A 288358-nucleotide genomic window follows, 5' to 3' on the forward strand; every position below is an offset into this window, starting at 1 on the left:
TAAGGGTTTGTTTGCAAAATATTTATTTCTTTAGGCAAGTTTATAATTTTCAATGCCTCATATTTCTGTGCTCAGGAAGAGCTCTGTGGCAGAAATATTATCTTTAGAAATTGTTGATCATCTCCATTACTTGTCATTTGAGAGACAATATGTTGTTGTTTCTGGACTATTTGTTTCCATATAGAAAATTAAGTAAAAAATATACTAAAGACCAATACATTGCAAAAGGTAGGTTTCTCTACTGCAAACCTAATTTCTTCATTCAAAGTTTATCTGAGCATTTTGCAAACAAAAGCTAACTAGGACAGCAAGCCAAATGCACTGTTAGTCATCTGATTGTGCATGCAAATCAGGCAGGTAGGGACACGATGATTCGGATTGGCACCTTGAGGACTCAGATGTTGTTGGTACAAACTGTAGCTGGAAGTGAGCTAGCATATAAAGTTATGAAAATGTACTAGTTAATAACTTACTGTCCATAAATAGACCTTGTCCAGGAGCAAAATGATCTGTATTCTGAGATATAAGAATCCATTCTTAAACGCTATTCTTTTATTGAATTTTGCAGTCAGGGCAATAACAAAGCTCAGTTGCAACTCGGCAACTGGGTGTGGATCTTTTTCTTTGAACACTTCTGTAGTATGATGATAGATTCTAGCTGCAGGCCACGCTTTCTGTGTCTCCAGACTCCTGCCTGAAAGGGATCAGCTAAAGCTGCCCAGTCAAGTTCCAGGTCACCATTGTACTTGACACATACATTAAGATGATGAACCTTGTCCAAGAGAGATCACAGTCTAATATAAGGAAAAAAGTGGAAATGAAAACTATCATCTCTTATTTCTGTAGGATACCTCACCCAGCAGAAATAAACCTTTTTTTTTTTTTTTTTTTTTACTATAACTCATACACTTTTCTAGTCCTGTTTAAGCCATTAAATTGTCCTTTGAAAATGGGTAAAAAGTAGTTTTTCTGATGTCTAGCTGACTTAGGAATGCAAGTCCAACTGGAGAGTCACTTCATAAAGATATTTCTCATTTCTTTAAGATAATAAATAAGACAGATATTCCTAGATGGTGGGACATAACAGACAAGTATTTTTATACAGAAACCTAGAAGAAAATTCTGCAGGTGAGCTGCCTTTGTTGTTGAAGTGTACAGATGTTTCCTTTACTTTTATCTTTGTAGAAGCAATGGCTAATGGGAGAAAAAAGAATTTTCAAAAAAACCCTATCAAACATTGAAATAATGCTGGAGGAGTTAGTCTGACTATCATTAGCTCAGAAAAGGTCACCCTGGCAACCTAGTTATATTTAGTTTTACCTTGATAATATAGTTTTATGGCTTGATTTTCATCGGGGGGGAATCTTTTATCATTCTGTCATTTTTTTAAAAAAAGGTTACTTTTAATTAACAAGATGACTCCTGAAAGTGTCTTCTACTTCAAATGCAACTGAAAGTGCAGGACTTTTGGAATTTAATTACCCAGATGTTTGTCCAGGGCAAAAAGGCTTACTTCACTGCTCTTTTGAGAACTGATCCAGTTTCATGACATGCTCAGGGTTTTACTTTCATGTGTGGTCTACTTGACCTGACCTACCCCTGTGACAAAGCATGCAAGAAAGGAGGTACCTTGTGTTTCTCCTTCCTCTCAGTGAACTCGGCAAGCAACAGGAGCCCAGGTTGTGTATAGCTAATAGTTTATTCTGGTTTGATTCTCTGTTTTCTTCCTTCCTTCCACAAAGCCACCAATGTCCTAACAGGAGATCCCAGCTTCAGAAAGCAGATCCGCATCTTTAAATCCCCAAAGATTGACAGTCTTTTAATTTGGGCATTTGAGTTGGGCTGATTTCTGTTACGCATCTTATGGATGGCAGAGCACTTTAATATACGCTGTTGCTTTTGAATGAACAGTATGGTGAATATAAATAGCTGTCCAAAGAATATATGATAATCACTGTATCATTACTGAATTGTGTACTTCAACCAAATACCAATGCTGGGATATAAGCCAAATTAACTGTATTTAACAGTTTAATATTCACATACCATCTTAAACATGCAAGCTTAAAATTGTTCTTGTTTGACTGAGCTATGCTCCAAGTGGACACCCTTATTCATGCTATAAAGCCCACTGCGTCTGACTTGTGAGGGCTGAACTGTTTCTAGTTACCACAAGCACAGTCTGAGTCTTTCTTCACATTTCATAGATGTAAAACGAAAGAGCTTGTAACTGAAGATGCAATCAAGCATCTTGATGGAGAGAATTGAGAAAAAGTGTCCATAAGCTCGAAGCTCCTCTCCAAACACCATCCTGACCAACAGACTTCTAAGCATAGCAGACCTCTGTCCCCGTTCAACTGGGGTTTGAAGTTAAACTTGGTCCTTTAGAACTTGTTCATGAATTGCTTTGGTTCCTCTCTTTGTAACCAAAGCAGCTTTGAAGTAATGAAATACCAAAAAGAAATACCTCTGACTAAAAGATATTGTTCTGGTCATGAAAATGCTGATTTCTCATCTTGCCATGACAAGTGTTGTGAGTTTACATCTAACCAAGATGTGGAAAACAACAGGTTAAATTCTCCTCCTGAGCAGCTAAGCAATAAGAGAGCTTCAAAAGACAAACTTGTACAGATAAGAGGAATTAGAAATGTATTTGTGGTGACAGGACAGTAGCCCTAGTGTCAGAAAGGACACAGCTGCAGATAGTCTAAGGATGATGGTGTAATTAGGTTATATTTATGAGTATGATTAATGTGATTATGTCATGGTTTTCGGCTGGGATAGAGTTAATTTTCACAAGAAGTTGGGAGGGGACACAGCCAGGATAGGGGACTCAAACTAGCCAAAGGGATATTTGATACCATATGATGTCACAATCAGTATATAAAGGGGAGTGGCCAGGAAGGGGGAATTTCTGCTCAGGGATGGGCTAGGCATCAGTTCTGGGTGGTGAGCAAATTGCACTATGTATAACCAATTGGTATATTCTTTTATAAGTGTTGTTATTCTCCTCTTCCCTTGCTGTCCTAGTAAATCGCCCTCATCCCCACCCATGAGTTTTACCTTTTTCTTCTGATTGTCCTCCCCATCCTACCAGGGCTGGGGAGGAGTGAGTGGCTGCATGGTACTTAGTTGCTGGCTGGGGCTAAACCATGACAGATTGCAATACATGTAATCTGAACGTGTACTTGACTGCAAGACTGAAATACATTTGGTGCACGTCAGGTTCCTTTCTGTTAATGCTTAGCTTTTAATTCTGTTGCATAAAGAAAAGAATAGAAACTTCTGCGAATTTTTATACTAAAGATTGTTAAATTTCACCTGAAATAAATAATCATTAAATCCATCTTTAAAATCCACACACATTTAAAACTTCTGGAAATAATAAGCTAAAGTTTAAAAATTATATTCTCACAGAAGCCACCCCTGTAGTGTGTGTGTGTCGTCCCCCCCCCGCTACCAAAACCTTGCCACACAAACCCAACACAGCCTCCAAACAGTTTTTTTTTAAACTCCAGTTTTCTAATGATTTTAACTTGGGTACTAATTTTATATGATGAATTTATATTCCGGCCTCAGCTCCAGACAAACATTGATAAAAACTCCCTTGACTTTAATAAGTTTTGGACAAAGCACTTCTATGCCTTCTTTTGATTTTCTTAATATGAGTAATAAGTGATGCATGTTATTTGTTCAGCAGCGTTAAAATGGATGATTCAGTGAAACATGAACAATTCCTTCTTTTAATTTAATAGTCATATTTTATTATAATCTGTTGGTTTTAATGTTATTCCTTGCATACCTTACTTTTTAGTCATGTTTGCTCAATGAGGTACCCTGTTTTCCACAATCGGGACAGTTTGCTTTTTGGAGTGCTTATAAATTCTTATGAACATTGTTAAAATTAACCTCAATCTAAGTGGCCGGTTTTGAAAATACCTTGACCCTGTGGCTACTATGTTTACACATCTACTTTGTATTTATAGTTTAATTACAAGTGTGTGACTAGTGGCTGTAACAAGTGTAGTGGGTTGAGCCTGGCTGGAGGCCAGGTGCCCACCAGAGCTGCTCTCTCACTCCCCTCATTCACCAAACAGGGGAGAAAAGGCACAACGAAATGCTTGTGGGTCGAGATAAGGACAGGGAGAGATCACTCACTAATTGTTGTCACGAGCAAAACAGACCAAACTTAGAGAGGGAATTCATCTAATTTATTACTAAGCAAAACAGAGTAGAGGAATGAGAAAATAAAATCAACTCTTAAAACACCTCCCCCCACCCCTCCCATCTTCCTGGGCTCAACTTCACTCCCGGCTTCAACCTTCCCCCCCTCAGCGGCACAGGGGGACGGGGAGTGGGGGTTACGGTCAGTTCATCTCACGGTGTTTCTGCCGCTTCTTCATCCTCAGGGGGAGGACTCCTCTCATCGTTCCCCTGCTCCAGCATGGAGTTCCTCTCACGGGGTGCAGACCTTCAGGAGCAAACTGCTCCAGCATGGGTCCCCCATGGGGTCACAAGTCCTGCCAGCAAACCTGCTCTGGCGTGGGCTCCCCTCTTCACGGGTCCACCGGTCCGGCCTGGAACTTGCTCCAGCGTGGGCTTCCCACGGGCCACAGCCTCCTTCAGGTGCCTCCACCTGCTCCGGCGTGGGGTCCTCCACGGGCTGCAGGTGGAATCGCTACACCCCCTCATCCTTCCTCCATGGGCTGCAGGGGGACAGCCTGCTTCACCATGGTCTTCACCACGGGCTGCAGGGGGATCTCTGCTCTGGTGTCTGGAGCTCCTCCTCCTCCTCCATCTGCACTGACCTTGGTGTCTGCAGAGTTTCTTACATCTTCTCACTCCTCTCTCCGGCTGCAAAAGCTCTCTCCCTCTAAGTGTTTTTCTTCTTCTTAAATATGTTATCACAGAGGCGCTGATTGGCTTGGCCTTGGCCAGCGGTGGGCCCGTCTTGGAGCCGGCTGGCATTGGCTCTGTCAGACACAGGGGGAGCTTCTAGCAGCTTCTCACAGAAGCCACCCCTGTAGCCCCCCCACTACCAAAACCTTGCCACGCAAAGCCAACACAACAAGCTAGATTGTTTCCATATGACCAGCATTCCCAACACTTCGTGCTCTCCTAGGGACAGCAGCCCAAGTCTGAGGAAGGACTCATTGGGGTAGTCTGTGAATAAATGGGGAACACAAACCAGCTCCTCTTTCAAAGACAAATGAAGTATTCATCAATGTATCTCAGCACACCAGCAGTCTAACTTTTCATCTTTGTAATTACTGTAGGCGTTACAAAACAGAATTGTTTCCTTAATGAACACTCCCTCACTGACAAATGTGCCTATCTCATTCCTCTTGCCTTTGACTGCCTTTGCTGTACGTAAAGCAGTCCCACACTCCCACTGCTTTTCGCACAAAGTCATGCGTTCTCTCCAGAGAAGGCTCAAGCATCAACTAAACTTTTACTAAATCATCTACAAGGTTTTAACCTGGACTAGTAGCCATTTAGCATTTATCTAGGTCTGCTATTAGCCTGCTGAGGTCTCCAGTCTGTTGGGTATGACTCTACTTGCAAAGTGCAGTTAAAAGGCTAACACAAGGTTTGGGCACAGCTTAGCCCAGGTCTGATCATCCATATTGCAAGGGCATCTTACATTATCACATTTTTTGCTCTAAATGCATCCCTACTTGGATGTGTCACTGGAATTTCTTTGGTCATGTTCCACAGCTCTTTTACCTGCAGTAAATTCTGTAATGTTCTGTAGCATTACTTGCTGGCAAATTGTGAGAAAAAATTGTGTCTTTTCTGAGCGCTGTGGAAAACTGAGATTAATCCTTTTCAGATGATTAAACTTTCCTTCTCATTGTAGTGTGAATGAACTACTAGCAAGACTAACAGTGGTACCCATCTATTCCATTTAAGACAGGTGGGAAATACCACCATATTTGTGTGAGAAGATTTTGTGATTGACTGGGAAGGTTATTCTGGGATGGCAATGCCTTCGTTCTCAGGCACTGGTCCTTTTGTCAGCTTTCACCACCAGGTAATCCTACGAACAGCACTATTTAGGAGTTGTGAGCTTCCACTACATCATCACTTCATGCTGTGGTCTGAATGTGGTTCCAGCAAGCCCCTTCCTTGCTATGACAATAATCCACTGTATTTATTTTGCTGACAGAAGACAATCTTGCTCCACTGCAGCTTGGCAAGCCTATGGGTTACCAGGTTTATCTACCAGGGAATGGAGACAGGGTGGGTGGAGGTGGACAGTGGCAAGCAGTGGCCATCAACAGGATAGCAGGCTCAGTTTCGTTGCTTGAACCTGGGTTCTTGCTAAAAGGTGAAATCTGCAGCTTCAACCACTCCCTGCCTCCTGCTTCTCCTTTCTTGGCCAGAGGGCTCAATGTTCCCTCATGAACCACTTTCAGCCACACCCAAATACTAATTGTTTAGTAGTGAAAGCTTTAATTATCATGTTATTACCATTTTAATTACTAGGAGACTGGCAGAGATTGAGGTCAGACTACCAAAGATGTATTATTTTTTATAATAATGGAGTCTGATTTCTGTTCATCCAGGAAGAAATCTGTTTGCAAGTATGATATTTATAAGGTTTTATTCCTGTTCTAGGCAAGACTTATTTGAAGAATCATGAGGTGCTTCTAACATTTACTATGCAGCCAACTTGGATTAAACCTTGCATGAAAGATCATATCTCTTGGTTTCCAAATTTGCAGAAGGTCTTATCCAAACCTGTTTTAAGTGTATAAATGCTCAGGCAAATCATTGCCTGTAACCAAAATACAGAGAGGCTTAGAAAAAATGACCTTACCATGGAAAAACTTATACATGGAATAGATTGCTGCAAAGAGAAAGAGAATTATCTGTTCCTAGTATCTACAGTGAACAGGACAAGAAGTAATGAGGCTAAATTAGATCAAAGGAGATTTAGGATAGACATTAGGGAAAACTCTCTAATGGTGGTGATAATTAACCACTGAAATAGCTTACCTTGAGAGAACGTGAGCTCCCCATTGTTACAGTTTTTTAAGGACAGATTGAAAAAGCATCTATGAGGAGTGGATTAGGTGTCCCTGTTCCTAGCTTGCTGTGAGGTAACGGACTAGATATTTTCCTGCGATCCTGCCTGTATCTTTATCAGCCATTAGTCTGTGAGGTCAGAATGAGACTATAGATTTAACTGATCATTGTGATTTTATAATGAATTAGATGCAGGACTGGTGATTTAGATACATTTACATGGTGCAAACGTTTTGACAGAATGGTGTTCAGGCAAAGCAGGTATTGCAACTCTGAAGTACACACTAGAACCAGAGCTGCTGGCTTCTCTTGCTTTCTCTCTAGAAAACAATTGCAGAGTGTTTGTTTCATGGACATTGAGAGATATGTTTGTAAGGTTTTTTGCTGTGAATTGTAGAGTTATAAGTTATTTTCTCTGTAGGCTATGAGAAACATTTTTTGTTCTGTTTGGGACAGGCTGCTAGAAAATAAATGTACTTACTGTTCTTTCATGAAGACAGGATTTTTATCCTTTTAGGACATTGCACTAATAATCTAAAATAAAGGTAACATATATATGGTCACTGATGATAAAAGAATATATATTTTATAGAGATGTATCCAAGTGTTTGGACAGAAGTTTTCAGTGTGGTCCAGTCAGTTACATTAAGGAATATTCAGATAAGTCAGTAGCTTACACACACACCCCCCCAAAAAAACAAAACAAAACAAAAAAAACACAAAAAAAACCACCCACCAAAACTTGGATTATTTTAACTGCCAATACACTCTGCGAGTTGGCTAAAGCAGATTGGCTCTTGCATAGATATTAAGACAATTTTTTCTGTTTATAGTTATAGCTCTGTGGGGGGTCTGGTGCAACAGCTCTCACTCACAAATGAAGCTTTTCACATTTCACAGGAAAAATTATGTATTGGTCACATGGAAAAAAGTTGGGTTTTACATAAAAATATTATGTTCTCCAGAGGACAATCATTTCTTCTGCCAGTAGGGTCTTATGGTTTTGCAAAAGCAAAATTAAGTCAGAAATAGAATCAGCTGCTTTTGGAATCAGCAGATATTTTACAAGGTGTATGTATGGGTGTCTGTCTAAATAATTTATTTGCAGGAAGATTGTTTAAAGGACAATGTGGAGCTGTGTTTCAGCAAGGGATCTGTGTGAAGACAAAAAACCCAGCTGGAATGCAAGAGAGAGAATCCTCACGGGTAAGTAAAACATCAAAGGAAAAGCAAAGACAAGTGGGCAGGCAGAGAAGGAAAGAATGATTAGCAGAAGGAAATAGAAGGAAAGGGAGTAGACGGACATGAAAGTAGAAATATAAGTGAAATGCAGCTTCAAAGAACTTCTCAAAAGACCAGATGCTCAAACTTGGTGCCAAGGGTCAGAAAAAATAATCAAGTAAGAGCCATGTGATTCAAAGTGACAAAAATACAAAGGTAAATAGCTTCAAGAGCCAAGGCTGGAGAATGTAGTTCCTTCTGGATGTTTTTGGAGTACTTCTAGAAACCCTCTCCAGTCAATGAACATGAGAAGCTCAGGGGAACGTTGAATAAATTGCAGAGAAGCAAGGTAAGAGCTGGAGCAGCTAGCACGAAAGAGAGATTGTAGTGATCAGTGGCAGGTTGCAACGCTGGCCATTTATGGACTCCCACTCTGCTTCATAGGACAATAACAAGAAAATCATGACTCCAGGAAACTGCTGAGGACCTAATCAGGCCTAGAGCAACAACTGCTATAATTAAACAGAATAATGTTTGTAACTGAGTTGTACCAAAACCAAAGCAAAACCAACCAAACAAAACCAAACAAAACCCCAACACCTCCCCCACCCCCCAAAAAAAACCTCCAAAAAACCAAAATCCACACCAAACCAACAACCAACAAACCAAAACCACAAACCAAAACTAACAAAAAACAGGAGAAAAAGTCCTAAATAGCTGCTCCAGGATTTGCCTACAGCCAGGCTGTAGACTCTCAAACCATAAATAAGTTAGCAGCCACATTTAAGTCCATCATGCCACAACTCATTCCATTTGCAAGTGCATAAAAATAATTAAATACAGCTATGAGAATGGCTCTGTTATGGTGATCTGAACTCAAGGGAATCCCTGGCCAGAGCACTTTTTTTTTTTTTTTTTTTCCTCCTAGCAAGCCTGAAGGGAATTATTTTTAGGCAGCTAAAGAGTTCAATATTGAAATCTAAGAGCTGTTTGTTGACTCTGGATATATTGTTTCTATCCAGAGGCTGCATAAAATGTTAATGAGCATGTCTCTTATTTTCTCAGTAGACTAGCAAGCAGGGATTTAGGCAGCTAATTTATTATCACTTATACCGGCATGCAAATGAATCTGTCATTCTCTAAGCCTAAAGTAAGAAATATCCTTAGAAGAAAAAGGTGAATCAGAAAGAGACGTGAAATAAACTGCTCTTCTTACCTCTGTGATTCTCCTCCAGCGAGCCCCTGTTTTAAAAGGAGTGTATGTTTCTTGCACATAGTTTCAGGCACGTTGATGTGTTTCTTTCTGTCCCTCCGGCTGGAAAAGGTGTGAGACGGAGATGGCAGATGCAAGCATCAGGAAGGGTAGCTGGTGCTAGGCCTTCCAAACTATGGCTGTCAGGTCAAGCGACTCCGCATGGTGTGCAGGAGCTTCCCACTGCTGGCTTGGCAGCTGCAAGCAGAGACACAACCTGCTGTCAGTGGGACACTCCAGTACATAAATACCCAAGTGGCCTGCCAGAAACCAAGTAGAAAATGAAATTTTGGTGCAGGTGATAATTGAAAGATGGAGAAAGTGCTTTAGGATCTGAGAAGACCTAAGGAGGTTTGGGGGAAGGAGGAAATCTGAAAGCAAAGGAGATTGGTAGTGGAGAAGGGGAAAAGGAAGTGGGAAAGAAGATTTAATCCACCCAATTAGCATTCAGTCCAAAGCTGCTGAACAGGACTGATGTAAAGTGCTCGCAGTAGCTCAGAGTCTAGTAGCACACCATAAAGTAACAAGATTTGCCAGCATGTAATATAGATCCAGTGTTAATAAAGCTGATGAGGAATTTGCTAGGAAGGAGTATCACAGGCTGTGATATCTGCCAGAACTACAGTATGTCTACTGAGAAATCTAACCCACAAGCGGTGTCAAAGACAGTGACTGCTGAAGATTTAAAAATTATGTCAGGAATTTGAGACCAAATAAGAGATCTGAAGTGATTTGACTATGAGGTCTCTTCTAGTTATATTACTGTTCTTTGCTACCATGGAAAACCTGCTGTTAAAAATACAGTTCAGCAAGTGAGCATCAAACCCAGTAAACCGCCAGTGCTCCCCTTGTATTCTTCTTCATCGCTTCCCACTGTTCCTTTGGCCCGCCGCAGCCCAGGTTTGGCCTCTGGACTCTTTAAATCCAGGCTCCAACCCAGGCTAGTGGGAGAGAGAAGGAAGGAGATACTTGTAGCAGTGGATTTCTGCAGAGGCTGTGACATGGTCCTGAACTACAACTAAAACATTATGTTGTCACATCTTTGTTACAGATGCCTGGTCTCTATCTATCCAAGTTGTAGGAGTTGACTCTGGGGAAGCTGTGTGTGAATAATACTGATGTTCAAGGTCAGCCAGGCCTTGTATAAACTACAGCACAGGTTTCTCTTTTTTCATAATCCAGCTGAACTATTACGGATGTTCTTTCTTCGCTTAACTGCGTGTTAGGTCATAGGCTAAAGAAGGAATGAAAAGTCTCCATCAGGTACTTCTATTCCCTCCCTTCCTGCCATTAGTTGTCCCCACTAGGACTCTTCCTCCCTTAGTCCTTGTATAGCTCAAAGTAGCTCCAGGTCATAGGAGAGGGCAACAGGAAATCCTGAAATAAGTTGCATACATGCAAAATTCTATGCCTGCATTAAACACAAAACCTAATATAGAGAGATATAATAGGAAGTTTGCTAACTCTCTGTGTGGACCCAATTTCAACACATCTGTTTTTCTGCAAAGCAAATAAATTATTAAGCATAAGAAAGTAATTCAAATTTTCCATCCTCAGTAACCCCCACTAAGGATGTGTGCAATTAATATTTCAGTTGTTGGTTATCAAACTTATTTACAAAGTTTTCTAGTTTAGGAACATCAAAAGGATGTAGCATGAAGCTGTGTGACTTCATTGTCATGATGTAGCGTTAATTTCTTTTGTCTATTTAAAACTCTTCTACAAGACAAATTATTCAGTACTGAAAAAAGCATTTGCTAACTTTTATAATGAAAAATACAATGAGCCTTGTTTATAATTCCTATCTTTATATTTAACTTTATTCCTTTATCCTAATTGGGTAGTTCAAAGTTAAATAATTGAGGGATATTTTTAGAAAAAGTGTGGTGATGGAGTCAGTTGCTTTCTTGATGCATCCCCGTTCCTTTAGTAAGTATGTGAAAAGTGATGTTTCTACACCCAGGAGGACCTAAGAGAAGTATTTTCTTTTGTGAACTTTTTGACACCTCTTTTAGCCAACACACAGCCCCAAAAGTGGCATTTTCAGTGTTCTTGGCCAATCTCAAAGGAATGGCTTAGACTAAAACCCAGGTCTTGTAGCAGCCTTCTCTCTGGCTTGGTGGCTCAGCATGAACCTCCTCAAGACAACTGACAGCAAAAATCCTTACTAGTCTTCATGACAGACCAACCAACTTTGGCACCATAGTGCATCAGCATGGAGCAACTCTTCCTACTGTGGCAGTTAGCTTGTTAAACCTGGCTCAGCATATCTTTACATGCTACGTGCATGCTTTACATGCATGGTGCACTGTGTGCAGTAAAGGGCCTACATTTATGGTGGAAGAAACTATTTTTTGTAGCAGGATCTCAACGTGGTTTTGAATTTACCTTAAGGTCTTGTGGTTATAACAGTGCACCCATTTCAGTAAGATTTAATGAAACCTATAATGTTGTTTTATATTGCCTTGAGGGTTTTTTTTTACTCTACAATTTTTATAATTGTTTTAGAGCATAGGGTTGAATAAATCATAATAGGAAATGTAACTAAAGCTATTATCCCAGCAGTAGGCCAGGCACGTTGCATTTTAAAACACCAGGGAATTCCACATGGAGCACGTGCATGTGGTAAGAAGGATAAGAATTAACATTTGTAGTAAGGGGTTATAATTTTCTCATGCTCCTCCTAAACTATTGTTTGTTGCAGATGTAAGATAATGATATCATCTCAGACTTGGCTGTCACAAATTATTTGTTGTCATACTGAATTGAAATAATTGATTTCTGTAGAATGACTGAAATTGTTTTATCACTTTATAAGAAGTGTCTGTTGTAAAAGTATTGAAGAATTAATTAAAGACTAAAAGCTAAAAAGAATTTCAAAGTTTGTCCAGAATTTTGTCTAGTTTTGGGCCATTTTCAGTTTTATAATGAAAATGGAAAGTTTCTGAGAGCAGATATTTCTGCTTAGTAAAAAACACATTTTTCCACCAAAAATACTTCAGTTGCAAATTTCAACCATCTCTGAAAGATCTGGTTTCAAAGGGTTACTTATTTGTCCCATCTACATGTACAGAAAGAAGGATATTACATTTCTGGCCATGTAGTTTTGATGTTTGCCTGCAATGTACAGGAATTGTTAAGAGTATGCTGGATTTCCTCAGGAAAGAGAGCCAATATCCTCTCCTCAACAGTATTGTGTATTTATTAAAAGACAGAACCAAGATATGATTTTCTGTATCATCCAAGCTTTTAGTGTTGCAGAAGGTCATCCCCATCCCCCCCTCCCTTTTTTTTTTTTTTTTTTTTTTTTTTTTTAAGAGAAGAAGAAGCCATTAGCCTATTTGTGATTCTACTCGTCATTTCTGAAGTTGCTTTCTGGAAGACAGTTCAGTTTTTACATCCCCAGTAGTGGCATTTACTTCACTGAGGATAATCTTGTTGCACTCAGCTACAAGTCAGCACAGAATATAGGGATGCATTACCAGGTCAGGTGCTCAGGAAGAAGCCTCCAGTTGCCCTAAATCAATCTTTTGAAATTCTCCATAGGTGCAAGACACTCATTGGGAAGCAAAAAAAAGACAGCACTACTCTTTGAACCTCTCTCTTCCTTCACTGCCCCCCTGGATGTGAGGTTTGCTGATTGCTCCTGTTTTCAACGCAAACAGATGACTGTCACAGTCATTTTGGTAAGACATCTCTCAGGCAGTTTTTAGTCACAAATGGGAATGAGAGGAATAGAGCAACTGAGAGCACTAAATAAGAAAAGCAAGCTAGAGGTGTCAGTGCCCTCCCAGGAGCTGCTGTCACAAGGGGACTGCCCTCCTCCTTTAACAAAGCACATTGTCACATACAGAAAATCCACCCCTACCCAAGGAGCATCTTCAGGGATGTATCCCCAAAGCAGCACTGATCTTCTTTTTCTCCTGTCTGGATGCATAGCCCTAACAGCAGAGGCCCAGTTGCTCTCTTGAGCCTTTAAAGATCCACCCTTGGGTGATGATTGGGGAAGGTCAGGGCTGAAAAGGATAGAGCTACCTTACAGAACTTGAGGTGATGAAATGGTGCCTAACCAAGTTTTGGTGGCGGCGATGCTGTAGCCAAGCTGGTTCCTTGCTCACTTTACTAGCAGGAACAGCAGAGATCTGGTGTGACACTGGCCTTTGCTTACCTCCTGCTTCAGCAGAGCTAAGGCAGAGCTTGCTGCCAGCCAGAAACCAGCCTGCAGCACATTGCAATTACAGCTTTTCCCTTCTTTGTCCGCTTTATCAGTATGCTCATCTGTGTGTACCTCGGGAAAGCTGGCTGAAATCAAAAGTTCACTATTTCTTCCTCCAGCCACAGTACGTCAGTTACTCAAATTAAAGGACAGACCTGCTGTGAAATAGAAAGCGTTCCCCAACTTGCAGTGATTTCTCATAAAGATACTGTACCAATCAGTTCAATACCTGTAGCTTCCTATTAAAACCAAATGATATTTCACAGCAGCTAACCAAGCACACAAGGATGTATAAATTAAGCAAAATGCTCTTTATTCACCTTTTGCCTTTAAGTGACTGCTTTGTGTGCATAGAAATACAAAGGGATTTTTTTTCTTTTTAAAGGCGGCCAATGAAAATAACTAGGGTTTGGCTCCAGTACACGTGAATTCTTCCAGTAATAAAACAGGGTTAATTTTCTACTTAAAATTCAGTTTTCTATTTGAACTGAAATTTTTATTTGTACCAGAATCTCTCCTTGGTAACTAGTAAAGAAATGTGCCCAGCACAAAATCATAAGCCCACTGACATAACCACCAAGACATATCTTTTAGTAAAAGTTGTTTTAATTTTTGGAGTAAGATTGGATGGTGAGTCATTTGTACTTCAAGAACTTTATGTGCCCCTTGATGACCATCAACTCAGAAACTGCTAGTTTAGATGGAATTAATATTTCTGAGTTGTTTCAAGGAAACCAATCCTAACAACAGGTGAAGATATGTCTTTTCCATGGGGCAGCAACTGTATGTAGATTGGACTCATCCAGGAACTCATTTACAAATTTCATTGCCTTCCACTAGAAACCCTGGACACATGTCTATGCCCTTGCCTTCTCTAAAATAAAAGTATATCTGCTAAATGTCTTGAAAAACTCCATGTATGATGTGAGTTGTCCTTATCACCAGAGCAGGCAAAAACCATATGACAGATACTAGCCATACGGTGTAGTGTGCACTTGGATGCTGCATTAGAGAGAGCTGCCTCTCTGATGTTCTGGGAAAGTAAGGCCAGGAGGCTGCTCAGTGGTTCTGCAGACCTTTTATAAGATACATATAAGATATGATACATACCTTTTATAAGATACATATGAACTTTTCTCCTAAAATATCACTTCCCAGTAGAATGAGAAATCATATTTCTTTGCATTTTTCTATTTATAAATCTTGCATATTTATCCCTTTTAATTATACTTATTGGAATATATTCCACTCTGATTTCTCAGGGTGTCTCGCATTAGGACAGAAGTACGATAATAACATTTTTGGTGTATTCTTATGCTGTAATCGAGTGACTGTTTACTTTTCCTGAACTTTATCCAAGATTTTAATGAGTCATACCTTTGCATTCGCCGAACTCCATTTCCTCCAGTTTTTCCTGTAGATATCTGCAATTCTTTGTTATTCTATGTTGAAGGTTAAGGTTTTCCTATGTTTCTAGTTGATATATTCCTTTGGAGCCGTCCATTACCTAATTCCAAAGAACACGACCCAAATCCTCATGTTGTATAAATTAGCTAATCTCCATTAAATTTGAAGGAGTTCATCTACATTAGCTTAAGACCTATACTTGTCTTTAAGGTAAAAAAGAAGGAAAGCAGAGATTTTTTTTCATATAAATAGCTTAATCCAAAAAAGCACCTAAATGTCATAGCACACATTTATAAACATATATGGCTTGATTTTCAGCTCTGGCCAAAATATTTCCAGCACAGTGATGGGCAGACAGTTATCTTTTCCTCCACCAACCTAACTCACCCAGTTTTTTAGCCATTTTTACCTCTTGTATATCTTAAAGCCATGTGTCTGACATTCACATAGCAGCTAGCAGGTGAAACATGTTTCTCCGGCATGTGGGGAGATCTGTAGAACTGCATCTCTGTTTTATGGTCTCTCCTCCCTTATTCTATACTGCAGTGTCCTGGTTTCACCTGAGACAGAGTTAATTTTCTTAATAGCAGCTGGTATAGTGCTATGTCTTGGTTTTAGGATGAGAATAATGGTGATAACACACTAATATTTTGGTTGTTGCCAAGCAGCCAAGGACTTTTCAGCTTCTCGTACAGCCCTGCCAAGGAGAAGGCAGGGGGTGCCCAAGAAGCTGGGAGGGGACACAGCCAGGACAGCTGCCCCAACTGACCAAAGGGATATTCCATACCATATGACGTCATGCTCAGTATATGAAGCTGGGGGAGTTGCCCGAGAGGTGGCATGGCTCAGGAATTAGCTGAGCATTGGTTCCAGGTGGTGAGCAATTGTGCTGTGCATCACTTGATTATTATTTTTGTTGTTGTTGTTATTACTGTTATTATTGTTATTATTATTATTATTCTCTTCCTCCTTTTTCTTCCTCCTTTTTCTTCCTCCTTTTTCTTCCTTCTTTTCTTCCTTTTCTTCTTCTTCCTTTTCTTCTTCCTCCTTTTCTTCTTCGTCATTTTCTGTCCTATTAAACTGCCTTATCTCAATCCACAAGTTTTACCTTTTTCTTTCCGATTCTCTCCCCCATCCCACTGAAGGGGAGTGTGCAAACAGCTGTGTGGTTGTTTTAGCTGCCTGCTGGCTTAAACCAAGATACACAGCTATACCACTCATGAGATCCCTAAGTCACCATTGCTGGAAGATAAGAGAGGATGTGTAACCACATGGTAATGTCTACCCTGTTTCTTATACTATCAGATACTATAAATCTCCAGACAGATCCAGCATAGCTATTTTTATTTTAACCTTAGCGCTGGAGTGGGACTTCAATCATTTTTAGGATAAAAACACCTGGAAACATCTAACTAAGATTATCAACAATTTATACATAAAACTGAAACTGTGAAATAAAAGTTGCAAAACAATGAAACACTTGCATTGTCTACCACAGAGAAGAAAGAAAACAAACAGCTTTGACCCTACAGTACCTGATACACTGAAGGTCTGATGAAACTAGTGTGCATTTAAGAGATGAATGATGAAAATTAGTGTGTTTTAATGATGTAATGATACTCAGTGGATGGCAAGAGAATAGCTGCAAACATCTGAAGTAGGCAGATGACTAAAACTCCAACAATGAGAAATTAAGGCAATACATATCAATCCAGCTTATATCATCTGAACTCAGCTACCTCTCAGCTGTCAGAAAGGCATCTAAATGGGACATAAAATCTGGTAGATTCCCTTTGAGGACATAAAGGGCTGGATTCTTTGGCACCACAAGATCTGTTCCACAGAGGGAGCCCAGCTCCACCTCCCAAATTCTCAAGATACCTGGCTTTGAATGTAAGAAAGACTAACAGCTTTTCAATTGATCATGGTTATTAAAGGACATTCTTCAGTTGTTGATCAGTGTAACATATTGTCCCTCTCTTGTCTCCCTGAAAAAATCACACTGTCTCTTTCCCTGTTTTCCCTAACACAACATCTGTTATGCCAGGATGTTGTGTGGCAGTTGATATCTCAATGGCCTGCATGGCTTTGAGCCCACTAAGGATGTTTCCATTTGTGAGTTGGCAGCAGGTGTTTCCAGAGCTTTCCTGCTAATCAGGTTGCTTGCCAGCAGGGACGTTTGCTTTTGTCCATAGCTGTGATGGACACGCTCTCTTTGGCTGCTTATTCTTGCTTTGTGTTATGTTCCTTGAAGGGACTAACTGGGCGAGGTGGACCCCTCTAGAAGGCAGGACAAGATTCCTCCTTCTCAAGGGATATGTTTGCTCATAGAAGTGGAGTTTCTGTGGCACGAGAGTTTTGGCTTAGAGCAGAGAGCCTGCAGCTCATGCAGACCGAGAAACTGTTTAGAGGAACAGAGAGCAGAAATCTAGGACTCTGAGATTATGGAAATAAATACTGCAGGACCAGGAGGGATTGTTTGGGGTTTGTTGCAACTCAGAAATATTCTGTGTTGTCTGAAACCAGTCCCAGGAGCAACAATGTACTTGCAAGGACACAGTGGGCAGGAGCCATCTGAGTTATAACATGATATTAGCACAGCCATGTTAAATCAAAGTTGCATTTTGCTCTGTATCTTGTCTCTATCTGTGAGCCTCCTACATCACAGGTGCAATGTTGCAGTAAAAATGACTGTATCAAAAGCATTCTGAAAATCTAAGGATTTATCAATCACATCATACTTATCCATACTTCTATTGACCTCTGGAGAGAACTGTAAAAGATTTGCAGTGAAGACCTTCCCTTTACAAAAAAGCATGCTGACTTCTTTACAGAAAAACCAGGTTGACTCTGGTCAGGTAAATTAAATCTACCACTTGTCCATTTATTCCATTATTATAGTTTCTACTAATTTACTCTATATAGCTATTAGGTTTTATAGGCCTGTTGATTCCCCTGCTCTGGAAACATTTTTTAAAAATAGACATCTTAATGTCACCCCTGAGTCCTCAGGTACAGATGCAATTTAAGTAAGAGGGCATACACCATGACTGGTAATTTAGCTATTTCATCCTTGACTTCTCTTGGATTTCATGAGTGAACACACTCTGGTCCTGGTGATATGTGACTGTTCATTTTTCAGTTGGTTCCAGCACCTCTTCAGCATCACTTCAGTTTCTGATGAGTCCTCCATGAAGAATGATTTTTCAATAGGAATATCCCTTGTTTCTTCTTCAGTGAACACTGATGCAACAAAAGTACCACCTCTGGGATTGCTTTGTCTTCTCTGAGAGTGTCTTCCAAATCCTAATTATCAGTGGACCCTACAAATTTTCTGGTAGGCTTTCTGTTTCTAATGAGTATTAATAAATACTTATTAGTAGTTGTGCTGGTTTTGGCTGGGACAGAGTTAATTTTCTTCACTGTAGCTGGTATGGGGCTGTGGTTTGGATTTGTGCTGAAAACAGTGTTGGTAACACAGGGATGTTTTAGTTACTGCTGAGCAGTGCTTACACAGAGCCAAGGCCTTTTCTGCTCCTCACCCCACCAGTGAGTAGGCTGGGGGTGCACAAGGAGCTGGGAGGGGACACAGCCAGGACAGCTGACCCCAATGACCAAAGGGATATTCCATACCGTATGGTGTCATGCTCAGCATATAAAGCTGGGGGAAGAAGAAGAAGGAAGGGGGATACCTTTGGAGTGATGGTATTTGTCTTCCCAAGTCACTGTTACACGTGATGGAGCCCTGCTTTCCTGGAGATGGCTGAACACACCTCCCTGCTGATGGGAAGTGGGGAATGAATTCCTGGTGTTGCTCTGCTTGCACATGTAGCTTTTGCTTTACCTATTAACCTGTCTTTATCTCAACCCATGAGTTTTCTCACTTTTACTCTTCTGATTCTCTCCCCCATCCCACTGTGGGGGGAGTGAGCAAGCAGCTCCGTGGGGCTTAGCTGCCAGCTGGGGTTAAACCACAACAGTAGTTTTGATTACTTTTGCTAGTTGCTCTTCAATGTCCTTGATGTTGCTTCTTCTTTTGTTTCTAGACATATAAAAGGTGTATATATCTATATATTTCTATTCTTTCCTACCCAGTCATTTCCAGGTTTCTCTATTTTAAAGCTAAAGTTTTAGTTCACATTCAAATAAAACCTAGTTTATTTGAGTTTAAAATCTTTTCAATCTTTGAGAGATCACTACAGAAGAAGGTATAGGCAAAGGCTTCTCACAGCACTGGCTAATTTAAGGTCCCTTCATAACACCATTCTTCCTCTACATCCTATTAAAGGGTCTAATTTGATTTCTCACTTCCCCAAGCCGGAGTCATCAGCAGCCCACCATCTGCACAGATCAGAAGGAAAAAATATGCTTCTGAGGTGCTTCAGGAATGTGTTTAACTTCAGCAGTTCCCGGGTAATAGAAAATGTTTCCAGAATGACTCTGGCAAAACAGTTTATGCTTAGTTAATCATTAGCTTTTGTTTTCAAATTTGCAAGTAAATATATATTTGATACTCTTGAGTACCTGTTCTTTTTCACATATTGTATGCTTCTTGTCATTGATTCTTCCACCCACCAGCGTAAATCTCAAGACAGAACATCTGTTACTTAGTCTCTGTGTGTGAGCCTGGACTTCCATTTGAAGAAACCACACAGGAAATCAGACTCTGCTGTCTAGTTTGTGCTTGGTATCCATGCAGTATTTAAAAAGCTTTAAGGTCTCACTGCTTTAGAAGAACACACCAAAACTGTATCACATTTGGAAGGCTAAAAGCTTACTGCATGAAAGAAGAAAATACTGAAAAGCTTAATTAGAATACATTAGTAACAAGGGACAAGCTCGACTGCATCCACCTCAGAGCCAGTAGCTCTGATCGTCCGGAGGAGCAAACCCTCTGTGAGAAGAAGCCTGAAAATCAAGTGGCTCATCTCTACTCTGCAGTGACCTCTCATGACAGTCCTTAGAAACTGTTAAGATGTGAGGGCTTGGGAATGTGTGAGCTCAAATGAGATGACATTTTTGAACCAGTTCTTGGAAACAAAATTAACGATGAGTCTCAAAACTTTCATGTCCAAATGTAGCATTCATTTAAATGATTTAGTTTTCCTCCAGTCATTTATTTATACATACACAAGCCACCCTCACTCATCCTATACATGCAGACATAAACAAATTAATTAATTGTTTTCTCCAGCAGACTTAAAAAGGAAAGAGTGAGAGAGATTTTCTGTTTCTAAATGCTTGGAAGCTGCTACCAGAGGGACTTGATAATTACCAGAGTGACAAGAAAGAAGCAAGTCTTAAAATGGGAATAGACATCATATTTCCTTGAATCGTAAGATCTGCAATAGAAGTTTAATCATTCTTCACATGACAAGGCTATCAGGAGAAAGGGCCATGGCTCTAAGACAAATCACATGGTAGGGACAGAGACCAAACACTAACAATTTCAAAACAGTGGTTTTTTTACTAAAGAAAGGAGATGTCGTCACTGTATATCTGGATGCCTTTCTGGACAAGTCAAAGGCACAATTTATGTTGGTACCAATGATATTAGGGAAGTGTTGAGAATGTCTAGAGGCTAAATTTAGATGGCAATACTAGGAAAAAGAAGTGTAGAAAAACAGACCTGGGTCACTGAGTCCCAGCACCTTCACCAATTGTACCACAAGATCTCTTCATAAATATATCAAGAACCCCCTCCACAGTGTGTTTTATTTGCTCTTGATACTTCTTCTAATAGGCTGTTCACTACTCGTTTATAAGCATTCTTCAAATTTCCAGCCAAATTTAATTAACGTCCTGTTTAAACGAATCTGGTTTTGTGCTAGATTTGTCCTCTGCAGAGATAACACTTTTCTGTCCTCATTGATACCTCTATAGACAGCAGCTGAGCTGTAGGCTGAACGCAACAGTCTCTTCTGATCATAGTGATTGCTCCCCAGGTCTCGCCATTCCCTTCCCTCTGCATCTCTCACAGTCTGATTGCCTCTCGGGGTGACTGTATGCGAGTGAGTTGTTGGGCTTGTGGGGCGACACTGCAAATTAACAAGATCTTGCAGTGCCCATTCATGGATTGTTTTTCTGAGCAACTGTGTTTCATTGGCAACAGTAACCAGTCACAGATCCACTGTTAGGCTGTGGTCTGGTCTTTCTTCTTAGTCATTTCCCATGGATGAGCTCCTGACTTTCACAATCTGAGTCCTCAAGTGCACAAATTTGCATGCCATTAAATCGAACTCCAGCTCATTTCACCTCCTATCAATCTATTCACTTCCTCACGTCTTATTTTCTTTTATGGACATCTTATCTTATGAGATATTCGCCATTTACACCATAAGGGATTTCCTCAGCACATTTCTATTATTTTTGTGCCAAGATATTACTGAAAATATGAAACAACATTGCTCTGGAAAAATACTGAAGAAGTCCAGTAATATCCCTCCATCTAGCAAGATACTTTCCCTTTCTACTTTTCCTATTGCCATCTCTCCTCTACCTAACTTCTTAACTAAATCATAGCTCATGCACTTTAATTCCTGACTTTTCCACTTAATTAAATTCCCATGTGACACTGCTTTACTGATATCCAGATAGATAGTTTCAGTCCCCTTTTTCACTTGTCTGGAAAATCAATTATCATATTAAATAAAGTTATCCATTTTTTCTGATAGCATCTATGTTTGGTAAATCCCTTTTATGTCTTTGCCATTCACCATGATATTCAAAATAGAAAATTCCTTCAGGAAAGAATTCCCTTAAAAGCATTCTTGAAGAGCAAATCAAAACTGATGAGCAAAAATGGTGATGTAGAGTAGGGAGAAACCCGTGTACAAGTCTTCGTTGTTTCATCTCTTATATGAATGCATACGCAACACTTTGTTTTGACATTCCTTTTGAGCCAATTTAAGTGGAAATTCCAAGGAGAGACAAACCTCTTTATTTAATAGCAAATACACAGAGGGAGGGAAGATCCACTCCAAGAGTGTTACACAGGGAAATCGCCTGTTGCTAAGAGCTGCTCTTGTCAAGGGTACATAGCTTTGCAAAGCACATCCCTCCCTGTGACAGGTACAGACACACATCCCCAAATCTCCTGAAGAACAGAAAGAAATTACATCTGGTCTAGGGGGACACGTTATATACTCACTGCTCACTGACATGTTATTTGAAAAAAATGAGTATAGAAATTTAAATAAAAACAGGCAAGTAGATAGAGAGTCTGGTATGTATGACAGTTCTGCAGCAATACAAATTATTATTCTTATCATTAATAATAATAGTAATAATAATAGTATCATAGACACTTCTATAGCAAAGCACAAAATTTAAAGTAAAATTTGTCTTTGTCTCGTAGCGAGCTGCAACATGAAGTGTGGAGTACGGAAAATGCCTCAGAGACTCGGTAAAGCCCATCCAGGGTGATCTTGGGTGATCTGCATCAGCTTCTTGGGTGATCTGTATTTGAGAAGCCAATATTTCTTTAAAGAAATAAAGCCAAGTTATCTCTGGGGGATAATAAGCTAGTGGTGAAGTATCTTTCCTTTCTGCACCAGCAGAGGTAATTGGGAGAGCAAGCGCTGCCTACCCTCATCTATATCAGATGGACAACAGTCTTTATCCACTGTTCTAAATCAGACCTTGGGCTTATCTTTACATGTTTCTTATGCATACCCACTTACAGATGTCAGCAGCTTCTACTCCAGAGAAAACATTTTTCTTCCTATCGCAGTGAATACACTGTTCTGCCTCTACGTCTGTAAGGCGCTGTTGGTTTCCTTACGTATTTTGTTTTCACCATTACAATAGCATTAGAAAATAAATGACCCCTCTTGGAATTTCAAACAAATAAATCCCCATCTCATTCATCCAATCTCTCTTGGAAAAAAACACAACTCTCTTTTCAAAGAAATGCTATATTGTGAGCAACAGACCTCTGTCACTTCAGATGAGCTGCACCTCTCATCTTGCAGAGGTCAATGCAGTGCAGTGCAATCACAATAGATGACTCTTTTACTTTATTTTTTTAGACTATCGTCAGCCCACAGCAGTCAAGCAGCAAGGCTGCTCTGAGCAGCATTCTGTGCTGGGTAGCACATTGTCATGGCAACCAAACAAATGGGTCATCCTACTCCTGCTCGGTTTCATTGTTGCATAGTGCGTAAGAGAAATCATAGCACGAGCATGAATGTGTCTTTGAGCTTCTGCAAAACTGAGCCAAGTTCCCTTCCTAATCTGCCCTTGGGCATGGTATCTCTTGGGGAGGCACTGGGCCGGTGTGCCTGCTCAGGGACAGGCAGACGTTTAGGTCTCTGAGCTCAGATGGTGAAGACAAGAATTTTGGAGTGAAAGTAATTGCCAGGAGCCAATGATGGTCTTCTCCAACAAATCATTGGGTAATAGAGAGAGACATACTACTAAAGCAAAGGCAGTTAAGTGGAAATGGCTGAGCCACATGATGGTGGCAGAGTAACCGGGAAATGTGGTGATGTAGTGGGACAAGTGAATGAGAAAGTCCTCTGAGGGGAGTGAAGCAGTGTGTCTGCTGAGCACTGATTTCTTCTGACTTCTGTAATGTGCTTTCCTCGCTGTTGCAGTCTTGTTCTCCTTCTTCATCGTTTTTCTCATCCCCATTCTTTCCTCCTTTTCTCCTTCCCATTCTTTTGTGTATTCTGTGATATTCCTTCGCTGACACTTCACCTACTCCTGTGGTCCTATTAGCTCACACTCGCCCTGCAACCCTCCATAGCTTCTGGTAGGACTGTTTCAGCATCACCTATCCTTTACATTGCAAGATACTTTCTATCATGAGGTTTTGATTTTCAGACAGATGAGAACTTAATCAAGTGTATAGCTATTCCAGCTGGAATCGTGTGTGCCAAACATCTGCCTGAAGAAGGTATTTTCTTGAAGTTTATGTCATTATTGTTAGCCAAAATTAATAAAACTTTTCCAAGATTCAGGATAGGGAAAAAATGGAGCTGGGCCAAAATTATGATAAACTTAAAAACATTTAAACAAATTTCCCACACTTTACCCTATCCCCATGCTACAGAGCAGGGATTTGCAGTTTATCAGGACATGCTGCAGTTTCCTTCAGGTCATGTTTCCTGTTTTCGTTATGAATATCTACTCTTTTCCAAATAAGATCTAAGCCCCATAAGGAGTTATGCCTGTAATGGAATTAAAAATTCCTAATTCTCACCATTCATCTGCTGTCAGCAATGTGTAAAACTCCTCAGCAAAGAGTCTCATTGCCTCACTAAGGACAACTTGCCATGGCCAGCGGTTACTTCGCTAGCTCAAGCTGCAGCATCCTGTGCAGTGGCTCTAGATATTGCCACCATGCAGGCGAACCATGAAGACACCAGGATGATGCCACATTATGGGATATTCTGCTCCTGTTTCTGTTTAAAAACAAACAAACCATCAAAAGAAAAAGAAAAAGGGAGAATATTACCTGTACACTGCTTTTAAAACAACATGAAGCTCTCAAAACACTGGAAATGCACTTCTCTCTGCAATCTTTTCTCACCCGCTCATATGACTTTATTATGGTGGAAGGTTTACTTAAAGGTCACGCACCTTTATTGCAACAGGAATCAGGGCTCAGTTTCATGGAACAGCCTGTTGTGAAAGTATGCTATGGCTGTGCTGTGAAACGTGTAGAGTCCGCAGGCCCACAGGTCAGAAGGTGCGTACAGATGGAAGAGAAAGTCTGATCTCTGCATTAAAGCTTCTGCAGAATTATCTTCTACCCAGCCTCTCTCCATGATGTTGTCTACCATGCTAGGCAAGTTACTAGAGCCAAACTATTCACATGTGGAAATTAATTAGATTTGACTCAGTATTGGGGTCTTTCACTTGAGCCTGAATTGAAAAGATGTTGTGCTTTCACCATTGCCTTTCATGTCTTTGAGAGATGTGCTTTGAACGTCTGATGTGTTAAATGCACTGAAAAAAATGTTTTCCGTTGGTAACTCAAAATGAGCAGGAACTATTTTAATTTCTTTTGTTCTTCAGTCCTCCAGATATAAAATGAGTATGAGTACTGCCTTATGTTACAGAGATGTTCTGAAAATATGTTCATTTCTATTTGTGTAGCTGTTGGATGTTAATATGAACAGCATGAAAAGTCTCAGAGAAAGTTCAATAACTGTCTTTAGAACAAGCTTTGAAAAGCGCAGGAGATAAGGCACAGGAGCCACATGAGTAAACAAAATACTGAAAAGCTATTTAAAAGGTGTGTACTCAATCAGGCAGATGTGCTGTGAAAAAACACAGTATGTAATGATGAGATTGCAGATGGAATTAGAAAGCATAATCACAAAAAGCTAAATTTAGTTTGTGTACAGATCTTAATTCTTGCATTTCCTATCTATTGAGGGCTTGACTTTTCAGACTCAAGAATAATATAATAATATATTGGATCAACATGGATTAACCAATGGGAACTCAAGTTTAACCAATCTGATAGCCTTCTACAATGGCATGACTAGCTGGGTGGATGAGGGGAGAGCAGTGGATGTTGTCCACCTCGACTTCAGCAAGGCTTTTGACACCGTCTCCCCTAACATCCTCATAGGCAAGCTCAGGAAGTGTGGGTTAGACGAGTGGACAGTGAGGTGGATTGAGAACTGGCTGAATGGCAGAGCTCAGAGGGTTGTGATAAGTGGTGCAGAGTCTAGTTGAAGGCCTGTAGCTAGCGGTGTGCCCCAAGGGTCAGTACTGGGTCCTGTCTTGTTCAATGTTCTTGTCAGTGACCTGGACTAGGGGACAGAGTGTACCCTCAGCAACTTTGCTGATGATACAAAACTGGGAGGAGCTGCTAATACACCAGAAGGCTGCGCTGCCATTCAGCGAGACCTGGACAGGCTGGAGAGTTGAGCAGAGAGGAACCCAATGAAGTTCCACGAAGGCAAGTGTAGGGTCCTGCACCTGGGGAGGAATAACCCCAAGCACCAGTACAGGTTAGGGCTTGACCTGCTGGGAAGCAGCACTGCAGAGAAGGACACGAGAGTCCTGGTGTACAAGAAGTTATCCATGAGCCCGCAGTGTGTCCTTGTGGCCAAGAAGGCCAATGGTATCCTGGGGTGCATTAAGAAGAGTGTGACCAGCAGGTCGAGGGAGGTTCTCCTCTCCCTCTGCTCTGCCCTGGTGAGGCCACATCTGGAGTACTGTGTCCAGTTCTGGGCTCCCCAGGTCAAGAAAGACAGGGAACTACCAGAGAGAGTCCAGTGGAAGGATACAAAGATGATTAAGGGACTGGAGCATCTCTCTTATGAGGAAAGGCTGAGAGAGCTGGGTCTGTTTAGTCTGGAAAAGAGAAGACTGAGAGGAGATACTTATAAATATCTAACAGGCAAGTGTCAAGAGGAAGGGGCCAGAGTCCTTTCAGTGGTGCCCAGCGACAGGACAAGTGGCAACAGGCACAAACTGGAACACAGGAAGTTCCGTCTCAACATGAGGAAAAACTTCTTTGCTTTGAGGGTGACCGAGCACTGGGACAGGCTGCCCAGAGAGGTTGTGGAGTCTCCTTCTCTGGGGATATCCAAAACCCACCTGGACACAATCCTGTGCAACCTGCTCTAGGTGGACCTGCTTTAGCAGGGGGTTGGACTAGATGATCTCCAGAGATCCCTTCCAACCCATACCATTCTGTGATTCCGTGATTCTGTGATATATAATAATATAATAATATAACACTGCACGGGTTTTGTACATTCATATTTTCCACAACAGAAACAAAGACATGTTGAACCAATAAGAAAACCCCATCCTTCAGAGCCATGGACATAGTGTGCTCTTTTCTAAATCAGTGTGATCATGTTATTTGGGTGTGGTTGTATCCTAACTGTTGTTCTGCTTTCATTTTTGTGTTCTTTCACATTCTTTCTGATTAAACGTGTGTCTTTCTATATATTTATACAGTGCCCTGTGCAGTCAGATTACAGTCCTGATAGCAGGTGCGAGATGTTTAATGCAACACAAATATTAAATCATCTTGGTATTGTCAAAATCACTAGCAGCCCATCATGGAGACGTGTATTTTAGAAATGCGATATAAAAAGGCAGTCCTTGACCTATGGAATTTGTAAATTTAAAGTAAGACACATTCACATAAATAAGACAAAAGCAGATGAAATAATAATAAAATACAGTGGTCATATCAGCAACAACTCAGTACTTTTCTGCATTTACACAAACATAATTGAGAACATTGTTGTATCTTTCATCAGACCTGCTTGCCACTGCTTTCCAGAGCTACAGTTAAAGGGATAGCTATTTATTCTCCTTGTCACTATAGGCTTTTACCTATAGTAAGCAAAATGCAAGCCAGTGATCATGCAATGTGATAGATTCTTTGTTCTGTTTCCAGTTCCCAAAGCCCTGTTGTCTCCACTACTTATTATCACCTAAAAAATTAATTTTGTAAGGCATAAAAAAATGGGAGAATAGATCAAAATCTATAGGATAGTAATGGTGAACATTACTAAATCAGAAAACTAACTTATTCAATGTTACCACATTATGCAAGAGAGCAGGACGTAAAAGATTTATGAAACATTTCTTTCTGAAGATGGGAAGGGAATAGTGGGAAAATCTTTTGAATGAAATGCCTAAGCATTATTGTACTTGGAAGAGAAATACCACATTTGTCCATGTGTTCAACATTCACAAACAATATACAGATGAAATATTAATTAAGCTATAAAAAACCTGCAAGTGTGAACAATTTATAGCTAGCATAATTCATAGTAGCAGTGAAAAAGATGATAAAAGGCAGGCAGAAAAGAATGAGTATTTTAAGAATATAAGTACATGGACCTTCCAGCAGAAGATCCACAGTTCATATTAGTTTGGGAAAGTGTGCCCGCTTGTGACACAAAGAACCAATATTCCCCTTGCCGATAGCCATCGGGATTGGAAATCCAGAATGCAAAGGAACTCTCTATTCAGTTCCAGTTTTTAACATGACCTGTACTGAATAGCTCCTTTCCTTTTTTTCCTCTCTAATGTCTGTCTTCCTTTTTCCAAGTCTGTGCTTCACTCCAAAGGTGGCAATACAGCAAGAAGAAGAAACAGGGATGCAGGAGACCTGACCATGCATACCTGACTTTGCCACAAGTGTGCTGTGTGAGTTTGAACTAGTTACTTTCCTTCTCTGTGCCTCAGCTTTTCTCTCTGTGAAACAGAGCCAGCAACAGACGAGTGCAAAAGCAGGATCTCAGCATATTCTGCACTGAGTGAAAAAACTCATTCTTGCATGTCAAGTTATTTATCTTTATTTGATTTGCAAAAATCTTATCAGTGAGATCTGATTCAGGGAAAACCAAATCATGGCTAACTCAGTCTTGCCTCAGCCACCTACTTAATCTTCACCGCTAAGGAATGGAGGTGTTTCAGGCACAACAACAATAATGACATTCCTGCTTAATTAATCTCCAATTTTAGTCTCAAACCGTGCTTTATAAAACTATTCCTATCACTGAGCATTTTACATTAATATGTATTAAATATTGGATCGGCTTACTGAAGTAGTTAATTTGTTTCATTGGAAATCTTTCACTGAAAATTGTCTTCCCAAAGTTATAGAATATCTTAGGACTGGCAGAGGAATTACAAGGCAAAAAAGTTGTGCCTTTTGTTGTGCGAGAATTCAGGCTTCCTGACTGCAAGTATTTACCAGCATTAAAAAATTTAAAGATATTATTGTGGTACCATTATTGAACATTTGTCCTTCAGTGGTAAATTCTTTCATTTCAAGATAAGGCTAAAAAGAAGAAAGATTTCCTGAGAAACATAGAGCCGAGACATAAACTAAACCAAAGAAAATAGGTTATATATCTTTGCGAAAATGACTTTTTCAATATTACATGTGTATAAAGGGTTGATATTTTGCCAATCTCTATTTTTCTTGTCCTCAGTGCTAGACTGAGGAGAAGAGCTTCTGGCTATGGCAAACAGGACTGATTCTGGCTTGCTTGGCTTTATTATTCCCATCAGATGTTCCTTCTGGTTTGGGTTCTTTTTATTTCTCAAATAATTATTTTTATGTCACCAATGGTTATAAAATATTATCCTTACATTTACAACTGGAACAATACTCTTGAGGCAGTTTCTTCATGTGGCCCTTACCCAGGAGGCAAAAATTCATTGATAGAGAACAGCAGAAATTTCATCAAAACTGATCATTTTCGACTGATGGTTATATAATATCCTGTAACAAAATAAAGATTAAATAGACCTAGACAAAATGGAAGGTAAACATAATAAGGCAAATAGAACTTAGTTTGGGTTTCATTTTATAGCTGAACATTCTCATTAAAAAGAGCAATGAAACCCATAATGGTAAGATGTTACATTTATAAAATAGCAGCAGAGAAACTAATTAGAAACAGTATGGAAAAGGAAAGACTTGTACAGCATAGAGATGTTTATAATGCAAGAGGAGGGAAACAAAAAAGAAAGTGAATTGGGACTATGACATAGTTAAGCTAACCTGATTTCTAGTATTACTAGAGGTATATAAAAAAACAGGAATTTGAGCAAATAAACATATATATTGAAAAAAACCACACAAACAAAAAAAACCCCAAACAGACAACACCAAGTGAGTAGAGGAAAGTTCTGGTTTCTTTGTCAGAAGACAAACAAAGTAAAAACACTGGAAACTTTGTATGCAATGGGAAACAGCAGACAATAAATACCCCTGTGTGGGTGCATATCAATAACGATGGAGCTGTTAGGAGTTGTATACAACGGAAGTAACCACAGCATCTTTCCTTTCAAATGGCACAAAACCAGAGAAAGCATTAAGAGTGAAAATAACAGCTTGCTTCTGTAGTTAGGAAAAAAAATCCAGCTGAGATTAAGACAAAACCAAAGATTGAATAGCAGCTAGAGTTCTGACAGCAGTAATGACTCTAGAAAAGCATGTGGGTTGTTTTTCATTTGTTTTTTGCCAAACATCAACTTCTCCCTTGGCTATTGCAAGCACCTAAAACCTCCATCATGGCCAGTTCAAAGCTTTGAAAACAGCAGGCCCCTCTAAGGATCAGCATTCAGGTTGAAACTGTTAATATCAGAAGATGCTACAGGTTTCAGAGTGTAAAGTTTTGGAAGTTGTCAGAGTATCTCTTTTTTGTACTAATAAATTATACTTATAAAAAAGATTTCTTCATGCATTTATTTTTTTTTAATTCATACTTCCCCTGTATGTTTGTTTTCCTGTTCACTATCCATATATAGATATCTTACAGAGATATATATTATAAAGATCATATATAAGTAGATTCTAAACACACTCAGAAATATATGGCAATGCTTTCTCTTTATGGATTATCCATATGTGGACAATTCTCAAAAAAACTTGAACAGTGGTTCAGTGTTGAATTTCCCCTCTCATGCATTTAATTTTTAATGATTCACTATCATTTCAAACTCCATGTGATTAAAACTAAGCTGTTCATTTCAATATATCTGTCTCACAGCAAACTGTCCATTTTTCTTTATAAATATACCTTTCAGCCAGAAGACAGAATAATTTATTCTGTCCATTCAGAAAGTGATAAAAACGTAGTGCCTTAATAGCGAGACTGTTTCTCTCTCTTTTGCTTTCTCTCCTGTATACACAAAGGCAGCCCCTGCCCTGGAGCGAAGTCTCAGATCTAGTTATGTTTTATACAGGAAGTAAAATTACTTTACTAGCCTCAGGAAAGGACTTAAAAATATATTTTAAAATGTAATATCACTAACATGGTAACAAAAATATTCTGTTTACTGACTGACTATTAAGAATTTAGGTGCATATTCACCACACCAAATCTTTCACGCTGCAGGAAAATAAAACATAATAACGTGGTGTGAACTGTAAACTGAACATTATCTTCATCTGCAAGTGAGTAAAGTGTGTTGGATATGTTGGACATATTATGATACAAACTTCCTGGCTACTATTAACATCTGTCAGACTGTCAAGCACCTTTTAAAAATTCCTAGGATTCAGGCTTTTTTAACATCAGTTTGCAAAGGAACAATTTCCTCACCAAAAGGTATTGCAGGACCATAAATGATGGCTTTGAAAGGAACATCTTGGATAATCTAATCCAAATACCTGCTTCAAGTAATGTTGGTTTTATATTAGTCTTCCCATAAGTGTACTTAACCTTTCCTTAAAGACATCTGTTTTGCCTCTGCTCTGGTGGCAAACTGTTACGGTCTGATCACCCTCAGCGTTGAAGCAAATGTCTATATATCCAAGCTAAATTAATCCTTATTCCAACTAAAGTTCTGGCCATTACTTATGCCTACTACAAATTTTTTGCACTTCTGTCTTTTCAGTTTCCACACATTGTGATGGATATGTCTTTTAGCATTTCTCTCTCTTTAGAATAAAAAAGTCCTTCCATGATTCTCACACTGTCTTTCAACCTGTCTACATTATTCTATACTTCAAGTACAGACAGCCCAATCCTATACAAAATAATGGTGATACCCTCCCAGTTCTTTGAAAAATATCTTTGCTTAGATTTCTTTAAATACATATGTATTCTTTTTGTAACATCTTCAGATAAGATCTCATTTTTGTTTGCATTAGTGACAGAATCCTATTTCCTGAATATGTTTTATTTTACTTTGTGTCTATGCTACATATATGTCCCCAAGTTTCTCATCTTTTGTGCTGTGAATAGCAAGATGGGAAAAAAAATCTACTAGAAAAATAAGGTTTTGTTGTTGTCTTGATTTGCTTTTTATGTAGTAGTTTCCTAATGCTGTATTTTAATTGTTAGGTGCATGCATCTATCAGTGGAATAACTTTAAATGTAGAAGCTTACTGAATATTTCAGATTTCTACATTTAGGGCTTTTCCTTTACAATATCAAAGAAGTGCTACACTATGATCTCAGGGATGGCAACATCTCTGACTTTCCTAACATTGACAAAGAGGAAAATTGCATTCATTTTTTGATCAAGATTGTTACAGTCAGTGGAAAGCTGCCCTAGTGATGAAAGTTTTGCCTCAGTCTTCACAGCAACCAAGATTTCATGTAATGTATTTACTAAAACAGCTGGCAGAATTCTCTGTGCTATAGTAATTGGGGGATAGATGGCACTCAGCTAGTGCTTTGTCGATAGTTAGAGAGGGAGTTTATGAGGATTTTCAGTGTTAGGCAAGGGAATGGGTTTGGCTTTAACTTCTAATTATTGCTGTATTTTTTAGCTCTACAGACTCTGGTTACTGTTCTAACAGGAAAAAATTACCATGATAAAAAAAATATTTTGGCAATCTCTAGCTAACTGTTGATAGCTGCTATTTCTGTGTGTAGTGAAATCTGTTCAGTTCAGAAAAACTTTCTGGTTTATGTGCCCTGATACAGAAGGTGCTGGACATGCCTCTCTCCCCACCAAAGTGTATGGACATTCACCTGTTGCTTTTTGTAAGGGCAGAAACATGTTCTTGAAGTGGGTGTGATGACAGCAGAAATAATTTCATGTTTTTCCTGTCAGTCATCTGCCAGCACAGTGTACTGAATCAGCTCACTGAAGAGCCAGAGGTAATGGAAGTAAAGCTGGCATCTGCACATCTGTGCGGCTGGGACACGGCAAGGTGCTTAGGAGAAAAGAAGAGAGAGGATGCTCTGCTCAACCCCAACAAGCTCGTAGGCTGGCTCAGTCCATCTCAACCATACATGGGGACGGGACAGCCTAACACAAAGAATGTAAAATCATTCCTTAAGACTCCAGCTGCATTAATGATGTCTGATGAGTGTTTTTCTAATGGACAACGCTACTCACAGAGTACAGTATGGAGTAGAAACTCATAAAACCAGCTATCATATCCTAAAGCTTTGTGCCTGTGTATATCCATGGCTGATGAGATCCCTTCAAGGGATAAAGGATAAGCCTCTCCACTGGTAACGTTAGAGTTTCTGATACTCTCATTCGCAAAGTATTGCTGCTTGGCTAGGGATATGGCACTTCTCTCTAACTGATTTTTTTTTCTTTATCTCTGTGATACGCATAAGGATTGCCTAAATTAATCACCTATCTCTCCCTCTCATGTGGGGTCACAGATACGACTCTACAGTTGCCCTCAGATTTTAGCTACCAGGAGTTTGGAGGGACTTTTAGGAGCTGTTACATTGATGACTTGCTTTATGTTTCTTGTCACTGATATCGATTCTCCAGATTCTTGTAATAATGAAGTAAAAATTTGATTGAACTTCTCTCCACTCAAAAGGTGTTATATTAGTAGGTAAACAGGCACTTGGGAGTAGGAGTACTCCTAGCCAGGACAGAACTTCAAGGATTCCTTGCTGCTTCTGGATTTTCAGACTTTGCAAAGTTGCCTGCATGCCGCTGACCAGAAGGTTGAAGCATTCTGTTTCTACATTCAATGTACAAAAGGAAGTTCTTATCAAGCTTAAGTTCTCAATCTCAGTCTGCTTTTTCCAGTAGCTCAGTCCCTGAACATGTTCATTATTCCTGTCAAAGAATGCAGAATTTTCGTGTGCTGTTTTCTTGGAAAACATGAAATAACAATATCTCAGTTTCTGGAAAAGGATCCAAGAAGACTTTTCTCCAGGTTCAGTGGTTGCAGTCAGTGTGTTGGATGACCTGATGCTCCTAACTCCTGTAACAAGTTCCAAAGTAAATCTCCCAAGGTCTCAAGAATGACAGACAGTTGGGAGCTCACTAGACCAGCACTCCTCAATCTGTACTCACTGCTCAAGTATTTTCAGATGAAGCAGTGAGTACAATCATTAACACCTTGAATGATCTCCATACACAGACAAGGATTGCATGAGGTTCTTTACTTTCCAATTTCTAATGCAAAGATCTCAAAAAAAAAAAAAAAAAAAAAAAAAAAAGGGGTGTGGGGTGTGAGGTGTGTTAAGTAGGCATCACTAAGATCTGCCAGAACACAGTTACTGTAACTTTCAAGGACTATTGTGAAGATTATCGAGATTTGGATCAGAGTGGTTTTGGCAGCAAGCAAGCTAAGTAAAATGATTTGCAGTTTGGTTTGCTCAGGTTGAAGAAGGGGAGAGAATTAGTCTGGATTTACAGAACATCGGGGTTCCTGTTTTGAAATTATTTTTGGATTAGTATCTGGGCAGATTCTGTTCCAACAGATTCTGGTTATGTTGGATAGACTCCACTCTAACAAAAAGGAGTTTGATGTCTCAGAAATAAAATTAGCAGATTTCATTACATGATTCTTGAAGTAAGTAGAAAAGGGGAAAATGGAAATTTGTCCTAATTTCAGCAATCCAAGAGGCACCTCTGAGTTGCTCTAAAAAAAATAGATTATTTTTGCCTAACTGTGTATCTATGCAAAAAAAATTTCAAAAGCCTGAAAAACAAGCAAGAAAAAGAGAGTATAAAAATTGAAGTTTGCAATGTTGATTATAATGTATTATATATAGGATTTTGAGAACAAGATTTTCCTAATGATTTTTTCATAAGATATCAGTTTTGGACAATACAGCTGATGTTCAGTAGTTAACTCGGAAAATAGAAGAAACGTGTCATCGTATGTCAGAGTATATATTTACAATGCAAATTAGATCAGATAATTTGACAGTGATGAGTGTACGGGTAAAACCTATGAATTGTACAAACTCTCTGCTCTTAAGGTCTGAAGGAAAAAGAATGCAAGGAGAAATTTCTGCCAGCTGTCTAGGTTAGAAGGCAGAAAGATGAAAGCCTTCCTTTGGCCAGTTGGTCAAGCTACTGTAGGAATATCTGAAATCACAGAACATTTGTAGGATTTGTAACTACTCAGGTTATCTTCTGGTGAAAAAATGCAAACAAAGGTCTAACATAAAAGGGCTTCTACATCGCCAAGCAGAGAACTTATGACCTACAGGAGGAATAAACAACCCTAGACCTACAACAACCTGAGGGTAAACAAATAACTAAGAAATTCAGAATAAAAGCAAAGTGAACAGACTAACGAAGACCTGCCGATATTTATCCTAGAAAAGCATAGGTTGACAGAAGAGCAGAGGAAAGGATTAAGCAGTCATCATTACCATCCCACATCTTCACTTCTCTAGAGTGTCATTCACAATACCCCAGGCAAGGCTTGGTCTGGTGAGCTACAGCGAGACCTCTGACGCAAAGTAACCTTTTCTAAACAGTAACTAACGTTTCAGTAGTAAAAGGAAAGCAAGACAAGCAGAAAAGGTGTGAAGGCAATCTGTGCCTGTACAGTCAGACAGGTACGGCTTATCTCAGATACCAAAACTTTTGGAGAGCTTTGAAGAAGCAACGTCTGCCTCTCACACCTTACTCCTAAGTGTTGTCTTTTAAACAACCTCTCATTCTCTGCTCTTCTTTTTTCTGTCCTTCACTTCCCCTATTCTCGGTTAAAACTAAGTCAGCATTAGTAGAAGCAAACTTTTTCAACCTAAGTCACATCATTGTCTTCAAGTACCAGTAAATGGGCCATCTGAAGCTAATGCGTGCTTTCCAGTGTGTATATTTTCAGGCAGGTAATCTTGAATTAGCCCATTGTAATTCTAGAGAAGAAGCAGATGATCGTATAGTGTTTTTACCATATTACAGGGATCTCTAGTCGCTTCACATAAATGCAGACAAATTGGTAAATGAAGTCTGGTGGAAGAAAGCACTACATCAGCAAGCAGAAGAAAACAGATCCCTCAGGAATCCTAAAACTCACAAAAAAAGAAAACAAAGAACAAGAAAAAATGCAAAGAATAAGAAATAGACAGTCTATTTCCATAAGGGAGAGCTCAAAGGAAGAATAAAGAGATAGAAAAGAGGAAGGAACAGTCACATAGTAAAACACAGTATTTAAGTTGCCTTTTGCTGGAAGTAATATTTCTTCTTGATCTATTCAGTGCATAAAAGACTACTAAAGGTAGAGTTTCAGGTAGTTTGTTTTGTTTTGTTGGGTTTTTTTAACTCTTTAGTCTCAGAAACATAAAATGTTTTACCTTCCTTGCTTTTGCTGGGTTTTATCCTGAAAAAAGTTGTAGCTCTGATGTGAATGACTAAGGAGAGAAATCTTCAGATTTCTGAAGACAAACCCCAAATAAGCTCTTTGCGGACAGCCGGAGTAAGTTTTAAGGAGATGAGAGGCGTGCTTAACATCCCCACTAGACCTCGCTTCTCCCGCGCCCTTCCAGATTTCCTCCCCTTGCCCGCGACCGCGCAAGCCGGGGTGCGCAAGGTGCCGGGCTCCTCTCTCCGCCCCCGCGTAGGAGAGCGGACTCGGAGCGGCAGAATTAGGCAGGGGCTGCCTCGCCCCGCGGGCAAATCCCCTGCCTGCGAGTGGAGGGCAGGAGGGCCGGCAGGAGGCGGGCAGCCCTCCCCTCTCTCCCGTCCCTCCTTCCCTCCCTCCTCCCGCGCCGGAGCCCGGCGGCGTTGCGGGCTGCGGGCGGGGGGTGCCGCCGACTTCCCGGCCGCCGCCGCCCGGCGAGGAGGCTGCGCGCCCTCCCCCGAGCTCCCCGCGGGGCGGCGCGGAGAGGCGCGGAGCGGCCCCGGCCATGGGGCTGCGCGCCGCCGGGCTCATCGGCTGCTGCTGCCTGCTGCCCCTCGTCCTCCCCGCAGCCCCAGGTAACGCCGGCCGCGGGGAGCGCTGGAGGAGGGCGGCGGGAGGGTGGCGAGCAGCGCACACCCCGGCGTTTGCCGCGGGGAGCGGCGCAGTGAGGGGAGGCGAGTTGGGAAAGTTTTCGGAGTTTGCCGGGGCCGGGAGGGAAGCGGCGGCGGGAGCCCTCCTGCAGCCCCCCGAGGGCAGAGCCTTCCCCAGTGCCCGCTGCGGCCGAAGATGCTGGTGATGTTTAGGAAGCTTTTCCTTTGCAATCCGACCGAGTGCATTTCTCGTGCCGTTTGCGTGGGGTGCCAGGGGCTAACGGTGATATTTCGGAGGAGCACTGCTTAGTGCGCTTGATGCAAATACTTGAAAAAAACAAAAAAGAAAAATGTGTCTGAGACCTCCTCTCCTTAACTTACGTTATTCATGCATGATTTAATGAAAATGGTGACTTTTTTTTTTTTCATCCGACGTAGAGTTGAAATGAATTCAATGCTTATACTGTAAGTTGTTTTAAATGGAAAATTTTTTCTGACTAAAGGTACTGCTGTGTTTCAAGGAGTTCTAAAACAATGCAGGTGGAGTGGCATGTTGTGAAATGACATACATGGATCTCTTCTGAAATTTCCCTTTTAAAGTAATGTATAGTGATACTACATACACTTTGCGTATGCTAAAGTGAATTTGTATTCTTTTGCGGTTAATTCTTTTATGCCATTTCACTTATCCTATAGGAACACTCTGTAACATGCTCCAGATAAAGTTAATTTAAAAATTTATGTTGCAAAACTATGTGTTTGAATAAAAAAAAATCGGAACATTATGCAGTCTGGTTTTCCTTTAAAACAACAGTAATGGGTATAGAACATATGATTTTTTTTTTTTTCCTGAGTGCTGATTTTTCTGGTTTGATATTATAAATCTCTTCTTTCAGGCGTGAACTGTAAAACTGGCTGCCACCCAGAGAATGGATTTTGTGAATTTCCCAGTGAATGCAGGTAAAAAGATCTGTCAGACAGGGCTATTAGCACAGGAATGGACAGCTTCAATAATTCATAGTCCTGGTGAAATAGACAGAAGCTGAAATGCTTTGCCCTCTGAAAATATGGAACTGTAATGAAAAAACACTCTTTTAGGATACAGTAACTGGAATCATAGAGCATAGACATCTAGGTGTCTTTTTAGCTTACTTTTTCCAGTCAGAAAAGTCTTTAGATTGATTAGCTTTTTTTATTCTTTTTCTCATTGAATGAAATTATTTTCGTCACATAAACTGGTTCTAGTATCCCAGAAGCATCGATCGTATCTTTTTGTTCAAATGTGCTGCATAGTCCAATTTTGTATCTAAAACTTTATTTATTGTGCCTTGAAAAGGGGAACATCCATGTAATTATGTTTATTAAAAACAAACTATGCCTCTATCTTGTCTTTTATCTCTTTCAGGTGTCAACCTGGTTGGCAGGGTGCTCTTTGTAATCAGTGTGTTCCTTTCCCTGGGTGTTTGCACGGCAGCTGTGCCAAGCCCTGGCAGTGCATCTGTGAGGAGGGCTGGGTTGGCAGCCTCTGTGACATAGGTTTGCACATCCTTTCCTATCCGTGAGCAAGTGAGGTGAAACAGCCCCACCTGGTGCTGGAGACATGCAAAAGTCCTTCTGGATAACTAGTTTTAAAGGATTGAATGTTAGTGCGAGATAATAAAGGGATTCTGGGTAGTGGCACATAAACCTGGAACTTTTATAATAATTTAGGCAAAAGCATGCAGTATCTTTTGTAAGCGGGCATACATGTGAGCAAAGCATAAATTCATCATTCTATTTTAAACATTAATCATTGTGGATAAGGCCAACAAATAACTGCTCCCTTGTTGTCATATAAGCCTTTTCTATAAAAATACAAGTTGTCTGGTATATATTAATAATTTGAAATATTTGCATGGCACATTACCTATATGCTACTTTCTGTTCAGAAAGATGTGAGCATAATACACAATACTTCTTGAAAAGGAAAACATGGTGCTTTTTTCTTCCTTTACTTAACCCAGCGATGATTCAGTGGACTAGCATTACTGCAACTGAGAAAAAGGTCTGCCTGAACAGACTGCCACTTCCCTCTCAGATCTGAGGGAAAAGCACAGCCCTTGTGTGCACTCTCTCACCCCTTGCCAGTCAGAACGAGCCAGCTTAGCATAAGCAAACTCAAGAATTGGCCTTTGCTGAGCTGGTTTATTTTGGCTGACACAGGCAAATGTTCAGCCAAAGAGATCTGAGGGGGCTGAAACCGCGCGAGCATCCAGGAGCATGTGCCTCTTCAGCCCGTGTAGCTGCAGCTGGAAGAGGACAGGTGTCCAGGGCTGCCTTCTTTCAGGCTCTTTTTGTTATACAGCTTATTATTTATAGAGCATGCCTGTGTTCTGCCCATGGATACCCAAAACAGTAATTAATGATGACACAGTTTGAACTGGATAAAATTTTCAAGATGACTAAAAGATTCAGAAGATTTCAGGTAGTTCACAGCCTTGCAGTGGCATGGAGCTTGGTGCAAGGTACTCAAGTTCTCATTTAGCTTCTCATCAGGCTTTGCAGCCCATACTCACTGGCTGCGCACATGAGCATAGACAGACTTCTTAGTTTATAGCGAGTCCTGGTATGTTTGCAGGAGCTCTCATAACAATGGTGCAGATGTGACTATAGGCTCTCAGAGATGTTGTTCTGGACACCTCTCACAGATATGTTTATACCTGAAACATTGACCTAGATTCTCATTACAATTAACGAGGAGGAATGAGTCCCTCTGCCATCTGTGATCTACAATCATGGCTTTCTAAAACTAGACAGAATGACCCCCACTGCCACCTTAGGAGGTTCAGTTCTATTGCTTGCCAGTGACTCCAAAGGACCAGATTTTTAAAGGTACCATCTTTACACCTAAAGATTCCTGTAAGATAATATTAATTTTTTTTAAGCTGGGCATACTTTTAAAAGCCATATGAAGTGCCCAGCTGAATTTTTAAGGACTTAAATACATTTGCAATTCTGAGCCTTGCAACCTTTCCCTCTTGCAACTAGTACTTAGGATGCAAAACAATGCTTGGGAAACTGTACCCATATCTTTATGGTAAAATATTATTTGAATACATATTGATTAAAATAGTTCTATAATACAAAAAAGGTATCCCTTTCTTAAGCTCAGAAACTATTATTTCTCTCAACACTCAGAGTCATCTCGGAATCTTCTTTGCCAATTTGAATCTAGATCCCCATGAAGAGCTGCCAAGAATATTCAGCCAAGAAGAAATAACCATCTTTTCATCTGCAGGGACATCTTATGTTGAAAGTCTTTCATCTTAATGGATTTACCTACTCTAAATGCATTGTTTTGATGCAAGGGATCAAGAGAAAGATCCTCCTTTTCTTGGTACTGGAAGGTTGCTACAAATTTTCTGAAGTTCATTTGGCCACTACTGTAAACACCTGAAATGTTCGTAAAATCTAGTTATATTCTCAGCAGCTTATTTGTTTGCTAAGCATGGAGGAAAAAAAGATGATTTGGACTGGTGGTGGTATCTCTTTTTCTATTGTCTAGAAAAGTTAGTCTCCTTGGCTTGGATCATGGAAGTTCCTTTCTGGGGCAGTTTTAGATTATCAAGTGGTTTTCTAATGCCTCTGACTATGTAGCTGCTGTTTTTACTATCAGCAGCCTGGTCCTCAGTTCAGGTCAAGAATGACCTTCCCAGTAATTCATAGGCATGCAGACTATAGGTTGGGCCTGATCCACTGTAAACATGTAGCCCAGGATCAGTGGTATCATTTATGGCCATTATTGCAGTCACGTGGACAGGCATGGCACTTAAAGAAAGAAATCTATGAGTTGGTATTAGAGTTATCACTGCTGGTTAACCTCTTTGCAATGAAGTGCACCAGCCTGCCTAACTGAATGCCATGGCATCTTCTCGTCCTCTGGAAACACAGCTTTGAAATCGGCAATAGGAACACGAGGAACCAGGCTGCACAGCACAGGGTTTCCCTCTGCGGCTCTCTGACATACGTTACACAGTACAGGAACAGGTACCACATCAAACACTGAACATAACAAAGGGAAAACCAGCTTAGTCAATTTATTTCCAAGAAAAAATGACAGCCCAGTCAGAGCATATGATCCATCTTGCTAAATCAGAGCAGTCGTCTCTGTCATCTTGTCATCTCTGGCTGTGCCTGCAGTCATGTTAGTGTGCCCCTGACTTCCCGCTTGAATCTTGGCCTCAATTTGGCTAAAAAGCCAACATGTGGTGTGAGCTCCGAGTATACTGTGCTACGTGTCACTCGACTGCTTTGCCAAGGGCACATGTTGGTAAGCTGTCCCCAAAGCAAGTACAGGTGGAACCTTTGCCCATGCTAGGCATGCATGAGACAGCGTTTAGAAATCCTGCTGTGACAGAGACTACTACTGAGTGTGCCTTCCTCGTAAAAACGGTCAGTGATTGCTTCGTGTACTGCAGCCTGACAACTTAGCTTTACGCAAATATTAATGACTTTATTGGTGATATGATTGTGGCTATTCATAATACACGTGTAAATGTACTGTCCTGTTTTTGAATTCTCATCTCAGACTTGGTTATCACTTGAAGCAAGGTTGTTGACCTTTTCAGAGGTAAACTAGACAGAATAGAGAAAATGGTTCTATTTGGGGATATTTATGTATTTATGTTTTAAAAGGATATGTTCCTACAAGCTTTTAAGTTGTGTTTTAAAATTAAATCCTTGACACAAATTACTGATAGTAACATATGTGTATATGTATATATACACACCTATCCATACATATTTCAGAGTTTCTTTGCTTCTGCATCAGAGTTCAACCTTTATTAGCTGCCTTTAAAGCCTGTGAAAATAGGTTGCAAACAACACTCCTCCAAAAAGCATTCAAGATTATTTTGATCCTTGTGAAAACTGGAGCTTACATTCAAAGTGCATGCAAAGTGATTGTCTTGCAATGAGAATAGGCTAAGAGAAGACTGAGAGGGGATCTTATCATTGCTTACAAATATCTAAAGGGTGGGTGTCAAGAGGAAGGGGCCAGACTTCTTTCAGTGGTGCCCAGCGACAGGACAAGGGGCAACAGGCACAAACTGGAGCACAGGAAGTTCCGTCTCAACATGAGGAAAAACTTCTTTACTTTGAGGGTGACCGAGCACTGGGACAGGCTGCCCAGAGAGGTTGTGGAGTCTCCTTCTCTGGGGATGTTCAAAACCCACCTGGACATGAGCCTGTGCAACCTGCTCTAGGTGGACCTGCTTTAGCAGGGAGGTTGGACTAGATGGTCTCCAGAGGTCCCTTCCAACCCCTACCATTCTGTGATTCTGTGATATATTAGAAAGTAGAGCCTCTTATCCAGGGAAGATTGTCTTTGAAAGCTAAGGCTGTTGAAATGTTTTGCTATGGTTAAAATTTTGCATTACCTTATGATATCATCTAACTTTCATGTTATGTTGTGAGAAGTAAAATATAAATGCCCTTAAATAACTCATCTTCTTAGAAAGTGTATGTGTGCACATGTGTGTGCAAGGCATCAGATAACTTGCAGTCAGCACTTCCCTGCAGCTGCTCTATTAGTTGGCTAAAATATGCACTTGTTTGTTTATCTATTTTTAATTATTTTAAAAATTCAGTAATCATTTGAATGGGAAGTGGCTCAGCAGGGAAATTGTAAAAAAAAAAAATGAGATGTGTGACACTGGCTCCAGACGTCATATAGCTCTTTCTTCTGGTACAGTTATGTAAGGGTTGGATGCAGCCCAGCCAAAAGATGAAATTTTAAGAGATTTTTGTAACTTGCTGATCTCTGTTATTATGAAATGTTTGTTCACAAGCACATAATGATAGGCTCTCAGGCAGGGAGCAGGGAGAATTCCCAGCTCCTGATTGCTTCATCAGAATTCTGCTCATGGAAAAGCCAAGGTTGTGAAAGGATGACTAGACTATGCAGTTCTTTCTCCCCCACTAATATTTTATTGATAATATTACTTATTTATAGACTGGAACAATTCAAATGTATTTTAGAAGTGGGAGCTAGGAAGAGAGAAACAAGCTGAAAGTGCTTGAAATAGTTGAAAAATCTAAACTCCTTTTTAAGAGAGGGAGGAATAAATCAGAATTTATAAAATGCAGGATGAAGGACTATTAAAGTTATATTTTATTTGAAGTATTATATACTATTTGCTGACTCTTTCTCATTAGATTAATTGAGCCCTGTTTGTTGTTGGGTTGTTTGGTTTTTTTAAACAGATATTCACCCATGTTCTGCAAAGCCGTGCACCAATAACTCAACATGCATAGAGACTGGTGATGGAGGATATATTTGTCTGTGTGCCCAGGGATTTACAGGAAAAAACTGCCATCTCAAAAAAGGACCCTGCATTATTAATGGGTAAATATTGATTTCTGATACGAATTTAAACTACACACTCCTACTGACTGTTACTCAGAATTCTTTGCTAAGTGGAAGTATCTCTGTGCTAAAATATATAATGCTTCTGCTAGTTGCTGATATTTTTATCAAACTTTACAAGTCTAATCTGTTCACATTGTAAAGATTTACAGATTATCAGCATGAGTTTGTGTGCATAATTTGAGTAGTAAAAGTGATAATTTCCACATTTTATTGTGGCGAATTTATGCCTTCCCCTGATTTTAGTAAACAAACTTGAAGTAACCTCCGGTCCTGTGTTCTCACCTGTAGTGAGAGATAATTGTATATACAAACCATATACAGTAATAAGAACAGCAGCCAATGCACCAGCTGTCTGCACAAAAACATCTAGTCCACCAGCCTGTCAGTTTTCTTAACTGACATACCATTGTATATCCATAGTTTACTGAAGGAGATAATCTCACCTTCACCAGAATAGGATGTGGGAGGCCATTGCTCTCCATTGTCTAAGAGAAGTGGGACATTAGGAACAGCATTGCCAGCAGATTGAAAGAGGTGATCCTTCCCCTCTGCTCAGTCCTGGTGAGACAAATCTGGAGTGCTGGGCCCAGTTCTTGGCTCATTAGTACAAGAAGGCCATGGACATACTGGAGTGAGTCCATCAAAAGGCCACGAAGATGATTAAGGAACATCTCTCCTATAAGGAGAGGCCAAGACACCTGGATTATTTAGGCTATAGAAGAGCAGGCTCTGGGGGAACTTATCCATGTGTATAAATACCTGATGGGGAGAAGCAAAGAAGACAGAGCCAAACTTTTCTTAGAGGGGACCAGTGAAAGGGAAAGAGGCAATGGGCACAGAGTGAAAAACTTTCAGCAGTAACACCAGTATAACTGCTTGAAAAAAAGATGACCTTTCAAAGCTTTAAAAAAAAAAAAGGGGGGGGGGATTGGTGCTTTTATTGAAATCTAGAAGCATCTGCTGTCCTCTAGCTCATCAAGGATCTGATCCCATAAGCATACAGAATGCCTTTCTGGTGGATACAAGCTTGGTAAAACTATCACCTTAAAATCAGGGGGTTTTTTGATATTGCCTTCTTTCTCTCTAGCTCCATATTAGTACCCTCTGGTTCTCTGTTTGCTCGGCAATATATAATTATTAATATTCAGATCTACCTTATGACTACATCTTCCTGAAGACTTGTACACTCATTTAAGGAACATTAACACTTCTCACTGTCTTTGGCAAGAATTGCCATTCTTACAACTTTATGTCAGTGGAATTTTCTTGCCGTTGCTTTTAATTGGGGGATAGTCACACAGTTCTGTCTGGGTTTACTTTCGGCACCTAAGATAACTGCTCTGATTTGCCTATATCTCTTCATTGACAATGAGGAAATTTAAGTTCCTTGCAAGTGCCTTGAATGACATCCAAGCTACTTGCCTAACATAGGGGATATGAATAGCTTGTTTTATCCATTTTTCATCTGTAGAGCAAATATTTCAGTAATTCAACATAGACATATATTAACTATCCCAAAGAACAGGTGAGGTCCAGTATCAATGAGTTAACACAGATAAGTTCCATGTAGTTTATTTATTAGTAGTTTTATTATTATTTTTATTTATTAATATTATTTATTGTAGTTTATTAATTTCTTCACCAAAAGAGTGGTCAGGCATTGGAACAGGCTGCCCAGAGAGGTGGTGGAGTCACCATCCCTGGAGGTGTTCAAAAAACGTGTAGACATGGCATTTTGGGACATGGTTTAGTACACATGGTGGTGTTGGGTTGACAGTTGGACTTGATGATCTTAGAGGTCTTTTCCAACCTTAAAGATTCTGATTCCATGATTAAAATCCTCAAACATTCAGTACTCAAACTGAATGAATGCTTGTGAGCTAGTCGGGAAATCACAACCAATTTTTCATAATAATACAACTGTCTTAAAACAGCAATTCCTTTTCTCTAGGAAGCTGTGTTTTTTCAGGAAAATGAGTAGCAGGCTCTGCAAATCTGCTTTTAGTTCAAAAGGACAACTGTTCTCAGCACAAGCACTCCGTGTCTGCTCGTACTTCGCAATCCGCCAGAGAGTGCAGCTCACATCCTGGAAAGAGATATCATCATATAATGTCATCTCATTCACATCTCACTTCCTCTCTACCTCAGTGGTAATGTTAACAATGGTGATATTATTAAGCATTGCCACTGGCTCCTTAGTTAATATTCATAGATGGAACCAAGACAATTTGCAAATCAAAGTGATTATTCTAGTCTGCTTACAAAATCAGGCAAATGTATCTGCATTAGTGACATTGGTGTGATGTTTTGAAGTTTTACTCTGAAGCAGAGCAGTGAGTGGCACTTTCTAAAATGAAAGCAGAGTATTTGGAAAGCAAAGAAGAGGTACATCCATGTTTCCACAAGTAGTACCACACCTTGCTGAACATGCCTTAAATGCCAAAAATGCAAAGTAACTGAATCTATTCAAGGAGATTTATATTAATACCTTATTTATTTAAACATATTAAAATTAGGCAAATGCAACTCAGTATTATTAATAAATAAAGATAAATTTTCAAAATTCTGCATTTTCCCTTAGATGTTATTTATTTGAATTTTTTACACTTCTGAAAGGTTCAGAAAGTACTGTAATCCAAACCACTCATGAGGGTTCAAACTTCTACACATTGACATATCCAAAACAGTTTGTCAGATTTTCCGTGGGACCTGTAAAGCTAAGAGAGGGTGCTAGACTCTCCACGGCAGGCCATAACCACTCATTTACTCAAGGACTATACAACTACAGCTTCTGTACTTTGCTTAAAGCAGACACAGTGGCTAGTGATTGTGGCAAAATTCCTTGTTTGCGTGATCACCTCAAGTTGTCACCAATAACTGCTATGTCAAAGTCCAGGAACAAACACGCCTTTCGCTTTCCTAATACTGCTTCCAGACTTCAAATTTGTTCTTTCAGTAGCCTTTTTTCTGTCCAAATCTACAGTGAAGGACAATATAAGAGGACAGTTTATGTGGAAGCAGCAAGAAACAGGCAGATGAGTCATCTACCATGATATTCAGGCTCTCCTGATGGGTGGCCACAAAGTGTTTCAGTTGCCAGTAAAGCCAGAGGTTCTTGGGGTAGGCTTTGTCATAGCTACTCCCGGAGCAATGGCTGGGCTTTTGAGAAGCTCAACCTTATCCTGATCAGTGGTGAAGGACCATTTGTAGTCAGGAGCTTGTATCTTTTTCACAGTCATCTCACTCAGACATAAAAAGATATCTTAAATCTCTGTGTCCCACCATGGAAATCCATAACGGCCAATTGCTACTGACCACTGCATATGTAAAATATCAACATTCATGAAGTTGTGATCTTCATTACCAGTGGGACTTACCCCTGGAAATGTAACACTTAAATAACAGCTTGGACTTTTCAACTATGTCCTGGTACTATACTGTACGTCTTCAGAGGTTTATAAGTATTAGAAAAACTGTTGTCAGAGAGGCTTGTTGTAAGCTTTACCAAGTGTTATTCATTTTTAGAAGGTAAGTTTTAAAAGCTTTGTTCATCTACGATGAACTGCCGTGAAAGTGGGGTTTGAGATTTATTTGTAAACCTGTGACCCAGGGCCCCTTTTCTCCCAACATGGCCAACTGAAGGGCCAAGTCCACATTGCAGAGCTCCACCGAACTGGCACATTTGTGCCTTTCTGTCAATGGGTGGCCCTATCTTTGGCCTTACACTCAGTAAGGCACAGTTACATTGCAAAGGTAGAAAAAGAGGTAGAAAAAGGTGTCTCAGTGAATTCACATCACTTAAAATATAGTACCAGTCTATTAATCATTAAGTTCTTAAATGGTTGGCAGAAATACTTGGTTTTCTATGATCCTATCCTCATATTACAGCTGCCTTTGCAAAGGCTGAAACTATCCCATTTATGTTTATCAAAATTTTTGTCTGAACAGCAGTTTGCAGGAAAGTATCTGTTCGCCTCTAAATTTTTTGTATGTTATGGAACACTGGAGAGGGGAATAAAACCAATCAGCTTTACATCTTGATGCTATGGCAGAGTGTTTCGTTCTGCCAAAACAATACATAGATTATCTTATGAATAATCAGGTGGAAAAAAAAGCCATGCTGCTAGTGTCTTTGTTCAGTCTTGTCTGAATAGTTGCTCAGCTAAATAGCTCTAAGCATATGAGAACACTGGGAAGCTTTATTTGAATAAGTGTTTGAAATAATTTAAAATCCCTTCACAGCTTTTCAAGTTGAATTTATATACTGGTGTACTAATCCTGCCCGAAGGGTCAGCAGAAGATATTATAATCTGTATTGACAAAGCTGGTGAACAAACTCATTCTTGATTCAACTTCATTGACTTCAGTGGATTTGCATTCGGAATTGTCTCTTGTAAAGAAAACCAGCTCCTTTTATTATATAAAGTGTTTCCTAATAGCTTCTTTCATTCGGCTTTAGTTCAGTTCTGCCTATGTGTTTGTTACCTGTTCTAGCTCTCCCTGTCAGAATGGAGGAACATGCATTGATGACAATGGTTTTGCACCACATGCTTCCTGTCTCTGCCCTTCTGGTTTTGCTGGCAACTTCTGCGAAATAGAGAGAGACGACTGTGAATCCAACCCCTGTGCAAATGGAGGAACATGTACAGATATTGGTGTGGATTTCAGCTGTTTTTGTCCCCATGGCTATACAGGAAAGCTCTGCAGCAGCCGTGTCATATTCTGCGCAAGTGACCCATGCGAGAATGGAGGGACATGCAGTGAACATCCCCAAGGAGGATTCAAATGCATCTGTAAACCAGAATTTGTTGGTTCAACCTGCAAACATCCCAGCAAAAACACAAGCCTCTCTGGAGTAAATATGGAGACAAAGCATACGCAGAATTACAAGCCACCCCCAAAAGCTCATCACAGATCAGTGCATCATCAAGAAATCCTGAAAATAACAATGAAAGAAACAATCCAAAATGCAGATCCCTTGCTCAGTAGAAGTCAGGTGATATGTTTTGTTGTACTGGGCTTGCTTACATGTCTTGTTGTCTTGGGTACAACTGGGATTGTATTTTTTTCAAAATGTGAAATGTGGCTTGCTAACGCCAAATATAGTCATCTCCTACGCAAGAAAAAGAACTTTTTTCTGAAATCTAACAATGGGGAAAACCTCTCAGTTAATATCATTTTCCCAGAGAAGATCAAATTGACTAATTACACTAAGAACTACACTGCCATCTAGGCCCTTGAAAGCCAAGCAGCAACTTGCAACTTGTCATAGCAATATGTAAAATAGATTGACTGCCTGTGATTGGCCTCAATATTTGTGGGTACATTTGCTGTAGCTTGTGCTAAGTGATAACAAAGAAATATAATGTATTTGTATTGCTAAGGATTTTTTCATTCCCCAAAATAAAAGTTTAAAAGAAAAAAAAATTAAAGAGCAGGGAATGTTAATTTTATTTCTTGTCAAGGCAGCTATTTTTTTAAAATAAAAGGTAATTTACCACTGGAACTGTATTGCAGCTTTCTTGTCCTGTGCATAGTTTATCTGGCAAATATGGTACCTGTAAATTACTCAGTAATGCTTTTTTTTTTAATAAACAGCAATTAAGGGCTATACAGTTTATTGATTCATTTGTAATTTTTATGCTACAGCAAAGTCTGCAACAAGTGTCCCTGTCTAATTCTTCTGCTATCTGTCGTAAGGACTTTTGAGATTGTGATCGACAGGAGGACATTCACACTGATATCTCACCTATCCAGTCAGTTTTGCTATTTTTACACACGTATGAGATACATTACTCCTTCTATAGAATCTGAGTCTTTCTGATACTAATTTCAGGTTAAAGGTCTAAGTTGCTTGTGATGCTGCTTCCATAAATTGTTCTATTTACCTACCAAAATATTAAAAAAAAAGAGTTCAATGTCTTTGGTCATACTTTCTGTATAGAGACCTGGACAAGATTTAAAGGATCTGATTCTGACTTTTCTATAAATAGTCCTCAAGAAACTCTGCCAAGAAAAGTATCCTTCACGCTTGTGTCATGGGGAGAATGAAAAGATATTGCGTGTCACCTGAAAGAGGACAGTTGCTTTTAACTTTTCATTTCTGCTTTTTCTCTGTCATATTTCAAGGAGAGGACAAGATTTTCAAGAATCAAAAGCAGCACTGGCAAACCAGCAAAGGCCCATGAAAGCCACAAAATTGGTAGGTGCCTGAGGGCACTAAAAGATCCTAAAGTCCCTGAGGAGCCTCACCTGGAGCCCTCACCCACCCCTGCCCACAGGCCCATCTCAGGTCAGCGCAGGGCTATCGGTCTGATCTGAGCTGTGCTGAAGGAGTGCTGGTCTCCACTTCTGCCCGTCAGATGGACCTCAGACCTGTACTGTAGGTAGCCCATCCACTGGGTGGGGCCTTTGGACCTGTGCTCCAGCCCTGTCTCCTACTCCTGACTGGAGCCTATGGATGGAACCTGCACCTGGTTCATCATTTGCTGTGTCTGGGACTGTGGCTGGACCCCGTTGCCAGCACCAGCTCTGGCGGTGTGTTCAGCCTCTGTGGGACTGCTGTTGGTGAGGACATGACCCTCCTGCGTCTCCCAGTTTCACTTCCTTGCTGGGCAGCCTGACTCTGGCTGGTCCCTTTCCAAACACAGTTCTTCAAGGTGTCTTTAGCTGCTGTTAAGTAACAATTTACTCCCCCAGCCACCCCAGATAGGAATATTTAGCAGCTTCTTCTAAGCTGTCTGATAACGATGGTATTCCCAAATCCATTAACACCTGCTCATATTTTTTTTTTTTTTTTTTAAAAGTCTTAAAGCACATACAGGTCATTACCCTAAGATTTTTTTCTGTTGACATCTCTTAATTGCTATGACTATATAGCAAGTTTTCTGTGTTGGTGATAATATTTGTACATATCATAGAATTACAATGTAGTGCAAAGGTTAGAGCTAACAGGAAAAAATGTGTTAAGATACTACTGTGGAAAGTGTTGACTTCTAGATAACAGGAAGAAAATTTTAAAGCAAGCAGATGCTCCATCTCAAGACTCTTATTAAGAAAACAAATATCCATCAAGATAGAATGAAGATGAAGGTAAAACCAGGTAAGCAGTGTTGAATTTGAAGCCGTGAAACATGAGCCACAAGAGTTTACACATTTCTTTTAAAACAGTGTATTTTTAAACATGTAATTCAGTATTGTACATTTTCATTTGATCTGTGATTAGAAGTACGTTAGGATAAATTTGGAGGTAATCAGAAACACTGAATAAGTCCATTGGGTAACTCAAACCATGTAGCTTTGATTCAAAACCAGTTACAACAGCAGATGTCTGCTAGGAATCAGTCATTAAATTCCAGACTCAGCTGTGCACCTTCCCTCTCCCTTTGAACGGAGGCTCAGCCTTTACAGCTTGCTCTGCTTCAGGCCAGAGCAAGGCTTTGAGTAACAAAGCTTGTATTCAAAATACAAAATCCAGGTAATTATAACTCATATTTATAAACTGTTACATGATTTTGGCCATGGTGACCTAGTTGGCAGTTCCTCCATCACAGCGTACTTCTTCATACGTAGACAGGAGAGCCTCTTTGAAGAGAAGATCATTAGCTCAGCATGGAAAAAAATGCAGATTTCAGCTCTCAGCATCCTTCCTATCATTGGTGGTGTCAGTGAAGAAGTATAGGAGGCTGCTTTTGTCCTGCTATACTTTCCAAAGAGAAGAAGTCTTATCTTAAATGTGAGAGGCTGGAAAAAAAATAATAGCTGTCTCTAGCTTCTCTGTTCGAGAAAAGAATTGAACACATGTATGGGAGTTTCTCATATCTGTACTGTGAATAGTGAATAGTGAATAGTGTAGTGAATAGTTCGTAAGCCTGATCACCACGTAAGTGACAGAGAACTGGAATGATAAGAAAGATTCAAGTTTAAGCAAGCTACAGTGTTTGAATCAATAACCCGCAACAGGTCTCCAAAGCAAGAAGTTTAAAACAAATATTTTGCAGAAACACTGACATAAAGGCAAAGAGGAGACAAAGAGCATTACCACTTCAATTTTGTGTTTATTCTACATAATTTTTAATGCCCAGCAGACAACATATGTATGATATCTATTGCCAGAGGTACCAACCTATATCACCATTTCTCACCTTTCTGATTTCTGAATGCTCTCCCTTAGTCAAGCAAGGATGTCTCTGAGCCTCAAATTCCACCTCTGCCTTGTTGCTTGTAAAAAATTAATAAATAAGGACAACTAGGCTGAGGGACAGGTTGGGACAGAGGGGCAGTTTAAGGACAGTAGCTCCCTCTCATCCTCAGGCTCTAGCAGAATACATTAAAAGGTGTTTTTATTTTAACCACCTCCCCTTGAGTCATCTTAGCCTCTGTTGCTGCTATGTTCACAAAAAAAAAGACCTATAGATTTTCCACAAAGATCAGGTTTTTAGAGATAGGCTATGGATGTTTTCCTGGGGTTTTTCTGTTTGGATTTTTCTTTACAGCGATGGTGGGGAAGAGGTCTGTCTGCTGTAAAAGTAGAGCATATGCAGTAGTAATCACCAAACTCTGGACAAGGATGTCTGAATAGAAAATACATGCATGGGTTTTCCTTTTACTGTCATTCTTGATATCTGTCCATAAACCAATAATGTGTATATAACTTTTGATTAATAAGGATTCTATTTGCAAGTGCTGAACCATCTGCTGATGATATATCCACAACAGCCCAGCTGATCTGCTCTTCTGGGTTGATAACCCGCATTCTGTTTTAAAAGAAATATTTAGGTCTAGATGGACTGTGGTATTCCTACTTAAAACAGACCTTCAGCTTTTGAGGGTGAAGCAGTGTTAAGGACCTGGCTGCAGTAATATATACAAACCATCACTGAAGACAATGGCCCAGATTGCACTGCCTGAGTACAATACATTTCATAACTATGTCCTTCCAAGTTCTCAAATTTGCCTGTATCTTGGAAAAATTTATTTGCCATCACAGCCTTAAGGGCAAAACAATTTGCTACAGATATAGGACTCTTTTATTTATTTATTTTTTAATCCAGGACTTTCCTGGCAGAACTACGTGCATATGCATCCAGAACACACTAAATTATTGCACACGTACTATGCATGCACTGTTGATTTTCCAAAACGCATCTCATTTACTATGCATTTCTTGTGAATGAGCCATGGACAAATCTTGCATTCCTGGATGTCACGCAGCCTAGGAAAATATCCAGTTCTGCCTGGCTTAGGTGAAAGAAGAGTCTTGAGAGAAGACTTTTGTGGTTGCTCAACCAAATTGGAGCCAGCACTTGAGGCCCATAAAGACGGGCCAACTTTGTTGCATCTCTGTGGCCATTAAATGAGATCAACCCAGAAAATGTACTGTGTATTAGATTTTGCTCTTATAATATCAAGTAATATTTTGAACTTTCTTTCTAAATTTTTTGAAGGAAATGAGGATATGTTTCTTTTAAAACTTTGCAAGAGGGGGAAAAAGACTTTATATTAAGGGGAGCATTTCAGTCTCAAATACAAACTGAACTGTTGATCTAGGATTTGAAGAAACCCATTATTTTATTATTAATTAATTAATTTATTTTGATGGTTAGCTCTAAACCTCAAAAAAATACTTTCTTCTGTCTCACTCCCCTATAGATCCTTGAGATGGAGGACCTTTCCTGAAGTTCCTATCTGACTCAGGGCTCAGACAAGTTCATGGGAACACAGTGCAACATCTAGTCCTTATCCTTAGCAATTCAGACAAATTTTGTGGGCACAGAGCGACATCCTTATGTTCATGGTCTCTCAAATGCAAGTTTGAGCAACTTTAAAGATGCTAAAATATGAAGGTGGTATAATACAAAGAAGAGGTACTAAGTCAGACTTAACTAAAAGTATTGATTAGACCAAAAATGTTTTTGTAACGTTTTGCCACATGAAACTTAGAACAAAAATACTGTTTTATTCTTCCTCTCTCCATCCACTTTCCTCTTGTGAAATTATACCCTTGCTATTAATTGCAGCCTTCTACTACATATATCCACTTGATGGCAGCATTTGAACACAGAACCGTTTGAATCTCTTCAAACGCTCTCCCCTTTGTATTTTGCATCGGCATGTTTGTAACCTATGCCAAGTACTGGTTATGGGAAAAGGGCAAAAAGGGAGAACGAGAACATGTCTGTGATTCTTCACCTGCAGGTAACTATCGCTCATGACCTGGTGAGCTGCAGCAAAACTAAAGCCACATCTGCATTGGTAGAGAAAGCCAGCAGTGTTACCCCAACAGAATTATCCGTCTCCTTTGGAATTAAACTGGAGAGTAGAGACCTGACATCTACAGACCTATGGGGTTAATGATACTTCTGGAAAGGTTACTGCAATAAGAATACCCAGTTTGGATCTTCTGCCATCATACATGAACATATGCACATATTAGTCTCCATATATTCATCTACATATTCGTAAGTAATGCTGGATTTTGGTGCACTACCTGTGGTATGCAAAATTTATCCATTCTTTGAACTTGTACATGGCTTTTAATGAACCAAACACAGACAGAATGTGCTTGATAAACAAAACTACATGAATGGAGATAGCTTAAATTAACAGTCACTGAGGAAATGAAGAACAATTAAAGGAAAACCAAGAAAATATTTTATACAAATTCAGGTAAATGAAAAAATGTCAGTATACTAGTATACTCCTAGCCTCTCACATTTTATTTGTGTATTTTTCTCAACCTAAAAGAGCATGCACATAAACTTTGTTAGTAATTTCATATTCATTCTCATGCTCCTCACACCATGTGGTGAAATCTTTATTTGCCTGCCTCTGTCTTACTGACTTGCAAAGGTGTTCAAATTGAAAGGGGGAAAATGCATGTTTTAATTTTTAAAAATCTTTTTTGTATCAAATTCAAGGCCAGAACTTCACTCAGTTTTCCAGAGCAGTGGCAGGCATCTCACAACTCTCAGCGAGTTGTACATCTACAACATTTCTAGCAAGGAATGGTTACTGTTTTGACAGGCCAAGTAAATGTGTAGTTCATTGGAGTTATTCCATTCTACCTTCCAGTGTTTAAATTACTGGAAGTATTTCAAGAGTCCTGCATCTTATCATGGGGCAAGCGTAAGCTTTTCAGGGATTTAAGCCTCAACTCTCACCTGTGCCTGGTTTTCTTCCTAAATAATGGGACTTGTAGGACTATGGAGATCTGCATGATCCAATGGCTGGGAGCCTGGATTGCTGAGAGATATAAGAGGCAGCCTGTTTTCAGGGAGTGCTAGGACAGTCCTTGTAGTTTTGAGCCCAAGAAAGAGTTAGTGATGGCTCCTTGCTGAGGGAGAGCAAAGATTGCCTGGAAGCCAGAGATGAAAGCGTAAGGAATAGCGTGTGGGCTTAGTGGTGGGAGAGAGCCATAAAGGGACCAAGTCTGATGTGGAGCCCTGTCTGAGGGCGTTTTTCTTTAGACAACTGCAGGGCTGTTATACTGCTAACAGATGAGCTCATCGGGGAGATCTTACTTTGTGCTTTATAGCGCATGTGTGAGGCTGAGGGAGCTAAGAGGGAGAAGCTGCAGCTTTACCAAGTTTGCTCTCCACAGCTGCCTGCAGGCCCAGTCCTGTTGTCCCCTCCAGAAAACTGGAATTGTCTGACACTTTCAATGAGACTGCTGCCATTAGTTACAAGGCTGTCATCTTCCTTTTGAATATCAGTCCTTTTGATATTTTGCTCATTACTACCCAGATTCTGCATTGATCTTGGCTGGAGATTTTAATTTTTCTATCCTGCAGTCATGATCTTAATGAAAAGAAATACTTATCAGTGAAAAAGGGTGCAAAAAATTCAGGCTGTCCCTCAGCCTCAAGCCTTTCTTCTCCAGAGAAGCCAACAAGAAAGGTTAGAGATGGTTAGCTCTGTTGGCCAAGTTACAAAATTGTGTGATGTGCAAATGGCTTTCCAGTAGCTCCCTCCAGTTTCTAAGTAGGGAGATCCAGGGTCATCGTGTCGACTGATACCAGTTGCAGAAGTATGACATTGGGAGTAAAGGGGCTTGTTTTACACTGTAGCTGTTAGTGTCTCAAATTCATTTATCTTTGAAACTAACTACATGCCAATGTATATTAAGCATGAATCAAAGCAAGCAAATAGAGTGGTTGTAGAGCACTTAGGAATCATGCCCAAAACAGCTCAGCCATAATCCAGTAACAACTTTAGCAAAGGGCTTCATGTGTTCTACTTTGAGGAGGCACACAAAAAGGAGAAGAAAAAGGAGAAATAGCCTACTTTAAAGAGACAATGGAATGGTGAGTCCAAGCATTTGCTTTGAGGATGTGAAGTAAAACAGTGTGGTGGGATGGTCTCCACAAAGCCCCAAGACAGAAGAGAAATGAAGGCCACCCAGTTAACCTGGAAACAATGAACCTCAAAGGCCTTGTCAGTCTAGCAGGCGCGACTAGCTCGAGGCAGGGGAGGAAATCTAAGTAGGTGGCATAGCTAGAAGCAGCAGGGAATCCAGGCTTTTTTATTTTCTTCTGCTCCTCCTGAGATGTGCTGGTTAGATTTGTGATACTCTACCCAATTGTTAACAGGCAACAGGGTATATATATGACCACTACATGATCATGAGGGAACTGGCCATCCTGTAATGGATGAGTGTCTACAACTCATCTTACAATTTAAACAGAGGTAGGAAGTGAGAAGGCTGAAATGGGATAGATAGTAGCTCATGCTTATTGAGCAAAGATAAACCTACATATTGGTGGGCTTTCTGTGGCCTGATGATGCCTATAGCAAGGCAAAAATAGTGTTGTTCCACGCGGTAGGACCATGATGTAATTCTTTCAGAAAAATCATTGTAGCTTAAGAGGATTCCTTGATGTTCATTCTTCTCTCCAGTCTTTGGAATAACTTGATGTAGAGGAGACAAAATGTTATTAAAGCCTGTGGTACAACTGTTGGAGCATTAAACTATCAGCCTAAATAGGTCTTCAGATGGATTGACATAATAAAAACATATGTTCTGTCTCTTATGGGCAGTGCTGAGTTTGCAAACAAGTGAGTTTCCATTGAAAAAGTTCCAGCTAAGGCTGCCCACAAAGCTCTGCCCAACCAATATTGATGTTTCTCCTGCAGAACCACATTTGGCATAAAGCTCCAGTGAGTCCAAGCGATTATGTATAATACTTTTCTCCTGCTGCCTCCAAAGCTCCAAATTTTGTCTAGATATAAAGGAGTAGTTTGAACATGGACAGTGTGTGCTTGAAAGTTTGCAAGGTGCTTTAGCAGGCCATGGCTGTGGCAGTGAGCAACACTGTGACTAGATGGTGCACTTGCCATGTGGTATGTAGAAACTGCAACTACAGTGGTGATAGCTGCTCCTTACACAGGTATTTGTGAAAGATCTGGTAGTGATTACTGTGTGCATATCTGTCTTCATCTTTGGGGAAGGGTAATTTCAGCCATGGAATAAGTGGGAACTCTGGGTTTTTGAGGTCTGAAGCCATTAATAACATATATTCTGTATAATAAGTGCAACAGACACCCCCCCCCCAAAAAAAAAAAACCAAAACCCAAAACAAAACAAAAAAATCCAACCAAACAAACAAAAAAACCCCACCCACACCACACCACAGTATTTCTGTCCAAACATCCAGCAAGCCTTATGCACTTTTTTTTGTATTGCTTGGGTTGCAGTTATACTGTAAATAAGTCTGCCTGTACTGAAATTTGTCTGACAATCCTCTTTCTAGGAGCCTGTGCTGGGGCTGCAATAGCAATGCCTGATGCAAATAATCCACATTCAGGTTTCCCATGCTCAGTGTCTGGCTCAGGCTAATGTTGTTTTAAGTCTCGGCAAAAAAACAGCTTGGTTTCCAAGGATGAGAAGAGATCATCTCTTCTGCTTGTTATTTAAAAATAGTAATCTGACAGTTGTCTTGAAGCATAACAGTACTATTCTGAGGGCTGCTCGTACAAACTTCACGTCCTTTTAACATGAGTTTTATTGAGGTGCCATGAATTTCTAGTTATTAATGAAATAGTTAAAACAAGTGTAAGGGGAGTAAACACCAGGTTTATTGGAAACAACTCATCCAGATAAATGTCAAGCCTTTTAAAAGTAGAAGTACACCTCCTGAAGGTCATAGCTCAACCCTCCCAACTCTTAGAGCTTCTGGCTGAAATGTATGCTCTCACAGATAACAAGTTATTGTGTCTTAATTGCCCTGGTTACAGGCTGCATGAAGCTGCCTATCCTGGAGCAAATAAAAAAGTAATTTGAGTTGTTTTGTCTTTCGGTTTCAGTGAACTCCTGATGCCTTGCATTTGCTGTGAGCTGACAGCTGCACATGATCACAAGATGCAGCTGGCCATGGTGATCTGTTATCCTGCAGGAGCGTGTAGGTCTCTGTGCCTGGAGTGTGATGGACTTGAGGTCCTTACTCTGAATTCCTTCCAGTGGCAGAGACGGGCATATTAAGACTATTAGACTGCAAAGCTTCATAATGTTTATTCAAGTCTGTCTGAAATCCTTGCTTGTGAAAAGGGCAAGTGGGAAGAAAATACACTTGCAGTTTGATTCAATTTTTTTGTGCGTGTGTCTGAATGAAGGTTTCAGGATAAAGCTCCTAGTCTGAAATTAGAATTGAAACTGGAGCCACAGAAGGCCTTAGGGTTGCATTTTCATTTGACACGACTGCATTCTTCTCAAAAGTTCAGTGAGAATATCGTATGATTGCTGGGATATGTAAGTTTAGTACTTCAACAAAGCGGCATGCATCACGCTTATGGCAAACTTGTTTTGCCTTGGCTCGGAACTGCCAGTGCGGCTCAAAAGGTTCGGCTGGAGCAAGGCTACAGCAATTCTTTCATTCTATCCAAGCGGTCACTTTTTTTTAACAAGTGCACTCTGCAGAATCAATTTCTACTTGTAAGATAGCATTTCGACATGGGGGAGCAAAAAGGAGCTATGAATTACATTCTTTTGTTCATGCTGAAAAGTGTAACTGAACTGATATAGAAAAAAAGAAAAAAAGAAGTACCAACTTCTCTTTAAAATAACATTACTGAAAGGTTAGTCTTGCTGTATTTTATCATTTCGGATCCTCTCCAGGACAACCAAATCATTGAGACTTGACAGTGGAGGAGGAGGGCTGAAGGTTTTTCTTGGGTGCAAGTATTGTAGAAGGATTTATCACCAAAATCACTGAAAAGGCTGGATGGTCGGATGAGTTTAGCTTTTGCACTCTTTTCTCCTATGAAAAACACAGGTGTAAATATTGTTTTCATTTGTACCAAATAGAAACACTTTCAGTCTAAGCATGAGACTGACTTATATAAAACACACATTAATGTGCACTGGTTTTGACTCTCATTCTGAATTCTGATCTGAGTTGCTTTTTAATCAGTAACACTGAAATACTCTTGGAATAAGTGCTTTGATTAACAAGTGTCACCTCATTCTTTTGGCACTCCTGTGACAGGTAAGTATTTTTATTTTCCTCAAAATTAAAGAACCGATACCTTGCCAGAGTTCTGAGCTCTGGCTCTAATTTCTGCCATCAACCCCCTAGAATTCTAGGTCCTCAGTCTTGGGAAACATCTTTTCCATGGGCTTGGTTTGCTCCATGAATGATACAGCAGTTGTAAGGGAACTACGAACTGTCCTCTGAGGAAAAAATCAGTCTTGATCCCTCTCTGTCTACTACCTTAAAGCTGCTTCTTTACTCAGTGCTTCTTGAACTGATGAAAGACGTTTGTCCCGGAGCAAAGATTTGAAAATACATTTCAGAAGTGTAATTCCTGTTTTTCCCTTTTGTGTACTAGTTTTGTGTCTGTGGTCAGATGGTAAAATACACTGCGCAACAACCCGCAGTATTGCTTGCAGCTGAGTAAACCCTCTTTAAACTTACTAAACCAAACGAAATGGCGTTATGTTTTCCAGCAGTAATATAGACTCCGTTAGCATAAAGTAGTCAAAGGGTAGTTGATGATACGTATTTACCAGTGCAGGAGTGAGTCTGAGCTGGTAAAACATATGTGCTGAGGAGGCTGAAGAAACAGAAGGTTTCATAGGGGCAGGGAGGTTACTTTAACTGTCATGTTATGACAGCATGTGTTCATTACTTTTCTGGGCATGGCCCTTTGTTCTAGTGCCTCGCTGTATGTGTTAAATCCTACGTAGCACTGAAGCTCCATAGACTCAGAGTACAGTAAAAAAATAAAATAAAAACCACCATGCAGTGCCAGGCTGAGTGTTAACCTGCATGCTCAGGAGAGCGGGGAGCGGGCATTCAGCTGCATTGGGAGAGCAGGGTAGCTGTGTTAGCCCAGCGCTGCCCCTGAGGCAACAAACCCACTCCCTAGCTGGGTTTTTAGGTCAGGGCAGCAATGCACTGACAGAGCTGTGCTAATTCTGCTTCCAGAGCCCGTGCAGTCAGCACCAGCATTCTCCACCAGGTACTGTAGGTTTACCCACACAGGCTGTCCTAGCGGTCCTGAGTCACGGGGCTTCCTTGAAAATCCCATTCTAAAAACTGCCCTACTGAGTCTGAGGGAGAACCAGTGAAAGGCCGGCAAAAAACCCCAGTTCTTTCTCATGTTCACATTCAGTTACCCTCTTCTCTTTTTCCACAACTTTATCATTTAAACTAAACGAAGCCAGTAGTAATTAAATCTGAAAATCTGTGAAGAAATCTGTTCACAGGTACTGGTATGAAAAATGCAAAGTAAGACATGTCTGTTTTGACTGCCAGTAGACTGTCTTTACCTACGTGATAAGACTTAAATTGTGCAAGCTGGAGGAGTGTATTTCTCACTGTGTGGAAGCAGCAAATGTTGGTGGAACAGAGCACTCCTGAAGAAAAAGGACTCTCCATCACTTAACAGCTTTGCAGAAGGTCTTTGGGGGAAGAAAAGGGGAGGTGAACTTGGATACAGCATTTATATGAAAACATGTCATGGTACTGAATAGTAAATGGATGCAAGTACCGTAGAAATACTACTGCATGTCTGGATGCTCACATGAACACAGCACAGTCAGAATTCAGTTCTGCACCCTTCTGTAGTCCAAACACTCATTCATTTCAGTTCCTTACATAGGATCAAGCCCTATATTAGTGCTTGCTTCCTTCTAGAATAAATAATTTAAAATTACGCACAAAAATAAATTTATTTTATTAACAAATAAAGTTTTTAATAATGCTAAAATGAAAGGAGGGTTGGTAATGATACCCCATTCATTCAGATGAGAGTGGAATACCAACTACCCTTATTCTTTTTGGACCTGGTCTTGCAAACCTTTCAGCTGGTGTTACAGAAAAGGCCATGAGAGACTAGTTGCATTTGCCACCTGTAGGGAGAGGATGCTAGTTTGGACATCCACAGACTGAACTGAACTGAACCCTTTCTTTGAACTCAGACTGATTTTAGTTTTCTTGGGTTATTATGTTTTCTTTTGGTGCCAAGTACAAGAGATATTGCAGAAGAAAATTAAAAACACAACCTGATTTTTTTCGATCTGCATCCTGCTCTTGTGGACCAGAGATTTGGCTGACTATCCAAGCATCTGGATGCTTCCTAAAAACATTTTTAGAGTTTTTAAAGTCTGCTCTTTTACAAGATGATCTTTAATGGATTGTGCATCCTTTTATAAATGATAGCATTTTCTGTGTGTATATCTGCATGCATGCCAGTTACCCTAAGTCTACCTGCAAACAGGTGTCAATGATCCAAAGAAAGTGATTTGTTGTGTCTTTTTTTACATTTTCAATAAATCTCACATTGGCTGTGTTCCCACAGAAGGATTTATTTTGCCTTCTAAAGAGCTGAAAATTTTTTTTGCTCTAACTTTGGGCTTGAGCGCCTGGTGTTTTTTGGGAAAGGGACGATAGCATACTGGGAATTGTATTTAGAAAGTATACCCATGCAATGAACAAAAATAATCTATGCTAATGACAACTGCTCTTATAAGAAGAATTTGAAGTATACGTGACTGTTTCAGCACTCCCCATCTCTCATTCTGTTTAAAACTCCCTGGCAATATGTTCATCCCCTGGACAAAGGGAGAGGACAGACATTATTTAGGGAAGAGACAGTTATCTGATTTCACTGACATTTACTGAACATCAGAATCACAACAAAGCTCAGGTGAGAACTCTTTTGGCAATTACTGCAGAAGTATGAATTCAGTGCCTAATACTGACAACACAGAATAGATTCTCCTGTTTATGTTGCTGAAACTTCAAAAACAGACTCAGAGTTCCCATTGGTACCTGGTTTACAAGCTGGACAAACTTTGCCAGAGCACAAAGAGGGTCTTGTGCAAATCTCCAGACTACAGACTTTATTTCAAGAGAGTACACATATTGATTTTAGATATGAAGAAAGTTTTCTGGTTCCACCTTACTAGCAACCAGCATATAGGTTCTGTTTGCGTCTGTCCTATTCTGCAGGAAAAAGTCTGGCTACAGGAATACAGCTTTGTCTTCTAGCTGGCCAGGTGAGTAGAATTACATGCAGAAACCTCCAGAAACAGAGAGGCCTGCAGATAAGCTACCTTCCCCTTTTACACTGGTGGATCTTCACTCATAGCTGGTCACTGAAGTCTTCGGCCTTGGCTCTCTCATCCTTTATTTAAGAGTAGCTCGATGTAAGAATGTAAATAATGTGCAGTTTGTTAAGGTCCCAGTTTAAATATTCCTATTTTTCTCCTGCATCTGTCTGAGGGTGGAAAGCCCCTAAACTGACAGCAAGTTGTGTTTTTCCTGTGACCCTACCCAATTCTCTTCCACAGCATCTGCAGACCAGCATCCTTCTTGCCAGGGCTGCCCTAGGTGATTTCAGGAATTCATGCCAGTCAGTAAAGGATAGGTGGAGAAACAGCAGCCAAGTTAAATCCTAAGCAACACCAACACTTGCTGAAGAGGTGCTGTGAGAAGGAATGCAGGAGCCGTGAGAAGGGCCTGTAGAGTCCTAATGTGCCATTCAGGATTCACTGAAGCAAAGGACTGCAGCTGATGCCCAGAAACTCCAAAGATAAGGAATATTCCAGAGGAAGCCAGGAAATCTTGTTCAGTCACCCTGATTTGTACAATAAGAAATTCTAGGTGTAACTTCTGAAGGCTGAGTTCTTGCAAAACTGCAAATCTTCTGTCATAAACTTAGACTAGAAATGTACTTGGTATTGTGGAGCGATTTGTGCCATCTGGCAGCTGTCAGCTTTCTCTATTCACTTCCCCCCCTACTAATGCAAAACACAGAAACTGGACTTTTTACATCTTGCTAAGTGAAAAAGGTTGGTGTCTAGAGGCTTTTTAAGGCCAAACCATTGCACTGTTCTGGTGCCTGCTATCTGGGCGTCCATTGCAAACATTAATAATGACTTACCCTGGTCGGCAACAACCATATATTCCTCCTTCCTCTAATATTCCTTTAAGGCTGTGTGTCTTCCAAGAACATTGCACATGTCCTCTTAAATACCTGAAATTCACCTCGTACACTGCTTCAGAAAGATTTAAAAAACAGCTGGTGTTTATCTCATAGCTATCTCCATTTTTAGCTGCAGTTTACTGACCTCCATCATTTTTATCTAAGATTACATTCTTTTTTTTTTTTTCTTTTTGCCAGAACACTTACAGCTATTCTCAAATCTTTTTTAGTCAGTGCTGACACTTTGCTATAAGCCACCTGTGACATGAAGTGATCAATGTGCTTGTTTTCCATTTGTGTTGTGTCCTGTGAGGAGACGCACTGGGCCAGGCAGGACCTTCAAGTGGTTGTGAAAAGCTTGTGCCTTCCCTGGAGGGCAGAGCAGAGGCAGAGGCTTGGGGACAAGTAGGCAAGGCAAGGCAGCAGGCAGGGATAGTTGCAGCAAGTAGCCAGGAACTTGCCCTGCAAACAGACTGCCAAGAAGGCAGTGAGCAGACAGCGGCCAGACCTTCATGTGAGGGAAAGACACACTCACTGGAGAGCAGAGTGGGCTGTGCAGATTTTGAATTGGTGGAAACTAAGCCTGGAAAAAAAGTTGTTCCCAAAAAGAGAGAGTGAGCAAAGGCAGCTTGGTTTATAAATGCCCTTATTCTGTTGTGGAGTAACTAGATTTCTGTATGTCTAAAAATGGGATGTTAAAACCCTAGGTTTTTCAGATTAAAAGGTTTGTTTTCTTTGTTGTTTGTTTGTTTTGTCATTGTGGAGGTGCGGACTATAAGGAAAAAGTCTACATGTACCTGTCTTAAAGGTCTAGTTGTTGTGGGCATGGTCCTGCTTTGCAGTGCAAGAATAAGCAAAGGCACAATTTCTCTGGTGGCATTGACTACTGCAGGCTGGATGTCAGCTCCATGGAATGTGCCAGCATTTCAATATAGCAATAAAAAATAAAGCACGAGGACCTGCACAGAACAACATCCTCTGAATTGACATTTCATTGCCGGGATCATTCCTGCCTATCAAAGATGCTCTGGTTCTGCTCTCTGGAGGTAGCTGTAAAGTCAAAGGCTTTTAATGTTCATAATGTGAATTAAAGTCACATGTATTTCAAAGAGTGGCCCTACAGCACCTGTCTTTGCCCTGAGGTGCTCAGCTACCTGGAGGGCCCAGCTCAATGCACAGCTGAGCTCACTCTAATATCCAGCAGAAAAAGAGAAATCTCACTGTAATTCTCTGCAGCTACACATTTCGGATGAGAATAATGTAGGGTAAACAGTAGCAAATAAATCCCTGCTGCTTTTCAGCAGAAAGGTAGAATGGTGCATGAACCTTACTTTTTGGGAGTTTTGTGCCTTTAGATTGGAACTAGTGTTCGTGGAGCACTCCAGAGTGGTGAGATTTTCTGCATCAGGATGTCACAGTGCTGTGAGCATGCATCGTAGGCAATTGGTTGCCAATCCCCACAACAGTGCCAGCTTCAGAAATGAAAGATGTTGGTGGGGGTGCTGCTAACCACACATCTTACGTTCCAAAAAAATAACATATTACCTGGGCGAAGTCCATCTGCTGAAGCTGTAAAAATTCTGAGCTCTCAAAGGCCATAACAAACCTCACTGTGGAAACTTGATTCTCCACTATTCGAAGAAATTTTCCCTGTTCAGCACCTTGCCAAATGTCTACAAGGTTCTGGCTTTACAAATTTCAGTAGATTCTTTCTTGGTTCCATTTTACTTTTATCCTATTCCTCCAAGACACCAGGTCACCTCTGCTTGTAGCAATTCCCATTTTTCCTTTTTAACCTGATTTCTGAATACCTGTTCTCTGAATATTGCTGCTTAACTGTAACATAGCATTATCTGTACTACTCAACCAAGATCGGGTCCCGTTGCGACACAGTGTATGGAAACAGAGCAGGAGACAAATCACTGTCCCAAAACCATATAAACAAACCATAACAGAGTTAAGGGTAAGAAAGTGGGAAGACCTTTACAAGGTGGATCAGATTTGGTTAACAGACAGTCATGACGCAGGAAACAAGTCTGAGCTGGACAATAAAAGCCGCTGTCTTACACCCACAGTCTGGTGGCATAACCCCAGCCTTATCTGCTAACATGGTGTGGTAGGTTTGTAAGCATCCCCAGAGTTGGCTGCATGCAGCATTATTTGAACCAAGGCTGCGAATATGACAGCACTGATTCCAGGACTCTTCTACAACACTCTTCTGTGATTGTTTCCTCAAAAGCAGAACTAAAAGAATTCAGCTTGATAGAAACTATTTTATTCTGTTTCATATGTTTGCAGCTCCTACCTCCCAAGAATCTGTTCGGCTTGCTAAAAGATGAAATTGCTACAGATGGATATTTCTTTCAATTACTGTAAAAACATGTAACAAAGCCTCTGGCATGCTAAGAACCAGGCATCAAAGCTCAAGAGCTTACATATTCTATTAAGTGGTTTAATATTGTAGAGAAGAACAGAGAAAATACAGTGTTTTGTCCCTCATGGCCTTCTTTAGGAGACCTCAGGGAACCAAAGGTTGCAGTTTTCCTGGTCTCCCTGCTCTAATATTAAACCACTTAATAGAATATGTAAGCACTTGAGCTTTGATGCCTGGTTCTTGGCATAGCAAGTACAGTTCATACTGGTTTGATGATTTGGGGTGGTCTGTGGGAGATTATTTTCCCCTCCTGTTGAGAAACCACAGGAAACACAGGCCTGGCGCACAGACTCTTCCTTTTTGTCTTGGGGTATAGCTTGCTGCTACTTTCCCTTGCACTACTACTTGTTACCTCAAAAAACTTTTCATTCAAAGGGAATAGCTGCAGCAAAGGTAGGTGGGTGGGCTCAGAGCTCCTACTCTGCAACAGAGACTTTCTATTACGTGGGCCCATTTGGGGCTGCAGACTGAGCCACTCATAGCACCAGGAATGCAAAGCAAGCTGAGCATTGCCATAGACCTGAAGTGTCCCATGGCTCAGTGAAAACAGACAATCAGCGTGAGCCGACCAATAGGCCGTTCCATCATTTTCCTAGCTAATGACACACTCCTGTGCTAGCTGTGCATGCTCTAGGACTGAAGCAGTGGAAGGGCACCCCAAAAACTGTATCATTTTCATTTATTTTTCCAGGGATACATGTATCCAAACTGGAACTGAGCAAAAGTAGGAAGTCCTGCTCCATCGGAAATTGTTTCAGGCTTTATTGGAATAGCTGAGATGAAAAACATACTTAATTTGGAAATATTCATTTGTATTTTCTTTAGAATCTTATTCATTTAGATACATTTAAACACTAAATTCTATTTTGCAAATGACTTTGTTGACTCGAAGGTCCGGGACCCAGTGCCCAGATTCCCCAGGATGGATCTCCAGCCATGCACCAGCCATGTGATTCCCGTGTTGTGCCCCATGGCTCAGGAATAAATCAGGATATTGCCAAAGGAAAAAAATCATCTAACTTGAAACAAACATAGAAAAGGAGAAGCCTGGACAGTAGGCCTCAACTGCACTTCAGCAAAGATAACATACCAAAGAACCTGATTAATATGTCAGAAAGGGAAACAGGGCTTCAGCCTTTACGGGGGCATTGGCCAAGAGGGAAATTAAATATAGCACTTTATTGGAATTAAATATTATAGGCCAGATTGAAGGAGGACAGTGGAAGAGTTAAAAATAGACTAGTTTGGGTAAATGAAATATTTAATCATCTATTTAATCATCAATATTTTGAGGCAACACCAACTATTCTCACAGGATTGTCTGCCTTACTGGAATTTCAGCTCACTGACATAAAATTGGTTTACCTGCCTCTTTTCCAAAACTAAGCTCAAGAGACTTGCTCTGAAAAGTTTTGTTAATAATTTCAATACTGCGTCTCTGGTCCATCTCTCCTTTTAAGGTCAGATTCTTCTCTCACTCTTACTGCTTTTATATCAGTACAACTTTAGGCACTTGGACACCTAACAAAGACACAAACTGGTCTATGGCCTGAAAACATGCCAATTTCTTCTAATTTTAACAGCAGGAATAGCAAGCATTTCCTAAGTCCTGTACTCCCCCTCCACCAGCTCAACACTGGCCTAAATGAATCTCTCTTCAAATGCTTTGTGATTGCTATAATGAAATACTCTGGCTGTGTACTAGATGTGGAAACATGTTCTTAAGCCTCGTTTCTAATTTTGGAAAGAGTATTATGAGGGATTTCTATTCCTTGTTCATTTAAAATCTGATTTAATAGCAGTAGAAGAGGCTATTGAAGGAGGTCACCAAAATACTCAGCTGAGCTTTGATAAACCTATGTTTGCCTCATTAACATAGGGGAATTCATTGTTTGCGAAGTTTCTTTCCTTCCTTCTCCCAGCTGCAGTTTAGGCCAGTTCTTAGCTTGAGTGTGTATTGATTTGGAAGAATTCTTAGCTACACTATTGATTATATCCCACAACAACAAACATTTAGAGCTTCACACACCATCTCTAGAGCTCTTCAAAAACTTGTAGCCAAATTCTTGTCTGTGCCAGAAAAATCTGTGTTAAAATCACAGATCACAGAATGGCTGAGGTTGGAAGGAACCTCTGGAGGTCATCTGGTCCAAAGCCCTCTGCTCAAGCAGAGCCACCTAAAGCCAACTGCCCAGCACCATGTCCAGGCAGATTTGTAATATCTCCAAGGTGGGAGACTCCATAACTTCCCTGGGCAACCTGTACCAGTGCTCGGTCACCCTCACAGTAAAAAAGGGTTTCCTGATGTTCAGGAGGAACTTCATCTGTTTTAGTTTGTGCCCATTGCTTCTTATCCTGTCACTGGTCACCACTGAAAACAGCTTGACTCTGTGTTCTTTGCACTCTCCCTTCAGGTATTTATATATCTTGATAAGATCCCCCCGAGCTTTCTCTTTGCCAGGATAAACAGTCACAGCTCTCTCAGCCTTTCCTCATAACAGAGATGCTCTAAACCTTTAGTCATGTTCGTGGCCCTTTGCTGGATTCTCTCCAGTATGTCCCTGTCTCTCTTGTACTGAGGAGCCCAGAACCAGACACCATGGTCCAGGTGTGGCCACCTATGCTGAGTAGAGGGAAAGGATCACTTCTGTCAACCTGCTGGCAATGCTTTGCCTAATGCAGTTCAGGATATTGTTAGCCTTCTTGGCAGCAAGCGCACATTGCCCTGGGTGTCCACCAGGTTCCCCAGTTCCTTTTCTGCAAAGCTGCTTTCCATCTGTGTGGCCCTCGCATATATTGGTGCATGGGATTGTTTCCTGGGTGCAAGACTTTGCAATTTCCCTAGTTGAATTTCATGAGGTTCGGGTCAGCCCATTTCTCCAGCCTGTCAAGGTCCCTCTACATGGCAGCACAGCCCTCTGCTGTGTCAGCCACTCCTCCCAGTTGTGCATCATCTGCAAACTTGCTGAGGGTACATTCTGCCCTGTTATCCAAATCATTAACAAAGATGTAAAACAGGATCAGACCTAGTATTGTCCCCTGCAGTGCGTTGTTAGTTACTCGCCCCCAACTAGACGTTATGCCACAGATCACCATCCTTCAGGCCCAGCCATTCAGCCAGTTTTCAATCCTCCTTACCATCTGCTCATCCAGCCCATATATCAACAGCTTGTCTATGAGGATCTTATGGAAGACGTAAGTCAAAGGCCTGACTGAAGTCCAGGTAGGCAACATCTACTGTTCTCCCCTCATCTACCAGGTCAGTCATTTCATCACGGAAGTTTATCAAGTTGGTCGAGCATGACTCTCTTGGTGAATCCTTGCTGACTACTCCTGATGATTTTCTTGTCATTCATGTACCTGGGAATGCTTTCCAGAATTACCTGCTCCATCACCTTCCCAATTACTGAGGTGAGGCTGACCAGCCTGTAGTTTCCTGGCCTCCTTCTTGCCATTCTTGAAGATAGGGTCAAACATTTTTCTGCACTAATTCTGTCCCCCCCTAAAATGAACAAAAAAGTCTCTGGCCTTATCCGGAGATGAGACCTGTAGAAATAGAGCATGTATAACCAGAAGAGGGAAGCTCTTCATCCCCTTTCACAACCAGACAAGTAGAAGTTGGTTCACGCTTGCTGCTGGGTAACTAAGTTAGTAAAATGCTGAATTCATGTCACTATATCTTGCCCTCCAGAAGGGTTTATTTTCCCACACTTACTAGCAATTGCCATTGTTACAAGGCTTCAGAAACTGTCTTACATGCACATAGCAGGGAAGGCACGTGGTGACTTCTGGGAAGACAGGGGTATCTCAGAAGATTTAGCGGTACAGTCATGCTTGGTATAAGTACTTTCACAGGGTGGTTTGCAGTAGACAAAGCTTTAAGCTGACAGAAAAAGTCATAACTGTTCAGAAGTTGGAAGATGAAGCCAGCTGAACACACAGGAATCTATATTCTTTTTTGCAAATGAAGCAAGTAATCTCTGAAACAATGTTCTTAGTGTTGCAATGTATTTTGTATACCTTTAATTCTGCACACAAAGGTTAGATGTCCAATTAAAGGGAGACTATAGCTTATTTACTTGCCACAATATATGTTTATATTGTTTCAAAGAAGGGAGTTGCGCAAAGCAGATCAATTTGGCTTTTCAGCAACCTAGCTAATACACAACTGATACTGTAGTATACAAAGAATCCTCAATGATAATGACCTATATTGTAAAATAGGAACATGAAATAATAAAAGCTATTACACTGGTAATACCTTATTCTGTAAATTTAAAATGTTATAAAGTAAGTAACAAGGATTCTTTAAATAACAAGTTTCCTTTAAGACATTTAGGTTTTTCTATAGTTTGACAGTGCTAAGTATGATGATACTGTACTAGAAGAAAAATGGAAACGAGATATTAAACATCAGAAAAGATATTCAGTATACACCGTAAAGGGCATTGTATTTTAGTTTATGTTCTAATGTGTGTATTAAAAACCAGAAAGCTCTATGTTGTTGAGTGCTAGTGCTAGTTATGACTTTCTGGAAGTCTTATAGCCATCCATGTACACTAGGTCATTATAATTACTGCTTCAGTATATTAGTGAGTGAGCATAAACATTTTAAGTCATAATTTAGCAGCTTTTATGTTTGCTTTACCTACTTCTTAGACACACTAATACCTTTTAATAAAGCTTTGCAATTCAAGATTATAGGACTTTCATGGAGAAGCCCTCAAAGCACTTTACAAATTCCATTCACAAAACCCTGTGGATAAAGATTATCCTCGTTGTAGAAGATCAGTAAATTAAGAAACAGGGTTTCAATAATCTGCTTAAGGTAACTGTGGAGTACAACCTTCAGTTCTTAATTTTAGCCGTTGTTCTAATAATTTCCTGTCATATCTTCATTTATTTTTCCTAAAGGAATGTTTCAAATGGCAAGTGATGTTAACTCATAAAATCTATGGAGGTAGGTTTGAAAGAAGAACATTTGGCAAGGCAGTGTATGGTTTTTAGTACGAAAAGATGAGGTTTGCAGAAAGTCCTTCTGACATGAATGAGCATCTCCTAAGTAAACTGCTCCAGTCCTCTTTTCTATCATAGTTCTTGTATGAATACCCAATTGGACTTGTCTTTGACATTGAGTTCAACAGTGCCACATCTGAACAGTCCAATACTCAGAAGTGCTACCTCTTCCCCACCATGCAGCAGGGTGTCCCTTCAAGTGGTGTTCAGAACTGTTCAAGACCCTCTTGTGGACCCTTACTTGACATTTCAATCGGTCCTTTTAGTGCACTTTTCTTCACTTGTTTAAGTGACCACGAAATGGTCCACAAAATGGTGGAATTCAGGATCCTCAGGGCAGCGAGGAGGGCGTGCAGCAAGCTCACTACCCTGGACTTCAGGGGAGCAGACTTTGGCCTCTTTGGAGATCTGCTTGGCAGAATACCATGGGACAAAGCCCTGGAAGGAAGAGGGGCCCAAGACAGCTGGCTAATAGTCAAGGGTCACCTCCTCCAAGCTCAGGAGCGATGCATCCCAACAAAGAGGAAGTCAAGCAAAAACACCAAGAGGCCCCCATGGATGAACAAGGAGCTCCTGGGCAAAGTCAAACAAAAAAAGGAAGAAGCCTACAGAGGGTGGAAGCAAGGGCAGGTAGCCTGGGAAGAATACAGAGAAACTGTCCGAGCAGCCAGGGATCAGGTTAGGAAAGCCAAACCCCTGATAGAAATTAGTCTGGCCAGGAATGTCAAGGACAACAAGAAAAGCTTCTATAGGTATGTCATTGGCAAAAGGAGGACAAGGGAAAATGTGTGTCCCCTCCAGAATGAAACGGGTGACCTGGTTATCCAGGATATGGAGAAGGCTGAGGTGCTCAATGACTTCTTTGTCTCAGTCTTCACTGGCAAATGCTTGAGCCACACTGCCCAGGTCGCAGAAGGCAGGGACTGGGAGAATGAAGAACCGCCCACTGTAGGAGAAGATCAGGTTCGAGAATATCTGAGGAACCTGAAGGTGCACAAGTCCATGGGACCTGATGAGTTGCATCCGCGGGTCTTGAGGGATCTGGCGGATGAAGTGGCCAGGCCACTTTCCATCATATTTGAGAAGTCCTGGCAGTCCAGTGAAGTTCCCGCTGACTGGAAAAGGGGAAACATAACCCCCATTTTTAAGAAGGGGAAAAAAGGAAGACCCAGGGAACTACAGGCCTGGCAAGATTATGGAGCAGACCCTCCTGGAGACTATGCTCAGGCACATGGAAGAGAAGGAGGTGATTGGTGACAGCCAACACGGCTTCGCTAAGGGCAAATCATGCCTGACAAAGTTGGTTGCCTTCCATGATGGGGTTACAGTGTTGGTGGATAAGGGAAGGGCAGCTGACGTCATCTACCTGGACTTGCGCAAGGCATTTGACACTGTCCCACACAACATCCTGGTCTCTAAATTGGAGAGACATGGATTCAATGGATGGACCACTCAATGGATAAGGAATTGGCTGGATGGCTGCACTCAAAGAGTTGTAGTCAACGGCTCAATGTCCAAGTAGAGAATGGTGACGAGTGGTGTTCCTCAGGGGTCGGTACTGGGACCGGCACTGTTCAACATCTTTTTCAGCAACATGGACAGTGGGATCAAGTGCACCCTCAGCAAGTTTGCCGATGACACCAAGCTGTGTGGTGAGGTCGACACGCTGGAGGGAAGGGATGCCATCCAGAGGGACCTTGACAGGCTGGAGAGGTGGGTCTGTGTGAACTGCATGAAGTTCAACAAGGCCAAGTGCAAGGTCCTGCACGTGGGTCGGCGCAATCCCAAGCACGACTATAGGCTGGGTGAGGAATGGATTGAAAGCAGCCCCGAGGAGAAGGACTTGGGGGTATTGATTGATGGGAAGCTCAACATGAGCCGGCAGTGTGCGCTTGCGGCCCAGAAAGCCAACCATGTCCTGGGCTGCATCAAAAGAGGCGTGACCAGCAGGTCGAGGGAGGTGATCCTGCCCCTCTACTCCGCTCTGGTGAGACCCCACCTGCAGTACTGCGTCCAGCTCTGGGGGCCCCAGTACAGGAGAGACATTGAGCTGTTGGAGCGAGTCCAGAGGAGGCCACGAAGCTGATCAGAGGGCTGGAGCACCTCTCCTATGAGGACAGGCTGAGAGAGTTGGGATTGTTCAGCCTGGAGAAGAGAAGGCCTGGGGAGATCTAACTGCAGCCTTCCAGTACATGAAGGGGCCTACAGGAAAGATGGTGAGGGACTGTTTATCAGGGAGTGTAGTGACAGGACAAGGGGTAATGGGTTTAAGCTGAAGGAGGGTAGATTTAGATTAGATGTTAGAAAGAAATTCTTTACTGTGAGGGTGGTGAGGCACTGGAACAGGTTGCCCAGAGAGGTTGTGGAGGCCCCATCCTTGGAAGTGTTTAAGACCAGGTGGGATGGGGCTTTGGGCAACGTGGTCTAGTGGAGGATGTCCCTGCCCCTGGCAGAGGGTTTGGAACTAGATGATCTTTAAGGTCCCTTCCAACCCAAACCATTCTATGATTCTATGATTCTCATCTATGATGTGAGTTCAAATTAGTCAGACTATACTGATCTACTCCAATGAGTGAATAAGGGTTACGTTCCAGCCTAAACATATTGTTTAGGTAATATGTAAGTCCCTGTCCCTTTTTGTTCTTCACTTGCTCTGCAGGTACTGATCTCATGCTTTTCACCTGCCAGCTACTATTAATTTATTCTTCCCCTGTCTCTCCTCTCAGACAGTTATTCCTAATACAATTTTATTCCAATCACAAGCACGTCTACCACTTTTTTTCCATATCTGAGAAGAGATACTCAAGAAAATTAAAGCCTGGCAATATTTTGCTGTCATTAAAAAGGGACTGAAGGATGAAATACCACCTTCTCCTTCCACAGTGGATCTCAGCCCACCGCATCTTTAAACTCACCATAGCACAATCACCTTTCAGTAATACTACCAGAGCAAAACCGTATGTATATGATTTGATGAGACATAATATGCTGATCATAATGTATTCCAAAGTGGTGCAGTAGCCATAACCCTGTATCATTTGCTAAGATTACACAGATATCCCAAGCATAACATTGGATCTGTGGCCATTGTTTTAATGCCCTAGAGTACTGTAGCTTTAAGGTGTCCTTAAGTAACTTGCAAAACCAGCCTAGAAAGAATAAAGATCAGATAGTGAAAAAATTTATATTATGTAAGACATCAGTATTCTTTTAGTCTAGCCTTTTTTGTGGCTGAGCTGAAACAAAAGAATACATATTTCCAGAGAAAGGCAGTAAAAGAGCAGATTGTAATTTAGAAATCCAGCAAGATTAAATGGTGCTTTTTTTTTTAATTGCTGAAGAGTTGTGCATGATTTTTTGTAGCTAATACCCCATGTCCAGGAACTATCATGGGCTGAAAGACTTCAAGAGTTTATATTTAAATATTGATGGATTGTTAAATCGTAAAGAGTACTGGGTATTCTAAATCTTTAGCAAAACGCCTAACAGCCTGATCCTACTATTGTTGTTGCTGTTATTAGACAAAATGCTCCAAGTTCCTAAGGGACTCTGGAGAAAATTTAGCACTAGCTTCCAAGACATATCCTCTAAGAGATGGATTCTGTCACCTACACGCCTGTGTAGTGCTTTAGTGTCCAAATATTCCTTCTGAAATCAATGGAAGAGTCATACGGCCCTGACTTGACAAAACACAGAAAAGCAGTTTAAACTAGCTAGTTTGGGTTGCCATCTTCCAGCAAGGACTTCTAGTTACATGATCAGAAGAACAATTCTGTGTCACCTCTCTGCCCGACCTCTCATACCATTATAACATCCCCCCCACACACAGTAAGACATGTTATGGCATTGGAGTAAACAGCAGTAATAACTCCGAGATCCTCAAAATCTGTATTGGCCTCATAACTTTGGGGGTTTTTTTCTAGTTTATTGGGGTAGGAACATGTTCAGTGCTGTGATTTGGAGCAGCAGAAAGTGTCCTGTTGATGATTAAAAGTAAAAAACAATGCTCGGTTCTCTATGTACCCTGACTCAGTAACTTGCTATATCTGGTCTCCTTGACCTTGCACAAACATGTGCAAGGCAATCCTGAGTAAGGATAAGCTCACTCTGATGTCATGAACTGTACAGCATACAAGGCATTTAAATGGTATAATCAAAACACAGATTTTTGTTGGTAGCAGTATACATGGCAGAAAGATGATTTTAGTATTTAGAAGATCTGAAAGAGGGAGACTGCATCTGTAGTACGAGAAGAAATGGTTTGGTAGAAGGCAAATAAAGAAAGGAAATCTTTTCTGACATTAAAGAAAAACTTGAGAGTTGGCAAGGAGCTGAATATAGAGACCCCCTAAGCGTCACTAAACTTTTCTCTTGTAATTCTTCCATCCTCTAAGATGAACTGTTTGAAAGTCCAATTAGTCCCTTAATAATCATGACTGTTATCTAATAATGAATAAACCATCTGCAGAAAATATTGCAATCACAGACACAGCTGTTACCATATGCTGAAACTTTCTTACATGACCTTGGTTGCTACAGTACCTACCAGCTGAAATAAGACATGGAAATATTGCCAGCTTCAATTAGACTAGCAAGCTGTTCCTTTCCCAAGGCTGTTTAGGCACTTCAACCATTAACATAAAACACAAACCAAGGAGTTATTACGCATTTTGACTACCCGTTCCTAAGCTGAAGAGGTGAAATTCTGGAAAGAATTTCAGTTCATCATTATTAATGTGGCTAAAAATAGAAAATGCAAGTACTTGATTTCAAAAGATGCCCAATTATCTGTTGCTTCTAGAAATGCAATCTTAAGCCAGGGGGATGGGGAGGGGGGCCGCAGGAAGCAGAAAGGCCCTGGAAATGAGCTGGCTTGGGTTATTTAGAACAAAGGAACAAAAGGGGATTTTTGGCAAAGTCCAGCATGCTTTTCTTTATTCAACAGGTAGGAAGTATGTGACCTTGTGTGAGGTTTACTGTTTGTCTACCATGAGGTCTATTTCTAGCAACCCGAGACATTTTAATAAAAGTAATCCTTTAAAACCTTTCCAGATCTAAACTTTCAAACATGCATTTGTAGTAAGGAGGTGCCAGCTTAATTATGTATGCCTTTGTCAAGTAGTAAATATTTTAATCTTTTGGAGATTTTATGTTAGCCTTTCTAATCCATGTAACCCTTTCTATATTACACCAATATCAAAATGCTGAATTTTGATATAAACCTTAACAAGTCTAATGAAACCAATGTAATTTCTTAGGCCAGGAAAATTATTTTGCCTTTTAATTGCTTAAATTATCCATTCAGTTTAATATAATGCAATAAAGGAATAAAAGAGATGGAGAGAATGAAGAGTGTGGGTTGAATTACAGTGCCTGCAAGCATTCCCAGACCTATTTTGTTTTATAGATTGCTCACTAGCAGTTCAGTCTGTGATATCAGTATTTAAAATCCAGTTTCTCCAGTAATTTTTGTAGGATGACTAGGCCACATGGCCTTTTTCTACTCTCAGAAAGCTAAAACTAATTCTGTAAGGGGGTTCTGTGGTAAAGATAATGACTCTTCTGACTCATTTTCCATGGACATTCTCTAATATCTACTTAAAAAGTAATGTTTCTGCAAATGCTTCAATTGCTGAAATTATTCATTGCAATAGGGGCACTAGAATTGCTCATGAGATGCCTGGTCATGATTTGTGGCTTCCATTCCTTCTTCTACCTGCTAATAGTATTACCTGAAGTTAAAAGGACATTAAATGTAAACAACTGGTTCCATGACCTACAAACATTTTACGTCACTTCAAAGGAGAGAAGAGATGGTGTATATTGAGATATGGTCCAGCTTCTCAGCAGGTAGGGAAGGAAGGGGAAAATAGAAGTAGCCAGTCACAGAAATTGCCTGGCTTCTATCATCTCCACCACAATCTCCTTTTTCATAGAGCACATTTGTAATGCTCTTCATTTCCTCACCTGCTCAATAAACTCCCATTCTCTATTTCAGTACCCCTTTAAAGCACCTTTCAAGTGTCACCCTAAAGAAGTGCAAAATGTCTGTGCCATTCCCAGACTAAGAGTTCATTCACACGGTGTAATCTCTGACCTACGCTTTCCAGGTCTGTGCTCCAGGGACATGCCAAAAGCACGGAAGAAATCTTACCTACCAAAGTGTGTAACCACCTTGTTGTGTGTCCTGCTAAAAAAACCAGTCCCACTCAATAGATAATAAACAATTAACAGGATGTTGCTAATAATGTTTTATAGTAAGGGAAACCCTGACTTAGTGAGGACAATGGGATTTTTGCTACCGCCTTTGCAAAAGCCAAGTCTTTCCTCACTACAACCTAATGGAATTACGCTGCCATAAGTTTTAGGATGCTTGTGATTATCACTAGTTCATATGATTAAAAAGCTCAACACATGAATCAGATTATTTACAGTGCAGTTAGAGGAGCTTGTGTGTTTGCACATACGCCCATATATAACCAAGTGTACCAACATTGGAATATTAAGTAAGCCATATATTAATCTTAAAGTTAGATGAATTGGAAGTAATCTCTTACTAATACAGCAAACTCAAACTGCGGTTACTTTGTGATTGCAGTTTGAGAACTCTCTATCGCTATTGCAAAGTCCACTTATCCTGTTTGTTAGGCCTTTGCAGAAATCAGTCCATGCCTTCCTCAACAGAGACGATAAATTTCTAAATCAATAACCACGTGAGACAGCCTAAAGTGACTTTTAATTAGAAGGGAAAATGGTTTCATATAACTCATTTGTATGTTCTAATGCTTTCAGGGAGGGACCAAAGAGAAAAAAAGATGTAGATAGATGTAGATAGACTAGCTTTTGACGGTACTTAAGACTTGGATGCTTGGGCTAGCGTAGCACTGGCATCTGAGACTAGGAAGTCCTTTTCAGCTTTATGTTTCTAAATCCTGTTAGTAAATATGTGTTTATGGTTGACAAAAAAACTCTTTGCAATGGTTTTACAAGCGTCCCTTATTAAATTCCTTTCATCAGTCTCATGGGAGAGGAAAAAAATCAAGATTGATCAATTTATAATATACTTTAAGGAGTCAGGACCCTTGCCAAACCTGGATATCACTTATTTCAACAGGCAGATTTGTAACCCTTCAAACAGCAAATATTTTTTGAGGCGCCATACATGTTTTAGATTGATAGGTGATTTATGTTCTCTCTGTCCTGCTTATGAGAGTATGGTGTGCTCACCACTAGCATCTGTTTGAAAGGAGGTACGTTAGAAACTGGATCCAAGGTCATGCTGAGTTAGGAACACATTAGAAGGTAGAGATGGGAGTTACAAAACTGCTTTTTTTGTTTGTTTCTTTAAAACTCTTGCATTGTCTTTCTTAATAGCATGTTTCCATCATGATGGCACTCAATTGTTTGCTGCCTGAACCTGGCATCTACACTGCTGCCTCAGCAATCTTTCCTATTTGGCTGCTTCGCGAATTTATTTCTATTTGGGTGAGAAATTGTTTCCAAAGTATGTTCAGGATCTATCTTTTCTTTCTGCATATTCCCTCCAGTTCAACCATCTGTGCAAACTAGCAATGCTGAAATGCTTGTTAAAGCTTTTTTTCTCCCTTGATTAACACTTCTCGCATTTAGTGAAGTCTCTTACAAGTTGTGGATCAAATGTTCAGACCGCCTACATCACCTGGACCCAGGTCTAAGATGAAACTTAGGCATGATGATGCTGAGGTTTGTACCACTTCAAATTTTGGGCTCCAAAGCACCCAAAGCATTGAGTGAATAGGAGAGGTGCAATGCCAGTGTGTGACCTGGCAGGTTGCATAAAATAGCCTGTCCAGAAAAGGTAAAGAATTCTGCAGCCATGTCTCAAATCCTGCCTGTCCCACAGGCTTAGGCCTCTAACTGTAAGCAGTGGTTGCGTGGCACCATGAAACCTGGATTCACAAATCTGAGTTTTTCAGGAATGTAGGCAGGCATGAAAAGATTTAGGCTGAGGAGAGCTGTGAACATAAAGGAACCACTTTGTGTGGTTCCACCTTCATTGGGAGCACCGCTGTCATCAGAGCTCAGTGTGGAGGTGGACCAGCACTCACAGCTCCTGGGAGGCAGCTACAACATGGACATGTCCATCAGGGAAGTGGTCTGGAAAAGGAGGACTGGGGGGTCAGAATCGGAGATTGTGGAGCAAGGGCCAGGGTGCAGTACCCTCTTACAGAACAGCCCACAATGTGATTTCTTTATTCAAGACTGGGACATCTGTTCAGACTTTGAGCAGCAGATTCATTTACTTTCCAAAACTATCTAGTCAAATCAAACTTTTAACACTTCAAATTGTGAAAATTAAAGTTCAAGGAAAATGTGATCAAACCTCGAGTTGTGTTGTGATGCTAGATGCTTGAAATAGCCCTGAAACTTTCCTCCCTTTTTCTCTCTCCAACAATACTGTGGAAACAGAAGGAAGGAATGGATGGGTTCAGAATAACACTGTAGGAGAGGTGGTACAGGCAAAATAGGGGAACTGCATTCAGAATTGGGTTTATATTTACCTATAAGTTTGGAAAATAATCCCAAGCAATTTTTTAAGAGCCAGTGTAGTAACTGTCAGAAAATGGGAAAGATCTAGTTATTTTTTTATATAAAAATCTCTTTAGGCTCATTTTTCATCCATAAACCGAACCCCTTAGATAGTCTGACTTAAAGGTATACATTTTTGAGTTCCAGGTGCTGTAATTCATGTTGACAGCTTGATTCTAAAGATCCACTCTGTAGGCCAGTGTTTCTTAATTTCATTTAATTGAATGACCACAAGGATGTTTTCAGGAAAAAAAAACAACTCACAGACCATCTCTACAGTGTTCCCACAATTGTCTTCATTTACAAGCAACTAAAAATTAGGCTAAATTTTGAATGTTCATTTATTACAAAATGAAAGGAAGTCTGTTTGCTTGGAAGTATGGGGAGTATGTGTGGTTCTTTCCTAATTTCACAGACCAATGTATTAAACTCTGCCAGTGATGCATGGAGCACAGTTTGCAAGACACAACCCAAAAGAACTATTGGAGACACTGTATTGGATAGAGATTGCATGATAACTTGGTTCCTAGCATGGCTGTCTAATGTATTAATGTGTTGGAAATGTCCATGCTTGATCATTTGACTGCTCTCCCGGATGCATCTGCTAAAAAGTGAGCAGAGCTGATTGTACCAGATAAGAACCTTGTTGCTGTTGCACACATGAAATTTGGCTGTTAGCTGTCTTGTAGCTCAACAGACAGCTACAGTCAACACTGGGTAAACTTGAAGTTTGGCATAGCTGCCATTACCAGCTTGGAGGACAGAGGGAGAGAATTTTATAGGAACTATGTGAGACAGTGCTCAGATTTATTTCTCTCTTGCATCTCTTTCCAATGCTCTGAGGAAAATAAGGCTCTCCACTGAAAAGCGAAATTAAGAAGTGGTGATACACTACCAGTGTAAAACCAAGAACCCAACACAAATTCTATATCTTTGTGAACCCGCAGACCTTTAAAATTTAAATTCAGAAGACAATATACCAAGAAAAGCATTTGACAGATGAAGAAACTCCTATGTTGAGCCTGGCAAAGCTATTGCATTGACAAAATAACTCCTCCTTAAGGTTCTAAGGTTCAAATGCAACCCTCTTGGAAGAAAATACCAACTCAGATATCTCCCATGCCTCTCTCGTATTACTGGTTTTCTTTTACACTGCTCGTTCAAACTGATTAGCTTTACAAATTCCCTTCCCTTGCTTAGGAAATAGATATCTAGAATTGTGATCCCTAGCTTTGCTGTTTCAGTCTTGTCAATGAATCTCAATCAATTTTATTTTCTAGAAATACTGGTAATGCACTAAATGTGCATCTTATTAGAACCTATTTAAAATCCTTGGGTCAGCTGTTTTAGAAGATATTTCCTTGAAAATAATTTTCAGCCTGAAAAGCAGGATTAATTAGCTTTGCAATGACCTACATAGATTGTTCAAAGTGCCTGATTGCTATCAGCCACCCAAGGAAAAAGCTAAGCAAATTGCACTTGATCTCATACAAGGGGCATGGAAAAAGAGAGCACATTATTTACACAGGAAATAAATAACATGCTAGAGACATCAAGCAATCTATTGACATCATCTGGCAACTCATTTGAATATACACTCAAGAAAAAATGTATTAGAACCTGAGGGCCAAGGCAATAGCTGAAAATAAGATCACTGTCATAATTATGAACAAGAGTAACTGTTGACAGTCTATGTCTGATGATTTTACTGCTGCCAGTCTGTCAAAAAAAGATAAGCAACTGTTGTATTTTTAGTCTATCTCTTCCTGGTCATGCAGCACCTCTCATTTTTTGTCTTGCATTCCCCATGCAGTTTGTAAGTTTGTAAGTATTATGAAATTTAGTCTTTCATGGTGTATTTTTATGTTTTGTTGTACACTGTATAGACACTTGACTGTATCTGGAGCTCTACAATAATATTTGTAAGGGGAGATGAATCAACCCAGTAGATGCAACACCTGTCCATTCTCTTACAGCAATGAACCATAATGTTAAAATTGCACAGCATGGAAATGACAGGATACATGAGGAGAGGATACTTCAAGTCATTGTGTGGACTGGATTTTGATCTCTTGTGCTGCAGCATCCCAGGAAGAAAGCCTAGGTAGAGTCACACTAGAAGATGGACTGTCAGGGTAGCCCTGAGAGCTGCTCAGTAACTGATATAGGGCCAGGAGAAATTTGTCCTTCCATCACCCAGATCAGCAGTGCTGATGTGGCACTAGAAGGGAGCAAGAAAAAACCGTGAAGGAAGGAATCACCTTCAGGAGAAACTGAGTGCAAAGGCGAAAACCCTGGAAGGACCAGTGGTCGCAGGCAAACTCACAGGGTCCCTGGACAGAGACCCCTTCAGAGTTTTGTCTACATCATATTTCCCTCCTCAACTTTCTTCTCTCCACATTGAAGAGTGTCCCTCCATACAGCAGTTTCTCCATCCTCCTAGTCATTTTATTTGCTTTTCTCTGTACCTTCTCTAATTCCACTATGTCCTTCACAAGATGCAGTCCAGAACTGTACACAATACCCAACAAGTGATGCAAAATGACATTCTGCCTTGTTGTCAGTTCTTCCTCCTGGTGATGTCTAACATTTTGTTGTTTTTTTCAGATTTCTGCTACACACTGAGCTGGTGGTTGCTGAGGATTTTCAGTGATGAGTCCAAGAACTCCCTCCAGAGTTGTAGCTGCCTGTTCATAGCTCAGCATCATGTAAATATGGTTTAGACTGCTGTTCCTTTGATGCCTAACATGATGTTTTCAATACTGCTGAGTTCAGAACTGCCACCTCCTGCCTGTCCACTCAGTTTGGTGAGGTCTTTCTGGGGTTCTTCACTACCAGTGGGGCATCTGATGATCTGAAAAAAGCTTAATATCATCTGCAAACCTGCCAGTTTCCTTGGGCATTTCCTTCCCTGGGTCATTGATGAAGATGTTGTATAAAGCTAGTACCACTCCTTTAGGGACCCTGTTTTTTCAGTAATGACAAACATTAAAAATGAGACCTATGGCGTGGTATGTAAGGTGGACAATTCTAATGCAGCTAGACCAGAATCTGGACCTTTTATTTAATCCTTATTGAATCCAGGATGTATACTCCATGTGCAGCAGTGAGTAGTACAGTACAGAATAGAAGTTTGTTAGCACTGTTAAGAAGGCAAAGGCTCATTTATCCAGACCACAGAGGTTTTGCAGTACATCTGCCTTCCTCCCTCATGCAGTCTGCAAAACTTGTTAGCATCACCACCTCCAGGACCTGAAGTTTTTTCAGATGATTGGAAGGTACTTAGAGAGTACAGAAGATGAGCTTTGTCTAGTGACGAAATCAGCAGGGACAGTCCAGGTTAGGATGGACTCTGTCACTGAATTCTTTTCACTACTTTATCCTTTACCTTCACTGTACATGAAATGTTGCTAATGCTTCACCTCTCCGGGAAGTCGGAAAGCTTTGCTCCTTAACATTTGCAGAGTTCAGAGCTGAATATAAAAATGATATTAAGTTACAAAGTAAAATCATAACAGTAAATGTTTCCCTGAGAAGCCAAGTCTAAACTGGATCCAAAATATGTCATCTCCCTTGAGCTCTGTGTTACATCTGTGATACCAGATATAAAAAACTTGGTAAAGCCTCTCTGAGTAACTAAGAGGCAAGCTGAAAAAGCCAAGGCCAAAGAAGGTATAAAAATTATCCAGCCAAATATACAGTCTGCTTGCAACAGCACAGAGACTAGAAGAACTAAAAGCCTAAAGGCTGTTTTTCACAACTGTTTTAGGTACCCAGCTTGGGCGATGACTTGAAAAAGTTAGGTGCTTGGCCCGTCAGGGCGTCAGAGCTTCTGTCCCAGCTGTATCTGCCTCCTTTCTGACAAAAGCGAATTTTGCCTTCCTGAAAAAGGAGAGGGGAGCTGCCGAGAGTTACTCTGAAGCACCAGGCCCAGAGCTATGCCTGAAAGGCACCAGAATTGGGATTCTGCAGTAGACACCATTAACCAGTTGGGATTCAGAGCAGCAAACTTGTTTCTACAGGTAAGCAAAAGCAGCTGCCAGCTTTCATACACCAGCTCAGTTGCAGGAGAAACTAAGTTCTGGGCTACAGCCAATTGATCCCATTTCAAAACTGGTGTGGGTGGGGGAAGTAATAATCATAAGAACAGCTATTTTTTTGGAAGACTGAACGCAGGCAATGAAGCAAATAAGGGCTGGCAGCAATTTACGCAAGAAGTGATCTCCCTATTCTTGCAGACTAGATTTGCAGATAAAGAAAAGCTTTTAATCAATGGCAGTATAAAACTGCCTCCTACTCATTTTGTTACAGTCTCAGAAAAACATCTCAATCAGGTAGAACTCCTCTTGTCTTGGGGCTGAAGGATGCACCAGGGCAAGCTTTATTCCAGTCCCATTTTCTGCAGTAATAATTTAGAAGACTTGTAAAAGATCTTAAAAGTTCACTCAGGAAAGCTAGATGTTTCTGTAGAATGTGTTAAATTTTGTAATGAGAGGCAAGAAGAAACTTTAACTCTGTGTGGTAGAATGAAGGCTAGCTGAATGTTGTTCATTTGGAAATGTCCTAGAGCGCATGCTATAATATAAATTGGTTTATGGTATTAATAAGAAGAGAATTCAAAGGATGATTGTTGGCAGAGGAGAACTTAACCTTGCCCAAAACTTTGAAATTACCAAAAGTAATAGAAGCAGCACTGAAAAATTACAAGATATGTGAGTATAACACAGAGACAATCAAACTGCTTCAGTAAACAAAATATGAAGCCAGTTGGAAAGAACTTGCTCTCCTGAGGGTTGTTTCCATGTGGAGGAGCTCATTTTACATCAGGTTGTCAGCATAAAATGGCCCAATGTCATAAGTGCCTGAAGATACAATGCTAGGCCAGAAAATCCAATGGTGACTGTCAAGCAGCGTATCAAACGCAGGGTACAAACCCTGTCCAAGAAAAGGACAAGGAGGCAAGCAGAGGAGAGGGAAAAGGTTTAATCCTGAGGGGAAGGTACACGTTCTAACACATTAAAAAATAAAAGCCAGTGTTTAAACACTATCAGTGGGCAGTCTTTAAAATAGATCTAGAGACATCAGCTACAGCAATGAGTTTGTATCTACGACCCTGGCAAATGCCCTACCAGGCGGAGGGCTCTCAGCTTCCCCCTGCAAATGTGTAAGTCTCAGTGGTCTGAAGTCCACGGCAAAGTCTGTTAGGCAGTGAGCAGCCCAAAGAACTTAAAGTTAATATCTATTATGTTATGAGCACAAGGGCACATTTTTCAGATGCAGAACTGGTCCAGTTGCTTGTAGATTAACAGTGGAAAACAAGCCAGTGTGCGAGGCCTGAGCTGAGGTGGTACTGGATCTATTAATATTGATCATAATATATAGGTGATGGCTCTATGTGTCTGCTTGATGAGATTGTTACAAGCTACCTCAGCCAGATACCAGAGGAAGCTTTCTAAACAGGGAAACAAATTGACTCAGGTAGGAAACAGAAATTTAAGGAATTTAACACCCATTTAAATCAGAGTATAGAAGAAAGCAAAGAACAAGTCAAATCCTGGGAGTTACATCATTGGCGTTTACTGAACAAAATCTTTGTCTTTATGGCAACACATGGAGGAAGACAAGGAAAAAGGAGGGGGTGAAGGACAGGAACACCATCAATACTTAATCCACTATCAAACACTCCAAATGTGGCAACGTCCAGAACACCAAAAATTCTACACAGCCATCAAAATTTGTACTGGTGTGTAAATTGAACAACAAATGTACAGAAGAACAGCCATGTTGATCACTGAGAGTCCTGCTGTTGTTAATGATAAAGAAATGGATGGTTTGATAAAGGAACATAAAAATAAGAGGCAGTTCTTTATAGTTTATAGACAGTTTCAGTTATTAGCATATTTTGGTTACTGTATTTCCTCTGCTATACTTACCCCACTTTAAGTTCATGGACTTGCTGAATTGATGTTTTGATCCAGACTGACAAGTTTAATTAATGTATGCCCTATGAATCTGTTTATTTCTTTGCTACTTTTCCTTGTTTATTTTTGAACTTATGTGGACTTTTTGCTTCTACAACATTATCTGCCTATGAGTTGTTTAATTGAATATTTAAGTTTGCAGAAGGTACTTTTAAAACCCACATATTTCATAGCTTTGAAACTTCTATGCTTCTATGCTCCTATCTAGAATGAAAGGCTCAGCAATTTTCCTACTTATTACTTCAGTGTTCATGTTTTTATAGATCTTTCCTTTCCAAGTTGAAAAGTGCTTTTCTTTTTTTTTCTTTTTTTTTTTTTTTTTGTCCTTTCTTTGTGTGAAAGTTGTTCCAAACATCTGGTTATTCTTGTTTTTCTCTATACCTTTCCTAGGTCTACTTTATCTACATTAGTTCTAGTTCTACATGTGGAATGACCAGATCTACACACTGTATTCAAGATATGCAGCATTCAAAGCAGTATGTTGATATCTTGTCTGCTCTCAGCAATGCTCCAAAGCAGTTTCTCTATCATGGAAGCCAATGCCAAGATTTCAGATTACTTTTCTCCTATGCCTTCATCCTACTTAAGAATTCCTGTTGCTTCTTGATCATTTGTAAACCAAAGAAATTCTCAGGCAGATTCTCTCTTCACAACTTCCAAAAATTCTACAATTTTTACCAAGTTGTTCCTTTTTTTTTTCCTTTTTTTTCTTTTTTTTTTTTTTCCTTCAAACCACCTTTATTATACTTTGCTCTGTCTTTGGTAGAGTTTATGCCCTTTTCTGTTTCCCCCAACTGGATATAACTTCCACCTTTTTGGAGTGTGCCTTTTTTAGGACTACTTTCCTCTTTCATTTGGTTGTTTCACGAAGCTGTATCCTTTTCTTTTTGTAGTTGGGTTTTCATTGAATCGTTCTGTTTAATTAGCACTGCTCATTAACTGTGATCCTCTGATGTGGTGGTTTTAAACATTGTCCATGCAAACTATAAAAAATTTATCCTAGTTGCTCCTTTTTAGCTTCCTTTTAACTAGTTTTTTCATGGTAATGTAGTTATATTTTAAAAAAGAAAATGTTATTGTGCTGCATTTTCCTTTCCTATAATCCAGTTCAACATACTTATATGAGAGCATATCATGGTCATTTTGCAGTGTCCCTTCCATATAATTTTTTTTTTTTTTAAATATAGATAAAAACTAATTAGCTATAAAAAGAAGGACTACAAGAAGAACACTTGTTTTCAGAAACAAACTCCTATCCTGGTAAAGACAAAGACTGCCTTTGTATAATAAGGAGATAGGTTTTTCAGTATGGGACATAAAGATCCAGCTGCTGCTCTGTGCTCTCATTCTTTTACATTGTGTTGATCTTAAGAAAAAAAACTGTCTCCAACTGCCTTAAAAAAATATAAAGATGCATAAAAGTTTCAAAGGCAGATGATGCCTGCAGAGAATCACTGCTGCCCCTGGACAGTAGTTAGTGAGCAAGAAGAGCCACCCTGCACCAGTGGCTTTGACATAAGTTATTCAGGAACCCAGGTGAAATGACTGATGTAAGTTATATCTCAGTCAAAATGATTGAAATAGATAAATGTAATTCTTTTGACTTGGAATAGGGGAGTTAGCTATGTTTACCTAAAACAAATCACCTGTACTTACTATTTGATTGCTGTAAAGGAGGAAAACTAGATATTTCACATTCCTGCAATCTTTTCTAGACAAACCTTTCTCTTCCAACATTCCCTTTAATTTGCACTTCAATGGCACTAAAGGAAACTTATGTGGCATACTCGCTCCTGATTTGAGATTTGTCACATAGCATTATGTACTGAATTTATGCCAAGGTATCCCTATTTTACAGCCCAAAATAAACCCTCAGTGCATATTGTCCATCACTCATGATATATTTTCTTCTTGAGTCCTGATTTTGCTGTATTGGAAAACATTGGCAATGAAGTCCATCATAAGCGGAAATAATGTCTGAGTAAAAACTGCAGGAGCACAACTTTTTCATAAGATGTATCATATACTCATTGTACATTGCTTCTCCATATAAAATGTTTCCTGGCAACCTATGACATCAGGGCAAAGACTAACTTGTTTTATGGCAGCAACTGAAGCATATAATTAAAATTAAAATCAGAAGACTTGCAGGGACTGTCTGTTTGGAAGGAAAAATAGACCAAGAGGTATTTGAAGATCTCTGTATATCCATACAATGCACATCTGTGATGAAGTAAACGCAGCAAGAAGCTTTTATTAGTGACCTAAGTAGGATCAGATATGAAGGATCTGGATCTTAATGGTCTTGGTACTTGGAAAAAGAAGTAGGGGAAAGACTTAGTCTATAGTTTATAAAATTTGAATGCTATTTAAAATATAGAATTGAAGTAAATGATAGAATACACTGCAAATTCAGGTGGGTTTGTTTTTTTTTTAAATCCCACTTTCTAATATACATAATCCAATACTTACACTGAAAACTTTGCTTTATCTATGATTAGCTAACAACTTACTATGATAACTGTCAGGTATTCATTTCATACAGTCAACAAAAGAATGCTACATACACTAAAGTCAGTTATGATATGTGCTCTAGCTAAGTAGGATGTAAAAAGCTTAAAGGTGATATCTCTCAGAACTTCTACGTCTTAGTAAGGAGCAGATCAGCAAAACTTAGAAGATTACTACATTAAACACGATGAAGAGTGTGAATAACATGGACAATTCTTGGCAAAGTTCAATCTTTATTACTTGTTCTCTTGTGCAGTAGCTGTAGTAGAGGGTCAGAGAAAAAGATAACCACTCTTTGTACTGTACTACAGAATGGTTTGCACAGTCTCATTATATTGTCTTCTCTCCAGGCTTCTTCTCACCTGTTTATAAGATAAAACAAGATGCCAAGAACTTGGCCAGCCGGTGATTAAAGAGAACTTAGATGCCCATGTGCAAACCAAAACCCCTCTTTGCTACTAAAAAATCTAATGTTTGCCTAAACTTCACAATTAATCCAGTGTATATGATTGTACCTGCAAACATACTGAATACCTTGGCATCATACTTGAGTTTTCTAGATTTCAGGCTTTGGTAGGGAAGCAAACGTCCTCCAAAATAATAACATCTGCCAGAGAAATGAGTGAATGTGATCAAAGTGTTCCATGTATTTCCTTGTTTCTGACAAAATCACTCTGCTTGGATAGCAGCAGGTAGAATGGCACCTGAAGTCTTATATCTGAGAACAATTTAACGGGCAGTTTTCATATTAAGCAAATGTGTAGTTCACAAGACTAACCAGCAGAGAGCAACGCTATTTAAATTTGAGCTGCGCGTGATATCTTGACAAACTAATTATTGCATTACTGTGCATAAAACTGTATAATGCAGTATGTTAAATGTAATGCTCTGTTACATTAGTCACAGCCACTCACTGCCAATGCATTCCAATGTAATGTCTAACCCAGAAAAACATGTATGCAAATCATCTGAATACTTGCTTTTAATTTGCATGATGTTGAGGGGTTCTTCTGAGGTTATGATGTATGGCAAACTTGTAAAATTAAATACAGATGTACTTTTATTTCACACACAAAATTTAACTGCAAAGCTTTAACAAGGAATTTGCACAATGAAATGATTCCCTCTTGCCACCTGAAGCGGTCAGCTGGTTCAGAATTAACTCAGCTTGTGCAAGGTATACTGGGCAAATAAAACCCATCTATTTTACCTGCAAGTTTTTCAATTCGTGTTGGTGGAAAAAGTTTACCAAGTCCTTTACATGGCAGCCCCTGAAATTTCCCAGTCTGGAATTACTCCAGCCACTCTCTTGGTGTGGCCACTGGACCACAGCTATGAAAACTGTCTGCACACTTTAGGCTGAGGGCATTGGTGAGGTGACCTGCTGAGTCCAGTCACCCTGAGAGATGCAGCGGGAATCTGCCCTTCAGTGACGTTAGCAGTCCAGACAACGACTTTTCTTGCCCTTGCCTCTGTTTCTTCCAGCTTCCCAAAGATGTAGGGACCAGCTTAAAATCAAGTCTTTAAGCTTTACCAAGAAGGGCAGGGTAACAGGCTTTCCCAGATGCTGGGAGACTCTGGCATCATGCCTGTCCAGCCCACAGGGTTATACTGGAAAATGGTGTGTCTGCCGAGGAGCATTAACGTTTCATAATGCTGCCAGTGAGCACAGCATCTCTGCCATTCTCTGCCTGGGTGTTACACGGCAGACATGATTATATAGGGAGCTGTCTGGGAACAGTTTTCAAATTTATAGTAAGAAATATTGTAAGATGTCAGTGAATTCCTTGGCAAATGTGAAATAGGTTTTGAAGGGAGAAATCCTGAACCATTCAAGTCACATAATATCTCTAATGTACTTTTCCCATCTCCATTATTTTTCCACTGAACCTCAAACAAACCGTACAAAAAGGGACAGTCTATCTCTTTCAATTTCTTTAGGATTAAATTAGAAATTTTGTCTTTGATCAGGTTCCAGAAAACAACAAAAGGTAGGAAAAAAAAATGTTTAACCCACAGTGTAGCCTTCTACATAGTTAGAAAGTTAACTGACTTATTGAACATCTCACAGTAACAGAGTACATACATTATGGTGAAGTAGAGGTAGGCAATAAACTTTCCATGAAAATCTTTCTGGTTGGCCAAATGAAATGATTCGGTCTGTTTCCATGCAGTTTCACCCACAAAGTATTCCTGTATTCTGGCTTGCAAAAAGGGATATTCACTGTAAATTTTAATTAAATATTGCTAAATATTTCCAGAAAGTGAATTTGAAATTAACACAGAGACTTCACAGCAGCAGTCTGATCCAAGAAATTGTGCTCAGCTAGTCAGGGAAAAGGAACTGTAGCACGTGTCTAGGCAAAATATTGGATCAGTTACAAATTATCAGAGTTCAAAACAAATAGTGTATAGAAGACATAGAGGTCAAGCACAAGTGATTTTGGTTTGTTAGTCAGATTAATTTCCCAAATCATCTGAAAGAGTATGGAGATCTTTACAACACAAAAACATGGAAATATCACTTAGTAAATTACTTGCTTCAAAAGATCCTCCAAGCTTGCCTGTACTCCTGAACTCACAGGCATGTGTCACAGCGGAGAGGTTGTAATATATGGATTTAAAGCAAGAATATGGTTCCTTCAGTTCTTAGAGCTATCAAGAAGTGTGACAGCACTGAGGGGAGGTAAAGAGATATTATTTCCTCTGTGCCTTTGTGGTTGTTTCCTAGGCTGCTTGTCCTGGCATGGTTGAACACTGAAAGCCAACTGAGCTCAGGTAGTTTCCTTTCTGATCTAAAATATAGCAGATGATGCTTGTGGAACAAAGGGTGAGTGATAATGTCTTGAACAATTGCATTTATCAAATGGTTTAAAAAGCAGCAACTAATTGAAGTCTTATATAATGCCAGAAGCCATCCTATGTTGTGTATGCATGGTATAGAATACCATTAAACCAGCTTTCTTTTATACCATCTTAATGTGACACATCTTAAGTCATTCAATTCACCCGGAAAATATGGTCAGTACCCTCCCCTCATTACTAAATGCCATGGGCATTTGTGTCACAGGTGTCCATGGGGCTGGATACTCATGGGGAAGATTACAAAACTTCAACTGAAAATTCAAGCCAAAAAGCAATATCCCTTGAGGAGAACAGGTGTGAGGGAGCCCTCAGAAAGGACAGTCTTCTTGCAGAAGAAGTTACAGATCCCATCTGAATTGGAAGGATTAGGGAAAAGAGCTAAAAGGACATGATTTCATGAATAGCGGGACTGTATAAAAGGCAAAGGATCCCTTTGTCTTCTGGGACTCAATCCCATCATATCCCGTGTTCTTACTGGCAGTCTGGCCAGCCAGATTTGTCCTTCCCAGGAACAAGAAGGACTAAGGATAATGCAAAGTGAAGTCATCTTTTCCATCTCACACAATATCTCCTCTTATGCCTTATCTTCTTTTTTTTCATAAGAGAATTATTATAAAGTAAAGAAGCAGGCACAAGACAGGCTGGGGATTCACTTCTATGCCACATAGTGAGGTGTGCTTAGCATTCTTTCCTACTTCTGCCTGAGCACAGCCCTGCCCTGGCTTGCTCAATAGCTCTATGATGTGTCTGCTTATAAGGTACAATAAATTGCTACAAGATCCAGCAGATTCAGTCTAGGCTGTATTTATTCCACCAACACCTCTGGGGCTAGAGAAACATCAGGTTTGCATGACTGCATACAGGATGAAGGCATAGCTTCTCCAGTATTACAGCCTAAATATTCCAAGTATGTTTTGTGATAACATGGACTTCGTAGTAACCTGCATCATTGTGGATTTCTCCTATGACATTCAGCATAGTCCAAGAGATACATGCCCTCAATAGGTGCAGATGTGAACTGAGATGAACTGTGTATATGAAAGAGTGCATGTAGTATCAGAACATAAGAATGGGCTCCTCTATTCCCACCATTTCACACCACACTTTATTTCCTCTTCAGTTATTTGCTGTGCCAGGAAGACTGCAAAGCCTTAGAACATATGCATGTCTGTATCTTAGCGATGCTGTAGTATCAGCAGTTTTCACTAGAGATGTACACCAGCCTTCCTGCTTTCAGTAAATGGCTGACAATTTACAAGAATTCGGATACTTCTGTTTCTCAAACATTAACCTGTTACTGATTGGTCCTTTTCATGGTTTTTAATGCCATCAGGATCTCCAGAACCACATTTGAGGAAGATATTCTGGTCCCAGCAGATACATACAAGGAGATCATAGATCATCTCTAGAGGATTTGGCAAAAACCTCGACTCAGATAATCACTGCCTTCTCAGCAGTCCAGGTCAGCTCTGTCTGGAGCACTGGCCTGGTGGCTGAGGATGACAGTTCATTATGGGTGACCTCTTCTTTGCAAGTTTTACAATCATCTGCTATATTATCTATGTAGCTATCTTTCTGCCACTGATGCCTTTCCTGGCTGCTAGCCGGGATGAACTGGGGGTCAACTGGGATGAACTGGATGCAGAGTTGGAGGGAAGGACTGCTGTAGAATTTTTCTTTCCAGGGGAAGGCATGGACACATCTTCTGTGAACATCTCAAAAACCACTGCTCATTACCTCTCAATCCTGACCAGCCTGCAGAAGTTCTGGACTTTTTCTGGTTAGGGCTACACCAGCTCTTTCTAGGGTCTTGAACCTCCCTTTGAAAGCCACCTATACCTTAAACAGAAGAGCCAACAACACATAAAATTAAATGTGTAGGGAAGACTATTATAGTATGACAAGCATACAGTAATACTATTGAGAATACTCTCCCAGCCTCCAGCAAGTTGCAGCCCAGGAGCATCCTGATCCTGATGTAGCATTGCTGTATAGCAATAAATGGATTGTTCTCCCATGAACGTGTCTAGAAGGCTTGCAGATGCGTTTTCATGATATTGGGAAGGCTTACCTATACTTGGCCTTTTCTCAGCAACACTATTGAGCATAAGAAGATGACATACTTAAGCATAATCACGTCTTCCTTGACAGCATATTTCTAAGTTCTCAGTCAGTGAATTCTTTGGGAAATTTTCCCAGTTACACATTAGAGACAATTTGTGAACTGTGAGCTTTGATTTGGGAAAACCCAAAGGTAAGTATCCATCATGTGAACACACATCTAGCAATTTAATAAGCCTTGCAAGCAGAAGAGATGCTAGGCACCAAATAAATCCATAGGAGGGTTAGAGGGCTAGTCTTCCAGAATTATGACTGTTTCAAGCTACAAAATGAAAGCATCAATTTAAGAAGTATTCTTAATAATTGAACTAACTCCTCTTTTGGACATTGGCTTTAAGAAACATGAAAGAGTTATGAAAGCTTTCTTTGGAAGATGGCATAATTTTCAAATCATGCCAGTGAGTACATTTCCAACTAGTTATTTTAACAGAGCTGCTAATCCATCATGTACTTTTTATGGGAAGACCTTCCTCTTTTATCAGATCTGTTGGGCTGCAAGCTAGTCATGGTATGTTGTGGCTTCACCTGTATTCTTTGACTGGAAGCCTCAGGATAAAAGCTATTATCCATTTATTGTGCCATTTCTTGAATGGCAGGGATAAAAATATGGTTTGGAAGCTGCTTATTGTTACATTATGCAGTCACTTTTGAAATAGTTAAAACCCAAAAAAACCCAAGTTAGGTAAGTTGGAATACCATTCACTGAACATAAATTTCTAGATGTCTGCCCACAAGGGAAAGAGAAGTCACTTTATGTATTTGTTGAACAGAAAATGTGGCATTGCAAAGCCTATGAATTACATAGTGTTCTCCCTGAAAAATAGAATTGCATAATATGTTGTTTTACTACTGCACGTAGTAAAAAATCATTCTTAGGTCCCAAAGCCAGAAAAAACAACACATGAAAGGACAAACTGACTACAAGTTCACTGCTTTGGATATAAAAAGGTATCTGGCATGATGAAGTCTTTTTTAGTCCATGTGTTTTTCATTTGAATTGGTTCATGTAAGGTTCTTTCAAGAGGAGGAAAAAAATGCGATAAATCTCCTTAGGAATAGAGCTGTGCAAGCTTGGGAAACTCTCTGGGCAAGCCAGCTTCTTTTGTCCACCAAATTCTAGGGTACAAGAGCCTAATGAGAGCTTAATTAAAATTGATGTGAAAAAATTAAACACTTTAAAGTATTGTTTTAGGGCTTGCAGAGCTCATGCCAGTGAAAGTTGATCATTTTGTGGCTTTGGAATTTAGTTCAATTAATATTTTTTCATTTCATCTGTAGGCCTCTCTTGCTATCTCTTGCCTTTCCATCTGAAAAGAAACAAACTAGGAAAAATGCTGTTAAGAAAGAGCCCATCCGTCGGTTTTCCTCAGTTTCCCCGAGTCCAGGGAAGTGAATATTTAATTGTTCACATCAAAGTTTACATGCTCTTCCCTTTTCAGGCCATTTTTCTACGTGGTCTTTTACAGGCAAGCATGAAATTATTATGTTTGCGCACTGAGCGTATGTGCATTCACTCTACACATCCTTGGATGGAGCACACCACTGAGCACAAATAGATATTTTCTGTCTTTCATCAGGGGCTTTAGTTTGAGCTCTGCACTGTAAATGCAGTAACATGGCTTCCAGTTCAGGGCTGTCATACATCCAACTGGCTCAAGTCATGGGCAGAGAAACTTATTCTGCCTGCAAAAGTCTATGTAGACATACTCTGATACTCATTCACACTGGGCTTGATCTGATGCCTGCTGGAATCAATGACAGTCTTTATACTTCAATAGGTTTTGCAATAATCTTTTTTTCAATGCCTTGCATGAAGTATTTATCACTCAGAACTTCTAGGGACTTCAGTGGGCCTCAGGATTCTCAATATCTACAAGTGTTAGTTTTTCCCATTTCAATTCAGACATCCCTTTCACACAAAAATCAACAGTCTTGTTCCAAGTGAATTTCCATTTTGGTGACAGATTTAGTGAGCATGAGCATCATTCATCATGTCAGTGATTCTGTTGGCACCTCTGCTTGGAGAACTTTGAACTCTAGTAAGTTCAGGGACGCAATTGGAGCTCGCTTTGTTTGTAGCATTGCCTGATTAGAGCCTACTGTGCACCAGTGCAAATAAGGGCTGGGAATCAGTGGTGTTACATCAACCTGATGAATGTGAATAGTCAGGCTTTATGAGGATAATGGTTGCTTGAAAGAGAAATGGCATCCGAAGTTAATGCATTTTTTAATAGAACAGTTTTCTCTAGTCCCTTACAAGTAACACTCTCCATAGGTACTCTAAAAAGGTTTCAATGACAGGCAATTAATTCTCTGTTTATTTTTACATCAAACATACTTACTCAAGCTAGAACAGAAAAGTTTAGTCTATCGGCAATGATTTTTGGGGGTTGTTGATTTTTTTTATTTGGCAAAGGAAACTAAAATAAACATAGGTTTTTTTTTAAAAAAAAGGCTTCTGGGTTTGGGAGGAAAGAACCCACTTCCTGAAGTGGTTAATCTTGAAAACAGAATTGTGGGACCCTTGTATTATAATTTTGTATTACAAACCAAGTAGAAAAACAAAACTATCTGAGTGGTGGAGCAACATGATCAGCTGGTTTTTTGCTAAATTAAGCCTTTCTATGAGCTAGGCCAATGGATATCAGCTATCTCAGGACATGAATGTATTTGTGTCTCAAGGGAATACTATGGGTATTTTGGTGAATAAATCCGGCCTCTAGACAGCACAACAGAGACTATTTCTTACATATCGTTCCCAGGGAAACCAAACTGAAAGCAGAACTTTCCAAAGAGGAAGCAGCCATCACAAAACACTGGCCAGCTGTAGGTGGATGTGCTTCACAGAAATACCACTTCTGGGTTTTTTCTTCCCTTTTTTTTTTTTTTTTTTAACTGTGAATAGATCTTTCAATCCCATTGCTCCTGCAGGTGAATTCGACTAAATAATAAAGAACCTGCTTTTGCAGCCATATCAATTTTATATTTATAAAAGTCCACTGTAGTCAGTTCAGTAAACACAAAATTCTGTCCCTGGGACTGAGAGGCTTGATTACACTGAACAAAAAGTCCAACCAGAAGCGTTTGTCCAACTGAATTTTTCCAATGAAGATGTTACTTCAATTTAATGGCAACAAAGCAATCAACTTCAATCACTGTAAATTCATACATAAATTTGTTTTGCAATAATCATCCATAGCTCTGTACTAAAGCTAGCTTCTTATATTGTATGCACTCTGATATTTTCTTTCAGTACTCTCATCACTACAAAGAACTTTTAAAGCCAAGTTATGACACTATTAGAGTCAACCCAGATTCTTTTGATCAAATAATCAAATTAAATATCAAAAGGCAATTAAAAATGAAAAGATTTCAGTCTACTTCCACTTTTCAGTTGAGCATGATGAAAGCATTATTATTATTTTATTTCCTCTCACTTTCTTGGGTCTGCTATATGGCTCAGATGATATGGATACACAATTATTGAAGCAGATTTAACTTAGATCAAAGCATCATGGAATTCAAAATTTTACCGCTTTCTCTGAATTTCAGAGACACTGTTCCACATTTTTTTCTGACCCATTGCCTTATAGTACAGCAAATTCTCAGTTTACACAACACTTTTTACATACCCAAAGACATCCAACACATCACAAAGAATTGCACTTATATTTTTCATAACCTGTCAATTCTTTTCTTCATTTTCAATTATATGTTTTTATCAAGAGGCAAATAGATCTTCCCTTTTTTAATAACCACAGTATCTAGTATTCAGTATATAATGTGAACGGTATGCTGCTGTTGCTATTATTATTAGTGATAGTTTTGTTATGTGTTATATACTGTGTACCTTAACATTCAGAAAAAGCAGGTTCCTGTGCCCAGAGTTTTTATGATTTAGAGGGACAGGTTGCACCAGTTGCACCTGGAGGAACTGCTATAAGGAACAGAAGAGTGGCCTTAAGAGCTCAGACATGTTGTGGGTAGGATGAATATGCCTTTCTGTGTGACTAGCCAACTCTGCTGGCCCCAAAGCAAACAACTGGCCCCATAAGCTCTCAAATTGGTTAGGCTGCCAAGAAGGTATTTGCATCAGCTGACCTGAAACCCACCGTGTACAGGCATATATTAGGAGGCTGGCCTCCCCAGCCTGCCCTCCACAACATGGACTGAATGGAAAGAAATGGATTCCTTAAGAGGAATTCAAAGCAGGATGTGTCCTGAACAACTGTTTGCAAAGGCATTTTTGTTTCTCTGGTGATTTTAGGAGGAGTCAAGGAAACCTCCTAACTTCGGCACTTAGTGGTAAGATATTAGGCAATGTGAATGCTGCAATGGTACAGGGACAGGGTAGCTCCGTTGCTCCTTTGAGGGCTCAGCCTATTTTTTCCATTGCATTTCCACAATCTTTACAGCAAGAGCTGTGGCCTCTCAACACCCTTCACATTTCCCAAAACCCAGAGAGCCATTTGCAGAGCAGCAGCGATTTCAGACACCAAAGGAATACGGGGCGGGTGGGCGGGGGGGGAGGAAAAGAAGAAAAAGAAGCATGGAGAGGCAAGTTGTGATGTTAGTTTGTGTATGTCTCTGCCATGATGGTTTAAATGTGGTTTGGTGTTGATATGTCTGTAGGAAGGAAAGGGAAAAATAATTTTTAAAAGATATTATAGCAATAAGGTGATTGTGAGGGAACATAATTAAAAAGATGTGAGGCTGCGAGTGCTGATACAACACAGTGGAAAGGGGAAGGAAATCAGAGACATGGGAACATGCTGGCTAATGTAGGATCTTAGAAGATGAAGCCAAGAATTTGACTACATAAAAAGTACATCAGGAGCCCAAGGATGTGCTCTTCTCCAGCATGATAAAAGCCAGAGGCAGTGGGACTTGCTACCCAGCTTTGTCTCACAATTACATGTTGGTTGCATTATTTCTGTCTTCATCAAGTGTTATTAACTCATCATCACCACAGGCTGTCTTTTGGTCATGTAAAGCTTTGTACGCTGAACAAAAACTCACTCATTGCTCATAGTTTCCCCCAAGCAGAAGAGTGATACCTTTGCGGCTGGAAGGACAGTCATGATATCTGAATTGCTGGAGCACAGAGAGGAAGTGTGGCAGATCCTGCCAGTGAGCTTGTGCCTTTGTAGAGGAAAATGGAATAACAACTCCATGTTAATCCTGTTGGTCCTTCTCTTATATCCCTAAGATGCATAAGTGTATATAGCTAAAAATACCGAGATCAAATGATCTCTGCATTGTCAAAAACCACTAGGGTTTGGGACCCAGATAAAATGACAGCCCATCTGAATCTTAATTTAGTTTTAAGAGAAAAATTTGTTTCATCCTTAATTTTTGAATGAAGTTATGACCAGGATTTTTTCAACACTAAATGCTGGTTTCAGTGTCAGCTAGTTAACTACCTAAATATTTGAAATGTGTCACCAAATTCCAAAGGCTGTCCTTCACAACAGATTCTTCAGCTTTTGCAAGAGCTGCAACTGTCATTTTGGCTGAGTTTACTTTCAGATTCACATTAAGAATGGATCATCAGATGAATTAGGTGTCAGTTTTTACACAGGTATTTACAAATAAGGTGTTTGTTACCTGTGATGGGAGGGGGATGACACAGCTGACTCTCTTCTAGAGGAATTTCCTGGCTAACTTTTTCTGGTGCTTTTTTTCCTTGCCATCATTATTAAACAGTGCTGTTCATTCCTCGGTAAGACCCTAATGAGGAAATCACCCTTTCACAATTCAGATGGCTCTGTGCTTTGGTTTAGCTTGCAGCAGATTAATCCTGTCTCTTGCATTGAGTTTAGTTGCCTGCGACTCCCCTGCAAAAGCAGGTATTTTCTTTTTGTGAATAAAGTTTGCTTCTCTGAGACATTATTTGGCTTTGCAAAGTGACTGTGCAAGCTACCAGAACTCAGAGAGGATGCTCTCCAGATTTCTTTTGTAACCTGCTCTTTACCAAACAGGCACTTTCTAAGAAGCTCATCTGTTCCCTCGGAAAGATGTGCAATCCCTACCTGCTCACTTTCTTCTCACTTTCACAGAAAGGCAAGGCAGAGACTGCTGCTGGTTGTAGTTTCTCCTTTCTTGCCTTGCTGCCACCCGAAGTTATTTGTAGGCAGAGTAGTGAAGGTGGCTTTTTTCCCCTGGCTCACAGAAGTGTAGCACCAGTTCACCCTCAGAAGATGTATGGCATGAGTGTGATGTCCCCGTTCCAGTAATCCAGCCACAAAACATCTGTTCAGCACATGACCACATCAGCCGTTTTGCTCTGTCGTGCACAGAAGGGTCTCTCAGACTAGCTGGATGGGTGGCACAGCAGATACTGGCATCTGCAAGCTGACTGAGAAGTACCTGACTCTACATCAGGCATGAAGCCGGACACAGAACATGACGTGGCACAGTCCCTGAACGCTTTGCTCCCATTAAAAATCTCCATCCCTTTCTTGAAGCCCATCTGTTTTAGGGAACATCTGTTATGCTGGTGCAACTGGAGGGCACGTTGTGCTGGTGTAAACAAACCCAGGGGAAGTTTCATGCCGTGTTCCCACCACGCCTTCCTTGTTCTTCTCCCTTCTCATCTCAGTGACAGCTGTGTCCTGGGCAAAGCCTGCCATTTATGTGGAAAAGTGTAGTATTTTTAGCTTGATTTCCTAATAATATGAGAATTGTGAGATCATGTCCTCCATGTGACCATAAGTGTTTGTGGAGAGGGCCATTGCACATGTATTCAATAGCCCCTCACCCTTCCTGGCAATTTTTTACACTGTTTATAAGTCTCAACCAAAAATGCCAGAATGTTGAAGAGCTCTAAAATGTCAAATGTCTGCTAAGTCCTCTGAGAAAAAGGTGCCATTGAAAGGAAAGCACTAACAACAGTAATAACAGCACACTGAATACTAGACAGCAGAAAATTTGCAGGGTTTCTTTTGCTCTCCCCTCCATCCATGAGAGACAAATGTATAGGAAACCAAACTTCTTCAGTCCTGTTGCTTGCTGAATTACTTTTTTCTATAAGGCTCAGTGTAAACTAGGGTTATCTCACTGAACACCCCTTCCAGTCTCACTTTGGTATATGGGCAACACTGACAGACAAGAACTGACTCCTGCAAGCTGTGTAATGACCAAAACACAGGGAAAAGCATGTCAGAGTGGCACCGTTTTATATGTCTTCTGGTCTCAGATTGCCAAAGCTTCAATACTATGAAGGTTCAAGGCTTACACCCTTGCATATATTTTAGGTTTGCTTTTTATAGTGCTAATCTTGCAGTTTCCATACCTGCTGATGTATGTGGTGGCAGAGGCATGAACTGAGAGCAGTTTCATCTGTGGATCTCCACAAATTGCAGGTCGCCTGGCCATACACAGGAAACCTGACCTCCACTGACAGTTACTTTTTGTCTCTGCTGTTTAGGAAACATTAGTAAGAAAAGCCTTCTATCAGACCAAACAATCATCACTGACACATGCTAAATAGATAATACACCACAGAACCAATAATGTTAATAGTAAGTAATGGAGCAATTCAGAAGTAACATAAGACCCCAACCCCATTCAGACTGAAGCCTTAACCTGACAGCTTCTTCTCCAATCTGTTAAGAAGCTGTGCCCTACTAAATGCCTAAATTTCAGTAAACTAAGAGTGACCTGGAAGGAGATTAAATTAAATATCCCACTGTCATGAAAGAAATGGCCTTGCTGCACACTGTACATTCAGAAAAATTCCATTAATGCCTGTAGACAATATGCTTAGGTTTCACTGCATGAAAAACCCAAAAACCAGACTGAAGGGCAATGGGCAACATGATCCCTTTGTAAACTTTTGTAATTTTCTAACCCATGCTTGTGTTGCAAAACTAAATTGACCCTGAATGAAAATTTTAAAAGTGTTGTAAAGACATTTCCATTTTTTTTTTCTTGTCCTTACTCTGAAGTTAACTTTAGGTTTGATCAACTCAGAGACTTAATTGTTAATAGCTACTGGCAATAGCGACGCAACATTTTCATGAATTTCCATCTTGATTCACTCTATTGCATTGAAAATACTGAAGAGGTGATAACTCTGTATTATGCTAGGATTCTTCAAACAGGCTATGGAGTCTGTCAAAGATTCTCAATAAATACTGGTTTTATTTCTAGGTACAACTTTGAAAGATAATAGTTACACAACTTTTCACAGAGCAACAGCATCTCAGCAGCACAAATTAACTTGGTCTCAGTACCAGGCTACTCTAATTTTACAGTTTTTGGATCAGAGCTCTGGCATATGGATCAGCACTGGTAGCGATTCAAACCACAGAGAGAGTAAGCTGATGCTTTTCTGCAAAAGATTGTGGCCCCAAAAATGATGAAGCTCATTGCTTGCCACTACTGGGAGCAAGGGGAAAATCTGCCTATTGCCTGACAGTAATGTGGACTCTGGGAATTTAGAGAGGTAGGGGAAAATGCATTTTATAGAGCATGAATAGATCTGGTTTTGAAGCACCAACTTCAGCTGGGAAGATAATGAGCTGTTGAAAAGCCTCCTCTTGATGTAGTGAAGTAGACCTGCTAGGGAAAATACCATCATACCATCCCACTTTCAGACATCTGAATGTTCTTTCTGAAGCCTTTTCTGTTTTCTTCAGACATGTGCAGCTTTACTTTATTCTATACAAATAGGGTAGTGTATACTCCACCTCCCATTAAGGTCCATGGAGAGACTTAAAAGAAGTAGAGTTGGCAAACAACCCTTGTCCATACAGCATTGTTTGAAATGGTTACTCAACTTCCCATCTTTGACATTGTTTTCAAACTACAAGCATTTTTTAATGAAAGGAGTAAACTTTCATTAAAATGTCAAATCCTTTAGATTTTCTTTTATCTTGGGTAAGCACAACTGAAACAGGCAATAGCCCTAAAAAGTTGCATAGATCTGTTACAGAGAAAGACTTCTTTAGAAGGAAAATTAGAGAAAGTGGAGAATGGTAAAAAAGTGAAGAGTTAACAGTATCAAATTTGTAGATGAGATGAGAGCATGAAAGAGGAGGAGAAAAGTTAAGGAGAAAAGACCAAAAATGTGTGGTTTTATTAGTGCAATCTCACTAGACTGAGTCACATTTGAGCAATTTTGCCTTAGAGGAGTTCCTTTGATTCATGGTAAGAAACAGGGAGGCTCTGGAACTGAAGAAAACCAAGAATTAGTGATGGAAAATACCAAACATTTAAAATTTCAAATTTAGGTGATTATTCCAAATGTTCTGAATCTTGTAGCATTGTACTGTTAGGTATTAGATTTCATACTAACTTGTAGAGGGGGCTAGTCTGTCCCAAGATCACTGAGGTAATTTCTCCAGTACTGGAGCGGGATGAGTTATACTTGGTTTATTTCTAAGAGATATTTGTCTAACCTGTTCTTAAAAATTTGCAAGGAAGGACATTCCATGCTATCCCTAGTCTGCTCTGGTATTTTAATATGTGCTCTGATATGGATCACTGATAAACTGGGAGGATTCTGTTAACCAGCTATACATCCACCTTGGATGAAAAACTGCTGGACTACATTTTCATAGCTTCCTTATGTCTCATTTTCCAACTTTGTGAATCTCTAAAATCACCCTTGCTATCCCAAAGGTTGTCTCCCTGTTGTCACTGGTGTTAGATAAAGCTAGCAAAGGCCCAATGATAACTATTATTGCTACTTTAACGGCACTGACAGTATTTTACTGTCTTTATCTGAAGGATTTCTGACAGAGAGAAACCAAAAATGAAACAAAATTTAGGTAGACTAGTATGTAACCCTCAGGGAAGTAGGATTCCATCTGAAATTCAAGCAAGCATGCAGAAGTGGAATGGGAAAACTTGTAGCCAAAGCTCCTTTCCTGTTCCTAGGGGAAGTCAGACAGCAAGGTAGAGCAGGGCTGGACTGTGTTGTCATCTTTCCAGGAAAATGTTTCCAATATTTTTAAAGTTCCCTGCACTTATTGGAGATTTCTTTTTTTGTGGCATTTATGTCCATTTACATAACTTCTGTAAATCTGTTGCTAATTGTTGTATTTGCTTCTTTATTTCATTTGTCCAATGCCCTTTGAGTGGTTTTAATAAAATCACATATTATGACTAATGTTTGCTGTCCCCATCCAGAGAGTCCTTTTATGTCTCAAATAAAGAAGGTCTGAAAACTAGAGCCCAAGCCTTTATTCCTTACACATCCAAGTCTCCCATCCCACTCATTGACATATTGGGATTCCTTTAGGATGGAGCAAGGTGATGCTCACTCTGTGCAGGCCAGGAAGGCATTGCATCCACATGGTAGTCAAATTTCTCACTCAACTGGGGCAATAATGAAGCACTGAGACACAGTCTTCAAGATTTGCAAAGGAAAAACCCACTCAGAACACACTCAGCAGCTGGAGTGTATTTGTGCATTCTAAATAAATATCCATGTTTACACTGATATAAGAAATGTATGAGAGAGAGAGAAAACCATGGATGGCTTACAGTAGGCACTACTGTAGGATTTTGTAAAGAAACTACCCTTCTGGATAGATTACTGCCTAACTTGGCCACGTCCAAAAATCCAATTCACAAAAAATTGTATATGAGCATCTATAGTGCTAATCATTACAAAAGCATTTCTACTGAACAGTGCTAGTTTGCCGGGACCAGAAATGGCTCTGTACTGAATAAGGCTATTCCAGGAAAAGCTAATCCACAAGTAGCTACTCCTTTTCATTTCCTTCTTTCTCTTGTGTCTGAAGCCAAATCTGCTTGGCACTGCAGCAGCTGGCTTCCAAGATAAAGCTGTAAGATCTCACACAGGCATGCTATGGTCTCTGCCTATTCACAAATGTCAGCAGCTTTTGTGTAATGCAGGGTTCCCTCCGTACCGGCCGACACTGACTTGACAATGCTGTGTACTTGCAAAGCCTTCCCTTACGCAAACCCAGACTAATCACAGAAAGGTCGTGAAGAGAAATGTGGAAGTTTGAAAGGCCGATGCCATCAAATCCTACAATTTCAGTAGTTCCTAGTACAACCCTGAGCATTGAGAATATGTTGATCCCAGCAACAAGTTTGGGATGCTGGTCCGGAATACAGTACTTTTATTCCAAAGAGTATCAGTGTGACATTTATATACTGATTCAAAGACAATTTGGTAATGTTAGTCAACAAATTATTCTAAAATGTCTATTGCCAGCAATTTACGTGCGACATAATTAAACATATCCATCTTCTGTAGAGAGTATCTACCTTACTCAACTAACATTTTTAAAATATCTCAGTTCACATATGTATAAGGCATTTTTATATAGTTATAAATATTAAAACATTGAAAAAAACTATACATTTCATAAAATATTGGTGGTTGCTTTATAGATCAACATACATTATAATGTGAAAACACACATTTTGGTGTAATTATATCTGCTTGTCCTGTGACTCTTTTGAAAGACGATGGTTTAAAAACGCTGATCCTGACATTTTTTAAAAAGTAATTTAAAAATAAACCTCTAGGCCTCACCTTTGCAGAGATGCAAGTTCTTTCAAAATATTAATAAAATGAGGTTAAAAATCAAAAGGGAAACAAAAAGCATAAGGTAATTCTTAAAAAGAAAAAAAATATGTGTGTGATAACTGCATTACTTTTGTGGCCTGGATCTTTATCTGAATACCTGGCAACTTTGGAAGAAGGAGATTTCTTTCAGAAGTAAGATTGCAATCTTTCTCCGAGTGCCCTGTTCCCAATTTCATTATATGTTATAGCATGCTTTACTTTAAAACAGTGCTCGGAGGCAATAAGTAGTTCTGAAGCTGCTTAAAAGTCTGTGCTTTAGTTATTTCAACTTTAATATTTACCATTGTATATTCAGAAAAACGTAACAATAAAAAGCAGCCCAAATTAAGAATGCGCTAACTATGGTATAAGCAGAAATGTTAGTGAAAAGAACATAATGAGGAAGGTAAAAAGAAATAGCTTAATCCTCTGAACAAACCCTGTGATTTCCCAGCACTCTTATCAATAGAAATGGGCTTTGGGTGAATAAGAAAACAGAGGAAAAAAGTCAGCTTGTGTTGCTGGGGTGGAAAAGAATAGGTCACCCCGAGCAGGCATTCTGCATGGCTTCGACAGCCACCCGCACCAGAAGTAAGATGTTCTCTTCGTCTTGGCCTTGAGTGAGCTGCAGAGGCTCTTTAGTTAACCTCACAAGCTAGCTTAGAAATTGGAACAGCTAAAGAGCATCTGGAGTATGATCTGATTGCACTCTTTTTTTCAGAACTGTTTCAGAACTTTGTTGCAAATTCCACATTTGCATTTTTCAAGTAAATATATTTAAATTCTGTCTAATATGAAACCAACTTTGCATCATATGACAGACATGGGTGAGACAGTCTTTGATATCAAACTGTGCCACTGTCGCTCTTGCAATGTCCTGGACTAGGTCCAGCATGTTAACAGAACAAGAGAGTGCCCCTGGCTGTGCTGTAAAGGCCAATATAGACACTAGCAATGTGAGCGTCTCGTGTTGCGGATGTCAGGGCCACCAGTGAGTATGTGGCACCCATGAGTGCTTTTCACATCTGTTATTTACTGGCTGCTCAAGGCCTCTTCATGAAACAGAAGAAAATAGAAAGAACAGAGCAGCTAGCCCCACAAGAAGAAAGAAAGAAATGGGGAAGAGACAGGGTCTGAAGCCAAAGGGGAACACAATTTACAGGCGATTACAAGAGAGCAGAGACAAAGGTGAGGGGGGGCAGAAGGGAAGGACCAGCCTGCACCTGGGCAGGCTTGTGTGAAGACAAGCTAGAGTAAATTCAGAAAACGTGTGGGAGGGCCCTGCAGGACCAAGGTATGAGGCATGAATATGAGGCTGACAGGCACAAGTGAGAGTCCCATGAAACCAAGCAAGATAGTGAAAGAAATGAAGCTCAGGTCACCTGCAGTGGAATTTTATTGCTTTGCAGAGAAGGACGGCAGATCTTAGCAACTTTAGAGAGTTTGAGAAGTGGCCAAAGAAGACATCGGTAATGAACTTTGGGATACATTCATAGAGAGAAGACTTATCTTGCAGGGTAACTCATGTGCAATGAGGCAAATCGTTTTCTGGGGTACAGACTGGGTGCTTAGAGGAGCTTGTAACAAAAATGTGAATGGAGGTAAATGGGACAAGCTCATGCAATTTCTTCACTTGATTTCAATGTACAGAGAAATCACACAAAGGCGGCAGTGGCAATTGATAAGAAACTATGATAGGACAGAAGATTTCCAGCAGAAAGAAATCATTCATATTGATGAGAATTACTGTGCAAGTATGTAGTCTACCTCAGGAAGTATGTATGGGAATTAAAAAAAAAATCCCTGAAACATTCGCATAATAAATGCAAGCAGCTTGGACAACAAAATAGAAGAGCTTTAGTAATAGCACGGAGTGAGAAACTGGATGCTATAACAGAAAACAGTGAGCTAATGGTCATGACTAGAATGCAGGTGCTGGAGAATATGCACTATTCAGTGAGCATATGATCAAATTGGTAGAAACATTTGTTAGCATTTTAAGTTAATGATGTGGTATTCTGCAGAATGGGTGAAACAGAATCCTTTTGGGTCTAAATTGCACAAGGGAAGAAGGGTGAATAACATTGTACTGATGCAGTCCTGGGAATCAGCCATGGGCCAGTACAGTGAGAGGGGGGACAGAGCTCTCATTAACATTATTGGAGGCAGAAATCAGACAGGGAACAATCTCATTTGGGAAGACCTTAATTACCAGATAGAGGTTGGAAAGCAAGTACAACTTTCTGCCAGGTGCAGTAAAAGGGTCTGGAGTCAATTTCAAGAGGCTCTAAAGAAATATAACAAAAGCAAACACAACCCAAGCTTTAAATGACCCCAGCTGAGCTCCCTCTCAGAAATTTGTGAAACTAAATTAGCCACTTGGGCACTCAAGAATGAGCAAGATTTCCTCACTCACAAGCCATGACTTTTGCAAAAAAAGGATTTAAAGAAACAGATATTTCTTAACAGAAAAAGTGAAAAACACTAAAATGATAACTTAGCAAGCCCCAGCAATTCATGGTACAGAGAGCTACCATCCATTCGAGAACTTCTGTAGTAGGCATTGCCTTCAGGTGTGGCCACCTGTTGAGGTGAAAAGCCAGAAGTCCCTTACCTTTCTTATACCCTTGCTCAGTTCTGTTGTACTCAGCTCACACAGTATGCACCTGGGTGTCTCACCATCAGTGCACACATAGTTGACAGAGCCCTAATACTTATCCAAAATGAAATAAACAAGCCTCTGGTCTTGGGTGAGGAGGCCAAGGTTCAAGTGCCTCCTCCAGGCTGCTGCTCCTAGTGATCTTCAGGCAGTCTTCATTTGTCACTGGTTTTGGAGCAGGGCACTGCTACCATGCCGGTTTCACTGTGAAAAAATGCATTTCTAATCAAAACCATGGAGTGGCAGGACCTGAGGAAGGACTCCATAGAAATGGAATTTTATTGAATCAGAAATAGCAATGTTCATTCATTGGGGGGGTGGGGGAGAAGGAATAGAAGATTAGCATAAAATTGTCAGAAAAGGAAGCACTAAGTGTGAGATACCAAAATCCAGGCTCAGTCAAGCTTACAAAGGGACCTAAAACTTCTAATAAAATGCTTGTCTTTATAAAAAAATGCAAGGAAAGAAGAGTGTCAATACCCAGTGAGAATGAATAATGATCTTGCTGTGAGACAGAACACAGTGAATAATTTGCCACAGGCTCCAGTAACAGCAATGATATTGACCACCAAGGTGAAAGTGGGATGAGTGGGAATGGAATTGAAAGTGAAACTTTAAAATAGTCCAGTTATAATATCACATATTATGCACCCCAGAATGTATGAGGAACAGATACATTAAATACTAGAGCAATAAATTATCATTAGGAGTTGTATTTTGAACAGAGTATCTCCCTCTAAATTGAATATTAAAAAGTACACAGATTTTCTAGAGATGGATCATGCTAGCCTATCCCGATACCTTTGTTTGATATTTAAAGACACAAGTGGTTTTAAAAGTCATCCTGGAAGTACAAACCTACCTCTGATATTCCCATGGGAGACATCTGTACAGACACCCTTGCATGTGAAATTTCTAAAGGGTATTGAACATCCCTTGCAGAAGGATTCACAAATCTACATCAGTCAAAACCACCATGCAAGTATGATGGCTCTATTTGGCAACTGATAAAAGCATTTGGTCAGAGCAATTAAGCATTTTAAAGAATGGAATGACATTCAGTAAGACAAAACACAAAACTGTGTGTGTAGAGGCTATGACAGTTCTGTCCCTGAAAGGGACACATCCATTCTTTGAGATTTTCAAGACTGGATAAAGCCCTGAGCAACCTGGTCTGAAATCAGTGTTGACCCTTCTTTAAGCACAGGTAGGACTAGAGGTCCTGAAGTCTCTTCCAACTTGAATTATCCTACTACATACCAGGAAGCCAATTCAATGATTTGTAGCAGATCACATGTGTTCTTTGGAAACCCTCTGATATATACTAAATGATAGAACTGATAGTAATGCTATATATGCCAATTTCAGGTTTTGTAAATCATGCATCGTTCATGAAAAACAATATAAAGTCTAAAATACTGAAAAGGTGTGAAAAATCAGAGACAAGAACTCATTAAATGTTCCAGGCAGAGAGATTCCAACCATTGAATCAGAAGGGTAGGTTCTATCTTTATCTGCTTAAAATATTTTTAAGGCTTTTTTCTGAAGTGTTTACAGCAAACATCAGGCATCAGGAACCTCCCATCAGGAAAATTGTTTGCAAGATCACACTGCAGGCAAACCAGGATAAAATTCAGCTCTTCTCTCTTCACTGTAAATTTGGACTAATGCAAATGAGAGGAAAACAGTGCCTTTTATGGATGGCCACCTTAAAACATGTTAATGCTGTTATTCTTTAATTTGTTTTTCCTTTTTCTTTCAGGTAGATTCTTTAAGAGATGTTATTTAGTAGGTACTGTAAGAAAAAATGTGAAGTTGTATCACAGATGCTGTGAGCAACATGATGCTGAAGCTACTTGTTGAACAAGCTGGATGAAATATAGCAATGCCCATAATTTGTGGGTTCCACCACTTGTTTGACTGGCAGATACATACCCTGCTTGCATGCAGAGCAAGAGTTTATAATCCATTCCAAGTACGAAAGCATTTGGATTAGCATGCAATCAATCAACTAAAATTTCATAAACAACACAGACATTCTGAAATGTAAGATGGGCATGTAATTTATAATACATCATCTCCATGATGATGGCTTGTCATGAGTCTTACCCCACATTTAATATTTAATCATAAAGGTTTGTAGAAGTTTTGAATTTCCTGATTATACCATACTAAGTGAAATGTGATGCACTGATAAAACTTTTGGATTTACTTATATAGGCTGAAAACATTGAAATAATTATAAGCATATGTCAAATATGCTGATCTGTTCTCAGGAGAAAGAGAAAGAAAGTGGGAGAGCAAGAAAGAAAGTTAAAATAAATTAAGTGAGAAGAAGAGAAGAGAAGAGAAGAGAAGAGAAGAGAAGAGAAGAGAAGAGAAGAGAAGAGAAGAGAAGAGAAGAGAAGAGGGGAGAAGAGGGGAGAAGAGGGGAGAAGAGGGGAGAAGAGGGGAGAAGAGGGGAGAAGAGGGGAGAAGAGGGGAGAAGGGCAGAGTGGGAGAAGGTGAGGAGGGGAAAATAAAAGAACTAGACTGGAATAAAATCTGACATGTTCACCTATCCAACAATAAGCAGAAAAGTCATAAAGCAAACTCTATTGACAGGAACAATAATGAACAGTAAAAAACCTCCGAAAATTACATAATGCTTTCATTGCTCTACTGGTTGAAGAAGGAAACTGAAAACTCCTTTTTGTTTTTTCTGCCTTTTGAAAGTCAAAATTAGCTGGAATCTGGATTAAAGAAGGTTTAAGTAGGAAAAAGAATAATATAGAGACTACAATATTTACCCACTCCTCATACTCTGTCCCTTTGTGATCTTTTGGAGGCATATCTGAAGAGACCGTGGAAACTTTTTGGAGCTGACGCATATCTGGATTAAGATGGTTGGTCAGTGATACCGGTGACTGGTTGTGCTGCTCTCTGCCAGTTACCCACCACAATGTTAGTGAAACAAGCTGAAGTAACATCTGGATTTATCAAAATAAAAGCTTTTAAAACACAATGCTTTACTAATTAAAAAAAAAACTAAACAAAAAACAAAAACTGCAGTGGAGCCATGTTTTTACTGTTTCTCTTTCCAGTTTATTTTTTCTTCATTATAGTGTCAGACCCTTCAGATATGCCACTGTCCTTTGTATCATCACTCTTACTGCTATAATGAGCGTGCAACATCCGCAAGACACTGCGTTGGTACTACACAGAAGCTATGGCCTCTCCTCAAAGGAGATTAGAAAGACTTTTCAGGTGTCCTGCCCTTAGCTAGGATTGTATCTAATTCTTACCTTTCACAACAAATACTCCAACACAGCAAAAACATAAAAAAAGAAACTGCTATGTTCAGTGGTATGCTTAGTTACTTACCATATACTGTTAATATACCTGGAGGGAGCGTGTTACATTTTAAAATTAAACTATTAACTTACCATTAGGAGGGACATCAGCAACTTGTCAGGGAAAAGATGAGGGAAAGGTGGAGATGAGAAAACAAAACAAATATGAAATGAAATGAAACGAAACAAAATGAAAGGAAAAGAAAAGAAAAGAAAAGAAAAGAAAAGAAAAGAAAAGAAAAGAAAAGAAAAGAAAAGAAAAGAAAAGAAAAGAAAAGAAAAGAAAAGAAAAGAAAAGAAAAGAAAAGAAAAGAAAAGAAAAAAGAAAAGAAATTAAACCTAAATCACATCTAGAGGCCCATATTTCTTCCTAAAATATTTCCAAAGGCTGAGAACTAAATGATACTCAGCTAGGACAATCTGAATATCCCAAAGATTTATTTAATGGAACATAAAGGCCAAGCACATTAACTGTCCTTCAGCAAGTACTGTCGGCAATCCTGCTTTCTGCCCCTGAGAAAATTAAGATAGGCTGGAATTTGTTCCTTTGAGTAAATTACATGTGAGTTTCCTATGTAGATATTTCCTCCAGATTTTAAAATAGGCCTAGAACTATGTACTTTGAACACAAACAATTTGTATGGAGCCAGGTCCCTTTTTTAACCAAGCCTAGACATTTCTTAGGGCCAGGGTCTTTATGTCCCCATATTTAAGGTCTTGAGTTATTTAAGTGTTATTTGTAATAAATAAAACTTGATATGTATGTATGATATGGACAATAACTGACAGGTGCTTCTGCTGAAATTTGTTTTGTCAGGAAATGCCTACTTAATACAAGGAAAAGTCTTTCAGTAGGAATGCCTTGTTTTCAGTAAATAAGATGTCAAGGTCATGATAGCATCCAGTTTTTCCTTCCACTTTTTGACCTGATTCATGTTGACAACAGCATGGCAATAGTTTGAGAATTGTCATAAGATGGCAAATGTGGATTCTTGCCCAACTGTAATGAACAAAAAGTTCTCTGTTGTCATTGCCAGAATTAACAACTTTCATAATTAGGAAGACTGTTGTATAATTTGCTGGTGGGAGTATCTGGCATCCTACCTCTACTGAAACAGGGAGAAACAAATTTCCCTCTCCAGTGGGTTTAGTGGTATAAGTGAGGTGACTGCAAGAGTTTCAAGCATGACTACTATAAACAAAATGAAAGTCTTGTGCCCTTATCAAAGCTCACATTTCAGAAGGAGATCAAGCTCCACCTTACCACCAACTAAGCTTTTTGTCACAATTGTGCTGTTGCAGAACTTCATTCATCTGGTGCTGAGACACTTCTCTTGAAATTTCAAATCTAAGTTTATAATGCATAATTTTTTTACTTATTTTCCTCTTGTTCCAAGATAGTTTTTAAATTGTTTCTTTTCCCATTCTTGTATTTACCCACTCCACTGTATTCTCAAGAAAGCAACCTCTCCTGTTGTGCTGGGTTTGGCTGCGATGGAGTTAATTTTCTTCATAGTAGCCAGTATGAGGCTGGGTTTTGGATTTGTGCTGAAAACAGTGTTGGTAACACAGGGATGTTTTAGTTACTGCTGAGCAGTGCTGACACAGAGCCAAGGCCTTTGCTGCTCCTCACCCCACCCCACCAGCGAGTAGGCTGGGGGTGCACAAGAAGTTGGGAGGGGACACAGCCGGGACAGCTGACCCCAATGACCAAAGGGATATTCCATACCATATGGTCTCATGCTCAGCAATAAAACTAGGGGGGAGATTGGCAGGGGGGTGCTGCTGCTTGTGGAGTGGCTGGACATCCATCGGTTGATGGTGAGCAATTGTTTTCATTTACATCACTTCTCTTTCTTGGGTTTTTCTTTCTCTTTGTTATTTTCCTTTTTCTTTACAATATTATTGTTGTTGCTGCTGCTGCTGTTGTTGTTATTGTTGTTATTGTTATTATTATTATTAATATTTTCCAATTATTAAGTTGTTTTTATCTCAACCCATGAGTTTTCTCACTTTTACACTTTCAGTTCTCTTCCCCATCCCACTGGGAGGCAGAGGAGTGAGTGAGCGGCTGTGTGGTGCTTAGTTGCCAGCTGGGGTTAAGCCACGACATCTCTAAAACATGATTTCTATTCTTTCACTTACCCCTAATAATACTTTTCTTCATTGTTCCTCTTCATCCTTCTTGAACAAAGTTCTCCAGAATTGAACATAGCACTCAAATTAAGGTTTCCACAGATGTTTTGTCAATGACTTTGATGCTTCTCTAACTTTTTGCAATTCCCAATGCATCACTGTACATTTGTCTTTTTAGTAACTGTTTTGCATTGACAGCACGTAGTCCTCTTGTACTGAACAAATACTGCTAGGTCTTTCTCAACATTTCAAACTGCTAAGCTCCTAGTTGTTACCAGATGTTATTGTTACTATTTCTTTAGGTTATTCAGTTTCATCCCATCTCTGCAGGTCCTCGAGATCCTCTTATTCTTTAATATGATATCATGCCGTATTGGTGATGCCTCAACTTTGAGTAATTTGGATTCTTTTTTAGCATAAACCTAATATTTGTCCAAATGGAGAATCCAAACTAACACCTCTAAACAAGATAAATCCCCAAACAAAATAAAACCCCAAGCTGTTGTCAGTAGAAGTCCATTTGTAACTCTTGCCAGTTTAATGGTTATCTTTTCACATGTACCTATTGCTGTCCCTCTGCAAGCCAACTTCATTCCTTCCCTACAGTTCCTGCAAAGATGCTTAACCACAAGTCAAGATAGAAGAGATATAGATAAAATAAATCTGGTAGACAATCCATTGAAGTATTAGGCTAGTTTAGCATATCTATCTTGGGTAAACTTAAGTTGTGTTTTAAACCTTTTTCTGTTTGTTATCATTTCTTTCAGGTCCAAAGCAAAATCAAAATAGTGACTCTGCTTAGTTTAAGCACATTGATGCACTTATGTTCCTTCCAGAAACTAAAGAAATTCTTCCAAACAGTGCTATACTGTACTTTGCTATGTGACACAGTGGTCCATTCAGAACTTAAGGCTCTTTACACCTGCAGAGAGTACATATACATTTAGACACTTCACAGAAGAGGGTGGCAGTTATGCACCTAAGTAAAAAACGGAGAGCCAAAAAGCTCTACTTTGCTGATGGATAACTCTGGAACTATGTTAGTAACTCAAGTTAAAAAACAAATCAATAACATGCCAGAAGACTTTTTGAAGCTGTAACTATAATTCAGGTCACCCTGCTCCCTAGGGAGACCTGCTCACATTGCAATGCAAGGCTACCGATGCCTTGTATCCATTCTCTGGTGGAATGAACCAGAACTTCTCTTCCGTTCACTTTTCCTTCCTTATATTTTTAACAGGACATTTTCCTAGGTAGCATAATGTCATCATTTGCTTTAATTTCAAAATATGTCTTACAAGGAGCTTTTGTTTGTTTGGAAGGGTAGGGAATGGCTGATGTGAGTTTTCCTCCACTGTACACGTTATGTTGCTAAGTGACATTTGGCAATGAATATTGCATGTTGCTCCTGTTTCTCTGAGCCAGCAGCATTTTGTTGCTATGTTCCAGATGTCAGTGTAGTGAGATGTCATCCCTACAAGGATCTGCATTTGAACTGGAGGAGAATGAATGATTGGCAGTATTTTCAACAGCTTTATTAGTATCAAACCTGATATATTATTTGTTATGAAGCTAATTTTATTGGCAGCTTCTAAACAGAATTTCTCAAAGCCTTTAAGGTGGTTTAGATGTTTTGAATAATGGGACCAATATAAATCTACTTTTAAAGACATATGTTTTCTGAAATAAAGAAAAAAGGGAAACTTCTCTGTCCTTTTTTTAAAACTTCCTCTTTTCTGTATGAAAAAACAAGTTAGAAATTCATAAAAGACATGCACACACTGCAACACAAAAAAGGTATTGAAGATGGCTTATATTTCATAACCATGCTGTGAAAATAAGTATGTGGGTAGATATTTTGGACTCTCTGAAATTTTATATATGATAACTATCTCATACTGTGAATTTGGCTCCTTATCCAGATGCAAAGTATTCCATTTTTCCAACTCTTAAGCAGCTTGGGGCATGTATTATATCTTGTGCAATGAACATCTCTTTAAATATATGCAAAAGCATGCCTAGAGCCCTGGGACCCAATGTGTATGCTGTGGTTTTTAAAATGCTCTTGTGCCAGCATCATGACATAAACAGTAAATCAAATAGATGTACTTCTCCAACATCAATCTTTGTTTGCGTTACAGCTATGGAGATACCAGAGACCCTGAATAACGACAAGCAAGTAGAAGGGTTACCCAAAAGCTGGCCAAATGATCAACGTGTTACTCAAAGTCTTAATTATGTCCTTAGTTTCTATTCTCATACAAGAAGGGAAAAGAATTTCAAGAAGTGCCATCTTACACTTGGGTAGGTCACCTCATCCTCCTGACTCTCTCTGCCACGTACTGGCAATCCAGAGTGTCCTTGCTTCAAGTCTGCATAAACACTGTCTTTTACCCTTTCACAGGAGGAGGTGCAGCTTCCCTCAGGCTTTCTCATGCCATCCTCCCAGTACATATATTCCAATATTTGCCGTCAGTGTCATCCACAGGTGTGTTACAGGTGGCAAACCTTTTGCTGAACTTTAGGTTCAATGCAAGGCTTCAAAGGCTAAATTGTATGCTTAGCTTGGCACCTGGAAAGCAGATCTTGTGAAGTTCATCTTACTGCTTGTGGTCGTGAAGCTGAGTATATGAGTATGTCAGTTTTGCCAGACCGGGGCCCCTTAACTGTAAACTAGCCGAGAATACATAACGGCAGAAACGCCTTCATGCAAAATGCATTGGGGAGCCTTCTTTTCCTTGTATTGCCTCTGGATCTGTAACAGATGACAAACATATCCATATCTCTTTGATCACTACAAAAATAAATGTGTTTGTCTAAAATCTATTACAGGGCAATAAAAGAGTATTTTAAATGTACACGATCCAAAATCTTATCAGGCAGGAAAGTGGAATGAGCCATTTACTTCATGCTCTTTTTCTATGAAAAATCTCAATTCTGGAGAGAAACTGTGCTTAAGAGAGCAAGAAGGTACATAAATTGACCAATTTAGCAGCACTAGTCAGATTAGGGATGCAGTAACAAACTCTTCTCCTGATTTAGTAAGAGATATGATGTTCTGTGTTCCTGGAAAAGCAACATAATTAAGTGAGGAGAATGCAAATTAATAGTTTAATAAAAGAAAGGGAAGAAAATGGATTTCTGAAAGTGTGCAACTGTGCTTGCAGAACATAATACTTCTTTTTAAATAAATATGATTAAGGGATTGACATTGCGTGGCTCACTGTAGGGAACACATCATAATTTGTACAGGTGTTACAATGCAAAGGGCCAGGCTGTGTGATGTGAGTGGTTGCTTCACCTACTATTAGGTGACTGCCCAAAGTTTACTTTTTGAACACACACCGTTGAAAGTCACTGGTCAATGTCTACGTATTATGCACAGATGTGAAAAGGCTGGAGCCTCTCATGAAAAGCCTGATTTCTTTTCTGCAATTGCAGAGATTCTCACCTTCTGCTAAGGGCTTCATCTGTTTAGTTACTGGTGTCAACCAAAAGATGATTTAATTCTGAAAGCTGACCATTCCAAAGGAAATCCACAATAATTTCTTCTCCAGTTATAGGCAAGACTGATCCCTACTTCACCCTGTGGGAGATGGAGCTTTGTTTCTTTTAGTTTTCTGTTTTAGGGGCAACTTTCTTTTGCTATTTTGTCAAAATTTCTACTTTCCAGCTTCATAATTTCAAGCCACAGTACAAATAAAGAGCGGGTCTTGGCCAATCTCTTTGAAAGTTCTGCTGTATGGATTACCTTTACACAGCAGTGAGGTAAACCATTAAATCTGTGTAAATGCCTGTAGGCAATGAAAAAAGTGGTAACATTAGACTATAATTGAGTTGGGTTGAATATTTCTCTCCACGTTGCTATTTTTACAAAGCAAATATTTACACGCAAATCCTAACCCTGTTGTAGAGTGACTCCTGGGACCATGGAGCTAATACAATTTGAAGTGTACCAGGGGATTGGATGGGATAAGCAAACTATGGATGTCCTATGGAGAAACTGCATATCTTGTATATCTCAAGGCTTAGCTCTATTAAGGCCTCAAAGAGGAAATAGAAGCCAAGAACTGCCTTTTGAAAATAGTCTAAGGGTAGACTGAAGTGACCTACACATACACAAAACTTAATTTATTCAAGCATTGCACCCACCTAGAAATCACACAAGTGACCAAGTTACTTTGCATCAGTGTTTAAGAACTGCGGTAAACTAAACCCTGGCTAATGTGTTTTCTATGTATGAGAGCTAATATGTCATGCTATATTTGAATTTTATTAATGTTATTTAAATAACCACTGGAAGAAAGCACTTATAGCTTGTAACTGCTTATAAATATTTTTGCATTGTAAACAAATGCCCTTTTCCTAAATAGAGATGTAAATCAAGCGAGGACCACATGAGTGACTGCAATAATAATACCTCCACCAAACTTTAGATGGTCATTATTTTTAGGATTCAAGTTTTCCATCCCTTGAGAACCTTATTCCTACATCCTAAATCAAAATCACCAAACACATCCCAACAGTTTATTCTTTAAATATACCCTTCATTCCTTCAATACTGACAAAAAGAACATTGCTTCAAAGCTGAGCCAAAAACCAAAACAGTACATATTCCAAAAGTGAAGTGAGGGAAATAGATTCTTGTTCAGGAATTTGTCCAAGTAGAATTGAGTGCAGTACAGCTGCAACATAATAAAAAGCAATGCTGGAATCCATGGCTAGCCTTTCCTCTGCGCTACAGAGAACGCCAGAGCTCTTAACTCTTCAGAGACTCCTTGGGAGACGTAGCACAATGGTCAACTGGCCATTAAAACCTAGAATACTATGTATGTGGCTATGTAAATCCTATGTAAAGCAATTCTACAAAAATTCCAGATGAGATTCGTAGACTGAATAAGCTGCAATAACTCAAATAAATTAGATAGGGGAGATAAGATTAGATAAGGGAGACAGACAGAGAGGGAAGATAGTCAAAGAGAGACGTAGATCAATTTTGTCTGAGATTACAGTTCTGAAAGGTAACTGTTTGGCATGTTTGGCCATAGTGCATGTCACCACACAGAATGAAATAAGATAGCTGTCCTCACTGTAGGTCTTCATAATGTATTCCTCATTTGGTGAAAATTGCTTTGACTCATTTTAGTATGTAATGGTGGTTATGTTCCAAGGCATTTTGGAGAAGTAAAAGAGCAAAGGAGGAAAGCAAAAGGATTTGAGGTGGAACGGCATGTTGGGTTGTTTGTTCTGTCCTTTGTGCCTATTTACTTAAGGCATCAGATGCTTTGGTTTGCTTTTCTGTAGCATGCAATTATTGTGGGAAAGCTACGTCAAATAAGTGAATGTTTTCCTTTGATCAAAAAGGCAATGAAATATGTGGACTTTCTGATGTGTTCTGGGGCTAAGCTCCCCAGCACAGCTGCTGATCAAACTCTCATGAGTTCCACGGATAATTCAGATCCCTGGTACAAAGTTGTTTTAAAGAAAATCCATTGGTTCAATTGGTTGAATTGGTCTTAGAATTCATTTCATCTGAGAGCGTGACATATCCTTAATTTCATTTAGAAGATATTTGCTGGCACCTGTAACAACCTTTAGCTGCAATTTCAAGGTTCTGTTTTTGACTGGGTTTGGGGTTTTTTGTAAATATTTACCACAAAGGCACTTGAATGAAAGAACTTCATCATCAGGACTAAATGACAGAAACTACATATTTAAACAATATGCACTGAAGAAAGGGAAGTGAGAGATGTTTTTACTACAGGTATTTACTACTCAGGTATTCAACATAGATCTGTCATAGACAAGAAAACACATAGAACACTTTCAAGTCTAGTATATACATATGCATAGTCTTCAAATTTTAATGGCTGGTATTCAGCAGTATTTAATTAATTGGAAATCAGTGAAACTTTTTGGGAATAGCTTTCAGTAATTGGTCATGGAAATGAAGGAATATGGAAAAAATCTTAACTGGAGTTTTTGTAGTTCTGTTCATGATAAAGACAAGGCAAGAGCAAACTTTAATTTGTCATCTGCTATAGAATAGCAATGTGATGGTAGGCCAAAGGGATATCAGGCTTCTTGGGAATTGGAACAGATTTCTTTTGGAACTGCTCTTTCTGGGTTTTGATGCAGAACTCAGACCATCAGGGATGTAACTCTGGCATGCAGTGACCTTACATCTTTGTGCTTCAGAAATGTCCTTGAGTGTTGTACCTCCTACCGGTTAGACTGTAGATTGCCTGCTCCACAGTAGCAGCTTGGGGCCATTGCTACATGACTGCAGAGATGAAGTACATAGTTATTAAAGTAATAATGGAAGAAATGCTTGAGGATGAAAAAGATTTAAATACATGATGATCTACTTCAGCAGAAAATGAAGAAGCCTCCCATGTCTGCCCATTGCAATGAATACATGTCAGGTAAATCTCTATTTTTGTTGCTAGTGTTAGTATTAGTACTATTAATTTTATAACTGTGGTTCAAAGGGATCAAAGTCACATTGTGCTTGATATAGTACAAATGAGTAACAAAGAAGGGCATCCTTGTCCAAGAGAATCTATATAACTGGGACACAGGGTTCGGTAACACATGGGCAAATGGACTGAGGTGCCTGTTGGATGCAATGAAGTCATGCATCTAGCTGAGGGCAAGGTTATGCCTGAATGTGTTATAATTGCAAGATCAAGTGTCCAGATGATATGAAGATCTCTACATACAGAACTCTGGTTCATGATCTTTGTTCTTTCCTAATCAGGACATCATTTAGGCCTGAGCTTAAGGTTAATGCAACATAGAACATATTCTGAAGTGGATGGTACACCTGTGTGCTGGCTTGAATTGGGAAAGTCTTCTAAGGACAGATTCTGTGGTTCCAATCTGAAGGCAGGACAGGGACAAAGGTAACAAGAAATAAATATATCAAAGGCATACTGTTTCCCTTTTTATCAAGCAGCTCTAATTATTAAATTTTACCTCTAATTTTCCTGTGGCCTTGAGAAATATCAAAGACTTGTCAGCAGCCAATGGGTCAAGACTTCTGTCATACATGATTATGAAAGACCAGAGTTAGATACAAGCTATGGGTATGACAGGCAAAGAAGGAAAGAAAGGAAGAAAAACCAGAATCTTCTTTCTATTGAACCATGCTATGCCAAATCCTGTCTTGCTGTAGTACTTTGAAAGCTGGTTTAAATTAGCTGTAACTATTTATGCAGCTGCAGTCTACAAAATTGTTAACTTATTTAACACTTTCTGTAAAAGGTGCTGCATCATTTCTCTTAAGAACACTTGAAACTGATTAAACATTTCCCTTGAGAAGCTACTTTATTTTATTTTGTATTTAAATTTATTTCACTGCATGACTAATTTGTAATCAAGACTTGTTTTGATTTTCCAAACTGTATTTTAAAACCAAACGTGAAGTAATAACTTGTGGATGGTTTGCAAAATAGTAAAAATGTGTTCCATTAAGAAAAAAGAAGTATTGTGCAAATTTCATGCACCACAGAATTAACCACTCTTCGGTAAGCCTTCTGAAAGTAAGTATGATCAAAGCATCCCAAAGGTCAAGTGTTGTGGGATAATAGTAAAGCCTTAGGGCCTACAAAGTCAAGAGAACGTGAATGAGTGCATAGGCGCAAACGATCATCTTATCTTACATAATTGCCTCTTAAAAATTTTTACTGCAGATTTAATGTAGTTGTGCTCGCCAGATTTTTGAACTTTTGGCAAATTAATCTCCTTCAAGAATGCATTCTTCTTGCTTTGTTTTTATTAAAAATATACGTAAATCTCATTCAATTTAAAATTATGCAACCAAATGTCATCACATTTCTCATGGCCCTTGTCTTCACTGGGGCGGTGCACGGGCAGTGTCTAAATGAAAATCTCTTTTGAGTTAAAAATAATGTTTATTTCTTCTCATGTTAAAAAAAAAAAAACAGAACAAAACAAAACAACTTTTGACTCTAACTTTTGTACATAGCTGATTCTCAACAGAGATCTAAAATCTTGGCAAGTGCATCTCTTCCAAGAATACATGCTCAGTGCCATTTGTCCATTAGGCTTTCTAGAAGTGAGCAAATATCACTGGGTCAATGGGCCAATAGAACATTTCAAACTGCTCCAAAGAGATAATTTACCAGCTGAAAGTGTAAGGTAACACTAGAACTGAGATCACTGAGTAATGTGATCTCATTCTGAATGTGGGTGTTTTATTTGTTTGCTTTTTGGGGGTGGGTTGGAATGTGTATAAGCCAAGATTTGATTACCAAGGACTAAGAGTGGGGAGAGGGAGTAGGGAGAGAGGCCCCAAGGATATGTTTAAATAGAGATAAGCCAAGATCAGCCATTTTATATGGCTTTCTTGAAGAGAAATCAAGTGGTTGGAAGTAGAAGAAGGAGGATAGAGAAAGGTCAAGACCCCCAGTAGTATGTTTAAAACTTTTTCAGTTTCTCCCGTAGTACTTGGGAAGCAGAGTGAGGGCAAAGTCTTCACTGCCTTTATTTAAGTTCTCCCTGGCTACAAAGATTGGCAAGTTCTTACTATATTTTTACAAAGCAGACTGCTTTTCAGGCAGGTTTTCTCAAGTTCTTGCTTTATGAGTTTTGGAGAAAGATTCTGGCCAGAGATGTTCAGAAGAAAAAGTGTTTGCAGTCTTTGGAGGTTGTTAATTCCTGGAAAAACTTCTGGCAAACTCCAGCTCACCAAAATTTCACAGAAAATGTTTGTTAGAATTTGACCAGTTTAAATGAGTTTCTTGTGTTGGTGTCTTTACCTAGTGGAAGTTCGAATCGTGCTTGGTTTTACACACAAAGTCAAGCAATGCTGCCAACATATACAGCCTTCTTCTCTCCGAAATATTTTATTTATTTACTCTGGAGTCTGAAGACAGCTTGGAGACATGTCTCTTGCCAGTGGTATTTGCAGTGGTATTCACAGAGCTGTCCTCTAATTTTTAGAGTCAGTTTGCACTTATTTCTTAGACTCATGTAGAGATTCAATTTTTAGTAATAACTCTTCTAACCGTGTCTGAGGTTGCCACCATTGTTCTGCATGGTCATTGACCTGGCCATCAGCCTCCAATATTAGAAGGTTTACTAGACTGCCATCTAAAACTGCGTTATACCTAGAAAGTAAAGAGGGCGTGAACACTGTGACACCTTTATTTTAAAATACAGATCAAGAATCTACTGCTTCACATGTCATTATTATCAGGATGGAGGATGGGAAGAAGTATTTTGGAACATCAAATCCCCAAGCCTGCTGGAGAAGCAAGCTGGACATGCCATCTTTCCCAGGACTGTAACAGGTTCCATCATGAAACTAAATAGCGCTTGGACAAGGATCGTGATCTTTTGCTTCCTACTACTGACATTTGAAAGCTCTGATCACTAGCACCTTCTTGTAGATCCCAGCTGAAATTGTCACAACTGGCATATACTGATCTCTCCTTGCATTGAAATAGTTTAAAATACGTTCTTCCCATGAGCACTGATAGAGAGGTATTAGATCCCTCCCTCAGCCTCCACCTAACTGAGATAAATATACCAATCCCATTCTTCCCATAGATTAGGCTCTCCAGTACTCTAGTCAACTTAATAGCTCTTTTGTGTCTCTTCCACTTTGAATTGGATTTTCAGAACTGCAGTATTTTACAGCAGTGACAGATTTAGTTTCTGCTCATGAAAATGAAACCATTGGTGAGTTGTATCTTGCAACAATGAACCCCATAGTTATTCATTTAGAATGCAAGGAAAGAGTCTTCCAATTTGCCCCAGTCTGTGTGCAACATGTAACACAGTGCTCTTGGACGTGATGGCAAGGCAAATGAATTGTAAACAAGAAATGGCATTCAAATCTGGCAATTTGGCATGACCATTCTGTAGCTAAGGTCCCACTCTCAAGTTCAGACCAGACCTCTATACTTTAAAAAAGAATACTCATCTGCAAAAGGATGGTACAGATGTGCATTTTTATGTATGCAGTCTAATATATGTCACATTCTGAATAGCATCCTTTAAGGTATAGTTTGCTCATAAGTGGAACTGGAACTACATTAATTTCTGGTGGAAATTTGTGAAAATTAGTGGAATTGCAAAAAAAAAAGAATATTCTCCAAATATTATTTAAGAATTTAAATAATAAATTACTCTTGGCTTTTAATTTATATGAAAAAAAATAAGTATCATGGCAAACAGCTTCAAATAAGCCTCATATTGAAAACAGCCTTGTCAGTTTAAAGCAGCTGAGGATCTGTCCCTTTCCTGCTCAAACATATATATACTTTTAAAAACTTATAATCCACAAGACAACAGCTCCGTACCAGGAAAATTAACTATCCACCAAAACGGAAAATAAGAAAGAAAGAAGGAAAGAAAAACAAAACTGCTTTACAAGAAGAAAACGAGACATTCCTAAAGCGTTTCAGGATGACCACACACCAAGTGAAAAAAAAAGATGGTTCAAAATGCCTGCCCCACACAAGGGATAACTCCACTTGGCAGAATACAAGACTATCTCCTTTTACTAAGAACAACTCACCAATCAGTCAACACTACTTTAACTACTCTAAGTATTTTTCCACCTTTCACAGAGTACCTCAAAAGTTCAACACATACTACCAGCCAAGTAGAATATCCAGTAAGCTATATACATCCACATATATATGTCTATATATACACACGTACAAACATAAATGCATATAGCATCAGGTATTCCATTTTGAGAAAAATAAAATCCAAATATTGACAGCAGCTATATGACAATGTCCATCCCACCATTCATTAAATTTCTCACTTTTTAAAAGTGTCAGGTAGAAAGCTATGGAATATTTGCCTTTCCAGTCTCATGTTGCCAGCCACATACATATAAATACACAAAAAAGCTCCAGGCAGTCTCAGAATCATTAAAATTAACTACTGTGCAATGGTGACTGCTTTGTTATTATTTCTGTTTCTTGTAGATGTTCTGGTTGTACTCAGAATGTAGTGGATACAAATGGAATAAAAAAGGTGAAAGGATCTGAGAAAATTTACACTGCTTGTCTAGGGTAAGCAATGGAATAAAACAAAAAAGGAAGAGGAAAAACTGAGACTTTAGTACCATTGCTTTAATCTGCTTAACAGCCCTTCCCAAAGGAAAGGGGTTTTAGAGAGGGATTTGAAACAAAACAGTGAGACAGATACTTTACAGGAAGTTCTGTCTAAATTCGGCCATCAACAGCTCAAGGATCCTTTTCTGAGAAGTTAACAGAGTGTAGTGGGAGCTTATATTATGTGGCAAATGGAAGTTGGGGTAAAGAGCTTTGACTCTGAAAACAGGCAGTGCTCTTATTTAATGAAATAAAGGAGAAGGATGCAGCAGCAGGGTATCAAGGCAGAGTTACATGAAGAGATACATGAAATATCCCTAGACGATGAAGTAGGGATATTGTCTTGCTGCTGTTTCCAGAATGAACATTAAGGGAGCAAGAATAACTTTACAGGGGCTGAGAAAAGGATGCTGTATAATTGAAGTGTCAGGAAAAAAGAAGAGTCTGTGGAACAGACAGACTTTTTAGTACGGCCTGTAGTGATAGGACAAGGGGTAATGGTTTTAAACTACAAGAGGGTAGATTCAGACTAGATATAAGGGAGAAATTTTTTACAATGAGGGTGATGAAACACTGGAACAGGTTGTCCAGAGAAGTTGTGGATGTCCCATTCCTGGAAACATACAAGGTCAGGTTGGACAGGGTTCTGAGCAACCTGATCCAGTTGAAGATGTCTCTGCAGGGCGGTTGGACTAGACAACCTTTAAAGTTCTCTTCCAGACCAAATGATTATACAATTCTATGATTCTATGAAAAAAGTTTCAGCAACCTGCATGGCTAGGAAGCACTATGTGTTGGAGATGCTATGTGTGGTAAATTTAGACATTGCTTGGATGTGAGGATTTAGACAATAATCAGATTAGGACTTCAATGACACTTAAGTCCACAGTTATTGAGAAGAACATAGTGAGAAGGTCTGTGGTGGTAAAATCTGTGATTCAGCCAAACTAAATTTTAATGGTTAGTAAGTAATTCACAAAGGTATCAGACTAAAAGTTTATTTAGGGAAAAAGGAGAGGAATATATTGGTAGATCTGTGAATCTTCAGCAAAGAGATGACAAGGGAATTTTTAGTTGTAGGTGCAATTACACAAAGTTAGAAGCCTTCAATTTCCTTACCAAGAGCTGGAGGATCCTCCAGAGGATGTGTTAAAGAAATGATTAGAGAGGTAAGAGAAGCAGCCGAGGAAAGCCAGACCTGAGGTATCCCAGAGAGATTTCAAGGAGAGCTGAAGCAGAGAGGCCAAGAGAAGTTACGGTTATAACAGTGAGTATGGATCTGGCAAAGCACATGCCATGAGATGTTGTGGAAAGAATGGTTTAATTTAAGGGTAGAGGAGAGAAGCCAGATTGGAAGAGCTCTAGGAAGAAAAAGTGTAAACAGCACATTCAGAAAGCTTAGAGATGAAAGAGCAACTGCAGATGGGCCAGTAGCTAGAGATGCAAGAGTCAAAAGTGGTTTATTTATGATGTGAGAGACTTAACATATGGTATAGCGAGCAGAACAAACTAGAAACAGTGAAAACAACAAACCAGAGGAGACCAAGAGGTTAAGGACAGGAGTAAGGGAGGGGAGGAGAATGGGCACACAGGAGGTGAATAGATAAGAAGAGAAAGGGTAAGAGGTGGCAAGCAGAAAAGAGGAATTGAACACATGAAACTTGTCTGTGTCTGCGACCAGGGAGAGGAGATGGAGAAATCTGTAGAACGGGGAAAGGGCCATAAGCTAGCAGGAAGAGGAAGGTCATGTCACATGATAAAAAAGCAAGAAAGCAAGAAAGAAGCAAGAAAAAAAAGAAAGAAAGATCAAAGGAAGAACTTGCTAAGACTTTTTGTCAAGAGAAAAGGGGGGGAGTTTAAGTAGGGCCTCAGAGGTGGTGAGGAGATGGATAGAATCACAGGATTAGGGTACAATTAAATTTGAGGCAGTGCAGCTGTGCAGCTAGACTGACAGCAGAACTGAAAAAGCAGAGAGCTGAGTGGTAATAAGGTGAACATAATATGCTTTTTCAGACGCAGTAAAAATTATGGCCTTCATAGTCCTTAATTTCAAACCTCTCCTCCTAGAGTTAGAAAGGCCCGTATTGGAAGGGGCATCCTTCAGGACAGAATGGATGCTTCACTGTAGTTTCAGAACAGAATTATAAAGCTTGTTAAAAGGCAAACCTATATGAGAATAAGCAGATTTATAGTAGTCATGAAATCACAGAAATATCTGAAATTAGCACGTATATTTTTATCACATGCATATTTCAGTCACCATGTTATTTTGTATAAGCTTAGTCTGAACAAAGGCAATAGACACATTTCCAGTAAAATATTTCCAGTTGAATACAGTGATATTTCCCCACATGGAAGACCCAGCCCTCTCTTTCCATAGCACAGTGTTCCTTAGCAAGGTCTGAGAGTCCTACGGCGCACACGTGCAGCAGCTGCAGGGCTAATGCAAATCACAGAAGGCAGAGACTATGACCGTAGAGCAAGATACAGACACCATTAACCATGTTGGCTGCATTATGAACCAGATCAGGAAACCAATCCAGGCTAAAACTAACCCAGCAGAAGGTTTATTTTTAAACTGATTAATTTCCCAATCATCTTCACTGACTAGCTGCACAACGGCTTGCACTTGCAGAAGAAAGGGGATGGATAGGATGGCGGCAGAAGGGAAAGGAGGGGACAGTCTTCTTTGAGGGTAGACTTGGGTTGTTTTGTCTCTCCCTGAGGACTAAACTGCCTTGCAGAGAGAGACTGAATAGCTATCTGATTTTAGTCCAATCTTGAATGAGTAAAATTCTGTGGTACGTAAGTCTCCCAACTTCTCCAAGCTACACTAGGCTCTTATCATGTGACATCTTAGACCTATTCCCTGCACTGGAGGATATAGTTTATACCTGGCACAAGTGAAAGTGAGCCCAAGTCTCTTAAATAGCCAGCTTATACTCATAGTCAGCCAATTAGGTTTTTTAAATTGTCTTTCATTTCCTTAGCCTACTTACAGGGTTCTTTCTCATATGTCCTCAAATAATTCCTCTCCTTCCTTAGTGTTTTGTCCACCCCTTCCAAAACTTTAGATTGCAGCCATGCCCTCGTGCTCTTTGTCTTGTCTAAGTGCCAGCACCGTTTCTCTCAGCTGAAATGGTGACCTTACAACACAAAGGCACTCAGGAGTGAACACAGTTTTGTCTAGCTTGCTATACATAAGCTCCTCTATATCCCATCTCATCTATCATTTATTCTTTCCAAGTATCTGCTCCCTGCTGAATTATCTGAATTTATAAGCTATTGGTTAGCCCTTGTTTGTAGGGAAAGTAGGAATCAAAAATGATCATTTAACTCATGCCTTCCAGCAGGCTTGGGGTCAAAAGTTGTTCTAACTTTTTTCTAACTGCCTGTGAGAACAGGCAGTGGGGACTGTTAGCACGCACACAGTCTGCACCACTGGAGAATGTCGGCTGAAATGTGCTCTGGTCGAGACTCCTTTGGAGGAGCACTGAATCTGCTAATGCAGCAAATTCTGTGCAGCGTGACCTGCAGAACTCCACTGTTTTGAATTTGAAACCATCCCAGAGCCAGGGTGCAATTTGAAGAGGAGGGAAAGAAGTCGCCCTGTAGTATCCAGGACCTAGTGCTCTGAATGGTTTGAACAAGCACTCAAATCTGTTTTCACACTTCCTAGATGTATCTAGATTGAATGTCTCTCCTTTTTTTTTTTTTCCTTCAGTCAACACTGAATTGTTTACATGAACATTAATGGCTGCAGAGGAGAGATTGTGAGAAAGACTTGTTCAGTGATTCGGTGGACAAGGAAGGTACTTTCCCAGACCTCCTAGGTCCAAGATCCAACCATTTGTCTGGTGGCCCTTCTTGGATAACACCTTTTCTCTAAATCATTTTCTCAGAAAACAAAAATGAGACAGGGTCATTTTTGCTCTGAGTTCATACAAAAATAAATGTTGGAACCTCTAAATCTTTCACAAAAAAGGGACCAATTGTGTTTTAGCAAGCCCTGCCTGGAGCCTTCGATTTGGAACCTTGTTTGACAACGCTGACCTGTGAAATTGTGTCTGTTTCCTGAATAAGACAAAGTCTGCCCAACAGGTGAGCTCAGTAGACAACATCAATTATTGCTGATCTGGTTTTTTGTAGCCTGTTTAATAAAGCTTTAAAAATGACATAATTATACACTTTCAGTAATTTAAAGTGAAGAATCTTAACTTTCACATGAGAAATGGCTTAGATTCTTCATGCTTCTTACAGATCCTGTTTCCCTTTCCAGCTTACAGCTCCAAAACAACCAATGACTTCTCTGTGCCCTCACATATACATTGACAAGTGAGGTGTAACTCTTTGCAGGCTGTGGAGAGCAGACATACAGGTCTGGAGGGCCCTTTTCTTAAAAAAGACTACAGGGAAATGGCCTTCTGGTTCATGAAATTAATGAACAGGCAGAATGATTTGTGAAAAACAACTGTTTTATAGGACCACCACCTGCAGTATGGGCTGGATCCCACAATGTGGAAGAAATCCAGAACATCATTTCAGATTAATTTCGTGACATTTCATCCTTGTCCTGCACCCCATCCACCAACACAGAACATATTCAAGAGTAACAAAGATATTTCTGGCGACACACTGTAGCCATGGGAAATTGGAATGCAAGTCATGCCATATCTACTGACAGCTCATAAAGTACTCCACAACAGTGCAAAAGATATATATTCTATGCCTGAAGATCATGTAGCCTGGTCTGAGTTTTACTAAATAGTACTGAACTTTTGGCTGTTTATTCCCAACTCTGTGATGTAAGTTGGCCTCCCTGGAAGCCAGACTCCAAGTGCGGCAACCAATCCGTACAACAATCCATACACTGGATGGAAAGAGTTACCTAGTAATAAAAAACACATGAAGCGCTGAGATCAGTTCCCCTTTCTCCCTCCCCAGGTGTTCCTTCGTGGTTGTGATTTGTGCACAAGCCTATAGAAAATGCTGCATATACAAGCCAAGATATACAAAGACTTTCAGGCTCCCAATCCCTATTTAAGCACCTAACTTTGGGTTCCTAAAAAAGAATGTGGGACCTAAATACCTTTGTAGGTCTGGCCTGCAGGATCCAATTTGAATGTTGGGAGGGGAAGGGAGTGAGGTTTCATATTGCTGCTCACTGGCCAACAAGCACCCTGAGCTTTCAGCCCAAATGGTTTCTGGAACCACTTGGCATTCAGCTAGCTCTGGCTTTATTACACAGATGCATTCATTTGTTTCATGTATAATCAACATCTTAACACTTACAAAACTGGTCGTTGGTTTTGCATCCATGGTATTTCAGAACTTCTCATATCCCAAGATACTCTTTAAAATATTTCATCTAACAACCTTATCACAGAATTCCTTTTCTTAAACTTTCACTTATGGTCTACATTTTTTCTTTGCAAAACAAAACAAACACAGGCACAAGATCTTTAACTGGTGGTGGACTTTGGCCTTATTCCATTGACAACAGTGTAGTTACACTGTTATGCACCAGTTTAGGATTAAAACTGTTCAACACGCAATTACACATTCTTTTCCGAGGTAAATGAGTTGTTGCATCGGAAACTGATCTGAGGATTAAGACTATTTGCAATATCTTGGAAATTCTCTCCCAATGTCCTTACTCAGACCTCCATTTCCACTGGAGCTTTATGAACTATTTTTCCTATTTTTTCTTTTCATACCAACACACCCACTGCCACTTGCAATTCCTTCTCCCTTCTTTTCATGGACAACTTTTGCAAGAGTGCTATTTAATCCTCCAGTATGTGTAGCATCATTCATCTTAATAAAATTATGATATAGACCCAGTTAAATTATCATACAGCCCTTACAGGCCTCTATCAGAACTGCTTCCTTTTTTGTTAGCAAGCAATATATAGTTCTTTTTTCAGCTCTGTGTTTACATAGTTTATTTCCTTACTTTGTTTGTGGAAAAGGCACATGGGCAACATCCAGCACTTCCTAAAATCACAGTATACCATCTCCTCTGTTTTTTCCTCAATCACTGGAACAGTTCTGTCATCAAAGGCAACAGGACTGGCTTTCTGACATTCTTTTCCTATCAATCCATGCAAGGCATTTTAGTTTGTTTTTTCCCCTTATCTTATATGGTTCCTGACAGAACCTGTACTTCAGATGTGGAACTCCTTGCTGCAGGATTGCATGCATGCTAAAAGCCTACAGGCAACTGAGAGTTAACCAGACACCATAATAAGCGATAAACCCACTGAGGACTACAAAACACAAAGGAATACCTGAGCCACAAATTGCTGAAGATTGGAAGAGTATGCTGGAAAACTATTAATGTATATAATCTCTAGTTTTATTCTCTTTCTGATGTATCCATTATCAGTCATTGCAGGGGAAAAGATAGAGAGATCAATGGACCTTTGGTCTAACTCTGAAAAGACCAGTCCTGTCATATGTACTGGTTTTTTAACAATATGTACTGATATTTTCTAGGAAGCAAATTTAAGCTAAGCAGCCAGTAAGATGGACAATGCCTTTCCCCTTTTTCGAATTTCTATTACCCATAAATTCTCAGAATAATCCCTGATCTTCCACAGGTTCTTTTTGCCAGAGCTTTGAATACTTTGAGATTAATTTTACTGGTCTCTACTGATTTGAACACACATATCACATACATCTTCCTTAGCCTGATCTTTATTTTGGTCTGTTTTCTTATCCTTTCATCAAAATTTCCTTTATAATCTTCTTTTAATTTACTTATTTATCTTGTCTTTATACTTTTTATGTCCGCCTTTTTAAAATTCATATTTCACCTTAGTTATGGCTCCTTTTATTCCTACAGATTCATACTATTTTCTACATTCATCCTTATTCATATTTTTTATTTCTACTTTACAACCAATTTCTTTCTGACTTTCTGATCCTCAAAGTCCTCTTAATGCATTCAGTTTTGTCTCTTCATGTATTTATTAGCTCAGTTTTGCAAATTATTTCCTATTTTATTTTTCTTTGAAACCATGGAACAATTTTTACTGCCTTTTAGATTAACCGGAGTTTTTCTGATAGATTTCAGAGAGCAGGAGGAGAGATTTGTCCTTTGTCCTTACACATGTATGTAGTGTGTGTGTGTGTGCCTACAGAACCTGAGCTCACTTTGGGGGAAGTAAGAGCTTTCCTTTGTGTCCTGGGATCATGGCTGGCACACAGCCTTGGCTAACCCAGACTACCACAGCCACTGCCAGAGTCACTTATCTGCCAATATCTCAAAAGATTTTTGTTCACACGCTGCCTTACAGCAGCCTTACATTTCAGCAGTGCTGTACTAGGTCACCAGCAAGTAGCTGGGCCCTATGTTTATTTTAAAACCTTTCTTCTATAGACCACCATGCTGCAGTACAAAACGTACCTGGCAGATACAAGAGTTAATCAGAAAGGTGAAAAGAAGTCACAAATGAATTTAAAATAGAATTTCATAACAGTTTGAGTGTCATCAGATGCCAACCATTATGTGGCTACATAAAAGTTTATAACACACAATTGTTCGTAAGTGCTTTGGAAGAAAACTGTATCCCTCTTTACCAGTTCAATGGCATTCTATGAAAAGATTAGTGTTTGCAATGGTTACATAAAAGGGGCATGCTTATCAATTTGGTGTACTATACTTGTATGCATGTCGAAGAGATGCAAGATACTTCAAAGAAGAAGTGATTTAGATTCCGATCCTAACAACAACTAAGCATGAGAGTACTGCCTCTAAAATGCTTGGCAGATCAAGGCCATTATGAAAAAAAAAAAAAATCAAATTCATTCTTGAGACACTTAAAGAACTTAGAATAAAGAAATCTAATACAGAATTTTATCATTTTAAATTGCCATATTTTACCACCTGTATTTATTTCTATTGCAATGTAACTAGATGCCCATGATAAAGGAAAAAAAAATATGCTTAGGAAAGAATAGTTATTTATTATTTATTTGTATTACAGTAGTTCTTTAGTAGCCCCTCTGTTCAGTGATCAGTATCTCATTGTGTTTGGCCTTATGCAAACAGAGAAGCACAAGGTAGCCCCAGCCCCAGAAAATTCCTATCTTGGAAGCAGTGTTTCTCTATGACTTCTTATACTCTAGTGCAATGAGATGCATAGAAATATCAGATATCTTAGAAAGATACACCATCTGGTCTGATCTTCAGCAAGGTAAAGTCAGAGGAAAAGATTTACTGAGTTTTGCCTCCTAGAACAGGAGGTTCTGAACTCCATCATGACAGGAGAATTTTAGAGATTGCCCTGCAACAACTGCTAAGAGTCAAAATTCCTGCAATTCTGATAAAAAAGGACACTAGCTTCCTACTAGCTATAGCAGCTTTTTGCCTCACTTGCTGTCATTGACCACATGAAAAACTGGCTGAAGAAAGGATGAGATCCACTCTCCTCATTTCAAAAGCATCTAAAAGAGCCAACTCAAGACTAGGCAGATCTAGGCTGCCCTTCTAGCTGATGGAGGAGATGGGAAGCTCGGTGCGGTGTCTGGGGTGGATCAACCAAAGCAAGCAGCTTTGTCCTCCTGTGTGTGGGTGAGGGGAGCCTGGGCAAAGGGCTCCTCCGGGCTGCCCGGGGCTGAGCAGCACTGAGGAGCCCGGGTGCTCCTGATGCCTGCCCAGAACAAATCCAGCGTTTAGCCAACATTTGCTATGCTATTTTCAAGGCAGGAACCCAAGCCAAAGGTTTGAATCAGACATGTTCAATGTTCTGTGTTTCTAATTAAAGCATGCAGTTTTTATGTTTTGTTTCTACTGTTTATTTTTAGCCAGATGATGGCTCCTTTTATTATTAGAGAAGATAATTTTGATTGATTTTTTTTTTTAATTCTGAGAACAAACACAAAAGGAGGTTTCAGTGGAGCTTTGTGTTCTTGGTGAGCGTGGGAGAGTGTCAGGGCATGCTGCTCTTCTCCACAAATAATTTTCAGTGTCACCAAATGTTGGCCAACATGTAGGGGAGGGAAGAGGGACATTTAGAGCAACTAGTGTGAGCTGTTCCAGGTTAAATATAAGGATCTAGCCCTGGTATTTTAAAGCCAAAAAAACTTCTGTCGCATACAGAGAAGTCCAAAGATCCAATCAAGTACCCTTGGGATATTTTTATTTCATGATCCATGAAAATCTGACAAAGATTTTGTTTGGTTTAGGCATGAAGTTTGTCTAACCTGTTGAAATCAATCGGATTTTTTGCATTGACTTCAGTGGAAGATGAGTCAGTGTACTATTCCCCAGAATTAGTTACTGTATCCTCATGGTTTCCCAAAGCACATTTTCAAATACTTTAGTTCATTAAAAGAAATTAACAGAATCTAAAATTCCTTGCTAGATGCAGTGGTGTCAATCAAAGGTGATTCATAGCTGCTACTACTACTTGGGAGCTACCTCTATTACTTTTTCATTCTGCAAATCCTGTTGGCCCATTTTCATGTTGCTTGACAGTTCAGAAGTTGTTTCTGAATCAACTTGCTGGAAGATGCATTGGTGATAGTTATACAAGCTCATGGTGCTCTTCCCGGCCTCCCTGACAGCTGATTTGATATTTCTAGTGCCTGCAGTGTTTTTTTCTTATCCATTGTTCTGCATTAAATATCTTTGCTTTCTGAGCTATTCATCAATCTCTAAATGCATCTGTGGAGGCTTCAATCCCTTCTGTCTATTCTCAATGCTGTTGTTTCACCAACAGTGCCTGTTTCATGTCTTTATTCTTTTGTTAAAATTATGAAATAAAGGTCCAGTCTTGGAAAGGATCTGCATAGGTGCAAGTCCCTTCTGACTACAGAGTGTCACTGAAAGAGCATGGCTGTCTTCCTGGAATGGGAGTACAGAACAACCATGTAAAAAAATGGAAGGCAGTGCTTTAGAGGATGCACCAGTTTTGTTAGCACATAACTTTTTTTTCTATCATTTGTTTGAAACACTCTCAAGCATGCAATTAAACCCTCAACCACCCTCAATTAAATTATTAGACACTTGAATTTACTTTTGAAATTATGCTTATTGGTCTGTATAATTTCCATACATAAATGTTTTAAATCAATTCATTAAGCTCTTTGTTGTGCATGGCTTAAATTGGTTTTAATCTGCATCAGAATCAGAATCAATATCACATAACTTCTGCTTGCATGTCTATCTATGGAAGGAGAACATTCTTTTGATTACAGCATTGAAGTAAGAAAGGAGATGAAGAACTCCAGAAGGTTTTAGTAATTGAAAGCACTACAACTGGAAGGTAGAATGTTTAAGTATTTATGGTATAATACTCTAGAAGCATCCAAATGTGCTATCTAATCTTTCTATGCACAGTCCCTCATACAGGTAAACTGTATTCAGCCTTTTTTGAGGTTTCAGTCTCTCAGTGATGCTTACGATTTCCAGAAAGGTCTTTTGTTTTTTTGGTTTGTGGTTTTTGGTTTTTGGTTTTGGTTTTTCCCAGAGACAGTGGTGAGAATCAAAGCATGAAGTCAGATACTTGTGAGTTTGGATATGCTCCTGAGTGAAATCCCTTTCTACTTTACCACTATGCACCTGTACTTTACATTTATATTTATGAGCAAAGAATTTGTCATTAATTTAGCCTTCAATTATTGTGCTGTCTTACAGTTTATCATATCCAAGACCATTATTCTACCTTATGCAAAAGCTGATGCATTGTTGTATTGGGTCTGACTGAGATGGAGTTAATTTTCCCCAGAGCAGCCCTCACAGTGCTGTGCTGTGTATCTGTAGCCAGCGAGGTGTTGGTAACACACCAGGGTTTGGTTATTACGGAGCAGTGCCGGCACACATCAAGGCTGTCTCTCCAGCATTTCTCCCCTCAGCAGTAGGCTGGGGATGGGAAGATCTTAGGAGGGGACACAGCCAGGACAGCTGACCCAAACTGTCCAAAGGGATATTCCATACCATATGACGTCTGCTCAGCAATAAAAAGCTAAGAAAAAGGAGGACGAAGGGGGGCTTTTACTATTTAGGATGTTTGTGTTCTGGACCAACTGCTCTGCGTACTGAAGCCCCACTTCCCAGGAAGTGGCTGGATGTGGCCTGCTGATGGGAAGTAGAGAATGATCTTTTGCTTTTTGCTTTGCTTCCACACGTGGCCTTTTGCTTTTGCCACATTAAACTGCCTTTATCTTGACCCACTAGGGGTTTTTTTTCCATCTTATTTATCTCCCCTCTCTGTTCTGCTGAGGAGGGAAGTGATAGAGTGGTGGGAAACTGGCATCCAGCCAAGGTCAACCCACCACAACTGTCAAAGTTCTAACCATTGACTGCAGCACACATTTTATAACACTCCTGTTGCAGTTTCTTTCCCATCTTCAAAATTATTATCCAGACAACTGATTCTTCCTTTTTCAGCTGTGTAATAACAAACAATCACTGGCATATTTTTATATTTTTGCGGGTTGAGGCATTAGTGAGCACAGAGAAAAACATGCCTTTTTCACTTAGTCATTGTCTTTACGTTTGAAAACAGTTGACTGCACACAGCTTTTCTCTTACGAAGATATATTATTTTTCTGTGAGAGAACTTCAGAAAACAAAACTGGTTTAAGTTGCTGTCATGAACTGATAACATGTACAGTTTTTTGCTGTATATATTTTTCCATACTTTTACATTTCTTTAAAAAAAAATCTACCTTTTTTCTTAACAACTATGCTGAATTTCATCATGAGTGATTAAAAAACTTTTTTGTTTTAGCTACAGTAAATCTTATGACAATGATTGTGCTCTTTCCTAATACTTAAAAAATAATTTCTTGAGGAAATAAAATACAGAAATTCATATTAATGAGTCAGCTTTTACTTATTCTAAATAATTTATCTACTCTGTATGCCATGTGTGTTGGGATTACACTCCAAGATATTTACCTATATACACACACTGTTCATTCAGTAAAAAAAAAAAAAACACAAACACAAAAACAAAAAAAACCCAAACAAACAAAAAACCCCCAATCTTTGAACAAATAAATCCTGGGGATATCCTAGCTGCAGTTCCTTTAGAAAGACTGCAGCTATTTTGCAAATGCATTTCCCACTTTTACCCTTTTGCTTAAAATCTTTGCTATGGAAATTGTTAAAGAGTCTTGGGAACTTTTGAATTTAAAGGTGCTGCATAAATGCAAATTGGTATTGCTTGAGCTCACTTACACACGCCTTTCTTTTCAGACAGGACTTGGGGAAATGAAGACATCTTTAGCAAAGAGGCTTTAGATTCACTCAGTCATCAAATCTCCCCTTGAGAGGCAAATGCTGTCATATTTGCATTAATCACTACAAGTCCTTGGTTCTTTTCCTCACTTTTACCCAATACGAAAGAAAAATAGTCTTCAAGCAGTAATCTCCATGTTGGAGTTGATGGGTTTCCACTCCAAGTTTTTGAGACAAATCTTTCATTTCATTCTGCTTCAAAGCCTCACCCTGTCCTGCCTACAGCCAAGAGAAAACCTCTTTGCAGTACTTCCCACTCAGCTGGAAAAGGACTGCAAAAGGGGAAACATAACCCCCACTTTTAAGAAGGGAAAAAAGGAAGACCCAGGGAACTACAGGCCGGTGAATCTCACCTCTGTGCCCAGCAAGATCATGGAGCAGATCCACCTGGAAACTATATTCAGGCACATGGAAAATAAGGAGGTGATTGGTGACAGCCAACATAGCTTCGCTAAGGGCAAATTATGCCTGACAAATTTGGTTGCCTTCCATGATGGGGTTACAGTGTTGGTGGATAAGGGAAGGGCAGCTGATGTCATCTACCTGGACTTGTGCAAAGCATTTGACACTGTCCCACACAGCATCCTTGTCTCTAAATTGGAGAGACGTGGATTTGATGGATAGACCACTCAATGGATAAGGAATTGGCTGGATGACTGCACTCAAAGAGTTGTAGTCAATGGCTCAATGTCAAAGTGGAGATGAGTGATGAGTGGCGTTCCTCAGGGGTCGATATTGGGACCAGCGCTGTTTAACATCTTTTTCAGCAACATGGACAGTGGGATCAAGTGCACCCTCAGCAAGTTTGCTGATGACACCAAGCTGTGTGGTGGGGTCGACACGCTGGAGGGAAGGGATGCCATCCAGAGGGACCTTAACAGGCTTGAGAGTTGGGCCCCTGTGAACCTCATGAAGTTCAACAAGGCCAAGTGCAAGGTCCTACACATGGGTTGGGGCAATCCCAAGCACAACTACAGGCTGGGCAGAGAGTGGATTGAGAGCAGCCCTGAGGAGAAGGACTTGGAGGTGTTGATGGACAAGAAACTCGACATGAGCTGGCAGCGCGCGCTTGCAGCCCAGAAAGCCAACCGTGTACTGCGCTGTATCAAAAGAAATGTGACCAGCAGGTCGAGGGAGGGGATTCTGCCCCTCTACTCCACTCTCATGAGACTCCACCTGGAGTACTGCATCCAGCTCTGGGTTCCCCAATATAAGAAGGAAATGGACCTGTTGGAGTAAGTCCAGACAAGGGCCACAAAGATGATCAGAGGGCTGGAGCACCTCTCCTATGAAGACAGGCTGAGAGAGTTGGAGTTGTTCAGCCTGGAGAAGAGAATGGTCCAGGGACACCTTATTGCAGCCTCCCTGAAGGGGGCCTACAAGAAAGCCGGAGAGGGACTGTTTACAAGGGTGTGTAGTGATAGGACAAGGGGTAATGGCCTTAAGCTGAAAGAGGGTAGATTTAGATTAGATATTGGAAAGAAATTCTTTACTGTGAGGGTGGTGAGGGACTTGAACAGGTTGCCCAGAGAAGTTGTGGATGCCCCATCCCTGGAAGTGTTCAAGGCCAGGTTGGATGGGGCTTTGGGCAACCTGGTCTGGTGGAGGGTGTTCCTGCTCATTGCAGAGTGGTTGAAACTAGATGATCTTTAAGGTCCCTTCCAACCCAAAACATTCTGTGATTCAGTGGTTCATCTTCTGCAGCTCTATCAGCAGCTCAGAAAGCACTGGCATGTTGCACATCCCAATCCTGCATGCTACTCATCAAAACTCTACAATAAACAGAGCAGCATCCATAGGTAGCAAACATTTACTGTTTACAGAGCCGCTAAAGAAATGTGTCCAGAAATTTTTTCATGCTTTTTACCTGAGTCATACATATAAAATTAAAGATCTGACTTAATAAACATTTTTTTTCTTTTAAAAAACAGAAGAAATCTAAATTGAAGCCAAATGGATGGTTTCCTATTTCAGGATTGCAAGAAGTAAAATCTTCAGACAATCCAAAAGAAGATGCTATTTTTTGAGGGAAGGAGCTCTGTGGATACATTTTACTTAAAGATTGGATTTCTGTGGGTTGAATTTTACAGTGAAAACAAAGCTCAATTAAAAGTTTCATTATTTAGTGTCTCTGCAAGCACTGGTTTGTTGACTCAGCCCCTCTTTTATTCTGGCAAGTAAAGAATGAATAATGTGATATCCCTTTGAAATAAAGAATTGATGGTCTCCCTGTCTGGATGTACCGATATTTTGGCCTTGATGCAACCAACAGCAGCCATAACAAAGAAAAAGGTCAAAGAAGATACTGCACTCACCCTGTCCAGCTCATTTCAGACACAGGTCTAAACCCACTAAACAACCCTGCAGCACAATTTTCTGGACTAAAATGCACCTACAAATCCATGATCTCCAAACTCAGACTCAAGCAGCTTTCTACAACAGAAGCTTTGTACCTTCACTCAACTGTAGCTCTTTAATCATGTCTTTTTTTAAAAGTTAAATTCAAAAGCAATAAAACACAAATTAAATAAAACTAAATTTTATACTATGCTGTTTGCCTGGCAAATCTTCTGAAAGAAATATTTGAAAGTTTACCAAATAGATCAAGTAATGATATTTTCCAGACTCTGGTTTTATCATCATGTAGTTTAAGCAACGATAGATGGCTTTTGGCCATTATTGGTCAGATAAGTACCAGTCAAAGGACTAGAAGACTGTGGTGGTATTGTTGCTATTGCTGCTGTTCTTTTACTTCTAGTCTAAGTTGATCTGTGTATCTTGAGATGGTTTTCAGTTGTTGAAAAACTCCATTTGTCTTCCTTTTACTGGTAAAAACAGACGGGTCCAATTCTTCTCCTAAACACAAAGGAATTGAACACTGTATTTGAGGGCAAAATGAAACCCACCTGACTTTACAAATTAGCTTATACATTCCTTGACATGTAAGAATACAGATTTTATATTTTTTCATAAAAATATTCCAAAACCTGCTTTAGACTTTTTAAAGTTGCAGATGTGCCAAAAAAAGAGGCTAGGGCTTTGTGTGTGTCCTTCACACACACAATGTCAGATTTCACTTTGAATTTTCCCAGGTCCCACATTAAAATATAGAATAATCTGTGATGGTACTTAATATTTTTAACAGATGTTACTGATATTTGATAGTCCTCCATAGAACACATACATGCAGGTTTGGTGGGGGTTTTTTTCCAGAAATTTCGGTATTCATGCTACAGCTATTCAAGTTAATATTTATAAGAACAGGACAATACTAGTACATAAGTTCTCATCCTGCTCCAAAAAGAACGAATGCCCTGGATGTAATTCCAAATATACCTCTCTCTTGGGCTTCTCTTGTATTAACTTAAATTACAATGAACCATAATAGTGCATATTTTCTGTAGAACTTGGCTGTACCTCAGGTCTCTCTGATGGCTCCTTCTCTTTTCTGTTTCCCTGCCCTTTAGTGATATTTAAGTCCCTTTACCCTGGCATTGAAGTCAAGCATCAGTGAAGAGTTAATTTTGCCAGCACAGTTATGAGTTTTCTTTATCAAGTACTTTCAGGCAAGATCCTCTAAGCAAAGACTCTATAAATTAATATACTCTTGAGCTTCTGGCTCTTTATACAATACATTAAAAACAAGACACAGAAAAGACCATTGCATTTAAGGCAATGAGTGTTACTTATACCTGGTCTTAGAGAAAGTGTTCTGCTAGCTGGCTGTATAAATTCTGAAATTATGACATTATGTTAGGTTTTTGTAGTGCTGAATTCAAATTCAGATTCTAGTCCTGCTTTGGTTTCATACCAGCCTAACTGTATTCCAGAAATAGTGTTTCCACACCCATTTTCTATGGCTACTGATGGTGAATATTGATATTAAAACAAGAAGAAATGATCCTTCCAGGAACCAACAAGGGTACGTACAAGGAGTAATTTGCTGTGTTCTAGCATCTTCAGTTATTGGCAGGAGTAAGTCTCCAGATCTATGTTTGCAACGAACTATTATGATGTATTTCATAGTATTTCCAGGAATCTCATCCACTTAAAGGAGATTGTTTTGAAGGAGCTATTATTTGGTGCCTTTGGGAGCCAAACTAATTAACTGCCCTAGTATTCAAACTTCATTTTCAAATAATCTGATCTCATATTTATAGGAGAGAGACATTTTAACTAGTATTGCAATGCCACTCCCTGGAAACATTAACTCATCCCTACAGAATAAATATTCTAAAATATAAAACCTATTGTAGCAGATGCTCAGCTGCAACATTATTCTTTCTTGGAGTGGAAAAAGGAAAAGGAAAAGGAAAAGGAAAAGAAAAAAAAGAAAAAGAAAAAGAAAAAGAAAAAGAAAAAGAAAAAGAAAAAGAAAAAGAAAACGAGAAAAAGAAAAAGAAAAAGAAAAAGAAAAAGAAAAAGAAAAAGAAAAAGAAAAAGAAAAAGAAAAAGAAAAAGGAAAAGAAAAAGAAAAAGAAAAAGAAAAAGAAAAAGAAAAAAGAAAAAGAAAAAGAAAAAGAGAAAAAGAAAAAGAAAAAGAAAAAGAAAAAAGAAAAAGAAAAAGAAAAAGAAAAAGAAAAAAAAAGAAAAAGAAAGAAAAAGAAAAAGAAAAAAGAAAAAGAAAAAGAAAAAGAGAAAAAGAAAAAGAAAAAGAAAAAGAAAAAGAAAAAGAAAAAGAAAAAGAAAAAGAAAAAGAAAAAGAAAAAGAAAAGAAAAAGAAAAAGAAAAAGAAAAAGAAAAAGAAAAAGAAAAAGAAAAAGAAAAAGAAAAAGAAAAAGAAAAAGAAAAAGAAAAAAGAAAAAGAAAGAAAAAAAGAAAGAAAAAGAAAGAAAAAGAAAGAAAAAAAAGAAAAAGGGCAAAATACTGGTTATTTAAAATAAATAAATAAATAAATAAAAATCCAGGCACAAATGAGCTCAGGCCTTAGCATTCTTCAAAAATTATATTCCTGCTGAAATATGGTCTGTCGAATAGACTATTATTTCTGTTCTTCATTTGTTGTCATGTAAATGTCTAAGAAAACTGATTTATTATTACATGCAGGTCCAAGTCATATACAACATGGGGCAAATGAATGTTTGCATTTTGCAAAAGCAATGGCAAGGATTGGAATAAGTTTTTTCATCCTAATATTGTTAATATTGTAACACAGATATGATTGATTTGAATATTCCATGTATCTATTTGAAAGTAGTGTTAAATATTAAAATCTGTGGAAACTATCTCTCGATGCTAGCTAAATCATTAACAATAATCACGGAGTCGGCTTTTCTAATGCATTTTTAGACCTTATTACATATTCACACTATTATGAAAAGTTATTTTGCTGGGGCTCGCTTAGCTTATCAAGCACTCAGGAACAGCTCAATGGAGTCAGGGAACCCAGTCCTGGCTTTGGCAGGAGGTTTCCCAAAGTAAATCCTGCAGTGCCCGTCCTGCCTTGGACCCCACTCGCACAGACACCCCGGCAGGGCTGCAAGCACCCTGCCCCATACCCGGCTGCAAGATCAAAGCTTTGGTAGGCTCCCTGCCGTTGGATTCAGCCTTCGCAAGTCTCGGTCTTCTAGCGGTGGAGAAGAGCGCTGCCATCCTTACGAGTAAGGAAAACCGAGCTGCGGGACGGTTGGTTTATTTGCATATGGCCACACAGCAAGTCGGCGATAGAGCAGCGCAGGAGCCGGGGAGCTGCTGGCCCGCGCGAGGCCGCAAGCACACCGTGTTGCTGTAGTGGTCAGGCCGTCCGCCAGTACAAGCCGAGACATTCTAGGATAAATTGGCAGTACGCGCTCTGCGAAGTTTTCCTCCATTTATTTTATTATGTAGTGAGTGATACAGCAAAATACCCTATCTTAAAAGCATATAAAATAGCCGTAGACATTCACTGAGGCTTTATACCATTGAGTGCCAGCCTGAAGAAACAGACCGGAACAAACTATTAAAAAAGTAACAAGATAAATTAACATTTTGAAAAATAGGTCCTTTCCTCATAAGAAATCATTATAAGAAACGTGTAAGTTCATAATTTTCATATTTTATATCCCATTTTTAAGCATTTTTAATACGCGTAATATATTTACATAAAATGTGTTAAAATGCTCAACAAAACATTTAGCTGATAGGTTGGATAGCAAAGAAAGTGATATTTTTGAAAGTCCCACAGGGAGAAGGAAGAGACTGAAGGAATTTTGACATGGTCGTTAGCTTGTAAGATGAAAACAATTCATTGATATCTATTCCACGTGTTAGTCTCTGGCCCTCAGGGAGGCAATAGGACTGTTCAACTTGAAGAAAACAAGATTTAAAAAAAAAAAAAAAAAAGAAGTACTTGAAAAAATTTCCCCGGAAAATCTGCTTAATGCTGGCAATATTAAGTCATGGGCATAGCTCTGTGGCTTGGGACTCCTGGAGCACTGTGTAAAAACTTGAAACTGGGCCTCTGGGTCCCTGGTGACAGAGTCAGTGTAATGTTACAGGAATGCTCGTGTTTTTTCAACACAGGGAAGACTTCAGCAGTTGATCCCTGCTCCTTTTCTCTCCCCATTCTTCTTTCCTTTGCAGAAATGTCATTTATTTAATTAGAATAAATGGGCTACACTAAGTATTTGAACCAAATCTGGGATGTAGCAATATTTGGATGTGCCCTCAACCACAAACTCAGCATGCCCGTGCCTCTACAATGTTGACTTTGGACTCTTGAGAACCCGAGCACAACTGGGGCACTTGAGGCAGGACAACTGGATAAGAAGAAATCTGTGGGCCAAGGAGCTTGACTAAACATTGTGTTCTAAAAGGCAGCTCTGTACACAAAGAATAAGGGGAGCAATAGTTTATTCAAGTGGCTCAACACAAAACAGATGGTAAGATTTCAACAGAGCAAAGGACTGATGGGTAGTTAAAGCAGGAAGGCACACTCAGGCAGGCACTCTCAGAAGACCGATATGCGTTATACTATGATATCTATGAGACTCAAACTTCTGAAGCCAATTTGAGTGTTTCAGTATTTAAATGGACGAGGAGTGTTTCCTCAAAGGAATCTGACCTGTTTCTAAAAGCACAGTTTCTGTGTTTCTAAAAACAGTTTCACAGGTCAGATGCTGCCTTTTGGTTTTGGGGAGGGGTTGGGGGGGTTTTAATTTTCACATAAATATAAAAGAAGCAGACAGTCAACCTAAAAGTGCTCAGTTCTTTCTATGGGACTTTCCCATTTCCAAGCAGGCTTCCTGCCCTAGGATGGACCATTTTCTCTGAAGTTTAGACAATGAACATCTATTGACGTAATGTGCTGTCCTTGTTTTCACATTCCTGAGAACCACCTCAAAATGTCCCTTAGGTACAGAGGAGGAAAAAGTAAACTAGTGAGCCATAAAGAAAAAAAATCAGAGGTACAACTTTGGCTTCTGATGACAGGAGTGATGAGATTTTTCATGTTGTCAAATTTATAACAAATTCTAAAATCATGTTTTTTGGAGACAGAACAGAACTCTCAACTATTGAGCCTAAATTTCCTTTTGCTTCTGGTAAAACACAAGTTCTAGGCTGTAGCAGGTTTTTCCGTTTTGTTTTGCTATAATTTTATTCCCCTGGTAATCCCAGAAGCAGGACAAAAATTAATTTAAAACAAGGATCTTTACTGTTTGCATAGCTCAGTATTCTATTTAATTACAAAAACATGTTCGTTGTTTTTTTAATTTAATTTTCTTTGAGAAAATGATGGTTCAAATTAAGGGGAAAAATGTTTTGTAAAACTCAACAGTTTTATGAAACCTTAAACTGTTTTTCTTTATGTTCTCTAAAGTTTTGAAAACCCCTAAATGCTACCATTTTTTAAATTATTATTCTTTAAAGGATCAAAGATTTAAATCAGTCATTGATTATGGTCAATTAAGCCCAGACAAGTAACAATGGATGAATTTCCTAATCACACTATCACACTAACATTTATGTTTTCCATTCACTGTGGGTGAAATTGTTCTGAACATGGAGGTCAACAAATAGATTATTAGTCACTAAAATTTCACTTACAGTTTACAGATTGCAATGAACAGTGTGTAGATTCTCACTGAAGAAAAACATCTGTTGAGCAGGGAAGGAAGGGTTAGTCATCTTTCTTTGAGAAATAAGAATGCAAATTAAAGTGGAAATAACCTGCAAATTTAGTTCACAGTCCTGAAAGTGAGGACACATTCGAAATCACCGAAGATTCAGCCAAAGCTTGACTGTCACATGAAACTTAACATTCATTGGAAGAAGGATACCACAAGATGCGAGTTTATTTCTACATGATCTACATTGCCACTCTTTGCAGATCACTGGAGACTCTCCTACTGGGTATCAGTGAAAAAGCTGTGAAACCCCAGAACAATCTTGAACTTTAACAGAAATTATCTGATTTGAAAATTCGGCCAAGAATATTTTATTTGCTAGTGATCTTTTAAAACATTGTAGTCTTCCAGTAATGAAAAATTAACAGCAATTTGTTACCAGCATTTTAACAGAAGAGCCAATAAGATTTTTCTCCACTGCTTGTTCTATTTCCGCCTCTGCTAGCTGTGGTGCATTGAAGACAAAGGGAGAGATATCCAAAGGCTTAGACTGGCTTTTGGTTTTTGATGATCATACAAAAATGTTCTCTTAGGATTCAGGAAGAAACAAAAACATTTGGAAATACTGTTATGTGGGCACATAAGACCTCTGGTTTTTTACAACAGAAATGTCCAATAAAACTCAGCTACAGACTTAATCTACAGAATTTATCAAAGTCACTACAAACCAAAGAAGGCCGAAAATTATGCAGCTCTGAGTGCTGCCCTTGGGAAACATCTCCCATTTGGTCCCACCACCTATTCCAAAATTTGATTTTCATACTGCCTAGCATGTTTATATATTCCAGAAATAAGTTGTCTCCAGCTGGTGTAGTCTACCAGAATCTAAAGTTTAAACTTGCCCCATTGGACGCAAGAGAAGTACTAGAAACTACTGTAAGCTATGATGTGTATAATCCATCCTTCTGCTCATTTCTACTGTGCTTTTGAAAAATATAACGTTTAATAAATGGAACAGAAATAAACTGAAGCAAATCTTGAAGGATATACAACACAATTAATGTGATGCAGATTTTGATAATATATGTGTGATTGAGCATATCCCAGCCAGTGATTCACTAAGCATAAATCTTTTGTACTTGAAAGTCAAGTATAATAGAGGTGAAATCTCAACGTTGTTGAAGGGAGTGGGAGTTTTCTCTTTGATTTCTAGGGGCCTGGATTTTACTCTAGGCACATTTTCACTTCTACAAGCACAATTCACGTGGAATTAATTGAATGGACAAATTATATTAAAGGGTTTGTTGTCTGTTTCTGTCTTTAGACAGGCACCACATACTGTAGACCTGAGATGGTACCCAAGAGAGATTGATTTGAATGAAAGACTTTCTTGACTTTAAAGAGTCAGTGATATAAACTCAAATCTTCTATTTATACATGTTTATGATATTCAGGAAACTGATCACTTAGATAACTTCATTGAATAATGTCCTTGCACACATACATTTTATTTCAGAAATGAAATTAACCTACCATGTATAAGATGATTTTATTATAAAGAATACTTAGGTACTTTATTTGAATAATATCCTAGAAATAGTTTAATAACTTATTTGGTCATATCTGCCAATTATGCTTACTGAAATATTTGTGAATTCTGTATTCTAGTTACTTTAACCAGAGAACTAATTGTGAAGGTGGGGAATCTTTAACTAATTTACTCATTGTATGTATCATTGTATGTATTGAATAAGTGTTTAGCCAAGTAGCATGGAAGCATCATTTCTGCAGAGCCAATATTAGGCCCTGGCTCAGCTGGGTGCTAAATTATATGCTTTCTTGCAAAAATGTGAGATATGCCTGCCTGCAAAAACAGGAGCACTGCTGTCAGCATCAGTTCTTGTGCCTTAAATTAGACATATCCCCAAACTCTAGCTGAATTCTGAGTCCTATGATTAACTATTCAAAACCCAAAGTTCGAATGATGAAGTCTTTGACATGAAGAACATCCCTTGATTTCTTTTAACTTCTCAGAGTGATCTGTGAATTCGTCCATGAGCTTCCCTTCCCTTGGTGACCTGAGATAACCTGAACTAACTATGATGCACTATGTGGAAAACATTCTCTCCAATTTATCCTCCCCCATTTCTCACTTTTAATTTATTGGACACCCACCCCTCTTTTTTCTTTTTGTTGTTGTCCAAATTTTCCTATTTCCAGCATATGTTTTAAGATTAAAAAAAACCCTCTTGTTTGGCAGACGGTACAAACACTGTACCTCAACAGATGTTTTTAGTGTCAGTGCAAGAAACGGCCACACGCTGATGCGGTTCTGCTTGGCACCATTTCTTGTCTGGAGAGACTGACACTGCATGAATATATTCATTTTACTGCTGGGTTCTTTTTGTCTTTTTTTTTTTTTTTTTCTCCTTTCCCCTCTCATGACTCTGTGGCAAATTTGGTGTTTCTGTGACTTGTTCTCTCTTTGCGTATGACTTTGTTTTATAAGTCATCTAAGTCTTGTTTTTGAAGACGCCAACTGACCTGAATTTACCTCTGAGCACCTCTCCCTCCCCTTTAACTCTGTTACCAGGAATATGTTTTCAGGTTAACTCGTAGCCTTTACCAACTGTTTTCATGTGTCTCAATATCACTATTTCTCTCCAAAATGTATTGCTATGCAGGCACATGTATCAGAATAGTTAGGGCCTCAGTAAGTACTATCCACAAGTTCAACAGTTTTTTCTATTTACTCAGCTGGTCATGTTCTTGTACGAAGGAGGGTTTTTTTCCAAGCTGTATTTGAAACAGGGGACAGGTTATGTAAGGGCATAATAAAAATATGGCTTTTGTGAAGGCACAGGCATGATCCAAAAGAGACTTTCTAAATCTCCTTCCGTCTCCTAATCTGAACGGATTTTTCTGGCTTTCTGATGACAGAGGAGGTTCTTCTGTGCAAATTCGTGCCAGGTAACAGCTGAAAATGAGAACTGGAACAGTGGACGAGAGCAAAATAATTTGAAGCTAAAGGCTATGAATTCAGAGTGCATGCTGGCCATAAAAATCTCTGCTGGCTAACTGTTACCAAATGGTGCCATATGAGACACCACAACATTTCCCTAAGCTTGCGAAAGGCCATAATTGTGGTGCTCCAGATAATCTCATGTGGTAACTGCTTATAAAAATTGACTCTTTAATGGCAATCTCTATGCCGTATCTTTTCCTTTATTGCCCCTCTGCAAGAAAAGGGAACTCAAAGTGAAGCAAATGGTGAAAGAAAAAAAAAAAAAAACAAGAAATGGGGCACTTATTTTCTAAGAACAAGCATATCTGCCTCACCATGAGGATGCTCACCTGCCTGCTGAACAGTGCTCTCTCTGGAGTTCAGAAAAGGGATCAGAGGAGGCTTTCCCCAGCTGACTGCCTTAGCTAGCAACAGTGCTCTGCTGTCTTCTTCACTCTTAACCTGTTGCTTTCCCAGCTGCTCAGAGAAGGAGTATACTCTTTTGAGCCACCTTTGAGAAAATGGAAAATTGGAGTGTAAGCCTACTCAGACCGTGAGGGGAAGGGGGCTGTAACCAATATTGTCCACTTTCTAGTCAATCTTCTACGTGCTAAGCTACTACACAAAGCACAGTTCTGTAGTACTGTATTTTTTAAAGAATGAGCACTGGTCAGCAAGGCATGGGTCATTTAAAGGTCAGCATCCAGAAGTGGATGCAGTCCCTGTACTCCAGGGAGCAATGGGAGCTCACCTTCATTGCCTCCCCTTTTTGCAAGCCATCTCCTGGAGGTGCTTATCTCCTCCCCAGACACTGGCTGTGAGCTCCCTGCTGGACTTGGGCACATGTTTTAGGTACAGATGCTTTTATACTGAAGTCGTCCCTTTGGAGCTCATTCCAGCAGAATACCAGCATATGATGCTGCCCAAAAGTGTGTGGTGCGTCCTCCTCTTCTCCACAATGGCTTCAGGCAAAATGATGCTGTTTGGAAGGAGCAGTGCAGTGAGCAGCTCCAAGGGGCAGCCCCACTGCACATTTTACTTTTCACTTGCTACAGATCCCTACTGGACTCCCTGGGCCTTCCTTCTCTCTCTGCTTTGTGCAAGTAGCTGAAGACATTACTTCAAAAGTTAGGGTGATGGAGCTCAGCCTGACCTTAGATAGCACTCAGTGGACTATCATATCTCTACTGCAGCCGGCACAAACACACAAGCCTTTAGTGTCAGGGGTACATGTCTCATTCTTCCGGCTGCTTTTCTCGCAAACAAATATTTATTTTGGAGAAAGCAGGGGAAATCCAATTCTCTACTTGTGGTTTCGATTCCTTTTGTCTGCAACATGTTCTGCTAGGGAAGTGATGCACAGTGGTTTCTTTTTCAAATTTGCTTCTGGCTCAGCGAGAAGGTGGGTGTCAGGGCAGTTGGAAGTCATCAAGCACAAGCAATAATGTTTAGTAACCTTTTGTATAACTCTGCCCTCCAACCATTGCAATGGCTTCCTTTTCTGTTCTTACTGGGGGACAGATCCTGGGAGGTCCTGAGTAACTTTAAATTTAGCTGAGAAATTCCAAATCCTGAACTTAAGCTCCTAAACATAGCACAGAAAAGCATCACGAAATCTTTCTTATCCATGCTGCAAAAAGGGAGCCAGACATAAAACTAGGGTAAAGTGAAGTAAGTCTGCTATGGGCATTAGAAGGCGGCAGCAACAGGGTAATTAACATGAGCAGGCTACAATAACTCTCTCACACTGAGTCAAATCCTAATCTTCTGGGCACCAGTTGAGTAGATAGGATCTTTATGGAATATTTGTATCCAGGATGGAGCAGGTGTCAGATTTTTCTCACCCCAGTGGCAAGCAGAGCTGTCCTATTGCCACCAATTAAGCAAATGCCAGCATGAAAGACATGTTCAGAAAAAAAAAAAAAAAAGCCTCTAGATCCCAGTAATTGCAACTGGTTACTTGCTAATGACAAACAGTGATGATTGGTGATATTTATTCATGTGGTAGACTTTCAAAGCAAGAAGTGGAGCCTAGCATCCCTGGCTAGTGCTTTCCCAGAAGCAATATGAGGCCCATTCAATGTGCTAATACTCAGTTCTATTAGCATTTTTCATGTGCAGATTTAGGAAAGGAAGAGAGACGACTCCATGCTACGGAAGAAGGCAGGGGAAATACCTGCTTACTGACCATGTAATTTTTCTTTCTACAGCGGTTTCCTTTCCATTCCTTTCTCTAGAAGAAAAAATTATTCTCCGTCTTCCTTGATGTCCACTGTGAGGAGAAAAGGTAAGAAATCTATATGCACATTTTGAAGAAACTCTCTTACTCTTAAATAAGCTGTTCTATTTTACAGTGATTGCCCACATGCATATTGACACAATGTGAGCACAGAGGAAGGCTGCATATTTACCACAGAGAGGTAGTGAAAGTTCTTCATACCAATAAAGATTGTAAGAACACTGCCAAGGACAGCACCATTCCTGGATGCTTCCAGGATGGCCCAGGGCCTCATGAAATTGAAAAGAGCTCCACGTGGATGCTTTGCAGATGACAGGAAAGGTGAAATTTCTCAGCATTACCGTCCACTTAGCTGAAGAGCTAGTGGCATTCATTTCAATTATGGATGCAGCCTTGACTGCAGGCTCAAAACAGGCCGTGACAGCCTGTTATCTACATGTATAGTCTGCACACAGAGATGACAATATCCCCAGATCACTCAGCTGTTGACAGGAAAAGCCTCAGAAAATATCTGGACTTTCTGATCCTGTCAGAAATGAAAAATAAGAAGAGAAACAACAAATAAGGTAGAGCTTTACTGGCATTCAGATATGAAGAAAAGACATGCAGATTAGATAAAATTTAAGTTTCTGACTGACATGGAATTCTGAGCCAGAAATAAGGATGGTCCTTGAAAGAAACATCCCATGAAGAATGGGTATCATACAGAGAAAAAGACTCTCTTACCCTCCAGGAGAAGGCAATATTCAATAATAAACACATCTTTGGCAGATGTATCAGTGAGGAAGCTCCTGCAGGTTCACAGGAAGGATGTAAGTGAGGGTCATTAGTGCCAGTTTCAAGTTTCATAGAGGAAAAAAGTCCTTAACAAATGGAAACAATTTGATCAACCCTTTCAGAAATTTGAGGACCAGGATACAGAAGTCCAGCTGCAAGAAACAGAGGATACTGCTCATTTTGTAAGCAGATTCCTCCTTACCATGGACCAACAGATTAAAAAAAAAAAAAAAAAAAAGTAACTCAATTATTCAAATCTTAATCCCTGGAGATTGATAGCAAAACTGCCAAAGCAGCAGAACAACCCAACATTGATGTCTGGAAGAAGTATGAGTATTCATCCTGAGACTCTCCACAAATTTCTAGGAATGAGTACTAGGCAGTTATCACTTAAGGCTGAGGACTACTTTTCTTGTGCTCTAACTCTCTGAAGTCTATCAAAAGACCCAGCAGCAACCCAGAAAAGCATTGTCTCTGCTGAAGAATGAACTCTCTCCAGCATCCAACAGACTTTCTGCTTGCCCATGGTTATTTGCGTTTATTGCCTCTCATAAGATGCACATTTTATTCAAAGAAGAGAAACAAAGAAACTTGTGCTGGTACTGAAATCTTGGTTTGGATCTCAGGGCTAATGAGGGAAATGTGCTCCTAACACCTCAGCTTCAGACAGCTGGTGCTAGAGATAGATGCCAGAAGGGTTGAGAACACTCACAGTGTCAATGATGAAGGGCCTGGGTTGGTGTCATGTCCCAGCAATCGTGACAACCGAGAGATTCCCAGAAGAATGATCATTGACAAGATGTTCAATAGACTGCTTCCAACCACTTAGCACTATGGATAAAGGTCATGTTACTCGCAGTGGAGTCACTACTATGACAAGAGTGACACAGCTAACCTCTTTGAACCCCAGAGATCTGCTGGAATAAAGCCATATAAGATGGCAAGTACCATTTTTGATTGGAATTCTTTTCCTGGCAGATTTAATGGGCACCTGGAGTCTAGAGTTAATGGCCTAAAAAAACAAGAAAGAGTGTAAGAAATATTTTCAGGGCATAGGAGTATCCTCTAAAGCACTTGCAAATTTTGGTGCATGAGATCTTCATTATTGTTGAAGTAGAATGGCACTTTCTGAAGACCCAAACAAGGTCAAAGCAGGACCACTGCAGATATATTTCTGAAGGTTAGGTTGTCCCCTCCTGTAAGCTTGAGGTTTGAAATGTGGACACTTTAGAATAGTCTGGAATATGCCTTTCTCCTAAACAATAAAGGCATATTGCCCACCAGTAAAGTGGAAGCCAGAAGGAATTCTGTCTTCTTGGGAAGGTTCAAATAAAAAATGGAGAACTGAGATAAACATACAGAAGCTATACACAACTCCCCAAAGGCAATGAAGGAAAGAACTTACCAAGAATGTCTAACTCAAGATAACACACTGTTGAGAGATGTCAAAAAGCAGAGCACTCCAGCACAATTGTGTCATCGAGAAGGAAAACGATATCAGGCATGTCTCATTGTACATACCTGTGTAAATCAGAGAGCTCACACACTAAAGGTGCTGAAGGAATAAAATATTTGGTCTCAAGTGACAGGGTTTATAGATACTCCCTGTGTGAATGTATATGTTGATTATCACTTAAAGCTGGGAGATAATTTTATCCATCTATTCTTATATAGACCATACTTTCTGAATATATTTCAAAATAAAAAATCTTCACTGGTGGAACTTGCAAGTTTTCTTTACAATGATTTGACAAAAAATCAGATCTGGCCTTAATCCTTACACTGACAAGACAAATTTTAATATTCGCCTTATGAAAAGAGAAAACAATGGCTTTGTAAATTCTAGGAGTCTTAGTGTATGTTACTGAGACTTGGAAACCTAATTTTTTTAAATGGTATTGTGTTGGAGGTCATGATCTTCCAAATATTGAAGCACTTGTTTATAGTTTGGTGTTTAATAACCAAGTACATTAAACACTTTCTGTTCTAAATTTACCAGTTATTGGATCTTCACCAAACCCTCTGCAAAGTGCTGCTCCAGGAAAACACTATCCCAGCTCTGATGACAGCTTAAATTGCTTTATATTTTTAAAGCATTAATAATTTGCAATATTAGAAATACACTGCAAAGAGGTGATTAATTACTATCGTGAAGCGAAGCATCAGACAGACATTAATTACTGTTGTCAAGCTAATTCCAGATTTGTGTTTCATATTTACTTCTCTCCTATATTATCTGTTTTTGTTTTAGATTTATGGGGTATTCCCAACAGAAGTGGTTTTGATGCACGCATTGTCAAGCCATTCCCAGAGTAATTGATAAATGTCAACCCATATAGATGAAGTTATGATACTGGACTGTGGTTACCATACTCAACTATGAGTGTACTAAAATTAGGCACATCTATTCCCATTTAGCCACTTGAATTATTCACATCACTAGAAAAAAGGCCACTTGCTTAGGTGCCTTTAGTTAAGTGACTAAATTGAGACCCCATGTGGCATGTATATTACAAAATAACAAGAGCTTGTTCCTTAATAGGCTCCCATGAAAGCCAACGGGAGTTTAGCCATGGAATTCAAAGGGGACGGACTGCACCCAACTAGTGGATTGTGTAATAGCTTTTATTTTGATGTTAAGTTTTTGGTACGTTTTCTCTGTAAAAAGATTGCAAACACAAGTTAATAGATCTTCTAATTAAACCACTTACTTACCAATATTACAACATTAGTGTTGATAAAAAAACCAAGCAAAAAGAAAGGCAATTTAAAAAGCGGAAAAGAAACAAAGGCAAAGGAAGAAAAAGGGACAAGTAGGTGTACTCTTTCTTTGGCTGTCAGTTTGGCTCCTGCACTCTCTCCAAGGAGTCCTGTGGGGAACCAGGCTCGGCAGCAGATTTCAAAGGTGTTGACAAGCCTGGCTGACCAGCGATTTCAATTTGCCCCTCAGCAACAATGCCAGGCAGCTGTAAATGACTCTAACATTCTCCACTTCGTGATGGTTCCAGGATTAGTGATAGGTTTTTGCTTTAAGTCCAGTATGGACTCCCTGTTAAGAGGCTCAAGCTTGCTTAGACAGTGAATGCTTTCAGTCTACAAGCCACAAGACTAGTTTCTTTTGCCAAGATAAAAGGGGCAGCAATCTTTTAAAAGATGGAAAAGCACTTCAGGAAGTAAATAAGAGAAGCATGAAAGGGACCCCACTCAACCACTTTTCTTTCAAGGGGATGTATGTTCTGAAATCCCTTCAATAGTTTGGAAGTCTTCCATCATTAATTTGGAGACATGTTACAAATTTTCCTCTTGTGCAGAGGATAAACAGTACCATTCAATGTTGCACAAAAATAACAATAAATTACTTTTAGATTTTTAACAAAGGGTAGGCAAGTTTCCCGAAATGTCTCCTTTGCAGCTTCGACCGGCCTCTTCCAATAAACCCAAAATGGTCTATCCTTTTGCTACCTGAGTTCAGCATCAGGCTATGAACAGCATAACAGCACAGAATCAGCAGTAGAACAGTATCTGTGGCAACATCATGGGTGCCAATGGACAGGACCTGTCCCTCCAACCCAGTAAGAGGCTGTAAGGCACTCACATAGCCATGCTACTCTCTAGATCACTTGTGGGGTGACCAGAAACACTGGAAAATCCAGCCTGCTTTTTCCTTATAAACTGACAGCCCAGGGTTACTAAACTTTGGTTTGCAGTGTGAGGAAACAGAAGGGACAAGAATGACTGAAAAACAGACTACATTTTTGATATCTTTATACATTAAAAAAAAGAGAGTGGGAGTTCACCTGCATTTTCAGCATTGCAAACCTGAAGAAGGAAAGATAAGGGTTTGGCTCTAAAAAAAAAAATTTCATAATTTGTAGTTGTGATTATTACACACTTCACCCTGAACCACTGAAATAAATGGAGTTTTGTCATTGGCTTCACTGGAAACTGGCACCAAGCCTTCATTTGGTAATTTCAAGTCTGTTTTACAGCTGTAAACCAATGCACAAAGCATATGGTTTTCTGGTGCATTACAAGTTAGAACTGCCTAATGAACATCGCCTTAGAAGATCACTTTATGTATAATTTATTATGTCTTCATCAGTGAAACCAACTCAAAGCACAAATGCAAAGCAAATATATTGGGGTTGATGTTAGAACTACAACAGAATACACAATGGTAAATGTGCAAAACATTTTATCTTTCTTCAGTAGTTCTAATGGAAGCCTTCAAAAATTTGAAGAGTCTGCTATAAACAAATACTGCCTTCTTTCAGCAGACTTTGCAACGTTAAGATATCTGGGAAAATAAGCTAGTTTTAACTCATTTTTATTTAAAAACACCCCAACCCTAAAGCATCTTCCCTTCCAGGCTTGTCCTTGAATAAAATCAAAATGGATGTTTATGTCAGTACCTCAGAGGAAAAAAAAAAAACAACTCCACTCTGGGCAACATCAAGAGAATAAAAATTTTTATACTACTCTTTTTCACTGCCACTTTTCTGTCTTCCCAGCAGGTACCAATAACAAAAACTGCATCCAATGATTCTAAAACACAATGTGCTCTGAAACACATGTGGCTGACTGACAGCAAGAAATCTTTTTTAATCTTATTCTTTCTTTCATGGCCTAAATTATTAACTTGCAGTGTGTCACATATAATTCAGTTTGAGCATAAAGTTATCTCTGGAAATAGCACTTCCAAACTGTTGGCAAACTGGTCACTTAAAGCTGTTTATCATCTGACTGTTTAATCTAAGTAGAGTTAAAAATAAACAGAGGGTTCTCTGTATACATACATATGGGGGGGGGGGATGGGGGGAGGATAATATTAACGAAGTATTTCTTAGCCTTCCTAGTTTCCTAGTTATGTTTCTTGTGTTTGCCTAAGCAGCTTCTTGCCAACCTTAAAATTCGTTAATAGGGGAAATACTGAGCTCATTGGCTGCAACACCTCCATTGTAGAAATCAGACTACTACTATCCGCCACATGTTCTGGCACAAACCCAGGTTTGTTCTCTTCCTCTTCAGTCTTCTTCTCCCTCAACCTCATTAAAACCCCACAAAATTACCTATGGAAACAAATGCTTTAGAAAAAGTCATGTCAAGGACAGTCTCTAATGCCGCCACTTTATGGACAGAGCCACGGCAGGAGAACACAGAACCTCATGGAGGCCACGGGGGCTCTGCCTGGGTGCGGGGACATTCCCACATGGAAGAGATTATAGAACTGGAGAATGAGGCCAAGCAATTTGTTAATCCTTCACATGATCATGTATTTTGCATATGTTGTGCAGCAACGTACCTTTCAGTTGGGACTGGTTATGTTATGCTGAAGTTCATCTTACGTAATGCTGATCAGTTAGACCACAGATGCTGAATTAAGTGGGCCTTCAGGAGTTGGCCTTCTTGCCCCTGAGTGATTACAGAACCAAGAGCAAAGTGTACCAGGAGTAAAATAAATCAAGAACTCAAGAACAGTTAAAACAGGGCTCTATATGGATTCTTTATCCCAAGCTTCTCTTGTTTTTCTTTGCCATCTGAGCAGATTTTTGATTACTGCAGCCTGTGTCCGGGTTTTCTTAGAGTTCTGCCAGAAACAAGAGCTGGGGCATGTTTATTTCTGAGGGCAGATCCAAGAGAGGGGATAAGTTCAGCCAGCTAGCAGGCGCCAGCATCCAAGGAAGTGAAAGAGGACATGTGGAGGGTTCAAAAATCCAAAGCTTTAGAAACAGAAATGGACTTGTCAGTAATTGTTCCTACAGACACGCAGACTTGGAGTGGGGAGGGAGGTTGATGGGATGAATGCACAGGTGGGAAAGGACTTGAATGTAGACAGAAATGAGGAACTTATACAGACGAATATCCAGGACACAGTGGAGGAGAAGAAAGCTTCAAGCCATAATCTGAGAAGTCTGGGGTGACTTGGCAAGGAAAAAACATCAATAGTACTGGAGTAGACTGATCAAGGTGGGAAGTCCTTGGTACAAGGAGGTCAGGGGAGATGGGATTGCTGGCTGGGTGATATCCTGTGAGATACAGGTTTAGGGGATTTGAGGATTTGGGGACTAGGGTTCAGGAAGCAGAGGATCCTTGTGCAGTATCCCAGTTTGGCAGTAAGGACGCAACCAGAGCATGATGCTTTCACCACAGTAAGACAGTGACCCCCACTGATACCCAGTATTGCCCTCCTTCCTCCACACCCCAATAAGGATGTCTGCAGGCACATTTTCTGGAGGTCCTTTTTTCACTGCTGGAAACACAAAAGTTCTAAATCACAGACCTAAGCAGAGCTTAAAACATCCAGAAACATGGAAAACCACTGAGTATTTCCACAGATCTGCACTGTGCCTGAGGAGGGATAGGAACCAGTAAAAGAAAAATGGTCAGTATTTCAGTCATGCTCTTTACTTTCATGGTGGAGCTGAAGCATTTGATATTCCTCATACAGCACAGTGTAATAGAAACATGGAAACCTGCAGCAGGATGAAACAATGTTGAGATGTACCTTTTAACAAGAAGAATAGAAAGAAAACTGCAATGAGAGAAGAGTTTGAGGGAAGTTTGAGGAATCATACTTGTCATTCCGGGGCTAAGCAAATTCATAATGCAAGACAAGACCATGCCTGGGATAAAAAATTCAGAATAACGTAACTAGGATACTTACATTTTATCCTGGATAAGTGTTAAACCAAGAAGCTCCAACATGTCATAAATCCACAACTACTTGCTAATAGACACAATTCAGAGGTGTCTCACAATCCCAACTGGAGACTGCTGGTGTATGTGATAGGTATGTCTCTCATAAAAGCATTCTCTCATTTTTTAAGTGACAGTGCTTTGGGACCTTGCTCATGTTTGTGTATATGCACACACATTTCGTGCATACACATGGCCACTATAGCTAACATAAAACAGCAAAGTCTAGTTTTGTGGGTTTTTTGAGTAACTATAACTTCAGGAGTGGGTATAATTACAACACAGCAAGCCTCCCATCACCCAGACATGTTCAGCAGGGACTGTCTGATCACCAGCAACCACCTGAACAATTGAATGCCCACTTGTATGTCTGGTCCTTATTCATCCACTTGAGCAGGTAGGTGGTAGGTTGAAAGTAGCACCTTAGCAAGAAGAGGGCTGTTTGCTCTATGGAACGGTTTGGGGCAGCTGCTTGATTTGAGGTAGCTGCACCCAGGCGGAAGAGCTGCTGCTCAGGCAGGGGAAGGAAGTGGACAGCTTCTCTAGGGGTGGAAGACATCTGGCACATGTTTGTGAGAGAGTACCTGCAGCCTGAGGGAACGTGACTGCTGCAGGAGGAACTGAGCAGTGGTTTGCACTGGAAGGATGAAAGGGTGCGAAGCTGCAGAGTCTGTGGTGCAAAGGTACAGGGCCATAGGTTTCTATGTGGGATAGGACAGGTGTGTTGTGCCGATCTGCAGGAGTTTGGAGACACATCTGGTTCACACCAAATTTTAGTTTCATTTCTGTAGCCGAACCATCTGACTTTCAGTAGCAGCTCTGGCCAACCACAGCAACCTTTGAGCCCTGGCTGCTAAAGATGACAGTGAATGCTTGGTGCAATCCAAAAAAATAATGGTGCATGCTTGCTATAAGCTTAGTGTTCTGCCAACATCATGTACACTGGTGTCATTTCAGCATGGTGGGTGGTGGGAACTCAGTGAAACTTTGGGAACTTAGAGATGTTTTAATTCAGAAAGGAATCTGTTTCTCTTTGTTCTCTTCATTTTCAGTTAGATACAGATCTGTCGAGACAGAGTGAAGTTATATTAATAACTTCATTACTATTATCACTATAGCTAACAAAACATTCTAAGTGCTTTTAAAATAGGTCATTTCTCGCTAGTGGAAGGAAAGTTCATGTCCAAGATCTCGCTGAGCTGTCCTTCTCATCCTGGCTAAGTAGAGGAAGGCAGTGACTGTCCTCCCACTCCTCTCTGGATGTCTCCTAAGAAAGCCCTTTAGAGTTTGTGATTTACCTCTATAGCATTAGGTGTAGCAAGTATTAATTGCTTTCTCTTACAGCAGCTGGGCTTTTTTTGTCCGTGTTCATTTTGAGGACAATTTTGCACCGTTTATTTTGTTTTGCTTCAGTTGAAAAAGCAAATGGCTGTCAAAGTCCAAAACAAAGCTAAGTTTGACGAGAGATACTGGAAGTACTACACAGGAATCATTTTTTATCAGATGGAGCTAGCAAATCGGTATTTGTGCAGCCTACTTTTAGGAGCTTGTAAAAGATGTTCAACTCACACTCAGATGGCCTGGTCATGTGTATTACATAAATTTTAAATTTCAGTAGTGAGAGACTAGCTGTTGTACATTCCCTTGAAATGTCCTAAGTATTCAGGTTGAACATCTGATTTTTGAGAAAACTTTTATCACAACACAAAAGTCAAAGAATGATGATTTTTCCTTTTTAATTGCACAAACTAATTTTAATCCAAAATAATCCTTAAAGAGTACAGAAGAAAACTAGAAAGCAATCTGAAGCAAATCAATTTATGCTCAGATGCAATTGCAAAGTCTGCATTTCCCGTCATTCTCCATTCTTTCCCTAGTTCAGCCTCCTGAAGTTTATCTTAAAATGAGAATAACCCAAATGTATCAACGTCTAAGAAGCTGCAGGTGACAGAAAGGTCAGCCATATGAACAATTCCTGCTATATGGACTGGAATTTTCAGAGAACTATCATCAGTCTTTTCTTTTTCTAATGAAAATATAACATTTACTAATTCTTAAATCCAGACTGGATGTCTTTCTGAAATACAAAATCTAATCAAATCTAATTTATTTGGCTCAGTCCATGAGTGACTGGTTTATATAATGTAACTTCTATTGTATAGGAGCTTGGACTAAATGATATAAAGATCATTTCCTGAGAAATGCTGATATTAAAAATAAATCTTTGAATTTCAGCTCACGTTTAGTGGTTTACTATGGAGATCAACAGAGATTTGTGAGGTGTATTTGATCAATAAGTTAAATCTTGAGTATGAACGAGAGACAAAGTCTATAGCTGATAGAATGTGAATTTAGAAAAACAGCCAGTTATGAAAAGTCATGCTCAGCAATGACACAACTACTTCAAGACAAAAAGACATCTATGCTTTTGCAACTGTCCTGGATTCGTGCCCCAAGTTGTTGTTTGTTTCAAAGAAGCTGTATGGTTACACAAAGTGCTACTGAGCTGAGAAGCACCAAAACTAGGATCTGTTGAATTCTGAGCTACTGGTAACACACAGTTAACAAGCCAAATACACCTGTGCAGTTAGAAATGTCATTTGCAAAGACCAAACTTTAAGATGGTCTTGCTTTGACAATTTTTTAAATACTTTTCCTGTTTACTTTCTAAAAATTCCCATGGCACTGAAGAATTGATAATGTCTCGGAAATAAGTCTCAGGTCATCTGCGTATACAATACTAATAACATTCTCTACCCTAAGTAATGTGCAATTAAAGGAATTGGCATATTCGTAATGGCACAGCTTATTTCAAAATTAAAATCAATTCAAAGGAAAAGAGAAATACAATTTACCAAAAATACACTTTTTGTGAATGCCTCAGCTAGTTCAATAATTTTATGTTTATTTTTTTCAGCAACAGGAAGCTCCTTAATGACTTCTAAATCATCACAAGGTATAACCAAGACAGGCTAGACTCTTCACCAGAAAAGGTTCTGTCCAGATGCATTTTTATTGGGAATGGGGTGTAATCACTGCAGGAACAATAATATGCTGCCTTTTTCACTATATGGAAGTAAATTACAAATGAACAATTTGGTTTTCAAAATTAAAGGTAAAAGCACAGGAAAGCTACTTTAAAGGACACCTGTCACTTTAGAAAACCTGTAATAAAAATGTGATTTTTTTTGTACCATAGCAACATCCAAGAAAACCAGCAGAAGAGTGTTTTCAATCAAGGCATTCATTTCTGTCCACAGCTGTTCTGCATTTAGTTTTTTAGTTCACATTACGCCTATCTGTTTGTCCAGGGCTAATTCAGTCTGAGAAGAAGATATATGTCACTCACTAAACAACAGTATGATTAAAAGTCCTACTGCTACAGCTGGTTTGAAACATTTGAGAGCTTGGGAATTGCAGAGAACTCATATTAAAAATAAAAAGGGTGTAATCACAGCCTCCTGTACAGTTTAATGGGCAAGAGTAATTTCATGATTGCAGTTGGTTTGAATGAAGCACATTGCTCTAATTATGTATATCATGTGTATACATGCAAAGACTAGAATCTATCTATATAATCAGAGTGATTTAAAATATTCCTGACTTTCATGATTATAATTAATCTGGGCAAACTATTTACAAATCATGAGATCATTTCATACCATGGCATAAGATAGAACTAGATGGACCCCAGACACGAAAATTTAAACTATCCATTTTTGTGTAGCGTCCGGCCTCCTCGGTGGGTGTAGTGAAGTACGCTCATGTCTGTAGCGGTTTCTTCTTAACACACTGAACAAATAAACTACATGTTTCATTGTTGAGCATGCCACTGCTGAGGATTCCTACACATGTTACTCTTTTTGCACCATACTATTCTTTCTGGAAAAGTCATTCCAGACTGATGTAAGTTTGGGTATATGAAGGCTGCAGACTTGTTCTAATTGTAGTACTAAAACAAACTGTGCTCGTGCTAATACTTTCCATATTGCATTTCAGTCCACAGTAATGTTTGCTTACTTCTGACCAAAATCAGTTCTGTCAGTTTTTGTGTTATTAGAAGAACTGTACTTTTCCCATATAATTCTTACACCGAAATGCTTCAGATAAAGCTGAAACTAGAAACATCAAATGCTAGCTATTTTGTAGATCACAGCAATGATTCAGGAAACAATGCAAGGCTGAACCGCATCAGCTTTGTATTTCTAAACTAAAACTATTTTATATTAGCATGTTTAGACTACTAACTAGATCTTAGAGTCATGCTTTTTATAGAAGGACTTTTGCAGATTAGGACAAATTGGGGTTTTTTTGTTTTTTCTATTTCAAAAAAGCCTCATTTAAGAATGTTACCATTATGCAAATACACTTTTTAAAAGTATTTGTTAAGAAAACTTCAAGTTTTCTGTCTTCTTCTGTCTCTCTTCATCTCTCTTTAATTAAAAGAACTCTGGGAATTGAAAAAAAAAAAAATCTACAAAGTTCTGATTGCCTCCTGAAAAAGCAAAACCAATGGAAGGTAATCATGGTCGGCGCCTGTATAAACAGGCTGACCTGCCAAATCAAGAGAAATACTGAGAAATATTGAGAAATCAAAAACATAAAAGAGCTAGTGGAAAACCTGGTTTATATTTAGTGGAAACACTTTTATTTTAGCACTTTGAGTTAAACTTTGGAACTGAGAGAGTAAATGTAAAAAAAAAAAAGTAAAAGTATTTATTTTATGCCAGTATACAGGGTATACAGTTGAAATTGTTTCTGCTGTCCAGAAGAGGGGCATAGAGTTCCTAATAGAAGCCAGGAGTATTCACTATGCAGCAATTTGAATCATGGAAGGTATCCGAATGATACACTAACAACATGAATGGTACGTACCTCAGAATTTTGGAGTAGTTTCGATAAGAGTACAAACTGTATTGATTCAGGCCTGCCTTTATAATATACTTGATCAGAACTTCTGAATATTTCTCTGATCACAAGGTTTTCAATCTGATTCCTTATTCAGTGTTGCTTCAAATTGTGCAACTTCATTTTCATCAGTTTGGAACTGCTTCGTTCACTCTCTAGTAATATCATTGAAATTTGTTTCATTATTCATGTTGGAATTATATGATTGATTCGCGGAATATGTTTTGCACTCATTTTGCTTTCTATAAGTTCAGAAATTGAGTCCTAGATGTTGCCCTATTCTTAAGATTTTATTTCAGTTAACACTAACATTTCGTATTTCAGTGAAGAAAATATTTCTTAGCACAAGCAAAAACACATGATATTAATTTTGAGTATTTTTCATCTGCTTTGTCTACATCAGTTCAGGTAGCTGCTTAGCCAAATGCTTAATAAAAGTATTGTGTTTAATTTACAAAGAACTCTATTCAATGAAACAGCAGAATACCCTTTTGGCTTGCCCAACTGGATACATAACAGAGGCATCTGGAAAAATGGTCTAATTTCACATTGTAAAATAATGCAGAAAAGTAAGAATATCTTCCTCTGTTTTCCTTTACTGACTGAGAAATATATCATGTAGGCAACTATAACCCAAAAGAACATCATTCCATACACTGCTGATGTTATTTTAATTATTTTTCTGATTACCATTTAAGAACTCGGTTCTTTTTTTCACTCACACCTGACATATCCTTGTTGTTATTCTGACATTTCCAGTGAATTCTCTCCTCCGAAACCAAGGAGAGACTCTCAGGTCAATTTTCAGTTGTTCATTTTCTATTTATTTACAGCTACAGAAAAAAGATCTGCCGTGGGTTTGTTTCCTCTCAAGCTGTCTTGGGCTAATTCTTTCCCTATCATGGGGCCACTCTGTCTTTATTTAACTTGGTTATATTTAAATTTTGTCCTGTAACCTTTGCCATTATTTTTTCCTTAATAGAAAAAAGATGATGCACTATTAATGTGGCTAAATTTTCCATTTAAACAATTCTAACATGGTGTGCTTCAATACTTAATATATTTGAGATGATTGCCTAAGTTTTTCCCCCCATCAAGACCAAAGAGAAACATATTGGTAAAATGAGCAACTTAAAGATGACAAGCTTACTGTCAGTATTCTGCTCAGCATGTAAAGTTGGCAGCTGCTTAACACTTATTCCACTTTCATAATGATGGACACTGGAAAATGCAGTATTTTTCTCTCTCAGCCTTTCCTAATTCACTCCATATGTAACCAGAACTTACCTCATGCACCCAGATTTCTAGCACCCCCTCCCCACGTAGGGGCAGGGTCTCCAAAGCAAATAAATAAATAAATAAATAGTAATTACCTTGGTGGTTTGTGGGTTTTATACACTCTCTCAGTCACACATACTCAGAACCACTAAAAATCACCAACTCCCCACAGAGCCAAGATTTAATTTGGATCACACTTTACAGGCCAGACTTGAGAGTATCTTTACAATAACAATATTGACTTATATTCATCAACAGATGGTAAAACAGCACAGGGAGACATGCTTGAAGAAAAGTGAGCAGTTTTTCACAGAAATAATGGCCACACCAGGTATAGATTGTCAATAAAAAGCAAATCAGATATGCATAGATTATTTAATTCTTGCATAAGTATAGCTTGGGTTTTTAAATTGCATTATAGATTAGAAATTCCTTCCTTATGTGTATAAATCAAAATTGAAAGTCAAGTTTGCACTATTCTTCTCTGTTTATTTGGTCAATGCCTATTTACTATGCAAGACAAAAATCAGAAATGCAGCAGTAGTGTGAGAATTGACATATGCAGCTGGAACCATAACATTTTCTTTTTAGACACGTTTCCAAAGAACTGACTTCACTGGCCATAGTTACATGTGGCCTTGTACAGAAATACCAGAGAAGGACACAAATACCAAAGCAGCGCATAACTCCCATAACTATTTAGCTATTTTTTTTACAACAATCACTATTCTTTGCAATACTTGCAAGATTAATATAGTTTTTACTTTGGTTCATATCTCTCTTCCTAAAAAAGTATTATCCCAGATTAATATATATTTTTCTTTTTTTTAAGATTCATATTGGGTTACCCTCCTCAGTTTGTGCACTAATGTGCCCTAGTTCCTACAAATCCTAGTCAGTAATCTACCTCTTCAAACTGGGCTCTTACTGAACTTTCATTTTATACAAAATCTGCCATCAGGTAAAGAAATACAAGTTACTTTCCTGCCACACATACATGCTTTGTAAGATAGTTGATGAAAAAAGTATTCTGTTGTAATGTAGATTGTCTTGATTTCTGTCAGGGTTACACAGCTCTCCCTCACCCCCAGGAAGATGGCTGTAGCCTCTACTAGTCCCCAAAGAAAGCTAATAATTCAGAAAGAACAATTACTTATGCAACTTGGAGAAAGAATTCTGCAAGAACTGATGCTATGTGATCCAGTATTCAGATAAAGGCCAATTTGCTCATTAAATTATATTGTATAACATGAAAGTTAAATCCAGGCTGCAAAAGTCACCTAGAGTAAATATGTATAATACAGAAACTTCAACCATCAGTCAGTTGCTGGAAAATTGTCCGAGTGACATTCTCTGGCAATATATTTCTGCCATTTTCCTATTTCGTATCATTCCATCCGTTCATCCCTTCAGACATAGAAGATAGCCTGCTAAAATGGCAGCAGAAGACTCATTGAAACCAGAAGATCTTGCTAAAAAAAATATTTTTATGTATTTTACTTGCTGAAATATAATACATAAAGCCATTTTTTTCCTGTGATCAACTGTAACAGTAATCTTTTTCATGACTCATCAGCCGACCCTAACCATGCTACTAAAAGACAATCCAGTTCTTTTGAGTCAATGTTCCTTAGGACAATTTACTACAGATGTGGAAGGAAACCTTAGCCCAGCATGAAAAAGAAGACTTGTTTAATAATTATTTTAATCATTCATGTGAAATTATAGGGCACATTTCTGTTTGTAAACCATGCAAAACTTTATTTGCAAGATACACGAATATTTAAGTACACATTCTGTTTCTGATCGATTGCTCATTCAAATTGTCAAGTGGTCAAAAATACATTTAAAAAAAAAAAAAGATGTAGCAAAAGAAGACTGCTGTGGTCATTGCTGCAAGTTAGTGTGTGTGTGTTTACCTGGCAGACCTCAGTGGAGAGGACAGACTGCTGCTTGCTATAAACTAAGAGCTCAGTGGCACAGTTTAGCTGCAGCAGCATGGAGTTCTTTTGTTACCATGTTGTAGACATACCCTATCTAAAAGTGAACTGTAAAAAAAAAGATACAGAGCAAAAACCTGGTCTGAAGTGATTCCTGAACTACTGGAATCCAATGTTGCATAAACAAGCAGGCACTTTTCCATCTTGTTTACTAAGGCTGTGAGCAAGAAGGCTATCTCATTGCGTACACTGGGGCTTCTAGGCAGAACAATAGTACTTGGTTTTATTTCTTGTCCTTTTTTTTCCCCACCATTAGTGATTTTTCCTGCCATCAGTATGTTGGTTAGCAATCACTGACTGAAGCTCTTCATTGTTAAAATACATATAAAAAAAGATGTTGGTATCTACATTATCATAACATTCAACGCTTTTTTGCTGTAATACAAGTGGGTCTTTGGTTCTATCTTTTACCTGGGGCCACCCCAAGAAACTACTGCTTGTCCTAACAAATGGAGTTACCCTTGAAACTAGGAGTTGCCAGCCTCAAAACAAGCAAAATTAGGCAGTTCACCATAATATGCAATTATGCAGTGGAACACTGTGCCCCAGCTGCAGTTGACATGGGTTCAACAGAAAACGAGACAAGTCTATGGAAGAGGAATCCACTGAGGCAAAGACACCTCAATACCACATCATTATCTCCGGTTCAGGAAGTCCCCAACCTGCAAATCATTGACTGGGAAAATATTCTCAGGAAGCATCACTGTCTGCTTCCCTGCCCTCACATGCCTCTGTAGGCACTTTTATGACACTGTCAGAGACAGGATGTAGTGCTATCAACTCAGCCACTCCTACAGTAAATGTTCCAGAGTATGTGCAGGTCAGTGCTGCTGGTGTTCAATGTTTCCTTCAGCGAAAGCTCTAATGGATTGTTGACAGAAAGCAACCTTTTCAGATTTATTGTGGACAGTTGCTGCTAAAAGAAGCTGTAAATTAGACAATAAGCTTTCCAGAACAGGAGACAGCTTTTTGTTATGTGTTTGTATGGTGCCCACAAAAAGGTTCTATGATGAAGACAACAGGTTTATTGGGACAGCAAGTCCTGAACATTTCCAGTCAAAGCCTCATTTAAAAGTCATCATGACCTCTCTCCTCTAACAGTCCTGGGGCTGTGTCAAAATTCCTGGTTCATGTGCCTTTTATATTTCTCTGATTATAACCCTAAGGAGGAATTACAAGCCCATGTTTGGGAATTAGTGTCCATGACTGCTACCATAATACAACAAATTCAAAACCCCAGAAAGAGTAGTTTGTTAGCAAACAGAAATAAACTTCATAGAGACTGAACCATAATTCTCTCCAATAAAATGTCTGAAATTGTCATTGCAAAGAAACTGAAACAATAGTCTAAACAAAGAGAAGAGTTAACCAGAGTTTCTTCATTCTTTAAAAGAACAAGCAGTGTAGCCATAGATTCTTGCCAGCTTCTGTTGTCATTTAAATAGTACCAAACACAAAGTGCTTGGAGGAGGAAGGTTGAATACGAACTAACCAAGCTACCACAGCACTCTTATCTGTGGTGCAATAATAGGAACAAATGGGTATGATAAAATTAGATTATAAGGGCAAAAATAGCAACTTGCCATAACACTTAAGCTTTTTCTCCCCTTAAAAACTTCTAGTAAACAAAATATAAAGATACTAAGAGTTATTCTTTCCCTATTTTCTTTTGTACATCTGTTATCTTCCTGCAGCCAATTTTCTCTGAAAAGTTGATGTTTTGTTGAAGCAAATCCAGTAGCTGTACAGCTGTGCTGCTGTGCAGAACAGCAACCCATTACTCACCATCCTGAGAACCATACAAAACTTGGGAAGAATAATTGTCTCTAAATTTCAAGGCTCTCCATATTTTCTTCCCTCTTACAGTAGTCCAGAGATCAAGGGGTAAAATACAGCAGTAATTTTATAGTACATCAGCTACTCCTGCTGTGAATGCAAGGTAGCTTTTTCCACCTTTCATCAGGGAGATACTACTTTCCATTTAGCTTGCATTTTCTGCTGGGTAACAGCCTACATATGGACAACCACCATGCTACAGCTGACATATTGCAAGTTGACGTTCTAGCTTATCTCATTCATATACACTCACCTTCAGAAAAAGAAAAGGGAAGGTCACTCGTTTTCAACAGCAAAGTGGTAGAATGTTAGACTTCTTTTTAACCTTCCTTACAGCTCAGGAAAACCATGCAACAAGCTCTTTTAAAGGTAATTTTACCACTAATAATTGTCTATATGCCAAGTAAATCTGTTTTATCATCATATGGTAGAGTGTTCTCTCTATATATCTACCCTCAATATCCAAATTTGAATTTAACCAGTTCCTATGCAGTTAAATCTAAACCTAGCAGCCCTTTACATGGGAGATAAGTTTCTTTGAGAGTTTGGACCCCAAAATTTGTATTTCTGCTCAGTATTTTTTTCTTGTTCCCGGCCAGCTTTTCTATGTATATTTCCCAGATGCACTGATGCAAGCAATGCTCACTGGTGAAAAATAATGGGTGTATCTCCAAAGTGGATATTGAAAATCTTCATCACTTATACTGAATGTACCTCCACTCTTCTAGAAGGCGAAGTTCTTCATAAGTATTTAGAAATGCAAATATGGACAAAAAAATATTGCTTCGGTCATGGACTGTAGGAATGCAGTATCAACAAAACTATTCATAGTATCTGCTGGGGTGAAGACAATGATTTTTCATTGGAATGGTTTCTGCTTTCTTACTTGCAGAAAATCTCCAAGCATTGCAAACTTGACGTGGAGTTTCAATGTAATGCAGTGTGAGAGTTCCTTGGGTTATCCCATGCTCCTGTTCAATAAAGAGGTTCACAGATGGCTCCTAATGATTATCCTTTTGTTACATATCTGAAACCAATTTTCTTTTCTAAAGAAAATTGAACTGTGGAGATGAGGTATGTTCCAGTTAGTCCTAAATTAGAACCAAAGCGTTCAAAAATGTCTAAGTGTTCCTCCTCTCTGGTGTTGGCAAACTCTGTAGAATACTTGTATAGCTTGCTCATGTTAAGTGTTCCTTTAGGAGGTGCCGTATAACCAGCATTACATCAGATCTTAAAGGCAGTAGGAAGAAGACCTGGTTATGGCAAATAATGGCACATAAAACAGGTCCATGAAATCCCATCACCAAATTTTTTCCTTATGGAACAAATTATTCAGACTTCCAATCATCAGAAAGTTATCAGTTCTGAAGGGCAATAAACAGTGAAACACACTGGAGAAAATGCGCATGAATCAGTGTGAAAATCACTGTCGCAGTGACATGCCACCCTATGCAACCTTTCTTTTATCTGCTCTCCCCTGGGCTTTTCCTTCATTTTTCTTTGCATGCTATTCAGTTCCACAATAATGGAATGTTCTAGGTTTCTCAATTCACTCCCTTCATTGTCATGTATCATATCTAGAGAAGTATTATTTTCACTCCCACACCACCACTTCCTCCTCTCAATTCACCTTGCTAGCTCCTCTTCATCACTCTTCATTTTTACACTAATTTATGCTTTATTTTGTATCTTCCTTTACTTTCCATTTATTCTCTCTTTTTACAATACCAAAGAAAAGATGTTGGACTATTTTTCACAACTAAGAACATATATTCCACTCTGCATCTACAGTAAATCATGTTTTGCATTGCTGAAGATATCTTTGCAAGCACTCACACCCCTGATGTGCATTTGGGTAGATGGAATCTGTCCTGCTGGCTAGTCTTCATCCCCTACTCACAATCATTTGCCAAATAACTCTATGCTCACTTTTCCACTCCAAAGCACAGTCTTTGCCAGCAACTTCATCACAGTTTACCTGCCTCTCTTGCTAGAGATAAAGGCATAGGTTTCTAGCACAGGCTTCGTTCCTCCATATGATTGTATTAGTACTGTGCTCTTACTCTGCATGATGACGTGGCTGCATACTTTGCCTTTAAGCTAACAAGCTAGCATCCCATCAAAAATTCCATGAAGAGCCTGGCAAACTGTTCTTGGTATTTTTCCATGTACCACCATGTGTATCTCAACATCTGAATGGAAAGCCTGTCTTCTCCTGTGGATGTCTCGCCAAGGAACATTAGATGTGCAGTATTTTAAAGGCACATATTGTCTGCGAAGCAAGCTCTAGAGGGAGACATTAGCACAAACACCTAAATAGTTCCTGGGGTTTTTGCATTAAAAGGCACAGGTGTAGCCACACAGACTGTCTGATACAGGTTCTGCTCCCACTTATCAATGAATTTAAGGGTTAGAGAACAGAGAAAGGAAGTTCTGAAGAGACCTACTTTTATAGTTATTTTCACAAGCGGATGCTGCTTGGGTGTGAGTTTGAAGTAAATAACAACCAGGTTGATGTGTCTCATATCTTAAATAGGAAGTCCAAATTGGAGGCAAACCTTCCCAAGGGCCACCTAAAGTTTTATTCAGACTGCCTTAACAAAATGAAGCAACCAAAGACCAAATAGTTTGGAACTGCATGAAAACTGGTGACAGCTAATGCAATGTAGATGTGTTCATGAAAATAACTATGTATGTATTTAGGTACGCACAGCGTTACACCACATAAATACATACACATGAATTTACTTACGTCAGGCCAAGATGATCTTATGTTGTTTTTAAAGAAAGTGGTAATGATAGGATTGCACCAGGAAATAAACTGTTATGAAACTGGTGTCAGAAAAGTTGGAAAAGTCCTAGTTTCCCTTCAAAACATTCATGCTTAGTATCCACTATTTTGGACTCAAAAGTCTGATTAAAGCATAATTTAATTAAATCTGTCTCAAGTCTGTGCCTGCCTTCAATATAGACATCTAAATATGTGTATACATATATATATAGGCATGCATACCTACATAAATGGCACAGCAACCAAGAAAGCAAAAGCATAGGAGATAAAGCCTCTAACTTCCCTCTGCCGCTTAATTATGATGAGACATTTCAAAGGTCATCCATCCACCTTATCCCTTAGTTTTCTATCTGTAAAATAAGAACGTGTCGATCTCAAAGGGAAGAATTTGATGAGCATTGCATTAATAAGATTGTTTACTAAAGCTGATCTCCATTAGGAAATGGCCACCTATTTCCAGCCCAAAGGATAACTTCTAACAATAATGTAAAGCGACAGTGAAATATGCTAAGTAGAGGAGTATTATGAATGTTTATAGGATCTGGAGTGAGAGAGATCCAGGGATGCTTTACAAATAATTTATCTTCAGTCACTTTAGAACTGTTTCCATTATATATTCATCACAATAAATGAAATATATTGTACAAAGAATTAAGATTCAAAGTACTTCTCAATTAGGTATAGACTTGTAGTACTACTAGATTTGACCTTACTATAATGTAAACACAACCCTGCTCCAAAAACAGAAGGCAAATAAAACCCCATCAGACTATATCTGTCTTCCTGAAGTAATCCATTGTGGAAAGATTTTCTTTAAGCAGTTTTTAAAGACTTTTTTTTTTTACCTGTAACATAAGTTACATGCACATGCATCTCCTTTCAATGGATATAATTTACTATTTCTGATGTCAAAAGAGTATTTTCACACTATTTAGACTTTAAAGTCTTATTAACATGAGAAAAGAAATTGTGTTTCTTTCATATATGTCTTACCTTACAATAGTAGAAAGAGGGTATAGTTCCCAATCTGTGATACTCCATGTTTTTTAAATTACAGCCCTTAGAGATTTGTTTGGCATTAAATGAAAACCACTAACAAATTGCTAGTGGTAAAACATTGCATGAACATTGTTTCTTGCAAAATATTGGAAATAACTATTGTAGCATTACTCAACAGTTAAGCAACCTCTGTTTACTGTAAGTATTAGCTCCTCGAACAACGTGTCCTGCATACGTAAATTCATTCCCTTTGGATCCAAACTCCCAACTCCTAACACTTGGATCACGAAAGTAAAACAAATATATGAACAAGTCCTCTTGCTAACTGGTCTAATGTCCATAGCTGGAAGAAACTGCTTACTTCAAATAAATAAATAAAAAAAACATGGCTAAACAGAACCATGTTTATTTTTCAAATCTTTCCCTGCAAACAGTTCTAAAGGATACATTTCATTTAGTGAGAAATATGATTTTGTTTTGCTTGCTGTATACATCTGATGATCGAATTGTGTAGTGACTTCTCTTAGGAAAAGTAGCTAGAACACTGTCCATCATACATCCCAGCATCTCTTTTTGGTCAATGCCATTTCTATGTGAGCGAAAGAGGATTAGCGTGTTCCTATCTCTCTCTATCCATGATGGAAACAATATACTGGGAAAAGAACAGAAAAATTTGAAGAATCTCCTCAATCATGAATAAGTTCAGCACTGTGATAGGAGAATATAAACTCATTAAATTTCTCTACTTTTCCTCTATGTGGAACTAGATCCAGCAAACTAAACATTGGGTCCTCTTGGAGGGCAGGATCAAAATTAGGATTGGTTCTGTACTCTCTCTAGCGTACTTCCGTAATGATGTACAATAAGTGGAGACAGGTTTAACTTGTAACCTTAAGTCCAATTGCCTCATTTTCCTGTCTCAGGTTTTGTAGACTGTTCTCTTTGTTTTTTGTAAAGATTGGCTGCAAAAAGTCTTCTGGATAGAAATATTTCCAGTTCAAATCTGGCCTTACAATGGAACTGACACTAGCTTTCCTCTGAGTTTCAGGTTCATTTCTAATGAGTCCCTCCTGTTTCATTCCAAATATGCATTGTGACAAATAAACCAGAAATGTTGAGGTTTTATACAGGTGTCTTTGCATTTTTCCCTTTTTTTCTCTCTTTTAAAGCATCATTACATGTACCTTAATCAAATATAACTGAACAAATCTTAGAGGAGAGCTTGTTATTAATTACTTGTACTGTGGTTGACAACTAACATGCAGAAAATTAATTTAGATCCTACATTAATCCCAGAAGCTTAACAAAATTGGAATTTGGGAAGGAGCACAACCATCTTCACTATAAACTGAGAGGAAAGAATGTCACAACACATTTAGCACATACTATGCCAGCAGTAGTAAAGCAGAGATGGGAGTTAGCACCTGCTTAAGAAGAGAACAAGCATACTAACACTGGGAGTTGGGGGAATTTCCCACTAAACTACAACATATAGAAAGTAGGTCACTTTTACTTTTTTGAGAATGAGGAAAAGAAACAAAATTCTGAATTATATATGAACCATTATATTTAATTTTCTTCATCTCCAGAAGCTCCCAGGAGCCTTGCAGACAGAAAAATCTGGATTTTACGACTCTGGCAATTATCTAAGTTAATACCATAGAGTTCTCCACAATCATTTTCATTATACTTAAGGGTCTGTCAACCTTTCTGTTTTACTCCCCTTTACACTTCTTCCCATACCCCTTGCCCCTGATTTAGTGTTTGCCTGTAAAAGTTTACTCCAGATATAACTTGGCACACAAACATCTTACAAACAGGCTTTAGCTAAAATAAATCTTGAATATATCTGCAATTCAACTTATTTAGCTCTCTTGCCAGGTGTTACTGGCAGGAAGAAGGGTCAAGTTCAAAAGTCTGAGAGGTCTTCTTAAAATTTATAAATGTGATTGGCTCAAGTGCCGCACCCAGAAACCTGGGAAAACTTAATATCTTGTCTGTATGACCTTAACAGCCAATTATTTTCGATTCTGAAACATGGACTCTATGTACAAAATAAGCAAAACTTTATGTGGGGAAAAGGAGAACTGCAGCTTGATAACATACAACAAACAACACTGCTATCTATAAATAGGAATAGCAAAGCTATTTGATAGTAGAGTTGAATTTAGGAGTTGAGTTTTACTGAGTATAAAGTAGTAGGCTAAATGTAAAAAACTGATTACAACACTTCCATGCAATAGAAGAAACACTGGAGGTCAGCACCCAAAACAGAGGCCTAAAAAAAGAATCAACCACTGCAACGTTCCTTGGGGACTAAGTGCAAATTCAGGGCAATGATCGTTGTTGAGTGGAGCTACACACAAAGGATGAGAAAGGGCAAAAATACAAGCACACATAGAACAGGCAGCAGGACAGTTCCAGAGACAACCAGAGAGCACGTAGAACGATTTTGATAAAGAAATTAAGCAAGAAAGAGGGTGTTAGGGTAGACCACTGTCTGAGGAGAGTATTAAAGCAATGAGCCTCTCATGTTTACTTCTTACGGCACTCAGGGAAATGGGAGTTCATGAAATATAGACAGAATTGCAACAAAGTGATTACATTTCATCATCAATTTGCAAAAGAATTCCTCCCAGATATCAACTAATCATCCAGGATTAAAAAGAGAGAAAAACCCTCAGAATAGCTCAGCAGCCTTGCACCCGAGTCCCCTCTTTCCCAGAGCAAACACCTTTGATGCTTGTAAGCATCTCCCCTTCACCTGCTGAGCACCACATTACTGCCAGCATAGCACTAGACTCTAAAGGCATATTTTGGCAAGTCTATTCCCATGTAAGTGCTTCCCTGACTTGGTGTTGAGACTCTGCTCCACAATGAAGCCAGAGAGAAGTCAGGGGCGCTGGTGCTGAGAAGGGCACTGGTGTAGCATGGCTAGCTTAGGCCTTGACACCCTCTCCAACCCTGTCAGGCATCATGGCTCACTCCCGCTTTCTCCGCTCCTTGCAGCTTTTAAAAGTTAATAGCACCAAAGACCTTAAATGTAGTCTTTGCCATCTGGGGACACTGGCTTGCCACAAGGCTTCAGTTCTGTTACAATTCTCTCAATCTAAAGCCATTTTACTTAAGAAATGTGGTGTTTTCTTATGTTACTACTCAGCATGTGGCATACAGAAGATGACAGCAGAGGTTAATCTTGTGAGATCCACAATAATAAAGAGAACACGATTTACAAACAGAAAAAATATGGGCGAGAAACAAAGGAAATCATCAGCATGGAGTGATGCCAGCTACCAGCCATGGTGGATTTCCAGACAAAATCTGTGTGCAGGCATTAAAACTGTGAAAGCAAGAACTAAGCCTCCATGCAGAATTTATAATGGAAGATGAGAAAAATCATTGTTATAACATTGGGGGGGAGATAATCAGGACGCTCCTGTTGGAATAATGCCTCACATGCTGGAACAGATCATCAAAATATTCAATGAGCCCAGAAAGAACAGTAGAGACAATAGTGTTTTGTTTTTCCTTTACCTGAATAAATATTTATATTGAATAGTGAGAAAAAAATGTTTATACTGCAGAGCTCGCATTCTTGGCACCCACACGTGATCTCAGAAAGAATGAAAACGGGATGATTTTTACATTTTTAAGGCAATAGACCTAGCCTTAGAAACATGCCACTCATTGAAAGAGCAGCTAAAGTGAACAGTGAAAGGAACATAATGATAATGTATTGGTGCAGAACAAGTGCACAAAGTCCAGACTAAGCAAACAGTATGGAGAATGCAGGTGCCATGTGTTGTAGATGCCATCTAACACGTGTTACAGACACCAATTTGACAGAAAAATTAATGGCCAGCCTATAAGCTAGAGAAACAGAAGCAGCAGAACAAATGTATCTTCATATACCACTGATATGCCAGGAAAAACACAAGCAACAATTCTTGCTGATTCTGAGACCATTTGGAAAGACCTCCACTGAAGGGAAAGCAATCTGCAGTGGGAATTAGCAGATGCAGAGATTCTGTATGTACATTTATTACAGAAAAAGGTAGACAGGCACTCAGCTGCCATATTTGCTGTTACATTATTAAATCAGCAATCAATCCAAATCAAACTAGATGACAGAGCCACCTGCACTTTAATTCCAGCCACATCATGGATTAGCAAGACCAAGTGCTGATGAGGTGCAATAAAACTGTTTCAAGACTAATAGGCCAAAGTCAGTTGTTGATAAGAAGCCCATGAAACAAGTGATAATACCTCTTGGATTCAGCAGCGCATAACAAGATTGGATTTTATTTAAAAGGGACTATAATCCCATTGGATTCAGTAGCTGACACCAGGAAATGGATAAATACTTTGCAACTGAAAACAGGCATGCCAGACATAATTCAGGAAGCACAGCTCTTGCCAGAGATAAATTACAGTTCTGAGTGTATATGACGCAGCACGAGGTGTGCAAAAATTACAGTGATCTTTGTAACAGAGCGACATTTTGCGGCTTTGCTCAGTCCCAGCTTCAACTGGGAACAGATCAGAACAGACCTACACAATTTTATTGATGCAGACTCCATGGTCCAACGACACCACTCCAATTTCTGGGAGAAAGACCATCTGAGGGACACTCAGACAAGAAGTCTGATTTGGAAACTGAAAGTTTGGCACAACTAGCAGACTGTGCTCAAACTGCTAGTTTGTTAAATCCTTTCATGCTGTAGTCCTTAAAATTCACATTTTCAAATATTATTATGCAACTCCTGTAGCCAGAAAGATGACATTAAAAGAAAGGCATGGTCCTTATATTGTGCATGCCTCTAAAAGATAGGACTTTAAAGACAACAACACATATCACACAACTCTCAATAAAGATGAGTTTGCAACTCTAAAATCTTAAATTTGTTCTGTCTTGTTCATTTTTTAAATGTTTTAATCTTATGCCACTTCCTGTTTATTAATATATTGTTTATTAAAAAAACCCCCACCTCTTCCTGATACAATCACTTTATTCTTGAAGGTACTTTCATGTTTTAATTCACTACTTGGTAAGACAGGAAGCAGAAGCAACATACATTTACTTTCCTAAAGGTACAAGAATATAGGAAAGGATCGGGATACAAAGCTGTGCTCTGTTTTCCTCACATAATTATCTGTGGCAGATGACCATCATGTGAAAATAATCCAAAATGCACTTACGGCTTAACAGCTCTTCAAATATTACTTAAGTAGCACTCAGTTGATTTATGACACTGGCCAAGCCCCACAAGTGATAAATGTTGCATATTACAAGCAGCCCAGATCGGCCAGATCACAAGCTGTTAAAGAAACCCCAGTTTTACCCCAATAGCCTCAGAGGTTTGGCAGATTAGTAATACTTGCATATTATACAGAGTATTTTCTTCTAAAGAATTCCAGCAGCTCCTCAGCACAGACCGAGCCTTAGAGCATCAAACATGACAGTTGCACCCATCAGTGATCAATTATTTTGCTTCTCAATGCAACTCTAGCTAACATACCAAAAGAAAGATAGGAGTTGCCCTTCCCTCAAGCCAGCAAACACATCACCCATGGCAGGACAATGTAAAGAGAGGGGAACACTTCGCCCAAGCACATTCCACTGCCATTTTGCTTGTGAGTTCTTTGGTGAAAATGAGATCCCCTCTGAAGCAATATGCTGTATACTTCTGGTGATAGCCTTTCATTAGCTTCATGTATTGAAAAAAACCAACAACACATATTAGCAGTTTAAAATTAGTAACGACAATTCTGCCTTCTCCCAATCTGTTGAACATTGTATAAAGGTCACAGCACTGCTGACACTAACATTTTTTGTTGTCTGTTTTACACAGCTGAGTACAGATAGAGCGACTCAACACAGCCAAATTCTGAGATCAAGCTCTAAACAACTATGACATCAGATGCTGCCAAAAGACATTTGATTCCTCTATTGTGAAATGCCAGGTTGGTTCTGGGACATGGTGAGAAGCCAACTCCAGTTTAGAAAATTCTATAGTGAGCTATTGTTTGATACTAAATACAAGATCATCACTCCTGCTGCTGCTGCAAATCACAGGCCATCCAAGGATACATCTAACACTATCACCACTTTCTACTGTGTTTGCAAAATACTGCAACAAAGCTTCATGCACCCAGACTATGGAAAGTGTCTTTGAGAGAATGGAGACCCAGAACTCATTGTTGGGAGTATGAATTAATATGCCTGGGCAGTGAACTAATTCTTGCAGCTGAAATGCATTAAAGGCACTAGCTGTATCGTCACCAACAGTCTTTCTAAATCTCCACCCTTCCCACTCAGGGGAACAAACTCCATAAGTAATCTGAATAACATAATTTGCTCTTCATGATACTAACCTGTTTCCTGTCCCTGAAGCCATTCCAGACCCAGTGACAAGCTAGGCTCAACAATCATTTTCTCCTTAACTCCACTCCTGTTTTCAACCAACAACTGAAATCCAACCAAGTTAGATTTTCATGAAGAACCGATTGAGATTCATTAGCAACCAACATTCTTTCTAATCTCTTTTGGTCCTAAACAATCCAACAGTGAGCTTGGCTGATGAAGCCTCCTACTTTTACGTCGTAATACCACCCTAAACCTAGGCCTAAAATTTATTAATTCAAAGTGACCAATTTGTATAGTAAATCTAAATATCACAGAATCATAGAATACTTAGAGTTGGAAGGGACTTTTGAAGGTCATCTAGTCGAATCCCCCTGCAGCGAGCAGAGACATCTTCAACTAGATCAGGTTGCTCAAAGCCCTGTCCAACTTGACCTTGAATGTGTCCAGGGATGGGACATTTACCACCTCTCTGGGCAGCCTTTTCCAGTGTTTCATCACCTTCATCATAAAAAAATTCTTCCTTATATCTAGTCTAAATCTACCTCCTTTTAGTTTAAAACCATTACCCCTTGTTCTATCACAACAAGCCCTACCAGAAAGTCTGTCCCCATCTTTCTTATAAGCCCCCTTTAAGTATTGCAAGATTGCAAAGAATACAAGGCATTTGTTCCTGATTATGCAAACTCTCATCCTATCTCTGCCAGTCTTGCAGAATGCAAGAATAAAAATGCTTTCTACCTTCTTTTCTGAAAACCTGATTCTAGCCCTAGCCCTAAAATTAACATTTACTGTAGAGAGAGGATGAATCTGTACTGGAATACCTAATATGAAGCATATGTTCCTGCCTACGCCATACTACTCTCTCTGACATGTTTTTTCCCAGTTCCCTAGCCTTATCCCAAACCTTCCTTAAAGTGGAACATGTGTCCAGGAATACTGAAAATAAAATATTTGCTTATGACTACACCAGCCTTCTTCTGAGCCCTTATAAATCCAGCAATAAATCAGTCTTGATACAGCCTTCCTTTCTGAAATCCTAACCCTATCTTTCACCAATTTGTACAGAAAAATTAAATATATTCATCCCCAATGATATCAGCATTCTTATTCCTGCCAGTCATATGGATTTGACATTAAAAGAGGTTCTCAAGCCTTTTTTTTTTTTTTTTTTAAATTTCAAATCTAACCATAAGGTTGCCCATATGCAAGAGCCCTACAAGAACAGTGAACGTTATGCATTCCACCTTCTGTTCCTGATGGCCAGGCAAGTATCTCACTGTAAGATGAGCTTTTCAAACCTTATTCTGAAATCTTAATCCAAACCTACTGTTTGAAAAAATCAGTACTCCAGAATAAAGTTCAAGAACTGGTGAATTAAATTGTAGTGGCTATTAAAAGGACTCTTCCAAAAGATTAAAGAGAAGTTAAACACTATTAAGGCACCAGGTCAGGCAAAGCTTTTATTCTAAGCACATTGGCCAATGTTTATGACTAATCTTAAAACACTGAAAGAGTGTTTAGCACTGAACAAGCCATAAATAAAGATAATGCTTGTCCCGTGAAACTCATCATCTAAAAGAGAACCTTAAAGAAGACAGGATACTGTACAAGGCTTAAAAGAAGACACTACCAATGTGATTTCATTGCAGGTTTGCCTGACCCACTTGATTAAATAGATGTTGGGGGTAAAGAGAGTATTTGACTGATATTGCTAAGTATTAATGTGCCTTACAAAGACATGGTTTGAATGAGATAGCAGCACGTGGTATATCAAATTCAGAGGTTAGTTTGCACTTGGAGCACTTGGTAGGCAATCCAAAGATGGGAATGAGATAGAGTGGGATGTGAGAACATCCATGTATTTATCTGTGCCTTTACTCATTAGATGGAAAAAAAAGTTACATTATATTCAGCAACAGATTTGTGGTTCTGGCACATATATAACCAAATTCCATTATGTTGCCACATCATTCTGCCTTACACAACCCACAGTGATGACAGAAACAACTGACAAGGTGGCTATAAAAGACTGGTCAGTCTTTTACTTTGACTGGATAATATCAACTAAGTATCTCTGCTGCTAGCATCTGCCATCCCAGAAATATCTGTTTTTAAAAGCATTTTAAACAGCACTAAAGTCTGCACTACACATTATCTGTAGGCAAAACTGAAAGCAAAATTTTGGAAATTTCTTGTTGAAACTATGGCTACTGGGATGCCAACAATGACTCCAAGCTAAGTCAAGTGGCAATTTAACTTGGATGAATTATGCATATAACTAATGTTATCTTTGTATCAGCCTCTTTCTCTGTAGAATTAACATTTTTCCCCAAGATGCGTGTGTGTTTTATCACACATACAATAATTTATAATACTAGAAAAAAGTAAAGCCAGATTCAACTGGAAAGACAAAAATCCATCCAAACCACTTGCACTGAAACACTAAGCATGCCCTGCAAGAATAGTTTTCATGGTCTTTTGAGGAGGGGAAGCAATTTATCACTGAATCCAGCCCTTAGGTATCTGAACATAACTTCGCATTTCAGAAGTGAGCTCTGTGACTTTCTTTCACAGGTTAAAAATACTTGTTAAAGCCATCTATACCGTTGCTAAGAGAAATGACACATTTGGCAAGAATATGTGAGTGATAGCTGGAGATTCTTGAAAATAAAGTAGATTTGGCTTACAGGTTGTTTTTTTAATTTACTTCAGAATCTCTAGTAATAGTTACCAACAAAATGCAAAGCCTTACATAACACAAATTCAGTATACACTCACCAAAGGACTTCTGTATCTTCTTCAGAATCTTCCTGTGAAGCACTATCAGCTGAGACAGAAATACACGTTTACATCTAACTTTTTAAAACCTTTGCAGAAATGGAAAATACATATCTTCCATTTCATATATAGATTTAAATACAGCTTTCCTCCTGCAATAGGGAACACCAAGCCAGATTCTCAGCTCTTCACAGCTCTCTATGCCAGTGTGCCTTGTGTGTTAGTCATTCAGATTGCTCTTAGCATACACTGGAATAAGTGAGTTGGGATTTAGGTCTTATCAGGCTCAGTTGGTGGGAGAACATGACTAGAAACCAATTCCACAGGTTATGCTTTTCTATGAAATCCTTCAGAAGATGAAAAGTCTGTTTTTTCTGTGTTGTTTGGAAGAGAAACATGATGTTACTGAAACACACGACTGTGTGTTGTTAAATGATACTATAGAAATATGCAGACAATAACTTAATAGAAATGAAATTGTTATTTCAAAACTCTAAGCTCTGAAACGCTGAATTCTAAATCGTTCCTTGACTAGAAGCACATGACTATTCCCATCAGCTTCCCCCGGGTTTCCTCGAAGGTTTATGAGCTGCCTGTTAGACTAGACCATGGTTGGGTACAGTACTCTGCAACTCAAAAGCAGTCCTGTAACTGGGTTCTTAGCGCTAACATCTCAGACAGCCCTTTGGATTCTTTAAGCGTTATATATATATTTTTAAAAAGAAAAAAAAAAAAAAAGCCTTGATGTTGTTCTGTAAACATTGTTGTCAGAGCAAAACAGCTACAAAACTTTTAAAAGACAGAGTGGAATATTGCTTGGGATTTTCACGCATTTAGATGCCAAACTTCTTTAAGAACCTGTGCGTTAGTTGTAGACATGACCTCAGCTAACCCAAAGAAAGCCACAGGCACGTCTCCTTTCCCTACTGGCAGCTACTTCAATTGGCAGGTTCACAATGAGCACTTTTGTTTGCATCCTAAACATGCAGAGCACAATTAAAATGTTTAATACTTTCATCCTGAAAGTGTGGCAATTAATATGGTTTTTTTAATAGGCCAAGTCATTACACATTTAAATAGCATCATTCAAACACTTAAGGAACTTGTTTTACAAGGACTCAAACAGTTCCCCATGTAAAATTATATGGATTTAACTTGGTTTAAAAATAGATATTTTGTTTGTTTTCCATTCAGTTGCTCTACTATTTGTGCTCTTTCCTTGCACATGTAGTCTCTGAGTATTTTACTACCCCCTACTGTATGGAAAGAAAACTGTGCAACACGTTCCTGTGGACTATATGCTGCTAACACCTCTTGAGAGCTCCCCATCAGCTGGAACACCAAGGGGACAGATTCAGAGTCGCTGGCGCTACAGGATCCTGTTTGGGTTGTCACATGAAGTTCCTAGTGGCTATGGTGTGGATAACAAAGTTTTCTTGACAGCTCTGAGATAGTAGACCGTTACTGGAGTAGCATGGTTACTGCGTTTGTATAGTGCATATCATCATGTTTCCAAAGCAACTAAAAGTGCTTTGCGAAGCAATGAGTCAGATCCTGGTTGTGCAGTAACCACACACAGGGATTTATGTTTTCAGGAACTATGTGTCCAAGAGCAGCATACTGTTATATAGGTCTCTGGCACTAAACGTGTTGGGTAGCCACTGAATCAGACTGAACACCTCTAAAGCCATGTGAGCAACATTTGGTGTACTACTGTGTACCAGCACAACCCACATAATGTTTACTCACTTGGACTGTGATGTGATGTGAAGAAACTCCCCACTCTCAACTCAGCTGAACCTCACTGCCTCTCTTGGTAAAGGGCAGAACGCTAAACTGCCTACCACGTTTGCACAAGAAAATGCACATTCCACAAGCAGTTTGTAGGTGAAATAAAGTGTGCACTCAAATCTTGCTGACTCATCATCAGAAGCCAGAGCTGATCATTTCTCTTCCATTTTCTTCACAAAGAAGAAAATCAGTTCCCCATGCTGGAAGAAAAGGTATTTAAATTTGTGCTCAGTGGCATTTCCTTTCCCACTGCAGTTCACACTGGGTTAACGTGATGTTCAAACCGGGCATTCCCTGACGTTGAGGCTGGTTGGTGGCTGGTTCACCACAGCCCTGCCCCACTTGCCTTGCTGAGTAGCAAGGTGGTCTGCTCCCTGGACTCCCCAGCTCCTAGCCGTGCTGCCTGGGAGGTAAGCCTGGCTTCTTCAGTGTCTCCAAATTCACCGAGAATCTCCCAGAACAGGTTTGGGGATTTTTAACTCATGTCTTACTGAAAAATATCACATATCTGTTTTCTTTTCTGATTTGGGGTGCAAAAATACAGTAATTGGAAATTGCAAAATTGTCTGTGAAAGAGAAAGTGCATTTCTCACACCAGTATTTCCCATTGACTGCAAGGACAGTTTATACAGCTTGGCCGGTAGGCTTAAGAATAATATTTCAGGAATATGTTTCCCACATTAAACTATAGCACCCTTGAAAAACTTTTTTTTTTAAATCAGTACAGGTTAGACTGTGACCTACTGTCAGGCTGGAATAATGGTCATTTAATATGTGTATTCTTCAGCAGCAGAACAGGTCCTAAATGGGAAGTCTGAGAGTCTCAATCCAGCCCTTGGTCCAGTGGGGAAATGACCTGCTCCAAAGCTTTTGCTGGCACCAGTCATTTCCTGCTCTGTGCCAATGCTGATGCATGGGCCAGCATTTTGCAGTGATGGACAAAAAGTCTGCCAGGTCCTCAGCCCTATTTGCAGTCTAACATGGCCTGCACATGAGGGAGCCAGCAGTTTGGTATTGCCTGTTCTTCCCCTCCACCTTTGACAAAGGGCTTAGGCAGAAACTGAAAGGAGCCCCTTAGAATCACTTGTTCCTTTGGGTGAGCATGGACTTCAGTCGATAAATCGTTTATATTGCTTTGGCACAGTGCTCCTGTCTCTGAGCAAGCCACCACTCCAACGCTCTCTCTTCACAATGCGCCATTTGTAAAGGGTACGCAGCAGTACTGGCATGTGATTTCAACCACTGCAGCAGGTGGAGGCAGACACCAGTCCAAATTCCCTTTCAGTCCCTAAACCAGAACTGATAATCCTTGGATGCTGGGTCTTCTGATGACATTCAGCACTCAGTGATGCCAGTGGATGATAAAGGTGCAACAGGCAGAGGCTATGTAGCGTATACTATGAACGAGGTGGATTAGCCAGACAGGTTCATACAGCCAACTCTGTAAATCTACTCATATGCAGCACAATCTACTTCTCTAAATTTCTATTAAGAATTCTTATAAGAAATAATGTGTTTGCCCATATTTTGCTATGATGTCAAATACATTATTTGACAAATTCTTTTTTAATTTAATTTTAATTTTTTTCAGACTGTTCAGCTAGCTCTAATAATAAAATTGCCTTATTCTGTCTTCACTTCATTTAATTCACTTCCCATTTCAGGAAAAAAAAATCAAGACTAAACATCTACCAAATGTTATTCCTCTTCAACTGAATGTGACGGATGGTCTGAGGAGCACATAAAAATTAAACAAAAAGTGCATTGTTCCCTTCCAGATTTTTCAGCTGGTGTAAATCAGCATAGCTTCACTGATGCCAAGTTGCAGAGATGTACATCAATTGAGAATCTTACCCTTCATCTTCAGAGAGAGATATTTTCCCTACAGTTTAGGTTCTCAGCCTTTTCAGACTCATGAAAACGCCAGCCCACTTTCCTGCCATGCTCTGCACATCACCATAAATTATCTCCAGTTTGGTTAAGTTCATTACTGCTCCTAACCTGAGAAGAGGTCCTGTAGAGAAGGAACAGAACAGATGTGACTGGTCAGCCACTCTGTCCCAGACTCTGTCTGGCTGAGATCCAGGCATTGTAATTACTCAGTGTTTCAGTTTCTGATTTGTGAAATATATGCTTAGCAAAGAGGAATATGGATAGGCTTTGCTCACCCCTGCGCATCAGTTGATTAGGCCCCATGATGCTAGAAAACCTATAAAAAACATAGTATCAGAATTAATTAATTTAATTTAAAATGCAGTCTTGAAGGTACTACCATTTTTCAATCAATTTGATCCTTCTAGACCCTTTATTTCCTCTCCCTGAAATCCAGAGGAGCCCACCTGTGGCAGGGACCTGGTATCCTCTTCCCACCACCTGGGAAACTGCAAGCGTGAGTGGGAAGGAGCCTTTACAAGGTTAAACCCCAGGACTGCCAGGCTCCTAAAGCCTCTTGCTCAGGCTAGTCAGCCTCACACACAGGCAGAAAGGTACCTGCAGCCCAGACTCAGGAACACATGTCTGGATCAGCAGTCCACTTCACTTCTCCAAAGGAGCTGGGAGGGAGCCACCTCTTAATCATTCATTCCTGAAATGCTGCCTCCAGAATTTTTGCCCTCGCTCGCTGTAGCACCATTGGTTGTTTGTCTTCCTTCATCTTTCCCTGCCTCCATCCCCACGATCCTTTTCTGTCATTCCTCTCCCCCATCTTCAACCACAGCCCCTCCCAAAACAGACTAATGAAAGCTTTGTTTTCATTATATAAGCCCAGTGTATAATCAAATACATTTAAAAAATAACAAAACTGTGGAACTGACAGGACATGTGTCTACCATCACCCCATATCCAAACACTGAGGTTTGAGCTTGGCTCAGGCATCTCTGAAAATGCCAAATTGCGGATTTCCACAAACACAGAGAAATGGATCCATAGCTGCTGTAAACAGAATAAAGGTGCATTGTTTAAAGTTGCCTAGCAAACGCACACAGTAAATCGTAGATGCCTGCAGAAGAAAGTTGCAGACTTCAGCCTGACAAACACTTACGCACATGTTTAACATTAAGCAAGTGAGAGTCCCACCTTCAAACAAGACACTCGCAAGCTTAAAGTTAAGTAGCAGCCCAAATACTTGAAGAACAGAAGTCTCAGTCTTGTAGGCTCTTTTTGTATTGAAAACTGATCCACATTTAGACCTTAGATATCTCTGTAATAATTCAAATCAGGCATTTCCAGACAGACTTCTTTTTTTGTTTTAATTGTTTTTGAGGGTAACATTAAAAACACATTAAGCTCCCCTGTAACTTATTTCAACTGATTTGCTTAAGTCTACCAGTGCACATAAAAACAGAACAGAACCTAAGGGATAATCCAGTCTAGGTTACCGGGGGGGCGGGGGGGGGGAGGCGCGGGGATCATATGTAAAATTCAGGATTTCTCACAGATACTTTTGAAATGGAGGGTCAACTTTATACGGCAAGCACTCAGCCCGGCTCCGGGGTGCCTGGCCACACACGTAACAAATGCCAAGTCACATCCTGTCCTGAGGATCTGACAGAGTTGGACAGCAAAACACACTGGCAGTCCCCAGAAAGCCTTCCTCTGATGTCTTCACACCACAGTGATGTAGCACCCAGTTTAGGCATTAGCAAAAGCCCAGACGCCGCATTCCCACCTGCGGAGGTGTCCGGCATATGCTGAGCTCTGGCTTGGTGTAGCTGCATTGCTCATGGCAAGTGAGTTGGTGTGTTTGCAGCTAGCCAGATCATGTCTTCACTGTAGCAGAAGACTGAACTGTAGACATGTCAGGATGAGAAAAGGCAATACAAAAGAAATGAATGGTGGTGATGGTGGGAAAATGAATAGAGAAATAAGGAAGCAAATGAATGGAGAATAGGAGAAGTTTAAATCAGCTTTCTCCAATTTCTTAATTAGCACAATTCTCTTTGGGTTTGGGGTGTCACTGTTGGGTTTTTGTTTGGGTTCTTTTTTTTTTTAATGTTGTTACATCTAATTTTGTTTCCACAACAACCTTCTATATGGTAATAAAACACGTCTGCATTTGTTCATTCCTGAAAATGCTAACTTGATTTTTACGGAAGGAAGGGGACAGCAAGAAGCACAACTCTTATTTCACAATAAGTCAAACTCTCCCACTGGGTCTCTGTTCATGATAATATACTATGGGAAAAAAAGGACTACAAACATATTACTAGCAGTATAATAAATAGCATGTGCAGAATGTACAGTATAGTAAATACACTACTGGGACTACTTACAGAGTCTCTTCCACTCCATAACCATCATCAACCGTCTTCTGTGGTTTGGCACATCAAATATCTGCTATGTACTTTACCATTTTAAAAGCAGTGCAAATCCTTGGCTGGACACCAAACAAATGCTGTACATTATTTTGTCAATTGTTGCCTTGTATATTCAACGACTGACCTTACCTCCCCCTACAGTTCAATGTGTAGAAACACCAATAAAATACATGATGTTTATTTCCAGTGGCTTTTATTATTAAATGAGTCTGTCACACTTACAAACCAAAGAATTTCTCTTTAAGGGGAAGTCTCAAAGGAAATCTACACCATAAGAACTTTGGAATTATGTTTGAGAATCACTTCTGTTAAGGAACTGTTTTGCAAGTTGTGTAAGCACATATAGCTCCATTATCTGAAGAATAATATAGTACTTTCTGTACTGCTGTGGAAGGGCAGATATACAAGTGATACTTATGCGTTCCTTAAATGAGGAAACCCACACTATATACTAATTATTAAATGCAACACTAATACATACACATACCCCAGACAGAGTCATCTGCGCAGGTAAGGGGAGAGAGGAGAAATTGTAGGCAGGTGTTGTGGTTTAGCTCCAGCCGGTAGCTGAGCACCACACAGCCCCTTGCTTACCCCTCACCCCTCCCAGTGGGATGGGGAGGAGAAGCAGAAGAAAAAGGTAAAACTCATGGATTGGAATAAGGACAGTTTATTAGGACAGCAAAAGAAGAGGAAAATAACAACAATACTTGTAAAAGAATATACAAAGAATGCGGTACACAAAGCAATTTGCTCACCCCGGAGCCCAGTGCCCAGCCTGTCCCTGAGCCACGACTCCTCCTCTCCAGCCAGCCCCCTTTATATACTGAGCATGACATCATATGGTATGGAATACTCCTTTGGCTAGTTTTGGTCAGCTGTCTTGGCTGCGTCCCCTCCTAGCTTCTTGTGAAAATTAACTCTATCCTAGCTGAAAAACATTATCCACCCTTATTCTATACCATCTACGTCATGCCCAGATCCTACACTTTCCAATTAATCACCACCACTTTTCCTGTCTTTGATATATATATATACATATAATACATACATATATATGCAGATATTATTCCCTTAGTCTATGGGCCATCCCTCTAAAATGGCTGTTGAGTTCATTTAATCCATGACTTTGGGCTCCATCTGTCATAACAGCCTTTCAGGGCAGGAGAAATGGTGTGTGCTGTTGGACTGTTGCATGCTGCATCTGGACCTCACAGCTGGTGTTATCTGGCATGGCCCATACCCACAGTCTGTGGGTTGAAGGTGTTGATTTCGAGGAAGTTGCTGTGCACCGGTTGCTGAAGTCAGTTCTAGTTCCATCATTGCTGCACTTTGCTCAGTTTTGTCAAAGTTCATCCTTCATTAATTTGGGTGATTCTTACTGTAATACAATTGATATAGCATATAACAACTGTAGTAGTGGCAGGGTTATTTAGCAATTAACATCAAGCAATTTAATTTATTGGCTATTTTCACCCAAAATCAAATGGCCTTGAGGTACACATTCGACTTCCCTGTCCTTTTGCATCATCCGCCAATTGCACCCAGGTCCTTGAGCAAAAGCAGTCCTGTGGATGGGTTTGCCTTTGTCTGAAGCAGGGCTAACCCAGACTGTCTTCCCCAACATATTCTTCATGTGCAACTGTGGGGACTTTATCCCCTTCTACAGTACGTGGAAGTTTTGACTGGGCAGAGCCCAGTACCATTGGTCTACCAATTGGTAGACCCCCTGATGTTAACTAATGAGGTGGCCTTTGCTAAATGCACATACTGATGTTTGAGGGTCCCACCACCCATTGCTCTCAGTGTAGTTTTTAGCAGTCCATTGTATCATTCGATTTTCCCGGAGGCTGGTGCATGATAGGGGATGTGATACACGCACTCAATGCTATGCTCTTTGGCCCAAGTGCCTATCAGGTTGCTTAAGAAATGAGTCCCATTGTGTGACTCAATTCTTTCTGGGGTGCCATGTCACCACAAGACTTGCTTTTCAAGGCCCAGGATAGTGTTCTGGGTGGTGGCATGGGGCATGGGATACGTTTCTAGCCATCCAGTGGTTGCTTCCACCATTGTAAGCACATGGCGCTTGCCCTGGTGAGTTTGTGGGAGTGTGATGTAATCAATCTGCCAGACCTCCTCATATTTACATTTCAGTCATCGTCCTCCATACCACAGAGGCCTTAACCACTTGGCTTGCTTGATTGCAGTGCATGTTTCACATTCATGGATAACCTGTGAGATAGCATCCATGGTCAAGTCCACTCCTTGATCACAAGACCATCTATATGTTGCATCTCTTTCTTGATGGCCTGAGGTGTCATGGGCTCATCGAGCTATAAATAATTCACCCTTATGTTGCCAGTCCAAGTCCACCTGAGCCATTTCAATTTTAGCAGCTTGATCCACCTGCTGGTTGTTCTGATGTTCTTCAGTGGCCCGACTCTTGGGTACGTGGGCATCTACGTGACGTACTTTTACAACCAGCTTCTCTAGCCGGGCAGCAATATCTTGCCACAATGGGGCAGCCCAGATGGCTTTGCCTCTGCACTGCCAGTTGCTCTGCTTCCGTTGTTGTAACCACTCCCACAGGGCATTGGCCACCATCCATGAGTCAGTACAGAGGTAGAGCACTGTCCACTTCTCTCGTTCAGCAATGTCTAAAGCCAGCTGGATGGCTTTTACCTCCGCAAACTGGCTCGATTCACCTTCTCCTTCAGCAGCTTCTGCAACTCGCTGTGTAGGACTCCATACAGCAGTTTTTCACTGCCGATGCTTTCCCACGATGTGACAGGACCCATCAGTGAACAGGGCATATTGCTTCTCATTTTCTGTTAGTTTATTACACGGTGGGGCTTCTTCAGCACATGTCACCTCCTCCTCTGGTGACATTCCAAAATCCTTGCCTTCTGGTCAGTCCATGTGTGTTGGGTTTGCATGGCAAGGTTTTGGTAGCGGGGGGGGCTACAGGGGTGGCTTCTGTGAGAAGCTGCTAGAAGCTCCCCCTGTGTCTGATAGAGCCAATGCCAGCCTACTCCAAGACGGACCCACCACTGGCCAAGGCCAAACCAATCAGCGCCTCTGTGATAACATATTTAAGAAGGAAAAAAACAGTTAGGGAGAGAGCTTTTGCAGCTGGAGAGAGGAGTGGGAAGATGTAAGAAACTCTGCAGACACCAAGGTCAGTGAAGAAGGAGGGGGAGGAGGTGCTCCAGGCACCGGAGCAAAGATCCCCCTGCAGCCCGTGGTGAAGACCATGGTGAGGCAGGCTGTCCCCCTGCAGCCCATGGAGGAAGGATGAGGGGGTGTAGAGATTCCACCTGCAGCCCATGGAGGACCCCACGCCGGAGCAGATGGAGGCACCCAAAGGAGGCTGCGGCCCGTGGGAAGCCCATGCTGGAGCAAGCTCCTGGCAGGACCTGTGGACCCGTGGAGAGAGGAGCCCACGCCAGAGCAGGTTTGCTGGCAGGACTTGTGACCCCGTGGGGGACCCACGCTGGAGCAGTTTGCTCCTGAAGGTCTGCACCCCATGGGAGAGACCATGCTGGAGCAGTTCGTGAAGGACTGTAGCCCGTGGGAGAGATTCACGTTGGAGAAGTTCGTGAAGGACTGTCTCCCGTGAGAGGGACTCCATGCTGGAGCAGGGGAACGATGAGAGGAGTCCTCGCCCTGAGGATGAAGAAGCGGCAGAAACACCGTGAGATGAACTGACCGTAACCCCCATTCCCCGTCCCCCTGTGCCGCTGAGGGGGGGAAGGTTGAAGCCGGGAGTGAAGTTGAGCCCGGGAAGATGGGAGGGGTGGGGGAGAGGTGTTTTAAGATTCGATTTTATTTCTCATTCCTCTACTCTGTTTTGCCTAGTAATAAATTAGATGAATTTCCTCTCTCAGTTCAGTCTGTTTTGCTCGTGACAATAATTAGTGAGTGATCTCTCCCTGTCCTTATCTCGACCCACAAGCGTTTCGTTACACCTTTTCTCCCCTGTTTAATGAATGAGGGGAGTGATAGAGCGGCTCTGGTGGCCACCTGGCCCCCAGCCAGGGTCAACCCATCACACCATGATCACTTCCAGAATTCCTGGGTGACTGGGGTTTCCTATTCAAGCCCGCTGTGTGTTCAGTGCAACCCACTTACCCCACATAGCATCAATTGAATGATATGTAGAGGGGTCCCTCTCTTTAAACATCCAGCCCAGCACCAGCAGTCAGGGTGCCAGGAGGAGCTGTGCTTCAGTATCAACCCCTTCTGAAGCAGCTTGAACTCCTTCATACGCTGCCAATATCTTCTTTTCAGTTGGAGTGTAGTGGGCCTTGGATCCTCCGTATCCCTGACTCCAAAACCCCAGGGGTCGACCTCAAGTCTCCCCTGGTGCTTTCTGCCAGAGACTCCAGGTAGGGCCATTCTCCCCGGCTGCGGTGTACAGCACATGTTTTATATCTTGTCCTGCCCGGACTGGCCCAAGGGCTACTGTGTGAACTAGTTCCTGTTTAATTTGTTCAAAGGCTTGTCATTGGTCAAGGCCCCATTTGAAATCATTCTTCTTCCTGGTCACCTGATAGAGAGGGCTTACAATCAGACTGTAATTTGGAATATGCATTCTCCAGAAGCCCACAATGCCTAAGAAAGCTTTTGTTTCCTTTTTGCTAGTCAGTGGAGACATGGCTGCTATTCTGTTGATCATATCCACTGGGATCTGACAATGCCCATTCTGCCATTTTATTCCTAAAAACTGGATCTCCTCTGCAGGTCCTTTGACCTTACTTCGGTTTATGGTGAAACCGGCTTTCAGAAGGATTTGATTTTCTTCCCTTTCTCAGAGACTTCTGCTGTGTTGCCCCATATGATGATGTTGTCAATGTATTGCAGGTGCTCCAGAGCTCCACCCTCCAGTGCAGTCTGGATCAGTCAATGACAAATGGTGGGGCTGTGTTTCCACTCCTGGGGCAGTCAATTCCAGGTGTGCTGGATGCCCCTCCAAGTGAAAGGAAACTGTGGCCTGCCCTCTGCCACCAAAGGGATTGAGAAAAATGCATTTGTGATATCAGTTGTGGCATACCACTTGGCTGCTTTTGACTCCAGTTCATATTGAAGTTCTAGTACGTCCAGCATGGCAGCACTCAGCAGCACCATGACTTCATTCAGGCCACTATAGTGTACTGTCATCCTCCACTCTCCGTTAGATTTTTGCACTGGCCATATGGGGCTGTTAAAGGGTGATTGAGTCTTACTGATCACTCTTGGCTCTCCAGTTGATGAATCAGCTTATGGGTGGGAATCAGGGAGTCACCAGTGCACCGTTGTGGTAGTGACTGGCACCTGTTGTTCTTCAACCCTCAGCAACCCCACAACCAAAGGGTCCTCCAAGACACCAGACAAAGCTGTTTAATTTCCTGTCTCCAAAGCAGCTATTCCAAAAGCCCATTGGTACCCTTTCAGGTCCTTGAAATACTCTCTCTTGAGGTAGTCTATGCCCAGGATGCATGGAGGCTCCAGGCCAGTCCCAATGGGGTGTTTTTGCCACTCGTTCCCAGTTAGACTTACTTCGGCCTCCAACAGAGTCAACTGTTGGGATCCCCGTCACTCCAGAAATACAGATGAGTTCTGCCCCTTCATGGCTTGATGGCATTAGGGTACACTGTGCACCAGTATCCACTAGAGCCTTATACTCCTCTGGGTCTGACGTGCCAGGCCAACAGATTCACACAGTCCAATAAACACCATTGTCCCTTTCCTCTACCTAATTCCCTCAGGTACTGGATACCTCTCTCCATGGTGGTCCACTTGCCTGGATGACATGCATCTTCACTGAAGGGGTACCATTCCCTCACACTTGACAGAAGTTGCCTCCAGAGGCTGAGAGCTTGTGTCTTTCTTTCCAATCACCTTGTCAATGCCCCCTTCCCTAGACAGGGATCCCAACTGCTTGGCTTCCCTACTCTCTAATTCCAAGCTACTGGCCCCATTATCCCAGCATCAGAGCAGCCAGGTAACAATGTGCTCGCCTAGATGGGGGCTGAAATCTTTTCACATATCTCACAGCTCATTCAGGTACAGGGATCGGGTGATTACCACTGGTTCTGCCTCTTCCTCCTACTGTCATGGCGGTTCTGGTTCATCCTCATCCCTTACTAAGCAAAATGACTTTTTTGTGTATTTCTTCTTCTGTATAGAGGTGACTGATTCAGCATTTTTTGGTTCAGCTGCAGTGCCTGTCACCAGGGTTTGAGTAGTCACAGTGCCTGTCACTGGGGTTAGAGCAGCTGCAGTGCCTGCCAGTCTGTTTTCCCTCTCTTCCCCCTGAGGGTGCAGTGTTTGGTAGATACAGCTACTTGTGAAAATTAACTCTTTCCTAGCCAAAAACCAGGACAGCAGGCAAGACAAGGACACTTACCCTTGCCAGAGGCTTGGCTGGACCAGAAGTTCTCAGAATCTGAATTCCAGAGCAGCTCCCAATACTGAAGGTGGATCAGTCCATCTCCTAGCAGGCTGGACAACCTCTAAGCACTTTCTCACCCCTGCCTGCCTCACACTCGTCAAAGGAATCAGCACCATTATAAATTACAGAATACTATGTCTTATCCCAGAATGAGTAGAGGAATAGTGAAACAAATGAAAGGAGTCCAGATGAATGGAAATACAGAAGCAAAAGAATGAGATCCTGCTTGTATATGGACTTAGAAATGAGACTGTTAACAAGGTTGCAAAGTTGAAGAGTGATTGCCAGCTTACTGAGTACAACCTGGACGCCAGGAGCAATTCATCATGAGTAGGAACCAGATACTGAGATGATGTCAAGTGGCCCTGGCTCTTATCAGTAACAGGTGGTTAGAAAATGCACTGAAGGGTGATCATGGTTCCATACACGTGTCCAATTTCTTATCAGCACGTCTGATCTTTTCTTACCAGCTCTATAAGACTTCCTCTGGCCTGGCCTGGTTTCAGGCTGGAATCTGCAACAAGAAGACTCCTTGATGGTATAAGTAAATCCCAAACTTTTCAGTCCATATTTCTTTTTAAGTAAATTTTCTGTAAATAATAAGAATGAATTCGCAGAAACTTAAGCAAGTGGTACAAAGATGTATGACTGAAATGAAAAAATACAGTCCAGGTTTTATTCTGAAAAATAATATCAGGAAATCAAAACACACTCAGCATGCATAAGGATGATACAAAAACTATTATTATTATTATATGCCAGTCATAATGTCCCTAAAAAACCTTGTCAGTTCTCATGGATTTGAGTTCCTATGGAAACTGCTTTTATTAAGTACTGGTTTTAAAAAATGTTGTTTAGCATATTCCAGTTCCTCCTAGGTCACTGGTGTTTTTTTCTGAGATACATTAACATCTAGTAATAACAAACATTTAGGATTTTGCAGAGGGCACATCTCAGCATTACATTAGCAAAGCCTTTACCTCACCATCCTGAAATTGTGTCAGTGAAGAATACACGCTCTACAACATCTAGCTGTCTCTATTCAATTCCAATCTTTCATGAGAAAGTGCATCCATAGCTAGTGCATTTCTGTAGCATTTAAATTATCCCTATCCTACTTAAATTATCCCATTTATCCTATTTAAATTTCCTATCCTATTTAAATTATCCCTATCCTAAATGACCTAAAGGCCATTGAAAGGTGAAGTCTCGCCTTACCTTCCCCTCAGACTGTATTTACATCTGCAGAAACAACTGTATATTTGTTGAAATAGCTCCTTGTAGAACTATGGCCAACTCTATTTACAGATTGAAACATATGCACCAAAGACTGACCCCAAGTCTTGGTTTCAGTTATTTAACTCAAGGAAAGTAGCCATTCTATCACTCTTTTGTTACTAGATTGATTACAAATGAACTCTTGCCAATGCTAAACTGATCCAGTTTGAGGACGGATGTTAGGTCCAGATATTTCTTTCAGGAGACGGTTTTCTTCTGTGCCAGCAGCTAAGCTTTCATCTCCAAAAAATATGTGAATGTCCAGAGTTCAGTGCTGCAAGGGTAAGTTATAAATTCAGAACCAAATATTACCTGATACTGCAATGCATGACTGGAACTGAAGAAAAAAAAAAAAAAGCTCAAATCATAGCTTTTGAGAAGTAGAACTTGAAAGTCACCTCGAACCATGTTAGCACTGAACCCTAAATATGGTCCATATCTAATGAACATTGTCTGCTATTTTACCTGCAATTAAATATGTCTTAAACATGTTACAGTGATTTCCACATTCTTTCAAGAATGACTTCTTGTTTCAGTGCCTCAATATGTCATTAACAATTCAGCATTACTCTCAGCAGGAACGTAGCCCTCAACCACTTACTAGCTTCTCTACGGTCCTTCTGCAGGCAATTTTCCAGAAAGACTTTTGGCTCCCCAAAAGTCTACAGTCTTAGTTAAGAAGCAGCAAATCTAACCAACAACATGAGACCGCAAAAAGGAAGAGAAAGAAAACTTTGAAGGCCTCTAGATTTTGAGGTCCAAAAAGACATCTGACTGTGTAACACAGGCCACAAAGTTTCATCCAGGTACTTTTGCACTGAGCCATATCATTTCTGTTTGAATAAAATATATCTTCCATAAACGCATTTAGTCTTATTTAGAAATGTCAAGACAGGCAGAATTCACTTCTCTCCTGGGTAGTTTGTTCCAGTGGTTTACGCCAACAACATTTCCAGACCTTGCAGAATGAAGAGATGTTTTCTGCACTTATATAATTCCAATCCTCATCTATGCAGACATAAATTCATTAAAGTCAACAGACCTCAGTCATCACTGATTTAAGCCAAAAACTTTAAGTTCCATTGACTGACTTGACTTTGAGTATCACAGAAGGTTTTTTTTCAAGCCAAGAACCCCCAAGATGTTTACCTGTTTGACAGGGAAAAGGAAGATTTGTACCAATTTCTCACACTGCACTGACTCTATTAGATAAGGACTGAAGTGGTTTGGGTGTGCAGACAGCATGGTAAATGTGGATCTTCAAATAATAACCCAAAAAGCCATGGCCATACCCCACTGGTAAGCAAACGCATGATGGGTCAGGTACAGCTTGGAAAGAAAGTCAAACATTTGTTAAAGAACTGAACGATCCAGGTGTGGAGATTAGCATGGAACAGAGAATAGAGTGGATGGCTGTTCTCAGTGCAAAATCATCCCTTTTCTCTGTTTTGAAAATCTTTTCCCATCAACCCGCTTATCTAGCTGAACTGATTTTGCATTGTCTTCAACGTTTTCTTACTACCACTGTCTTCATTCATTACGTTGTAAATACGGATGTCACGGTCTCTTCAGACGTTTGCAATAAAGCTGTTGCTTCCATCCTATAAACGGCTGTATGGGGTGGGGCCATCATAATCAGAGTCAGCAGTAAGCATTAGGCAACAAGGCAGAGCTACTGCTACTCCTGCCACAGAAACTGCTACAGTGGCAGTCAACTTCCACTTGTCTTTCACAGCTGGCCTTCTGAAAACAAATGGAAATGGCACTGCTTCCCTGTAGAGAAGCCCAGAGTAACAGCCCTTCCCATTAGCCAAAAGCTTCAGTTCAGCTGAGAAGGGGAAGAGTTAAAGATTGGATGATACCTGCGGGATATAAGAATAGGAGCACAAGAAAGCAAAGGCTCATGAGCCTTTGAATTAAGAGGACTGTGAGGGAAATTAATCTAAAAAGTTATGTAACGGGTAACGTTATCTTCATCTAAGTTAGTCAGATCACCCTGTAAAGCACCCTATTGTAAGCTACAACATTTTTGCTATTAAATTATATACAACAGGGCAACAGCCCTTTGGGGTCTTTCTGGAGCATGGTACAACACTGCTAGAAGGTGTACTATGTCTGGGTTTGTGGAGAAAATTAATAGGGAGACCAGTATTGCAAACACAGGCTCCACCCTGTCTACCACAGAAGTAGTATTATTGACCATTTCTTCTGGCACCTCATAAAACTGGGAATAGGTTTGGGGAGCGCAACTTTTAACACCTCAGCTGCCACTCTACTGAATACTTCTTACTAAAAAATTCACAGAATCCCTTGCACGAGCTAAATTATACTTTCCCATTCTTCTCAAGGGAAAACCTTAAAAACTTTCATATTAGGACTGGCCTTTGTCTACACTTTGGCATGAAGAGGAATAAGAGGAATATCCTGATGTTGAATGTAAAATCAGTACTTGGAGCTCTAGAAATTTCCTTGCCATTTTGCCTTTAGACACAAGATGGCAGCAAGAAATTCATTTCAAGCATTTGCTCTCACTAGCTAAGCATTACCTGGTAGTAAACGTTAAGTATGTGGGCTTAGTTATTGCGACTACTTGATGGTAGTGTCCACAAACGCTCCTACCCTCACACTGTTCTCCTGTCAACCATGACCCTGAGCTCTGCTGTTAGCTCTAGTCATGATGACCAAGTACCTCTTGCATTGGGTATGCAACCACACAAAAAATTCTATGGCAAATGCAGAGGTCTAAGGTGTGCTAAGCACGGCCCTTCTAGTAGCCATAAGTCAGTAGAAAACTCATTCATTAGGTCTTACTTTATTATGTAGGCTTTTCTTCTTGTTTTTTTTTTTCTAGCACCTTTATTCTTGCCTAATGTGATATTTTTCCTTTCTCATAGTTTTAGGCTTTATGATCTGCAGTGTTTACTAGCCCAAAAATTGCTCTGTTTTTTCACCTATGATGTTTTTGTATTCATCTGGTACAAAGTACCACCTTTAGAGCTCTTCAAGGAAGACTTTGGAAGTTCCTAAATGTTCTTTGTCAGAAAGATTTTCTGCCCTTTAAATTCATGTGAAAAGTGCTTTACGTCATTACAGAGAAACTTTATCTAATTTTACCCTATTGATAAGTAAACAGAGGAAAAATTGAGATCTTTAGTCTACATCTCCAAAGTTCATTAGTATTTGTGGAACATTCACATCTTTTGCTGATATGAGAAACTGCTCCAAGGATTCCTAAGACCAAAGCAGTGCTCTAAAAACAAAGGTTATGAACCAAGTTTGCAACCTACAACAGACTCAGAAACTCTGTGGATCAAAGCAGAACACATATAATACACACAGACCATCATGTTTTATATGAATTTGAAGGATAAAGCAAGCTAAAGAGGACCCAGAGCATACCCTCAGAGCCGGTACACTTCTGGAGCAATACTCATGTTGCAAGTAAGCCAGAGCTGCAATGACATGACTCCACCTAATGTTGAAGTAACATGACTAAAGCACACGGAGTAAAAAAATCTAAGAAACTGTAATAAAGGTACCCATACACACATATATTTTTATCCATCCACCTTCTATATAAAGTTCCTGAGAGAGAACACACAGATTTTAATTACACAGCCCTTAAAGTGATGTATGTCTGTCTACTTTATTGCATATTACCACTGTCTTTTTTTAAAGAATTTTCTTCAGACTGTTAGCAATTGATTTCCTTAAGTGTCTTGTTAAAACAAAACTGTTCAGGTCAGTCCAAAAATGCACATTTACTGCTTTAACATCTCAGAACAAATATATTCTGCCTCATAGTAGCCAGACATTGCACTTGACATTACAAGGACACACAGCTATTATAACATCTTGTTTGGGATACATGCGATATACAAGTATACAGAAAATTTGGCCATCTATCTAAAGCTTGTTACTGTTTTTCCCCTCAGGAATACATATCTGTCTTCCAAAAAAAACCATCTCACAAGATTAATGAATATTCTCTTTGTTAAAAACTTTCATATTCTCTGTTCACTAGGAACAATTTCCAGCTAGTAATTAATCTGCACTATGGTTCAAGGACAGAATTATTTACTTACAATCTTGGAATGCCGGAGATTGAAAACACATTTTCATCAGGATACTAACAATAATGAGAGGGGTGGTGAGGTCTGAAAAACTCAGGTGAAATTCTTAAAATAGCCACCAAAATATGTGCTTGACTATTTTCCCTTATTAACATTGAAGTTTTCACTGGGCTTTAGTAAATCTGTCTCACCCTAAATAAACCTGCAATGACCCCAAAGATTACCTTTTTGTTGTTGTTGTTGTAAGCAGTCCCAATGTTCCCATAATACTAAGAAAAGGTGCAGCATCACATTGTGTTTAGATGGAAATCTATTCTTCTTTTCCTCAGGAATATCATTTCTAGAATAACATGTTAGAGATCCTGCACTTACTCTTTTCTATTCACTAAGTTCTGAAGAGCTTCTCATTTGACCTGCATCTGGATAGCTGAAGACTGAATTGCACTTTTAACTTTTCCAGATAGCAATTCTTATTTTAAGAACATTTGGTTTTATCTGTTATATACAGTGTTCACTTTGAAAAGCAAACACCGCAGGAGCAAAAATCCTCTCAGCAACCTAATTACAGCAAACAAATTCCCAGGGCCAAGAATTCACGCCCCTATTGTCTTCCTGGCAGGACAGGCAGATGTTGTCATGACCTTAAACCTTCACACTTTCTTCTGGTAAACTACAGGCAAAATATTGAAACACAGATGTCATTTTTATTTATCACCATGGGAGATAAATCCTAGCAGTTCCAGTAAATTGCTGCTCAGTTCTGGGGACACCAAGAATTTTGATTAACCTCCTTAAGCTGCAGACCGTGCAAGGAGAAGCACAGACCTGCTACAGGGATGCCTCACCTGGGATAATGCTCAGACAGTCAATTTTCCACTGATGCAGCACAAAGCAGTGGGACTGAGGGGAAGAACCAGGGCCAAGAGGTTCAGCCAGTATCACTTCTGCTCTCCGAGCAGAAATCTGTGTCAGACCTTTCCACGTTCCCAAGCACTTCTGCACTTGGTACAAAGCCTTCCTCCACTGAACTGAGGAGATTTGAAGTGGAACAGGATGAAGTTAGAAATAACATAATTTATAAGCTCAGCCAAATAATGTTAACTTGATAGCCTGTTTCCCTTCATACATATTTTTAGACAAATTCACCTTGAATATTCTCAAATATTGTTTATATGTGCTTTTCATGAACATTCAAGCAATCATATGGTACAAATACTATATAAGTGAGCTTCTGAACCGATGCACAAGTATTCATAGGAACCATATTTTAAAACTACATGATGAACAACAGGCACTCAGAAGTTTATCCAATTTGGTAGCAGAAATTGTGTTTATGGTATACAAGAAATTAACCAATTAGAGTTAAACACCAGTTTCAAATTCATCTGAGCCAATATTCCCAGGGAAATTATCAATATCAATCAATTTTAGAGTAATTTTCTGATTATAAAAATTTGTTAAATCTGAATAATGAATAATTCAAAGTAACTGCTTTGTTCTTATAACATACTGATGTAAAGTGAGAATCTACATTTATCAAATAAATTATTCATTGCAAAATTACTCATTCTATTCTGCCAATACATATCAAACAAACAGACTCAATTACTAGAATTATGGCTTGAGAAGTAACCTTGTCTGATATTAGCATCCAGTTTCAACAAAAATCACTTAGTCAAACGTAGGACCTCAACACAGAGGCTATCATTAGGATAATGTCACATATCAAAGAAAATAAATGCAGTCTGAAGAAACCACTTAACCTAACAATACATCTTCAAATAAAAACAACTAAGGCAGTTTAAAAAAACAAGTGCTATGACACCATTGAAATAATAGGCTGTTCTGGACAGAAAAGGGTATTATAAATTTTTGAAGGAGATATTTATTACAGAGTATAAATATTGTAGGCACAACATTTTTGAAAACTGATATGAAATGTTGCAAGAAAGTAGGAGACTAATTTGGATTGCAGTCTGAGACTGATTGCAGTCTGAGACTGAGACTTTAAAAACTATGAGACAAAGAATCTTGTAATATTAACCCTTTGAATTCCATTTGTCCTATTCAAGTACACCTAGTGAATCAGATTCATCAGTACAGATGACCTGCAACAGACCTAATATAACACTATTTTGCTGGAAAACAACAATTTCAACTGACTCAATAAACAGTGAATATGGAAAGAAGCATTATTTTTCAACCCATAAGACATCATTAAAAATGTATGATATTTGAAACAGGAGTGAGCCCTTACTGATTTGGTGCCTGATATAATTCATAAATACAGTTCATTTAATTTTGCCTAGACCTTTTTATAATCAATGGATATAAAGGCTGTTCAAAATCAAATAAAGTCTGAGTTGCAGACACAAAGTAAAACACAAAGACCAAACAGGTATTAGTTTCAGAAAATGCAAGTATTTCCTACCAGGAGACTTGGCACTGAGATAATAATTGAAGAAACTATTATGGCCATGGAATGATTCACAAACATTTCATGTTTTCCTTCAATCTCCACCTCTTAAGAGTCCTGTGGTTTCTAAAGAATAAGAAATCTCATTTAAAATAAAATAACTAAATTTCTAGCTTTCACAACTGTGAAAGAAGCTTCACAACATGAAGAGAATGCATTTTAAAGAATTAGAAACCAGAATTCAAGTAAAATTAAATAATAATACATAATTAGGAGAAACACCTTCGTATTCATATCGAGACTAACTTGGTTCATGAATTTTAATGTCTGCTACCCAGGTTGCTTTCAACTGACTGAGAAACTTTCATTTCATATCATATCATGTCATGTCACATCATGTCTTATCATATCATTAATATAATACAGTATTTCTTGAAACCCAGTGTTTAACAAAAAGTAGAACACATACTAGACAGTGGCTTTATTTTCACTATAGTATGAAGGCTCTTCTCATTAAATCTTATTTGAGGAAGACATGATATAGAACAAAATTACCCAACAGAGAGCACTGTCTAATGTCCAAATGCATTTGCGGTGAGTTATTAATGTAACCACTGTGGAAGTATTTTTTGATACATCAGAAAAGCTTCATTAAAATTAGGAGCTGAAAAAAATACTGTGTAATGCAGTATCTGTGCATGATTATATTTATATTACCAGCCCTATCCTGTTATTCAATCCCTTACACAGTAATGCATTACTCTACAAAAGTACCACAAAAATTACTAGATGTATCTACAAAACTGGAAAATACTCTAGTACTAATGAAGTCAGCAACTACTCATCCAGAAGTTTAAATGGAACCAGGGAAAGTAAGATTTACAAAAATTAGCAATAGACAGATCCCTCCGGATTAAACATATTTTAGTATCACACTTTTCTTGTGGAACTTTACCAAAATCGAAACTTTGCTGCTGCTAGGGAAGAAATACAATGTCAGCTCCATCTTATCTGAGGTGATTAAATTAAATAAATCAATCAATAAATAAATAAATGCCAAAATATTTCAAGCCAGCTCATATCAAGGAAAATCCAGAGACTATTCTAATAAATATGTAAGTCTAAACATTTCAAGCTAGAGTGGCCATTTTAAAAATAAGTAGTCCGAGTGCTAGGCTTGAAGGAACAGCAAGTAAGCAACGAAAAACATCACATGAAGGAAATGCAATTAAAAAAAATGTTGTAAAGCAGCCAAAATTATATAGTCCTAATTGAATGAGCACAGGAAAGATATTGTGACAGACAGGCATGTACTATTAGCAGCAATACACTTCATTTTGTACAAAGTGTTCCCCTGGCTTGTCAGTGCGTAAAGAAAAAACACCAACCAGAAGTCTTATTCACCAGATAAGGAATTGTGTTATAGTTGAACTGGATTAACCCCCAACTGAAGAATTTGATCCAGGAAGCTGAAGATGCTTGAAAACCATGGGAAGAACAATTTTTAAATATTGTAGAATAATTATACTCAAGGTAAAAACAATAAACAAGGATAAACGTAGGGAATATGAAAACATAAAAATTACTGATATTCTCTCAAAAACAATTTCTTCACTAAGAAAACTAGGGGAACATTATCTAGATATTATTCCTGTAAGATAGGTATACAACTGTGTTGAAAAATGTGACTGCCAATGGTTCATTTTCAAACTAGAAGAATATGCTCCAGAAGGTCTCAGCACACTTGAAGTCATTAATAACTTGGTGGAACAGAAAATAGTCCTAGAACCACTAGAGAGGTGGAAGAGACTGCAAGCAATTTGAAAGAGAAGATTCAAAGTAAATGTGATAAATTAGCAGGGGGGAGAGGGGCAAGGAATGAAATCATTTAGATGAAATTTTATAAAGTGCAAAGTTCTGCATTAGAAGAGAAATACAAATATACAGTATCAAAAAGGGAAGGCTGGAAAAGAAAGGACTGGGTAAGTTGGACCACAGACTGAATATGAGTCAACTGCAGATGAAGGTTTCAAAACAGAATAATATAATTCTGTGTTTATTAAAAAGAAAGCTCTACATAAAACATGGAAGGAAATTATCCCACTCTACTAATGACTGGTAAAGCCTTGGCTACATCTATTTTTGTCTCTTAATTTTAAGAAAGATGTGGTAAACTGGAAAGAGTCCTAAGGAGAACAAAGAACAAGGGGAAATTTATAAAAATGTGACCTATCAGGAAAAAACACAAGACCGAAAACAGAATGATAAACATCAGCCAATGTTGACTTTAAAAATTTTAAAGTCATCACTTATCCTGTTTCCATGAAAGGATGGCAAGAAGTAATCAGCTTCATGTGTGACAGAAGACTTAGATTAGATGTTAGGAAAAGCCTTTCCAGCTGTTAGAATAAAGATTACATAGGGAGACAGGCCCCCTTAAGGTGGGTGCAAGAAGGCTGGTAGGGGAAGTAACCACAGCATTACTGCTAAGAAGCAAAAATTTTCAGCTGAAAATGAAATAAGTAAAATAAATGCAATGGAGATAGGAGGAGGGCGATGCTGACTCTCCAAAGCAAATACCTTCTTTCACCCACAGTCTCAGCCTGCCACATCAATTACTCACGGCCAATTCCTTTGCTGGTTAAAACAGGTACAACTGCAATGGCTTAGAGTTTTTCTTGTTCTGTATCATCAGCTGGCATGAGACCTTGTCCTTTGTCTATGAAATGAAAAGTGGGAAATTCTTTTAACACGGGACAGCTGTGGACAACTTCAGATGATAGCCTTGCACCTGTGAGTGACTCCCTTCCATCCTAGCAGAGAAAGTTTCACAAGAGGCTGTGCTTCTACATCAGGGAGGCACCCTACTAGGCTTTTAGCTATCTTTTCCTCTCTGCTACAACTATGGTTACATCTAGCAATCTTACTCCTGTCCTTCCATTACACAGACCATCCAGGTTTATGGTCGTTCCATAGCAATCGAATGCATCAGACAGGAAGATAACAGTAGCAGCAAAAGACGTGCCAAAACTCACCAAATGATGCATAAGGATATTAAATCTGTAACTTTGCAGCTGCATGAGAAATATTTATTTGCCTCCATCTTGGTATTCTGGCCAAGCAGATCTGTTTGGATTTGTAAATAGTTTGGTTAAAATGAGCTGTTTTTCTTAGTAGCTGATTTTAAAGTTTCCTCTTGTGAGGAAATTTTCTTGTTGTTTTGCAGATAAAAATCAAATATATTTTGAAAGGACCGTCTACATCCATGGGGGCAGAATAATATTTTGACAGAGGAAATGCCAATGTTTCTCTGCTTCATTCTCAGCCAAAGTCACTCACCAAGGTATGGGAGGTGGTGGGGGAAGGTCAGGCCTTTGGATTTACGTGCATTTTGGCTAAGTTTCTTCCTGGCTTGAGAAGGTTATTTGGGAACTGTTGGATTCAATGAACACAGATATTATCTATGATTCTCTTTGGGTAATCAGTTTGCTTAGTGCTCTTACCAATGTGGAAAACTTTTTTGGTTTTTTTTTTTTTTATAGAGATAATGCTTTACAATCTGACCAGTACTCATCTCTTTTCAATCTCCTGCTCTGGGCTATAGTCACTGCTGAAGTATTATCATGAGCACACTGCAGTGCAGGATGCTCTTTGGGTGACAGCAGCTGACTGCTCCGGTCCAGGATCTCCTCAGAAGTAAAGGCATTATCCAGTCTACACACAGCAAGAAGTATCATCTTGAGGTGACTCATCTTCTACACAAGAGCTATTGAGAAGATTGATTTTCATGTTGCTGTTCCAGTCTTAGACTGTAGAGTATGGTATGGGTCAGCTGTTCCTCGGCCTCAAACTTGAGGTGCCCCAAGGTGGCACCTGGCTAGTTCTCCTTCTGACACATAACAGGATCTGAGTGCCCAAACTGCTAGACTATAAAAGCCTTACTCAAAAACTCAGCCATTGGCGTGCAGTCCCACCCTAGTACATTAGACAGGATGAGAGGGGTTTTGTCAGATGCCTCACCAGATGCTGCCAGATGTTGTCAGATGCTTTGCCAGAGTTTACCCTGCAGATGTTGGGCTGTCGCAGCTTCTTCTCTGACCTGTTCCCGACATGGTGCAGTAACATCCCACCCCTCTCTTGGAGCAGCTTCTCCAGTTCCAGCCAAAGCAGAACCTTTGACTAACAGACAGTAAAACTTTGGGCATCAAAGTTCAACACAGGCACAACAGCAACAGGCAAAACAGACTGACAATTTCTTAAAGCATTCCACCTAAGAGCAGGAAATTACTATAAAAAAGCACTAAAGCACTGCATCAGCAAAAGGTTCAGAGATAAAATAAACACTGTAAACATAATACAGCCTTTCATAGTAGGAGAAAGACTGAGGGAGGAGGAACAGTACAGCCTTTGCTGTTTTGACTGGCATCACTGCTTGTCTCACTCTGACAGGTTGCCAGGTTAAGGTTTTGTTTTGAATCAGTCATTTCCCTTTGAACAGTGGCAACTGTTACCATTGTTACCCTGTTACACTGAATATAAAACAAAATTTCCACCAGCAGCTTTCCTACCATATGTTTATTCTAGGAGGCAGCAGGCATCTAGGATTCGGTAGCAATCACAGTGAGGAAACATTTGCAGGACCTATCTCAACAAAATAATTACCCCGATCACAGTAATATCATACAGAAGAAGACATTGAATTCACAACTGCTGACCATGAGATCTAACCTAAGAAATCTAAAATCAGGAATTTCTTCTCTTTAATTGTAAAGTTATTATTTCAAGAATCATCCTTCTAAAGTGTAAAGCATACACTTGAAGTATTAATCCTGAAATGCTGTTGAGCATGTTTTAACTGCAAAATCATTTAACAGATTTTCTTCGTCACCACAATAAATCTAACCACATCCTGGGGAAAGCAGTTTCACGTAGAAAAGTGATACGAGGGGCTTAAAATATATTAGCACAGCTTTAATTATGAAGACATTTTTTAACTTCTCCGAAACTGTCATGATTTCCTAATTACTTATGGAAAACATTTTATAGTGAGGTGATATGACTCCTATTTACTTATAATGTATTTTTTTTCTTCCTAATCCTTTAGATATGAAGAACTAGATATACTGAAACCAATGAAATCTCTCTTTATAAGAATACCTTTACAGTTAAATCAGATTATTACGACAGTGCTTTGTAGTTCAATAAAGTAGTTCAATAAACAACAAGTGCTCCTTCTTTGCCTAAATTCCTAGAACGAATGGCAAAGTACCACTGAGCTCTCACTCCTAAACAAATTTACTTAAATATTTGGTAAGATAGCTAGAAGTTACTAGAAGTGGTTGAGAATACACTACCCATATGGTCTCCTGGACTTAAAAAAGCTGAAGTCTGATGTAATGTTACAGGCATCAGATGATAGTTTATTAATAACAGCTTGTATTTTTGAAAGAACCTAGAAGAGTTAGACTCCCAAATCCAACTGCCCTTTAAAGGGAAATTCTTGCTAAATCCCATAGGTTCTTTTGAAATCCCAGACATCACTAAAAAGTAGGAGAGGAGAAAAATACATCATTTTGACCTTAAAAGGAACCTAATGTCAGTAATGCCAGCTGCTTGATATTGAATGAATGAGGTAAATTTTTTTTATGAATGAGAATGCATGGTCTTCTCCAATTCTAGAACTAGCTAACACTCACATTCACCTTCTTGTAGGCAAAATAAACTTCTTATATCAAAGTACTGCGGCTTGTTTATTTATTATTCTACAGGTAGTTAATCACCTTTGACTTGTTTAGATGCATTTCATTTTTTGAACATTAACAGGAATTATATGTGTGAGAACTATGTCATGCTGAGACAATTTTTACAAGATTAAGAGATCAGAATGTGAAGAAAGAAGAACTTTTAGAAGGTAGGACAAACAAGATGAAGATAGGGGAGTTGAGTCTTCATGAAATATAGATGCAGGGTATCATTACAAAAATAAATTTACAAGAAAAAAAACAAAGGTATAATCAGCCAAAATTCATTGTTACAGCAATGGATCTACCCCAGTAGGGTTTACCTGTCCTGGTTTTAACAATTAATTGGTCGTTTCTCAGTGCCAAGTGATTTTTCTGGGCATGGAAGTTACTGCCTCCAGTGTTTCAGCTGGAGGGAATTAACTATTAAGAAAAATTACTAGGAAAACAGATTAGAAAATAAATTTTAAAATTGTGTCAAAAATGAGCCAGTCTCCACTTTTCATGGAAAACAATACAAGACAGGAACGCTCTTTTCCCTATTTACCTCCCCTCCCCTCTACCTATTTGTTTTCAAGCTCCCAGAGTACATCAGAAAAAAAAGCACCACAGAAAAAAATAAGAGGAGGTAAGAGAGGAAGAACACGTAATAGATGTTAAGATATGCACAGAAAAACACACAAGTGAAAAACACACAAATTATATTCAAGGTTTTTGAGTTGTTTTCTTTTAATGACTTGTGCTGAAGACTAACAAGCTTTTCATTACATCACATTATGTGTAATTAAAGTGTGTTACATTTGCAGATTCTGAACAACTGATGTGGTGAAGCAAGTTGTTGGAAAACATGTATAAAGACATTTGGACTGCAGTATTTGTATCTTTTCACTTAATAATGTTCAGTTAAATAAAATCTGACAGCTTCCTTATTAAAACTATGAAGTGAGGCAGGACATCCTGCCTCAAGAACTCCTCAAATGTAAAATAAACAGTACGTAAAGAGGACACACTTTGCTCTCTCAACAAAATGTTCCCATCTTTTGGCTGAAAGAAGGAAGCTGTAGAAAGTTAGCTACATGTCCCAGTAATCAAGGGAAGGAATTGGAAAATAACCCTGCCAATTGAAACTGCAGGAGTTCTTTTGGCCAATGTAGTGTCAACACAGTGTCACTTTGGCCAACCAAGTGGGCTATTGGAATAACAACCACAAAAAAAAAAAAAAAAAAAAGAGTAGAGTTGTTGAAAGTGCCCATGAATAGATAGGGCCAAATTTTCTGAAGGCAGAAACTTTTTTCAAGCAGACAAAAGAATCAGCATGAATTATATACCTGTATTTGCCAAAATGCCACATGCAAGTGTCTGAGGGCAAGTGGATGGGAAGAAAAACAAAAAAAAAACCACAGTGGAAAATGTCCAGTCCCCACTTTTTTCACAGAAAGAAGTACAAGAAGAATTTTATGTTCTTCAGTGTTCTGGAGGTCAAAACTTCCAAATACAAAAGATGTGAAAACCTGTACAAATGTCATCCACGATAGAAATTCTCAACGTGGATCTGCACTGGCAATTTGCACATAGGGAAATCTAATCTCTGTGTTCAGTGGTAATAGTGCACTTGCAAATGTGAGCACAAGTTTTTGTATGAACAAACCAATCATTAAAGACAGAGGGTCGAAAGTGGTCATAAAGCACCAGGATCTTCTATTGCAGAATTCTTCTAAAAGGTGGTGACCCACTGCTAACATTGGGAGAGAAGCAACACATATTAAAGCCAGCAACCTTTCTTGCAACTGCTTAACTGGAGGGCTGCCACCCAAATAGTCCAAATAGTTCGGATGGTAAAGTCTCTGGAAACTTGCCTAGACTTAAGGGGTGGAACTAAACTTGACTTTAATCTTTTATTTCAAATGTATTCCTACTTTTGTGGACCTCCTTTACCTTCCCAAGCTCCTTAAATGAAATGGAAAATTGTTGACTAAATCAGAAGACATCTGGCAGACTTAACGGAATGCACTGATGGTGTTCAATGACATCTGCTCCACAGAGAAGCATTACCTGGCTATGTTCAGAATAAGCCAGCTGTTCAGTCAGCTGGAATGAGCAGTCAGAGGTGTCTGAAGAAATCAGAAATATGACAAATACATATTGCCCTCAGATGAATCAAAAATGGCCTTTCCTGGCAAAAAGCCAGGCATCCAAAGAAAAAGGATTGCCAGCTGAAGATTGTGTCTCTCTAGAAGTATTTCCGCAGGGACATTTCTTTGGATCAGGATGATGGGAAGGAGAAGATTTGTCAGCATATACTCTACATCCACAAGCAGCTTTCTGAGGAGTGGCAGCCAAAATGGCTTTGTGGCTTGCATGAGATTTGCATTGAATAACTCTGCTGCCAAATCAAGATTCTTGACTTTGTACACTCTCTACAGGGGCTGTTTCTTGAACTGGATGGAATCAGTTGTTTACATCCTTTTATGGTAAATGATAATATTTCTACAAATAATTTAACTTCTTGCCACAGAAAAAAAACAAACCTAAACATCATTGTTATGATTCAGGCCTGACAAATACTCTAAATAAAACAATGTAATAAAATAAATATACAAGGAAGAATTTGGAGAAAAATGGCCATTTAAATGGCCTCTACCTCAGGAATGGCCTGAGTACCTGAGGAACTGATTTTGTAAGATTCAAACTGGCATAACCATTCAGAAGAGCTTTAAACTAAGAGGCCCAAGGAAGGTGACTGGAAAAGAGTCATGTGCAACTGCCCAAACCTTATTTTATTCAACAGGCAAAAGAAAAGCAGTTTAAAGGGCTTAGTAAAAAGAAAAGAAAAAGAAAATCCACAGGAGAAGCAGCAAAGAGAAACATATAAGCAGAGAATATAGGAGTAGTCATGGAGACAGTTCAGTTACTGAAAGGATCGAGTTGAAGTGGGTGAGGTAACAGAAAGGCAGCTCAGCTCTTTGGAAACTAATGAAAGGTGGCAAGGTTACAAACCAGAGGAAGTGGAACCAATAGAGCGGGACATGAAATCAGATAGTAGAGCCATAACAAGACATGGTGGAGTATCAGTCATGATTGGAACACGGATATTGAAATATGTGATACTCTTCTAAAAGACAGAAATAAACTTGGGAGTAGAATACTGCCATAGTTTAATAAAGACCACTTCTGCAAATAAAATTTTGCAATAACACGGATAAAACTGAAGCTTTTAAGGTCAAAATCAATTTGAATGAAGGGCTGTAAAATGAACTAGGGTCAGAAGTTTGCCATTGCCTCACACAGGTCGAATCTGAACCTGGATGAGGACATCATTAATATTTTGTTGGAGAGAAAATGGCTATCAGAAATTGTATCATTGTGTAGACACATAAATTTCCCAGACGCGGACTGGAAAAAACATGCTACCAAATATGGTAGGACACATTTATTCCTGAATGTGATAGCCAACATATTTCTTCACCAAGTGTACTGTGACTAATAAGTACCATTATAAAAAAGGTTCTGGTCAGCTGGAAATGACAGATCAAGCAAAAGACCTGGGCATAGAACTTAATCACAAGATTATGATGAGTCACCAGTACAATGATAATGTGCAATGCAGCAAAGGCAAAATATTCCCAATAGAAATAGGGACGTATTAATAACATTATACAAGGTAACAATAAGTGCAGACACTGGTCTGTGTTATGTTGTGTGCAAAGATGAACTCAGACCAGAACAGGTAGACAGAAAGACTACTCATCCTTGTAGGGAACTCAGGGTCTGCTTTGGGAGGAGACACAAAAATGGGAGCACAGACAAAATGTGGTTGCTCTCTATGAATTGTGCTAGGGTGAGTTAAGAACTGGAGGAATAAATAGAGGATCACGTTGGGAGGGGAATAAAGTGGCTTGAATTAACTTAGGAAGGAAAAAAAGAACAAGTTTCCTTAAAATCAGCTGCATAGTCTTGAAACAGCTTCCTGAAAGAAGTGCAGGAGAAAAAGTTAATTCATTGGCTAATGATGAAGGATAATGAGGTTAGGAATGGGATTTTATGGTGCAGTTCATCCTCAGTGTAGAAGACTGAAGATAATGATCCAGTAAAATCCTTCCCTTCTTCAATGTCCACATATAATCATTAAACATATCTGAGATGCAGCTTTTCATCAACAGATAGTGAAGTACTCACACAGGACAATATAAACGAAATTTAGCATATACCTAATGCTTAGTTCTCTACACTCTGTACAAAGCTGTGCTGATTTACATCAGTGTAAGACATTGTTTAATATGTGGGAGTTTTTCATTTTTTTGCACTGTATTTAATAAGAATCGCAAGACCTACACTACAGAAAATGTGCGAATATGAACCAAATCTATGTAGCACCAACTAGTATCAAATAGCACAGGCTTTTCAAGATGTATTACATTTTTTCAGTCCATTCTTTCTTTCTTCTTCCCATCCTCTGTTTAAAACATGAACATTAAATAAAACAAAAAGGTCACATTTAGAAAGCGGAGATAAAAATAGGTGTTTACATTAACATATATAGTTTAAGCTATATTTAAAAGGTAATAGAAAACTACATAATATGTGCTTCTTTCTCATCTGTCTCAAAGCCAAGTCCAATACTGTATGCAACTCTGTGTAGGGGTAAAGTTTTCTTGCAGATCTTATTGTCACGAAATGTTACAAAGTTTAAAAACACTAAAGACTTCTCTGCGTTATCTATGGTGGACCCCTGGAATGTACTGCTGCTAGCTGTCACTGAGTCAGTGGACTATTAAAATGAATCATTTTATGACCACTAATAATTTCTGAGGCTATGCAAGATAAAACAATGAATTCAGCATCAAATTTGCTTTTTTCAGGAAATAAGTTAACCGCTTGTGAGTATGGGGTCAGAAAGGAATTTCTTCTCAATTTCAGCTATTCATTTTGGCAGATCAGCTTGGGGATATTTCAGCTTTCCCTGACTGTAGGGGTAATAGCTGCTGCTATAGCAGGACAAGAGATGACATATGGATTGAGGCTCCAGCGCGCTATAGTTCTCTTCCCTTCCATATGGAATATGAGTCTTCCTTTATACTTAATATATGAGGACTAAAATCAGCAAAGAAAATGACATAAAACTGGCATAACTATAAGAAAACTCAAGTTCACAGAGAAATAGGAGAGATACTCTCTAAAATTCAAGTAGCTATTTGTATAATATTTTCATCAGTAATATACAAAATTGTATAACATAATGAAATTTCATGACTTGTGGCAGAATGTCAATGCTTGCCTCTATACCCTTCTGACTGCAGTTAAACTCAAAATTGTCATCTTAATATAGACTTCCTCTCCAGCCTATCCAAAAAGTAGCTTGACCATTCTAGGTAGTGAGAGGAGTTACAAAGCTTGTGTAACTCTTTCAGAAGGAGTTACTATGGAACTTGCACATTGTATGTGCATTTCTGCATTTATGCTAAGTAGACACATGTGAGATACACAGTTGGATAGGCATGAAGGAGGAAGGAAAAAAGATGCATAAATCGATTACACTTTCCACTTCCAGGTATCTGCACTTTTAAGGTCCAGTCCTGAGACTTTAAGTATCTGTAAACCACACCTCTCAAACCACATACAGAGCTACAACTACCATACTTAACTTCAGACTGCACTTTGAGGTACATAAAATCACAAAGACAACAACTAGAGGGCACATGCAACATTCCCTGAAAAATCAAGCTTTGGGCATTCAGGCTGCTTCTCAATGGACTCACGGAAAAGTATAAGAAGTTTAGAAGGTAAGTCACAGGAAATGAACTCAACAGCATTCTTCCCCATTTCGTAAGAACATGAGTACATCAGACCCCATTGCCAAGGACAGTTTTGATCTATCTGCCTGTGTTGGGCTCATCAGGAAGCATTTTGTACTGTTTTCATCTGGCACGGTATCTAAGACAATGTGGAGGACTATATAAAATCAGATCCACCAAAATCAAAATACATAACCTATCTGACTAGACACTAAGCTTGTTTTCACAATTACAGTAAATCTGATGTGATACAAGTCCTAATATTTTGAGACATGTATTGTATTTTAACAAGTGATTTAAAGCATTTTCAAACTGGAATCATGGGTAGATTGCTTGCAGTACAGCTGTCCATCTGGGAATTTCAGATTTTGTTTATCTATTTTCACGGGAATTTTGACACATCAAATACTTGGGGTTGCAGAAAATGACAATGTGCATTTTGACTACACACTGTCTAGGTAAACACTTGTCAAATGAGGAATACTGAGATCAAAACAAGCTTGTGTGTGTGTCACTCCATAAGTTACAGTCTTTCTGGCTACTGGACCAGATTTTAGTTACTGCTCCAATACTGCTCAATAAGAAAGGCAGCATTCAGAAGACTGCCAATCCTATAGCATGAAGAGTTGCATTTGAACGGCATTATATGTGTATAGCAATAATAATCTTTCTATCTTATCAAGAAATAGAAGGAGCAACTGTTGAGGCCTCTTCACTGGTAGCCATCACATTGGGGATGAGAGTAGACCAGGCTCACTGTGAAATGATTCAAGGAAAGTGTTTGAAAAGAGATATATTTTGGTTGGATACTGGAAAATTTAGTAGAATTGAACTTGTCCTAACTGGAGGTGGGGGTTAAGAAGAAAGCCTTTAGGCAGCTGTAGATGCTAGGTTTGGCTCAGGAGTCAGGGCTCAAGTTGAGAAAAGAGTGAGTTCTCATGAAATATCCACCCAAACAATTGGAAATCCCTTGTAACCAGCTGTTCCCACCATCTTAGATTTACACAAGATATACTAAAGAACCAAAGAGGAATTTATAAGCAACCAAAAGCCAGAACAGTAGGAGAAGGTTTGGAGCCCAACATGCCTGAACTTGGAAAGGCTTCACACACTCTACTTTTCAGCTTGAGCCCATCTGCAGTTTTAAGTGTGCTTGTCAATTTTAATTAGACCTTTACAAGTAAAAATAAAAAAATATTTTACCACTAACTCCTGAAGTGTTATCTTAACAGCTGCATAAAATATTTTCACTGAAATTCAGACCCATTCAAATGGGCCCTGCATTCCAGGCTACACAGGTTTATGAACCCCAGCCCATTCAAATGAAATCTGTGATGCAGTTGTCCATAAACACAAGCTCTAAAATCTCTCTCCTCAGCCAACCTCGTTTACTCAATACATGCTTCAAATTCCTCTTCTTCTGCCTTCTCTAATTGTCTCAAGCACTTCACACTTCCCGAAGTCAACTAATGTAAATGGAGACGTGAAATGTAGTGGAGATGAAGGACAAGATAACACAGTGTTGGTCTGATTCCCTTCCAAGTCCTGAAAACCAAGCCTAAAGGTTCATTTGCCCTGTGAAAACTAAAGATTTTCAAGATTAAAACAACCCTAACCAACATCATACACCAACCATGGCTAGTAAGGAAGGATCTTCACATGCCTTTATCCGTATTTATTTTTCAGGTGCATAAAATGTATGCATCACAATTCTCTGAAAACTTTGCAAAACATATCACACCACATTAAGCAGCCATCAGAAACGACAGTTAAAAGAATCACCTGTAAACCAACCTAAAAAACCAATCAGTAGATTATTAGCTGGAAAATGTAGACGAGGTGATAGCAGAGAGGGACATAAAAGCCTTGAAAATATTTAAATGTTTTGACTGCATATTTTTCAACAAAATGGTTTGTCTTTTTCTTTTCAAAAGAATTATTTTCTTTTAATATGTACCTAAATTAAATAACTCAGTGTTAAAGAGAGGATTAAAAAACCCAACTGTATTAAGTATTTCAGTGCATAAAATGTTTAATTTAAGCAGAAACAATATTTTATTTGCATTACATTTGGATTTTTCATTACAGTGGAATAAACAAAAATTTTTCACTTTGAGTCAACCTGAAATATTTTTTAATTTTTTAGTCCAGCAAGTAAAGTGAAAAATTAATTATTCATACAGATGTAATAGCAAAGTTTTCACCAGAATGAAGTGGCTGGAACTGTCTACCAAGTACAAATAAAGTCATCTTTGTTTATGTAAATTCACATGAAAATTCAGTAAGTGACTAAGTTCAAGTAGATACATAGAAGAAAAGAACTGAGACTACCTTCTGACTTTCTATGTTTTAGGAAGTGTGATTCTCCCTATATGTGACATTCATACGTATATTCCAGCTCACATACATCATATTGCACAGTTTGCCTATACATCCTATAACCTATGCATCACCTTACAACCCCACCTGAAGCCTATCTAGTCTTATCAGAATCAGGTCACAAAGGAATGAAAGTGTTAATAATGTTATGAATTTGATGTTAAGTTTTACCACTGAAAGACCTGCCAGAAATTATGCTGTGCATTCTACACCATACAAATGCCTATCAAAACAGCTAGAAGTAGCCACTAGAACAGATACTTCCTATGCATAAACTTCATCTTCAAGCATGTCATGCAACCTGGCTTAGTGGTAAATGCATATCAGCTACTATGCAATGAGGCTGAAATACTAAAGCTATAGATCACAGAACATGAAGAAGACATTTGTTTTCTCCTTCAAGATATTCAACAGCTATGTTTATTCAGAGATTTTTTTTAATAAATGGGAAATAAGACATACTGTATTTTATATAACAGGAGTGAGAACGCTTTTATAGTCATTTTCTGAAGGCATTAGTTTCTGTCTTAGCCACCGTCAAGAGGGTGCTTAGAACAATGGCTGAAAGACCTTATCTGTGACAGTAATTGGCAAACCCAGATTTCTGGGTTATCCTATAGAAACATTTCTAAGCACTTTTGCACCCAAATATTGCAGTATTTGAAATGCCACCTGCAGCACAGGAGACCAGCATTTCTGAGCTTTTTCACAAGCCAGAGTTATCTTACTGCAGATGAAGATCTGTCCTTCCAAGATGCTCTGGTTGTACCACACAGCTCTGGCATCCAGCCTAACAAATCCTCTGAAGATTTCCCCTACGCTGATATATCAGCAAGTCACATAGCTCCTTTTGTGACTAATGCTCCGTCTGACGTGATGGATAAGGGATGGCATTCCTCATGTGCTGCAAGAGTTTATTGGTGCTTAGCCAAGCAGAAATTAGACATTTTTCATATTGTCTTATATTATATTGCCACTCACCAATACCAACTTCCAGCCTTTCCTTAGTCTGTGGACTTCTGCATTTTTTTTATTTGTTCACTATAGCCTGATGGCAGGCAAAATTTACTAAAGCATAACAGAATCATCTCTTTCCTGTCTAATGATTGGCACTGTGAGGAACTTTTAAGTTCTGGAAACTCTTAAGGTCTTCTTCATAAAGCTGATGAGCTTCTCAGCATTCTACAGACATTTTTGTAAAATTACCTAGGCAAGAGTGATCCTATCCAAAACCAAGATTTATTAAAAACAGAGAAAACAGAATCCAAAGAAACAGTTTCCTGAATAGCAGTGAACTTAACACTTGAGTGAACCAGGATTTCTACGATGGCACATGGAAGTGGTGGGGTCAGACACATAACTTCAGGTAGTTCCTAAAATAAGGGTACCTAATACATACATCATGTCTTTCGTATGTTTCATCCTCACCTGATTAGACATTTAAGTACATATATTCCTAGTAAAATACCACAGTCCCAAAATTCTTTGTGTTTATTCCAAATACTTTTTATGATAGATACACAAAGTGAAATGCACTATCAGATTTCAGAAAAGCTTATATACCTTAGGATAGCCTCATATTACACAATGCAGATAGTTAAATTACTTTCTGTTCTGCCTTTAAACTTAATAAATCTTTAATAGTAACAAAACAAAACAAAAATAGTGAATTTACATTGCTGCAGACATCACCAGAGCAACTAATGCAAAAGTTGGAAAAAAGCGAGAAGTTTTCAGTGTGAGAGTTTCTGTTCCTTTCGAGTTCTATCATTTGTCCTAGTAAAAGACATTACCTCTCTACAAAATTTTGCCCTACCTTTGTTTACCTAAGTACCTCAGAGACACTGAAAGTTCAAAATATCTGCTATACATATGCTCATTAGCTTTTCCGACTGTTAGTCCCATGTATAGCTCAAAGAGAAAGAAAGTGCAAAGATTAAATTGCCGCTAACCTTGCTAACCACGCCAAAGACTGTATCCAATAGAAATGTTCAAACAGAGATCCTGACTTTACAGCACAGTAAGTTTTTCAAGGCCATGTCTTGTAGGGTCACTGTTGCTGAACTAAGCCGGGTGTGTGTCATGTCCCTGATATTTCCTGAACTGAATGACGTCTGCCCACAGCAGGAAAGAGAAGGTCAACGTCCACTACTGGCAGATGTGCTGGAGAAGAGCTGGATTTTGAAGAAGGATATGCCATGTTCAGTCTCCAATGAGAAGTTACAGAATAAGCTGTTTCTGGCCTTAACATTTCTTAGAATGTGGGAAAGAGGAAGGAAATATATACAAAAGTATACATTTTCATAGTAAAGGAAAAAAGCTATACAGGTTAAAATACTGTTCTCAGGTATTCCTCAGGTAACCATTGCATCCATATGTTTAAATACACATATTTATTGAATTCTAGATCATTTGCTGTACATGCTCTCATCAAAATGACTCAACCATAACTATTTTCACTGGAGTTAGGCACAGGCTGCATAGTTTCCAATCCAGTCTTATTCTTTGTCATCTTCCTTATTCTTAGCTCTGAAATTAAGGCCTTATGTTTTAATAAGTGAAGAAGATACAAGATACACTACTTCCACAATCCAATAAAATATTTTATTTTTTTTTAGTATAGTCACACTGGGCTCAGTCTTTGTTTACAGAATGGTTAAGGTTTCTACTTATTAAAAGAGATCAAATACATATTGAACTCCGCTTTATCCATTGCAGAAATCAGCTTCAGAGTTTTGTTATGAAGCTGTAAAACACAGCACCAAGTAGAACCACAGATTCCAAAACTCTGTCAGAGAACCCCTTGGGCATTTCAAGAGAGATTAAATCTACAGATTATTCAGGACAAAATAACTTGGCTTGCTTTTTGGCATCAGAAAAAAAAAAAAAACAAAAAAACTCACCACTTCTAAGACCTAAGTTTCATTTTGCTCCTGATTTCCCAAACATCTCAAATTCTCACTGCTGGAATTCCTCACTGCTGAATTCCTTCCAGTTTTTGTTGAAGAGCCTTCTTTACAGAAATATCACAAAATTATCTGATGGCATAAAAGGGTATTTTCTAAACCCACATCTTAACTATATAATCCCTGCATTTAAGCCTTCATCTTCATTTCAGTCATAACGGAAGGCTCCAACCCTGATTTAGAGAAGTCAGGGGATTCAATCCCTTGGTTTAAAATAAGAAGTAGGCAGAATAGCAGCAATATTGTACTCTAACCTTCTGCAAAGCAGTTTCAGGCTCTGTAAACGTATCCCCACAACCTACTGAGACAAGGATAGGGGAAAAAGCACCTGAGCACCCCCTCTGTCTGTCTAGGAAGGGCAACACAGACTAGCAAAAAAAAGTCCAGGCAGCTTCTATAGGAACTGAAGGACATTAGAAGGCAGAAATCTAGGTGAAAGATACACATCTGTACCCTCAACTTCACAATCTCTTTCACTCATACAGGAGTAAGATTCATGATCAGGATTGTCATTATATGCTGACCTGCTGAAATATCCCACAAAATACACTATCCAGCAGGTATAGTCCAAACCATGTTTTCAAACAGAACACGGAATAAATAAGAGGAGTTAGAGATGTGCGTACGCCTGCAGGGCTATGATATTATTGGCATCACAGAGACGTGGTGGGATGGCACATATGACTGGAGTGTTGGAATGGAAGGATACAGGCTCTTTAGGAAGGACAGGCAGGGAAGACAGGGAGGGGGTGTCACCCTCTATGTCAATGACCAGCTGGAGTGCATGGAGCTCTGCCTGGGGATGGGTGAGGAGCCACCTGAGAGCTTATGGGTCAGCATTAAAGGGAGGGCAGGGACAGGTGACACTATAGTGGGGGTCTGCTAAAGGCCACTCAACCAGGAAGACTGAGTGGATGAGACCCTCTACAGACAGATAGGAGCAGCCTCACATTCACAAGCACTGGTCCTCATGAGGGACATCGACCACCCCAACATCTGTTGGAAGGATATGCCCACAACAGGGCATAAGCAATCCAGGAGGTTCCTGGAACACATTGGTGATAACTTCCTTCTCCAAATGATAGAGGAGCCAACGAGGAGAGGTGCCATGCTGGACCTTGTTCTCACCAACAAGGAAGGGCTGGTGGGGAATGTGAAGCTCAAGGGCAGCCTTGGCTGCAGTGACCATGAAATGGTCGAGTTCAAGATCCTTAAACCAGTGAGGAGAGTGCACAGCAAGCTCATTACCCTGGGCTTCAGGAAAGCAGACTTTGGCCTCTTCAGGGACTTGCTAGGTAGAGAGTACCATGGGACAAAGCCCTGGAGGGAAGAGGGGCCCAAAAAAGCCAGTTAGTATTCAAGGATCACCTCCTCCAAGCTCAGGAGCAATGCATCCCAACAAAAAAGAAATTAGGCAAAAACACCAAGAGGCCTGCATGGATGAACAAGGAGCTCCTGGACAAAGTCAAACATAAAAAGGAAGCCTACAGAGGGTGGAAGCAAGGGCAGGTAGCCTGGGAGGAATAGACAGAAACTGTTCAAGCAGCCAGGAATCAGGTTAGGAAAGCTAAAGTCCTGATAGAATTAAATCTGGCCAGGGATGCCAAGGACAACAAGAAAAGCATTTATAGGTATGCCAGTGATAAAATGCAGACTAGGGGAAATGTGGGCCCTTTCCAGAAGGAAATGAGGCACCTGGTTACCCGGATATGGAGAAGGCTGAGGTATTCAACAACTTTTTTGCCTCAGTCTTCATCAGCAAGTGCTCTAGCCACAGGGCCCAAGCTGCAGAAGGCAAAGGCAGTGACTGGAAGAATGAAGAACTGCCCACTTTAGGAGAAGATCAGGTTCGAGACCATCTAAGGAACCCAAAGGTACAGAAGTCCATGGGACCTGATGAGTTGCATCTGCAGGTCCTGAGGGAACTGGCAGATGAAGTTGCTAAGCCACTCTCCATCATATTTGAAAAGTCATGGCAGTCCAGTGAAGTTCCCACTGACTGGAAAAGGGGAAACATAACCGCCTTTTTTAAAAAGGAAAAAAAAGGGGAGACCCAGGGAACTACAGGCTGGTCAGTCTCACCTCTGTACCCAGCAAGATTATGGAGCAGAGCCTCCTGGAAGCTATATTCAGGCACATGGAATATAAGGAGGTGATTGGTGACAGCCAACATGGCTTCACTAAGGGCAAATTATGCCTGACAAATTTGGTGGCCTTCTATGACGGGGATACAGCATTGGTGGATAAGGGAAGATCAACTGACTTCATCTACCTGGACTTGTGCAAAGCATTTGACACTGTCCCACACAGCAACCTTGTCTCTAAATTGGAGAGAACATAAGAAGGACGTGGACCTGTTGGAGCGAGTCCAGAGGAGGGCCACAAAGATGATCAGAGGGCTGGAGCACCTCTCCTATGAGGACAGGCTGAGAGAGTTGGGGTTGTTCAGCCTGGAGAGGAGAAGGCTCCAGGGAGACCTTATAGCAGCCTCCCAGTACCTAAAGGGGGCCCACAAGAAAGCTGGAGAGGGACTGTTTACAAGGCCATGTAGTGATAGGACAAGGGGTAATGGCTTTAAACTAAAAGAGGGTAGATTTAGGTTAGATATTAGGAGGAAATTCTGAGGGTTGTGAGGCACTGGAACAGGTTGCCCAGAGAAGTTGTGGATGCCCCATCCCTGGAAGTGTTCAAGGGCAGGTTGGATGGGGCTTTGGGCAACCTGATCTGTTGGAGGGTGTCCCTGCCCATAGCAGGGGGGGTTGGGACTAGATGATCTTTAAGGTCCCTTCCAATCCAAACCATTCTATGTTTCTATGCTTCTATGATTCTATGCTTCTATGCTTCTGTGATTCTATGCTTCTATGATTCTATGAACTGCCTCATACAACTGAACATCTGTAGTTCAATGTGGTATCAAGACGGCATAATCTCAAGCGCGTAATCTCAAGCACATCTCACCTCTGAACTGCAATTTCAAAGCAATATAAATTCATACTTCAAACAAAATACATGGTGTCTGTTACCTGTTCATGTCACACTCTCATGCCCACATTAATTTTCCTTTTTCCTCATTATTAGTTTTCAATTGGCAAAGTTTCCTCATCTGACAACTTTTGTACTGACATGAACACTCAAGCAATCACAAGTGAGTGGTATGAAAAGGGCAACTGGTCCTTTTTATTAATAGTACTGATTGTTTAGGCAACCACAGCCTCTATTCCTCATGACTGGTATCACTGGCAATAAACCATAATGTTATTTGCAGTGATGCAGTGGCAGAAACACTAATCTATACTTGCATTTAAGTGAAAGTGTGAGCCTAACACACTGCTGCAGCAGGTGAAAACTCAAAAGACTGTAAATCTTATTTTTACTTTGAAATTTCATGATACAACAGCTGTACTTCCAGGTACTTTTGTACTCTTTTGCTTGTCAGAAATGTGAAAAAAGCAGTGCTAGAAAGAAAATGGGGATTTTTCTTTATGGAAAGTATTGCCTTTCCTTCAGAAAAGCCAACTATTCAACCTTTTTGAAATTTGGTAAGAGAAAACCAAATATTTTTGGCCAAAGCCACACAAAAATAGTTTGGGGGTTTCCCACAAAAAGCCCTGCAAGTTTCTAAGAAATGTAGATACTATCTGGAAGTACATTCAAAAAAATCTTTTTCCCATTCAAATAAAGATTCCGGCTGAAAGGTCATTTTAGGTAATCTCCTCCTACTTATTTAATCAATTATGCTTTTGAATCTAATTCCATCAGAAGGAAATGTCTCATCAACTACTGCATTTAAAAAAAAAAAAAGTCTCAGGCTGGCATGGGAAAAAACCCCAGCCATTTTTATTTGTATCTGTTGTAGTGGGAACCTCTGAAAAACAAATCAACCCAGCAACACTGCACATAAAACCAACTGCTGATTACAAATTCTGACAGTGCTAAAATGTTCAGTTCAGTCTCAGATGAAACTAAAACCACGTAGAGGTACTGAAAAGAAAGATGGTGACAGATTTCAACTAAGTATCAAAACATCTTACACTGACCAAAAGGATTTATGACCTGGAAAGCATTTAACCTCAATTTGAAGAACTTTAGAAAAATTTACTGTTGATTTGTCCAGTAGTATTTGAGGAAACAAGAATAAAATGCATAATCACCTATCATCTATGCATGAGAACATATCTAAACAGCTGAATACATAAATCCAAGAAAAACAGTATCATATTTGACCAAAAAAGGACCTTTTCCACTTAGTCATTCTCCATATCTCTAATAGGTTTTAAATTCACACAGAGGTATAAGACTTATATTCAGAGAAATATGGAGAGAGAGAAAGAGAAAGAAAGAGGGGGAAAAAATAGAGAGAAAAAACCAGACTTCACATATGCTCTTAAATAAATGTTCATGCAGGTAACAAAAAGTGAACTAAACCTTCAGGAACAGAGCACTGAGAATCTGTTGTTTCACTCCCCAATACCACAGATATAGACAAAATCAGAGCATGTGAATTAGTTCACTTAAGTCTAAGATTCCTGATATTTTTCCAACAAACATTTCAGACTCATTTTGAAAAACACGCCCGAAACAGATTTTCTTCTAGTCAATGGCACTCTTGCCTCTGCATAAGAATGCTGCACTGTTTTCAGATCCATTCCAATACTTTTCCCACTGTTTCACTTTTTACTGAAGAAAATGAGAATTCTGAAGGCGCGCCCTCTTAAAAAACTGAGTCACATCAGGTCACAATGATTTGGCTTAGATGGCTACATAAAACAGTGCAGTTGGCACAGATCTATCATAAACAGCTTGGTAGCAATTTTGAATGAAAATGTGTGTGCTTGGAAGACTGCTGAAAGACGAACATGGAGACACAGATTTCTAGTTCTCAGTCCTATTCTTCATGCTGGCAAAGCACCTGCACGTTGTTACAGGCAAATGCCAGACTCTTCATTTGGAGGCAAGAGTTTACTCCCTCCCTCATTTATACCCACTTTCATGGGTATTCTTGTGCAGGCTTTCTTCTCTGTTTATTCTCAGTTTAGTGGTGTGACAGCCTCTGGTGTTCCATCCCAACAGTAAAACCTATTTTCAAAGTGCCTTACTTCTCAAGAACCACACTGTAAGATTCATGTATCTTCATCATTTTTTAAGGATTAGCAGGCAAACCTGGGGTTCAGAAATTTCTGCCAGTACCAGGATTATACCTTAACTCCTCTAAGCAATGCTGAGAGGCTTCCAGCTCCCACCTTGTCACAGCTGGGCCCTGAAGAGGATAGAACTGAAAGAATTGATGTGGCTCTGTGGAAGCACTTCATGCAGAAAGCAAGAGGGATGAGGCACTGTTTTTCCCCAGTTTTACCCTAGGATAGATTCACTGACTTGAATGGACTCACCCTGGAGTAGAATTAATATAATACAGTGATAAATCAGGCCTATTGATTCACTGACAGTGCCCCTGTAGGACCTTCTTGAGCAGCCAGCCTACTGAACGTTGCTCGCAGCATTGTCTTCCCAAGCACTGTGCCATGCCATTTCCACAGACAAATTGTTTCCTGACACAGCAGAGACTGATCTCCATGCTTCCTGCTTAGTTAATGCATTATAACCACATTGTTTTGCACTGGTTGCCCTCTAATTTGTGTGCAAAAGGATTTTTGAGTCAAATGCACAGCCCTCAGCTGTGGCAAATCCATGCGGAGTTTTGACTCCTGAAGCATCCAAAGATCACAGGAGTTACAGACGCAAAATGTATTTCCCAAACTACTTTTATGATTTGATTATTTGAGAACCCAGGAGAGAAAAGATGGATCAGACTACTGGAGCCGACAATGCTTTCTAAGGAGACAATGACAGCCAACCTCCTGGCCTTGAAGTCCAAGGTAGCAACGGATGCCCTGAGGAAATATTTATACATCTCTTGGCCTCTTTTGAACTCCTAAAAAATTTTCTGCCTTTTGTTTTCAGTCAGATATTAAACCCAAGAGGCAGCTTTAGACAATGAAAAATTATGTCTGGTCGTAATTGCTTGGTAATTAGCAGCTCTCAGCGGCAGCAAGCCAAATAATAAACCTTTCTTCCAAGTATATCTAGTCATTGTTTTGATGACACCTTTCCAATTCAAGTCTTCACATTTCTGGCCAATGTCAAAAATGCCACAGGGGTGGGACAATGTGAAATGAAAATCAGACTCCTCTTTGGAAATCAAATAGGAGGAAAAATACCTTAAGAAAAGGAAGCGCAAGAACCAGGACTGTTCCATTCTTCTTTCAACCAATTCCAAGAGACCTTTGCTGGTGAAAACATTCTGGTTTTCTCCTGGAGTTCCAAAATGTCAGTAGATTATGTGTTGTCCCAGGCAAAGCTACAATGAGAAAAATCAAAATTTATATTCAACAGAGTGACTTCACGCCTGCCCTGAAAAGTTCTGTCAATATTTAGAGGAGAGAAGGAAGGCAACCTGAGAAGGAAGATGAAATACAGACCACCTCTGTAAACTGCTCCACCACTGTGAGAAGAAGACAAAGAATCTGGGGGTGTTCATCTCGCCTCAGTCTTCCATCTAGTCAGTAGATACAGACACTGTTATGGACAGAGTCAATCTGACATTTTACACATCTGCTTTAGGATAAGTAGAGCCGGCCCCTACAGTCCATTGACTGTATGGACTGCATATCCACAGATCATAAAAGGATGCTCAAGGACTACCATAAAAGCAGACTTTTACATTTCAGATGCATTTACATTTAGTTAGACAAAGTCCACCCTCTTTCTCTAATCACAGAGGCCTACTGGTCTTGTAGGCTCAGATGAAGTAGTCTTCAGAAAAGAATGACTTCCAGCAAGGGAAAACAACATGGCTAGTTGTCAACAGTCTTCAGGAAACACTCATGGATTTCAGAGACAGAGAACTATTGGTCAAAAATCTGCAAGATGCTCTATACCAAGAAACAGAAAAATACAGGCAGCTCTAATACAAAAGGACTAGTTCCAACGTATCTACAGCTGTTATCTTCCAGACATCTGCACCACCTTTTCTAATAGGAGGAGTATATCTCCCTTCCCTCTTCACTCTTGCTGACGAAAGGACATTTGATGTAATTGTGAAATTACTTACAAATTACCTGGGCTCAGTCCAGATGTCCCTCCCTCCTCAGGGCTAGGAAACTCCATCAAGAGGATGCGGAATACAGTTAAGGAATGAGGAGAAGTACCTACTCTTTAAGTATTTCCAGACTCCATGGAGCCACTCTTCTAGGACCCTCTACAAGCTGAACAGGGTGTTTTGAAGGTTCTACTCATCTTGTGGCATACACTTCCATTTGTTTGTAAAACAGAGCAACCTCCTCAAACCAGGAGACAGAAGGCCAGGGGGAAAAGTAAGCACAGATTAACTAGAGATCCCATGTATTTACTTTAGACTTCAGTGCTAGTCATGGTCTCTATGTGAATAGAACAAACTAGCACATTGACAAATTAACCAAGCGTGAAGGGATAATAAGACTTAAATTATTGCAATTACACAATGTGCACAGAAATGCCAAACTGAAGTTCTCTGAATTGTAAATGAGACCTGAGGGTCAGGTTCTGTCCCAGGAAACACATCAGAAACCTCACTTAAATAAGTGAAGTAGCACTGACAGTAATCCAGTGCAGGACTGTGTGGGCTGTCTTTTCCCTGGGGAATTTTTCCCACCCTTTGGGCTCTGAGTCTTTGACTTCAGCACTAAAAGCACTGTCTTCTTGTAAGCTCAGTCATTAAACCTTCTCACTCGTCTACTGTTGGCTTTCTTGAAGGAAAAACTGAGCTTCAGCCATGAAAACACAGCATCCTGGACAGCCTGACCTGCATTTATTGAACTCCCTGAGTTCTTCACACAGAGACAGGTGCCTTTAACACCAAGGGATACTCTTTAAATAACCACAGTCCTTCTGTGATAGCTCAAAAGGGATACTCCTCACATTTTACTCTGCAGCTTTAGCTCAGTTCTGATCTAACAGCAGATACAGTAGGGAGGAGGAAAAGTAAAGCAGAATCTCCCTAAATCTAAACAACACTATATTTGCTCAGCTTAAAGGCACAACACATCCCTTTAGACATAATTGCCTGCTGTTGCCACAACTCCCAATACCTTAGGAAGGCTTTCATGGATGGTCCCCAGTCCAGGATAACCAGCAGGCACTTCACATACTCCTCTGCTTGCCCTCAGCCTGCTGCTACACTTTGGCCACTGGACCATTCTGACCTTACACACCTTCTGCACATCACCAGCATGATGGAGAGAGATTGTGCCATCTACTTCCCATTTCCATCTGATATGAACTTGGTGCAAATTACAAATACTTTTCATAAGTTGTAAGTTGGCAGTGAACTTACCTGGTGATCTTCCAACAAGGGTTATTTTACTCCTGAGCTTCACATTAGGTGATAAATTCTGATTCTTTAACACTTTTCATGTAACTTCATTAGTTAAATCAATGCTGATGATATCCCTTACATTTTCAGGGGGACTGCACCTACTTATACACGACCCTGGAAGCCTTTTTAACGGGATGTCATGGAGTATACTTTGGCAGGGCACTGAAAACAAGTTTATTTTACTTGCAAGATCACATAGTCAGCTCAGCAGTGCTGAAATGTGGCAATGAATTCCTCTCATCGCGTAGAGATGATGATCAGCAATACTACCAATAGATAGGAAAAACTAACCAAGTTGTCCTAGTCAGTGGATCTTACTTGCGTTTAAGACTGACACATACATAGCAATTTGCCTCTGTTGTACAGCAGCTGCAAACTATTAACTATGACAATGAAGTTGATTTTTAAACCAACAAATATGATGGCTATTATGAAAGTTTTACCATTGTCACATGGTGTGCAGTCTTTAAATTCATCCCTTGCTGTGTGGCTGAACTTTTATTGATTTTTTTTTTAAATTAAAAGAAGGTCACGCGAGGACAGAAAACCTCTTTGTCAATCAGACTGTGCAGTGCACAAAACTCTTCCAGAACTCTTATAAAAGCCAAGAACAGCATACTGTACTTAAAGCACAGTGCTGCAGAGATACTACAACTGTATTGGACAGAAAAAAAGATACTCCCCCTCATTCTCCATTGCTTCTTTCTACCTCCATATTTGCCGGGTTCCCAGAAAATCTAGCACTGAATGATCCATTTGCCAACTGAGGGAGTTTTCAACATAAGAAGCCTTCAAAATTATACCCATGGCCCAGAGCACACAACCGTGCTGTAACGCACTGATAGAAACAAATCACATGAAAAGTATCTGCCAATCCAAGAGTTACACAGAGAAGAAAAAGAAGGATTTTAGCTTCTTCTGACAGCATGTGGATGCATTTGAGGAATACTTACAGTGGGATATCATACAAAATGTCTCTCATCATGCACAATTAAATCATGGCCAAATTATTCTGTAAAAATCAAGATGTAACCTTTAGATAATGTTCATTTTTTTCCCTATAGGCCCAGTGACACAGGACAAAAAAAAAAATTTAATACTAGAAGCCCTTATAGCTATTCAGCTGAAGATCTGATTCCTCCCGGTTTCTATTTCCATTCATCTTCTTTCTCACCTCATCATATGAGCTACCCTTCTCCTTCAAAAGAACTGTGCAGAAACCCACAAGAGGGCACGATCAGGCAGAGAGGGGGGTGAGCCTCACTATTTTACATAACAAAATCATATGCATCCAAAACACACACACACAACTTCCCAAATGTCTGAGGTTAGTTATCCTTCATGTCCTGACAAGTTACACCCACCTTTCCCAGAGGAACTAACTCACTCCATAACAAGTACCAGACTTCTGTTAAAACAGCAAATAAAGTAGGACCACCTACCACCCAATCCTGCAAACACTTACTGGTAGACAATCCTGCATGCCTACCGCCATGCACAACCTCGGAGTTTCAGCTGGTCTGCCCATGTTACTAAGTGCCATATCACCAGCAAATGTTCCCAGAGTTATGCTCTATTGCTTGGTCAAAATAAGGCCAATTCTGCAACTCCTGTTTACAGTCAGCCTCCGGCACTGACTTATGATGGAATAACTCATAAGAATGAAACACAAGTTTGGATTTCAGGATAAGGCCCCCAGTCAACATGTGGGAGCATTTATGGCTCTGTGAGACCTATGTTAAAAAATAACTTAAAACCAGACAGTGTTTCCCTATGAGTGGCCTGTTTTCCCATGTTCCAGTTTGCTCTTTCAAAAAGACTGGTAGGCTGAGATATCGGTCACTATGTGAAAATTATAACATTCAATTAAAACAATAGCAATTTTCAAGTGACGCTTTTTTTTTTTTTCAATAGATGTATGACATTCCTAGACATTCTATTAATTAGCAGGCCCCAGGCAACACATTTGCTAAAACAGAACAATCTGGCCTTTGATTTTTATCCAGGCCTTACCCAAGATCACACAGAGGTAGCCAGGCTGCTGATAGATCCCCCACACAGAGCACACACCCCCAGCAAGCAGCTGTGCTAAGAACTGCATGTAAACCACTTTGAAGAATTCTCAGTCTGCAGAGAAAGAGAGAATGATTTATTAATTAATAAAAAACTGCTTGTGCTCAACTGGGCAAGCAGAATCTGTTAAATGGACTTTACTAATTAGTCCCAAGTTTGCTTCTGCATCCTTTTTTCCAGTTACCTGTTTCAACTTCACTTTAAAAGACATCCTGGTTGAAAAACATATCCTGAATGTTTCCTATATTTCAGGACTAGGAATTCAAACAAGCCCATTACTTTCAAAGTAAGGATGCTATTAATATCCTGATGAGCATCTGAAATTAGCAGCATCTCATGTTCTACACCTACATGATGGTTATCTAGGAAACTGGCATCCATATTACATCTTTTCTGGGCAGCTATAGTTACAATCCATCAGTACACTGGATGAAAAATACTGTCTCAACAGAAGATGTTGTAAGATACCAGTTGAAACACCCAAGCTTTTGATACTCCCACCTGCATTAATAATTTCTGGTTGCATTGGATAAAGATCTGTGAGTTCCTTCACGTTTAGGAATTTATTAAGGTAACCAAAACTTTGGAATCTTTCTTACTTGTTGTATTATTCATTTCATCTGTAGATGATAATGGTCCTCTTACATTAAGGATAATTAGGGCCTTAGATGGCCTTTCAAAGACATTTCCACATTTTTCAGTGATGTAGCTGTAACTAAAACAAAATCCAAAGACAAAAGGGGAGGAGTATTCAATCTTGAAAGCAACCAGACTGTCTGGAGGAGATATATTTTGAAGGTTTTATTGGTGGCCCTCAGAGAAAGGCAGCTATGACCTAAGCTTGAAGGCTAGCAAGGACTATGTGGGTTTGTGTGGGAGGGGGTTAAATCTAATTTGTAAATGGTGAGTTATTAGCCCTGACATTTGAGAATAGACACTGCATTGTGTTGATTATGAGAGCAACTCTAGTTTTCTTTTTAATGGCAGTGATTCATTCTTTCCCACTCCGCTATTGTTCCCATTTACCTGGCAAAGAGAATTACTTCTTATGTGTTCCCAATTGCTGATTTCTGGAGAGACTGTTCAGATGAGCAAAAGGACAGGAGAAGAAATGCACCAAACAGGTAGAGTTCTGGGAACAGCACTAGTGGGTCTCTGAAAGGATGTGCTATTACCAAGTGGCCTTTTCCCCCTCCTCTACTCCCCTTTGCACCCAAGAAAATCCTGGTTCTCTTTTGCTTTACTCAGAGCTTTCAGTCTCACTTCCTTTCTATTCAGGACTATTCCCTTAAACTCATGCTTTCAAAAATATTTAATAAATCTTAAGATGGGTAAAGGATTTGGAAGCTTTAAATTACTTCAAACCTATGTGTAGCCATACATTTGGTAACACAGAGCACCAGCAACCAGCCTTGCATTTTCCACTACAGCCTTACCCAACTGCACAAAAGCAGCTATGTGCACAACTGGCCTCCTATGCCACATGAGACCACCCAGAGATCACACAAGAGGTCTCAGCCAATTACCCTCACAGAAGTCCATATATTAAGTTTTTTTTAAAATTGTCTTAAAGCCATGGAATATCAGGACAATGACCAGGAGTAAATCAAGACTCAAGCCTCCACACAGAGCTGTCTCTCCAACAGCCTGTTTTATAACGTGTCTGGCTACTGGGCTCAGACTCTCTGTTTGTCACTTGGTGAAGCTCAAACCCAACACTTCTCAGGCTGCCTCCCCTCCTCCCCAGCAGACTGTGACACTGGTAGACGGGCCTTATCCCTTGCAAATGTGAAGTGGTAGAGCTGCATTGACGTCAGTGATGATACTTCTCTTTCTTACAACTACCAATCTGGCCCTCCCACTTTTACAAATGCCCCTGAGGGGACAACATGAAACACAAAGCTTGGAAAAGTACAGAACTAGGACTTGGGAACAGCCCATGGCACAGATTAGGGGACAGTAGCCATAAAGAGTTTGAATCCAGATGTGAAATTCCCCAAGGACAGGACTATTCAAACCCTATCTTGTATGTGAAGCAAACAAGCAAAATTAACTATTGGGTCAACCTTGCTCATAAGACACAGCTTTCTGTGAGCAGCTCCACCCGGAGATCTTTGGGAGCTATTTACTTTGAGGCATGCAAATAGCTATATATCTGCCAAAAGGTTGAAGCACATTCCACCCTTCTTGCGGACAGCCAGGGCCACTGCAGTGGGCCGGGCAGGCAAGCCGACTGACACACTGGGGCTTGCTCTGTGCAAATAGTTCTTGTGCCCAGCGAGCACGGAAACCACAGCTGCAACTTTGCCAGTGGAGCAGAAGGTGTCACGTCCAGAGACAGCAGAGGGCACTCAACTGACCTCAAACAAACAAAGCTTAAGTGGAATGTGGTATCCTCAATTCTGTCTTGGGTTTCAAGTGACTAAGTGAAGAGATGCATGAAATTCATATTGAGTCCCCAAGCTATTACATTCCTACTGCATAGAGCTGCATCTCTCTCCGAGCTGCCACAGCCAGCCATAAAGGTAGCTGGGCTTTGGCCATGCAGAATTCCCACAGATTTCAATGGGAATTTCAGTGTTCCAGTCTGGACTCCAAGAATGCGGTGCTGGACCCAGAGCTCTGACGGCTGGAGCCGTATTCAATATCAGCGTCTGGCAACACCCATTTGTAAAACAGTGACTCATTCACAGGCACAACTTTAGAGAGACAGACAGGATGACTTTAATCATACATTTCCATTTCGTTAACAAAGCTCAGTAAAACCAGATGAGCATCCTGGATGATAATAGTTGGTATTAATCTAATGACTGCAGTGATCCACTGCCACAGTTAGGAATAGTTTTATATCCTACAGAATGCATTGTTTTAATTTGCTTCAAGAACATAGCGGCTAACGGACTCCTGAGGCTAAAGACAAAATAATTGTTTAAATGCCCATGAATTTTATTTAGAAACAGTTTTTTTTCTGACAGTCAGAGGCATGGAAATGAATTACAGAAAGTAATTTGAAAAAGAACATCTTCAAAAGTACCTAAGCGACCTAGGAGTTTGGGACACCAGATAAATAAGCTGTCATTTGCACTTTCCATTTACTGTATACAAGTGAGAAAGTGGTTTGTGTAATGGACTGTATAGGGAGTGACATTTAATTCAGGCAGATATTACTGCAAGGTGCTCATCTGTCATGGCTGCACAGTCCTCCCCACTGACCGGTTGGGTTTCCATTCAAACATACAGTTTTAAGTCTTTCCTTCTAATATTAGCATACATCATGCCTCAGACCTAACAGAAAGTATCTGAAAGCACATTGTTTGTTTAAGCCTCAGTTTGGCACTGGATTTTTACTCAAGAGTTTTTTTTAAAACAATGGGCAGCCTTTTGGGCACCATTTTTACACCCAATATATTCAGGGTGCGCTTCCAATGCACATTTGCAAGCAGATGCAATTCCCTCTGCAAGTGCTGCAAGACGCCCAGTTAGAAGCTACCTCTAATCCTAAAGTCATGTAACTGCAGCCCTGTAATGCTGATCCCAAGCTAATATATTCTGCTTCCCAGCAGGACTTATTAGTTCAGGCTCAGCCACATGCTAATGATGGCTACACAGCTTCCCATTCAGAGCCAGCTTTCACCCAGCCAGCTTGGAGCATGGACAGAATGAGTTCATATCTGCCTGCCAAACCCTGAGTAGACATACCTTCAGTGACTCAAGCAGTTAGGAGTAGAAATGCAGGATGACTCTTGTGTAATGTTCTCACAGTCCAGTAAAGGCTGGCCTTGCTCACTAGTTTGAAAAGCCTGTCAGAGCATGGTAGTTTACTTTCTGAATTGATACAATTATTCCTAACTTTGTGTACTGAAACTCTTCCTCATTGACACTTTCCCAACTTCACAGTGAGTCCTGCTCCACTAGGAAGGCTGAGTGCTCTCCTGCTCAGAGGCACGTGTTCCTTCAGGGTCTGTTTCTCATGAAACTATGAAACCAACATATGCTCCACCAAACTTCTTTCACTAATTTAATTTCCCAGATTTCGTAAGGTGACAGGTGCCCAGAAAAAAACAGCACCTCACAAAGTATTACTGAACGGATGAGATGATAGATAAATTTGAATTCAGCATTGCAGTCTGAAAGCCCTCTGGTTAAGGTCATGGAAATCAGCCAACACATGAGATTTCCTACAGCTGCACCAGTCTTAGACATGAGATAAACATCAAATGCTTTGATAAAATTAAACTTTCTACAATGCACACAAATCCTATTGCTCTATCTTTCTGGAGGAAAAAGCACAAGTGAGAACTAAAAACTGGTTTTCTTCTGAATCTTGTCCACTTTCACCTCCAGCCCCAGCCTCCTGTGCAGTTCCTCCATGTCCCTCTGTTACTTTCCTAGACTTTGGGCTACTTTCCACCCATCATCTTTATAGCAAAACACCTAATAGGAAGTTTGTCTGCCGTCTCCACCCAGTGGATAGCTAGGTTAATGCACTAAATTAAGCAGAAACTACCTGCTTGTAGATCTGCAGCACTTCTGATCTCAGCTTGCATCAGGAGTTAAGTGTAAGACAGGTAAAATTCATACAAGCCAAGAGTTCCCCCTACCCTTCCAAACAAGTTTTCTGCTTTCTTCTCTGTTTTCTCCTCCACATTCCACACACGTCCAGGAAAAAGTTCCCCATCGTAACAGAACTTCACGGTTACATTATACGATCTAAACAAAAAAACCCTATTTGACATTTAAACCATAATTCATCTAATTTTGTTGTTTGATGACCCCAATAGGCCATTAATTTACCAAATAATCTCAGTAATCAAATATTGGGTTTTCAGTAGTACATTTGTCCAGATTCATTATTGTCCACACTAGTATCTGTAGTTCATTTATTGTTCATATTTTTAAATCATAGGGATAATTTCTCCAGCCTTATACAAAACTTCCAGTTGGGCAGCACCAACGTGTCAACACCTTCTTCTCCTTTGCACAGAAACTCTTCCATCATGACTGCAGCCTCCACACATATTCCAATTTTTGCATAACCTTGTCCACTAAGTCTCTAATACTCACTTAAATTTGAGTTTGTAATTTCCAATTTGATTTACACAGAGCCTTTAGCAGCCCATCCAATTCAGTAAAATCTTTCTAGCTTTTGGGAACAGCAATGGTGTTAAGACACTGTGATTTCTATGCCTGCCTTAATCTGTTTTCTCCTGCATCTCTTGATTTCAGTCAATTTCTGCTGATACTCTCCTACCAGCCTGGGCAGCAAGGTAGTATCAGGTCTTGCTACAGCAGCATAAACTATCATTCATGCAGTCTCACATGGTGACAATATACTAAGAGGTGGGAAAATCTAGGTGTGCAAACTCTTCAAATATGTTTTATATCTACTTATTCTTCGTATTCTCTGAGGAGCCCATCTAGGATCTATAATCAAAAAATGTGCAAGAAATGTAAAAACAAAACACCCAAAACTGTCAATATCCCACAAGTATGTGCTTACTGGTTCGGGAAATAGCAATACCGCCTTCTTCCTTTACTGTTCTATTTAGCTCTTTCCTCTCTTCTGCCTCAGTCAATACTAAAAGACCTGTTATGATCAAAGCATGAAGTCTGCGACGCTCTCATTTGTGGTCCAGGTGCAATACACCCTGATCTCCTGCATGTAAGCATGTCTTCCTCTATTGCACAGTCTGAAAAACCATCTAGCCTATGACTACTTTGCCACAGGAACGTTCTTTTTACTCAGCTCCTGGCTTAATAACTATAATGTCACTCAGCATCTGTGATCACAGTTTGTTGTATGTAGCACGTTGTTTATGTGCAGCACTATAAGGTGAGTAACACACACTGCCTCTCATTTATTTTCATAAGCTGAAGCTAATTAATGTTGTTTTGTATGCCAGGGATAAGAAGACAGCTGGAAACCATCAAGGGGAAATTGGAGCAGTACATGAGCTGTTTCTTCAGACAGCTGTTTCACTGCCCAAGGCAGACACACGCACACTCACAGCTTCCTCTCTCAGGTCCAGTCCTACTCTAGCTCTGCCACTGTCACTCAGAAGGCAGTACAATTATCCCAGCTTTACAGTGGTGCAACAGAGAACAGGCTGGGGCCCAAATATCCTACTGGCACTAGAAACATTCTTGTTTTATCAAAACTTGATACTTAAAGCCTTCTGGGGACACATACAATCAGGATAAAATAGCAATTAATACAACATAATTCCATTAGACTATGCTCAAAAATCTCTTCCAAGTGACAAATAAAAGTCCACACACTCAAGCCACAAGTCTCAGCCTACATACTCCATCAACAGACATATCTTTGTCATATCTCCTGGAGGCCAAACACAGCGTTTGTCCTAACCATGAGGAATAGAAACAGAGAATTGAGGTTCATTGCAAATGCCATCTTAGTACTCAGGCCTGGGAACAGTTATCCAGAATGCTTCTGGTGACCTCAGTTTCTGGGATAGCTCTCCCTCGCTTAACCCTGAACCTTTCACATACACATGAAGATAAACACCCAAAGTTCTACATGCTAAGACTTATGCAAACACATTTTGTGCCAGAGGGTATAGGCCAATAACCTGCAAAGATCCACACCCACACAGAATTGCACAATGGACCACACGTATTTTGGAGTATGGCATTTGCCTATCGCTAAGAATTATCAACCACCAGTCATTTCCAGAAACAGTTTGCTGGTCTCAACGGATCAGTTACACTGCATTTATTTTTGCTCTAAGCAATACCTTCTATGCCAGTCATTCATACCAATTTGGGAGCTCACCCAGATCCTTCCCTCACCCTTTTCCAGGTCCTCAAGCTCAATAACATTTAATTCACCAAGTGGAATTCCTCTGGCTCTTCTCTGCAATCCTAATTTCAACTTTATCCTGATGAGCTGCCAGAGGCACAGAGAGCCTACTCCGCAGGGATCCGAAATTCCACAGTTCACTGCAGCCCAACGCTACTTGACAGCAAATCTTTCAAAAGAAAGAAAAGACTCTATAAAACATCATCAGAGCTCTAATACTTCAAAATGTGAATTCATACATCACTTGTAACATGTTCAAGCCTGGACACTCGGCTAATGCACAGACCACTTCTGAGTCAGTGCTCCGCAAAGGCTGAGCACTAGGTACCTTGCTGGTGCCTTGGGTCTCAGTTCTGATCCACTGAATGGCAAGTGGAATGAGCCCAGGAAGACCAGCACTCCAGGCAAGAGCGACAGAAGAGCTTTCCTCCTAGTTCCACCACTTGCACAGTAAGCAATATACCATTTAACTGATACCCTGAGTGAGTCTTTCAGAACAGATACAAAGAATAGAACTGAATTTCCAGGAAGTAGCTCCTGAATTCATCCAGAATATTAAATTGCAAGATATTTTGTAGATTTTCAACTGCCATTGGAAAGGCCCAACTAACAATCTGATTAAGCTCAAAACAATAATAGCCCTTAATCTAACATATATCAGCAAATTCCTGTTTCTCCCTTTTCTAACAAAAATAACAACACTGTAGTTGCCAGTGCATTAACAAGATCCTATTTCTGCTCCAGAGACTGAATCGAACCTTTGTTCTTCACAGCAAAGGATTAAGAAGGTTGCTATTTTGGTAATGAGATGTGGGGAGGTACTTACTTTGCAAGCTGAGATCCAGGCTGGATGCCTGAGAAAGGAATAAAGTCTGTTACCTCAGATGAACTTTATTCTTATAATCAGCATATCAAACTCTGTTAGTGTGATGCATATCAGTAACAATAAAGAGAGACTATTCATGAATAATTACAATTTGATAGAGTGTTTAAGTTCATTTACAAAATATGCCCTACGTTGTAGAGAGTCATGAATGTAGGTTTTAAGATAGTAACACACACACACACACACAAGAAATTAGAAGAAAAATTACTTACTTTCTAGGTAGTTTATTGGTCAGTTGCTTCTTTTTTTTCACACTAAGCCTAATTTTTTTCCAGATATCTCACCTCTTTTAACAGCACATCATGGAGAAAAGCTGTCATAAAGTGGCACAAGAAGAAAAAAAAGTGTCAGAAAAACAGCACATGGACAGGGACAAACGAGAGAACACTCTGAAAAGAAGATCAAATCATAGGACACAGATCCAAGTGCTGAGGCACCAACTCAGTGCCCAAGATGATTGAGAAAACTGTTTGTGAGGCTGGAAAAGGAAGCAGTGACCTGTGAAAATGAAAGCAACTTCATGAAAACATTAGTCATATAAAAAATATGTTGTTTATAGTTATCATAACAACATTTTTATTAAACAAACATGTTTAGTATATAAAGTTGTTGCAAGTAAAACATTTCCAAAGGGCTAGGGTAGGTAAGGTAGTGTGGTTAAAACCTGGCACCACTTTATAATTACATAGGGATCAACTTTTTGCACTTAGAAATGGAAATGTTTGGGGCTCACATCAGAGGAGGTCTGAATTTCTAAATGAAAAGTATTACTGTAACAAAATCTAGGAGCATCTTCAGATATAGCAAATACAAACAGAAGTGAAGGCAAACGGAGCCTCAACATTTCACTTGCATCCTGCCCATTGGCTGTTGACATGACAAAGTACTTTGAAAATATGACAAAAATTAACCTATTTACTAACTCTCATTTCGAGTCTAGCAGGGCAGTGTATTTTAAACATAGTTTTTAAAGACCTATCATGATGTAAAGAAACCCCAGAAATGGGCAGATGTCAGAAAGAAGTTAGTCCATTGGTCATTGCTGATATCCTCTGGGAATGCTGTTTTCCATCTGATGAAACGCTCTTATCTCTCCTTCTCTAATGAACAGTAAGAATAGAACAATAAAAATCCACAGGGGTTCAGATATCTCTGGCAGTACAGGTGCCAGATTTCCTAGGGAAACAAATCTTATGCTCTCATGCTTTGCCTGAGTGGTCACATGCATACTACCCCTTCAATAATTTTTGGACACAATCATCAATTCCAATCACATCTGATAAAAGCAGACACTTCAAACATAATTAAATTCCTAACCCTATGCTGATAAAAGCAGACACCTCAAAAACAATTAAATTCTTAACACGATGCAGAAAATAGTTGGACGAGTGAATAGGATGGCCTTAATAGTGCTCCCAATAAATGAAAGGCTGCAGTGTGGACATAACCTACTAGGCTTCAGAGAATCCACTAGTATTGAGCTGTCAGGAATTTCCTAGCCACTGGAAAAGCTCCAACTGGAGCTTGTGCCTTGTTAGAAAACCAGAGAATCCAGTGCCATAGGAAGCGAGACTTTATTTATTCTGAGCTCAGGGAATCATGCTTTTTCAAAATGAACAACAGTAGAAGAGAAATTGTGCTCAGAAGTTTACATTTACGGGTAACATCGTAATCAAACATTGAAGGAACTGGGCTCAATGCAGATGTGACAGAGCAATATTTTTTGGCCTGTAATGTGCAGGAGGTCAGAAAGTACAAATAAACAGTTCCCACTCTTTGAGTCTACAGAACATGTTGATTTCCTTTTAAATCTTCCAGCAGGTTAACTAAACAAAAAATCTATTTACAGCAGAACAACGGATGAAGTTCTTCAAGGACTGCCATCTGAGTATCAGCATGAAGTTATGACAGGAGGATCTACCCACTGAAGCTTTCCACATTTATTCTCTCCAGAAATACCAGTGTTGAAGACAATTGCAGACTATAAAATAACTCCTTCTTTGAGTACTTTAAGAACTTGCAGCATGGTTTCATCTTCATATCATAGTACAAATGCTTTGTAACTCAAGTGATAACTTTCACTAAAAAGTCTTAAAGGGCCTCACCCTGGAGCTTGATCCACATTGGTGCAACTCTGACAGATCTCAAAGACAAAAAAACTGTAGACTGGAAAAAAGACTGCATGACTGGAGACTCACATACAATTTGCAGATTTTGCATATGTATCCCTAACACTTAAGTATTCAGCCACTTCATGGAAATTCTTTGGACTGATCCCTAGGGGAGAAGGCATTTGGTTGAACAAGAAATTCTGGATGTGGCAGTTTATTTAAAAAACAAAACAAAACCAAAGTATATTTGAAAATTCCATGTAGAAATTTTGGCTGCCATTTTAGTGTGGGGAACTCAAATGCAAAAAAAGTGACTTCTATGTTTTACCTGATGTCTCCTTGACAGCCAACTACTCCTGACCCATGCAGCCCATAGACAACGAATGGCCTGAATGGACAACTCCAGGAAGAGAGAGATATTCAGCTGGGTGAAGACTTTAATATCTGGCTTCAGTTTCTAAAAATACAATCTGAGTTCAGATGGATGGATGGATGGATACACATACACAAATTTTTCTCACTTTTACAATACACAAGTATCTGTACAATCGCCTGAAATGCTCTCTCACTCTGTGCATAATACAGCTACATAATCAGACATTTCTATGACAATAGCCTTCTACGTTTTAATTATATAGTATCTCAGACTTGAAGACTGCTTAGAAGTGTAAAAAAGTAAACTGCTATATTTAAATGAAACAGTTTCATCAACAACAGTTCTCTCTACAGCATAGTAAGTCAGATCCCTCAAGTCTCTTTTTTCCCAATAGGTAGGACACTGCCATATAAAGCGAAAATTAAGAGAATATGCCTGCTGTGTCACTCCAGGTACCAGAGAAAGGCCTGGATTTCCAGACACCAGCTAGAGGTTGTACTACTTTAAGAGCAATGAAAATGCAAGTTGGACATACAAAACCCGTGGCCTTTCTCTGGCTTTGTGACCTTTCACAGAAGCTGCAGAGGGGATGCAGTAGTGCTCATAGGGTCACAGGTGGAGAGGGACAGACCAGGGCACTGGGTACTCTGTGCACTTACAGTAGTTTGGGAGACTGGCAGAAGGCATACTAGGTCCTTCTTTCCTTGAACAGTCACAGTGAAATCAACAGGTGCTAAGAGTGCCCAGACTTGCTTAAAATGAAGCCACGGTTGTCTCGACTTGGGCAACCAGACTTAGAAACAATTTTTGAAAACAGAGTCTGCAGGGAAATGAGGGTTAGAGCGAAGCTGTCCTAGCTCCCAGGCCTCACACAGAGGCAGCTCTTTGACTGTAGGACTCCTTTTTCCATCACTTCCCCTAGCCCTTTGCAGTGAGGTGGGGCCAGAGGGAGGCATTTTCAGCCTTCAGAGGACCTTTATACTGTATTACAAATATGGTTTCTTTAATGTTTCCTTTTTCAAAAGTAGTAATATAAACTAACTGAGTGTGCTCTTAGGAGAGCTTTTGGCAAGGGTATAGGACAATCCTGTGCCAAACCTCATCTTTGGCATGAAGAAATAAACAGACTGTGGTTCTACATAAAGACAAAACTTTTGGAAAGCCTTTAGAATATTTCTCATAATGAAACAGTGGGGGGGGTAGTTTTCTTGAAATTCAGAATACTGTCCAGAATATGAATCCAACCTTTACATGTTGGATTTACAGGTTGGATGAGGCTTTGGGCAACTTGGTCTAGTTGAGGGTGTCCCTGCCCGCAGCAGGGGGGTTGGAACTAGATGATCTTTAAGGTCCCTTCCAACCCAAACCATTCTATGATTCTATGTTTTGGTGTCTTCAATTATGAACTGAGTCCCTTCACTAAAAAATAAAATTGGAACAATTAAAAGATGAATGATGGATATGCTCTGATTGTGAACAATTCTCATTAAGGCTATTTCGATACCATTTCATCTCTCTATATCAAATAAAAATATTGTGTCAGATAGGAATGAAATTATTCTCATCATCCTACATTACAGAAAGGGAAACTGAGATTGAAAAATCATGTGCTTTGTCTGCCTAAGGCCACAAAGCATCTGCTGACCAAGAAAGCAGTGTCAGATTAGTTTGCTCTAGATTCTGGCTGTTGAGCCCTGTGCTTCCTGATGATGTTCCCATTCAGAATATCTGAACAAGAATATTGTCAAAGATAGGGGAAATGCAGGCCCAATTTTGGATTTTATTTCTGGGTGGTCCCAGTAGTTTTCCACAGTAAACTGAATGGCAACGCAGATCATATAAAGGATTTAGAAGAAAAGCAATCACAATGTCTCAGAAATATTTCAGTAAAAGGGTCCTGACAATGAGATTTCTCATTAACATCACACTTCAAAGAAAAATGCAAGAAGTCAACTAAGGGCCAAGAAGCCTGACACCTTTATATCATTTTGGTTTATTACCTGAAATACAACTGCTGTGTTATAGAGTTGACTAACCTCCCATATTTAGTAAATGAAGTTTATCACACATATATCTGAAACATACTTATATGAACATTAAGTATCCAAAAGGCTACTATGCTTTGCCAATACACACAGAATCATGTTGGACTGCCCAATGTATCATGAGTGTTATAAAAAGAAACTAAATACTTTAAGAACATTTTAATAGTGTTCTTTTTTGATTCTGGGTGGAAAGGAAGGTTGTTCTCTTCCTTTTCAGGATTATTTTTTCTAAGTACATTTCTAAATCCTACTTAGCTTTGTTTAACTCCTGCCTTGTAAACCCTTTGTGTGTTTCTTTCTCTGTCAAGCCTCTTTAAGCACTTTTATATCTCTCCTTCCAACCAGGATTTTGCTGTATTGTTCCTTTTGGTTCCCTCAGAAATCAAGTCTCTTTGCCCACAATTTGAAGAACTTCTTCCACACACACCCAAGTCCACTAATGCAGGCAGCACGAAGGTTTCAGAATTAATAACCTATGAAAAATGAATGAGCAATTCTCAACTCACAAAGCTTTAAAGTTCTCCGCTTACTCCAGCAGATATCTCTGTAGTGGATTCATTCATGCCTAATCTTCGGCTTTTCTTTGCAATAATGACAATAACAAAAAATGTTTAAATATAGATGCCAAAAATCTGATGTCACCACAGGAGTGTTCGAGCTGGAGCCAGGACCCTGCCTCAATCTAGACCTTGACACCAGTCTGTCACTTTGAGAAAAAGGACATACCTCAACTGTGCAGCCCTCCAGTACAGCCACATAGTTGACATTTTTTCAAGTACATCACTGCAAGAAGCAGCGGTTAAGCCCAAAGCTTCAAGAATTTCACTAAAGAATGTACCAGTATCTGGTTATGTAAAGGCCTTTGGTTAAAGAATACATAAACTCCAAATACCACTGGGGCTTGTGGGTTGAATTTTTGGGGGTTTTTGAGTTTAGGAATTTAAGTCACATCTTACTGTGAGAAAAGAGAAAGCAAAAACAACTGAGAAATGGTATTAGTCCACTAAAAACTCAGAGCCATATGCTGTCATACCACAATAATAAATAAGAGGCTTGTGTAGGACTTAAAGACAGGCTGTGACCTCTGTTCCACTAATTATCACAAAGCTATTTTGCTGCATTTTTATAAATACTTTCCCATCTTCACACTTGGTACACTTTGTCCCACTGTAGCTCCCCCTCATTATCTAAGCCCCAGGTTAATAACTGATCAGTCCAAGTGCTCATGTATGTCCAAGGGCTTCTCATCAGAGGTAAGCACTTTGTGTGCAAGAAGGTGAGAGGTCTTTCTTTAAAAAATTCCTCCTTATTTTCATCACAATTCACTGCAGTGTCTGTAGACATGATGCTCCTATACAGAATAGGGCAAGATAGGGTTCTTTAAGATGCATATGGCAACATTTTAGGCTGTAAGTGATTCAGAGGCATTGCTGGAGAGGTATTTCCTGTAAGTAGCCCTATAAAAAAGTGGCTATTTAAATGGGATTAACAAAACAATAGAGTGGAAGCGGCTGACCTGCTGGGAGGTGTAACATGAAGACGGCATGAAACCAAGAGCGCAAGACAGCTGCGTAGCACATTAAGAAGGAGGATGCTGAGGATCAAGCTTGATTTATATAATAAAACTAGAGGAGAAGTTCAGTTGTGAAGAACTTCTCCTGCATGGGTAAGAAAACTCAAGGCAACATTGCCTACTGAATAAGCACTAGCTGATCAAAAGGAATTCCAAGGCCTGCTCCAAGTTAATGAATAGGCTTTACTGACCAGGCTCCACATTGCATGATGAAGAGCCCAAGCCCCACAGTGAATTCTAACCCCAGCAGGGTCAAGTAAACTCTACTCCTATCAATAGAAGTGCTGCCAGTGTTCAATTGGAAATGCAAACATGAAAGGGATGTTTCTTTCACAAATGTTTGTTAGGGTAATCTTCATGGCGTATCATGCACGTGCACTGAAATACACAGGAAAATAGAGCCATCCATTGGGTAAACATCTTGAAGGTAATCTGCACGCACATTAGCTCTGACGGGTACAGCTTGCATTCACTCCACTGACCTCATTCTCACCCATCTATGTTCAGTGTAGCCCACCACAGCAATTGAGTTCTTTAGTTGCTACATACACAATGTGGATAAATTTTGGCTTTTTCTAAATTGCCACACAAGGTAAATTCACAATTTTTCAGGATGAAAAAAGGTTTATTTTATGTAAACTTATTTTCTTAGCAAGCAATTGAAAACACATTTTAAATATCTTTGTCTTCTATTTAACAAAAAAAATCAGCAGATGTTTTTTGGATGAGCTACATTGTTTATTATTTTCCTAAGATGTCCAAAACATGAAACTTATTTAACCCCTAGAGGAGTGACACAGAAATGACATGATGTGCATCATACATCAAATAATGGTCACTCCTGCTGTTCTTTAGACATCTGGGTCTTAATTTGCAATTATTTGCATTTATAGAGCAAAGCTATACAATAGAAATGGGAACACATCTCCTAAGTTAATGCAGAATTAATTTTCAAAGGGTGACATGCACCATAAATCCTATTGCATGATTACTATAAACATGCAAACAAAAGAATGAGGAACAGTGTTGTCTACTAATGGATGTTCTGTTATGAATTTCAATTGTTACAACATGTGATTAATTTACGTGTTCAAATTAAGTCTCCATTTTTGCATGTTTAATTATGAGGTACTTAAAAGCGTGGATGGGTGTGTTTGATCATAAGCAGCATCTAGGAAAAAGCTTGGCACTTGCAATTTGCTTGTCCTGGTTTAAAATGTTCTCATTACATCATGGAATGAAAAAGTTAGAAAAAGAAATGTCTCTGTTCCCAGCTAACAATGCACACAAGTCAAGAGCTCTCCTCTTTCTAATATTTCCCATAAGGATGTGCATTAGAGGTATCTTTTTGACAAGCAAATGACAGAGGGAATCTGTGAAAATAACAATGTGTCTTGGATACTCCAGTAGTACACATACTGTGGATGCCATCATTTAATTCCATTTTAGAGCTCCCGCATTTCCAAAACCTTCAGACAACCCAAAATTTTAGTGGAATTTCCATTTAATGCCTCTGTGCCATGGTTGAACAGCTCCAGGGACTATGCTACAATTTTCCTAGTAAAACGCAGGGGTCCAACTGCAAAGGAGGGCTTAGGGCTGTGCAAATAACTGTTTTTTCAGTTCATCTGCCAAGCCAAACAGTTGAAAAAGAATGTTGGTTCAAACTGAACCGAATTCACAATTTTTCCAGGTTTCCACACCAAAACCACTACCATCCCCATCCAGCCCACTCTACTTTGTTTAACATGAAATGTTCCATATGTCTCAAGAGGAAACATTGCTGGAAAATGCAAACATTTGGCAAATGCAAACATAAAAGGCAAGGAAATGCAAGACAATATTTACAAATTTGTTGCAAAAGGATTGTTCTCTCTGACTTTTTGTATACAATTTACTCCTTTGCTATACTGAGGACGTTTCTTTCCCACTGTGTTGACTATAACGGGGTTTGCCCCGGCTTCCAAAGTGAGAACTGTTAGCATCAGGTTGGAGAGTCTTACTCTATTGCTCACTGACTCTCAAGTATTATTGAAGTAGTTTGGATGAAGTGGCTTTTTGGACCGGTTCCATTTTGGAATGATCCAAAGAGTAATTGCTAGGATACTCATATGAGGAGATAGGGACCCAAATTCAAACTCCTATCTTGATCAGACAGAGTATGGGTTTGAACTCTGATCTGACTTTGCTTGTGTGACTGGGTACTGGAGGATGTGAGATAGTTTCTCACCCCTTGTGTTGGAAGTGGTTCCTTTCGCATGCAGTCCTGAAGTGGCCACCATCAAGACTGAGAACACCTTTAAAGCCAGGTCATTAGCACGGTCCCCTAGCAGAGAGGCCATCAGCCCCCCAGACTGCTCATCTGAAGCAAAAAAGTGTAAAGAGGAACAACTGAGAACACACTGTGGTAGACCTCACTGCTGCTAATTGCTCATGTCCTGTCCTAAGAGACAGGACAGAAGGATCTAAATCTCCAGAGCAGAGGACAGAATTAAACCACAGCATCCACCATTCCAGATGAACAGGTTAACCACCAAGAGAGAAGGTAGGAGAGAAACGCATCCCTGGTGAGGTCTTCCTCTTTCCCATCACCAGTATTTTATTCAGATGAAATTTTCCGGTAGATAAGGATCATTTGCCCCAAACAATTTGCTCAGTGCCAGAAGTGACCTTTTTTTGACACTACAACTTTTTCTCTCGTTGCCCTAGGCACTAGAGCATGTACACACACCTTTGAGACAGAAAAGTTCTTCAAACATGAATATCCTGCTGTCTAGCAATGCAAAAAGCCTGGTAAATATAATACCAAGCTCTTCTAGATAAAAATCATTAGATACTATGAATAGAGTCGATCACACATATACTCATGGTAGTATACATATTTGAAAATGCTTATATATTTGAAGCTTCAAGGCACCTCAGCTCAGAAGATTTACAGAAAAGTCCTGCAGAAAATCCAGGCATACAGCAGCCTTCATGCTATTCCTATTCATTTCTACAGTCTATGCCCTTTTCTGCATCTTGACGCTATTTGCACAGGGGAGCTGCCGGAGCAAGCCAAAATGTAGTTTCAGATGTCTGAATTCCTAAAGGTTTGTGAAGGAATGGCCCTTCTGTTTGGCAAGCATACATCTACAGAGATGCCATAAGGACAGTGAGAACAGTAGGAAAATATATTGTAAAAATATTTATCAGAAGCAATGATTTCTAAGGTGACATAGAAACACTACTGAATATTGTCAGGTAATACTAGTCGTTCACACTTGCTGAATAACTGGATGAATTAAAGCAGTCCCTGCCCCAAAAGATACTAATCGTAACTTAAGAAAAAATGTACAATGTAGGTATATACCTGAGCTCGTTGAAATTTTAATTCTGAAGTATGCTTTATATATTCTGTCAGAAGAGATAGAGGAAAACTGATCATCAGCAAAACACTTGAGTCTGTCTTTTCTTAGCTTTCTTCTTCCTTATTAAGGAAAATAAAATTGAAAAATCTTTGGTTGTTTGAGATTCGGGTTGCAATTCTAAAATATTTGCAAATTTTAGCAAAAGAAGAACAAGAAGAACAAAGTCAGCACTAATACCCATCTATTATGGCAACATTTTCTTTGAATGTAACAAATAACTAAGAGGTGACAGCTTACTTTCAGCATCACAGGTTAGAAGTACAACAGATAGAAATTTTATAAATTAGAAAAGTTTTCTTCACAAAATACCTTTTAAAAAATGGAGAACTGGATTAAACCAAGAAATGACATTTTTACTCAAGTAGCAGAGATGAGAAAGAACTAGATGAAAAAAAAGAAAAAAGAAAAAAAAGAAAAAGTGAAAGTTGTGTTATTTTTTATTTGAAATTACTAATACATGGAAACTGCTTATCAAATTGCATGGAATTAATTTTTTTTTTTTAAAGGTTACTGAAGACATTTTCATTTCCTTTGTTCTCTTTTTTGTCCAGGCTTAACTGATAATCTCCTGCAGTTATCATTACAGTTGAAGTCTGCCTCTACTGCTCTAGGGCAAGTAGTTATTTGCAGAAGCTTATTAGGTTTATTACTAAACAGTAACTAAATGGAAAAAAAACCCTACCTGGCATGCAGATAACATTTATAACTGAGTAAATTCCACTAATACTTCTCTAAGCAATTATTGTTGTTTTCTGCCATGTTTTTGTGACTTTTAATGTGCTTTTCACTTCACTTTAGGCATTCAAGATTTACCAGTTATCTTCTTGGCTGAGGATGAATTTTAATTTCCAAACTGTGCACGTGCAGCTGGTATTCTCACCACTGCTTTACCTACCGCAGGAATGCAGCTATGGCTGAGGGCATAGTTTACAGCAGCCCATACAAGACCAGGAATGTGCAGAACTTTGGCCAGGAGTCACTACCAGCTTCACCCTTTGAGCTACATTCATAATATAGTGGAGAAAGACAAGTTATTAGAGTAACCAGCAACAGCAATTACGCTAGTTACAATACCACACTGGCACAGCCACAATATTTCTTGTTCCGTGCTACCTTGTCCAGCGCCATCTGAAGACATTGCCTCTCACTGAACTATGTCACATTGACCTCCCCAAAAACCCAAACAGACCACGAGAATGCCTTAAAATGCAGTTGGATCGCTCACAGGCAGAGTAATACATTCAGCAAGCATTGCAAGATCTCTAGCTTGCACAGCATTACTGTGGGAGGGCTTTAGTTGGAGCTTTTAAATATTAGCTAAGGAAAAGGGCTGTTTATATAATTTCAGCACAACTCTTCATTCATTCAATTTGGATTTTTAACAGTTGCATTGCTCTTGTTCAATTAGGGGATCATCAGAAATTTGCAATATTCTGGACGTTTTCAAGCATTTCACATATTTTTATGTCAGAACTGTGGTGGGTCACATGACATGCAGCTGTGTTAACATATTTAGGGTTTGGACACTTAGAAACTCTTGCACTCTGGAGTATTATTTTTCTACTTGTTTACATTTGAGAATTACTGGATTTTGTTGGGCTTTTTAACCACAAGGTTAGAATTTATGGGGAAAAATTAAGCAATAAATAGGTTCAGTGTCTTACCTTCATTTTTCATGTCCTGCCTGCCAGCAGGACTACAGAGATAAAATTGGTTTTCTTCTGTGAAACTGCAACTAGTCCAGTCACAAGCTCACAAACACTCCTCTCCATGTGAGCTATACTTTGACCACACAAGTGTGGTTTACAGATTATGGGAGTTACAAAAACACATGGCAAAGAGCTCTCGGCAGCCTCACTTATGTATCAGCAGGAAGAGCTTCCAAGGGACCTCTCCATCCCTGCAGTGCTGAAAAACTTCCAGGGAAAATCTTCCTGGATACTGATGATCTTGTTTAACACGGGGAAAACTGTACTCTCAGCCAGCTGTTTCATTATGGGAAAGTACCAGTTCACAGAAAAATTATTCATAAACACAAAGCCTTACCTTTGAAACACTGAGCTTTACCTGCATAAATTCCGATAACAAAAACAAGTCTGTACCAGCAGATCACAGACACGCTTCATCACTTAATGACAAAGACAGATGAATATACCCCATAATTCTTCCTAAAGGTGCATGACAGCAACCATAAATAAGCTAAATGTGCAGTATCTTATTTGAGACTATTTTGTTCTTTCTTAACTCTGCAGCTTTTTAAAAATGCCATCAGCCTCAATGGTGGAATCTGAGGCATGCCTGATACTGATACTGGACACTGATGTTTTTACAGACATATAAAGATATATGTCCTGGTTTCAGCTGGGACAGAGTTCATTGTCTTCACCGTAGCTGGTATGGGGCTGTGGCTTGGATTTGTGCTGAAAACACTGTTGATAACACAGGGATGTTCTAGTTACTGCTGAGCAGTGCTTACACAGAGCCAAGCCCTTTGCTGCTCCTCACCCCCCCCCACCAGCGAGTAGGCTGGGGGTGCACAAGGAGTTGGGAGGGGACACAGCTGGGACAGCTGACCCCAATGACCAAAGGGATATTCCATACCATATGGCATCATGCTCAACATATAAGAGGAGGTGGGAATGTTTGGAGTGACGGCATTTGTCTTCCAAAGTAACCATTATGCTGATGGAGCCCTGGAGCTTTCCTGGAGATGGCTGAACACATGCCTGCCGATGGGAAGTAATGAATGAATTCCTGGTTTTCCATTGCTTGCCTGCACAGCTTTTGCTTTACCTATTAACCTGTCTTTATCTCAATCCACAAGTTTTCTCACTTTTACTCTTCCAATTCTCTCTCCCATCCCAAATGCAGGAAAGTGAGCGAGCTGCTGCGTGGGGTTTAGTTGCCAGCCAGGGTTAAACCATGACAACATATGAAGAAGAAAGTGATTGCACTAACTTTGAGGGAAATATATGAAATTATATACAACAACACCTCGTAAGTGGAAAATTTACAATGGAATTTGTTTATAAGGATTGTTGAAAGTGATCTAAATAAACAAGATGAGTCAGCTGGCTGCGGATGGTTTAATGGACAGTTCTTCAAAATCAAGGCTGTGAAATTTGGAGAAACGATGGCAAATTCTTCCTTCAAAAAAAAATTGGAGAACTAGTAAGGGTAAGTATGTCACTTGCAGTCTCACAGCAAAAATGCTTCAGCACTGATTCAATCAAGGAATGTATTCCACCTGTCCTTTAGCTGCTGCTACAGGTGTCTCATAGGTGTTAGCTTATACCTGCCAGTCCCAACCTCAGACACACTTCAGCATACCAAAAATCACATTCAAATGCCATCCTCAATCCAATTTCAGAAAATAAAAAAAATAAGATTTTGGAATGCCAATACCATTCAGATCGCTACCTCAAGCCTTCTCTGAGCTTAAGAGGAGTGACACAAGTCTTTGTTCTTAAGATTGTCTTAACTGACAGTAAGAAGCACACATATCCTAGAATAAATGACAAGCATTAGTTAATCTAATCTATTGAAAAAGTAAATAAGAGGAGGTCAACACGATACTAGGGCATAATTCTGACTTCACCTAACTACTTGCAGATATTTCAGCCACCTTGTCACCACTTGAGATACCATGGCAAGATAATTATTGTATGCTCATTAACTTGCCTTAGGAAAGGAAAAAAATCCAAAATTTTAAAAATACAGTCATGTGTCAAAGAAGACCAAGCCTACAAGACAAGTTGTGAGATGGTCTGCCTGAGTAACTTGATGTCTTTCTCTTGTCCTTGATGTATTGATCTGGCATAAAGTCTCCATTGCCAGAGAAAGCCACAGTTCTGCAACAGCTGATAAAAACTTGGACATTCTGTTCTGTGGGGAGGAATTTTCCACATTTCCAAAGAACTCTTCATTCTAAACAGGAGTCAAAACATGGCATCTCAAAGTTTCCTGCAAGAAGGAAATTTCAACACATTTCATTGTTTAGTTGGTGGGGTTTTTCTTAAATTAAATTGGACAACAAGCTGCTTCAGGGGAATCCTGAGACTGCCCCAAGCCCTAGAAGTGCTTGAGGAACACCCTTGAGAGTAGGCTGTACCCAGTCAGGGCAGATTTCAACATCCTCAGAAGTAGAACTGCTTCTGCTACGAATCCATCTGGTTTTACGCATTACACATTCCCAATATTGGTTGGGGTTTGCTCATATATATTAAGTAGAATCTGCATTTGGGGCCTGACGTTTCCCAATATACAGCCTTGCTTTCCCATCTCCTAGACAGCACTGTCTGCCCTCACAAAGAACTGGATGTCAAGCAGATGTGATCAATAAAAATGGTTTTTTCTGAGCCAATGCAGAGGTCACTTTAGTCTTCCCTTCAGCCTCAGTGATAACTGATGACTTCACTGAAAAAAAACAGCCTTGTACGTTCACATGAACTCAGACTGAACTGGTTCCCTGACAAATACAAAGTCTCCATCAGGATAGAAGCTTTGCCATCAGATACCATCTTGGCACAGAAACGTGTTTGTGAGCTCCCGTACTTTTTCTACCTAGTCCGTCCCCTCTACTCTTGATCAAACCTCTATTTACATTAAAATGCTTGGTTGGGTTTTTTAAAGAAGCCTATCCAATCCAAGCTATAATGCCTTAAGACCTCAAATAGTAATTTGTAGTGTTAAACACAGTGCACTTCTTGCCCCAGTCCGAGAGGATGGCAAGCAAGGCAACAAGAAGCTAAACCACTTCAATGCATATTTTCTGATCCTATGGTTAGAAGTAGAGGATCCCTTATTATTACTACAACTACCACCCATTACACACTTAGCTATCCAGTTACATTGACTTTGCATCTGCTTTGCACTTCTGCTTCATTGCCTGATAAAGGTCCAGATGCCTCTTCTGATTCTGGACAGACAAGAAAACACCACCTTCCCCTAACACCGGGACCCTAATTAACAACTGGAAAAGAGCCAGGAGCTGTGACAGGAATTGGAGTCATCAGCAGGAGCAAGGAACCAAGACATACAGGAAGCAAGGACCAGAGAAGCATAAGCAGGAAGAACATGATGAACTTAGAAGGCAGTCAAATTAATTGTAGCATTATCCAGAATGACTAGCTGCTGTTCAGAAAGAACAAAACACTTGTCACAGTAAAGACTGACAGAAGACACATTTGCTTCCCTAGAAGTCCTATCCTGCATTCACCATTGAACAGGGACAGGGAAACAATGTGACTGCAAACAGACAGTAAGACCATAGATGGGAAGCAATGATGGAAGCAGCTATAAACAGAAGAGATGTGTCCAAAAGGAAGCTTTTCTGTTCAGAAATGGGTCATTCTCAGAAAGTATTTGAAAACCTTGCAGCACACTGAAATGATTTAACTCATCTCAGAAATGTCTAGTGGTCTGTACAAAACAGTGGGCTTCCTGGGGCTATAGCAGGTCATATAATACTAGTCCCAGCCACTTGGAATGAGGCAAGTTACAGAAAAAAGCCTGGATGATGCAAATGCCAGAAATATACCCTCTGATTGCCAAGTGCCAAAACAAGTGACAGGGTGAATGTCCAAATTCATCCTTTACTATCCTATATTAAACCTGTATTCAACATTCTCCTTTTCTACACTACCCACCTGCCAATTGGAAGTCAACTCGGTGTCAATATAGGTTGGAACAACCATCTAGCTAGAGGCTGCAAGAATAACCATGGCTTGCATAGTCAGTGTACAATTTGCTTTGCTTTCAGGAATACAGCCTACTGGAATCAGTCATCAGAAACAAATTAGTCTGTGTTTTGCAAGCCGTTATCTTGACTGAAGATTAAAGTGTTTACAATGTAGTCAAGTCTGCCAATCAGTATTCTCCTCTGTGATTCACCTTCACAGAATTGCATAATTCTCACCTAGATTCATCATCTCGTGGAAAGCAAGGATTCCTTTTTCACCTGGAAGGTGTAGCTATTAGTGTAGCATCTACAATGGGGGAATACAGGCAAGCCAGAAACCATAAAGCACTATTTCATATTAACAGACAGCCTACACTGGTTCAGAGGCCAAGTACTGAGCATTTCCATCGCATTAAATGAATCAAATATTCACAAGTCACAACAGCTGCGGAGGAAATCAGCCAACACACTGGTAAATACACAATTGGCATTGCATACTGCCTCAACGTATCAGCTATACTGCAGCTTCCTGCCTTCATACCTATAGTCTGTGCCTCTAGGAGGCACTATCGAACTACAGTCCAGGGCACCTAAGGCATTTAGAAAGGCAGCCACAGCCATAAATCCTCTTTTCACATGTTGTTGTTCATCTGCTCTCTATGAGGAGATGATTTATTTCTGTGGTAGGGAGCTACTCAAAGGAAAGCCTCAAAACATCCTAACAAGGATAAGTGTGACATATGTCTTATGTCAGCCACTACCCATTAGAAGGCCTATTTCCTAGAACTGACATAGATGCAAGTATTTTCTGTAAAACCGTCAAAGTGCTGACACCTTCTCTGATATTACGAAGGTCATTGTGAACTAGGAAATGCAACTTCCACGGATCTTTTTGTTTAGTCTAATTTTTCAGTACATTCTTCTTGGAACATGTCATGTCAGGATATATCATGTTGTGTACATGACACACATATGATGTGTATCCATCCTCCATCTCAGTACTCTGGGCCAAACTTTTCTTCATAGTCTTGATGCTTCACAACATTCAGCTAATACAGCTGTAAAAAGGATTCCCATGGACAATAATTCTCTCTCCACAGTTGTGCTGGTTGTGACTGGGATAGAGTTAATTTTCTTCATAGTAGCTGGTTATGAGGCTATGTCTTGGACTTGTGCTGAAAACAGTGTTGATAAATGTGCAGTATCTTATTTTTAAAAATGCCATCAGCCTCAATGGTGGAATCTGAGGCATGCCTGATACTGATACTGGATACTGATGTTTTTACAGACATATAAAGATATATGTCCTGGTTTCAGCTGGGACAGAGTTCATTGTCTTCACCGTAGCTGGTATGGGGCTGTGGCTTGGATTTGTGCTGAAAACACTGTTGATAACACAGGGATGTTCTAGTTACTGCTGAGCAGTGCTTACACAGAGCCAAGCCCTTTGCTGCTCCTCACCCCCCCCCACCAGCGAGTAGGCTGGGGGTGCACAAGGAGTTGGGAGGGGACACAGCTGGGACAGCTGACCCCAATGACCAAAGGGATATTCCATACCATATGGCATCATGCTCAACATATAAGAGGAGGTGGGAATGTTTGGAGTGACGGCATTTGTCTTCCCAAGTAACCATTATGCTGATGGAGCCCTGGAGCTTTCCTGGAGATGGCTGAACACATGCCTGCCGATGGGAAGTAATGAATGAATTCCCGGTTTTCCATTGCTTGCATGCACAGCTTTTGCTTTACCTATTAACCTGTCTTTATCTCAATCCACAAGTTTTCTCACTTTTACTCTTCCAATTCTCTCTCCCATCCCAAATGGGGGGGGAGTGAGTGAGTGGCTGTGTGGGGTTTAGTTGCCCTCTGGGGTTAAACCACAACAACAGTGAATCAGCAGGGATCATTCTCTGCAAACTAGAATTCTGGTGAGGGGTGGAATAAGACTTCTTCCTTGCAGATAGTACAGGTGGTAAAGCTCCATCTTTTTTTAGTTGAACCAATCTGGTGCAGAACTGGAGTAACACAGTGGTGAGCCAAGCTCACTATGCTTGCCCATGGAGCATTTCATTGTGTTCTTTTTGTTTGTGGTTCATGCACATAATCTAAAAGGTCACTCTACACTGAAAGCAGTTGTTTTGTCTTTTTTAATGGAAAAACAATTCCCCATCTCACAATGCATAACAATAAAAATAAGAACAACAAAACCCCACCCACATGAAAGAATTGGCCAGCAAGAACATCCCAGTGTACAACATCTCCCCATCTCATAGAGGCCAACCCTTCCCAATTCTCTCTAGATACCTGTTCAAGAAGCTGGGCTATAAAGCATACCCTGAAGGTGAAGAGCTCCAAGAGTTCTTGGTCCTTTGCTTGATCCAAGCAATTACTGTGACTCGTTGCTCTTATTTCACGAGTGACTTTAGTTTAAGGTCAATATGACAATGAGGTTGTCATGCTTGGACAGTAAATGATATGTACAAAACAGATGTTAACAGGTGTCTGCATACCACTCCCAGTTGCCACTGGACTTACATGTTTACTGCACATTATGGTCTAGACAAAATTGGACTCTGAGCTAATTAATTTGTCTTTAAAAGTTCCTCTTTAGAATTGTTCTGTTGGAACTCTACTTTTATTGCAATTGGTGGCAGTCAATAAAGCTTCATGGCTTTTTTGGAAAAAGGTCAAATATGCATAAAACATATCCTTTAATTGTAAAATAGAAATCTCTCAACTGAAAAAAAAAAACTGTTTCTCAGTTAACCGAAATTTGTTTTTGACAGTTCTCATGATTTTTCTTCTGTTTTGTTTTGGTTTTTAATCAAAAGTTAGTACACAATCTTTCAAAAGGGAAGAAACATTATTATCTGGAGATGAGATGGGAAGTAAAAAAATTCCAATTCTTGACCAGCTTGGGAGCAAAATTTCAATGCATTTTCACTTCTTCCCCCAAAACCTTCCATTTATGACACTAACAGAGCTGACATACAGCAATAGCAGTAAGGCTTAAATCTCTTTGGTGAAACGCTTTGGGTCTTTATCAAAACACTGTCAAAGTCAGCACTACCTCCTGTGAGGAAGCTCACAGGAGAGAGGGTCCAGGGTGAAGTCCAAACACAGCATGGAGATTACTCAGTACCAGAGGGCTGAATTACTGCTTGTTCACACAGAATTCTGCAGCCCCTTCATGGCATGTCTCTCTCCCTTTCCTCCAGTGGGGAATGCTTTGCCGTGACACAAACCGAGCTCCTGAACTCTTCATTGCAAATCAAAAACTAAGACAGTTTAAGACACATAATTTGGGTTATGATTTGCAATATTCATTAAGAGAACAGCCAATCTGGCAAAGAAAAAAATGCCCTGAGCTACGATAATGAATACAGGGTTTGTTAAAGCAACAAGACTGATGGTCTCATCCATAATGATCTGACAGTGGCTGCCTTTATATGGTACCTTGTTTTGATTTTCATATCAATAATTATATTATGTGCCTCAAAACATCTGGCTGGCTGGCTGACTTGATGCATGTTAAAACCATCCTGTCTGTGGATATGCACTGGAATAGGAGTTATTAGAGGATCACATAACAGAAGTGGGGAGCAGTAATGATTCTTGTGTTACACCAGGGCCAGAGAGCACTCACTGTGGTCTCTTCTGTTCTGTTCTTCAAGTTATGACTTGAATATGTGAACTGAGCCTCCTAATGCCAAACAAATGCACTAGCAAAAAAACTCCTTTGTGCTTTTCTCCAATAGCTTCCCCAAGCACAGAGTCAACACCTGAGTTAGCATTCACTGCATGGTGTCAACTGGTCACCTAATACAAAGTAGAAAAAGAATTTTTGCTGCACATTATCCTGGCAATTCCTGGCTAGTATGGCCATGTTGGGTTTTAACTTTCAAATAAATTGCACTTGTCTTTTGGCTGTAAGGGTACACATGGCTGCCTATTCGCAGGAATATCGCATTTACGACTTCATGTGGGACCTCAGGCACATATTCAGACAGCCTTTAACTAGGTCAGCCAGGCTAAAACACTACCACAGATTTGAGTGGCTTTTTCACCTCTTGGTATCAAATGGATTCAAACAGCTTGGGGGATTCATGGATATTTGTCTAATTTGATTTGAAATTATGACAAACTGTTTCTTCATATGCAGAGCTACAGAATCTCACTGTGAGTTAATGTGCAAGGCACCTTTAAAGCAAACATTATTAAGAATGTCTGTACATCCTTCTCCCCTTTCCTTACTTCCCAGATTCCAACCTATACTCTCAGAACAGATTGTTTTGTTTAGTGTTTCAGTATTTACCATGTGTTTTATTTGCTAGCTCTAGAAACAAAGCACAGGTCTGTGTAGCACCATTTAACTGTTTCCTGACCTAAGGGCAAAATGTAAATTTGCAAAACAGGGGCCACAAGTAAATCATTATGTTATTTACTCTTCTCTTGCAAGAACTGTTTCTTCTTAAAATAGTCAAATTTGCCAGACCAACAATTCTAATTCTCTTCGCATTTCATAGGGGAGCTATAAAGTGAATGGGGAAGAAGAAAAATTACCTTTACCTACTTTACAAGACGTCTTTTAAGATATTTTCAAAAATGTCTTCTACATTTACAGCAGAAATATTCTGAATACGCAGGCACATGCTGCATATTCTGGCATCTCCATTAAAACAAATACAAGCAATTACCCAGCTCAGTATAGTGTATATGGTGACTTGTGTTTGCCCAAGGTTGTTATTAAGACGACTTGTGGGTGTTTGGCATTCTGCAGCATCTGAGTTACCTTGTACAAGACGCTAGCACAGAGCAGGTAATGGCTGATACACTTCCAACAGCCTCTCTCTGTGCATAGACTACTTGACAGGACATGGGCAGGGGGAGCACACTTCAGGGTCACAGGCAGAGCTTAGAGTGGGTTGAGCAAGGCTGGGTTTAAGTTTTTAAGTTGGAAACATGAAGACCTGCAGCACTGAGCTGATACATTGGGGTAAGAGTTTGGTTTGACTGGAATGTATCATCTCATTCATCTCTACAGCAAGAGCAGAAGCCAGGGAGGAAAGTACAACTCTCAGGAGTCACATTAAGGTTTTTTTGCTTCAAGTTCCCTTACAAACTTGAAACACAGACTAAGTTATTCAAAAGCTTTGCTAAGATACAAGGATCTTCCAAATAAACTCTAATGCCTAATAAGGCAAAGCCAAAACAATATATGATTTTGTACAGAGAACTGTGAAGTCATGACTTTACAATGATCTCTTTTTTTTTTTTTTTATTATCTCTAATTCTGGAAGGGTCTGGTTGAGCATGTAGAGGCAATAAAACTTTTCATTTAAACTCCTTAACATATGAAAATTGTCAATTGTCATGGATGAAGTCTTGGGAGCCTGATTCATTAGACCTTAATGTTCAAAGGAAAAGGAAGGTCCTGAGCCCAGAAAGATTAAAAGCAAAGAAAGTCCTAAGCCAGCACCCTCCTGTGAAACTACAGAAGACCAAAGGACACATCACCTTGTCAATATTTACAGGGCTATGTGTAGCCACCTGACTTTGTTGTGCAAATCACTGATATAAATTCACAACTTCTAGCAGATACCTGCATGAAAATAAGTGTTTACACACATACCTATATATACATCTGCTTGGAAAAAAAAAAGAAAAAAGAAAAAAAAAGAAAAAACCAAAAAAACCTACCAAAACCTCAGGCTAGCAGAGCTACCAAGGATTTGGGTATGCCATTAGAAAGAAGCTAAATATCATACACAAGTTATAACTGAACCTTGGCTTGTTCAGAGGCACAACGCTGCTGAATCAAGCACTTGTGCTGCCTACTGTAGCCCTCTTATTACCATGTTTTTAAATGTGGTTTTCTTTAAAAGGTAGTTTAACTTCCTGAAAGGACTTTCCATTCCAGCCCTTATTCAGTGAGTACCCTCACTGAAATCAGCTTGATTTATATTTGCAAAACTTAGAGCAAGATCATGTTTCAGTATTGAAATTAAGAAATAGCTGCACAGACAACCTGATCCTGCCTGCCTCCTGCACGTAAACAGTTTAGCTAGGAACAATGAAACCACTAATATAGTGGAGGCAAGAAGTTCTCACCTGAGAAGGATTAGTAGAAAATCACGGCGGGGGGGGGGGGGAAGTTTAGAAAACCCATTCCTAATGCCCAAGGTATGAGACTATTGTACAATGTCATCAAGACCATTAAGAGTAGCAACCAAAGACACTCGATACGCTCTAATTCAATTGCAGATTACTGTTTGCAATTGGCAGTCTGTTATATAAGTCAGGAAAGAAGGCCATAAAAGTTATCTCTGATCTTAAATGTAGCTGAACTCTATTGAAGTATTATGGGCAGTTGCTTTTCTCACAATCTGTATTAGCAATAGGCACTACATTTCAGTGTACTTCTATTTCTCTTGAGCAATTTGTGTCAATTCCTACCTGTCTACCTCACTGAAACTGCTGCCTCCTTCCACTCTTCAGACTACACAAGTAAATAGCGTTAGTAGTAGCTGGCTACAGGCAAGATATCTTCCAGGATGCAGAAGGACTGCCATAGGACTGCAGTGGCAAACCTTATATCAAAGTAAATTTTAACAGTTAAGTTGCATGTATCATTCTGGATAGTCATCATTACTTTAATATTGCATTCTGGAGTTAATCAGTTGTTATTTTGTCCGGTCACTGTCAGCTAGGGATGTTCAATTAACAGCACTACTGTTACACTAAAGAGAAAAGATTTATCATTTTTCCAGAATGAAGGTCATGAGGCCTTGTGTTGGGGGATTTTGTTTTTTTTTTTAATTTTTGAGACAAACAAATTTGACCCATCATATAAACACTATGTCAATAATAAGTAATAACAATTCTTTTCCTCATTAGTTCTTCACTGTGATGTTTTCTGGGATGCTCCACTTTGCTGCATTAGGGAACTTTTGTTGTTTTTCCAATTCCAAAGCAGAACAATAATGACAGTAGCATCCAAAAAAGTTTCTTATAATTGCCTAAATTGTATAACACCTTACCAGGATGTCAGAAAAACAGCCAAAGTATTTCACATTATAAAACTGGGCATATCATCTGATATAGCAATTTTGAGCACATTTTCAGACTAGCCAGAGTTTACAAGCTTTCCCAACTCTAGTTTAGCCAAAAGTCTTTCATGGACCATCTGGTTCTAATGATACAAAACTAGAATATTTGGTGTCCTTTTCAGTATGCTACATTAAATTAAAGCTTAAAACATCAGTAAAGCAAAATCCATTCTTTTTATATTATGTTTTTTAAATTAAACGTTAAGTATTTTGGCTAAGTAAATGTGTTTATTTTTGTAAAACTGTACAGCATATACTATATGATACAGTCAGCAGAATTCGTAGTTCAGTTACTCTTGCATGCTCCTGGTCCACAGCCCACTGAGGCAAAGTGAAGTGTTTCCATTGACATCAACGGGCTCTAAATGAGGCTCCTGCTGTGAGTGACACCAGATCCTTGCTCATCCTAAAACATGTAAGAGGTTTCAATACTTCTCCCAAGAGAAAAGGTTCAAATTATGCTTACAGTAGCTCTTTCTAAATTAAGTAATAAAAGGGCCCAAATGTGCATTCTGTGCACGCTTGGTAACCCAACTGAAATTCAGTGAAATCAATATTACAGATGTGATAAGGGGTTTTATAGTGGAAAGGCGTATAGTCGTTGTATGCACTGTAGAGCTATAAATAGGCTCTCTGGGTGTGACTTTCACAAGTACCTGCAAGACTTCATCTTCTGGCTGTTGTTGAAAAGCAATGGCATTTTGAAAATCCCACCCTAAATGTAGCTCATCACTTCCAAACTCAGCCACAACAGGTTACAATTCCCTACATTTCACTACCAGTCTTAGAAGCTTGTTCTGCAGGTGGAAACCCAGACCAAGATTTCAGATGTGTAGGAGAAAAGTCCATTTGTAATAACAGAAGTAACAAACTTCTGTAGGTCCAAGGAGGTCAAACCAATCTGGAGGTATGAGCAACCACGAAGGTCAACCACCTACTGCCTCAAGAAGCTGACACCTACTATGCATCAGCTAAGGTCAACTAACAGCAAATATGATTTCTTACTTATGAAACCAGTTTATGTTTTATTGTATAAAGTGGCCATCATCTTTTTCTGTATGTTTTGTTTTTCTTTTAGTTCCTGTCACTACAACCCTCATTGCAAAGTTTCATCCCTCTCATAGCAAATCCAATAGTAAATATCCCACCTGTTTCAGTGATATTAACTGAAATACAGGTATTATCTGAAGGGGACATCACAGCCTGTTCTGTTCTATATACTTCCCTGAATCCAAATACGCTAATAGGGTAGACTTTATCTTGTTTATCCTTTCTTTCTGCTTTTTTCTTCTCTCTCCATGGTATCTTCCATGTTACTATTACAAAATAGCTAGAACATATAGTTCCAACCCTAAATTCCTTACAAAGCCCTCTAAACAGGAGTTTTTCTGGAGTAAGAAAGGACTGAGAGAGGACTGCATGAATTGGCCCATACGGAGTTACATGCTAACTGTTGTTATTGTTCTCAGAGAGTGCATTTAAGGTTTTGGGAACAAACAATAAAATGAACAGCTGAACAATTTTAATCATGGCCCAGTTCCTAGTTACAATTATTTTTAAGCTGTCTCACCATTAGCTAGACTGTGATTTTTTTTTCCCCAATGAAAAAAATACATTATGTAAAACTTAAAGAAATACTGTTATTAAATGACAGTAAGGAAAAAAAAAAAGATTCTCAAATGTGGCATTCTGTACATGACTTTTGCTCTTAGCCTAGCATTTGTGTATGAGTTACACATAATTTTTTAAATGTTCCCTTCTCTATATACTTCATGTACAAGTCAGTTCTCTAGGAAAATATGCTTTCCTAGATAAGTTAAAAGAGTGGCCTCTGAACTCTATGACTAGACAGAGAATATCAGATTTTGACCACAGACATGTCTGAGCAAAACTAGAATGCATGCTCATATGAAAGGCATATTTCATGCATTCTGTATTTCAAAATGCTACAGCAGGGACACATCAAATCAGAGTAAGACGACAGCTCACACAAGTAAATGAAAACGGGAGGATAAGGTGGCACAAGGACATGAAGACATTCACAGTGACTACTGACCAAGAATATCCTTTTAAGATCCCTTCATTCAGTCAGGGCCTGATTCAATTACTTCCACTGGAGTCAACAGGAAGACTTGTGGTCTTCAGTGTCTGTTATTGTGGTTCATTACTTGTGTTACAGTAGCATACTGAAGATTCGATTAAGCTCAAGCACTGTAATACCAGGTGCTACACAAACACCCACAGTGTCATAATCTCTTCTTACCAGAGCTTGCATCAAGCAGCACCTTGAATCATGGGCGGGGGGGGAGGGTAAATATGGCAAACAAAACATGGGAAAGAATCCAAAGGGAGCCCAAGGGATTTAAGCTGGGTTACAAAAACAGTCAGTGGCAAAGCAAGGAAGACTTTGGTTGCCTGATTGTACCCAGTGCCCTCTCTATTAAACCATTCTGTCTGCTGATGGCCTTTGCGTCAAACCCACACTGCGTGATACGAATGACAATTGAGTGAATGAATTTAAAAACCTACCTGATAAATAAAATGAACAGCTGTCACAGTGTTTCTACCTCGTGCAGATTACATGCACTGCAGTAAAACTGCAGTGTGCAGAAGGCAGGAATCACTGGCGCTCCACTTGCAACTCTTGTTTTTAATAACAGTACTGCAGGAAAATGTGATAAACAGAATCACTCCAGAGGTTACCCATTTCCCCTCCTCCCACACTACAGCAGGCTCAGTTATAACCATGTCATTCCTAACAGATGTTTGTCTCATCTGTTGATGGATGCTTCAAGCTATCATTAGGCAATCTGTTCCAGCATTTCACCCTCCTTGCCATTAGAACTGTTTTCCTTACTTCTAATCAGAACCTTTCTTGCTGCAGCTTATGCTATTAGTTCTTCTCCTAACATGCCCTCTCTTCAGTCTTCTCTTCTTTAGGCTAATCAACCCCAACACACTCAAATTTCTCCTTTTAAATCATCTTGTTGACTAACATTCAGCTTGAGATCCACTGTAATGTTAGTGCTTTTTTCTACAGTATTCTTACTTGGGTTGTCCATCTTGCATTTACACAGTTGATTATTCCTGTCTAAGTGCAATAACTTGCACTTGTCTGTCAAACAGCCCTTGACATTTATTTCTAAATATAATTTTGAATTCTAATTATTTTCTTCAGAGAGTATATAGACCTGGCATCAACTGCAAATTTTCTAAGCCTGTTCAATACCGTCACGAAGGACACTACTGAAAATCTTGAATACTGGGAGGCCTCAACATATACACATTCAACACATCAAAGAACTACTGAAAAGTACCATTTAAGTACAGTTAGTAAGCCCATTTTGCACCCACTCTACAGTAGTTTAATTAAGAACATTTACCTTGATTTCTTATTAGAATGTCATATAAAGCAATAGCAAAGATCTTACTAAAATTGGGATAGACTTGTTAATCCTTCTGTATCCAGAGCCTGCTACTCTGTTGTAGATTGGCTTAGCATGGTTTGACAACTGACACAATTTGTTTCTGATTGTTATTCATATGTTGGGTGTTATTCAACTCTTTATCTTCCATGTGTTTAAAATTAGGTTGTTTTCATTTGTTCCAGAATTTTGTGGAAAAATGTATTTAAATTTATCAGTCTCTTCCTTCTGACTGTTCTTTTTCCTCCTTTCTAAAGGTAGTCACTACCTTTTTCCCTTTCCTCATCTACCTTCAATGAGTTATAAATTACTAACTATTCTGAAACTTTTTTTTTTAATATCTCTAAATGTGGTACATAAATTCCAGACAGTCTGAAACAATGAACTTAGTTAAATACCACACAGTTAAAATCTGTACCTTAATGAAAGTACACAGGGAAGCATGAAGGCTCATTTTGCAACTTCCTGAGTTCTTTCAGTGTTTTACTTTGCGATGTTAATTGCCCCTTCAATAAAATTCTTCCCCTTTTTTAAATAATTGAGGGAACTGACTGGTTGTTTTTAGCAACAACATGTGTTATTGCCTAGAAACAAATCTGGATCATTCACGTACAGATTTGGTCTTATGGCTACAAGGAATAAATGTCCTGTTTGGATTCTCTGACAAATAAAAAGGGATTAGAGTTCACGTCTTCTCTTTCCAAATAGTGTAGCACTACGCAGAAATAGCTGCTGAATTCTGGAAGTAGTGTAGATGCATCAGTGAAATGCAGCATCTAAACTAATTAAATCTATTATTCTGCAGAGCTAGTTATCCCAGACACAAAACAATGTTGTAAGCATCAATGCTTTCAGATGGGGAATGAAGTTCTTCAAAGATAGCTCAGGTTTTTTCTGCACAGTGCTGCATCATTGATTTCAGCCAGAGCCAGATCAGATAAAAAAATGGCAATTCCATCCATCTACTGTTTTTTCCCTCCAAGATAAGATAATGCAAAGCCAACGTTCATCTAAGTATATTCTTGACGACAGGAAACTGTTGCTTAGACACTTGTATACAGCCTTGACAGCAGATTAATACTAACTTCCATAACTGTGCATTTATAAGAGTAAAAAAAATCCTACCTACCTTCTTAACACAACCCATACATTGAAACTGGAAAAAGAATCAGTAGAAATAGTCATAGACATCTTGGTCTTCATCTTGTACTCAGTTAGTTCCTTTTTCACGCTACATTCAATGTGGAGAGAGTAATTTGACAGGTCACTTCTTACCTCTTGGTGACATTACATTTCCAAGAATTTTAAGAAACAAAAACAGTTTGTTGTGAAAACATAAATTATTGTCATATTGCATAGTATGAATACTGAATAGGAATATTTAGGTGGAATTGCCTCATTTGCTTTATTATTTTTTAACTGTTGATAAACACATGCCTAATGATTCTAAGTTCTATGAATCTTCTGCCCACTAACCACAACCTTTCAACGCAAGGCCCAAACTACTTAATAGCATCCCTCTAAGTACAGTTGTTTTCAAAATAAAAGATCATGGAATAAACTCTGGGCAGGAGGACAAACCTATAAACAATTCAGACAGTTCTTTATACAAAGATTGGTTGGAATATCAAACAAACTGCCAAAAGTTATGCAGCCAGCAGTTAAAGTGACTTGTGTACATTAATTCAAGAAAAAGTTGGATTATGCTTTGGAAAAGAAGGAAATACTACAATGCAGCAGCCACTAACTTTTTTTTTCCTCTTTTTTTTACAGTTGGGATTACACTCAAACTGTTTCACATAGTTAACAAATATACTACAATTAGCAAACTTTCTTATTCATTTTCTGTAATCTGCAAGAAAGTTTCCAATGGTTATACAAGACTGACCACTGGGTTCCCTTTGCAAGACTACATTTATATCTTCACTTGCTGAAGTAAACACATCTCTTTTTTTTGGCTTAAGAAGCCATTAAATTCTTTCAAAAAGAAATTTAAGCCTGAAAAAACAGATAAGGAAGACAAGATAAAATAAGACATCTTAACGAGTATATAGATGACTAGATAATTCGATAGATACCTAGAGAACAGAAAAATTAAAACAAAAAGCATCTTCATCTGTTACATGTTTCTGTCATGTCTGACCCTTTTGTGTTCATCAGGGCTTATTACACAGCAGGAAAAACAATCAGATACAAGAGAAATAGTTCAGGGAAAAGGAAAACAACATGAAAAGTCAAATGCAAATTCATTTTTCACCAAACTTTTGTGTCATAATAAAACTGATAAAAAATTGTTTTTGTTGGAGGAAAAATGATTGCTACAGTTTGCCAGAAAACTAAAACACCAAGATAATCACTGAGACTGAACACAGGAAAGAAGCAAAAGGAAAAAAGAAAAAAAAAAAAAAAAGGTTTCATGAAGCTTCAAACATTTCATTGGAAAAGGAAAAAATAAGACTCAAAGACTGCTGGTATTAGTAAAGTCCCTTAATTCACCCAAGCAGTCATCCTGTTCCCTATTGCCACAAACAGAAGTAGTAGCAATGATGAACATTGCTGTTGCAACAGGAAAGACAAAAATAAAAAGTGCATGAAAAAAGAAGATATCATCCAGTCCCTTTCCTTTCCAATGTATGCTTGTTTCCTGTGGCACATCTCCTAATAGTCTGTTTAGTATATTTTTAAAGTTTTTAAAGGATCAAGTTTTTCCTGTGTCCCTTCAAAGATGCTTTTGTGACTTAGGAGCAACTAGAAATGATAGAGCTATGAGCTAACAGGTAAAGTAACAGGGCTGATCAACATGGGCCACATCAGCAACTGCTACTGACCACCTGATCAGGAAGAAGTAGATGAGGCCTTCTTCAGACATCTTGGCCTTGGTCCTCATTGGGAACTTTAACCACCCCAATATCTGCTGGAGAAGAAACACAGCAGGGCACAAGCAATCCAGGAGGTTTCTGAAGTGTATTGCTGATAAATTCCTGACCTAGGTGTTTGAGGAGCTGTCGTGGTTTAACCTGGCCAGCAGCTAAAACAACCACACAGCCATTCGCTCAGTCCCCCCACTCCCAGTGGGATGAGGGAGACAATCAAAAAGGAAAAAACACCAAAGTAAAACTTGTGGGTTGAGATAAAGACAGTTTAATAGGACAGAAGAGGAAGATAATAACAGCAATAATAAAATACACAAAACAAGTGATGAACAGCACAATTTCTCACCACCTGGAACTGATGCCCAGCTAGTTCCCAAGCTGCCCAACCTCCCAGCCAACCCCACAGTTATATACAGAGCATAACGTCACATGGTATGGAATATCCCTTTGGTCAGTTGGGGCAGCTGTCCTGGCTGTATCCCCTCCCAGCTTCTTAGATAACCCCCGCCTTCTTGTTGGCAGGGCTGTACGAGAAGCTGAAAAGTCCTTGTCTGCTTGGCAGCAACTGAAAACATCAGTGTGTTATCAACATTTTTCTCATCCTAAATCCAAAACACAGCACTATACGAGCTGCTGGGAAGAAAATTAACTCTATCCCTCCCAAACCAGGACAGTAGCCAATGTGGGTAGGTACTCAGCTGGACCTCACACCTGCAAACAAGGAAGAACTGGTCAGAGACCTAAAGGTTGGGGGAAGCCTTGATTGCAGGACCATGACATGGTGGAGTTCAGGATCCTGAGGGGAGGGAATAAGGCAAAAAGCAGGATCACAATACTAGACTTCAGGAGAGCAGACTTTGGCCTATTCACGAACCTACTTGGAAGAATCCTATAGGATACATTCCTGAGAGAAAAGAGGTCCAGAACAGAGGGTTACTTTTCAAAGATCACCTCATCTACGCTCAAGAACTGTCCATCCCCATGTGCAGGAACTCAGGCAAAGGTGGCAGGAGGCCTGAATGGATGAACAAGGTGCTCCTGACAAAACTCAAACACAAAAAAGAATGTATACAAGAGGTGGAAGCAGGGATAGGTGAACCCAGTAAGAATACAAAGACACTGTCTAAGCATGTAGAGATGGGGTTCAGAAAGCCAAAGCCCACCAGTAGTTGAATCTGGCAAGGGATAGGAAGGACAACAAGAACAATGTCTACAAGCACATCAGCAGCAAAAGTAAGACTAGGAAAAATGTGGGCCAGCTGCTGAAGAGGATAGGGTACATGGAAAAGGCCAACATATTCATCCTGATATAAGAAAAACTTTTCACAGTGAGAACAATCAATCACTGTAACAACCTCCTAAGTGGAGTCCTCACCACTGGAGGTTTTCAAGACACAACTGAACAGGGTGCTAGATAATCTCCTTCAGGCTCCCTTTTCCACAAAAGTTTGGACCACATGTTCTTTCAAGGTGCCTTCCCATATGGGTTGTTCAATGATTCTCTGATTCTGTAATTCTATGATTTTATATTCAATGCCTTCTTTACCTCAGTCTTTACTAGGAAAGATATTTGCCTTCAGGAATACCAGGCCCCAGACACCAATGGAAAAGTCTGGAGCAAGAAATAGTTACCCTTGGTGGAGGAGAAACATGTTAGGGAACATTTAAACAAATTGGACACCCATGAGTCCACAGGGCCTAATAAGATGCATATATGTGTGCTGCTAATGTCATTGTGAGACTACTCGCAATTATCTCTGAAAGGTTATGGTGGTCAGGAGAGGTTCCTGAGCGGGAAAAATTCCACCTCCTGTCTTCAACAAGGGCAAGAATGAGGTTTTGGAGAACTATAGGCCAGTCAGCCTCACCTTGGTCCCTGGGAAGGTGATGAAGTAAATAATCCTGGAATCCATTATTAAGGACAAGAAAGTGACAGGCAGTAGGCAGTACAGATTTAGGAAAAGGAAATTATGCCTGACCACCCTGATAGCATTCTATGATGATTAGTCTGGTGGACGAGCAGTGGATATTATTTATCTTGACGTTAGGAGGGCTTTTGACACTGTCACCGATAACATTCTCAGAGAAAAACTGATGAATGTGGGCTAAATAAATGGACAGGGAGGTGGACTGGCAACTGGCTGAATGGCTCAAAGGGTTGCGATCAGTGGCAGGAAGTCCAGATGGAGGAAGCCAGTCACCAGGAGCATACCCCAGGGTCCAATACTGTTTAACATCTTCATTCATGACCTGAATGATAGGACAGAGTGCACCTTCACCATACAAAATTGGGAGGAGCTGGTCATGCTGCCTTTGAAGGGACCTCAACTGAGAAAACAATAGCAATCACATGAAGTTCAGCAAAAGGGAATGCAAAGTCCTGCACCTGGGGAGGAATAAGCCCATGCATCAGTACAGATTGAGGACTGACTGGATGGAAAGCAACTTTGCAGAGAAGGGCCTGGGGGTCTCGGGGAAAGAGTTGAACATGAGCAGGCAATACACCCTTGTGGCAAAAACCAACAGCCTGCTAGGCTACATTAGGAAAAGTGTTACCAGCAGATCAAGGTAGGTGACATTTCCCCTCTATGCAGCACTGGTGAGACACATCTGGAGATCTGGGCTCTCCAGGACAAGAAGGACACAGACATACTGGAGCAAGTCCAGCAAAGTGCCACAAAGATGATTAAGGGATGAGCTGGGACTGTTTAGTCCACGTGGCAGAAGGCTCAGGGAATCTTACCCATATGTATAAATACCTGCTGGGAGGTTGTAAAGAAGAACCAGACTCTTCTTTGTATCTAGTGAAAGCACAAGCAACCACAGGCACAAACTGAAAAACATTACAATCCATTTAATTATAAGAAAAAAGCTTCTTACTGTGATAGGGGTAGACCACTGGAACAGGTTGTCTAGAGAGGATTAGGAGTCTCCACCTTTGCAGATATTCAAAACACAACTGGACACAGCCCCAGACAACCTGCTGTGCTTGACCCTGTTTTGAGCAAGGAGCTTGGACTACCCGATGTCCAGAGGTTGCTTTTAACCTCAACTATTCTGTGTTTCTGTGCTCCAGGTAAAGCTCTCATGAAATTTAAAATATCTTACATCCTTCAAAAATGTTTTGCTTTCCTCAAAATCCAGTAAAAAGGAAGCTGAAAATGAAGAAAGCAGAACTCTGGTTACTATACCTACACCAGTTAGTAAATAACTCAGAACCAGAACCGGACAAAGTCTGTCATGTAGCTGTAGTGCTATATCATCAGATGATGTTTCACATGCTGGAGGTAAAATCTATGAGGTTTAAATTAGTAGACTTACTAGAAAGCTTTTGTTTTCTTGATCCAAGCATTTATCATCATTTTAGACTAACAGCTGAAGTTCATCTTTTGTCATGATAAATTATGACTGGATGAAACTTGTCTGGGCCTGCCCTTTATTTCATTCTTAGTTGCATTCCCTTGGTCTTTGAGGAACAAGCAGTCAAATTAGGAAGTCCTCTTACAAAATGGTTTGCAAGAAAGCAGGGCTATTTCTGTAAACAATGGGAAGGTCCAGTTGTTGAATCTCTGTTCATGAGAGAGGAAAAGAAAATTGGGCTATTTGACAAAAAAATATCCAAAATCATACCAAAGGGTCTTCACAGTGATGGAGATGCCACAAGTGACCGTTGTGATCTACCCTGGCATGAGGTAAAAAATTATACCCTGAAGTCCCAGGGAGTAAAAGATTCACAGTTACTCACTCAGGATGCTACTAGAAATAATGTCTTTGAAGAAAGTAAAGATCAAACACTAAACTGTGGACAAAAGTCATGGAGAAAGACAGCATTTCTAAAAGAGAAAGCCTGAGATAATATCTCTAAGCAATGCTAGTGACAAGGGAGAAAGGGAGGAGAATTGTGCCTGTACATATTTATTATTGCCCAATAGGCTGAAAAAACCCCAACATCACTGCTACGGTATTTTCTTCACTAGATCTAAAGGACAGCAGCCGTGGAATCTGCTGTTTGTGTTAAAGTGTCAGGAGGGGAAAGAACAAAGACATGGAAACATCTGCTTTTAGAAGCCACTTGAAAAATAATTATGCAATAGCCTGTGAAAAACATCTGTTAAAAATGCTGCTGTCCACCCATCACATAGAAAGAAGACACTTAAGGAAAATATAAGTAAGACCAGGAGAAGATTGTGGCTCATTTTTCTCTTGGAACACCCATTACCCCAAACCTAAACTGAAACCCAGGGGTAAGTTTAGCAAGAGAAATATATGATAGAAGCAAGTGGGATGATATACCACTGCCGAACAGATTGTACAACCTGCTGTTACATAATCAATACAAATTGAACCAGAAACCATGCTTAGTGTGTGTACTCTTTCTGAATACAAACAAATTTCTTCCTGGGAATTTTCAGCCCTCCCATTCACAGAATCCAAGGCCTTGCAATTAGTCATGGAGCAATCTGTTCTACACCAGCAAGGCCATTCCAGCGCAGAGCCTCCCTGCCCATCATGCAGAGGAACTCGAGTTTTCTGTAAAGCTCGTCACACCACATCTCATCTCGTTATACACGATTGGTTTGACATTCAAACCTTTCAGATGGACTAGCGAGTCCAACGCAGTGTTGTGTCCACACAATGCTGCATGAATCCTGAAGAATGCTCTCCCCTCATCACTTTGATGTGCTGTACACACTTAATACCTCATTCATTAATACTTGGTTTGTATGTCCTGATCCAGGTGATTTAATCTAAAACATTTTAACCAGCAATTGAGATAGACAGTGTGCATGTGTTGTTCCCATGGTCCTACTGATGAGCAGAAACTGGCTGAACTACGATAGTTAACCCTATTCTGCCCTGTGCCTACACTTTTAGCCAAAGGAAGAGTTCATGTTTTAGTTCTTAAGAAGGCTTACATGAGCAAAAAACCAACATCTGATACTTTCCAACTCCTGCACTGAATACTCAGCATAGCTAACCTCAGATCAAATGCCATATTACTGATCAGATTCTACATTGCATGTGACAGAAAGAGGCTGGATATGAGACCCCTGCCTCTCCTCTATCTTCAAGTTCCTGCTCAAATTCAGTTGCATAGGAAATTTTGCCCTTCCTACCAAAAGAAATTCCCCTTGGGCCTCAGAACAGACCCCTAAAATTCATCGCCATTTATTGCTGCATTTGCCTCAGAAGTGGGTACTTCACAGTAGGAAGCAAAGCACTTGCTATAAATACAATATGGTTTGTAAAATTCTTTGAGATCCTTGGTGGTAAGGAACAAACTAGAGTAATGTAAGTGGATATTAATTTTATATCATTAAAAGAATGACTCCAAAATATAGTCACCTTGCTGCTTCAGCTGTCAGAGGAAAATAGAATAAAAGGGGTGGGGGTGGGGGATTTAAATATGCCCAAAATAACTGTAAACCAGATTTTAAATTCATTGAAATTCCCAGAAATTGTATTCTCAAAACAATGGCTTGTAAGAAGCGTCATGTCAATGTTTCCTCTGTTTATTTTTGTAAATAAAGAATTTTTATGCAACTTTTTAGCCTCTGTATAGTCTCAGCTCTTTCCTGAACTATCAACAGTGATTAATGCAGATGGTTTAATGAATGTTTTCTTTTCTCTGCACATTTTTTTAAAGGAACATTAAATAAACCCAAAAACTCAAACCCAATCTTCAGATTTTGGTAAAAGCCATCCATGGCTGCATAAAAGCATTTACAAATGAGGTGTAAAACTTACTGAGTATGACAGATTTAGGTATTTGTCAAGGAGTGGGAGGGCAGGTGGGAGAAATCTATGAGTATGTGCTGCTGTCCTGAAGTCTCTCCTTGAAATCCACAAACTCACAGTAGTGTACCAGAACAAGATCAGTGAGCCAAATATTCATAGAATCATAGAATCATAGAATGGTTTGGGTTGGAAGGGACCTTAAAGATCACCTAGTTCCAACCCCCCTGCCATGGGCAGGGACACCCTCCACTAGACCAGGTTGCCCAAAGCCCCATCCCACCTGGCCTTAAACACTTCCAAGGATGGGGCCTCCACAACCTCTCTGGGCAACCTGTTCCAGTGCCTCACCACCCTCACAGTAAAGAATTTCTTTCTAACATCTAATTTAAATCGACCCTCCTTCAGCTTAAACCCATTACCCCTTGTCCTGTCACTACACTCCCTGATAAACAGTCCCTCCCCATCTTTCCTGCAGGCCCCTTCAGGTACTGGAAAGCCGCAATTAGGTCTCCCTGGAGCCTTCTCCTCTCCAGGCTGAACAACCCCAACTCTCTCAGCCTGTCCTCACAGGAGAGGTGCTCCACCCCTCTGATCACCTTCGTGGCCTCCTCTGGACTCACTCCAACAGCTCAATGTCTCTCTTGTACTGGGGCCCCCAGAGCTGGACGCAGTACTCCAGGTGTGGTCTCACAAGAGCGGAGTAGAGGGGCAGAATCACCTCCGTCGACCTGCTGGTCACAGGTCACATCTTAAATCTTCTCTTGCATATAGAGGATCTCTCATCTAATTCCCATGGAAGAATCCATGTTTTGGAGATCTAGGAATGAAATTTATGAAAATATAGCTACACAGCAAGAGTTTTGTTATATTCCCTAGGTTAAAATGACATAGAAGAAGGGCTCTGCCTATCATTGCAGTTCAGATTCACTGGCAAGGAGGGAAGATCTTGAACTACATAGCTCTCTGAATATTTTGCTCAATTAAAAACTGTAAAATTTGGCTCAAGTAAACCATCTTCAAATTCCTGTATCCTGCAGCTGGAATGCAGTGAAGCCACCAGAATGAAGACCAAGCTAAATATTTTAACTGAGCAAGATACATTCTGGTTTTGTGCTCCAAACTACATGGAAGTCTATATTATGAAATGGGATTATAGGATTAGAGCAGGTTTGCCTTTGGCATCTGCAAAGTGTGGCAATTGGCTTCAGTATAGAATTTCCCAGCTAACACAGGTCACGTGGGTCAGACCAACTTCCATGTCAGTGCAGGACCAGCATACGAATGTAAATGCCATATGGTTGCTGCCTGACTGTAAATGATCTGGCAATAGTTCATTACAATGCTGCCACTAACTTCTAGGGCCAGTTAATTTAACATTCAGTGTAATTTAATCAAAACCTTGGGTACCATGTAACCTGTATTAAAACCAGAAATTGCCCTCTCTAGTGACTATTTCCAATTGCCTTGGATGGAGGCAAGGGAAGAAAGACTTATAACTATGGTTACTAATGTTTTGGGTTTGGTTTTGGTTTTTGTTAAAGGGAAGACAAACTAGGAAAATACATGGAAGGGTCTTGAGAGACATAAGGGCTCACCTATACAGAGATGTTAGTCTGGATTAAGGCAGAGTATGAATTTAAATGTAAATCTTCCTGATTAACCCCTGATGAGATAGCAACTTCTGGTATCATTTGTCTTGCACAGCCTTACCTGAGAATCTGTGCAGGAAATTAATCCAGGACAATCTATCAGGAGGAGCCACTCTGGAATAATTTCCTATAAGAAAATCCCTTGGACTGATTGTTCAAATGGTGTTAGGCTGTACACTGAAGTTCTCTACCAGACTGGGCTGTCACCTACATCAGTTGCTCATCTCCACTGGACTCTGCTCCCCAAGGTCTACTAGTGAAGGAGTAAAATCATGATGGAGTTTACTCTGAGCAGAAGGTCACACTAACATTTTCATCCAGCAGTGCTGTCTTTACAGTTCATAGCTGAACGTCATGTACATGGGTTAACACAATTCCTAGAAGATACTTAAGTAAAAGAATTAATCACTTTCCCACACGTCAATGAGATGCAACCAACGCATCAGTGAGAGAAATTGTGTGATACCCAACATACTGAGCAGGGATTGCTCCTGTCCACCAAATGGACTTTGGCCCATGCTATAAATCCGTGCAGGCAGTGAAAACCCCAGAAATTCTTGGCCTCTCTGGAAGAAAGAGATTTAATTTGGTCTTCAGACATTTCGGTGAGGAAAATACAACCCTTTGCTCTTTTGAAATATATAAAGCTGTTCAGAGAGGGCAATTAACCACTTGTATTATGTCACTTACTGAAAGCAATGACAGTCACTGATAGTCGGTTAAATGTACATAGAACAAATGAAATCAGACCGGTCTGATTTCTGTCAGCTTCCTTATAAATCCTCTAGTCCTGCCACTTGCCCATCTTATGGGTCTCAAAAAATTATTTTAAGTTAATCAGCCCTCAATTAATATTTTCCCCTTTTCCACTCAGAAGTCTTGTAGGATTTCCCAGCTTATTCAGGTATGCTCCATACCTGAATGAAGAAGGAAATAGCTCGTCAGCTAAAGAACAATGACTTTGTCAACAAATTTCTCATTAGATTTTTGCTACTAGCCACCATATAGATTAATTTAGATTTTTTTACTACAAATCCAGCTACAATAAACAAAAATATGTACTTCCTTGTCTGGAGCACTAAAGATGTGAACATAAATGTTCCACAACAGTTAGAATTTTGTGGGAACTGTTACAGGGTAGAATAAAACTGTATGTATGAATGGAGCCTTACAAAGGCACTTTTGTTTCCCAAGTGGACAGGTAAAATTTAAAATAACAGCATTCAGAATTCAAAGACAAAACTTCAATCTCAGTGCTGTTTTTGAAACACTTTTGCTACTATTTCCAAGTTCCATGCTCCATTTTTAGCATCTTTCCATCGGTAATGCACTTCTCTGAATATTGTGAGTAACCTGATCAGTGAATTTTAGTTTATTTGTACATCATGAACTGAGTCTTGCCAACCGGAAGGTAAAAAAATTAAGAATTCACTGTTTTCTTCCCTCAAAATTCTCCCTCTATCCCTTTTACTTTTTCATTAAGGCTGAAACATAGCTTGCAACAACAAAAGCACAAGCCTCTGCAATTTGAAATAAAGCAGTAACTGTACTCATTTGCACCAGTACCAAATTCTTGTCCTCTTTGGACTGCACATGTTATCCAGGATCACAGGTCTGTAAGAGCAAAATTATGACAAACTACTTGTATCAGATCTTCACCACTTCATTAGTCATTTCATAATACCTGTATTACTCCTATACCTGGACACTGCTATCATCTACGCTATAGATCTCTTTTAGAAAGCAACTCACTCTTGATTTAAAGGTGGAAAAATGCACCACAAATCTAAGTAAATTGCTCCTTCACTATTAATTACTATTGACATTAGCACTCTAGGCTGTTTGTCTGATGGACAGAGGAAATAACACATTTAACAGACACAGCTGAATTCACAAAGATAATCTGTGAGAGATCTATGTTTTGGAAACTCTAAGATCATTTTGCATTTGTTAGTTCAACCTCTTCCAACTTTTCTATGAAAATAATGATTATAGGATTGAACACTTTTTTTTTTATTAATAGTCTCCCTGATGCCACACCTGAAGGTAATACTGTCTTATTCTATTTGATAAATCCCTTATTCTATCTGATAAACCTCTATCAAAGAATCATTTTTAGGCCTTTCAGTAACACCACTACAGGGGATGCTCATGTTCAATTAGTTATATACTATTTATTCTGAATATTATTCAAGAATATTTAATACAGAGTTCTACCTTCTAAGCACAGCAACATTTGTTGTGTTTAGATGTATGACCCTTAGTTTACCAGTATTGATCTATGTTGTTCGGAACGGTGTACTTATCAAGGTTTCAGGTTGTGCACATAGGTAAACTGTCTCCATTATCACCACAGCTCCTCATAGTAATGGCAGCACAATGCGACCAGACCCACACTCCACAGACCTGCACAATGGTTCAGTCAGCATTGTAAAGTCAGAATCTGGAGGAAAATCTAAGACAACTGCAATTATAAATTATATTTCCTCCTCTGCCCTTTTTTATTTTATCTGCAAATTCTACCAGCTGTAACATTATATTTTATTCCAAAGCCTTGATAAAGAAATTGAAAGCCAGGCTGCGCTAGAAACACTCTCCTCAGGGAAGAATTCCATAATTCCTTTTTATGACCTATCAGCTAACCAGTTTTTAATTCATGCAATATGGACTACACTGATTTTGCATAGTCCTAATCTTTTTTAAATCAGAATGCCACATAGAACTCAGTCAAGTGCCTTGCAGAGGCCCAAGTACATCATGGCAACCGTCAGTTAACTCCGCTATGTTATTCATTCACCCCATCAATGGAAATCCATTCTGTGCAGCTGAATACTATAGAAATTCAAACTGTATTGTGACTCTCTTTCCGGCAAGCAGCAGCATGCAGTGCGAAGAAGAGAGAAGCTCTGGATGTTCGCTTCCACACCCTGCCCTTTGAGCTGAGGGACCAGCCGCATTACATTGCTTTCCCGTACAGCAACTCTTCTCACTTCTGTATGGCTACAGACCCTTGTCATAACCAATGTGATTATCAAGGATGTGGCTGGACTGCAGGGGACTCTTTCAAGGGCTGCAGTGGATTAAGTTCATGTTGTTTGCTGTCATGGCCATTTTTAGATCACTGTGATACAACATACATAAAAAATGCATATAGACTTGAAACTCCAAGATGTTACCTTCTAAGCTTTGTGGTATCTGTCTACTTTCTGTGAGAGAAAGGCAGGTACCAGAGTAGATATTTTTATGAAGGATTTATTTCCCCAGACATACTTGTGCCAGTTTCTCTCCTAAACAACTGAAAATAAGCTCAGTTTCCATAAAATACCAGCATTCACAACAGTGAAAACACTATAAGCTGAGGCTGCCCATAATATTGCAGAGCAGACTCAGCAGGCACTTCATCACATGAGACACATTAGTAAAGTTCTGGTTCTAAAAATTAGTTAAAGTCTGGTGGCAATGAGTATCTCCCAATTTATTCTAGCACGACTATACTACAGAACTACTCAACCCATCCCTGCAAAATTATGCATGCTGAGCACTATGGATTGCATTTAATCCCTCTTTTTTGAAGATCAGGAGATGGGAATACTATATATTCAAGGATGTGGACATAGCAATTGTTTCATAACACTGCACCTCCAAGAATGGATTGGAAGCTTAGAGGATCATTTCATTCCATTGTAAAAGACTAGAAAATGTGGTCAAAGAGAAGGGATTCACTGCCTTTTCTTTTTTCTTTTCTTTTCTTTTCTTTTCTTTTCTTTTCTTTTCTTTTCTTTTCTTTTCTTTTCTTTTCTTTTCTTTTCTTTTCTTTTCTTTTCTTTTCTTTTCTTTTTTCTTTTCTTTTCTTTTCTTTTCTTTTCTTTTCTTTTCTTTTCTTTTCTTTTCTTTTCTTTTCTTTTCTTTTCTCTTTTCTTTTCTTTTCTTTTCTTTTCCTTTTCTTTTCTTTTCTTTTCTTTTTTCTTTTCTCTTTTCTTTTTTCTTCTCTTCTCTTCTCTTCTCTTCTCTTCTCTTCTCTTTTCTCTTTTCTCTTTTCTCTTTTCTTTTCTTTTCTTCTTTTCTTTAAAAAAGAACAACACTTGAATAGTGCAAGGTAAATATAATCCTTAATATAAGTGCATTGATAGGAGATCCCCAAGCTTTGATCAGAGAATTCAGAGAATTAATTTGTTCCTTCATCTGGTTGATAGAGCAAAATATTTCATCAAAACTGTATTTCTCTTCCACTATCTCATTTCTACAGCAGAAAGAAGCCACAAAAAGAAGAGGCCTCTTTGCAGAGACTTGACAACTAAACCAGAATAACAGAAGATGGAAATGGATGTAAGAGGTAACAGATTTGTAAGTTTGCTGAATGATGAAATCAGCAAATCTGGTGGGATCCTCCATTGAGATAGACCAGTTCCAGTCTGATATTATTTAAATTAGCATTAAAAAGAGTAATTTAACCACTTCCAATAAAAACACCTGAATATAATCAAGAGGATCAAGATAAATTCAGGGACAGGCAGTATGCTAAAAAATCTCTTAAACTGCTTTTAATTGGTTAAATTATTCAACTCTGGTATGAATAGACAATGTGGTTGTTATTATTGTTACAAAGATGCAGTAGATATCTCTAATCAATAATAAATGAAGTTGGAAATCCTATTACATTACAGCAACAAACAAGAGGCCTCCATTCTGAATTAAAATGAAGATTGTCTTTTGTGAATTCCATACTATCAGTACATAGGTGACAAACTGATGTGTAGCAACTAGATTTAAATTCCAAAAAGGAGTGTCGGTAGTAGGACAACTAGTTTATGACTACCACGTTATCTTAGAAAGGGAAAAGATAGCTCAGTGTTCAGCTCCACAAAGACAACAGCACTGTGGAGCACGTTGGGTTCTCAGCAACTTAAGCAGCCTCAGCAGAGCAAAGTCTCTGTGTCTCCGCACAGGGCATTTCAATGACTCCCTTGGATTTAAGTACCTAGATTCTGCCTAAGTTTTTCTTTAGGCATCTAAGTGCTTTTTTGGATCTCACTCTAAATTCTTACTTGTCACAGAACCTTTTCCAAAAACTCCATTAATTTCTCCAGTAATTACCAGAAGACCATGAGATTATTTCACTAATCAACCAAATAAAGAAAGTATTAAATTGCTTTTCTGGTTTTAAACAAAGTATGAAAGAAAATACATCTGCAAAGTAAACCTGAAACATGGGGTTGTGTGATTAAACCACTTTATAGTGAAATATATATGTGGTGACTTCTGAGACCCTACTGCTACAGATCATAAAATCTATTGCTTAATTGTTATCAACAAATGTATAAATACACCTCGCTTGTTCACACCAAGGAACAGCAACACTGCACAAAACTGCAAATCTTTGCAATGTCCTCCAAACTACTGGGAGATTACTCAGCCTCTGCATGAAAACACAGTCCCTCTGCAAGAGAACACAGGATTAAATAAATACTGTATGATCTAGAAACAGCATGACATCTAATCCAGGCAAGTATAATGACTTTATTGTGTTTGCTTGGGAAACACAAATACTCTCTTTCCTCCTTTCAGAACTCCAAGATGGAGATAACCAGTATCATTTCACAGGGCTGGTGTAATGGTCATAAAATGAACTAAAAATAGTAAGAACTGCATGCTAATTTTAAATAAACCTGCATGTTGGAAAGAGAAGGAATCCATACCCATATGGTTTAATCAGGCTATTCTCCCCTTCTCTTTTCTATGTAAAATAAGAGAACTCAAAAGGAAATTGCAACTCATCACCCTTACAGGAAGTATCTTTTATTCCTCCTGGCAGACTTTTAGTATTCAAGCTGAAAGATGTGGGTTCTGCTTTCATCTTCTTTTGATTTATATAATGGTCCTGTTTGTTTGTGTTGAGCCCAGATTCTTTATGAGCTCAGTATACTGTCAACAACAACAGGACTCTCAGCTGGGCTTTGTGGATGCCGATGCTGAGTTGCAATTGAATTTATACAGCTCTGAAGTTTGTCTGAACCACAACCTTCAGATTCATGACCAAACTTAGGAAGGAATTAGACCCGTGTTCTGTCCCAGAGCCATTCTTCTACATGGTTGTTTAATTCACTTGAAGCTCCAAGGATAATATACCACAGGAGGGATGGAGATTTCACTTCTCTCAACAGCAGAAAGAATGTACTACTGGGAGAGACATGTCCCTTGGAGCTGAAAAAGGATAGCTATATAGACAACATCAGCCCATGTTTCTGACCTTTTTAAGAACACAACAGAAGTATCTGAGCACGTCAAGTCACTAACCACAAAACTAAATTTCAATGTTAGTATTTTGCATCAGTATTCTAACTAAAAGGATTCATAAAAGGTAAACTTGGAACAGAAAAAATTAAGGTCACATACGAGATCTGTAAAAAGTGTCCTCTGAGAGGAAAATACCCGTTAACTCTTTATCTGTTATGGCTCAGACTCACTTTTCAAGATAAAGTCCTGTAAATGCAGAAAACATCTGAAAAAATACCACAAATCATGGAAGTGCATCGAGCAGCTCTTGAAAACATACAATATTCAGGTACACACCTCAGGAACTAACTGCTAACATAGCTAAACTGTTGCTTGTATAAACCATAACAGAAGCCTTTCAAAGACTCCTTTACTCTCAGAACACCTACAGTCCCATCAGGAGACTCTACCAGCATTCTAAATAAAATTACCATTGTAATTTAACCTAGTGATAAAGTCATGGCAAACTTCACTGTGATGATATTAATGGCTGTGGCTACATTTGTTAAAGGAGGAACCCAAAATACCTTTCAAAAGCAGGTGCAACACCAACAAACGGAGTTCTATGCTCTTCCAGATTGCAGCACCTGAATGCAAAAAAAACCTCCTATTTTGCTCTTTCACTAAAGAACATTTCAAGCACAGGTTCAACCTGTATATGTCTTTCTCTAAGTTGGGGGCTACCTCTCACAGAATTCAATAGCACCAGGAGCTGGACCTTCAAAATGAAAAGAAAGTTTTATTTTTCACATCACAAAATGCTTCAATTATCATAGGATATTTATGTCCATGTGAAACCAAAGGGGTTTTTCTCCATTGCTCTGGCATATTTCTAACATGCTGTGTTTACTCTCAGCTTCTAAAATGTATTACTTTTTAAGATGAGGGGTGTGGGGAAGCAGATAAACAGGATAGGACAGGCTAAATTAAGATCACAAAACCACGCCATATTTTCAGCAACTAGCTGATCTCCTAAGAAACAGGATTTCAAACTTTCTTTGGATTCCTTAATAAACAAATTCCCAGGAGCTTTCTGTGTATGATGATAGCCAACTTTCCTTTTTTTTTAATGATTCTTCAGAAAGGGCACAAACTGATTCCTTGGAGAGATAGCGCTTTTTATCTACAGGGACTTTGTAAACAAATTGATCCAGATGTTTTGCTTTAGAACTCTCCAGACATAGTAAATTATTCCTTACTACATCAACACTTCATTTCCTCTCTTTGCAACTAACATCTTGAAACAGACCACTTTTCAAAAGACAAATAATTGAAATGTTGTATTAGCATTAACAGGATCATTTGGACACTCTTTAAAATAAAATCTGTCTTCTATATATGGATGCATTTGGTGCCATATAACAGTTTCCAGAAAGGATCGAGATCAAATACATTAAGAATGTATTTGGAACTTTTTCCTAAGCCACTGAAAATTTATCAAAGAAATCTTAAGAATTTCATTTTTCCTTTCTTTTGTTACATGATTTGCTGCATTTATCTTTAAAAAAACCCTAGACATGTGGGATGGTAGTGGATTCCATAGTCTGAGTTAAAAACTCAGACAGCAACTAGTCTATCCCATTAGGATGAATCTGAAGTGGGAAAAAGAAATAAAGAGAGAGAATAGGTCTATGGACTAGGTAGAAGGATATTTAACAATATTTGACAACATAGGCACATATGCACTCAAAAATTAATGAAGAAAGAAACCTGCTCACTGTGTTTCTTAGTGGCATGCCCATAGGCTATTTTTCAGAAATGCATATATAGATTTTCTTTAATTTAAATTTTTAAAAACCAATAGTAAAAAGTGTTATTTATTTTGAAGATATAAGGGACTTTCAGAAATAAGAACAAGATGAATATATTATCTGTAAAAAGAGCACTATCAAATGTATTCTAACTGAATATACTGTATCAAAATACATTTTAGCTGATTTCCTTAACTTTCTTTACATGTTTTTCTTCCATTGTACAATGATGTGACCAGTTTCTCCATAGCATTGAAGTAATCTTTCCTAATTACAGGCTTTCTGAAGGTCACATGCTGACAAATATAGCAACCAGCTTTCCATTCTATGCTTCCTGAATTAGAATACTTGCTTTAAAATGAAATCATTGGTAGCTTTCCAGTTACTATAAGGACGGCGGGATCAACTGAGTGCACAGCAACAGATTACGAAGCAGGTGGCTTGAGGCTAAATCTAAACAGTTTCCTCACATAGCTTTGTAAAGTGGGGTGCAGATAACTCCTAATGAGTGTTAAGGGCTGTCTGGTCACTTAGCTGTATACAAGGTCTAGACAGGTCAAGGTCTAAGGATCAGAGCTTCTAATTACATTCTATTAAATACTCGTTAGTTGTAAAAGATGTCACCAGAAGACCCATTAGAGCTATAGTGTCTAATTATTAAACACTAGTGCCCTTATAAGACCCTCAGGACTTGAAAAATATGATAAGATACTGAAAGAGAAAAAGAAACAGCCAAAAAAGAGGTGAATCTGAGGACACAGCTGAAAATTGAGGTCATTGTTCTATATCACATTCCCCATGTAAAAGAGGAATTTGAAACTCATAGTCTATTGAATCAGTCGGTATTTGTCAGCGTCAATTCTAATGTTGAGTTAAACCATTTAGGAGGCAGATTTGGAGAGCCTTTCATTGCAAAAATGAGCAAATAATGAAATACATTTATTTCATAACCTGTATTTGTTACAAACACAACTCACTGAGCTGTTGCTCATTCCCTAAAAGCTAATAAAAAGGAGAAATTAATATGACTAAAGCCAGCATTTTTTTACTTCCTTTAAATAAAAGCCTCGTATAAAAGCTCTTGTGGTTTGGTGATACTGTGCGGTTGCTGACTTGCAGGGCAGGATTTGGCGATGCACCCCCTGAAGACTTGTTATGCTGTTTTTCTCCCATCCTGGGAGAACACACCAAGTCAGACAGCTAAAAGGGGAGAGCACCTGGTAAGCATGAATTCTGCAATGACGTTTTAAATCAGCAACAACCCAAGTGGGTAGTAAAGAGATAACAGGCTCAGGCTTTGGCTAATGAAGAGGGCCACCCACATGCATGCAGCCAACAATGCTAGCAGTCAACTGGGTCATAAGGAAAGGTAACGCTTATGTCTCGGGACAAGGAATGCTAGTACGCAGTGCTAAGGGCTGATCTTGCCCAGCTGGGAGGATGATCTCAGGAGCCAGAAATATGGTCCCCAGGGTCAGGAGACAAATTCCTGAGGTTCCCTTTAAAGGCAGCACAGCAGTGCTGGAATAACTCCAAAGTACTCTGACATTTCCCTTCTTTTCTTTCTTTCTTTCTTTTTCCTTGAGCACCCCAAAACATGGCACTGTTCAGGTCTCCTAGACCTATGAAACATTTTGGAAAATGAAAGAGTCCAGGTTTTATCATTAACTCTGTGGTGCTTCTCAGCCTCCTCACAGCCCTCGAATTACCTGGACTGCAGCCTTCCTTGCAATATCTTGGCTCTGCTGTTCCCAGCCTGCCTGGAACCAATTAATGCATTAGCACAAAAAATGAAAAAGGAATTAATCATCCTTTTCTGAACCTCAAAAGATTCAAGTTTTGGACAGGCCTTTATGGAGATGGGGTAAGATCTGAACTGAGTTACCCCTTCCTAGCTGACAGAAAGTCTTGATATTTATTTCCCTTCTTACCAGCTGGCACCCACAGTAAGTTGTGGGGCTGCATGTATCAGGCTTGCTTCCCTTACCTGGGTCCTCTATAGCAACCTGCTAGAAGCTGAAAAAGGGCACCACCTTCTCCCCACACTCTCCCCTTTTCCCTCCCAGGATGCAAACTTCCCAGTACAAGGTGGCAAGAACCCCCACTTTGTCATCTTATCTTTTGATGGACTTTTTTGGCTCCAAACCTCAACATACTGATGCCAACAGGAACCCACAACCTTTTTTACCTCACTCATAAATTTATTACCTTCCTTCTGCAACCCAGGTGAATCTCAAGACCTCACAAACCTCTTCAGTTCCCTACAATCCTATCTATCCAGAAAAACACCTTTTTGTCCAATTCCCTTCCCCTGCCACAGTTAACCCACTCATTCTCACATCTCCCAGATGCGATGTAGTGCTTCATCCTCCCTGCGACTCACAGCCACTCCTCCTGCCCTGCCAACTCTCCATCAATCTCTCCCACATACTAAGCACATACTAAGGCTAAAAGAGTCCTTAAACTCAAAATCTGAGGATACTCTCACTCTTGACAAGCCTCTGCCTCTTCTTCCTCCCCTCTTCTGTTTCTGGCCCTTGATAAGCAGAAACCAAGGCTGCAGGGAAAGCCTGTTAAGAGCAACTCACATCAGCAGAGCACCAACTGCTGCCTTTGCTCTACAGAATCAATCTGTAGATGCTCCTCAGGGCTGGCATCATTTAATAAACTCACCCTCTGCCCACTGTGCCCATGGCAAGCAGATGGCAACATGGGCATGGCAGTCACAGCTGGCGCCAAGAAGAGGTAGCTCAGCCTCAAGCAGCTCGGCCACTCTGCAGGCCTCCGTCCCCTGCAGTCCCAGAACTACCAGATGGCCCTGATCCCAACTACACCTTCTTCTCATTTTGCGTCCCTTTACCAGATTTCCATTTCTGTCCCAAAACACCCTTGTATTTCTTTTTTTACCCTTAAAAGCACAAGGGCTGGCTTTTCAAAATGCCAATTAAGCAAGAACAGAGGGGAAATGACACATCAGGAGTAAAATGGAGCACTCAATCCTCTGGCTCACTAATTAGGATTTATGTACTGGAAAAATCCAATTCCTGGCACCGGTGAGTTAATAAAGAAATGAAAAAACGTCTGGAAAATTGGAAAAACTGGTATAATTGTCTAAGAAAACTAGCACATCTGGTCATTTCCCCACATATTGTTATTAGCACCACAATTATTTCAGCAGGAGGGAAACTGGGAAGAAGTAATACAGGACCAATGAAGAAAAGCAGTAGCAGGATAACCTACCATTCAGACACTGACTCCTGAGGGAAAGCAGACCTGCCACTAAACAGGCAAGTCTACTTAACATGCACTTCTTTAAACTGTGATTTATAGTGTTTAAACTGGAGATAATTATTTCCACTAGGGGTATCACAACTGCAAAATTACCCAGTTCCTTCTGTGAAGTCATTTACATTGGTACATAAATTTCTAATATTCTGATATTTACATGCTTTTTCTAGTGGTAGGAAGGGAAATATGAGGTGCAAGGCAAGAGAAAACAGATCTCCAGACAGCAATTCATACAGCATGCATGTGTATATGAAGAGGATTCACTTGCATGCTCTTGAGACTCACCATAAAGATTTCCCAGAGCATACCAGTGAATCTGGTAAGCTACTTGTCCTTCTTTCAGAATTGTTTTTATGAGGAAGGCAAGAAAAAAATATCCCAGGAAGAATGCCAGTGACAGTTTTTAGTCTTTTGCTGTTATATTTTTCATGGTGATATTTCATGATATGAACATTTTGACAGTTTAATGGGGTTCTCTTGGTTCTTCTGCAGCGTAATCCTTCAGGAATCTTATACAAAATGAGCCTCTTGCTAACGTATCAATTACTAAGACCTTTTTTTTTTTTAAATGTGCATAAAAATTATCAGCCATGTTTCACAAGTATATTAATTTGCATTGTAGTTAAATTGGACAAGATTCAGTAAGAGATTTAGATACTTCAGTGCTAGGCAGTATAACACCTATCTTTCAGTACCTCAGATCCAACAGGAAAATTCAAAAAGACAATGGAGTGCCAAGGTCTCTATTCAATTCACAAGATAAGTTAGTGTATCAACTTGATCCAAAGCAGCCAACACACCATGCAAGCACCTGATGGCAACATATTCAGGAGGCAACCACCTAGAACTGGCCACAGGCAAATGTTAAGAAGAGTATGCCTTAAATCATGCTCATTCAGGGAGGCAGTTTGATTTACAGGGTATCTGGAGCCCAGAAGCTTCTACTCATGTTACATATCTGCCTCTGCAGAAAAATAAGCATAGTTTACTCTTTTCTGTTAAAAACAGGTTGGGAAAGCAGATGGATCCCTGTCTTCATACAATCACCCAGTGGCTGCCCAGGCAGTAAAGGATCTTATTTCTTCCCTTAGCTCAAGGGAGCTCAAAGTCACATCTCCAAAGAAAGTTTCACACTTACAAGTATGCTCAATGCCTCAAGCACAGTCAAGAAGCTCTGAGCCCAATACAGACATCAAAAACTGAAGCACAGCAAGATCAGTAGGTAGCTTACTTGGAAGTAAGTAGGCATCCCTTTTTCCCCTTCTACCAGGACTTTGTCTGTACTGTATCAAGCACCAATTTCATGTAAAATGCACAGTACATCCAGGAAGCAGAGAGAAGCAGCACAGGTCTCTTCGTGTAATCTCAGTGTCCAAGGAGTCCTTTCTCCTCACTTGCACTCTCTTCCTCTCAATAAGTGAATAGTCAACTACTGCCTACACAGTGGCAAAGCTTCATGCAGTATGATGAAGGATGCCCTGCCACACAAACCACGACTAGTTTACAGCCTAGAGGCTAAGTATAACTCAGTGGAAGATGAAGGATTTCATACCATTAAACAGAGGGGACTGAACCTTCCTCGCTCTTCCTACTCAACTATCTCAACCAGCAGGCTGGATGGAACCACTTGCAGTGGCTTTTAGAAATAAATCAGCAGCTGTTACTCCATTGGTTTGTGAAAGGATTGAATCTCTCAGCATGTGAACATTTCTAATAAATTAAAGCCATCCTAAAATTCACATACCTGCCAGCTTTGCCCTTTCCCACACCGGTGCATCATCTACCTCTTTAATTTAAACTTCTTGCATGTCTTCTGACATTACTCAAACATCAACTACTTTACTTCAAAATACGCTGCTTCAATGCATTTGTTTTTACCTCTTCAAATTAGCAAAGCATCCTTCCCTATCCCAAAGAAGCGGTCAACAAAACCCAAACATATTCATCTCAATCATGTCAAAATTTCAAAGTTAAGCATACCAAAGAGACATGGGGAGGACGGGAGAAAGGAAAGAACTTGGATTAATGGACTCACTGTGTTTCAACTTGGAATGCAAAAGAGCATCTCAATAAGTCCATATAAAACAAACTAATTTGCTGTTTACAGTTACAAGATAATATGTCCATAATTCTGTATGCACATACAGAACTGATCTACTTTTTTTATTTTCTATACTGGTATGTGAAGACATAAACATAGGAATCCTAGATCCCTTTCAAGTCAGCATGTGATTTAGATATTGAGCTGCTTTGCCTTGTCCATATTAAGGTGCATGTACAAAAGACAACACTTAGGCTCCTGGGGAACGTATAGACAAAACAAGCAGTGACTGTTGATCCATGGATGGTGAGTCAAAGTTGGATGGCAGAAGCCCCCTGTTATTACTGCTCCTTTCTACCCACCTCATCTTTCAATCAATGACTGCCCACAGTGGCAGAGACAATCACATTGTCCATGAAGCAGCTCCTCAGTTGTAATTATCTATACCCTGGCATGTTCAGGTACCTGGAAATTCCTGACCACTTGCTTTGCCAATGACCTTCAGCTCCTCAGCAGAAGCTACTTATGCACTTTAGACATTCCTGCCAGATGGATAGCAACTTCCATGAGAAAAGTAGAGCACAGGGGTCATCTGGAGGAGTCTACCATTTCAACATCTCAGTTTAATCCATCTGTCTTCATAAATCAATGCCCATGAAATGTAAGAACCTCCAGTTTCAGTAGGGGCAGAGAGGAGGACAGAGTTCAAGATCTCTTTTCACTTGGACAATTCTAACCTAAATTCTACTGTAGGAACCTCAGCCCTTTTCTGATAGTATAGAGTTTATTTTAATTACAATGGATTTGATTCTTTTAATCTTAATAAAGATCATGAAATTGTATAGCAGCATTTACCTTAATGTCTGCAGTGCTTTTTAATAACCTTTGGTCTCAGACATAATACAGTGAGATTTGGATTCCTTAAATATGAAATACATGATAGTTATGCCACTATTAGTTTGAAATTACGCTCTTTGAGACACATGCACTAAAGACCTATGCCATTAGAGAGTATCCATACAGTTGAATCACCACATTTTATGAAGGATCTGTTTATTATTTGGCCTCCAGTGGTGACTGCTGCCCCATTCAGCATTTACAGATTCTCATCAGCTTGTACTAAAAAACCCAGCATCATCAACAGTCAGAAATGCACTTTGCCCTGCATTACCCCTCCTACCATGCCCACTCTCATCCACAACTGATTATTGGCCAAGATTTCCAAAACTGATCAATGATATCCTCTTCCTCAAAGGGGCAACTGAAAATACCATTTTTTCTTTTCCACCCTTTTGGTAACCTGTGAAAAGATGATTTACAGGGACAAGATACTGGTATCTAGAATTTTTTTATTCATATCACTAAAATCAAACCAGATAATCTAATGGATACCATCTTAAATTAGCAGATTTGCTTTTCCCCATGTCATGGTTTAACCCCAGCTGTCAACTAAGCACCACACAGCTGCTTGCTCACTCCTCCCAATGGGGTGGAGGAGAGAATTGAAGAGTAAAAGTGAGAAAACTCATGGGTTGAGATAAAGACAGGTTAATAGGTAAAGCAAAAGCCACACACACAAGCAAAGCAAAACCAGGAATTCATTCCCCACTTCCCATCCAGGAAAGCAGGGCTCCATCACGTGTAACGGTGACTTGGGAAGACAAACGCCATCACTCCAAATGTCTCCCCCTTCCTTCTTCTTCTTCCCCCAGCTTTATATGCTGAGCATGATGCCATATGGTATGGAATATCCCTTTGGTCATTGGGGTCAGCTGTCCCGGCTGTGTCCCCTCCCAACTCCTTGTGCACCCCCAGCCTACTCGCTGGTGGGGTGGGGTGAGGAGCAGAAAAGGCCTTGGCTCTGTGTAAGCACTGCTCAGCAGTAACTAAAACATCCCTGTGTTATCAACACTGTTTTCAGCACAAATCCAAACCACAGCCCCATACCAGCTATGGTGAAGAACATGAACTCTGTCCCAGCCAAAACCAGCACACCCCATAAATATCATTTGTTTACTCTTGTTTAGTCTGTGTACTTCAGGTGCCAACAAAGGCTAATAGGGCTGTGTCACCCTCACACACAGAATCAAATACCACTTCTCTGACACACAGGAAGAATAACTTGTGAAGAATTTTACATCCTTGTATCTCAGCGCACTTTGACAAAAAATAATGTCAGTATTCTCATCCATACTTTACCTAACGAGGAACTGAAGTACAAAAGTGTCACAGGGCGTGTTACATGCAGAGCTGGAAGCGCAAGGAACAGCTCCTCTCTAAACATTAGCCCTCCTTGTATGTTTTTCTTTTCCCTTACTTTTCTCCTTTTGTATTAGAAAGTCTGCTGTCAATGACTCTCATGATAGACCACATGATATTACAAAAGTCAAGAGAGTGAAAACTAAACAACTGGGCAAAAGAAACTGCAAAGTGAGACTATTCTAAAGTCTTTGTTTCTTTTTTTTTGTTTTAAATTACTCTTTATTTTCAGCAACTAACAGAGGCTCTGATTAAGATTTTCTTTGTTAAAGAATCAACATTTTCACTGTTGCTGTTCTGTTGAGAAAGAAATCAATACCTATCCTCTGAGATACCCAGGAAATCACCGGGAAAACCATAGCAGAGCAGACTTGGCATTTCTTAAATTTCTAAGTAAAAATCAAACAGGAAAAAAATAATTCAACATTCTTTATAGAACATAAAGCAGCAAAAAAGACTAATGTCAAAGCGTAAAAAAAATTCTTTCAAATCTTCCTAAAAAAAGGAGGGGGGGGGGAAGCATCATTAAGCTGGAATCCATGGAAAGAGAGTTGTTGTGCTTTGGGGTTTTTTTGGTTCTGACTATTTTTTTTAAGAGCTAAAAGAAATTTCAAGGCTTACACTTGCCTTGGAGCCTCATTGCCAATTTTTGTGGTTTTACAACCACAGTCTCTTATTGCTTTTTCTTTTTTTTCTTTCCCCCTTTTTTTTTTTGTTTTTTGAGAGAGAGGGAGGAGTTGTTTGTTTGTTTTTCTAAAGTATTTCTCTCTTTCCCATTGTCCTGTACGATACCCACACACTAACCAAGGGAAACTAACACCAAAGGGCATGCAGAGAAACTGCCTATTCAAACCAAATGACATTTTCCCTTCTTCATCACCACAGTCTAAAGGCTCTACCCTGGAGGACTGCTAAAGTGAGAAGGAGATTTCACCTCTCTTCTCAACCTGATACCCAAGTCCTGCAGGACCTTAACTCCCCCATCAGTTTCCCTTCTAGTCCATAGGCCGAGGCAGCGGCTGTGCCCAGTAGGAAGGAGTTAAAGCCAGTAGTCAAACTCAGCCTCTGGGCAGGGCACGCTCTGCCCAGTAGCAAAGGATTGAGCATTCATGTTTCCAGTGCATTTATGCCTGGGACAAGCGGGCCTCAAGCGTTTAGCCCTGTCTGTCTCATGGAACCCACAAAGAGCAGACAAGACAAACACAAGGGCTTTCTTAAAAGGACTCCAACACTTGTGGTGATACGGACTGTGAAATAAGGGAGATGTCTATGACCCTGAGGATATTTTGTGGGCTGCCACATTGAAGCCAGAGGCACTGCAAGGCTGGCCTCTTGGACATGCCAAGTGATAGACTCTTCTTGGGCACGCACGCCGACACACAATCCAGACTTAAGCATTGACTGTGGTCTTGCCTGCAGAGATTCTTCTGTGATATGTACATGGAATGACCACATGCCTGTCCAGCCATGTTTCTGCTATATCCAGTCTTGTTTTCCCAGTATTACTGCTGCTGCATCATTGCCAAGAAGGAATTCTACCCAAAATGCATATAAATGCACAAGACAAACAGGCTGAGGGCGAAATAGAGTATTGGTTCCTTCCTCCTTTCATTTCACTTGCAGTCAGGCTAGTACTACAGGTACATGATGTCTCTTATGAAGGAGAATGTGTAAATGATCATTGTCATATTAGAAGTATTTTGTCCACTACTGACTAAAACCAAAGACATTTCTGCATGCACACGTCTTCTCTGGATCCAACTTGAAAAGCTTTACTATGAGGGTAGTCAAGAGAAAGCCAGGTTCTGACAGTGACACTGTGAGCTCCTTCATCTACTGTCCTGGGTAGTTTCAAAATTTATGAGTTATATTCTTAAAAACCTCTGTGAAGAAAGAGCAAAAGTTTGGGGTTTTCTGATTGCTGCAAGCCCCTGCTAATTTGTCACACTGTGGTTTATGTTATGGTGGCGGAAAAGAGCACATCCTTTGCCGATTTTTATGCTTATGATTTTGTAACTTTGTTTGAAGTTTTAAATAAATAACAGCTTCTTAACAGTAGCTGGAAATAAACAGTGAGTTTGTCCCTGGCCTGTGTACAGTATTTCTTGGGTTTTGTGGTGGGTTCTGGCAAGGGGAGGGAGGTGAGAGCAAGATGTTTCCCTCTGCCATTTTTCTTCCTGCACACTGCTAGAAAATCAGTGCACGACATCCTCAAGGTTGCAGGGCATACTCCCTTTTATTTCCTGATCATCTCAGCAGACCCAAAGCAGGTAAGAGGGGAGACAGACCTAGAAAAAAAACGCTTTAGAGATATACCTACTTCAGTCATGAGACCTACCTGAACTCATTGCCAGCAATCTCTGTGGACTAAGGACCTCCGAGACATCCATCCTTCCCAAAGGTCAGTATAGGGACAATGTGATTCCATACCACATTGTATGGATCGCCTGTGATTCAGACTTGCCTGCCACAGTCTGCACTGTTCTCTCAAGCAACGTACCACAAGGGAAAATCTGAGTTGTTGCTGGTTTCTAGTGACTAGGACAGAACCAGGACACTAAGTTTTG

The 288358-nt window shown here is 39.6% G+C and overlaps 1 protein-coding gene and 1 long non-coding RNA gene across 2 annotated transcripts; one reads left to right on the forward strand and one right to left on the reverse strand.

Annotated features, from left to right (window-relative positions):
• Positions 1-9496: 9496 nt before the first annotated feature.
• On the reverse strand, positions 9497-234484 carry LOC129207629 (uncharacterized). Its single transcript, XR_008577489.1, has 4 exons — positions 234402-234484; positions 234130-234157; positions 222216-222355; positions 9497-9703 (listed from the first exon to the last, which is right to left on the reverse strand). It is a non-coding gene; the product is annotated as an uncharacterized LOC129207629 (long non-coding RNA).
• Positions 36434-48913, forward strand: DLK1 (delta like non-canonical Notch ligand 1). Its single transcript, XM_054828844.1, has 5 exons — positions 36434-36719; positions 37631-37694; positions 38140-38270; positions 42978-43119; positions 47638-48913. The coding sequence occupies exons 1-5, from the start codon at positions 36650-36652 to the stop codon at positions 48374-48376; spliced, it is 1146 nt and encodes a 381-aa protein (XP_054684819.1). The 5' UTR covers positions 36434-36649; the 3' UTR covers positions 48377-48913.
• Positions 234485-288358: the final 53874 nt, after the last annotated feature.

Source organism: Grus americana, chromosome 5, assembly GCF_028858705.1.
Source record: "Grus americana isolate bGruAme1 chromosome 5, bGruAme1.mat, whole genome shotgun sequence".
NCBI classification, from domain to species: domain Eukaryota; kingdom Metazoa; phylum Chordata; class Aves; order Gruiformes; family Gruidae; genus Grus; species Grus americana.

Coding starts and splice junctions, on each gene's coding strand:
- DLK1 (XM_054828844.1), top strand. CDS start 36,650: ATGGGGCTGCGCGCCGCCGGGCTCATCGGCTGCTGCTGCCTGCTGCCC. Junction 36,720..37,630: donor CGTCCTCCCCGCAGCCCCAG/GTAACGCCGGCC, acceptor CTCTTCTTTCAG/GCGTGAACTGTAAAACTGGC. Junction 43,120..47,637: donor GGACCCTGCATTATTAATGG/GTAAATATTGAT, acceptor TACCTGTTCTAG/CTCTCCCTGTCAGAATGGAG.